The 284,930-nt window shown below is 41.9% G+C and overlaps 17 protein-coding genes across 36 annotated transcripts; 11 read left to right on the forward strand and 6 right to left on the reverse strand.

Annotated features, from left to right (window-relative positions):
* Positions 1-936: 936 nt before the first annotated feature.
* Positions 937-40,467, reverse strand: ptch1 (patched 1). 2 transcript variants are annotated; one of them, XM_061278734.1, is made up of 24 exons: positions 39,710-40,467; positions 38,100-38,292; positions 25,775-25,964; positions 25,626-25,695; positions 25,201-25,292; positions 23,940-24,138; positions 23,712-23,833; positions 22,854-23,001; positions 21,465-21,596; positions 21,228-21,383; positions 21,047-21,145; positions 20,008-20,133; positions 17,146-17,264; positions 15,945-16,545; positions 15,068-15,377; positions 14,273-14,415; positions 11,098-11,281; positions 9,375-9,655; positions 7,961-8,098; positions 7,742-7,884; positions 5,282-5,381; positions 4,850-5,194; positions 3,835-4,288; positions 937-3,748 (listed from the first exon to the last, which is right to left on the reverse strand). In XM_061278734.1, the coding sequence occupies exons 1-23, from the start codon at positions 39,905-39,907 to the stop codon at positions 3,836-3,838; spliced, it is 4,542 nt and encodes a 1,513-aa protein (XP_061134718.1). In that variant the 5' UTR covers positions 39,908-40,467; the 3' UTR covers positions 937-3,748; position 3,835. The 2 variants fall into 2 exon arrangements, with proteins under 2 accessions (XP_061134718.1, XP_061134719.1); XM_061278735.1 differs by lacking the exons at positions 38,100-38,292; positions 39,710-40,467 and adding an exon at positions 27,801-27,824.
* Positions 40,468-52,911: 12,444 nt separating this feature from the next.
* Positions 52,912-66,828, forward strand: ercc6l2 (excision repair cross-complementation group 6-like 2). Of its 6 annotated transcripts, XR_009714427.1 has the most exons (22): positions 52,912-53,162; positions 53,390-53,802; positions 54,506-54,622; positions 54,813-55,006; positions 55,175-55,268; positions 55,367-55,434; positions 55,564-55,771; positions 55,851-55,991; positions 56,261-56,377; positions 56,526-56,645; positions 56,762-56,833; positions 57,607-57,752; positions 57,896-57,991; positions 58,061-58,160; positions 58,426-58,572; positions 58,757-58,834; positions 59,566-60,307; positions 60,377-60,531; positions 60,677-60,816; positions 62,241-63,188; positions 64,038-64,160; positions 64,559-66,828. XR_009714427.1 is itself a non-coding variant. In XM_061278498.1 (20 exons), exons 1-20 carry the CDS (start codon positions 53,135-53,137, stop codon positions 63,127-63,129), a joined length of 4,065 nt encoding a protein of 1,354 aa, XP_061134482.1. In that variant the 5' UTR covers positions 52,912-53,134; the 3' UTR covers positions 63,130-63,450. The 6 variants fall into 6 exon arrangements, 5 of the variants coding, with proteins under 5 accessions (XP_061134482.1, XP_061134483.1, XP_061134484.1 ...); XM_061278498.1 differs by lacking the exons at positions 64,038-64,160; positions 64,559-66,828 and having other exon boundaries at positions 62,241-63,450; XM_061278499.1 differs by lacking the exons at positions 64,038-64,160; positions 64,559-66,828 and having other exon boundaries at positions 60,680-60,816; positions 62,241-63,450.
* Positions 66,828-70,610, reverse strand: hsd17b3 (hydroxysteroid (17-beta) dehydrogenase 3). Of its 4 annotated transcripts, XM_061278505.1 has the most exons (9): positions 70,173-70,609; positions 68,493-68,539; positions 68,134-68,209; positions 67,951-68,058; positions 67,777-67,844; positions 67,630-67,674; positions 67,323-67,370; positions 67,013-67,094; positions 66,828-66,937 (listed from the first exon to the last, which is right to left on the reverse strand). In XM_061278505.1, exons 1-9 carry the CDS (start codon positions 70,324-70,326, stop codon positions 66,900-66,902), a joined length of 666 nt encoding a protein of 221 aa, XP_061134489.1. In that variant the 5' UTR covers positions 70,327-70,609; the 3' UTR covers positions 66,828-66,899. The 4 variants fall into 4 exon arrangements, 3 of the variants coding, with proteins under 3 accessions (XP_061134489.1, XP_061134487.1, XP_061134488.1); XM_061278503.1 differs by having other exon boundaries at positions 66,834-67,094; positions 70,173-70,610; XM_061278504.1 differs by having other exon boundaries at positions 66,834-67,094; positions 67,336-67,370.
* Positions 70,611-72,058: 1,448 nt separating this feature from the next.
* On the forward strand, positions 72,059-125,890 carry ipo11 (importin 11). Of its 2 annotated transcripts, XM_061278753.1 has the most exons (30): positions 72,059-72,199; positions 75,605-75,754; positions 76,174-76,274; positions 77,675-77,747; positions 79,565-79,771; positions 81,305-81,437; positions 83,763-83,821; positions 86,185-86,233; positions 87,223-87,293; positions 87,372-87,564; positions 88,074-88,226; positions 88,666-88,709; positions 89,404-89,494; positions 90,565-90,612; positions 92,850-92,955; positions 96,240-96,366; positions 99,398-99,431; positions 99,899-99,939; positions 100,012-100,128; positions 101,707-101,820; positions 102,537-102,652; positions 103,274-103,350; positions 110,793-110,872; positions 110,995-111,075; positions 112,123-112,218; positions 112,867-112,980; positions 113,428-113,549; positions 115,272-115,367; positions 116,408-116,492; positions 124,239-125,890. In XM_061278753.1, exons 2-30 carry the CDS (start codon positions 75,617-75,619, stop codon positions 124,401-124,403), a joined length of 2,931 nt encoding a protein of 976 aa, XP_061134737.1. In that variant the 5' UTR covers positions 72,059-72,199; positions 75,605-75,616; the 3' UTR covers positions 124,404-125,890. The 2 variants fall into 2 exon arrangements, with proteins under 2 accessions (XP_061134737.1, XP_061134738.1); XM_061278754.1 differs by lacking the exons at positions 113,428-113,549; positions 115,272-115,367; positions 116,408-116,492; positions 124,239-125,890 and adding an exon at positions 112,296-112,399.
* Positions 125,891-151,677: 25,787 nt separating this feature from the next.
* On the reverse strand, positions 151,678-154,705 carry htr1aa (5-hydroxytryptamine (serotonin) receptor 1A a). Its single transcript, XM_061279906.1, has one exon. The coding sequence runs from the start codon at positions 154,426-154,428 to the stop codon at positions 153,178-153,180; it is 1,251 nt and encodes a 416-aa protein (XP_061135890.1). The 5' UTR covers positions 154,429-154,705; the 3' UTR covers positions 151,678-153,177.
* A 1,028-nt stretch (positions 154,706-155,733) lies between these two features.
* rnf180a (ring finger protein 180a) lies at positions 155,734-163,088 on the forward strand. The gene is made up of 4 exons (XM_061279377.1): positions 155,734-156,458; positions 159,893-160,121; positions 160,478-160,603; positions 162,657-163,088. The coding sequence occupies exons 1-4, from the start codon at positions 155,769-155,771 to the stop codon at positions 162,860-162,862; spliced, it is 1,251 nt and encodes a 416-aa protein (XP_061135361.1). The 5' UTR covers positions 155,734-155,768; the 3' UTR covers positions 162,863-163,088.
* Positions 163,089-164,116: 1,028 nt separating this feature from the next.
* rgs7bpa (regulator of G protein signaling 7 binding protein a) lies at positions 164,117-168,132 on the forward strand. Its single transcript, XM_061279448.1, has 6 exons — positions 164,117-164,266; positions 165,487-165,653; positions 166,736-166,884; positions 167,042-167,180; positions 167,476-167,546; positions 167,734-168,132. Exons 1-6 carry the CDS (start codon positions 164,117-164,119, stop codon positions 167,823-167,825), a joined length of 768 nt encoding a protein of 255 aa, XP_061135432.1. The 3' UTR covers positions 167,826-168,132.
* Positions 168,133-172,405: 4,273 nt separating this feature from the next.
* On the reverse strand, positions 172,406-184,914 carry plcxd3 (phosphatidylinositol-specific phospholipase C, X domain containing 3). Of its 2 annotated transcripts, XM_061279867.1 has the most exons (7): positions 184,618-184,914; positions 177,301-177,557; positions 176,225-176,398; positions 175,751-175,926; positions 175,503-175,604; positions 175,108-175,284; positions 172,406-174,988 (listed from the first exon to the last, which is right to left on the reverse strand). In XM_061279867.1, the coding sequence occupies exons 1-6, from the start codon at positions 184,721-184,723 to the stop codon at positions 175,125-175,127; spliced, it is 975 nt and encodes a 324-aa protein (XP_061135851.1). In that variant the 5' UTR covers positions 184,724-184,914; the 3' UTR covers positions 172,406-174,988; positions 175,108-175,124. The 2 variants fall into 2 exon arrangements, with proteins under 2 accessions (XP_061135851.1, XP_061135850.1); XM_061279866.1 differs by having other exon boundaries at positions 172,406-175,284.
* A 1,211-nt stretch (positions 184,915-186,125) lies between these two features.
* oxct1a (3-oxoacid CoA transferase 1a) lies at positions 186,126-211,386 on the reverse strand. The gene is made up of 18 exons (XM_061278233.1): positions 211,170-211,386; positions 210,253-210,361; positions 209,459-209,549; positions 207,475-207,610; positions 207,151-207,300; positions 206,840-206,946; positions 205,959-206,023; positions 199,921-200,024; positions 199,639-199,753; positions 199,267-199,361; positions 198,835-198,883; positions 198,580-198,652; positions 197,713-197,788; positions 192,477-192,566; positions 191,740-191,820; positions 187,147-187,248; positions 187,018-187,065; positions 186,126-186,910 (listed from the first exon to the last, which is right to left on the reverse strand). The coding sequence occupies exons 1-17, from the start codon at positions 211,263-211,265 to the stop codon at positions 187,030-187,032; spliced, it is 1,575 nt and encodes a 524-aa protein (XP_061134217.1). The 5' UTR covers positions 211,266-211,386; the 3' UTR covers positions 186,126-186,910; positions 187,018-187,029.
* A 537-nt stretch (positions 211,387-211,923) lies between these two features.
* On the forward strand, positions 211,924-215,993 carry rimoc1 (rab7a interacting mon1-ccz1 complex subunit 1). Its single transcript, XM_061278235.1, has 6 exons — positions 211,924-212,073; positions 213,118-213,227; positions 213,393-213,539; positions 213,703-213,834; positions 214,395-214,509; positions 215,012-215,993. Exons 1-6 carry the CDS (start codon positions 211,980-211,982, stop codon positions 215,245-215,247), a joined length of 834 nt encoding a protein of 277 aa, XP_061134219.1. The 5' UTR covers positions 211,924-211,979; the 3' UTR covers positions 215,248-215,993.
* Positions 215,994-216,049: 56 nt separating this feature from the next.
* fbxo4 (F-box protein 4) lies at positions 216,050-218,994 on the forward strand. Its single transcript, XM_061278234.1, has 7 exons — positions 216,050-216,295; positions 216,759-217,018; positions 217,086-217,306; positions 217,678-217,762; positions 217,829-218,001; positions 218,217-218,410; positions 218,546-218,994. Exons 1-7 carry the CDS (start codon positions 216,152-216,154, stop codon positions 218,636-218,638), a joined length of 1,170 nt encoding a protein of 389 aa, XP_061134218.1. The 5' UTR covers positions 216,050-216,151; the 3' UTR covers positions 218,639-218,994.
* Positions 218,995-223,324: 4,330 nt separating this feature from the next.
* On the forward strand, positions 223,325-241,424 carry ghra (growth hormone receptor a). Of its 5 annotated transcripts, none has more exons than XM_061278273.1 (11): positions 223,325-223,647; positions 225,086-225,641; positions 228,103-228,227; positions 234,022-234,157; positions 234,256-234,428; positions 234,792-234,970; positions 235,849-236,008; positions 236,082-236,172; positions 236,247-236,316; positions 236,955-237,184; positions 237,267-241,424. In XM_061278273.1, the coding sequence occupies exons 3-11, from the start codon at positions 228,107-228,109 to the stop codon at positions 237,934-237,936; spliced, it is 1,830 nt and encodes a 609-aa protein (XP_061134257.1). In that variant the 5' UTR covers positions 223,325-223,647; positions 225,086-225,641; positions 228,103-228,106; the 3' UTR covers positions 237,937-241,424. The 5 variants fall into 5 exon arrangements, with proteins under 5 accessions (XP_061134257.1, XP_061134258.1, XP_061134256.1 ...); XM_061278274.1 differs by having other exon boundaries at positions 225,086-225,224; XM_061278272.1 differs by lacking the exon at positions 225,086-225,641.
* Positions 241,425-243,128: 1,704 nt separating this feature from the next.
* On the reverse strand, positions 243,129-246,414 carry selenop (selenoprotein P). 2 transcript variants are annotated; one of them, XM_061278535.1, is made up of 5 exons: positions 246,258-246,414; positions 245,464-245,701; positions 245,178-245,390; positions 244,965-245,082; positions 243,129-244,705 (listed from the first exon to the last, which is right to left on the reverse strand). In XM_061278535.1, the coding sequence occupies exons 2-5, from the start codon at positions 245,667-245,669 to the stop codon at positions 244,394-244,396; spliced, it is 849 nt and encodes a 282-aa protein (XP_061134519.1). In that variant the 5' UTR covers positions 245,670-245,701; positions 246,258-246,414; the 3' UTR covers positions 243,129-244,393. The 2 variants fall into 2 exon arrangements, with proteins under 2 accessions (XP_061134519.1, XP_061134520.1); XM_061278536.1 differs by having other exon boundaries at positions 245,464-245,698; positions 246,258-246,399.
* Positions 246,415-248,284: 1,870 nt separating this feature from the next.
* znf131 (zinc finger protein 131) lies at positions 248,285-252,033 on the forward strand. 2 transcript variants are annotated; one of them, XM_061279369.1, is made up of 9 exons: positions 248,285-248,409; positions 249,025-249,157; positions 249,251-249,352; positions 249,530-249,674; positions 249,920-250,028; positions 250,106-250,294; positions 250,376-250,751; positions 250,847-250,977; positions 251,185-252,033. In XM_061279369.1, exons 2-9 carry the CDS (start codon positions 249,040-249,042, stop codon positions 251,710-251,712), a joined length of 1,698 nt encoding a protein of 565 aa, XP_061135353.1. In that variant the 5' UTR covers positions 248,285-248,409; positions 249,025-249,039; the 3' UTR covers positions 251,713-252,033. The 2 variants fall into 2 exon arrangements, with proteins under 2 accessions (XP_061135353.1, XP_061135352.1); XM_061279368.1 differs by lacking the exon at positions 248,285-248,409 and adding an exon at positions 248,422-248,649.
* Positions 252,034-252,515: 482 nt separating this feature from the next.
* On the forward strand, positions 252,516-260,494 carry nim1ka (NIM1 serine/threonine protein kinase a). Of its 2 annotated transcripts, none has more exons than XM_061279754.1 (9): positions 252,516-252,638; positions 253,246-253,349; positions 256,576-256,646; positions 256,729-256,789; positions 257,086-257,388; positions 257,467-257,579; positions 258,594-258,715; positions 258,827-258,973; positions 259,241-260,494. In XM_061279754.1, the coding sequence occupies exons 5-9, from the start codon at positions 257,102-257,104 to the stop codon at positions 260,000-260,002; spliced, it is 1,431 nt and encodes a 476-aa protein (XP_061135738.1). In that variant the 5' UTR covers positions 252,516-252,638; positions 253,246-253,349; positions 256,576-256,646; positions 256,729-256,789; positions 257,086-257,101; the 3' UTR covers positions 260,003-260,494. The 2 variants fall into 2 exon arrangements, with proteins under 2 accessions (XP_061135738.1, XP_061135739.1); XM_061279755.1 differs by having other exon boundaries at positions 252,539-252,727.
* A 372-nt stretch (positions 260,495-260,866) lies between these two features.
* creb3l3l (cAMP responsive element binding protein 3-like 3 like) lies at positions 260,867-266,854 on the forward strand. Of its 2 annotated transcripts, XM_061278861.1 has the most exons (11): positions 260,885-261,024; positions 261,412-261,539; positions 261,631-261,774; positions 262,960-263,329; positions 263,534-263,643; positions 263,735-263,827; positions 264,055-264,161; positions 264,378-264,446; positions 264,522-264,606; positions 264,682-264,775; positions 265,662-266,854. In XM_061278861.1, the coding sequence occupies exons 3-11, from the start codon at positions 261,631-261,633 to the stop codon at positions 266,063-266,065; spliced, it is 1,476 nt and encodes a 491-aa protein (XP_061134845.1). In that variant the 5' UTR covers positions 260,885-261,024; positions 261,412-261,539; the 3' UTR covers positions 266,066-266,854. The 2 variants fall into 2 exon arrangements, with proteins under 2 accessions (XP_061134844.1, XP_061134845.1); XM_061278860.1 differs by lacking the exon at positions 261,412-261,539 and having other exon boundaries at positions 260,867-261,024.
* Positions 266,855-268,631: 1,777 nt separating this feature from the next.
* Positions 268,632-270,303, forward strand: gadd45ga (growth arrest and DNA-damage-inducible, gamma a). The gene is made up of 4 exons (XM_061279487.1): positions 268,632-268,791; positions 268,881-268,982; positions 269,075-269,285; positions 269,513-270,303. Exons 1-4 carry the CDS (start codon positions 268,739-268,741, stop codon positions 269,624-269,626), a joined length of 480 nt encoding a protein of 159 aa, XP_061135471.1. The 5' UTR covers positions 268,632-268,738; the 3' UTR covers positions 269,627-270,303.
* Positions 270,304-284,930: the final 14,627 nt, after the last annotated feature.

Consider the following 284,930-nt stretch of genomic DNA (forward strand, 5'->3'; position numbering starts at 1 on the left):
GATTAGTTAGAGATTCTCATGGTCTATTCCGGTCTTTCTTGCCTTATTTAATAATAATAATTATTATTTAGTTAGTGTGCACGATATTAGGAACACTTCTGTGGACAATAAAAATTGAATTATACAAGTGTTTTTGATGAAAACGATGTTGACTCAGCGACATAGTGGGACATTCCCCAGCATCCATTTTAACTATTTGCTTTCAATGCTGAGCTACAAGCTGACGTAGGGCTGCCACCCATGCCGTTGACAAGGGCAATGGCGGGGTGGTTGGGGTGGGGATATGTCCTGACTGCCGTCCTGGCCACGTTGCCAGCTCAAGGCCACTTGGCTTTTTTTTCATTTTTTCATGAGCAGGGCCAGCTGTATTCTGACTACAACCAATTTCCTTGCAGTCTATAAAGCTGTCAATCAAAATCATAAAATGGAGGCGGGGGGTGCGAGGGGCAAGGCAACAGAGGGGCGGCAATGGGGGCAATAGGCCACATGTAGGAGGAACCGTGTATAGATTTTGAATTAATTTTCACCACTAATTCATTCTACAGATTTATGTATAGATAAACAGAAAATACATTGATTAAAGGGTTGTTAAAGAAATTGAGGTGTGTAAATTAATTTTTTTAAATGATAGGTAAAAGTTTATTTTGGAGGGTTCAATGACATTCAAAGAGTGATAAATAAAAAAATAACAAACCTCACTTAAAAATGATTGAGTGGAAAAAGATTTGAAAAAACAAATAAATATGTGAAATAATACATAACTTCTTGACTGTTCTGAAATTTGTCATGTAAAATAAAATACATTAATGAACAGGCATTCCTTTGCTACCACTATGTGTGGAAAGGTTTTTGAAGATATTTAATAAAATCTCAATACTGTGGCTAGGAAAATGTATATACATATGATAAAATTAAAATAAACCATGACGCATGGAATCATTTTTGCAGTTTCTTTTTTATTATTAAAGTTAAACAGACACAAATAAGTTATATTTTTGATTTTATTAGTTAGAATTCTATCAGTGTTTGAACATGAATATTTGGCGAGCTAGTACAATGTTCTACTTGGATGGCCACGCACGCACGCACGCACGCACACATGTATATACGTACATGCGCACAAACAGCTGTGTAATACTGAAGGGGAGGTGATGACGTGTGCACCTTTCCCGTGGTATGGTACTGTATATCATTCCATATAAACTCTTTCAAATATACTTCTGTCAAAATAGCCTTGACCGCTACTATGTACACTACAAAAATAAATTTTCATATAAATAAATTATATGGCATACATTTATCTTTGTAACGGAACAACAGCATACATCCAAAATGGCAGTCTGAAACAATCACTTTTTTTCCTCCATTTTTACTTAAAAAAATTCTCTAAGAGCTATGATGAGACCTGTAGTGTAAAAATGTTATATCATCTTTTTCGTATCCTCCTATTTAACATTAGTAAGCACTTTATACAGACCAAAACAATAAACTGTATAGTTTTTTTATCTCATAAAATTCCCTGCATTTGTTATCCACTGGCATCACAACAACAATGGCAAAAAACATCTTATATTACACAAAAATATAAATATAGCAATTGACTGTCAAGAACAAACAAACAAAACAAATGGAATAAAATAGTTGCCAGCTATGATTTTCTCCACTAATGCCAATATGACACTGAGAGAAAACAACAAATAACAATAATAGTAATAATAATAGTAATAATAATAATACAACAACCTTGTTCATGCAAGCAGCTGACTGGACAGAGAACATAAAGAGGAGACATATTCACACACAGAGGGGTGCTTGGGCTGTACCATTTGGCATTGAAGGGTGAGCGGGATGCAATTAGCATTGTCAAGCTATCTCCAGTTAAGTGATAACAGAGGGTAATGATACATACACATGATGTAGAATTTGCTACACATCATGTAGAATTTAGCCATTAGCGGGCTAGCGGGCTAAATAGCTTATTGTTTGGTCTTAAAGGAAAAAGAAACCTACATGAGGAAAATTGTTGCTACAAGTTGAAAAATAACTGATGGCCTGGTTGGGCCAACTTATACAGTATGTGGTGTGACTATTTAGCTTATCCGCTAGGGTAGAACCAAAGTGGGGTCAGTTCGTGCCCCTACTGGTTCTTTTGAACCCTGTTCCAGAACTTTCTGAGGTGGTTTAAGGAAAGTGAAAAAAACAACCTGTTTATAGATTAAATAACAAGCTTCTGCAGTACGGGTGGGGAATCATATGGCTCGTTGACCATATCAGAACATTTGATGCTACCCTTTTTCTAATTGTTATTTTCTTAATTGCTGAATAAGCATTTATGATATAAGTTCATAAAAAATGTAAACCATTTTGTGCACATATTTTTTTAATGAGCATGTTACCAAAACATGTATGACAGTTTTTTTTTTTTTTTAAATTACGTTTCAGTGTGTACTTTTTTATTTAAGTACAGTAATTGAACCAGTACTTCTACCAGTCTTTTTTTTTAAAACAAGTGCCTGTATTTCTACTTATGTACACTGTAGTGTGACTACTTTTGCCACCTTGTAGGACTTTATAAAAACTTCAATGGTTCCCCACCCTTTTCTACAAGAAAAAACAAAAAACACTGGAAAGAGAAGCTGAATGCACAAACAGGTTCCAATGTAGAGGCAGTGATTTGAAAACAAACAAATGAACAAAAAACAGCTTCATAAAAAAAGTCTTCATATCTACTTGTCTTAAATAGCACGCATAGCGTGTGGAGTTAAAACAGTCATTGTTACAAAAACTACCACAAGTTTGTGATAAGAAGTCAGAATTCAACGTGCGTACCTTTGTACAAAAATCAGCATTCTCACACGCACACGCACACACACACACACGAACACACATGTTGTACTAGCAAACAATGCTAATGATGTTTTCCCTCATATATGAAATGAACGTAAACTAAGATGCTTGCTAACAGACCTAACACACACATAAGGGGTGGAATCTCAGAATCACGATATGGCATTCTGTCAACGATGGCATGTGTATCGAAATATGGTATTTTGTTAATGGTACCAATAGTATCACAATATCAATAATAATAGAATAATTTCTTTTTCCACAATACCAATAGTATGATACCGTACTAAACCAATAATACATATTCATAATACGGTATTTTGCCAGAAATATTAATATCACAATACAAAATCTTGCCAACAATGTTAATTATAACACGATGCACAGGATCGTATGATGAGATTCTATTTTTCACCATTTAGACTAATCTTAATATGGTAATAATTTTTTCTATGGTTTGTTTGATATTTTTATGCATAGGTGATTTGCTTGGTTATCGTAGAAATGTATTAGGAAATGTATTAGGATATCATATCATGTCATATTACTTTGTGATGCCCACCATCAACAAATCATGTCTTCGTACACGTTCCTAAATTTGCATAGTTCAAAAATGGGTTAACACGCACACACGACGCACCATACAAATTGGCGGCCCCAGTCTGTTAACAGGAGGACTTGCACAACTTTCTCCCTTAAAAAAAGATAGCTAATTGATTTGTTCCTATTTACATATGTATACATCTTTTTAAATATAGATAGAAATATTTTAAGACAAGAGATCATGGGATTACAGTAAAAATGAGCACCATGAGTTGAAGGGATTGGAACCATGGGCGAGCTGGGACGGACCAGGTTATCTGCCTGTAGTCCATCTTTGGCCATGACACGCACAAGCATACTGGAAGACAGAAAGTATTACTAAATATTATAATCTGAAGTATTCTTTTGAGGTTTTCTATGATCAAAATAATTGTGGTGACATACCTCAGCTGGCCCTTCTGCCACTATTGTTGTCAGCTGCCTCGAACTCCAGATCCTGGAGCTCCATTGCCTCCACTGTGGTCCTTCTGGCACCCGTGTGGGGGTCCGCGGGCACATGGGGGTCCTGGAAAGAAGAATGGGGCTCCTCCTGGCGGTAAGCGTCTGTCGCAGCGTACCCCGGGTAAGAGGAGGCAGGGGGGTGGACGGCGACGGTGACGGAGGCTGACGCCGTCACCGTGGTGATGGGCTGGCCATAAGGGTTGGTGTGGTGTGGGGGGACGCGCCCCCGGTGGCCCGCAAAGTGTTCCCTGTGGCCATGGGCGCCGGCCTCGGTGGAGGTTTCAAAAGCGTCCGTGCGCGGGCGGCCTGGGGGCGGGGCCTGCCGGTGCTGCTGGCTCTTGGGGTCCCTGGCACGCTGAGAAGCGCTGGGCCCTGGTCCTGCATTACAACCCTGAGACTGCAAGAAAAACATTGTCAAGTCTTTTACTCATAGTATTAATTACAAGTTATTTGGAGTTATTTAGAAGGCGCATATGGGCATTTTATATTTTAATGAATATTGGGAAAAATAACAAATTGAAAAATGATCTGATATATGCATGTATTTTACATTGGTATTATAGTTTGTGTTTTTTTTTTAAATAAAATCATAGGTATTATTTCAAAAAGTAATGTAAGAAAGTAAGATATTTTTGTTGCATTTCTTCGACAAATATTTTTCAAACTTTTGTTTTTATTTTAAAACTTCTTCATATATTAGTAGATAATAGAAAGATGAGAAATATACAGCAATTATTATTAGTGATGATTTAAAAAAAAAAAAGCCAGATAAAGATGCTGTTTTTTTTGTTTAACAATTGCTCTTTTTTGTGTTTTGAAAATGGACAATATTAAGCTATATTTACTGTTAAATACCATTTTGTTTTGTCTTAGAACTCCCTTTTTAAATGACAATGAACAATCCATTGCAACAAAAAACTGAAAAATCAGCGAATGGACACCCATCGTGTAGTCTTACCGAGGACACAATATAGGCTGTGGGATCGGGCTGCCCGGTCGAGCGCCTGTGCCCTGATCCCGCTCTCCTTTCTTCTTCTGTCCTGGGTATCCTGCCCCTGCTGGTGGGGAGGTGGTACTGCTGCTGTTGTTCCTGGGATCCAGCCCGTCCCCTGTTGTCGCTCGGCAGTTCCTGGTTGACGCCCGATGTACTGCTGTTGGAGCTGTACTCGGAATCAGACGAGTCCGAGGCTGCTGCCGAGGTGGCCGAGGCCGAGGCTGTAGGGCGGGGTCGGACGGAGAAGCGGACCACGTGGGGCGGCGACTCCGGGGTGGGTAACCTGCTGCGACCATCCACTGGAGACACCTAAAATAAATTGGTCAAATATATTGTTAAAGGCTGGTCCGATATACTTTGCGCCTGTATTCTTTCCTAGTTTGTTTAAATGCTTGCCTCAGGATAGGGCCCAAAGTAGGACAGTAAAACGGGAAGAAGGACAAGTCCGTTCAGAACTCCCAGAACAGTTAGGATGGCCAATACTGCAAAGAAATACCTGCAAGCACAACCCACACTAAAGTCAAGTTCCAAAAGTAGAATTAACAACACAGGGGAAATGAACAGTATCTTACAAAATACAGTAGAGCAACGTTTTCTTAAACCTATGAATGTTGTTGCTAAGACTGCTCAGGAGCTTTACTTTATATTAGCCTTATATTATATGTCACAAAACAGATCAACTTTATGAGTTCCTCTGTACAATGCACTTGCATACATGCTGCGCTCATCTGAAACATGCCAGTTATAAAACAATATGAATTGAAACAAAACAGACACCAAAGAAAGAAATAAAAGAACCCACAAACCACAGACATTTAGACATGCCCGATCACTACCACCACATGAAAGCAAACTCACTTAACCCCCCCCCCCCCCCCCCCTTACACATTGAGGCATGCACTTTGTGTGTTTGGAGCAAAACAGAAATGTACCTGGTGAGATTTTAAGTCCGGTTAAAAGAGGGTTAGTCTTTAAGATGCCACGGAGAGAAGAGTAAGAGGAAGCATAATTAGCCAGCGCAAGTTAATTCAAAGAGTGATGTATTGTGAGGCGGTTGGGGGCTGACTGGGTGTAAGGGCGCTCTCTCTTGAGTGTGTGTGTGTGTGGTGTGTGTAAGCAAAACATGGAGAAAACAAAGCAAGAAGGAATGTGAAGGGAGGAGGCGCGGGGTAAAAGAGGGGCGACGAGGGGGCCTCCTCTTAAGAAAGTGAATGGAGTGAGGGGTATAGAATTTAGAAGCTACAACAATTTAGTGGAGGAGGAAGGAGGAGCTCCGTGTGCCTCTACCTCTTCACCCCCCCCCTGTCTTTTATTTCATTCCCTCGCTTTTTCTCCACCTTCTTTCCTAGTTAAGCCACTGTGACATTCCCGGGCCACTCCAAAATCTCCACCGTCTGCTTAAATCTCCAACGTATCAGGTAAGAAACACCCCTCTTACTCTCTCAAGCTGCCATCATTAGCTGGAGGTCTCTGTCAGAGGTACACTTGGCCCGTGAACCACTTCACTCACCTACAAACAGGACCCTAACAAAGCTGCCATTTTGTGACAATGCAAATAAAACATGCTTATGTCAAATCAGATTTGTTGGCCATTCCTCCATACTGTCGGTGGACGAGTGAAAAGTGAATCCGAAATATGTGAGGAATTACTGGAATCCAAACTACAATTATGATTGTGCTCCACACCGTGTGGGGTAAAGGCCACATCACCTTTAGGAGGCGCACACGTGCGCACACTCACGTCCGTGTGCGGCCTACACATCGGGGCCCAGTGCCCCCGACGAACTGTTTGGAGTGAAAACATTCACAGGGTTGACGGGAGAAAGTCAGGGAAACACTCCCAGCAAGAAAATACGAGCTGGGCCCCGTCTCGGACCGCTGCTTTGTTTGCTCACTCAACAGCAGAACCTTCCAAACGGAGGCCCAGAAAGCAGAGCGCGCCGCTGGAGGTGAGGAGACAAGTGTCCGTGGGGTCTACCGGTGTGTGTGGGTGCGTCCTAGCTGGAAGGCCCGCCATCGTTGACCCTCATGATTAAGAGGTCAGAGAGCAGGTCGGAGGGAGGGAGGGATGGCGGCATTGGTGTGCGTGCACATGACTTAAGTTTGCATGTTTGGAGGTCACATGGAGCTCAGAGCTGCCTTTTCTCGAAGGAGCAGGCCGGGCAAATTACACGGCCAGCCCGTGTTGCGGCTTCACGCAACCCGACGTGGATGTTAAATTACTTTCTGAGCTCACTGGAAACTTCTCATAATGCTCTTTGGCCGTGCGAACGTATAGAACGGCGTACCAACTTTGGCGTCAGTTAAGCCGCTGCCTTCGCAGACTCTCACTTACTCGAGCAACCACCAACACAGAGCCCCCACAGTGTGTCGGCTTTAATTTCCACTTCTCCCGGCTTTCCACAGCTGCGCTCTTAGCCCCCCCACCCGGTGCCTCCACACCCTACGTTTATAGATGTCTAGCGAGGGTTGTTAAAATGAGCTGAAAGAGATTTCAAAAGCCAGAGAGGACTTTTCTGCTTTTCCGACAAAACCTCGCCGTCCCCTTTTCATTTTGCATGCCCTCCTTTTACTCTCGCCAGCTTTCCTTCTCGTGACCTTCAACTCTTTATCCGACAGGTATGGGAGACACAAAAGGTGCTCTTTAGGTAGCTGCAAGAAGAAAGAGGATTACAGGGGGAATGAGAAGGGGAGGAAGCCCTCATGCATGACCAGCATCTCAGGTAGATTCCAGGGCGGCATGCAGGTTGAGACATGGTCTCAGTGGTCTGCTGACGCCACGCAGACGCGTCCCACGTAGGGGCGATCCTGTCAGCTTACAACCTTCCGTATCCATAAGTGTTGACGTGCACTCACCTGACAATGAAATCGAACTCGGAGCCCGCGAGCATCAGAACGCCCAACAATGTTGAGAAGGCACCGTCGAGCACCGGCGCAAACATGTGCTCCAGAGCCAGCACTGCCCGCTTGTGACGGTCGCCTATGGCTGTCAGGAAGGCCTTCAACACACACAAAAACATCTCTCACCCTCAAGCTCACATTGCTATGCACAAGATGTAGACTGGAAGCGCGTACCAGGGCCACGTGGACGGTGAACTCCACTCCGATGCCCACCGAGGCGATGAGGATGACCACGGGGACGGCGCTCAGCTTGATTCCCATCAGCCCCATGAAGCCAAACAGTTCCACTGTCATGAGAGACAGCACCAGCACCTACAGGACACAGATGCCAGAGCAGGGGTGGTAAATGGAAGGACTTAAAAAGATTTGCTTCTACATCCTGTCTGTAGTGATCTGTTGCAGAGACAGATGCGTGTACAGTATGCTCTTACAGATGTGTACTACCAGCACATGTGTGAGAAATGTGTGTGTCTGTATGGAGGCCAATGAGAAGAGAAGGACATGAGGCTGGACTAAATGCCATGAAGAAAGTGTGCAAGGGAGGGAACTCTGTGTGCCAGAATATACTACATACATAAATTTCCATGAGCAGGATTTTGGAGTGTATGATCCTTCTTGTTCATTGATGAGGAGTCCGCAGTCAAGTAAGTGAAATGTGCTTAAACGAAGCTTCATTTAGTAACGCTTGAATATGACACTCCTTCATAACTTGTCCTTTGGTTTTGCTTGTAAAACTGGACGGATAAATATGAGGGCAGTTCCTCCCATCCCAGTCCAAGGACTCGGGTGGCCGAGGCGGCTGCCTGCCATAAAATACAGCTCAGCGCCAGAGAGAAAAAAACAGAGCTACTATATGTGCGTATGTGTTTGAATTATGTCGCGGTGTGTTTATGCGTTCAGCCACATACGTTCGCCTGCGTGTCTCCGTAGAAACACCGCCATGGACAGGAAAGAAAAGAGGAGTCGGGTGGATTGGAAATCAAATCAAACTTTTTTTCTAGGTTTAAAAGTTGAGAGCAGGTTTGTCTCCTTTCACTGTCTATTTAGTGTCCGGGAGTGTTAGTGTAGACTAAACAGCACAAGATAAACATTGGTGACTGGGCCTACAATAACACTCAGCAGTTGCGTCTTCCTTCCTTGCGCTTGCTTCTCTTGGAGATGCCCACTGGACCACACAGGAAAAAAAAATCCCAAAATATGCCAACTAAACATTGCTCTCTGCACATTTGAAAAATTCATCATCATTTTGACACTACATCCTTGGTGGTTTTAGTAGTGTTTTTTTTTTTTTTTTAAACTGCACAACTTTTTTTTACATTTGAATTAAGGCCTACCATTATTTATGACACGGTGACTATGCAATATTTTACAGCGTTATCAAGTAAAATCAAGAAAATAAACAATTAATAAATCATTTTTAAATTTGTCATGATGGCATTTTTCACCATGGATTAGTGTGCTGCTTCGTATTGGTTTGTGAACAGTAGAAAATTAGCTTATAACAATCTCGACTGCCTTAGAAGAGGATCTTTGGATGCTGCCCTTAATAATTCTTATCCAGTATGTATTATGTGTGCGCAGTACTCACAATGACACCGGCGGTCCACGGGTTGAGCAGGAACAGGGCGCACACCAGGAAGGTGCAGGCGAGCACCACGCTGATGGAGAGCAGGAGCCAGTGGCGAAGACTGACGTACTGCTCCCAGAAGAGGAAGGGATAGCCGTTGGGGTAGGAGGGCAGGCCTTGGCGACTGTAGTTGCTGCAGATGGCCCGCACGCTCTCGATGGCCTCCACAAATTGCGGCGTCTCCCGGAGCCCATTGAGGTAGAAGGGGAACTGTGCGTATTCGATAGGCTCAGCCGCCGGGACTAAAGAATGAGAAAAGCAATAACACGGCGTTAAACAATTTCCGTAGAATTGCTCACACGCTAATATGATGACATATAGAGTACAACCTTGGTTTTAAATTTTCTTTTCGCCCCATTTCAATGGTCGACAAAAAACGTGCGTCACAGCCATTTGTTTCCCGCAAGGCGTATTTCAAGTTTTATGAAGAAGTCAAGGCAATAAACATTCCCGGTCTGCGTGGCAACATCAGCATAGCATACATATCCTGTCAAAGATCAGAACCCCATGAAAAAAAAACATGCAGATTTTGGCCACATGGCGGCTTACTTAGCAGTGGCACTCAATAAACAAGCACAAAATAGTTTCAGCTCGACCACTAAATAAGCAACCTTGGGGCCAAAGAAAGTGTGGTGAACCTTATATAATACTGCTGTGCTTTTATTTTGAAGGACTGTTTGTACATGTGCTGCTGAGTAGACCGGTCGGCTGCTATAATTATTATATATGTAATGTATTTGTTGTTAATATTTTGGAGTATCTGGAAAGGATATATTAGATTTACATTATTGTCGTGAGAAATATTGCTTTGGTTTTTGTGCAATTCAGTTTTAGGCAGACATTCTGGAACAAATTAATCTGAAAACTGGAGCTGTCTTGAACGAGTGGGAAAGTTCAAAGTAGGAAGGGTTTGCGTTAGTCAACAAAAGTAAAAAGACAAGAGTCAAAGATAAATTAGCAACATATTCTTTTCAACTTGCAAATTTTGTCCTGTCACGGGCAATACTGAAAAATGTTAGAATTTGGGGAACGTCGCCAAAACTTTCCAAAATATCACAAATAAGATGACTATTTTGAAGTTGGAATTTTTTTTTAGCATTCATGCATTCATAGTAGGGATATTTTTTACTTATTTTGGATTATTCTTGGATAAACCACCAATACCAAGCTGTGGAGCAGCTTTAACTGTGTGTGTGTGTGTGTGCGTGTGTGTGTGTGCGCGCACGTGTGTGTGTGGTGGGGGTGGATGGAACAGTGTAAAACAGAGCTTCATTGAGTCCAAGCCAGCTAGTTTGTGGGCCAGCCGGCCTAATGAGGGCCTATCAGTTCCAGACATGGCCGAGTGTCAGTGCTAACGTTGAACCGCTGTAATTACAAATGTCACAATCAGCGCCATTACCGCATCCTAATTGCTATGAAACTTCATAAAAATACATAATGCTTAATCTTGTGTGGCGCTCCTGTGTGTGTCTGTAGGGGTATTTTTATTGTACTGAGCCATCCTGTTTTATCTTCAATTACCTTGTTAACCAAAACAGCAGCACCCGCAATATCCAGATGAGTTTGCAGGTATGTGTGGAATCACACACTGGTTTAAGACTGAGAATTAAGACTGAGATGTCACGCCACAATGTTGTGTGGGCAAAGTTCTAATATTTTGTGACAATGAGGCACGTTTACTTACTGCTGAGGCGTGTCTCGGGCATGGAGTCGGTGCGGTCGTGCAGCCACTCGGGAGGATGCGGGCGGATGTTGGCCTGCGAGGCGGCATAAGCCACCGGATCGTTGCTGACCCAGGCCGTCAGGTAGATGTAGAAGGCTCCGGGGTTGATGATCCCGTCGGCGTCCACAAGCCTGTGACGTGTCAGCTGGCAAAACAGACAGAGCAATTGAGCCCCGTGTTCTAAATCTTTTGACAGACTTAGGGAAAACCTGTGTTGTTTTATTGGAAATCCTAGTGTAACATGGACATGAGAAAATATTGAAGCAAGAAGACGTGGTGAATTGAAAACAGTGTGACCACAGAAATGCATATTTAAGCACACGAGTATCGGCAAGAGGACGAGTGAAGCTCCCAAAATAAAATTCAAATATTAGTTCATCTATCTTTCCAACTGATGGATGGATGGGGGAGACGCCTAAGGGGTTTCACTTTTGAAAATTCCCGACATGCTCACCTCTTCCCAGAATTATCATGCCACATTAAATCCTGGAAATACTAACACTTTGGAGGGGGACATTTATTCTTTCAACCGTGAAAGAGGTGAGGCCTCTATTTCTATGCAATGCGTTTTGAGGATCATATTGAACAATGTTACCGGCATACAGTATTAGCATTTACCTTTGAATTTAGACCAAAATAAAATTCAGCAACGTGGCAAAAAGTCAAAGGAACAGCTCTGAGAATCAGAAACACAGATAATCATTTATGTACAACTAATAATGTATCTTTGTTCATCTATCAATGCCATCAACAGGTAGTTGAATGAAATGCTCTTCCACTAGATGGCAGAACATCCAATAACTAACTCATCCACCTGTTGCTATAATGGCTTTGTGTTCAACTAAACATGCCCAGATTTCACGACTCAAATTGAGAGTGAAACATTTTTGTTTGGTGGCAACTTGTGAGATGTAAAATAGGTATTTTGGCTCAATAAAAGTTGCAAAACACTGGCTAACTGAAACATTAATAAATAAGGCACGAGCATGGAACTTCATTGCAATTATTTCTCCTGATAGCAAAGAGGAGGCGCCTATCGGAGAGTTTTTATTAGCCCTAAGTCAAGTCTACGACTTCTATAAAATACGACAGACTTTTTTTTCCTTACAAAAAGATTCCGTTGTATTTAGTCAAGAGTAAAGTAAAGGCTCTTGTTTTTTGGCCTCCCATGTGGAGGCAAATGAGTGTAACCTTGCATTGGGAGTCAGAAGCTTTACTATACATTGCGCTGCCACTCTCCCTCTATTCAGCCGTAAATTCCTCCTTCAAGGGAGGAAGGGAAAGGTTGGGGGGGTTAGCCGTACTAATGGGCTTAGGTAGATGTTCTTTTTTTTTTTTTTTTGTGAAGTAAAAAAGATTTGCTTGAGTTAGCGTAACAATAAAAAAAATTGGCTGGAGTCCCTGAGCCCGTCTGTGTGTAGTTAACCTGGTTGTTAACACTGAAGGAAATGCCACCCAGCAAATGGAGGAGAGCAATAAAAATAACACGACATCTGTACAAATGTTGCTTGTGCTTGCTTCTCCTGACCCCCTACACACAATGCCTGGCGCTGTGGACAAACGTAGCTCCAGAGAGAAGGCACTCCTTAGTCGTAGCACAACAGACGCACACCGAGCAGCGTGAAAAGGAACCATGTGCTTCGACTTCTCTGCTTGAAAGGGGACGCGGTAGCGGTGCGTGAGAAGAGGGGAAAGGGCGGGGGGTTCCGGAGCGTTTTGGTGAAGCTGAACAACAGGAAATGCACCCACCTTAAGTTGTCAAGGATGCAGGAACTGATGTAAGAGGGATGTAGTGTACTGCACATGTACATGAGAAAATAAAAAAATTGCGCTGCCGTTTAATGAATTAGTTTGTATTTTACCAAATCGCAATTAAAGAGGTCTTGTGTATGTCCTTCTTGTTGAGCAGAGTTGGGATGCTAACAAAGAGCAATTGATGGAGACAAAATTTTCCTGGATTTACTTCTCAATTAGGAGACTTTTATTTCATCTCAGAGGATATAAGAGCCCCTGCCAAAAAGTGGAGAAGGTGCAGTTAAGACAGAACTTGAGGGTAAGCTAATGCTAGCATGTGTATTTTGTATCGTTTTTGTCCAATTTCAATGAGCAGCAGTGGTTTAATTCTCTCATATGGTATTAACATCTCCTTTTATGGGCCATTGACAGAGGTTCGCATTTCGGTCCTGCCGAAGAGGAGGCATGATGTTAATCCCACTCTGTGAGGCTATCCGGACCTCCCGTTGAGAACTTTGCCGGTGTCATTTCCTCTCCAGTTCCGCACTGGCTGTAAGCTTATTTGAGTGGAGGTATTAACTCAGCAGCATCTCAGACGCTCATCACCGACGATGATGAAGCCTCTTTAGAAAAGCCACAAACAGCTTATCAGTTCAAGGGCTACAAATACGGGAATGGCGTCGAACTTGCCCAATCACCGATCCCAAATCACACCAACGAAAGCATGACTGGATATAATTTTTGCTTTAAAAGAACGCATGTGGATTTTTGTTACATACAAATGTCATAAAGACAATAGATGTATTTTTAGTCCTGGCGGCAGCAGTTCATATATATCCCTAAAGTGCAACCGAAAGTTTCAAACTGAGCAGGTTGCATGAACCCGTTTGGAACCTCAAGAGTTCAGAAATCGAAATATTGTTTCCCATTAAAATCCATAGAAATGCTGAAAAGCCAGCAAAAAAGTAGATTTTTTGATAATATGCCCGCTTTAAAAAAAAAGCGACCATGAACTGTAGAATGCACGTTAAAGCGATCGCTGGTCGTAGGTTCACGCAACAGCTTCTTTGTGCTAGGCTTCGGAATCCCAGACAAAGTGTTAAGCTGACAGGCCGCATGCTACGAGGAGACATCCCGCTGTCGGAATCCCTCACGCACATTCATCCATCACACGCTAACGCACGGCAAGAGTTAATAGGTTTTTCAGAAGGCGGGCCGAGGGTCCCAGTGAGAGCTTTAAATTCCTGAGCTCGGTAAAGTCATCACAAAGCGCGAGACGATGAGGGAAGACAGACAAGGAGGGGGGGGGGGCTCGAGTTTGCAAGGTGGGCGTCGTTCGGCTTGGCCCAATCAAACGGCCGCTACACAGGCAAAGGCGTCTCGTATGACAGCTGAAGCTTACCAGGTTTTGGTTGATGGGCTTGTCTCTGCGTCCGGTCTGCACCAGAAGCTTGTACGCCAAGACGCCGTCGTCAGAGCCGTTCTTGTAGCTGTTGGGAGCGATGCGGCCGGCCTCCCAGTCCTTGTCAAATGCCTGCTGCAAACCTGCGAGATCACACACGTGCACAACTCAACACCGGAAACTTCAACTGTATCCTTGACTAACAAGATTGGCTGATTTAATATGAGAACTGGCCCCGATCCACCTCGGAAAAAGCTGAAAATGTTATGTTTTTTATTCATAGAGACCATGAGGGGGAAATATTAAGAACATGTGTCCCTTTCTCTTCATCCATATGTGCCTGCACCGCGCTCTCCCAATGCTCACACCGAGGGCCGACTGCGGGAGATGTTGTTTTGGGTCTCGTTCCTCGGGCCTGTCTGGCTCCAATTTGTCCCGCCATTGCACACATCAATATCGCACACACAAGCTCTCTCTGTGTGGTTTACACACACATGCCCATACACACTGCATGCGCACAATCTCCACAGGACAAAGTCAGCCAGTCCACGTCCCTATTGTACGTGACTTAACGGAATTTATGCAACTGCTTTCTTTGGCTGTCACAAACAATGTCTGTCGCGAGACGTTTTGCATGAGTAAACCTCATTAAACCTCAGTTCAGCGAGAATTAGAGGATTAACTGTAGCTTTTTCTTTTGTCCAACTTTGCCGGATTCGCTGACTGTGTCGCAGATGGGTGAAGAAAATTGGACTCCTGTTGTTCTAATCTCATTTCATGTAACATCAACAGTACCTTTCAGCCAGTCCCTGAAGTAGTCAAGCCACATGGGGGGCAGCTTTCCATTATCCTCCTTCAGCACGTAGCGGACGGTGCGGAACCTGCGGTGCAGCTGGTGCAGGAGCGGCTGTTTGTGAGCATAGTCGGCCCGCTGCGTCACCACGTACATGTTGTAGAAGGAGAAGAACTTGAACTGGGCGCCGATGAAGTCATACTCGCTGGTCTCCCGCGGCACAATGTCGGTCAGCTCCAGGCCGTCCCGCACCTGGGTGGTGCCGTACAGGCTGACCCCCAGGAGGCAGAGGAAGAGCACGATCACCACCACCTGCAAGAGCAATGGCCGGTTAACTCGGAAAAGTGAAAGAAAATCGAGGAAGGAAGGAAGGAAGGAAAGCGGAACACGCGCCGCGGCATATTTTCGAAGCAAAGCGCATGCACCCTCAGTAACAGTCACTTGCGGTTACATCTCCTTCTAAAAGGGGTTTGTATAATCTTGTATACAAAGCCGGTGATCATCTGACCATGTGTTGCCAGATTTGGCTAATAGTGGTGGATCAAAGAGCGCAGATGGAATAAACTGGAATGTTCCTTTTGGCCGTTTGGCAGCAGGGAGAGGATTGCGCATGAAATAATTTGCTAAAGTGGAGAAATATTTGACAGCACGCTAAAAAGACAAAGAAAAGATTCGGTAATGATGTCAAGTACAGGCCACCAGATGATTTGAGTTGTGCGAGTGTTTTGAGAGGGCCGGCCACCCACTAGACTGAGGTCAGACTGTGTGTGATTCAGATAGGACATGACTCCAGATTTCCTCCTACTCTGTCATGAGCTCTGGTGACTAACGCTCCTCGTTCAAACTCCCACACGCTCACACAGAAGCCACTCTGCTCACCTTGGTGGTGGACTGCAGCAGAAAGGGAGCGTAGTGCCTCTCAGCAAAAGAAGCCAGTGTCCAGCGGGTGCAGGGGGGGTCCATGCACCTCGGGCCATGGGAGGCCTCCCCGAACTGGGAGAGCAAGTCACGTGTGGAGTTGTTATTCTCTGGAATCTGGCTTCCCTCAGGGGAATCTGGCTGAGGGACTGTCCCCGTAGCAGCAGCCGAGGCCCCGGGGTGACGATACCGAGCTGTCCGGTGACTCCGCCTCCCGCTGTTGTTATTGTTATTGTTGTAATAGTCACTGCGAGGGTTGCTGCGGCCGGGAGGCGGGTTGATGGGCTGCACGGAGATCTCAGACCGGGGCTCGGCTGTGGTGTAGAAAGCCTGCGTGCGGGGGTCGTACTCGGTCCGGAGCTGAACGGTGGACTGCATGGTGATCTGGGTCTGCTGGGCAAAGCTGTGACTGCTGTAGGACGGCGGCGGGCTGTAGCTGGGCGGAGGCGTGTGGTATGAGGGGAGCGCCGTGCGGTAGGATGGCGGAGGGCTGTAGCGACTCCCGTCTGATCCATCCAGGTACGCCTGAGGCTCCATCTGGATCACACGGTTGGCACAAGGGCTGCAAAGACAGACACGTTAGAACTCAACAAACGAGACCCTGTAAAAGCTGGCATTCGTTTTCTCCATGGTGTTGTTTTGTTTGAACAGCACAAACACGGAATGGGGGCGTGAAGTTGACAGGATAAGTAGCAATTTTCCAATATCGAAGCAACAATTTCAAGTGTCTCTCCAAAGTGTTTGGCAAAACAAACAAATTGGACCAACTGTCCAGAATAGCTTGGGTTCAACCTGGGAGGTGCCGTTGTATTTGTTCTTTCTGGTACCGCTCTTGAATTGGCTCCCGTTCACTTATGCAGGTGTGCCGAATGTTGTGTTTTCAGAAAAATGAGGAGCTGAGCCAACGTGGATTTGACTTTGTGTGTGTGTGTGTGTGTGTGTTTAGACTATGCACATCTGTGCGAGTACAGCGCCAAAAAGCATGCCCAGACTGGCAGCCAACTGGCGAGGCTTTCACAACAAAGGCCAAAGCAGACAACCAACAAATAAATCAAGCCATCAGACAGTACTAGACAACTTGAGAAGTCATTAGGGTAAAAAGGCTGCGTGGGTCAGACATAGTCACTGTCAGAACCGACGAGTTTGCGTGCGCAATCCAAACCTGTGAAAGCAGCAGAAAATGTCGAAGCGTCTGTCTTCTCGTCGGTAGAGGTCCATGCTGAGGATGGCGGGGAAAATGAGCAGGACCATGGCAAAGTTAAACACCACCACCACTGCAGCCTGCCGGGAACACACAAAGCTTTCTTAGCCTTCCGGAAAAGTCACTTTAACAGAAGAAAGAAAATAGGGGTTAGGGAATGTTTGCTGCTGACTTAGTACATGTTTGGGTTACCATTCTAATTGTTTATGAGGGAGAGTATTTGTACATTTTTGGCTACCTTAGCTTCATGAGATGCCGTCCGTAGACATATTAAAATGAGCTCTCACTGAAAACTATGACCACAATAGACACAAGAATATCTTTGGTTTGGCCACAACATTTTTGCTGCTACAATATACTAAAAGTATGATAGGATTTCTCTATTTTTACATATATTAACTGATAATAGTTACACTCACATTGAATAATTATGATAGCTAGAAATCCCAAATGAATAGAACAAGACTAATAATCTATATATTTGATGTCTTGTAAAATGAATGTATGTGGACTAATGAAATAAATATTCTAATCAATCACGACTAAACTTTTTGTTTTTTGAACGATTTAAAAAAAAAATCTAAATAGTACATTTACAACGTGAAGAAGTTTTTCATTTATGATAAGAATAAGCTTGTGTCAAGGGGAACATATTGCGATGAAAAATGAAATCCAAGTAGGTGCAGTATTGTGGTTGACTTTGTGAAGTCGGTGCACTGAGCGCAGGAGGATCATGATAATGATGGGGAGAAGTGGAATTGGGTTGGGGCGCTGCCCGGTGCGTAATCTGGGACTTGCTCGGCTGCCAGACCGCTACACACAAAACACACCCGATAGGCACAGAGTCTTGTGCGAGACCACCCAAGGAGTCAAGAGGCCTGAGATGAGGTGCAGACAACTCTTACACACCAAAATATGCACTACAAAAACAGCAACACAGAAAAAACAACTGCTTCTCAACACACAGACTCACAAACATCTGCGCCCGCCCACTCATTCCTCGGCTCACTATGCAGTCAGGAGTAATGTGAGAGACAACAAGAGACAGCGTGCAAAAACAATTCATTCTCAATTGGCCCACTAATGTCCAGACTGATCCCCTATGACTCCAAACACACGCACACACAAGTTGACCGCTCGCTGACCTCCGAGTGGGAAGATTTACCATCACATTTGTCTTCCACAAATGAAACGTGTGTGTTCCACTGTGCATCTTTGTGCCGTTATCTGGACACAATTGCCTGCCCTTTACTGACATGGGGAGGGAAGCTAATGAAGACAGGAAGCAGGAAGTGCTTCTTGCTGAAGGAGATACACACTCCCTGGACAAAAATATTGGGACATGTGGAACATGGATTCGCCCAATCGGGGAGTTTTTCCAGATGTCAAGTGTGTCTGTGGGGAATTCATTCCCCATTCATCCTGACCATGTGCTATATAAGAGTGCCTGAAAAGTGTCAAAAGCGAGCGGAGCCATGTCGATCCCGCGGGAGGGGAAAGAGTCCAAGAGCGCTATGATTGGTCGGTGCACAGGCAGAGGAAGCGTACATAAGAATGGATGCTATGTGCATTAGGCATGTGCTGCTAAATGCAAGTGTGAGCTTACAATGAAGCAGCCTGTGTGCGACCCATGGGGTAAATAGATCATGTTTGACAGAGTGGCTGTACTAAAGCCATCCATCCACACATGCTAATACTCACTCCGGTGAAATCTGGCCTCTGCGTGCATGTGTTACAAGATCCCTATTTCCTATGCTACATGAATAAAGACAGCAATATAGTTTTGTTTTAACTTAAAATAAACAAATACCAACGCGCACTGCATTCTTAAAGGTGAATTTTGTTGATTTTGTATTTGTTATAGCCTCTGGCAGACAGAAATACATCATTCTTTCCACCCCCTTGGCAAAGTGCTATTTCAACTTCTGCTGCCTATCAGCTTAGTAATATATAAATTGATGTTGTCACCTCCAAAACTTAACACAGTCCTGCACAAGTGGTAGTGGTAATCATGGAAATGTTGCTCATTTTGATCCAACGATGGAGCTGTTCCACATTCCTCTTCAAAGGTCCTTAAGTAAAAGCGCCTCAGGCCCTGGTTTCTACCAGAGTATTGAGACTTAATTCTTCATGATTATTAAAATAGTATTAATAGCTCTGATCTCTCAGTCATTCAGGTTTGCAAAAATGTATTCATTTTATTTAAGCATAATGTTGTATAAGCGTCAGGCCCTTGTGCTGAAGTGACAGGCGTCGCATTTTGTCCCACTTTTCATTGTTTTTATGACGTCTCTAATTTGTGACAGATGTAAGAGAAGTCAGAACCCCACTGGATAATGCCCGCCCCCATCTTTATACACATATACAGCTAAATCATTGCGTTTCATTGCTATTTAAACCTCCCACTTAGATTCCACATTTCCTGCAAACTCACACATAAACGTGACACACACACTCACATAGAGATTCAGTTACATGGACCTCATCCACAATCTGGATAGATACCAGACCGACCACGAAGGGAGGTGAATTTCAATTTAGAATTCAGACTTCTAATCACAGACACACATTTCCACATAAACACGCAGGGTACAGAAGAATCTCCAAAGTTGAATGAAAAGTGTAACTATCCAAGCAAAGTATTTTGGAAAACGACACCTCAAAAGTCAAACAAAATTTGGAGTCACCATTGTCAGAGAAGTGGACAATTGTGATGAATGAAAAATGTGTCATGACCACCAGAGAAGAGGGAATAGAACTTAAAAAAGGTTCTCTTGCCTGAATCTTTAATTCCTGTTTACGTGAAATTAGATCCGTGCGTACCTGTAACGAGAACGCCCGTAGCGCTGGAATGGGTATGAGGGCGGCCATGAAGAAGGCGGTGACGTTGCTGATGGAAGTGAGCGCCACGCTGGCTCCGGTCCTCTTTAGACATTCGCCGGTTCGGTCCTGTGCCAGATGAGACAAAGGAATGACTTACTGCCTTATTGATGCAACTTTGTCTGTAGCCACAGGCAAATGTGTAATACTTGAGACGGAGGAGCATTATCATGGCACTGATGCTGACTGACAGTGATTGCAGCCAGCTCAAGTGCTATTAGCTTATACAAGATGTCTCTCAAAGCAGATCATTGTGGCAACTTTTTTTTTTTCTTCATATTTGAAAACGCACACGGATAAGCGCGAGGAAGGTTTGGCGGCAACTACTATGTGAAGATTTGACAACGTGCGGGACCACACAGGGAGCGTCTGCTTGCGGGCATGTTTGTGCAAGTGTGTGTGTGTGTGTGTGTGTGTAGGAGAGAGGGAGGCAAGATCTGGTTCAGCTCTGTTTAGTTTTCATCTCCTCAAAGGAAGTTAGTTGGAGGTGGAGGGAGAGATGCAGACAACAATAACAAGCAAATGCATGCCTGTTTTCCCCTACAGGAGATTAAATTATCAGACAAAAACACACGCGTCTACACACTTTGTTGTTGTAGAATCCGTCTGATTGTTCTAATGACGAAAAGTTAATTTGCAAACTGTGAACTTGACATACTACAAATATCATGACAGCTCCCTTTCACATTGCCTCTAATATGGCCACAAATTCACGAGTCCTCTAACCACCCATTCTGTGTCTTTTGGCAGTGGAAAAGGGGGCTTAAGATCCGAAGAGAAAACATGTCACTTCTTCGGCTTTTACGCAAATTGCCATTTTTGTACGCACTTTCACAGTGCCAAGCAATCCCGACTACATAAGGCGCCGGCTCATAATGGTAGTTAAACAGCGGACGAGTATAAAAAATATGTTTTTTCTTTTCACCAAGCAGTGCAAACTATTTTGGCTGTACACAAAATATTTAGATGTTTTTCAACTCACCTCAAATGGGATCCTCTTGTTCTGTCCTGTCTCACTGAAGGCGTGAGCGAGGAGGAAGACGTCATCCACGCCGACACCCAAAGCCAGAAACGGGAGAACCTGCACCCCAAAAATGATTGATTGTAAATAGTGATACAATGCATATTTGTTTGATTATATTTAGTGTCTTCATCTGCGTTACCTGTGTGGTGGCAGCATTGAAGGTGATGCCCAGTAGAGAGCAGAGGCCGAGGCCCGCCGCCACCGACAGCGTCACCAGCAGGACTCCCGCCAACCCGACGGCCCCCTGGGATTTGGCGCAATCCCACCGCAGCATGGTCAGACACGCGTAGGCCAGCTGGGGACGGATAATGAAAATGACTCACGGGGGGGATACAACTCTCTCGTTCGGATATGGACGAGCAGGCCTGTCTTCTACCATGAGCAAGTAGCCGCTGGCCACGCGGATGACGCTTATGTCGGAGAAGGATTTGAGAATATCCTCCAGGGTGGTGGTGGTGAAAGTCAAGACCTTCTGGGATGAGTTGGCTGCCACGCTCTGCAAAACAGCCTGGAACAGAATTCAAGAAATGAAAATTAGTGTGCAAGTGTTGATGTTTATTTGGCACCTTCAATGATAACAAATTGGCTAAATACAATTGGATGCATGCAGTCCTGGACATGAGACATTAACATTTAAATCATGAATTGCTTATTTTAACACAAGTTTCATCTGGTTTACTTTCTTGTGCTGATGTGTTTGTCTCCACTAGCTTAGCGTTGTTCATATATACATATGGTGTCCACTTTCTCTTATCTTAAAGTCAACTGGGATCGATTATAGTCCACCCTTGACCATAATGAGAACATGCACTATAGAAAGTGGATGGATGACAATCAATTCTTAAACAAAGGCCTCATCTCAAGACATAGACGCCTTCCTTCAAATAAAGCCTGGTGCTTTCTACAGTTGAGTAAATAAACTCCCCAGGCCACTAATTGAGGTGTGTCCGAAAAATCCCGACAGAAACCTGCTCACAAAAACAAGCAAATCAGTGAAGGAGTCACATAGCAGAAAACCAAAACTCCTTGTGGGAGGTAATCAGGGCTGTGTATCCATTCTAAACTTGTTTTTGTAAAACAGTACCACGATCCACCTTCTCCCCGTCTTCCTATCTGTGTGCAGACAGATGTCTTCAACATTGACCTGCAGTTACTGCTCAGCGGGGAGCACGGCTGGCTGACACACATTCTCACACACATCCTCTTGAACACACACACACACACACACTTGCATACACACACACGAACTTGCACCAACCACGTGTACACATCTCGCAGGCACGCCCAACGCCGCACTTTTGAACACACGCAACACAGCACGATGCCAGCAGCTAGGATTACAACCATTGATAAAAAAATAATAATAATACATATACAGCCATTGAACAAATGATCTCTTTCTGTGGCGGCACCCCCGGGCCCCTAAGATGAATGGTGCGCACACATGCACACACCGAGGTCACTGTGTGTCAAGCAGGGGGGTTGGTGTGGGGTGGGTGGGGGTTGGGCGAGATGATGTCACAGCCGAGCCACCAATGGGGTCACAGCTGGGAAAGTGATTGTTATGTCAGATCCGAATGTTCCTAATATATTCCAGACATGGCCATCTTACTACTATACTATACGTTGTACCCACTACTACCCTCTAGCAGATATCATCAAGCGACCTAGCATCCATCAGGGGCTCCTTGCGTTCACATGCTAACCTCAGAATATCATCGTTGGGGATTCACGGGAGATTTATTTTCCCGTCTCGCTTGCGTACCTCTGAATATCTTCTCTGCCAGGCCTCCAGTATGGCCGCGGCCTTTTCCTCATTCCAGTTGATGTGAGAAACCTCCTCGTAGCCCCTGAAGTGCTCAAACATCTGCTTGGGAGTCATCAGCTGGAACATGGTCTGTAAGGCTTGAGCGCTGGAGGGAGAAGAGACGTTCATATTGATGGAAGACGAACACAACTAGCAATTCTTTTCTCTTCTTTTTTGGAAAGAGAAAAAACGAAACTCAGAGCAGACACTCTATGAGAAGCCTGGCCATTCATCCAAAAGAAAGTGCTTCCACAATGGCAATGAATGAGTTAAAGAACTGCAGACATACTGTAATTATTTCCTTAAGAGCTGTGCCCAAATGTTTTATCGCTTTAGTATCGGGATGCTGCAACAAGCTCAGTCATACTTTACAAATAAAACAATGTTTCCCAAATTCGATGTCATCCCTAATAACACCAGTTTTGTTTAGCTTACTAAATAATGTTTATGCTTATTGATCACTCATTTATGAACATAGAGCACACAGAACATTCGTGTACATGAAGCAGGTGTCCTCCGCATGACCTTTGTCTGGCGGCTTGCTTTGGAATTAGGTCTGTGGAGCAAGAAATGTGGTATATTTGGATAAACTAGCGAGGCCATAGATCATTGTGAGCACATGTATGTACAGTATGCGTGCTGATGAGTGTGTACGTGTAGTGTCCATGGATGTGGTGAAAGGGAGCAGCTGGAAATAAAAGACTTCTTCTAACGACTGCAAGGTTTACATGCCCACAAACACAATTTCAGAATACATTGAGAGTAAAGAAGAACAGAAAACACACACTCGTTCCAGAATCTTGTTGGATGTGTTACCTGAGCAAGGGTCCGCTACCGTTCTTGGTGGTCCCGCCTACAATCAGCTCCTCCTGCCAGTGCATGTATTTCCTGGACAGGCCGTGACAGCCGCCGCTCAGGGTCCATGCCACATCTAACGGCTTTTGGCGCGATAGAAGCAAAACAAGAAGGGAAAATAAACTGTCAACAGCTACCTTCCAAAAAAATGACATGGATCCAAGAAATATATAAAGAACGCCTGCCGACCTTGGTGGAGTTCTTGTTGGGAGCAGTGAGGGGGCAGTCGGGGTCGGCGGGGTTCAGGCAGGGTCGGTCCATGTAGCCGTGGCCCACGTCAGCTTTTTCCAACATTTCCTCAAAGCTCTCCACAGGGAAGTGTGCTCGTCGCAGGTCCTCCAGGAAGTCCTTGGGGTCAAAATTGGTCCACTGCAAAGCGTCTTTACCTCTGTGTGAAGGTACGGTGACGCAGATAAGAATACAACCAACCTTCTGTACCGAAACATACTTTCCCTGAATGATCATATAAAAGCAATCATGAGGCGGAAAGACATTCATCTTCATGCTAAGGCACCATACCAAGTTTTCTTTTATTTGCAAGGTGACAGCAAAGAGGAATTTCCCAATGCCAATGTCGGATTCCTGCCCCGAGTGCTCCTTGTCCCCTTCTAAGCTCTCCATGCCTTGCACATTCCAGCCTAAATCTCCCTCTTTCTCTTTCTCTGTCATTCACAGCACATTGTATGTGCTTAACCAGGCTTGGGTTATTATTCACAGGCTCCCAACCAGAACATGGTAAAAAACGTCATCTATCGCTTCTCATCCAAAGGACAAACGGAAGCATTGCCGGTGTAGATCGATAACCAACCGCTACTTGATCGGAGTCAACTCGAGCCGCCAATTCACACAGAGAAGCGCACACGTGCGTGCAAACGCAAATATGCTGAGGAAAAGTATTACTGTAGCAACAGGCCATTAGCAACAGAAAGGCCAGACAATGATGTGAGGCCCAGGGCTGAAGAGAGGCGATCGCAAGCGATACGCATGCCAACAACCACTACAATGGAGCCTTCAGAGGGGACGAATTCAGGACACACACACACACACACACACGCTTGCAGAGTCTGATGGTTGGGTTGAGTGTGCCTGGGAAGCGCACATGAAAGATAGAAAAACAAGATTCAAAGATGCCCATCTTCTTCTCTTGTAAACAAACTCACTGTTATAGTGCTGCCATGACAACCATTCCAAGACGGCTGTCTATCCCAACTGAGCTAAAGGTAGACTTCACAATGTGAATCAGAGTAATGGGATCTGCATGAGAGTGCAACTCTGTCAACCTCCAATGCATTTAGTAATCACTGACCCCCAAACAAGTAACCGGTTCTTACCGAGAAGGAAACATTATGCGGATGATTAATTTTTAATTCGCTTGGCCGGTTTAGAAGTGAGGCAATGGGCTAAGCATCCTAATGATCAGGAGGAAAACGATGAAGGCGAGAATACTCACGGTAAATAGACCATCCCAGACTGGAGCTTGGCTCCCTCCCAGAAACAGTCCAGAGGTGTGATGATGAGACAGGGATGAAGCTTTTCGATGATCTGATCACACACGGCATACACGCACGTTAGGGTCAGCTTAGAATTCAGACATTTATTCTGGTTTGTTGACTCTTTATTGACCTTTCATCATGTCAAATGAAAACCTGTGACAGATCCAATCAATACTGAGCCTTTTCCATGCAGCATTTGCATTTTACTGCGTTTCATTAGATTGGGAAGGTGCGCCTGGTGAATTTTTGGTGAGTCCTATGGCGCACCAGAGATCAGTTCTTTGGTTTGGGGGGAGGTCTTGATTTTTGCATTATACTTCCAGTCTGCTCTTATTTTAGCATATTTATTTATTGAAAGAGAAGACCATCTTTCCCATCTTACCTGATCCATATAATGTGTTTCCGTGACTAGTTCTCCTGATTTATAGCATAAATGTTCCAATTTCCATTGTCTGAAAAAAAAGGGAGAAATTAAATGTAGTCACCACATTTATGATATTTCGCAAGAGTGGGTGACAATGGTGACATTACCGATTATAAAGGTAAACGTGAACTCTGCTGGCTCGCAAGGCTGACTCCAGATGCTGTAGCAGCGCATCCACAGTCAGCACGCTGGCTCCTTCCTGGCGTGGCGTCTGGATCATGAGCTGAGGGTTGAACATGGCTTCTTCGCCGATCTTCTGTCGCGTGTACTTCAGTTCCTGGTTCACACGCCCGCCCACTGCCGGGGAGAGGAAAAAGAAAAGAAGTTTTAAAACGTTTGATGGTACATACCCGGGATTTTTTTTTGCAATGAGTCAACCACTGATAAGATTTAGTAGGAGTTATAAAAGAAGTTGTAAAGGAAAAGTTGAAAACCGTCTGCTTCTCTGTGGGGAGTTTGCCTTCAAAGTCTTCTCTCAAACTTATAGTGGACAATGTATTTGAGGTGGTTCAACTGATAGTCCAAAATGTCCTACACTTAAAATGAACCAACCCCACATGCTGCAAGTTGAGAGAAATTTAAAACAACTTACACACGTCGACAATCAGAAGCAAAATGTGGGCATTCCGATCAAAGCACTTTTTACTCACTTTCTTTTTTTTTTAACATTAGTGAAGTAATTTTTGGATGTTGATTCTGAATCGGCCTTGTTTTTGTTTCTAGCACATCAAGTTTTAATAATAATAATAATAATAATAATAATAATAATAATAATAATAATAATAATAATAATAATAATAATAATAATAATAATAATAATAATAATAATAATATACATACAGGAAGTATGTAATATCCAAAGTAGTAATTTATTTAGTAATATTAATGAATTAAGTTCAGCAGCAGGTGAAAAGATAACTCTTGAGGCATCTGGTTTGGGGAAGAAGACTCGTGGAGTGGTGGTGGAGTTGTTTAGTGTGTGGAATATTTTGTTGGTCATCTGGAGTACATCATACACCATAAGAGCAGTGTGGTCTCTCATTTAAAAAAAAAAAAAAAAAAAAAAAAAAAAAAAACGCTTAAGATCTTAGAAATGTGTCTGCGCTCATCCCAATTATAAGGCTAATTACATGGTGATTGATGTTTGAATCTTTGGACTCACTCCACCAACCATTCTTGAAAATGTCCTTTCTTATGTTAGCTATTTTTTTGGTAAGACCCAAAAAAATGACCAGCGAGTGTGCAAAAGCCACAAACTGCAACGTGCTTCAACATCTGTGTGAGCGCAAAAATGCCACAGTCATGCACGCCTGACCTCAACCTAATCACATCTTCAAGAACAGCACTTTTTTTTTTTTCCATACAATTGGTCGATGAGCAAATCCACATTTGACGCTTCCACTCGAACACGAGGTGAACTGAATGTGTGTGTGTGATAAAAAGGGTGGCTCTCTTCCAACTTGTGCTCCCAGTATCACGGTGGGACTAAGCCCTGTGCGTGCGCCCTCGGCTCTCAGCTCACCCCCGGCTACAAAAGCGGCCTTTCAGCTCCTTCCGCTGGCCGCCTCCTCTCCGGTACGGCCAAGCTGCCCTGGCAAACCCTCTCGCACAAACACACACGGGTCGACAAATGCATGAGACTGCACTGGTGCAAAGGTTTGGAGTCTCTTCTAGAGGAACGCCTCATCACATGGAAAGAACTAGATTGGAGCACTTGCCTCTGCTAAAGACGAAGCATCTTGATCATGCATTAATCACCTAAGAATCGTAAAATGTCAAAAACAAAACCAACCGGTGCAGATCTGTATGCACATATTCATTCAGTTAATTAAAAAATGGCCAATTTCCCCGATTTAGATTTTGGCTTCCATGCATGCAACTTGAGATCTGTATGCATCCGCATAGACACACCAAGCACCAAGTGTGAAAAATCTGTGACATTTTATGACATCTTAACCCAATTTAACAATGCGGCTTAGTTGGCGTAAGCGGGCATAGATTGAATATTTTCAAGCCGTTGTAATGGCATTAAAGTTAAACATAAGCATGCTTGTTCTGCTGAGGCAAGGACCACCCAGAGAAGAGGCGGGAAGAGAGAGGGGAGCCATGTCTGGGGGCATTAGGAAAACATACTTGATTTCTTTTTATTCCCCGAACCACGAGCAGAATTCCCATCTGATCGCATGCTTGTAATACTGAGTCCTCATTAATAGCAGGCCACGTCCAAGCAAAGCGACATGCGGCAACGTTACGCCGTTTCTCCCCTAAAAAAAAGGAGCAGGCATGGAAGTGATTTGGAGACAGTGCACTAGACGACCGGGCCGGGGCCGGGGCCGGGGCCGGGGCCGGGGCCGGGGCCGGGGCCGGGGCCGGGGCCGGGGCCGGGGCCGGGGCCGGGGCTGGGGCCGGGGCCGGGGCCGGGGCCGGGGCCGGGGCCGGGGCCGGGGCCGGGGCCGGGGCCGGGGCCGGGGCCGGGCCGGTCTGTCTGATACACTCAACACTCGGGAGTTCAAGTTGACCCCCCAGGCTCCGTTCAAGTCCACTGCAAAGAGCAAATTGCACAAATGTGGGAAGAGGCGCGTCCTATTTAGACATATTCTGGGACACAATGGGGGGGGGGGGGGTGCAACCAAAGTTGGCAGAGCAAACGACGGGACAACTTAAAGGAATGTAGTCGCTGGACAGGAAACAGCACATTACGGCCTCGGGCTAGCAGAATTCCTCACTTCACGAGGTTACAGCGTTTTTGGGGTCAACACTTACACAGCCTCGGGGTGAGATTAACACCCCAGCTGGACCAGGAAAATGTGTGTGTGTGTGTGTGTGTGTGTGTACACACAGCTGTGTTTCCTCAGTGACACAAATCCACATATTCCTTCTCTTCCAAAAACTGCTTGACCCCGAATGTATGACGGCATCCGAAAGGTGTCCCTGACCTTTGAGTACTTCCTGTGCCATCTCCGGTCTTCACGTCCCGATTCATGGGGCCTCCCTAAATTCACACTAGATAGCACACATTTCGATCAGCCATATTTACAGTGAATATTCATATGAAAAAAATTGTTTGGATAAGTTTTATATGGACGAACGAGGCCGTCAAACACTTGTCAGGTGACTGGGCCAAAACAAAGTCTTCCCATATTTTCTTCCATTTTCACTTTCTAATAGTGAGACAGCCAGGTGTCCACCATGTGTACCTCTACAATCTACCTTGGCGCAAATATGATGAGACAGTCCAGTCGATGGATGCTCTAAAAGTATTCGATGAGGTCAGCGAAGACTTGTGTGAGTATTCAGCTTGTTGCATAACATTAACCCCTACTCCCCTCTTTTCTAGATAATGGAGGGAGAGAAAGTGGGCTTCTAAGGAACTGACACTGACCCCACCCCCCTCCCTCCTTCCTTCCTTTCAGCTCTGAACTCCCCCTTTTCTCCTCCTCCTTTTTACACTCTCCCCCCCCATTTTTTTTTTCTCTATTCAAAGCCGGCTTGTGATTGGCCAGATCATGATGGCAATCAGCCCAGCCCCTCTGTCAAAGCCAGAGCCCCCCTTTTCTTTTCTTTTTTTTCCTCCTCGCCCACCTCCCCACTACTTCTGCAGCTTTCACGACAACACAGCCTCACGCCCTTCATGCACATGTTGCGTGCTTGAGAACGGAAGCCAGGAAAACACAGACAACCAATATCAATAATAAAACACACACGTATGGGCAACCCAGTAGCAAAATAAGCATGGCTTTATCGGCTCAAATTAAAACTCATAAAAACAAATTCGGGGTAGTAAATGAACCAGACGTGAGCACATTGCATCACGATGCGTGTACAAGATACAGTGTGTGGATTTGAGGAAGTGTGCGTGTGTGTGTGTGTAGAAAAAGGATTAGCTGGATTAGAGCCCCTATCAGCAGAGACCCCCTGCGGTGGGGGAGGAAGCCCCCCAAAACCAGGTCATCTCTCCGCCACAAAGCACTAGGCGACCTCCCATGCCCTGAGACCCCCAAAAGTCAGACGCAAAAATGACTTGACAAGAACACAACACGTGCACTATGAGCACATGTTGTCTTGCAGGTTAGATAAATGGCAATGTGCGCTCGTACTGTTTTGACGGTAAAATAAATTTTATTCACGCACCACTATTAAAAACGGCTGAGGACAATACAATGCATTATGTAAGTGTGACATGACATCATGGGATTAAAATCGCCTCTCAATAACAACCAAAATTTCACTCTGTCCATATGTGAGCAGGGATGTTTTTTTTTTAATATCAGATCAGCCATGATGTGGCTGTAAATCAACTTCCTCCACTCACACCACAAGAACAAAATAGCCAAGTGAGAAAAATCTTTGGTGTCCTCATGTCGGCAGGTACGGTTTACCACAGGAAATCCTCAGTATGTGTCTGCTGTCCATTTGCCTCCTTCCTGCTATTAAAACCGCTCAGCTGCTGCCACCAATCAGCCCACAAAATCATTACTCTTCCTCCTCCACTACCCTCCACCATCTGCTGTCTCTTTAGTTCACCCCGAAACTCACTTCTGCATTTTGCCATGGGACAAGCAATAATGTAATAGGCACTTATTTTTCCATAAAAAGTAAACAATGACAACCGCTGAAGACCTCGTTCAAGATATTGTGTTCAAGTTTTTTTTTCTAGACTTGTTTGAACCTTCTCGGCTTCTGTGTTTACTTCTTGACATGTGATTTATCCATGGTGGGGACTGTGGGCAAAACACAGTAGCTGACAGTAGCAGAGTTGAGATTATGGAGAATGATATTGCAGTGTAGATTACACAGGGGAAAAAAGGAACAGGAGCATTTTGTGGAATTTTTTTTAAATAGTTCCTCTGTGACTTTATTTGTTTTTAGAATTGAGTGGCAGGCCACATTAACTGCATGAAATGTGAGATGGACATTTATGGCCCACCGGCTTCATGTTGCCTACCACGTTGCTATTAAAAAAAGAAAAAAAACAACAACAACAAAAAAAACTGGCAAAATTTTCCCTAAACTTGGTGGGGGTGCATCATGTGCTGAAACCCAGGCCGTCTATTTTTTTTTTTTTTGCTTTTACATTTGGCTGGGCCGTTTCAAAAAAGTGTAGTTCTAGCTTTGAATGTGGGCTCAGCAATGCAGGTGTGCACGTAGCCACAAATATGTGATGAAAGGCCTCACTGAGAGCTGAAACCCCATCTGACCCAGGGTGAAGCCCTCCCCTTACCGCGGTCCCCCGCTCTCTCCCTTTTCAGAGAGGAGGGGCACCGCCACACGGAGGCAGGATGCATAAATAAAAGTTTGATTTTGAGAAAGAAAAAATGAGTTAAAAACAAGTGAGGATGAGGAGATGCATTGGGGTCAGCTCTGTGACATGCATGTGTTTCCTACCTCCATGAGCTATGAGACGCAAAGCCCCATCACCAATTCCATCGCCCGCCATTAACATATGTATGGCTTCTCTCGACCCTGATTATGCTAATCACCTGTCCGGCCCCTGTGGCCCCTAAAATGGGTGTATTTAGTAGTCGGAATGAGGTGTACATTCACACACTCCCTCAATGGGCAGATTCTTCCACGTTACTGCCTTCATTCAAGTCTGCCCTCTCGCACCCCCTTCAAAAAAGAAGGTATTCAAGTGCAACGGATTTGCGCAGTACTGGAAGGAGAGCTGGAAAATGCTGCGGTTGGCGGACAATTAAAAATAGCTGTACCATATCTGAGCACATTGTTGCTGCAGCTCAGTTGGGAAAATTCGTATCAGTGTCCATCAAATTCAACACAGCTGAGCCCGTCCCTGCTTTTGCTTGATTGGCCAACATCCCCTCGGTCGGAGCGGCCAATCTACAGCAGCCATCTCTTCGTCATTTCCTGGAAAGATAGCCCCCGTGATTCCAGGTGTCCCCAAGTGGCACATTCCTAAAGCGTGGCGCACGCACACTAACGACAAATTGATTTCATTCCCCCCACCAAACTTCTTTGCTTTGACATGACAAGTTGCCGTGGTTACGGCAGCCATAGGGTTACTTTGCGTTCACGTACTGTAGAGACATATCAATGACAGTAGCAATTGATGGTGGCCGTCTTCTTTGAAGGCATGCATTACATCCCCACTTCTAACACCAAAAATGTGCAATGATCCAGAATTTCCTTCAGGATCAGTAGAACCAAAGAACTGTGTGGAAGATGTGATAACCACTAGTATATTAATAATTCATTTTCCTCAAAAGCGATGAAGGAAATGTATTCATCAGCCCATCTTCAATGCTCCAGTAACACGCAAACAACTTGTGCGAGACACACACACACACACACACACACACACACAGTGACACCGTCTGGCTCTGCGAAGCCTCGGCAAGAGCGGAAATGTTTTGCATCTCTAAATCTTTGCTCGGCGTCACATGCGCATGTGTGGTATCGGTGTAATTGCCAGATTCTCCGAGGCCTTGCAGCGGGAATTGCGAGTGTTCGACGACGTGCGTGCCAGAGGGCTGGCTGGCTGGCTGGCTGGAGGGCTGCCAAACAACTTTATACGTCGTATGCTTTGCATTGAAAAACACTGCGGCTACTATGCTCCAGCTACAAACACACTCGCCCTATGCTGTTTGCTGCTTCCTCCACCCCTCTGGCAACCAATGTTGGGAGGGAGAGAGGGAGGTGAAGAGGAAGACGGAGGGAGGGAGGGATGGAAGGAGAAAGAGGGACAGAGGGAGGGAGGCCAGACCACCCTGATCTCATGGCAGGCCTGAGTGTTTACATTGCCGTGGCTCACTCTGTAATACATCTGGCATTCTGAGGCCACTCTCTCCAGCCAGGGATGGGAGGGAGGGGGGGGCAGGAGGGGTAAAAGAGAGAGACCTTTCTGGCAAAGAGAAGGAGAGAGAGAGCGGGAGGGAGGGAGGAGGGTAATTCTCTCCACAGTCTCCTGTGCTCGGTCATTCGCAGGCCTCGCTCTGCTTTTTGAATATGAGCGCCTGCAAGAATGCAAAATGTAAACAGAGCGGCTTGGAGGCATCTCTCGGCTTGTCATTTGTGAATGAGAGTGGGAGCATACACACAGAGATAACATGACTGTCATTTGCGTATACAGTCAAAGCTCCAAACTTGGACACTGCTGAAGTCATCAAATTTGGGTCTGGGAGGAAAAATGTGCCTAGAAAGTCAGAGGGCAGAAAATCTTGTCGGACTTGACAACCTTGTCTTTTCTCTCTCAAAAAAAAAAGCATAACTTTTTAGTAATTTTACCAAATTTTTGTTTTCGCTACACAGTAGCATTATTACGCAGTCTACCTTTTCGTAATAATTATTTGGCAGTTATGGAGCTCCGGATGTCTCTTTTACGCAGCCACATTGGCAGTTAAGTAGCGGCAGTGCGCCAATGAATAACAATGGAGCATAGCGATAAAACTAGCCTTTATCTGTCAACATTCCATCCAAGTGAATTTACATCTCACTTTGATGGAAGGGACATAATGAGATACATGTGCTCGGCGGACAGAATAATGGATATTGCTGATCGATCAGGCGCCAGGAGTACTTTATTCAACTATGGCGGTGGCAGATTGGGAGAATGAGCCAATTACAGATCTCTGTAATTTTGCTTTTCAGTTTCCTTCACTACACAGGTTGTGATCATACAAAAACTTATACAAAGACAAAATTTAGGTTAGAGGTGTACTTGTAAGACTTGCATGGCTTAAAGCTAACCCTAACCAACCCTCCTTTTACACTTCTACCTGTGATGTGAAAAGGTAAATGAAAACTCTCTCTGGCAACTTAATAGGTTTGCTGATGGAACAAATGAATTTATTTCACAGTATTTCCTTTGTTTTGAAAGGAGAACAATTTGGAAGTTAACCACGAATGGCCTGGTCTACTGTAGCTTTTTATGGGTAATGTACACAAAGTTGCTTTCAAAGGCGAGCCAGCTAGCTTGATAAAAAAAAAAAAAAAATTAAAAGAAAAGTGTACCACAGGCGCAGTGTTTCCCCGCACTAAATCCCTCACCAGCTAGTCTGTACTTTTCATCAACTCATAAAGTTTAACACAACAACGCTGGAATGTTATTCCTTTCAACAGAACTTTAATCCATTTTCTGGTCAACGCAAGCTTGCTCCGAGTTCGGGTGGCAAAGACATCCATTTGTATGTGTTTGATGCCTCTCTTTGAACACAACAATCAATAAGAGAAAGCTAGATGTTACGTGCAAAAATAGTACGAGCATGGGATGTGTGGCCATGTTTGAGTCGTTGCCGAATGAGAGCGGTTGGAGACGAAGCGTGGAGAGGAGGGGAAAAAAATGAAAAGAGGAGAAAATAGCATAGTAAGCCTTGTCCAGGTCAACCAGAATTCCAACTCTGCTTATGTGACTGTGTGAGTGCTCCCATGCCCATAAAAAAAAAATAAAAAAAGCGGGCTCATCTATACGTGCAAGATTCAACCGCCCCCCTCGTCATCTTCCGCACGCACAACCCCCTGGCCCCCCCACCGTGCTTACAAGCACAACAACAAAATGAGCACTAACTCTGTCAAGTCAGCTCTCAATCACACGCGATGCAAAACAGATGCAAAGGTTGAAGCCAGGAAAAGAAATGTTATCCTTTCAAATTGTACTGTTATAAAATTGACCTATAGGGTCCATTCATGGAGTAATGATACAGCAAATGACTTCACATTCGACACCTGGTATATTCGACACATGCTTACACACAGGACGCAAACAATGACGGATGACAGCTGCAACCTGTACTGCATTTCAAGACCCCCCCCCTCCCAAAGACCACAACTCTTTCCAAACCATGCTCCAGCCTCCTTTGCTCTGCTGTGAGTCTTCACTCTGCACTCAGGCCACAGGGTGAGTATCAGGTGAGCTTTTAAATAGCGTAGGCCCCTACGAGATGACCTCAGGATCCCAAGGGTCTACCCCTGTGGCCCCTGGCCTCTACGCTATGCCCCATAACCCCTCCCACAGACACACATACAAAAGTACTCTATACATCTTTTAGGCTAGAACCTGAAAAAATGCACACCAAAGTCTTGTTTATTCCATGGTCAAAGGTCACATGACCACAGGATAATAAAAAAAACTCTACATTTGACTTTTTAATGGGAGATGATTGGCCAGCTCTATATCTCCTATTGAATTCTATTGATCAGTACAAACGATGCTACTTCTAGCTAGCGTTTGTAGCTTAGGCCGCAAGTGAGCTCAAGTCTGTCACCCTGGACTGGTCGCCAGCCAATCACAAGGCACATATAGACTCCGAAATATTCACACTCAACGACATATCCTCATTTTACGGATAATAAATTGTTTACGTTTAGTAGACAAACTGTGCCTTTCAGAGTGTGTGCCTGTTGATCTTTTCACAAGGCAATATGCAATTGTTCATGGTCACAGCAACCAAGATCACATCATCATCTTAGCTGGCTAAGCTTGCTAGCGTAACGGATCATAACTAGGCAAAACTACATGTTAAACACAGCGCGGGTTCATCCTCAGTTTCAACTCCAACCTCCGTGGAAAGCTTCAGCTTCAAAAGGCCCATTTGCAAATTCTCTCCTCACCGTAGCCCCTTCACCCTCCCACCCCATCGGCGCTGACTGGCCCGAGCCACATCCCGGGCCGTCTTCGAACACGTGAGGGCCCGTCCTACAGGAAAGGCCAATGTTTATGCGATACTGTTTTAATTAGAGGCAGGTGGTGTCGCTATTTTCTTTACAATTTGGCCTGTGTTTGCCTGAACCCAGAATGCTGAGGGATGGTTCCGTTTTCCATTTTGCAGCCGGGTGGAGCTCTTAAAAACAAAAAAAATGAAGAGGGGGGGTCTTATTCCTCCGCTCCGCTGCATCATCGTGGATACAGCTTAATAGCGGATAATCGGCAAATCCACATCTGCAACGTGATACTCGAAAGATGACCAGAAAGCCAAGTCAGCTGGAGGTCGAGGGCAAACAACAATACTACAACTTCCTGTCCTAGCAAATGACTTCCTGCGAGTGCCATAGTTGGCATAAACATGGCATTTAGCCACTCGGTCGAGGCGGGGGAAAGGGTGGAATAAAAAAAAAAAAAAGATCCTGTGCAAAATATTTGGCTCTTAGGTTTGACACATTCACCTCTTTGTGTAAGCAAGACTCTCCATCCACATCACTCTCTGTCACTTTGTCTAATAAACACAACTTCCTGTGTCAGAGTGCTTATAAACACTGCTATGAGTGAGGAGACCAACTTGGGTTTAAAAAAAAAACTGGCTGTAGCACGTGATGGCCACCGGGATAGATACTACAAACTGAAAAGCATTTTCTAGCATTATGGTCTGCCAATACGGTAATATGAGAATAATTTATTTCAAAAGGGAATATAAGGTACTGCATTTGGCTGGCGACCAGTCAAGGGTGTGCCATGCCTCTCACCAGTCAGTTAGTACAGTATAGGCTCCAGCTCACTTGCCAGTCTAATGAGGAAAAGTGAGATAGAAAATGGACGGAAAATGTGCAAACTCCCCAGAAACACTTTTACAAAGTGTTACATGAGACAATGTATGGACTATTTTTCATGACCATAACTCCAAGGCTCGTTATATTTTGCAGTATTGCCTTGATTGGGAGAGCAACTCTCCAATTTGGCTGTTAAACGAGCTAGCCGAGACAATCTTAGGTTAGCTTACCAAACAGCATGGCTTCACCCTTTGATAGAACGATACTTGTCAGAAACGTATCTTTATCGCTATGTGATGACTACTGACTTTGGAGTGCGCATTACATTGCAATCCTAAAAAAAATCCAAAAGTTTTTTGTTTTAAAAAAAAAAAAAAAAAAAAAAAAGCAATCCCTGTAGGTTGAGGCGGGTGCATGTGCATCCACGGGCCCACACAGCTTCCAAGCGGGGTCGATCACGGGTCAGCAGCAGAGGGCAGCTCCTAATGAAACATAAACAGCCCCTCCATACGCTCATTCCCGCTCTCTTTCCTCTTGGATGACTTGGCCAGGACACCCCCCACCCGCCCCTCCCCTCCCCTCCCTCCGTCACCACCACCACCTCCACCGCACCAATGCACGGCGTTCCACGGTCCAGGCAGAACTAATCTATCCCTCAGCTGTGTAGTCTAATCTAAACAAACACATCTCTCCCCACCAACATCTGGAACCCTTCACGTACAGGATCGAGGAAACCACTGAGGCCTGCTCTTTGTGTGCAGTGTACAGGTCAGTCAAGACAGTAAAAGTAGATAATGTAGACATCTAGCGGCGGTTTTAGAGTATCTGATGCTCAACAGAATCAAACTCAACAGAACAATTCAAACCAATCGCTTTAGACTTATCTCTGGCAACGCAAATCCAGAGCTGGATTTAAGTCCACAGTGTGGCGCAATTGTTGCTGATCCACTTAAGAAGTCCTGTAGGTGCCTGTAGTGTGCATCGTCTGTGGACTTGAAATGCTAAAAATAATGCTAACAAAGCAAAATCGCCCTTTCACTAAGTAACACCCCAAAAGCACAGACTTTTTTTTTTTTTTTTCAAATATAAATGACTCGATGACTTGATTTCAAACTAATCTTCAATCAATCAATAATTAATCAAAAACAGAAAAACAATCTTCCGGGTCACAAAATCTGACTGCACTATAGTTTCTGTGTGCACAAAATCAACATGACCAATGGTGCAGAATCGCCAACATTCAAATGTGAAACTGCATTTTGTTTGTCATCTTAATTCCCAAAACATCGTTTAATTTATATTTAGGAGGAAAATGTGCTCTTCCATTCATGAATGGGCCATACGACCGTGCTGGAATGTGGATCAAAGGGAAGAAAAGAGAGAAGAAGAAAAAAAAAAAAAAAAGCACAGCCGCTGAACACCCCCAACTCAGCCACCTCCTCTCCAACAACACCACCCATGCACAATCTTTTTTTTCCTCACTAAATCTTTCATTGTGTATATTTTCTCTTTGAGCAACAACAAGCGAGAGCTTTATGATCCGCCTCACAAACATGAGTTCCTGTCCTCACTCGAGTAGCTTCTCCCTCTCGCTCTCGCTCTCACTCTTATTTTCCCCCCTCCCTTCCCCTTGCAGCCGGAGGCAAATCCTTTTGGAAAGTTGAGAGCTGTCCAAAACGGGACCACACACACAGACTGTGAGCATTCAACTGCTGGGGGCAGGCACACACACTCACAGACACACACACACACACTTGCACACAAAATGGCGGCTTGGCAAAAAGGGAGAAAAAAAAAAGGTCTACCCCAAAAGCTGCTTAATTATAACTTTGGTGTATTTGCAGAAGCAGGGAGGACTTTTTGATGATTGCACATGAACCAACCGTTGCACTGAACAACAATAAACATGCCCCTATAAATGTGCTTTTGTTTGATACAAAGCCCACAAATCAAACAAAACAAAAAAATGAAAAGGCGGAAGCAAGAGTGTCTTACCTTCCACCCAAAGCTTCTCCACGTCCGTCTCCAAATTAGCTGCCCGTAAGCCCACCGCGAACGCTCCGAAAATCATGAGGCCCACCACCAAAAACTTTCCACAGTTCTTTTGTATGTAGCAGCCCAGCCTGAATAGAAATCTCTGGAACTTTGCTCTCAGCCATAGCGGTGCTTTCCTCCCGGTCGCCTTGCCCTAAAGGGAGAAAAAAAAAAAAAGACACCAAAGAAGAAGCATTATGGTCCGATTCAACTGGGAAACAATGCACTTACCTGCGCAGGTGAGTCATACACAACCTTAAGTGTCTCTCCGCTGAATTTGTTCAAAGTAACAAAGCATTTCTGATGGACTTGTGTTGCTACAGGGGTAGTGTAAACCCAAATTTGCACATAGATGGCGTGGTAGTTTATCATGAGCTTACCTTAATGCAGCAGTAAAGTCATAGCGAGAGTAAATATTTGAATAAAAGCCCTCCTGGGCCAAAATCTAACAATAACGTAAATGAACTTGCCTTGTGAGACTGCATATTCTTACACCTCTGCACCAACTAATCTGTTGTGCGTTGTCTGTGACTTTAAGACGTTGAACGTCGACAATGCCGTAAACCAAGCATCGTTTTCGATTTGGTTCAAGATTCTTCTTGCACTTATGGACTTCTGACTTCACATGGAATTTTAAAGTTTTGTCATTTGTAAATTTAAGTGTTTGTATAGTGCTTCCGTCATATAGTGTGCTTATGTGCATTTAACAGATATTTTGATTATATTACAATAGTGATATCACAGGAAATTCAATTTCCTGCTCTATGGTTATCATCACTCGTACCTTTCTAGGATGGCATCACAAAAAAGCCATAAAAGACCCCAAAAACAAAATGTTTGATACGCAAATGACAATAATCCCGTTTAGATACTCACTAAGGAAAAAGTCCACACATACTGACTTTTGAGGCTTATGTTGTAGTTCAACTCCAGTTTAACTACTTTTGGGGCGTTCGTGGGCTGCACCGTGTTCAAGTATTAAACGGCAAATTCAAGCAGAATAAATCACAAATTCAATAGAAAGTGATTTTTAAATCACTCCACAGGTAACTCACACATGTTGGCACACACCCCAGGTACAATTCCAGAGAGTAACAAAAACGACGAGTGACAGTAAGTAGGAGTCCAAAAGAAGGCTTGCAGCTGGACCTCCGGGTTGGATCTGAGGTGGGTGTGTGGGTGTGTGTATGAAATAAAAGCTGTCTCCAACGTGATTCAAATGCAGGCCTTTTTTAGATCTCAACAAATAACATCCCATTTGAGCGCAAACATTTGCACAGTCATTAGCGTTGAGCAATAAAAGGGAGATTCAGTGGAGAAAAGAGTGCATTGCATTGCTTTGCATGTGGTCCGTGGACTGGTGCTGGGAAGCGGGGGGGGGGGGGGGTCACACATGGACTTCCACGCTGGTGCATAACACGCAAGCTTGCGATATGACGACAAGACGTTATGTGTTTGGAAAACAAGAGGAAGGAGTCCAAACAAGCGTGTGGGGGAGCGGGTTAGAAGGGGGTGTAAGCAACACGCCGGTGAACGTGGGTGTTCTGTGTTTCTGAATGTAGTGTAGTTACCTGGGCGATCTGCTCCAAAGCGAAGCCCGCGTCGCAGTAGCTCGGCCGCTGCAGGTAGTCCAAATCCGGCGGTGGAGACTGCGGATGCGGCTGCGCTGGCGGCTCGCGGCTTGAATCCCTCCGGGTCCTCCGCGTTAGCCTCGGTCGGCCGGGCTCTCCTGTCCCCGGCTCGGGGGGCGCACTAGCAGCCGAGGCCATGTTGCGGGGACTGCGCGCTGCTTACCGATTCCCACTTGCGATCCGACAAAGTTTCACTCGGAGGGGGGACCTCATAGTCCGCTTGGAGAGGGCGAGTCAAAGTAGTGCGCGCCGTCCATCCCCACATCGCGTGATCCGGTAAGGGTCTCCGCCGCCTTTTGCACCGCGTTTTCCAGACCCCGTCAGGCACAACGACAACAACAAAGCGAGCAAATAGAAAAACACAGGAATACAACGGGAGTGTCTCTCAAAACGAGCCGCACGCCAGATCGCTGGACGCTTCTCGCTGCATTGTGCCGAGTTGTGTGCTGCTGCTCGTCTTCCCTTGGGCCGCGCGTCACGGCCAACTCTGACTTTGAATAGAAGAGCAGAAAAAGAGCTCGAAGAGGAGGAGGAGAAGGAGGTGGGGTGGAAAAGGAGAGAGGCGGAGGAGGGGGCCCGCAAAACACACGCACACACACACAAGATCCCGCCTCTCGCCGCTGTCACACCGCACAGTTTGCTCGCTTCTGATTGGTTCCAGAAGGCCAAAAATTACTCAGCAAACACGACTATTATTAGCTGCTTAGCAACAGCTCGCTAAAGTAAAGAAGGGGAGGGAGGGAGGGAGGGAAGAAGGACCACCCAAGCAGAGAGGAGAGGGGAGGGAAGGGGAGGTGGGGTGTATGGGGATGCCCAACCAGCAACAAATTTGCTTGTTAAATGGAGCTAAAGTGTAGTATTTTGTAGGCTTAACGTTTAAATTAACCAGGCGTCACTCAAGAAAAATGTCTACAGTCGTACGTGACTTTTAAAAAATGTCCATTATAGCGCTTAAAGAATCCTACTCACTGTTAAACGTCATGTAGCCCGCAGCGAACTTTACCGCCCCATTGACAAATATACTCTCACTATAGTGAACGCACAGACTGTAACATCACAGACAATAGATATGAAAAACCTACCTGCTAAAAGTGTGTGGAAATATTTTCTGTACTTTAACAATAAATTTGGCAGATTTAGATACAACAACGCACTGTTCAAGATCTTTGTTTTGCAGGTGGCGCCTAATTGATTTGAATTGTAATTTACACTAGCACCACCCGCAGGCCGTCAGTAGTACTACAAGGGCCATGGAAAAATAATAATAATAATAATAATAATGATAATTACATGAAATAATCATAATAATACAAATTACAAAGACTTACCATTGGTAAAAGCCAAAACTGTGTCATTGTGAAAAGATTTTAAGTCATTTCTACGTGTTGTTCAGTAGCTTACAATACTGCCAAGTACCTCTAGGAACTCACTTAAAAAATATATTCTTCTTCATTGGTTGGCAGGTGGCACGTAGTTGTCTTGTAATTTACACTACTGTCACCTGCCGGACATGAGTAAAATGGCTTTCTTTACTTCATTGTGAAGTTTCTAATATAATAAAGGAGTTGCTCGTTTGCAGATTTTTTTTGTAAAGACAACTTAATCTGCATGGACACCCATCTCAACGGGACGTACCTCTCGCAGGAGTCACATCCGTTTCGCAGCATCTATGAGAGACATGCTGTAACTCAGCAAGAGACCATCAGGTTGCGGGAAATGTGGAAAAAAGGTCGTTGGCATTAAGAAGAAAAGCATAGTGTGACGGCTGTAAAGATATTCTTGTAAAATGTACTAGAAGATTATATTGCGAGCATCTGTGTGAACTAATAGAATACACATGAGATTACAACGATTTACGGAAACGAGTCAAGTTACTAACAGTGAAAAACCGTGAGTAACTGAAGCCCCGCCCCAAGATGTGTATAATTGTCTATCAAACCGTAAACATACAAAAAATCCAAGGCATTTAATGTAATGTCAAATTTACCATACATTAACCTTGAAAATAAACTGCTGACAGATGAAAAATAGTCACATTCTATATTTACATTTTAATTTGTAATTTAATCATTTGTCATAAACAAATGGTCCGTGCGATTTAGATTTTTATATAATTTATTCATATATTTATATATTGTTTCTTATTTGAAGGTTAGGGTCTGTTCCATTCTACTTTCTTGTAATTTGACACAACAACGCAAAGCCTGGAAGTTTAAACATTTTGTAGTAAAGTCAAAGCACTTGTACTCCTTCCTCTATCTGTCATCATTCCAATTTATCGAGTCCTGCCAGACCAAATTCACATGGATTTCTTAATGAGATAGAATATGAAGTAGAAGCCGGAGCGCTCTGGGCGTTCGTCCCGGAATGACTTCATTAGCCCATCACCTTGGCTGACCCTGGGCAGGGTCATTTATAGCCCTAGGGGTTGCTGGCTGGAGTGCGGCCATGGGAAAAAAAGGGGAAGGATGTTGATTAACGCGTGCGCCTAGTTATGATTTGCAGGTGGATTACAGTTGACAGTGGAGGTGAGCCAACATTTTGATAATGCTGACTTCAATCTTTTTTTTTTTGCCGATTATAATTGCAACAAAAGTAACGATTTTCCCACGGAATACAGCTTTACTCACCCACCTGGGATGGATGTAAGAGAGTAGAACTACAAATGAACCGATGCTGGACGAATATTACAAGAAACAGCAGCAATTCAAAGCAACATTGTTATCCTTACTCCGGTAATTACGCCACACGGTCATGACATCACAATGGAATCTAATCGGTGCGGCGTTTGTCGATGCAATGACAGATTTTGTCAAGCAAATGAAGTTTACCTCCTCATGAAGTGTTGCTTTGTTTGCTTACTGGCTGTAGCAACAGAGGTGTAACTCCAGATAAGATGCAATCGCTAATAATGTGGAAAATACACGTCGTAACCGGAAAACTGTTGCAGGCGCCGCCCTTGCAAAGTGATTGAGGTATTTGAATGTAGCTGCTGGTGGACCTTTTATAGTTTCATCTGAACTACACAACATGAATGATGTTTACGCTGTGTGAGCGTTGAGTGTTCCGTGTGGATATCAGGAAGCACAATTTGGAAACCCAAGAAAGTTCAACCTTGACTGCTCCAGTTTTTAGAGCAATGGAGGCTCTGGAGGTTACTCAGATCAGTCATTGCTCACCACAAGAAAATCAGTCTTGTAGCTTGAAGAATCTTGAAAATTGGGATACGAAGTCAAGGTACCATTGTACAGTATATGCTGGCCCACGAGCCTTAGCTTGGACACCACATGGTCAATTTTGGGAAGCTGTCCGCCTCAGTGCATGCCCATTTGAAGCCCTCTACTGGTACCAATTGCAATAATTCTTCCATGTCATATAAACCCCACCCACCCTCCTCCAGCTCACCTCATGGTCGCCTGGTGCAGCGGCGAGCGAGAGTGCAAATGAAGTGCCTGCGGGGATGTTTATGTTCCAACTCAAGGTTGTCTTCAATCATACGCGGAGCTGTTTGACAGCTTGCAGCAACGCTGGCCGGTTTATGTTTACCTTTCCTAATTTCTGGCTTTGTGCTCACAATCAGCGGAGGAATCCAACATGGCAACGCTTTGCAAGACGATGGCCGAGGAATGTTTTCTAGAGGTAAATTCAAAGTGGGTAAATATTTATCTTGAGTATGCCTGCATTGTGTCCCCCCCCCCCCCAAAAAAAGAAATCACAATGCATTCCATCTCAATTTGGCCCATCAAAAGCACGGACCTCCATTTACAACTTAAATTATGATATTAGTTCCGTAAAGTATTCCCTACATTGAAGTCTCTTCGTTTTTTAGTGTTTCCTTGGCTTCCATCCTCTGATTGGTTGATTGGTGAAAGCAAGCAAAGTGTGACTCACAAGACTCACATTTGTGATCATCTGCACACATTTAATAATCAGTAGATTATTACTGTTCCAGATAATGTTCCTTACACAGCTGTGTGCTGTTCCGTTGCATTTGGGGGTGTTGGAGTAATAATTGTTGCAGACATCTCTGATCCCTCAATGTTAAGTAAAACGTTCAACATAATAATAATCTGTACTTTGGTAAATACGCAACATCAGTCCAAAAAAATAATCCAAACACAATCAACTGACCTTTTAATTGGATAGAATCGGGATCATTATGCCTCTTTTCAAACAAAATCAGCAAAGTCCTGATTATGGGTTGTCTCTGAAATATTATCCTGAGCGATTTTCCTGCGGTGCGAGGTGTGTTAACTGTGTGCAGAAGCAGTCAGACAATCACAAATTCATAGCATTATCTACACTGGCAAATCCTTACGTGTGGAGACTTGCTCTTCTCTGTGTGGATCTGGATTAACAATTTTCCCACTATTGATTAAAGTCACTGAAGGCTGTTGGTGTACGTTCCAAAAACATGCAGGGAAGCCAGAGAATTTAATCCTTCAGCCCGCTTTACGGTCGGGCAGGGCTAACCACAAGGGCCACCATGCTGCCACTTTTAATAAGAGCCTTTATTTAAAAGGATTTCTCTGCTTTCATACCACAGACATTCAAAACAAAATCTACCTTTAAGTTTTTTTCTGAAGCCCCAATGCCCCCACTTTGAAAACCACTAAAGTGTCTTTTTTTTATGTCCTGACTTTGCACTTGCCAAATATACACTATTTACACTATATACGCACATTTGATGAATTATGTCCAAAGACAAAATTCATCATTGCCAAAGCACACACACACACACAGCATGTGCTCTTACCTATAACATAAATAACTAAGGTTTAAGAGCAAATATAAATAATTAATCTAATAAATACAGATAGGCTACAAATGACAAAATAAAAAATAACATAATTGGCAAACAAGCTAACGCCAAGGTCACTATTTTTCAAGCAACAACAAAAACAACAGAAAACGTGCAAAAATGTTTTAATGCTGCCTGAAATAAGGTCAAGTGAGGAATACTTTTCACACTGCTATGACTTTTGTCAGACTAACTTCTGTTTCTAGTGACTATTTAAAAGTATTCAGAGCAAACATATGGCAGTACAATGCTCCACATGGGCCAATATTTACCTTAACTTTTTGGGGATAGACAATGTTGGAATCGGCTGATATTTAGACAAGGCAGCGGCCTGTCCTTGCGCAAACTGAGAGCTCTCGAGAAGCTATAATTTTTGGAAGGCGGCACAGCCCTCCAACATTAACAGGAAACGTGCACCGCTTTGGACGTATACACACACGCAACCGGCCTCCGCAAATAAGCAAGTCTAATTTCATATCGGTGCTGCAGCTCCACACGTCGCAAAAGAAAGAAAGGGCAGCTCAGAATAGGAGGACGGGACAGACAAATATACATGCTCTTGATTGCACATCACACTCAAGGCTTCGTTGGCTCCGTGGGAGGCCCACATGGAAAAATTGACACATTTAAAAGTGGGTAAGAAGCTCAGAAGATGTTTGGACCTGTTTACAAGAACCAGGACCTCCTCATAAAAAAAACACAGTGGGAACTTTTACTTTTCTCTGCGGAATATCCAGCCTGTAAAAATATCATGAGAGAGGAAACATTTGGAGTACCGCATCATTAATAAACAAAAATAAGCGACATTGATGAAGGTTTTTGATAAATTGAGCAAGGCAACATTTGGTTTAGGGAATCTGCATAAAGGTGCAGATGCATCCATTGTTATGATTTAAGTCACAGCGGAAACGTCCGTCCCCCAAGAATCATATACTGGTGCAGTCATCATCTTCCACAAACCAGTCACATGACGGCGCACAACGTTTTTGCAGAACTGTCAAAGTGAGACGACTTCCAGTATGTAAAGTGACCTCACCTCATCATGGAGTGCCTTTCGTGATTTTGAGAGGAAACACACGTGCTTTTATCCCCAAAATCCCAAACACAAAAACACACAGTCACCTGAACACCCCCCCCCCCCCCCCCGGTCAACACACACACATAAATGCACTTCAAAAGCAAACATACATGCCTGACATACCACAGAATCCCTCACGGAAACACACGGGCCACTCACAACTGTCCGCTGTTGACAATTGATCAGAGACTTGGATACCACGATCCAAACGCACACATTGTGACTCCCTCCTGACTCCTTTGACCTCTGACCCGGGGTGAATGGGGTTGTTGTGCGTCGGCGTGGGGTTCATTCCCCGCGCGTGAGGTCATTTCCTGCCCGGGGGACCGCGAGGGACGCAAAGGGGCCACATTGTTTGACCTGAAACTGGGGCCCATGGTGGGAGGCCCAAAGATGATGATGTTGGAGGACAGCCAGCTGGGCAACACAATATTTGGGTTTTGTTCAAATAAATTACAAATTTACAAGCAGTGAAATAGCGGACTATAAATGAGTGACTGGACTAGTGGTGAGCAGCACTTCTGCTTCATAATTCGGAGGTTCTGGCTATGAATCTCTGTGACGTTGCTTGTTTTCTATTCCATCTTTTTCTACATTGAAGACTCTCAATTGTAAAAAAAAATTGCCTTCTGGCCCTTGATGACATCAACATTTTCCCGTGCTGTGATTGGTTGATCAGAGCAAGACTTGTTTAGATGAATATTAATTCCGAGTTGATCCAGCTACTGTGTATGGCAGTGTTGCGATCTGATATATCACATTTATTGGACAGTTTATGGTTTCAAGTTCATTGCCTCCTAACATAAGGCACAGGCACTCCTTGTCAGTTTATCCATCCATCCATCCATCCATCCATCCATTTTCTGAACCGCTTAGTCCCCACGGGGGTCGCGGGAGTGCTGGAGCCTATCCCAGCCGTCATCGGGCAGTAGGCGGGGGACACCCTGAGGTGGAATCGAACCTGCACCCACCTAACTGTGAGGCGGACGTGCTACCCAGTCCCCCACCGAGCCGCCTCCTTGTCAGTTTATATGCAAACAAAAGGAATGTGTGTACATTCATTACAGGGAAAAACAAATCACAATAATAAGAGAGACTGGAAAATGTGGACTTTTACGGCTGTATTTGTAAACAAGACAAACACAATCAGCATCTCAAGAGGCACATCTGGCTCCACTCGACACGAGGGGCCCTTTGTTTCCCTTTGCTTGTTTGTTAATGTGTCACAACAAGGGAAAACAACGCAAATAGGCTGTTTAGCCTTCACAGAATCGCACTTGGAATGTTTAACCCTGCACAAGGTTCTTGTTCCATGCACACATAATATGGACCACAGTATGGCCTACGATGATTTAAATTTTTTTTTTAACAAATTGTAAATAACAGAATGGATGATTAATGCAGGCGGCTCGGTGGCGCACTGGATAGCACGTCTGCCTCACAGTCAGGAAGGTGCGGGTTCGATTCCACCTCCGGCCCTCCCCGTGCGGAGTTTGCATGTTCTCCCCGGGCCCGCGTGGGTCTTTTCCGGGCACTCCAGTTTCCTCCCACATCCCAAAAACATACTTGGTAGGCCGATTGAAGACTCCAAATTGTCCCTAGGTGTGAGTGCTAGTACGAATGGTTGTTTGTCTCCGTGTGCCCTGCGATCGGCTGGCAACCGGTTCAGGGTGTCCCCCGCCTACTGCCTGATGTCGGCTGGGATAGGCTCCAGCACTCCCGCGTCCCCCGTGGGGACTAAGCGGTTCAGAAAATGGATGGATGGATGGATGATTAATGCTTAAAATTCTCTCTCAATCTCCCACAGTAACCACTGTCCTATTAAAAATTATAATAATGCAATTTTTTTTAGCATATACAGTTTCACAGTTTCAAAATTGCCACCATCACTAGCATTACCCTTTATTTAGCGTAGTAATAATTTTTTAATTCATTTTAGTCAACAAAGATCAGGTTTGACCGCCAACACATTAGGGTATTTTTAAAAAACCCGGTTTAATTTGACCCAAACATGATGTAACAATTAAACAATTTTTTTTATTGCTGCTTCTCACAAACATTCTAGCAAATTGTGTGTCTCTGCTTTGCAACAAGGATGTGGTGTACTCCCGCACACACACCTGTATGCGAGTCTGTGGGAAATGTGGGAAAGGTCCGCAGGCTACTTGTAAAAACGGCACTCTCCCTTTTCTTGACAAACACAACAATTAGTGTAGTACTGTACAGTCTGATGCACAGTATGAGGCTGCTAACCTGCTTTGTGTTGTTGTTGTTGTTGCATATAAAATGTCTGCTTGAGGCCGAATGAGTAAGATCACCAAAGGATGAGACTTTCTTGATTCCACAGGGGGCAAATTTATTGGTTACACCCAAAAACACAAAAAGAATAAGCATGTTTAAATAAATCAGACAGGAGAGAGGGAGAAAAAAATATTGACGAAAAGTCTATAGATTGCATTGATTTTCAAAGTATACTATGTGTGATACAGGGCTCCCTCTAGTGGTATGCAACAGAATCACTTCCTGAGTACAATTCAGTTGTATTTCATTTTTAAGTCGAATACCTTTTCAGATAGTTTCATTTAAGTCCACTTTCTGTTTTCCCATAGTTAGTGGAGCTGCCTTTGAGAACCACTCATTGTGTATTTATTCGGGGTGTTTGCCTATATTTTGTCTTATGAATTCATGGCACATTTGAAATTCAGACTCTTAGTCAGACTACAAGGACAAATCTTTCTGTACCTGCGCATGGCCATGCATACCTAATGGGTTTGTGTTTGTCCAGCCGTACTTAGGTGTAGTGTTTGCCTGTTTCTTTTGCGGCCTTAAGCATCTTTGAACCGAGTGACTAATGAAGGTGATTATTTCTAGCTGTCAGACAGGACGTCCTGCTCAGGCTAAAAAGTCCATATGTGCCGCCGTGGATGACCTCAACTCAATGCTGTAATCTGAAAGGGGGATGGAATACAGCCTCCATAAACACTCTGTGCATACATGAGTGTGTTGGTGACGGATGGCGTCATACAGGGCTGGCAAAAGTGTAAATGTAAGTACTGATACTGGTGTAAAAAAAAATAGTACCGGTGTACCATTATTGTCGTCATGGCAACAAATGCCGCCTGTCAACCATATGTGCTTTGCCACCCACAGAACCATTAATATATGCAATATAGCACAAGCATCTTTTATGTGCAAAAATCTTGGCATGAGTCCCTCTCGGTCAAAGGTAGTAAAACCTGACCCGGCAGAACTGATGAGTGACGGAATCCAATTGCAGTCTTTATGCTGGCTCTCTTTGTGCTCTATTGCGAGTGTATTCCGCTTCGCTGATGCCACATAAAAAATACCTCCAAGTGAAATAGTTTCAGGCTCCGAGGCCTCTCGCCAATTGTTGATGTTAATTGAGCGCAATTACGCGGCACGATGCATTTGATGTGGGCCAGCACCACTACACATGTGCGAATGCCATCCAATGGCCGCTTTGTCATGTTAAGATCATGTGCAGGGAGTGCTCTGATCGTCATGATTTCATGTGACATGTGAAAGAGGTCGGTGAAACATGAGTGGATGACAGAACTCTTTTACCCCGGGCAGTACTAATGAGGAAAAATGTGATGACAACCATAGAACAGGAAATCATCTTGGTGCAGAAGAGTAAAAAATATACTTTTTGTTTCCCTAAACATATTTTTCCCAACAGCAAATGTTCATAATTTGCTTTATTTTTAGACAGTAAATAAACAAAGCTAACAGTTAGCGTAACTGTGAAGCTAAAGTAGCTTTTCCTCATTAGAGTTACGGTTGAGCTAGAGTCTATCGCAGCTGACGTTGAGGTGAGAGTCAGGATGCACCCTGGATTGGTCATCAGCCAATTGCAGGACATAAATAGATCCACTTAACGTGTGCATTTCACCAAAAAAAAAAAAAGCTGTGACCAGATTCAAGCCCTCAACGTCAATGCTGTGAGGCGGATATGCTAACCACTAAAGTTAAAAAAGTGAAGTCCCACTAGGCTAACATGCTGCCCAAGCAAGTCCTAAAATTGGCAACTCGAATCAACTTGTGACTCGAGTTCTCCACCTCTTGTTAACTGTGTATAATGACTGCAATGAGATATCATTTAACAAAAAGAAAATATTAAGTATGTGTGTGTGTGTGTGTGTGTATGTGTGTGTGCTTTCATAGATCCTCTTTGGTGGCCTTGTTGACAACATGTCCATCTCTACCATGGCAGGGCCAAACACGCCACTATTTGCTTGTGTATTCCAAATAAAGGAACAGTCCTGTTCCTTCTCTCCCATGCTCATGCAAGGCAAACATTCCCCAGCTCCATTGTGAAGACTTTCTCCATGCGGCCAGGAAGGGCACGCTCATTCGGAGGTCTTTGAGACCACACACGGAGACGTGTGAAGATCTCTCGCCACGTTTTCCCTCCTTCTCAGTCACGCTCTCTCTCTCTTTTTTTTCACATTTGCCCTCTTTCACCCTCCCGTCCATCTGTCCTGTGTTGCCCGCCTTTATCTGCACTCCACGTTGTTTGTTTGCGTTTGTTGACGTGAACTAGAGAGAGAGAAAGAAAGGGAACGGTGATATTTGTGCCTGGGAGACCACCCAAGTCAGTCGGCAGGATTTCTTTTTCACCGCCTCCACTCTTTCTAGAGTGTGACTTAGATTAAGCCCACCGATGGTCACAGCATGCATGATTTGTCGTGTGCGGCGGCGCCGCTCAGGTGGAAGGCACAATTCTCAGGCCTTCCTGTATGGAGTTTGCATGTCCTCGCTGTTCCCATGTCAGCTTTACTAAAGACTCTAAATCACCTCTGGCATGGTCATCTACATTTGAGGGACTACATTGTTTTGCCATCCAGCTGATTCCTGACCTTTTCTGTTGTGTGTTTTATTTTTAATGCAAACTAGTGACACAATTCCAAAATGGATAGATTTCCCGATTAGGGTTTCTTAGAGGAGCGATAAAGTGTATGAGGCAGCTGGTGTGACATGGTAGCTGATAAGGAGGGTGTCACATTGGGTGGCGCTCTGTGTGAGCTTAGAGTATCGCTACTCGTAATGTCTCAGACCACACATGCACAAATGCACGGAAGGAAGGAAGGAGGGCACATGTGAAGAAGGGAATCAAGACAAAGGATGAAGATAGGTGGGGTCACCTGAAGGGAGCTGAGAACATTTTAACATCACTTGGTGTTTACAACGGTGGTTTGAAAATCATAGTGCCAATTTTATGTGATTGTGTTCTGTCAATGACACAGATAGTTAAATTTGCATCATGTTTTTTTAATTTTTGTTTAATTTATTGGTAGTGGTGATAGAATATACAGTAGGTATTTGTTCTGTTTATTAGCCGGGTGAAATTGCATCACAGGGTGCTCATTTATTGATGCCAAATCAGGATAAATCAAGTAATTTGCCTCAGCAATCAATATTCAGTGAAATGAAATTACGTGAATCATAATCATTCATAACATTTGGACCGAGGCACAAGTACTCCAACAGCATAACTAAGACACATTCAAAAAGCCAATGTTGATCATCATCATGCAAGGTTTGATTCCACAATATTCTCAGAGTCAGAGAAAGTAATATACTTCCTTGTGGGCTCTTTTGGGTTGTGTCTTCTTACTTTTTAGTGTGCGCTGTAAAGTTTTCCTGCTTGGATTACTGTGTAAATGGGACTGCAGTACAGTGCAGTGGTGGGGAGAGAAACGTGTGCTAAACGGTCCATCAGCGTGGCTTGGCCTGGCTCTCCGAGCGAATCCTGTCACCCCCCCCTTCTCTCCCCTCCTCCAGACTCCATATGGTGAATGTGTGTGTGCTACACGCATGGATGCATGACCTAGCCCTCAGCAGGACACCTCCCTGCTGGATACCACCCCGTAAAAACACACATCTGCACACGCATAGACGCATATGAAGAACATCAGGCGTACAATTTGTTACAAAATTAAATCTACATATTGCTATCCTAGTTATCTACAGTAGATCAAATTTGCAATTTGGTGCTTAGACCCCAAAAGTTGGAGAACCCCTTATTTGGAGTTTATTTTCTTGTTTAACATGGTAACCCCATGTTAAACAAATCAGACACTAGCAAATTGAGATAAAAAATTCTAAAACGGAATCTTTTAATTCATGAGATATTATTAAATGAGCAATGTGTCCTTGTCCCCAGTAAGGAGTGAGCCACGACAGACACCACGTTGTGTTCTCCCAACTACTCCCCACCCCCGACCCTGATTGTGAGTTAGGAGGTTGGACGAAATATAATTGCATGCCTAAATGCCTGAGAAATGGACGTCCAGTTCTGCTGAGCTGGTGCTTTTTGTGTGGCCTCATTGTTGGGAGGTGCAGTCATGCAGCATGTTGTGTTAGGGGTGCCTTAGACAAGTGAGGAGAGGATGGGCTTGGGTGGGCTATTGTATATTGTCTTGCAGCCAAATACAGTATTTCACTCCAAGTCCCAGAACCTAGGTTGGTTTTGGCACAATGTAGTGAACTAGACACACATCAAACATTCTGTCAGCGCTTTTTTGTTGTTTTGGTTTTAAAGGGAACCTATGATAGAAAATGGACTTTTTAAGACTTGATTCTGCCCCACAGTAGAGGCGTCAAATTAATTGATTAATCGACAACTAATCGATTATCATATTAATCGACAACGATTTTAATAATCAAGTCATGATTTAGAGCCATTGTTTAACCTAAACCTAAAATAGACGTCTAAATTAGATTGATTTCAGTATCCACTAAATATACCTTTGGTGCCATTTTTGTTTTGAGGTGTCATGAAATTTACGGAATGCAATATCTTCGGTTTCATTCATTAAACTTGTGAAACATGGGGTAAATTGAACTAGGGATGGAGAGCGACGCTTTTCAGAGTTTCGCCTAGCAACAAGTTTCACGTGATCTAAACGTTTACCTAAAGAACCGCTCATCCCCCCCCCCCCCCGATTCAATAAAAGTATATCTTATGAGATGCTGAATAGTTTATTGTGTAAATACATATAAATAAAATAATAGTATCCAAAATAATCAATCAGCAAACGTGCAAAAGTGTAACGGCACCTCAAGTTTAATTTCAGTGCTGCATTTTCAACATACTTCTGTAGCAAACCAAGAAGAGTAACTGCTCTAGATGGAGATGTAATTTATTTATTCATTTAAAAAAAATAGTTTTTAATTTTTCTTACTTTTGTTTTTTTGTTTTTTTACAGCTACTTCATTTTGCGTAGCTGAAATAGCGAAAGTGCCGTGACGAACGTACAAATAAGTAAACAACGCGGCTGGGATCATGGCTAGGCAACAGATGAACGAAGAGTCTCTATTCTCAATCATCAAGTCATAACCTATTTTAGGAAAATGTTGTGCGAACAAGCGTTTTATTCTACAGTAAATGAAGCGTTAGGTGTTTTGAGAAACAGCCCTGCCCAAGTTCGCTGAGACTCGAAACGAGGGTGCTAACGGTAGCATGATGGAGTCTACCTCAGTTGGAGAAGGTTAGTAAAGCATACTTTTTTATTTCTAAACTTTTTTGTCGGTATTCCCCCATTAATCGCCACCATTAGCGTTCAAAAGTGTTTGCTCGTTAAATACATAAAGCCTACAGAGGGTTCTTCTCAATAGTTTGGGAGTTTCTAGTCAGCTGCGATGTTTACTTCTATTTTTGGACCTCCAAAACAAGAAGACTAGCTCACATTTACAGCGTATTATATTCTCTTTACAGCAGCTTGGCACAGCCAGCAGCCTTTGGTGCCTGATCATAATGATGACAGCCAGCATTTAGACACCACCCATAGACGAAACACCACTTCTCATCGTGATGATGATGATGATGATGCCACTGATGAGGACATTGAAGAGGAAGAAGAAGATGAAGAAGATGCGGCATCAAAACAAACAAGATCTGATTTAAATAATTGGAATCGAGAGAAACCATTGTTTTCCAGTGGTGTGGAACATTCTGAGGCGTGTGCTTCTTTAAAGCTGTGCGATGAAAGTGACGACAGTGTCCCTTACACCATCAACAGATACCTGAGGGATTATCAGCGAGAAGGCATCAAGTTTATTTTCAGAAACTACAGCCGTTCGAGAGGATGTATCCTGGGGGATGACATGGGCCTTGGAAAGACCGTGCAGGTATACACTGAAGCAGCCTGGATATTTAGTAAACGTGTTGGCCAAAGTGCAAGAAAAAGCACAATATGCTGCATTTTCTGTTTGCTTGCCAAACGTGGAAGCAAAGGTACAATTTGTTGCTTCATTACTACGGTGGTTGAGCGGCTTGTCCAGTGACAGCGAGGTTGGTGGTTTGAATCCCGGTTCACACTGTTTGTTTTCAAAGTGTTCTTGACACTGGGTCCAGGTCAACATTGTAGATTAGATACTCTCCTTAATTGCCTTACCCGGTCAACAAAGAATAAATAAAACCAAATAAATAAAAAAAAAGGCAGTATGTTACTTTGTTTGTTAATCTTGCCAGAGTACGAGAAGAAGCATGAAATGGTACTTTATTATGTTGCTGAAGTGCAAGCAAAGGCCCGGTTTATTGCTTCATTTTGTTGCCAACCCACCAGTGAAGTGAAGGCTTATGTGTTTTTTTCGGTTGTCTCTATGTGTGCTTGCTTGTTTGTCTTGCCAAAGTTCAAGCAAAGGCAGAATATTTTTGCTTCATTATCTTGCCACAGCTCAAGGGAAGGTTTGTCAAAGTTAAACTGTAACAGGTAAATATAAAAAACACATCAAGTCATAAGTGATCGAATCCCTTGACAAAAGTTTATGATATGTCATAGAAGTCAACACATTGAGAATAGCGGGGGGGTGTTTCTTCATATTGTTGCAGGTCCTCGGTTTCCTAGCGGCTGCATTGCACAAAAAAGGAACCTGGGAGGACATTGAGAACAACAAGCCCGACTTTCTGCAAAGTCAGATCCCATCCAAGCCAATGAAGCCAAATAAAGTGGGTGCTGCGTTAAGAACATTAAGAACAATTATTTCTAGGCAGGATGTTGACATTCAGATGACGTGCATCCAGATGAAGACCGCATTAAGTCCAACTATAATGCGAGTGTGTGTGTGAGGGGGGAGCGGCGGGAATTGCCGTTGTCTGCAAATCTCATCAGCGCGAGTGTTTTTGCGATCTGTTGTAGCTTTTCCTGATTGTGGCCCCGCTGTCAGTGCTGTATAACTGGAAAGATGAACTGGACACCTGGGGCCACTTCCAGTATGCGGTGGTCCACGGGTTGAGGAAACAGGAGGAGCTGGCTCGCGTCAAGAAAGGCCGCGTGGAGATCACGCTCACCACCTACGACACTCTCCGCCTCTGCCTGACTCAATTTAACAAGTGAGAGACTTGAAGATGCAAGTACAAGACACAAATGATATCTGTATGCATCAAAGCTGTTGGGTGGGTTTGTTTGTCTGACCTGTGAAATTGTTCCAGGTACTGTTGATCCCTACAGTTTTCATTCCCATTTGTATTCTTCACATGACCTCCTCTTCTCTCCTGCAGCATCATCTGGTCTGCGGTGTTTGTAGACGAGGCTCACAAGATAAAGAATCCAAACTCTCAAATCACACAAGCAATGAAGGCTCTCAAATGTCAGGTCCGATTTGGGCCTTACATTTCTACGGCACCATGTGTAGCTTTGAAATAAATCCGTCTTGTTCATTTTGTTTTGATTCTGCTTTTTTTTCTTCTCAGGTCAGAATTGGCCTAACTGGCACCATCCTTCAAAATAACCTTGAGGAGTTGTGGTGTGTTATGGACTGGTGAGTTTTTAATCTTGTCACCATTTTTGGATGAATGTCATTAGACTTTGCTCAGTGGCATGGTGTTTTGCTTTTTTATTTCTGGGAACTGCGTGCAATTTCACTTTGTTGTTCTGTTCTTCCACACAGGGCAGTCCCTGGCTGTCTTGGCAACTTGGGCCATTTTAAGAGCAAGGTATCAGATCCAATTGAGCGAGGCCAGAGACACAGTGCAACCAAGCGAGCCTTAGCAACAGCGAGGAAGACCATCAAAGACCTGGTGAGGAAGATTTCCCGTTGTTTTCTCCGAAGGACCAAATCGCTGATCAAGGACCAACTCCCAAAGAAGGATGACAGAGTAGGTAACGGTGTATTTGCCAATGATGATCAAGTAGCATTATAATGTGTTTTTCTTTTTGTTTTTTTGCTGTGTTTAGGTGGTGTACTGCTCTCTGACTGATTTTCAGCAGACAGTCTATCAAACTGTACTGGACTCTGAAGATGTCCAATTGCTCCTGAAGTCTTCCGAGAAATGCGATTGCCAAAGCGGACGCTCTCGGAGGAGATGCTGTTATAAAGTCAGTCTTTCACAGCCCTTGGAATGCGGACAAGGGTTGAATAATTGTTTTTCTTCTACTTACTATAAAATCACGTGAATAACAACGTTTAAAATACAATGTTATTTGGTCACTACCAGCATTAGGTAACCAGGTTCAGTTTTTGTTTGCAGACACATCAGGAATAAGCAGATAAAAGATTTACTTGGTTGTTTGATTTCACATTTGACGTGAGAATAGTTCCTTCATTAAAAAGACAGTTTTTCATGACTCAAGTTCCTCCCTTGCAGCTGAATTCTGAGGGCGGGCCAGTAAAGGCACTATACTTCACTTACCTGTCCATCCTAAGGAAGGTTGCCAGTCACGTGGCACTGCTTCAGTCCACTGCAGGCACCAGTAAGAAACAGGTACAGGTGGATTCCACCTTTATGCATTTTCTATGATGCTTGGACTAACGTTTCTAAATCATTGTGAGCATTGTGTTGGCCCAATAACACTGAACGTACATTCCACTAATAGATCGGCTTCAGTGACACGCCTGATTTCTTCTTCTAGGAAAAGTGTGTCAGCGCTATTTGTCAAAAGGTGTTCCAGAAGTTTCCAGACTTTAATCAGAGGTGCAAAGAGGAAGCATTTGAGGCACTGTCGGACCCGATGTACAGCGGCAAAATGAAGGTGCGGCACAGGGTTGAGGTTCAGTCATTTTGAAGGATCGTGGTCTATCTTTGTATCACAAAAATACAGTTCACTTGTACTTGCATTATAATAATGAACTTATTTGCCCTTCTCAGGTTTTGCATCGGCTCCTAAGATTCTATCTGCAAAAGAAAGACAAGGTGCTCCTCTTTTCACTGTCAACTAAGGTGAGGGCTCTTTAAATTGTGAGCAGGTTCTCGTTTCGAATCATGGCTCAGGCCTACCCTTGTGGACAAGAGCATTAATCAAAATGCATGCACCGTTTATTTCTTCCAACTGTCACAGTCATAAGACTTTTTTTTTTTTTTACTTTATAGGCAACAATTTAGGTAAAATCTCAACAATATTAACTGTCATACAAATGAGAATATAATGCAAGCTATTCTCTCTTTTTATTTCCATTTCCTGTCAACTTTGGTCAAACTCCAACACTTTTTTTTCCCCTAAATTTTATTGAATTGTGTCTTATGACGTGTCCATTGTCTCACTGGGCGGGCAGCTGTCCCATAGGAAATTGGAAATTTGATGGTTTGTGATCTTTGCGGGGGGAATTTGGAGGGCGTCAACATTCTCAGATGCTGACTTGTAATCACAGCCGCTCAGCTTTTAGGTTTAAAACACTTAATTACCGCTGCTGTTAGAGCACCCCCCACCCCCACCTTATTTATAGACAAAATACAGGCAGCAGACGTGGCCCTTTCCTTCTCGCCTGACTGAGATTAGTCTCTAAGCCGCAGGTCTTTATAAGCCAAAGCAATTAGAGCTTTCAAGAAAGTGAGACACCACAGTGTCACCGGAGACTGAACGATAACATTAAGTCAGCATTTTTATGGCAATCAGCCATGAGCTGTTCATGTTGATAATGATGCTTTCATTGACTCTTGTTGATTTAGCAATAGTGCATCCTTCATTTGGAAAATAATCGTTTTGGTCACTGCAGCTTTTGGATATTCTGGAGAATTACTGCATGGCTGAGGGGCATGACTATAGCAGGTTGGATGGGACCACCAAAGCCAAGGAGCGAGTCTGCATCGTCAAAGAGTTCAACATCTCCTCTCACATCAATCTGTGCCTGGTGTCTACTATGTTAGTATGCACATACAAACATATTCCCCACAAAATGCAAAATGACTATCTATTAACTACGGAGATTGAGGGAGGGCTTTGTTTTAGATCATATGACACATTTATTCAAATATGAAACATTTTTGGTATGTGACTCTTTCTAGGGCGGGAGGTATTGGTCTCAACTTTGTAGGGGCCAATGTTGTGATATTATTTGACCCAACATGGAACCCAGCCAATGACCTCCAGGCTATCGACAGGTTTGTCAGTTTTTTTTCAGAATCCAGTGTTTTGTGCCACTATTTTAACATGATTTGCATGGTCTTTAGAGCATATCGCATTGGCCAGTGCAGAGACGTGACTGTTTTCAGGCTCATCTCTTTGGGGACTGTGGAGGAAATTACCTACCTCAGACAAGTCTACAAGCAGGTACTACTGACGTGTGTGGTGAGAAATGATCAAATCTCGCTTTAAAAAAAAAAAAATCGTTATAATATCCCAGTGAGACCCCGACAAATAATTGCCCGACAACTATCTCAAGGACCCATGCTCAAAACTGAACAGGAGGTCAGCCATTTTGGTTTGTAGCAGCCCTTCAGTATCCTAAAAAGATTAGCGATGCTAAAATACTAAAAAAAAAGTACAGGCATTTTGAAATGAAGAATTATAGTCAATTATTTTTTTTAAAAAACAGCAATTGCAGAGCTCTGTTGTTGGTGTGGAGAGCGCACGGCGATACTTTGATGCCGTGCAGGGCGCCCATAAGGGGGAACTGTTTGGGATCAATAACCTCTTCAGGCTACAGACCCAAGGCACGTGCCTCACCCGCAAGATACTTGAGGTAAGATGTGGTGTGGTTTTTACCTCAAATGCAAAACTTTAGTCTTGAAAATATGACTTCAGTCTGGAAAATAAAGGACTTTGTGCGTTTTGTAACATCTTTAAAGTATTATCTGCCGTTTTCCTAATGCGAAGTCATTTTGCAATGTAAATGTTAAACGTGCATGTATTTCTCCTCATTCCAGCGCGAAGGACAAGTGGAGGCGGGTGTCATGACAACCAGCACACACACAAAGGAGGAGGACAAGACGGCAAGCGTTAGCGTGAGCAACTCTGCTTTTCTCATAGACTCAAGCACACATCGTTCCCATCCCTTGCTCGCACATCTTCTCTCCCCAGTGGCCTGCTCAAACCTCCCATTCCCATGCTAAAACCGGGGATACCTCATTGGGGGGCCTTCCTGTGTGTCTGTCAACCGGTTGACTGATGAAACTATGAAAGAATAATAAGCAACCACTGCAAGTACAGTATTATTATAACTGGGCAACAGTTAAATGAAGCGAAGCAATTGTAAATAAAACCCTCTGATGTATTGGATTGAAAAATAATGACATCATATGATCAATCTATGTTGCTGCACTGTGTCCAATTCCCTCCATCTGTTTCAAAATATCTCCTATCATCTTTAGTCAGGTTTATTTCTGAGTATTTGATTCATGGAAAGAATCGGAACTATACACATACTGAAGCTGATAGCGGTTACTGTTCCACATGCACGCAAATTCTCCCGATATGGACAGATCTGTTCAGTGAATACGAAAAATCCGATCGTGGTTGGTGGTCCAAATGAAGTCCAAATATTTATAGCTTCTGGACATGTCAGTTCCTCATATTACATCATAATGGGAGCCTGTGTCGCATTGTGGTTTATTATGATTTGCTATTACCAACATCTGTTTTGTATCCCGCCAGGAATGTTCTCATCGGCCGTTTTTTTCATAGCTTCCGACCCTTTTCTATGCCAACGTACTCCTATGTTTTTTTCTGATTACAGGAAGCTGGAGATGCATCGAAGGAGAGCACGGGTGCATCTAAGATCCCCGGAGGGCTTCTGGACTTCAGTAGCGAGAGTGATGATGATGTCGAAGAGGAGCGGGGACGTATGAGTGGAGCGGGTGGCGTGGATTCCTCCGCCCGGCCTGCTCCGATCAGTCTGCTGCAGGATGGTTTTGCCCAACTGTTCCAAATGCTTCACGCCATGCCGGAATCAGGTGAAGGTGACACAAGTTCAGGTAGTGAGGGGACAAGCACTTCGACCTCCAAAAGCTTCATTAAGGGAAGAAGCTCGTTAATAAATGGAAATATAAAACCAGGGCAGAAGTCATGCAGGAGTCATTTAGAAGTGAGCGACGAGGAGAGCGATAGAAGTTCCAAAAATCCAGTGCATCCTAAACAACGCCCCTTTGAACATTATTCCGATGAGTCAGACGATTTGGACTTTGAGACGCTCACACGATCTAAGGATGGTAGCCGGAATTCTCACCAAAGCACAGGACGCAAAGTACAAAGAAGAAAAGGACCCAGTAAAAAGAGAAACATAAACAGAGGCGCCGTGTTCACCGAGGACATTGAGACCTGCACAACCTCAGACGACGGAGGCATCACAAGTTCAGATAAAGCCAAAGCAGGGCACTCAAAAGATGGCTCAAGCGTGGGTCGACGTGAAGGTGCTTCATTCACCTCTGTGAAAAGGCAAAAATATCCTTCATGCACAGGAACCATTGATACCCTCTTAGGTAAGAATGGGGGAAAAAAATGTTAAGGAGTTGCATTTGACTAGAATTGCCTCTATTCCTGACTGGAAGGTGGGGTGCAGGAGGTGGCGTACACCCACTCCAACCAGCGCGTGGTGGGTGGGAGCAAAGCCGAGGAGTTGATCAGTAGAGCCGCGGTGAAGGATGTGTTTGAGCGCAAGATGTACTCTCAATTCCCTGCAAATGAGGTTCTCACCCCCGATGAGGTACACAACACGCACAAAATCACTTTACGGTGCAGCCCTGTTTATTGCAGGATGGGTGGGTGCAATCATTTGGGGCTAAAATGAATGACAATTCGCAAGTTTGTTTTTGTCTCATTTTTAAAAAAAAAAAAATACTGTATTCCAGCAGAGCTTGCCAGAAACCCCACCCGACCACCAGCCTTGCCCCGCTCCTGATCAACACCCTGTCACTTTCACCAAGAGCATCGTGCAGCACACCGGATGTAACACCTTCATCTTGGGGGAGACCCCTCTGGCCATACGTAGGTACGAAGATGTGAGGTGGGCAAAAAAAAAGTGCGTATGTGGACCCTCCCAGACAAGTAGTGGATTTTTCAGGGAGGGAGAATTCCTGGCAGTGTTGGGACGCAGGCCAAAACTCACTGCAGATTGAATGTCTAGCGCCCCCATCTGGGCCTCTGGAAATGGAGTGCATTCACACAGAGACCACCTATGAGCTTGCCCCACCACCTTTTTCCCCAGCATCCTGCCAAACATTGCACACTTGTGTTCAGACCTGAAGGTGCAGGGGAAAAAAAGAGATGCCCCCCCCCCCCCCCAGGGACTTTACGACGGATATGCACGTACTTCCTAAGACACATTTAATGTAGACGTTGCTCCAAAATACACTCATAAATGTGTGCACACACACGCACAGGCACCTTCTTTGGCTGTGATATCATTCCCCAGGTGGAAGAAGCTATCACCGCCCTGAGGCACACCAGGGTGTGAAAACACATACCAGCCATATTGATTCCCTGTTCCGTTTAATTCAAGTCCGCACGGGGGGTTTTACTGCCATCACTTTTTTATTTATTGTTTTTCCAGTGAAAGCCACAAGTTGTATTAACCAACACCACCCGTTATACTGCCACACTTTGAAGTGTTTCTGTTCCTGAGTCCGGATAGACCACACTTTTAATAACAAGTGCCTTGGAGTGCCAGAGGATAAAAAAAAAAAGAAGTGGAAACGCCTGACTATGTGGAGAAGTATTCATCTTGGGTCCCTTTTGATATGCCCGCAGAATATTTGTTTAATAGCTTGTGGCTATTAAAAAAAAGACACAATAAGTAGCACATGGTGCATTCAAAATACAGCGGAAGTGCCAAAGTTGAAGACAATGCATTCTGGGATGCTGGCAGACATAAAAACAGAATTTCCTCTTCATATCAATTATATTTGGAATGATTCATACCAGAGAACTTCCACCGTCATAAAAGCTATATTTGCAATAGAGGAAATGTTTGCTGCAACGTCTGTCCATTTTTTTATGTAGCAGAGTTGGCAGTGAGCTGGAGCCTTGCTTGCTCAGCTGACTTGCGTGAGAGGCGGGGCACTGGTCGGGTTGTCAATCAAACAAGCTACGTAAAAACAAAACAACCTTTCATACATGCACACTGATGGGAATGTTGAGCAGTGGTTTCCAAACTATGGCCTGGGGGGAATTTGTGCCCCGCTATCTAAATTTAGTCACCCACAGCATTTACTGAAAAGTTTTGAAATGAAACACAGAGTGATTTACTGATATCACACATCATGGCAGATTTTTCTGAAAGATTTCCTGGAATACCAAATCATGAAATCTTTAAGAGGAAGATTCGAGGTCTGTTGCACTTTATTTGACTCGGTAGCCGGATTAGCTGCAGGTGTTAAAAAGCTCACTGTGTCAAGTTTGTGTTTTGGTGTGTAGGCAGCAGCTGGAGGAGATGGCGTCCAAGTTGAATTTCCCCTCGGCCCATCAACTCGCCGCCGACGTTCTGAGTAGCGACTCGTCTCAGAGGCTCGAATGGCTGAGACGCTATTACGTCACTCTCGGCCACCCTGAACTTGCCAGCTTCGTCACCAGCAACTTTCAACTGCCAGCCCAGACCCCGTCTCCGAAAAACACCGTGGCCAGAAGGCGTAAATCCGACCAGAAGAGTCCTCTACCCAAGAAGAAGTTGAAACGGCAAAAAAATGCGGAGGAGTCTCCAAGTAATGTTCCAAATGCGGGTCCTGAAAAACGGGAGGAGGCGGTCAGCCGTGCAAGACGTCATACGAGAACAAAGAAGGCTAGTGTGTCCAGAGCTGTTGGTGGTCTTGGTGGGTGTCAGGCCAGTAACCACAGCAGCAGTTGTCCAGAACCTCAAGAGCTGGCGGCGATTCCCCTCAACGTGGAGCAAATGTTGACTACAATAGTTCAAGAACACTCTGAGGAGGCTCCCCCTCAAGAACAGTCCTGCATTCTTACAGAACTCTTGGGCGACACCTCCATCCTGGATGACTTGTTCAAACCCAAATCCAAGGGTTCCCTCCAAAAAACGTCCACCTCAGTCCTAGATTCTCCCACTTCATCTAGAAGTTCTGTAAACAGGGGTACACGAGACTCTCCCCCCACACAAGATAAAACAGCAAGACGAGGCCGCAGGGACTTCTGGGACATTTTGAACGAGGGCAACGAAGAGAGTATCAATAGGCTCACAGACCTGGACGAGGTGCAGAGAGTGTGCCTCAAAACCAATTTGGCAGCTCGAGCTAATTCTGTGGAGGAGAGCAGAAGTCTCTGGAAGACCAATGACAAGTTTATATGGAAGAAATAAATCTTTTATGAATGTTTTGACTACTATTACCCATTTTGCTCTGACCATCCAATCAGCAGGTGAGAAAATGCTGATGTTAGATAAATCTGAAATCTGATGACTTAAAACTGCTCATTTTTAAAAAAATCATATTTAGGCCAGAAGAGAAGGTATTTTTTGCCCACCACTGCAAAAACAATGTGCTTATTGTTTTGCAGTTTTTCTTTACTGAAGGTCAATATTTATCTTTTTTTTAAATGTTTGCAAACTGTGAGATATGAGATGAAAACAGACAAAGATGGGTTCTTGGTATTTATTTGAATAAACTCACATTCCATTTGATTTTGCCACTCCGACATTTTGTGTGACATGTCTGTCACCATCTGTTCAATCCATTTTGCTCTATTGAATGAAAAGCATGTTTTTCTCCTTTTTTTTTTTATCCTCAAATATTTAATGTTGAAACAAAACAACAAAAAAAAACACATTGTCTTTTTATTGATTAGTAACAATAATGTATTTTTTTATATGAACTCAGCCAATTACCAGAAAGTCCAGACTAAAACAGATCTTGTGTGCAACATTAAATCATGTTTTCAATGGTGGTCACATTTTGGCCCAATAGAAAGTTTGATTCAAGTGCATTCAGGTCACACTCTGAGCTGTTTTATGTCTTTCAGCCTAAGCGCAGACATTAACAGAGCTGCCCTAGTTGTTTATCTGTCACTAGAAAGCGTTGATAGCTATCGCTAAACAACAGCGGAGGTGCGTGCCTCAGCAGGAATATCTTTGTGTGCATGGGTGGTACGATGGCTGCTGTCTTCACCGTCACACCTGTTTACACGGCAGCCAGAGGAGAAGAAAAGGCCCCTTTCACGTTCACCTTTTTTCACTCTTCTATTCCACCCACAACTGCCTTTTTGTTTTAGATTCCGATCATTCATTTGGCAGCCGGTTGAAGTACGAGACAATGGAACGGCTCATCCACTGACTGACACTAGTTGGACCCACGCGGAGGTCAACTGGCTCGGCAAAGTGATGGTGTGCTATTGGTAAGCAGGCTTCATAAGTTTTGTGTTTCAGTGTTCAAATTTGAACTCATTGACTGTTTATTGCCATTATAAGTTAAAGGTTACTGTTAAAGTGAACAAAAAAAAAAATCTGTGACATAACATTTAAGTAATTAAAGCACACACATAGCTTCACCTACACCAATGTTAACATGCAATGGGAAACTCCATAGGCACGCGGGTAAACAATTGGCAGTAACATCACCTTCTGCACACAAATGGTAAGGCAACACATATAGACAGACAATACTACAATATCCAAAGGGATTTGTATTCCTATCGTCTGCAAAGAACGATGAATATATATTGTTGTACTGCCTTGAGTGATATGGGAAATTGTCCCCAGTTTGTAATAACTGTTTTAATTGTATTCCTTGTAGAGGCAACCCCACAGCTGTGAGGCTTCATTTTCCCTCCCCAGTTCCTCAAATGGATTAGTGTGACAAGGGAAAGGTGAGACGTCTGTTTACATTTCCTGCCAAAATAAGCTGAGTGTCAGTGAACGTGTTACAAAGTGGATGTGGTGACGCGGCCTTGTGTGGTTTATTTGCACAAGTCAAGATAGTGACACCTAGTTTGATTTGATTTGTTAAAAAAAACTGTGAATGACCGATCGGCGACCTTGATTGACCCAAGGGGCTCCCGACCCACCCGATCCATCTGTATGGCCCAGGTTTCCATATCCAGACTCCTCATAGGCTACACAACAATGTGATGGAGCATATCCTAAGCGTACACTGTCAGAAATGGAGGTTGAGCAGGAGTCAAGAAGTGTCCCTCAAGATGCAATCTGCATTCATTCTGTGTTGAAGGGCCAATTACTAGACTCCGGGGTAGGTAGCTGTATGTAGCTTTTCCAGGGCCAACAAAGTGCAGGTTTGTTCCCAAGTTGGAAAAGTCAAGTATCAAGGCTACCAAATACCGCCTCTGTGACAAGGTGTTCTACCCCCAAAGCAGAGGTGGGGAACTGAGGCCCCCTCTGGTTGGAAAGGGAGGTCAACCCAAAAATATATTGTATGTATGTATATTCTGATTCATATTGCGTACGTGGAATATGAGTTAAGCAAGAAACTCCACTCGCTTTTCAGTGGTCGGCCATTTTGCCACTTGCTGTTGACTGAAAATGTCATCACAGTTGCTCAGAGCTCACGTAGCGACCAATCACGACTAGCCGTGATTGGTCGTTTTGGTGGATGTACCGGAACTAATTGTCGTGAGTGTGATAATAAACAAACAATAGTTGGAAAGATATGTTTTAAAAGTTTATAGAAGTTCAAATTAGGTTCAGCTGCAAAGGTTATAGTGCATTTTAGGTTTATCTTGAAAATTCACCCAAAAATTGAATATAATTTTTTTCCTGAGCAGCATTTGATGTTGCCCTTTGTGAGTGAAACGGTGTTTTCTCACGGGGGTAAATATTGAGGGAGCAGAAATAAACGTACGCAAGAAAGGCTGGATTTTTTTTAAGCTAAACTGCCGGCCTCTCTGTTGGGCTGCCAAGGGCCTGTGCGTCACTTGATCCATTGTTTAGCGTACGGAGGTCTCGCTAAGCAAGCGGCTGCCTCCGCGCTCCAGCTGCAGCCCCTGCGCTGTTTATGTTTGCAAGGCCCTTGGCCTTGAAGTGGGCCTACACAAGCAAAGCTGATCCATATGTGAGCGGCAGCCCGATGGAGAACTTTTTCTTCACCCTCTGTTCTTTTTTTAGTATTCCACCTCTTTTCCCTTCTTTTCATCCTTTTTCCGCCACAATCTTGTCTTCACAATCTGATCTTCCAAACTGGGCTTATCGTCGACAAAGATTTGCTTGAATTTCTCCTTTTGCTGTTCTAGTACTCATTACATTTTAATTCTCACCATATTATTTTTTCACTAAAAGATTAAATGACAGCTGGGTTAATAGAAGATTGATAGCCGATAGGGGCAATGAGAACGACTTCCGTGTCTCAACTCTTGGCTCATAGCTGGAAAAAGGGCCGCTGACCTCGTCTCCTGGGTGGGCCACTGCTGCCGTGTGCTTGTGTTGGACCATCTTTGGACCGTTGCGTTTACTGAGACAACAGGCAAGGCGTGTCCATGTCACACAGGCAGCCTCCTCAAAGACATCGCTCCCCCCTCCTCAATTTCCTTCCACCCATGTCCCGCCTTCAACACTTCTAACACGCGTACGCTCCATCACTCATATGGAGAGTGTCCTCCAGCATGACCACCCACAGGCTTTGTGACGTGAAAACAACTTTCCCTTGACTTCCACTCACTTCTCGAGGCCACTTTTATGGAGAGTTTGTGCTTAATTGTGATCTGTTCCATCAGTAGCCCCCAGCTTTTTTTTTTTTGTACTACCAGGAGTCTTTTTATATTGCCCTAAAATCACATGGACTAGAAAATACAACATAGTGCATGATTCAGAATTGATCAAGAATATTACAGTGACCAGGGGCGTACAAATGGGGGGGACAACAGGGGCCCATACACACACAATGAATCTGAATATTTTTGTCCATATTTATTAGTCAAAAAATCCCTTTATACAAATAAAGCCATTAGTGCAATGCAACAGCCTGGTGGTTGGGGGATGCTTGCACAGGATACTCTTTAGCAACATTATTTCGTGAGTGAACAAGTACTATGATTAAAAGTCAGTCGCTTTTGAGCTCGACTAATTGTTTCCCCGCCGCTACTTGAAAAGGTTGCACCTGTATAATTATGCCTTTATCTTTGTACTCAGCGTGAAGACCTTGAGAAAATCTCTCCACAAATATCTGCAAAAGTGATACGAGTGATTAAATGAGAGTAACAACACGTTTGGAGCCAAAGAGAGGTTGAACGATACTCACTTTGGATGCAGAGTACAGCGAATACATAGGAAATGGAATGCTGGCAATTCCGGATGCAATGTTTACTATCACCCCTTTTCTCCTGCATACCACATACACACAAACTTCAACCACTGGTTATTAAATAATACCAATGAGATCTAGGCATTTTTATCTTTATCAACGGAATGGATCACAAATCGGTGTGCAGGTGTACCTAATAATGTGGCCGGTTGGTGCCACTGTGTTTGCTTTTCTTTTTTATGGTCATTGTCATCTACTACTAGCAGCCATTATAGTAGTATAATTTGTTACAGCAAATGAAGGAAACCTGAAAAGGAAACCTGTTTTCCATGCCCGGGAGGATTATTTTGCACATCTGTTGCAAAGAGAAGGAGAGAAAGATTTTAGGGCAATGTAAAGAATTTTGTTGTTAGAACTTTACTCTCAAATCTTTAGAGTTTTGCAAACGTATTAATTTGTTCACAGTCTTCGCTTAAGACTCTGCCTACCTCCGACGAAATAAATTTTTCTCTATGTTGTTATTATCAGAAGTTTGAGACCCTCCCCCCAGAAATGTGTGTAAGTCCTAATTGTATCACGTTTGGGACCTTTGAATGTGGAGGTTGGACACTTACCTTCACCATGGTTTTCACATTACAATTGATCACCCTCGTGATTGTCTGAAAGGGAAGATAACAAACATTGTAATCATTTGATCTTTGAGAAGAAAAAACTGTGCAGTGTCAAAAGTTTCTCATTTTCTGTCAAGCAAATATACTAACCTGCTCCAGATCTTCACCTTCGAGGAATCTGCGAGGGACCACACTGGGCATCACGCCTACATTGTTGACTAGCACACAATAGTAAAAAACAGTTTTGATTAATTGCATTTGATAAGAATTTGCACGCATTGTATAGTTGTACTGTGATAGCAAATGATCATGCTGAAGTTGTACCTAATACACCGACATCCAAGTACTTAAGATGCTCCTCAATGTCAGTGAAGATATTGTCCTTGGTGAAGTCTGCTACGACCACTTTAACCACCCGTTGTGTAGATTCACCTGCACATGGACACACGATATCTATACTACCCAAGGCTGTTATGACACTGGTAGATAAAAAGAGGTAGTCCTTACTTATTTCCTTGGCCACCTTGTCCAAAGTCACTTTGGTTCTGCTCATAATCACCACGTTCATTCCATGTTCAGCCAGCTAACAGTGGGACAAAAAGAGGTAAAGCATCGACACAGTACTACTTTCCTATCATGACAGAGTTCTGGTGCCATCTTGTGGTATCTTGGGGTGTTTCAAAAAGATGCAAAGTATCTAAGGTGTTCAGTGAATAGTTGAGTCCACAGAATAAAAAAATAAAAAAAGCGAATCGATGAATTTGTGAAAAGTGACACAAATATTAAAAGTTTGATGTCATACATATTGAGTTTAAAATTAATTTAAAAAAAGGTTATGTCCAATCCCAATTTAAATAATATCTTACCGCAAAGGCGTATTGTCTTCCTATGCCCTCTGAAGCACCGGTGACCACTGAAACAGAAACACTTTGTTAGTTGACTTAGCATTCCTCACTGCAAGGATACATTGGTATCACTATGATGTCAAAGAGAAGACTTGTGTTTACTGATTCATCACATTCGAGTTACGTTCTGTACTTACACCCTGTTCCTCTGATAAGGAACGTGCTGAGAACGTGTCCAACCTGCCAATAACCTGTCATCTCCTTAGGCCCTGAATACTTAGATGACAATTTTCCGTTCCAGCAAGCTTTTGGGGGGCTTCCAAGTCAGTTGTGACATATTGGAACTGTTATAATAAAAGAGTGGGTCAGCTATGGAAGGAATGAAGAAGTCATTTTAACCTGCTAAAATTTAGTAACTTTTTTTTTAAACAGACAAATGAACACATTTCTGGGCGGATCGAACCAACCCAGTCTGATTTGTGATTGGATCTGGGAGGTAAGGGGCGGAGACAGTGGAGCAGACTGACTGGAGCTCACATGTACGATACCAAATAAATCTCAGGTCTTCTGACTGTTGGCCTGTGTGTATGTACATGCTATAAGGTTACTATGTGGTATAAGTTTTAACCTATAATAGGGAGTCATGCACATAGAGGGAAAATCTCATTTTGTGGTGTAAATATGGCAAAATTGCTGGTGTAATTTCCACCAATCAAGGTTTAAGGAGTAGATCAAGACGATTTGCAGTTCGACTTATGCCCTTGTCTCCAAACTGCACCTTATGTTTGGAGGGTCCTGTCGTTAAATGGTCCTTCAAATTAAAATGATTCAGAAAAATTCATTCAAATCATTTTTAGACTACTGTGCACTGTTTTGTCTGTCACACCGTGCTGGAATCCCTTGTCAAACAATGTCCTGACTGTCCATTTTATTAGAAACTTTCAATATTGAGAGGGTTAATGACCCTTTGCTTTGGGCATGACCCAAGTATACGGGAATATTACTTTTCCACAGGGTTACTGTTTAATCCCACCAGAAATCCGGCACAGGGAAATGCTGTCAACTTTAGAAGAAACTGTTGGACCAGTTACAGATGGCAAGTGACTGCTCGTCTCTCCAGACTAATCGTTAGTACAAATTAGTTTAACAACTCTGACACTGCCAAGCAGCTCAGACGGGGAAAAAATCCAGTAATTCACTCAAGTATTAGATCTTCCGGATTGCCATGATCAAATACACTGTTGGATTCCTGTCTGACAAGTATTTCAATAGGCAATTCTGGACTTGTGGTGTGAGTTTGTTGACACGATTGTTGCCACACAGCTGTGAGCCAATGTGCCAGATCATTACATTTAGAAAGATTAGGCACAGAGATTAAATCTAGGTTTGCACATAAATCATGTCAATGTCATGTCAATTTGAGTGATTCGAAAAGCAGGTTAATTTAAGAATGTTTTATTAAAATGTTTTAATCGTCACCCATATGATGTTTAGGAATCTCGATTTGGGTCATTTTTGGGGACAGTTTAGTTATTGCAGTACCATCATTTGTTTTGTAGTGTACAGTGTCAACTTTAGCAAGAAGAAAAAAAGGTGAAATGTTGATCTACTGAATGGTTAACCTCAATCAACATCTAATCTGTTCCCAGATAGTTTATGCTACATGTGCGCACACGCACACACACACACACGCATGCTTACCTGCCCATTCTCCCATGGACAAAAAGAAAGACTTTGGCACCGGAAACCACCTTTCGGGACAAAGCATTCTTGTAAAAAGAAGCAGCTTCGCTCCATAGAAGATGACAACGACAGCACCGAGAGTAATGAAAAGCCATTCCATAAAGTTCTTCATGCTTGTCCGACACCTGAGGCAATCTGCTGTTCCCACCGCTGCTACTGCTGCTTACAGCTGTGTTTGTGCTCCAGTCCGGATCTCGATGAGTGATGCAACCAAAATAAATATACACAGAAAATAGTGATCTTTGCCAGAGAAGACACTCCCTCGTACGGAACAACACACACTCTCTCTGCCCCCCTCTGTCCAACAACTACTGAACATATCGTATCTGTCTGTGTCAGCCATTAAATGCTCTAAGGCATGTGACTAACTTTGGTACGAGTCTTTTTGGAGAGAGAGGCACAACTTGAAAAACTGCATTTGTCAAACTGCAGTGTGACTAAGATGTTGTGTACAAAGGTTGATTGCTCACAGTCCATTTACTCTGGATAAATGAATAGATGCATTGATAAAAGGTTAACACATTCCGGTCCAAATGCCATATTTTTATGAGAGGGTGGTATAATGCAAAAATGAAAGCCTGATAAAATCAAAGTCAAAGTCTGCTTTATTGTCAATCCCTTCATATGTCAAGACACACAAAGAAACCGAAATTCCGTTTCCTCCATCCCACGGTGACGAGACACAGTACACGATAGACATACAAGTAGACGACACAAAATAAAAACAAGAAGGCATAAATCCATCCATCCATTTTCTGTACCGCTTAGTCCCCAGTGGGGTCGCGGGGGCGTGCTGGAGCCTATCACAGCCGTCATCGGGCAGTAGGCAGGGGACACCCTGACCCGGTAGCCAGCCAAGCGCAGGGCACACAGAGACAAACAACCAGTTGCACTCGCACTCACATCTAGGGACAATTTGGAGTCTTCAATCGACCTACCAAGCATGTTTTTGGGATGTGGGAGGAAACCGGAGTGCCTGGAGAAAACCCACGCGGGCCCGGGGAGAACATGCAAACTCCACACATGGAGGGCCGGAGGTGGAATCGAACCCGCAACCTCCTAACTGTGAGCCGGACGTGCTACCCAAGTGCGCCACCGAGCCGCGAAGGCATAAATAATAAATAAATAATATGAGTGATGAATAAATAATAAACAAAACCCAATGAATAAGAGGAGCAAAACTGAGCCAGTGTGCATACAGCAGACAGTAAGCATAGCGCAAAGTACAGGACGCTACGCAGAAAGGGGGAGCGAGTTCAGGATCCTAACAGCCTGGAGTATGAAGCTGTTGGTGAGTCTGGTGGTGCGGGAGCGCAGGCTACCTCTTCCCAGAGGGCAGAAGATCAAACAAAGAGTGAGCGGGGTGATTCACATCACATCTTTTTTTTTTTTCTTTATACGTGTGCCTTCAAAGGGTATGATAGATGCAGCCATGTGCGCAATGTTTTATTTGATCAGAAAACCCATTTTAAACATCCTTATTCAACAAATGCAATATGCACAAAAACAACAACAACCCAGCCTTTCAAAGTAAGCTGTAGCAGACGTGTGTGACGTCATGCACGATGTGATCATGACGCCTCTGATCCACTGGTGAAATGTTGCCATGATTAAAAGTAACTAATCTAATTTCATTTTCATGCATTTTCCAAGCAAAACCTATGAGCACATTCTTCCAAAATAACAGTATTTTATTTTTATTTTATATAACTCGTTCTATAAAAAACCCAGAAGGATTTTACAATGCCAAAATACAGGCGGCAAAGTTTTATTATCAGCGGAAACCGCAATTTAAATCAATGCATCGGTTTACCCATCTGAAGCGTCACTTTGCCAGTGACGTCATCAGAGTGCGCCAGGTTGTGGAGCTGGCGCCATTCTAACAGGCGTGTGTCCCCCCATCTACCTGCCGGAGTACCACTAAACACAGCTTTACTTGCAATTGACCTACTTCTGTATTTTCTCATCTGCAGTCAATCTTTTAGGTGAGTCCCGTAGCATTTTCTCGAAAATGTGTCGTTTGCTGATTTTAGATGATGAAGACATTATTGGTGGCTAAACGTGCATTGCCTTCATCTTATCTGCTATTCAATAAGTTTAGCTCCCTTGTTAGCCTTAAAGTTAGCTTTGCTGTTTCGCATATTGTGTGATTTGATCAAATGTCATTACCCTCTTAACGAGTGACACCAAAAGAGGCCCCTGCAAAATGCCTATGCGAATAAGCCTCCGCTATCTGCAAATCATTACATGACTATGATCTGGTCAATCGCGGCTCATACATCAGATTTAATCGTGATTTTAGTGTATGGTGATTTGATTAGAAAAGCCAAACGGTCAGTTTTAGGTGGCCTGGGCTGAGAGGCCCGTATTTGGGATCTTCAATGGCATGGCTAACAAGCTTGGACACCGTTTGTGGCTTGACAAGCGGTGGTCTTGTTGCTAATGTTTGACAGCTGCACAGCATAAAAGGATGACATCTGCATGTGTCAATGTGATGTAGGAATAAACAACAAAGTGTAACTATGAAATGCATGTAGGGGTGCAGGCTAGTAGATAGGCTTGATCAGGTGGTCGTATGTGAACTGTGATACTGTTAATCTTTTTTTCAGTGGCTTTCTTATCTTAAATTGAGACAGAGGTGGTATTTGTTGTTGTTGTTCTTTAATGTTTTCTTGACGTCATAATTTAAAATACAAAATAAAATGATCAAGATCTTTGTCCATGTACATCTGTGCAGTTATGTTCACCTAAAATGTATAAACACAATTCAAGCTTTTTTTTAATTTATTTGATCTGGTATGGCGCCGTGAGTGGCTGCCTCCCAGCAGTGTTCTCTCTTTTCCTCTTTATTTCCTTCTTTTCTCCTTTTTCTTTTTGTCTTTTTGTCCGTTCGGCGATGCTGGTGCCTTCTACCGCACCTCGGTATCTCTTCGGAGCGGACATTTTAGTTTGTTTTTGTTTTTTTCTTCCTGGGACCGGGATCATCGGTTGGGCCGGCGTAACTCTACGACGGCTTCCTGCTTATCCGGCCAGTGATGACCGGGTCCCTCGCCTTGGCCTTGCAGCCGCATCCCCTGTGGGGAGTCCGCTTCCTCGTGCTCGTCGGGACCAATGGCTTTCGCCATGCTAGCCCCGTGGTGACCATCTGCACGTGCCCCGGCTGGGTGCCCAGGACGCTGCTCACACGTTTGCCTGCTTTGTGATGTTTTCACCGATTCACAACCACGGTCCATTGGGCGCCGTCGAACTGGACTGCCCTTACACCTGTCGATGGACCCGCGGAGGCTATTTTGTGTGTTTTGGGGTGTTCTCTTTTATTGGGGGTGCTGGTTGAGAGTTGGTTACGAGAGTTATTGAGTTGCGCTCATGCCATCCGTGTGTCTTTTGTATTATTAAGATTAAGACGGCGGCGCCCCAGTCGGCTGCGGCTGCTACGGCTCTCGACGTTCCTTTCCTTTGTTGAGAGCCGTATGCGACGAAATTTTGTTTTGTGTGCACCGAGTGCTTACATAATGACAATAAAGTCTGTCTAAGTCTACTTCATAATTACCCCCATAAAGCACATGAGTAGCCTGTGAACCTGTTCTAAAAATAGCTCACCAGTGATGGGACATTGTGTATTCCTAGGAAGGCTAAGACATTGGGACAGTGCTTCTCAATTCTTTTCTGTTATGCCCCTATAGGAAGAATAATATATCCCCCCAACTAAGTGATTACAAGTAGTATCGTTTGTCTATAAAATTGTAATGCATCCTAATTAACGTGTTTCCAAGCAGACCTGCCCTACTATTGGAGAAAAAAAAGAAGTAATAATATTATTAATAATAAATATTAGTAATAATACAGTAATAATTTAGTAATAATTAGACTTTTTGCAATCAAAAGGAATCTTTTTTTTCCAAATGTAGATGTGTATTTAAAGACTTTATTAGGTGTTATTTGTAATTAAAAACAAATATTTATATGTAATTAATGGTGAGAATGTTTCAGATGTTAACCACACCATCACCTGTGATTTTTTTTTCAATCAAATTTAATATTGTTGTTTAATTGTTATTTTAATTATATTCTTTTTTTACATTATTGTCTTAATATACACAATATTGTCTATATTAATATACAGTAATTTCAGATAGGACTGCTAGCACCCTTGCTAATGATCATGCCAAATCACCTGTAGCTCTTAATAGTTCCATTTAAAAATGTACTATTTAATGCACGCACTTGTGTGTTACTCGTGTACTGTGTCTTGTCACCGTGGGATGGAGAAAACGTAATTTCGATTTCTTTGTGTGTCTTGGCATGAAGGAATCGACAATAAAGCTGACTCTGACTCTCAATGTTCCAGCATTCCAGCAAAATATCCCTTTCAATGTCAACTACTCTCCTGAAGATGGCAGTGTTGCTCAATGCGAACTCATCTCCTTGCCACCCTCCGCCAAATGGACTAAAGTATTGGGACAAGCGGTCATTATAATGGATGGAATCTGGCCACTTCTTTATGTCTGGAACAGCTGCCGCTGGTGGAAGAGTAAACCATTTTGACCCAAACTGTTTCCACATGAGTGGAGGCATACAATTGTCCAGAATGTTGCGATCAAATCACACTTTAAGGTCCAGTAGAACTAATAGTCGTAATCCCGCCTCATTATAATTAATTGACCTAGAGGCATGTCTCAAAATTCTTGTCCACACACTGTTGCGCCTGCAACATTGCAGCCTGTTAATATTCATTAATATTAAATGTTTGGAATTAAGTGATATTATATTATTATTATTATATTAATATTCAACTGATCTTGACTTCAGATTCCTCACAGAATGAGGCAGGGGAATTTAAAAAAAAGCAACCCCTCTAGGGTTGGTAACCTTCACAGGTTTTCACATTCTTCAAAAAAGACATCACTCCCTAACTACTTTACTATTAGGCACGAAAGTCCCATTATTGAAAGTGACGGACTCATTCATTGTCTTTTAAGCTAAGTGAAGATGATTGTGGACCGGAGAGGCTTGAACACAATTGAAAGCAGTAATGGAGACAATGACACTGTGCGTGTTGAGGTTAATGGCTTGGTTTGCCTTAAAATGGGGGCAAAATATTTTGCAATTCAATTTGTTCCGTGACATGTTGACTTCCGATTGAATTTCATTTTAAAACAATTTCTCCCATAGGAAACAATGGAGAGGGAATTGTTGTGTGTCACTGACTAAAGTGTTGTGAAACTTTTCTTTTAGTTTTTTTCTTTTTAAGTTTTCGTTATTTTCATGATTATTTTACAAAATAGTATTCTTTCAGTCCCTGTGAAAATAGTGAAAATAAAAACGTCTACCAAAGTCGGAACTTTTACGCAGCAAGAGCATTGAAACGTCTCTGTCTGTGTTCCTTTCAGGTATATCCAGCTATGGATATAGACGGTGCCAGTTCGGTGGTGCTGAAGACGTTAACCCACGCCACCAGTCAAGACACGACTGTACTGAAGCCCGCCGAGGAGCAGCTCAGACAATGGGAGACGCAGCCGGGCTTCTACTCTGTCCTCTTGGTGGGCAAGAATTACATTTGAGTTCAATATTTCTAAACGGCTCATTTGCTTTAGACACACGGTTTTTTATAATGCAGGAAATATGGGGTGATTATGGAGCTGCATTGAGACTCAAAATGTGATGTATATGATTAAGTCTCAGGGCTCTTGCTGACTGCCTTGGATTATTATTATTATTTATCCATGGCGCGCCTCAGCAGTCTCGACCTCTCTCGGGTTTCAGCACACCATAAGTTACACGTAAGGTTTTATCGTAATATTATTTATTTGAATGAATACAAATTTTGTATTTTCGGTTGTAATAGTTGCCTCGAGTGATGTCATATTTATGGATAAATACTTTCAATTAGGACTGTCACAAATAAATCGTTTTGGAATGGATTATCCGATCACACCGTTGATTCCTTGTTTGGCTTCAGAACATCTTCAATAACCATATGCTGGATGTGAACGTGAGATGGCTGGCAGTACTCTACTTCAAAAACGGCATTGACAGATACTGGAGAAGAGTGGCCCCTAAGTAAGTACATGTTTTTGACTTTTGAATGCCTCCCTTGCTGTTATCTCCTTTGCCGCTCTCTTTATTTCTCTCGTTCATCTTTGTTTTGGTTCCAGTTTCCCGTTACAGCTCGCCTATGTGTATTGTGCCTTTATTACCGTCTTCACTACTACAGCTTGTGTCTTCCCTCCCTGATTATTTATATATTTCGGGCTTTTTGTCTTTTTAATGCATGCTGATCCGTGTGGCCTCTGTGCTTCCACCGAGCCCCGTGTGTCTTAGGCTACTTTATGAGATGACTCTAGTTGGATTTGAATGAAGCATTGCTCCATAAATCCACAGGACAGCGGCTGGCCCGAGGTCTTTGGTTCTGCCTCAGCAATCTTTGTGTTAGGCCACTTTGTTTCCCGCTGTTATTTCCTTCTTCTCAACCGTCTCCTCTTCCTCCCTTTGACCAAGTTTGTTTTGCAGCTGTCGGTAGTTTAGTGAAGTCGCTTTCATTTTTTAGAGTGCTGTGTAAGGATTTTTTTGGGCACCGTGTAATCTGATTACCTTTGGGCTCATTGCCATGAATTGAAGCGTGATACGGCGCGATGAATGTGGTGTCACGGTATGAAGCGCAGGCCACGTTATGACTCTGTTGCACCGCGTTAATAAGTGCATCTGACAACGGACTCGGAAAAAAAATGGTGTTGTAACAGCCCCATTTGTGAGATTGTTTTGAGCACAGTCTGTGCTGGCACACCGGAATCAACTGATTGTTCGTCTTTATCCAGCCATTGATTTTTCTACAGCACTTTTCACCTCCGGTTGCCCAATGCCGATGGATATTTGAATCTTTTGCTCATTGCCAGCATGCGTGTAAATCCTCTTTTAGTGAAGCACATACCGAGGCGTCGTAAATTGTCGCACCCTCCATGTGTACCTCCTTCTCCTCGCTCTGACTGCTCAGTGATGCATCGCCGTGATCATCCAGCACTCCCTCTACTCCAGTAAGCTTCAGCTGCAGCTAAAATCTACAGCTTAATTTTCTTTTGGTATGTTTTGCAAATTCGTTGCACAAAACAGCAATGGTAAGAGCGTCAGTCGCAATTTTGAAGATGTTTAATGGAGGTAGAGGATTTACAGAATGTTGGCAACCGGCTGGTGTCATTGCTATGCAAGGATTTGAGTAGGATAGCATCTTAGTAGACGTCTTCATATTTCTATTTGGACGTGTATATTTCAAATCAAGTGCGAAAGATTCTTCCAAGAGTTTGGCAGGGTTGCTGTTCTCACAATGCAGAGGCTGAGCTCTGCAAAGGGGTGCCATCTCGCAACTCGCATCTCTCAGGGATTAAAAACACGGCATATTCTTTGCGCTGTCGGATGCTATTCCTTCCTCTAGCCTGAACATGTTTTCTCTGTGCGTCTGTTGCCAGCGCTTTATCAGAGGAGGAGAAGACCACGTTACGTGCTGGTCTCATCACAAACTTCAACGAGCCTGTCAATCAGGTTAGTGGTTTCACTCCACTCTGCTGAAATCACCCCTGCCTCACAGAGAAATCCTGCTTTTATCAAATTTTGATTACTACATGCTATTTGTAGCAGGTAGCATATGTAGAACACTGATTGCCATCCATGCATTTACATCGGCCTGAGCTGACCACAGGTCGGAGGTAGGAAGCGAGGCTCGCCGACGTTTGCCGTTCTCACGGTTCTTGTGGGAATTAAAACATGCAGTCAGATAGAAAAATGTCAATGCAAACTCGTCCATCCATCCATCCATCCATCCATCCATCCATCCATCCATCCATCCATCCATCCATCCATCCATCCATCCATCCATCCATCCATCCATCCATCCATCCATCCATCCACAGACCAATTCACTCACTCACTCACTCACTCACTCACTCACTCACTGTAGCATTTAGCGGGGTCGTTAGTAAACGATGCGTGGCTCATTCTGAACTGGTCACTACGCTGTGTATTTTGTTTTATGGGGATTTTTAAAAATAAACATGACATTAGTGGTGGGCCACTGTTTATCATCATGAAAAGTGATTTTTCTAAAGGCTTCGACCTATGGTTGCATGATCAAAGCTATACTTGGGTGCGGGGGGTGGGCGGGTGGAAATCAGGTTGCCGCGATCCTTCTGGAGATGACAACAATACAACGATTCTGATTGCGACCACGGAGGAGCTCTTTGAAAGGCTGAATATGCACTCAGCCATTCAGGATTTCTCTTGCTGTCCACTGGCCACAGCTGGCAGGATGAAAGGCATGAGAATGAAGTCATTTGCACTCTTTGCCAACATGCCGTGTAGCCTAAAGTACCTCCTGACGCTATTTGAAAGATAAGACGACCCAACTTGCTGCCTCCAGGTGCGGATACGAGCTGGGAATTTTTTATGTTCGTGTCCTATAACCTGAATACCCCCTAAAGTTGTACAGAATTCGCTGAACAAATATGCCACTATAGTTACACCTTAGAATCATGCTCATGACACTTAATTTTTTTTTCAAGAAGGACTAGAATCAACAAGACAGGTTTGTAGAATGTGTAAGAAAAATAATTTAGGTGGCATGGAAGGTGGCCCTGACTGGCAGCTAGCATTCCGTTCTCTACTGCTTGCTTTTCCCTGAAGGGCGATCCTTAAACATTAGGACTATTAGTGTCCATACGGCAGGCTGTTTAAAAACCATATGGCGCCGCCGCGCCGCAGTCGCACCTTCTCTTTTGCTAACCGAAACCGGACTGACCGCTCGATTTTTTATTTCCCAATGGCTTAGTGTGCTTTTGGAATGAAATAATCCATTTATCAAGGTTAAAGTAAACAAACACCTGCAAGTAAAGGCCTCTTAGACCAATCTGACGTCAGTTGGGAAGTTGGCCGGTCCTTGGCGAGCGCCATCTGCTCACGTCGGGGAGGCGCGGGTCGGTTTTCGGCGGCGTTACAATTAATCACTCTGATTAGCTGTTAGCTTGTATGTCAGTTTACGAGACAATAAGCAGAAATGATGAACCAAGGTACCTTCCGATATTATGGATGAAAATTCATGTTAGAACCTCAGGAAATTATTTGACCGGTCTCCTAAAATTGATTATGTTTGACTTTGGAAGTGCAACTCTTGTTATAAAAAACCCAAACTATTTTGGCAGAAGTGTTTTTAAGTGATCTCTCCCAAGGATTGTTTTTTAACTAAATGCACTGGCACATCCCTCCTCTGCCATTTCATGCTGTTTGCCTGCGGTCAAACTCTTTTCCGTGTGTGTGTCTGTGTGTGTGTGTGTGCGTGTGCGCGCGTTCGTCTGCTTTGCCAACAGATAGCGACCCAGATCGCGGTGCTGATAGCCAAGGTAGCCCGGCTGGACTGCCCCCGGCAGTGGCCAGAGCTCATCCCCATTCTGCTGGAGTCTGTCCTCAAGGGCCAGGATGCCCTGCAGCAGCACAGAGCGCTGCTCACCTTCTATCACGTTACCAAAACACTCTCGTCCAAACGTCTGGCACAGGACAAACGGCTGTTTCAGGACGTAAGTCATCAGCGGCCTCATTTGCGGACACATTCTGTCTCTTAAATAGTTTAATTTAATGTCCTCTCCCCGCTGCCAATGTTGAAGTTTGTTTTCAACGCAGAGTTGCCTGTAGGTGGTGCTGTTTAGCTGCTGTGTGTCTGTCAAACGTGAGCTGAATATATGCGTGCGCTTTTATCCAAAGTAATGCTCATTTTGTTGAAGCTCTGATTCTGAAGATCTGAAGATTTTCTGTTGAATGCCATCAAGTCTTTTCAAGAACATAAGACTAAAGCAAAAAAAAAAAAATGGAGTTGAAGAAAAAAACTTTGTGTTAGGGCAAAGAAACGATCAAAAAGACTAAGCAAAGCACGCCTGTACTCCCCCAGTTTTGGAAGCTTCCTACAGCTCCCTATCCTTCTAATCTAGCATTTCTAGTTTTTTTTTTTTTTTTTTTACAAACTTGAATCATCGACGTGTATCTACCTCAGGCCACGATTGCTGCTGGATTTGCAGTTTCTCTCTCTGGAGTCTCCTTTCATTTGTTGATGAATATTTCTGTCTTTGCATTTTTAATGTGCATGGTTATCACCTTCTGAAGTTTGCTGTCATTTTCCTTTCAACCTTGTTTTTCCCTTACCTTTATCTTTGACACTTTGACTTCCTTTCATGCATGATTGCATACTTTTTGGACATTTTACCTTTTGATTTGTTTAGTATATATGCTGGAAGTCAATTACTTAGCACAACTTGGAGTTGACAGAGAATAATTGGCATCAGAGCACCAAGTATTCTGAAGATGCCAAAATGTTTAAATAATGAAGTGTCGTCAGGATTTCCCGCAGAACTGTTCTGTGACCATTAAAAAAACGTTTAAATAAACCATTTAACATCTTTAGTTGTCAGAAATGTACAAACAGATGTTAACCACTATTTAATAAAAGTAACAAACTAGAACAAAACGACGCTACCTTGGCAGAAGAGGAAGCTTTGGCTTGATTCGACCTGAATGAGCCTTTTTTGCATCCACTTGGTTTTTCTGTGAATGTATTCAGCAATGCTCGGGCCCTACGCCCCATTGCACATGTATACATACTTTTATTGGAATGAAAATCAAAACCCAAAGCTCATTACCGTGCTCTGGCTGATTGTCTGAGGTAGTAAGCCACACGAGGTACCTACCCCAGCCGTGCTTCTATTTGCCTTTGATCATCCCATTTTGTTTTACTGGAGTATGTGCTTTCCTGGAGAAAATATAATTGCCCAAATAATGTTTTGGGAGTAAGAAAAATAGCCAGTCCATTGAGACTTAAATTAGCGTGGTGACTCTCGAGGTCCTTATTTTCTCCCTACTTGTCTTTTTGAGTCTGCTTTGTTTGTTTATGTGTCACTTTTAGTGCAGGAGCTTCTCCAGCCGTGTGATTATATTTCATGATGTGAATGTTACTCAAAGATCCATTCAATGCGCTCACTGGCGTGTTGTTCAAAATGTCCACTGATCCAGAATGATTTGATCAGTGTGTGATTGACTGTTTTGTGTGTGCGTGTCAGCAGTTGGCGTCGGGCATTTACAGCTTTGCCTGTTCCATGTGGAGCCACCACACGGACCTCTTCCTCCAGCAGATTTGTGCCCGTGACGAGACGGCGGCGATGGCATCGCTGGAGAAAACCCTGCTGTCGCTTAAAGGTAGTTGGCACGATGATGCGAACGCCTGCACCACACACACGAGGAACACTTATTGGTAGGTGTAAATTGAGCTGTAATATGTCCTCAAAAGTGATGAATAGCTAGTTTTGAAATTAGACTAGTAAAATTTTTTCAAATACCGTTTTTTTCCGTGTATAGTGCGCAATATTTTACTAATTTATTGTCCTGAAATCTGGGGTGCGTATTATACATGGGTACAAAGAAAAAATTTTTTAATTTTTTTTTTTTTTTTAATTTTTTTTTTTTTTTTTTTAAATAAAGTCATGGTACAACAAAACCAACAACAGGACTGACCGACAAAGTCGTGGAACAAAAAGACAGGGTGACATTACCAAAGACAGGAACAGAATGACAGTAACACATGCAATGATCCAACGGTGAGCGAGGGGCAGACAGGACTTAAATACAAAACACGTTACATCGATTGAGGTGACACAGGAAGAGCGGGGTGACACGAACAGAAACTATGGCAACCTAGACACATAGCAAAACTGGGGACGAGACATGACAAATCTCCCCCGAAATAAAACTCACCTTTCTTCTTGTTTGTTGTCAATCGCGCATCGCATTCAGCCATCCTGCCCAACACACTTAGTAAAATTCATAATTGACGACACATCGTTTGATGCGATGGTGCAATCCTCGATGGTGTGTTATTGTCAAATATTGTTTGTTTTTTAATCTCCATCGCGGACCGGACATCATACGGAGGCCGCCATTACAGATGCGCAGAACGGTTGCGCAAGACACGTCAGCTATATAAAGAGCGAGAGTTCAGTTCTCCACCTATTAGTTTCAATTCACAGTTTAATTAGCAGTTTCAATCAGCAAATAACAAAATGCGTATTACAGGTAATATTTTATTTCACAACACTTTGCCTTGTTCCTTTCGTCTCTGCTGTTCATTTCAAACACGCTCCATACGACCGCAATGCTCTTGTATCAGACGCTCGCTCGATCACCTGCGAGTTTGCCGTCTGTCACAATGTACCCTACACAAATCCGAAACATTTGTTGCGGCTCCGAGTCACGACGAGGGGCAAGTTTTGGTTTCCAAGGTTGTTTTTATTCTTCTTCAACGTCTCTCCCATACAGAGCTGCCTCTTCCCCTGCGCAGGGAGCGCGGTGGTGCGTTTAGGGGCAGTCGGAGAAATCAACGCCAACAAAAAAAATGACATCCAGCCTAGTTAAGACCATACCAAAGACTTTAAAAATGGGACCCATTGCCTCCCTGCGTGTGTGACGATCTTTGGGACTTAAAAAAAAAAAAAAAAAAATTAAAAAAAAAAAATCATAAAAATTGGGTGCGTATTATACATGGGTACAAGCTTTTTTCCAGCATCAGCATGCCATTGTTAGGGGTGCGTACTATACATGGGGGCGCACTATACACGGAAAAAAACGGTAGTTTAAAAAGATGAATCGTAATAAAAAATTGCCAGCAACATTTCTATTTTAAAAAAGTGGACACAATTTGTCATTTTAGTAATGACGCACAATTTATGAAATGATCTAGCCGGCCGTATTTGGCCCCCAGGCCTTGAGTTTGACATCTATGCCATGGAGGCTTAAAAGTTAATAAAAACTTCTTTTTTTTAAAAAATTGTTTTTATTACATAATGTAAAACAATAGCAATGGGACAATCATAAAGACAGTCCAAACAGTAAATTGGGGCGGTAATTGAGCTATTTAATTCCTAAGCTCTAAATTGACATAAGATGCCTTCCATAATTATTGCCACCCCTGGTTGGTTAAGATGTGTTCAAAGGCTTAAAATGATGTCAAATTTAAGTGAAACTTTTATAAGTCGACGTCGTTTACTTGTATGTCTATCGTGTAATATGTCTTGTCACCGTGGGATAGAGAAAACGTAATTTTGATCTCTTTGTGTGACAATAAAGCAGACCTTGACTTTGACATGAGATTCATAAGATTCTTAAGTGCTTTGAGGTCATAGTCAGTGGTATGTATTCCGTTTAAACATTCAGAGGGAAAAAAATTGGCGGTGCATTAGTCATTCGCAGTTTTTCATCATTCACCACGAGGCTCAATCGCCATCCCGCAGATAGAAGAATTTTAAGTACTTGGCTGTGCTTTGTGGAACCCAATCAAGTTGACGATTCAGTGGAACCTCGGATAGTAAAGACGATTAAAACAATAAGTAGTGTCTTTTATGCAGAAGAACTTTCACGGGAGGTAGAAATTGGGATTTTGTTAAAAAAAAGACGCAGAGGAAATTCTTTTTTCACTGCATCATGAATAAAACATTGGAAATGGTATAAAAAATATTTCCTCCCCCTCAGTACTACGCAAGTTGACCGTCCATGGATTCCAAGAGCCACAGCAGAATATGGAAGTGATGGTGAGTGTTATCACTTTTTTCTTTTTGCTTAAAACGCACATATTTCCAGGAAAAAGACATTTCAGCATTTCTATATGCTTCATTTAAGAGTTCAGCGTGCAAAAAATGTGGATAGCCATGGTGATTTGAAATGCCCGCAGCTATCTATCTCTGTGTGTTCAAAGAGCCCAGAGTTTTGTTTGAGTCCCTCTCCAACTGTCGCCATAAACAAAGTCCAAATCCATAAAGCTATTTCATTTTTGCATCCCATCAACCACCTTATGACCCCGAGTCTTTTTCTCCTTTTGCTTTCAGGGCTCGCACTTGAAAATAACAAACGTGCGCATTTCTCCTCTTTTTGAACTGCAGCAGCTGCTCACTGTTCAGTCGGGCGTTTTTTTTTTTTTTTTTTTTTAAACAAATTCAGTGACGCCTTTTAGGTTGAACGCTCTAACGATAACAATTAGTTTGTGCCCAATTAGATCTAATTTCTGCCAGCAAGTTTTAAAACACAAATGCCACCAAGCTCCATTTAGGAAAAAATTGACACGTCTAACAAACTGTTACTTGAAACTCTCTTAAAATGGAGGTTTAATAATAGAATATTGTCTGCCATTTTGTTTCTTATTAACTGGCTGCCAATGTAGCTTCGACTGTGCTCGAAAGGGTCTAAAATATGTTAATAATGGAGAGCAGTTTATTAAACAGAAAGTTGAAAGTATGATCTAGTCCAAGCGCATTGTCAAATTAGCCGTCATCACATCTTTAGTTGTTAAGCTTTGAATGCGTTCATCGAAACATGCTTAGCCATTTATGGTGACAGACTTTCTATTTTTTAAGTTACTCCTTTATTTTTTAGTTTGCAGTCCTACTTGGTCACCTTGTAGAGGCCAAAGCCTTTAAAAAAAAATAAAAAAATAAAAATAAAAATATTTAATCGCTGATAATCACTCAGTCTGCACAAATGAGTTAAGTTCTAGCTAGAAGGGACAAGGTCTTACAGAGGCTGTAACTCTTACATTAAAATGTCATTTGCCTCGAGCTAGTTATTCCAACTCAGCGGGCAAACATAATGGCTTTAGAGTTAATATTTCATGTTCAGATTGGATTTACATGTTGTAGCTCAGGCTAGTTGCTGTTTTAGTTTGCAATACCATTTTCACTCGCGTTCATTCGGCGTCCTCGGATTTCCTTTGAGATTCTCCGAAGTAAGAGTAAGCCTTCAAACGGACGTTTATTTGTGTTTTTTGTCACGACGTGCTACTTCTAACCAGTTTACAGGTCTTCCACGGTCAAAGCTGCCTGATATTATGTCAAGTAGAGTTAGCAAATAATAATGTTGGCCTTAGTTCTGAATGAGGCAGTATTTTATTCCACAGTCTCCGGTTTTATACAACCTTCCAGTTTATTATGTGAAGGTTATTATGTGACCTTGTAGACTTATGCTAACAAGAAAATACAGAAAACTTTTGTCGTTTGATATTTGGTGTGGTTCCAGCTAATTGTCTTTTTTTGTGGTATTATTTTAAGTGGAAAGCCAACTGTACCAGTTAAGGCAGGTCAAGGCAAACCAAGTTGTGCCGTGCAATGGAGAGGCGGCGTGAAGCCACTGCTTTTTATTTTCGAATGTCGTCCGCTATCGCATAACTGCAAATTGGACCGGCCACCGCAATAAAAACCTCTCCTCATGGGAGCAAATGTTCTTTTGTATATCACAACAACAGTTCCACAATCTGCTGTTATTGCATTATTCTTTCGTTTATATAAAGTAATACCGTAAAGCACAGCTCAATCGCCTCTCTGCTTCCATTTGCAGTTTATAGGCGGAGTTTCTTTTTTCTTAGGCGCTTGTGTATCTTCCCAATCGGTTAGCCTCTGTCACTATTGTCTTATCATAACTCCGCCTAATAAAAAAATCGATACAGTGGCAATCTTTTTCTCATCACTCATCCCCAGAGGTTCCATTTAATCGTCAGTCAAGTGCGTTTCACTCACCAAGCTCAACAAATGACATGCCATGGAAGTCGTTTTCATCATCCCCTACTTTCTTTTCATGAAGCCCACCTCACTTGACTCCTTTTTTTTGGGGGGGGGGGATCTATGAAGGTGTCCAGGCTGTGGGTGCGAGGTGGCTGATTAATGACGCCACCGTTGACCTCATTGCTCAACACTAATGCAGATCTTAACAGACTGCATCTCCATTTATCAATCCATTTCTTTAGTCACGGCTACCCCCGGGCTTCGGAAAATTGATTCTCTTTCATCCTGTGTGCGACTGCCACCGCTATTTATCCTCCTGAGTGGAGAGGCAGGTGTAACTTTGCTTAAATAGTGAGCACCTAAACTGCAGAAATGGCGGCAATTACATCTGTTTTCCTTTTTAGGGTTTCCTGAATGCTGTGTTTGAAAGGCTAAAACAATTCCTGGACTGCTGTGAGTACTTGGCCTCTCTTCCTCTGTGAGATATGAACACTTTTGAATGAAAGTCACAAAGAAAGACTCCAAAGTTTGTGACGCTAGTATTAGTAAACTAGAGAAGTCAAGTTTCTGAGAAGAAAATTAAGTAGGTCTGCACACCTCATTAAAGAATCCCTTACATTTGTTTTCCTGTAAATTTAGGCCTGAATTATCCGTCTATTTTCTATGGTTCTTTTTAATGAACTATCTTCCACTTTCCTTCGTTTTCTTCAGTTTTTCTCATTAGGGTCGCATGTGAGCTGGAGCCTATGCCAGCAAACTTTGCTTGAGAGTTTGGGCACGTCTTGGACTAGCCGCCAGACAGTCGCAAAGCACATATAGGCAAATTAGCATTACAGTCATTATTATTTATAAGTATGAACCATTGATTATCTTCACTTCATGTATGGAATGTGGGACACAGAGAAAAACCCACATGACGGGAGGTGATTTGAACCCCTGAACTGTAAGCATGTTTGTCCTTGAACCAGGTTGTTGAAAATGACAGTGGTAATTCACACGCCGTGTTTCTTTCAATTGTGAACAACGGCCTCATAACTGTAGGTTCTTGGCCTAGCTGCAAGTACACTCATCTTGACACTTGTGTGAAATCATTTTGATGGCTGCGATGTCAGAAACAGTCGAGCCGAGCCGCCAGCTCCGACTCTTAAACAAAATTGAATTGTCACAGTTTGTGCTTTCTCCCGTCAATCAAAAATCGCCACAGATGTCTTTGGTCCATATGGTGCTCACTAATGAAACAAGGGGCTCCATCAGACCACTGTCACAAATTATGAAAGTGTTTGCTTTGAATTGATTGGTAAAACAGTCCGCAATATGCTGTTGCAATCGTCCAAGCATTGTGTTTAAGGGTTAAGGTTTAATTACTGCAACATGACAATTATGAATCATTAAGACTCCAGATGTCATTGCCCAACTGTCTTTTGATTGTGGCGTCGTTTTAGGTCGACAAATCGATACAGGCAGCACTTGTAGGGAAAAGCTGGAAAAGACGATCATACTCTACACCAAAGTTGTGAGTTCAAGGAAGACAAATGGTAGTTGATAAACAGACTAGTGAGATCTAACTGTACTTTTCTTCTCTTTTCCTTAGTTGTTGGATTTCTTGGAGTACCACCCATGCGCATTTATACCTCTAATCCAGTGCTCGCTGGAATTCGCCGTGAGCTACGTGTTCACGCCCGTCGGAGAAGGCGTCACCTTCGAACGCTTCATCGTCCAATGCATGAACCTCATCAAGATGATTGTTAAGAACGACGCCTATAAACCTGCCAAAAATATTGAAGGTGATTCCGTCCAACATGTGTTTGAGATCACGCTCACGACACCCGTAAAACCGAGTTGAGCTGAATATAAGTTTGTCTTGATGGTCCCATCTTCCTTCCACACAGGGCAATTTTGTGAGGCGCAAGGGTAAAGAGCCTTAGGGCATTTAGCAGAAAAATATTGGCTGTAGCTATTGTGACATATTTTTTTCAACCCGCGACGTCAACCATGTAGACAGACAGCAGGTCTCTTGTGTATCTGCGAGTATGACAGGTCCACAAGTAGCGTAGCGCTAATGAAAGCAAAATAACAAATGGCTCTATTGGCGCACTGATCATATATTTTAATGTGCTGTTTGTAATTAGTGTTATGAATAATGATGTTGGAAGTGACTTCTTCCCGCATTGGTGCACTCTGTAATAATAATAATAATTATCATTGTGAGTTAGGAAATGTTGGCAGGGACAAAAGATAACATGCCAACTGGATTTCAATATTTACTAATGGCTTCATTGTCCTCTCATTGTAGACAGTAAACCAGAAAATCTGGAAGCTCACAAGATCAAGACTGCTTTCTTCACACACCCCACACTGACTGAGATCGGACGACGACTTGTCTCCCACTATTTCCTTCTCACGGAAGAAGAGCTGACCATGTGGGAAGAAGATCCGGAGAGTTTTGGTAAACATCAAATGAATCCCGCAACTCCCTTGTGACCAAGAGTCTAATTTTAATTATTGATAGAATTAACAGATATTTCCGTTCCTGTTCATGAATATATATGATTAATCCTACCTCTCAATTACACGTCTCACATAATAATTGCATGACTTTCATCATTTAAAACCCTGCACGATGGACACATACAGTACATTTGCAATTAAAACAACTTGGAAATCAACCATTTTGTTCAACTTAGGAGGTTCCATTGCATCAAAATGAGTAAAATCATGATTAGCTTTGAGCTCAAATGGTGGAGTGAATGGGTTGAGAGAAACAGAGAAGCTTTGAGCTCAAACGGTGGAGTGAATGGGTTGCGAAAAACAGAGAAACTTTCCAAATGAAGGCTTCTCCATGTCATTGAGCACCATCTGAGTCCCTCTCAATCTCCCCTCTGCAGCTGTTGAGGAAACGGGAGGCGACTCTTGGAAATACAGTTTGAGGGTGAGTAAAAACTTTCTGATTTTGAGATGGAGAACTCTTTCCATGTTGCTTCTTCTACTTTAATATATCACCAGTGTATTCCCTGATAATATTAATCATGGCAAAAGTTTACTGCGGACAAAAAAAGTACACTCGCAATCTAGTCAACACAAGTTTTCCTGCATTTTTTTTTTTTTTTTTTTTAACACAGAGGTCCTAAAAAATGGTCACATCCGCGGCGTAACACAACAGGAGATAAAGCGTTATGTCCGAGCTACCTTGCAACCAGACAATGAGATTCATGACTCGTTGGACAGCGGCAGTTTGCTTTCAACACAAAACTCCGCGTTACATTCCAATATTTTGCACAGCCTACTTTGACCTTTGCTTCAGCGGGAATTGATAAGAACGGTCTACGGAGGACATGTCACCATGCAACTTTTGTGCTCATGAATCCCGCTGCCTGATTAGAAGTGACTCTTAGCCGTCAATCAACCTGTGTGAATGGAGCCAGTGAATTGGCTTTGTCTGACTCATTCACCCTGCTGGTCTTTTTACGCTTGCAGGGTTGGTAAGGTGAGCGAGTGCATACAAGAATGTGACTTATTCTCCAGAGTGACATATGTTTTTTTTTTTCTTCTAAATTCTTAATGATTATTTTCTCTCTTTGATTATTATTATTATTATTATTATTATTATTATTTTTTTTTTTTAGCCCTGTACAGAAGTGTTGTTTTTGGACATCTTCCACAACTACGGCCAGACCTTGACGCCTGTGCTCCTGGATATGGTTCAGAATCTCCACGGTCAGTTAATTCTATTTCCAAGAGTAGTTGATGGTTTTTGTCCTTTATTATTACCTTTCGTACAGAACATGTCATTGTTATTGCACATGTACATGTGCATTACCTATTGGATCCTTAAAATTGAACTGAGATTCAGCAAATTCAGCAATTCAATCCTCACACAAATAATCATCATCTTTCAATTATTGACCAAATAGGTTAGTCTCATATATATATACACACACACACACACACACACACACACACACACACACACACACACACACACACACACACACACACACACACACACACACACTGTGGTTTATAAAGCAGAAAAGGATTTAAGGCATGAAAGAATCATGTTGCCTTTAGTAATCTATGTAACCGCTTTGTCAGCAACCTTGAATTCCCTTGTGACAGATCCCTGTTATTGTCTAACCACTCACTGGCATCTCCAGCACTCGGTCACACTCCCACATATGCCTTTGCGCCTTGATGGCGACAGGCTTTTCTGTGTCGCCATTGTTTGTTGTGTTTGCTTCTGGCCTCTTATATTTTCTGCTCTCAGCTTCAAGTGACAAAGTGAAAATAGGTTCAGACGGAGAAAAAGCGACAGCAGATTATGAAATTCTATGGTTGGTTGAGGGGAGTCAGCTATTGATTTGAGACCTTGGTGCACCACAAGCACTAATAGAGGTAGAAAGCAGACTGGTGAAGAGATGTGACTTGACTGTACATAAGTCGCTAGATGGAAATCACAACCTTTGTGTAACTAGTCCATCGAAAATAATGTCTCCACAGAGAAGATCGTTCTCAACAACGCTGCAAAATTTTAATGAAAGTCTGTAAAGGCCTGATTAATGAATGTCTCTGAAATATTATTAGGTTAAACCTGTTTAATACTTTCCATCACAAAGTTTGTGGACAACACCAACTTTTATGAAGCCAACTGAAGCGCCTGTTTCTGAACAAAAATAGAGGACCTACAGATTATATTGAATATTTTAAAACGTGCCTCCCAAGTCACTCACCACAGTAGAATTGACCAGAAAAAAAGGAGAATGAAAATGTCCATTTTTTTGTTGCAGGCCCAATCAATGTGGAAAATCCTGTTGAGCTGTTAATGAAGGACGCAGGTGAGTCAAACTTCTCTTTTCGTCTTTCTAAGGAAGGTCAGCGCTGCCACTTGGGATGATTTAACAACATCCAAAAGTCAATCGGATTGCCTCCCAAAGTGGATAGTTCTACAAAAGTGTTTCCAATTGAGAAATCGGTCATCTTCTGGCACCTTTAATAAAAACACAACTTGATGATGAAGCTGTGTGCACTACTGCAGATAATTATAATAGTGAGTGTCAACCTTGTTGAAGAGAAAAACAATTTTAACAGCAGTCTGAATAGAATCTGACATTAATGATGCGGCTGGGTTGTTAATCCTCAACTCTCAATGATAACTTGAGGTTGTTGTCTGGACCAAGCGCACACGTCTATCATACAAGCTATAAAACATGATGTGTAAATTGATAAATACAAATTGGGACTCTGTGTGTTGTCAACTTTATAACTTTTTTTAAACTGCACTACTCATTGAGGTTTTTAGACTTGACAGTATCGAGTAAGTTTTCCAAGGTGGCTTAGCCTCGTAAGAGCGAATCATTTTGTGATCATAAACTATGTTGCGTTTTTTTTTTTTTTTTTTTGAAGTGCAGATATGGGGGAGGCATTAAAATTTATGTTGTGTGAAATTTGGATTTAAAACAGAATAAAAGCTCACTATTATAGAAAGGTGTTGAGAAAAAGCAAGATTATGATCATGGTGGGCAGAAGAAATAATTTGGTCAACTCCTTGCATCATAAACTTGTACACACACAACATTGTGAAGTGAGAGGAGCGTACTGGTATTTTAATTGATGTTAAAGTCATAGTCTGAGTCTAAAGGAAGATCCTCTTTCATACTGTCCACGGACCTTCGGCAGGAAATAGTTGTATACTAGCTTGGCATTAGCAAGGTCGTGTGAAAAAGGGCCAGACAAAAGACAGACACTCGTAAAAAAATAAACTTAATTGACTTCCCGGCAAAGAATCTATTTAACAGTGTCTGTAATCGCTTTTCATTGCTCGTAAGAAGTGAATTAAATCAAAGGTGCAGAGTTTCCGACAGTCCCTTCTACCTGCCCCAGAGAGTCGACCTCTGGCAATGTTTCATCGAGAAGAATCCAAGCGCTTGATTCGGCACCTTCGTCCCATCTGTCCTGTGTGACTCTTTGGACTTGCGCATCTGTTAGTCATGATGAAGGAGAGCAAATGTGACTGAGGCGTGGCGCTGCACAAACTGCACAAGCCACTTGCAGCACTTTTTAAATTTCCTTTGAGGCATATGTTCTCACCACAGTGCTGCTGCCATCTACTTTGAAGGACATTATCTTGGCTTCCCGCTCCCACAGTAGCGGGGATGTACCCTGCAGTCCTCGACATCCTAAATGTGTCACTGACTGCATGATTCTACTTTTTCCATAAGGATGCGCGGCATCAAGCGCCATCAGACAATTGTTTTATGGCTGTAATTACGTATCACTCTTGTTTTTCACCCTCATCACATTACACCGCAATTCCATTCCACTGCAAATCGGAATTATCCAGCCAATCCATTTTCGATGGTGCCTGTTTTCATTTGGGTAGCTGATGGTATACAGCCAATCAATCGCAGCTCACATATGGACAAGTAACCACTCGTACCTAACAGTTACACTTTTGTACAATTTTGGAATATGTGAGGAGGCTGAAGTACAGAGAAAAGTCACACGAGCATGGGGGAAGTATGCAAACCGGGATCCGAATCCTAGACCTCAATATCGTGAGGCATTCGTGTCCCAACGACAGGAAGTTGGCGTTGCAACAATAGCCCCATGTTCTCCCTTTAATTGAATTTCCTGCTCTCGTCTATATTTTTTTACAACATTATTTAGTTTCCCCCATTGAATGCTAACATAACAATTCACTGATGATTTTCCTTTTTTTTAATCATTGATGTTTCCTGTGGTATACTGCTATGCTTTTTCATATTCTCAGTTATTTCCATGCTGTAGAAACCCATGCCAAAAATGTACTACTACCAAATTGCTTTTATTTAGTGTCCTGTTGACTTTGCTTGCCTTCTGCAGTTGAAGGGCAGATTATTCAGATCATCTGAATACCGCAGTTGTTCTTCTGTTGAATCCTAGAGCTTCATTTTTAATAAAACAAAACTATATACAGTTCATCAAATCTCAGTTTTTCTGGAATGCTGTACAAAAATGAAATGGCTCATTTCTTTTTAGGATTCTTCAATATCAAAAGTGGATCGACTGACTCTTTTTCTTTGATTGTCTGCAGTGTTCAACGCAGTAGGCCTGGCTGCCTTTGAGCTTTTTGACAACGTGGACTTTGACCAATGGTTCAAGAATCAGCTTCTCGGGGAGCTGCAAGTCAGCCATCACAGGTGACATTGCTTTTCTGTTTTAAATAGATACGATTATGAGTTAGGTGAAAACTTTGCATTTTTGCGCTGAGGGGTTAGGCATACTACTAAAGGATGTGTAAAATCAAATTGTATTGATTAGAGCACACCAGGGTTAAAACAGTCACCCCTCAAATAGAATTCAAACTGCGGCTGTGTTTCAACAATAAATATCATACTGATTTGCAACACGCCATCGTGAAATAAGTCGTCTAACACTCGGCCTGGCCTTTTTCAAATCCTATTTGCTTTTTCTACTATTTTAATATAAATTGACATTTAACATAATATATGGTGTTTTTCCCCAGCATCAAGTATTGATCTTACAGATTTAACATCCTTATCAGATAAGTCCAGCTAATTTCCTATTGACCTCTGTTACGCTATTGATTCGAATAATCAGCACGGTCATTCTATGCCAAACGCCTCATTAGTATCCAGCCGATATCCGTCGGCTGCATTAACAACTGCCGCCTGTGTCCGCTCAATTGCTCCCAGACTAGTGACGCAGCAGTCGGGTTGGCAATGTGGCCTCGTCACGTTCCCAGTCTACAGACTCAGGCAGTGGGCCGGGAGATAAGCGCATTTAAAAAGTGATGAGAAAGTGGGAGAGTGAGCTGCTGGCGTGAGTGATATGAAGAACAAAGGAGCGCCCTGCAGGCACAAATGCCAGGGCAATCAAAGTAGCAACCCGGCATCACTCCAAAGATCAGCCACTCGGGCGGCTGCGTACGTCAGTGAGTCGGCGGACTGATGTCACTGTGACACGGTTGCTCAGGTGCTTCAGTCCATTTGACTTTGTTTTGGTAATGTTGCTAGTGATGCCAAGGATTCAAACATTCCGTGGGCATTTTCATCATCTCAGATATTAACACAAAGTTAAAAAATGAGTTTGTTTTGGTCTTACAGAAAGTTGTTTCCTTATGCTTATCTCAATCAGGCCAATCCAGAGTATCTGAACAAACCCAAACCTTTTCTCACATGGCCACTTTGGCCCCTCCGCACTTGGTGGGCGGAGCTATTTTAATTTCCCTTTGTGTCACAAAACGTAGTCATTATCTCTATTCATTAAAAGTACATCTATAATGATAATAGCAACTCACCACCAGTTCCTTTTTAGTCAGTGTTTGATGTATTCAAAGACTTCCTGCTGCCTTTGCCTTGCTCTCGTGTGCGGAATTAAAAAAACAAAACACGTTTCTGTCAGGTTGTACATGTTTCTTGAGTTGTTTGAAGAGACTGCTATGCATATGTAGAGTCGTCATGAATATTAAAATATGGTATAAAATAATAAATATATATATATATATAATAAAATATAGAAAAAGATGCTTGTATTTATTAAAAAATTATTTATTAAAAAAAAGTTTGACATAATATGCCCACAAAAGTTTCAGGGTGGAACCGAAAAAGTCCATCTGCTGCAGGTCTTGCGAAACCTGTGGCCACAGTGGCCCAAACAGATGTCTGCTTGGACCAGAAGCAGTAGAATGATGCGGCCAAATGCACCGACGAGAGTCTCTGTGCACCGCGTGACATTTGGAGCCTCTTCATCAACAAGATGGTCAATGTCCCGATGTCCTTGGTCCGGTCTACTAATCGTCTTTACTGCCAGTGACACCACTTGTTAAAAAACGACTTAGCGCGGTTTGTGCGAATAGTGTTTTAGCAACAACATGGTGATTGAACGATCATTACGGCTGTAACATTATAGAATGATGCTTCTATAGTGGACGTTCCGCAAAATAGCCTCAGCAGAGCCAGCAAGGGTAGGATATTGCGAGATCTAAAACCAAACAATAGCAGGAGCCGTTGGATTTGCAGCATGGATTTTGGACATCTATCGCCGTCAATGGCAGCGAACGAGTTAAAAGCAAGTTACTTTGTCAGAGGCATATTTGTGCAGGGATATGGTAATTAATCCTACTCGCACGGCCATCCTGGCTGGCATCTATCTGTACACGCAAATAGATGATGTTTAGCTATGAGCTTACACATTTATCAGCTGTAGCTGTGCCAGTTCACGTTCTTGTTAAATCGATCATAATTATCAGGTTGTAGAAGTTGGTAGCAGTGTGATGGCTGACTGTTTGAATTCTCAAATAAAGGGAAGTCAATTTGCCCAAGCAGAATGAAAATACGACTAATTCATCATTTGTGCCTTAAATATTGCTGATGAGCCAAGAAAGAGCTTTTGTGTCACTCAGACATTGTTGGGTAGAGGCTCCATCGTGGCACTTGGTCAGGTTACAATGAATGTTGTGAAAGACTGACATTTTTACATTACCTTTTGTGGTCTGACCTTTATAGTTTGCAATATATGAAGCCTCGCTCTCTCCCAGGTGGTGTAGGAATTCTTGCAGTACACACAGGGCCGGCCGGAATGGGACTCAGTTTCATCAGTGGAATTCCGGGGTTTTACAATTTTGTCCGCTTCCACTTAGGAATATTGCCAACAGTGAAGGAAGCAGTCGGCGTTTGTTTTTCTTTAAGAATATATCACAGCTAATCATCATTTATTTGTCTGTGATATCACTTACATGATATTTAATATGCTCAGCTCAAACAGAGCTGGGTTTTTTTTGCTGCCTGATTAGTCGGTGTACTCTGGGACCATTTCCAAAGCCATTTTTCTCTAGCATCGCTGTACCTGTTTGCTCATGCTTGAAGTCTACCATATGCCTCGGCTAAAACCAGAATGCAGTGCGAGACTCTGTTTGTCTCCCAACCCAATTTAATTAGATGCTCATCTGTTCTCTTCACTTGATCCATTGCTTAAATGCCACCTTTTGTTTGCGAGACGATCAATCAACTCCAGTTAGGCTCACTAGTCGCTGTAAATTAAACGAGTTTATTTTAGAATTACAAAAGACTGCTGAGTGTTGTTGTTTGTAAAACAACATTTCAATGAAAATAAGACAAAACACGTGTGTGTACATTTGTGCTACCACGTACTCTCAGTTGCTTGTTTTTACTTCCCCTTAACTGCGTTGTACAGGTTATAGGTCACTTTAATACCGGAACAAATGTAGAAATGATCTCGGTCTCCGTGTTTAAAAAAAAAAAAAAAAAAGATAAATAAATCTGGCATTTGGACAAGGACGTGTTATAGCTCCTGAACAAGCAAAGCCAGTAATATTTCTGCAAATATTTGGATGTTTTGTGCATAACGATAACATCATTTCTTCTGCATGCCAGTTTAAAGATTGCTTAGTGAACTATTTTAAAATGATTTGTACTACATGCAACCCTGTTGTTGTTTGCAGGTACAAGCTGATTCGTCGAAGGGTCATTTGGCTAATAGGCCAGTGGATCTCCGTCAAATTCAAATCGGACCTTCGCCCTTTACTCTACGAGGTCATCCTCAGTCTCATGCAGGATCCGGATTTAGTGGTGAGTCTGCTTCTAAAAATCCCCGGTTACACCCATTGGTGTCATTCAGTTTTGCTCGCCTCCGCACAATATGCATTGCGAGTTCCTCAGGACTTATACTTATACTCAGGAGCGACCTATATACATATATATGTTTTTTTTTCACTTTTTTGGGCATTTTATGGCTGGTGCGACTTATACTCCGGTGCGACTTATAGTCCGAAAATTACGGTAGGTCCAAGTTTAAAATATACACTTGCTACACTAGCACTCTGTATTTAATTCAAGGGAGAGACATTGATTTTTACCTTCAGCTCATGTTTAAGGATGTTTGTCTCGTGTTTAATATTTTAGTTTTTTTTAATGATTGAGCGGCTAGATGATAATTCAATAGATTGAAGCAAACAACATAGTGTGAACAATAAGCAACACCAGTTGCCCCTGAAACATGAAATTGACTTTGCCCTAAAAACCTGTCTGAATAATAGCTGCAAACAGCAATCAATGGGTATTTTACATAGTACTTTACCTTTTTGTAGTCAATACACAAATGTAGCGCTCTTATTTCAGCTTTGTCATTTTCCCACTTTATGTAATCCATTCAATACATTGAGCCCTTCAAGTGTTCAGCCTGGAACGCCTTGTATAGAAGTGAAATGCGGGCTATACGTTATTATGTGGTGCGGCAAGACAAAGAAAAAAAATTGAGATTGAATGTTACATGTCAGTAATGAGAAAGGTTAGTCTAAAAAGTGAGTTTTTCAACTGAAAGGAAATTGTTGCAAGACATAATGGTGTTATAGTGGACATCCACATCCATAAATTTGCAGTTTGGCACTGGGTGACCCCAAAAGTTTTGAAATGGCAAGGTGTAGTCTGAAATTGTCGTAGGCACGGTGACTTTTTGTTTTTGTTGTTGTTGATGAGGACTAGACAGAAGCAATTTCGAGGTAGCCCTCAAGCTGCAATACAATGTCTTGCATAAATGATAAATGTATAATTTATATTTAACCAGTTGAAACTAGCTTATTGAAGACCATAACTGAAAGTGCCTTGGAGTTGGCCTCAAAACCCATTAGCCTCGCAGTGAAGACACGGGAGAGTTCAGCTGCGCTCTGTCGGAGCGATAAGACAGTCGCCAAAGCAATGGCAACACAACGTTGACTTTTTTCCCCCCATTAATGATGCTCGCCTGCTCATTCGACGTTGATCTTATGCACACAAGTTTCTTTAATTTTTTTAGCCATTTGCATTTGCAGTAGGCGGCATTGATTTACTTTGAATTTGCGGATAAGCACGCTTTGAAAACGTCAAATGCTAGTGATATAGGAAACCGTTAATTATGTTGCAATGTCTGCAGGAGGGCTTTGAGGGTGTTCAAATATGGATGTTTTAGGGACCTGCTATGGAATATAGTTATGAATAGGCATTGTAGAAAATATGTAATTAAAGGACTACAAATTAAAGTAGATTACTAACTTGAGCGAGGAACTGTAATGAACGAGATTGATTTCTATTGCGACGTGCCGTCTCACAGTTCGAAGTACTAATATTTGATGGACGTGTCTTAGTGTTACAGTTTTGATTAATCTTTTTTTTTTTGTTGCTAAACATGGATTTATATTTAACGGTGAAATTGTTTGCTGAGCCCTGGAAAGATTTCCTCAAAAGGAGCGTTGCGGGAGTTTTGGAGATATATATTTTTTTCCTGCCCCGAGTTGAAACTCCTCTGTTTGATTCAATGAGCTTTGTCAAACTAATTTTCTCCTCATCTAATCTTAATATGTGATGCATTTGTCTGAATGATTATTAATGTTACAGCAATTTTTCAGTTAGGTGCGTTCAGATTGGCTTTCTTGCGACCAAGATTGTTTTTTTAAACCAAATTTGCACACTAATTGAAATGTAGTTTATTTCATTTGGGGTAGATTATTAAGGCCAGTGCTGACAACATTGCTTTAGTAAAGTATATCTACAAAGTTCTTTTTTTTTTTTTTAAATAACCGCAAATAACATTTGTTCTTAAATGCCATGTCTTCACAACGTTTTATCTAAATGGAATAAAATACAGTAGGAATTATACAGCGAAAGATGTCCTCCCTACGAACTCATTCCAATCCTTGTAAAAAAACCTTTATTGATCTTGATAACATTTGTCGTAAAAGGAAAAAATCTGCTGATTCTTATTTTCACCAAGGCATCCGTGCTGGTTGAGGATAAGAGCGGCAAAGCACTAACTGTAATGGACTTTATGAGTCTCCCACCAATTTCTTCACTCGTTTACTTTCCTTAATTCCTCTCTTCCATCTGCTTGCTCTTCCCCCCCGGGCGTCATTACCACCTCCATCACTCTGACGCGGCAAGATTGCACCCTTTGGATATGAAAGTGGACTGTGGCGTGACTTTAGAAAGCAGAAGCTACGTTTAGCCAGATATATTTACATAGCTTTTACAAGACTTGGATCTTGTCTTTGTATATTTGAGCTTTTCTTCCTGCAACTATAAAAAGCTTCTTTTATTGCAAAGGGGACTTTTGCATCTCTAAAATGCGCTGTAATATAGTTTTACTTTCTTTTGCCATTGATATTAGAAAAGCAAAACAGCATCCCTTTTAATGTTTTTAGTGCTGAGTGTTGTCCAAAGTTTAACTTGATTTTGAACGTGCTTGAAAAGTGCTTGGATTTGACCTTGGTAGAGGTATAAACCCGCCGGTCCTGTCAACTCAGCTAATGGGTTGCTGTGACATTTGCCACCCAGTCAATTAACGTGATGAAAAGTTTTCATCTACTTGCCGCAAATTTGACATTTTATGCAACGGCAGGCTTAGTTGAGTACATCATTTGTGCACTATTAGCTTGTTAACGTCTGTTCTGACTTTGTGCGGTTAGCAGAGCTGACCTCATCTTGCACTTATTTAGACAGTCAACCTCCACACAATCAAAACTCCATGAATGGATGATTATTGTATCTTTGCCTAATCCAGACTGAATTGATGAGTGGCAAAGTGGATTTGCTGTCTTGTGCTTATTGTGATGTTTTATTTCCCCCCCAGGTGCGAATTGAGACAGCCACAACTCTGAAGCTCAATATCCTTTTACTACGTTGAAGATCAATTGAGAAATCAAAGCGTGCTACGAATGCCGCTATTCGTATGTTGCCTCCAGCTTTTGGTGTGGAAAAGAATCATTGCTTGACCACAATTTGGCTGTATTTAACTTTAAAGTAGTTTTTATTTATTTATTCAAGTGCGTTTTTAGGCAACTTTTATGTCGATGTTTTAATTCTGTCATTATTTGAGTGTAGTTTATTTTATTTCCCAATATGTATTGTCTTGTGTTAAATTGTGCATACTGATATACTTTTTTAAGAATAAAACCTTTCTCGTTTCTCATGAACGCTTAGAACTATTACACTACTGTTGGTCACGATATACTTAATGAGTTATTTGAGGTTGCGCTTGTTGTGAACAATTTGAGAACTACTGACCTAGATGATGCAAAAAAGAGATCACAGTTGTATTCATGGAATAACATGACCCTTAACTCACCACTACCCGTCGATGACTTTGAGTTTCGGACAGAGCAGTTCCTCCCCGTGAGTACTTGTTCAAGGATTGTTGTTTAAAGTGCGAAAATGTTCACCGTATGTCTTTACCACACCGCGCAGTACTTGGAGTCCATCTTTGGGCTGCTCTTCCAGCTGTTGCAGCAGGTGACCGAGTGTGACACCAAAATGCAGGTGCTCCACGTCATCTCCTGCGTTATTGAACGAGTCAACACACAGGTGAGGTTTGGGACATTCACAAGTGGAGAATTCATCATTTGTTGCAAGCGAAGAGGAATGTTTTTAATTTTGAGGAAGACCCAGTGGTGTAGTCTGCTTGGGGGAGACATTGCTCAGAGTTATCACCCAGGGGGTCTTCCCACAAAGGAGCTGAATGATTTGTCATCCTGACAGCGGGAACACAAATGACTTAGTCTTAGCACCAAGTCTTTAAGCGGCTCCTGCATCCATGTCATTCCTCACTTAACCCTACGGCGCAGATGACCCTTGCACCACCGTGATTTAATTCAAGGCCGTAGCAAAATGATTATATATTTTTGCATTCAATGAATTGCCCTCATCCACATCTGCCGACTCTACGGGGGGAAAAAAACAAAAAAAAACAAGCTGACCCTCTTAATGACCTCCTCAGGCTCTTTTCTGATCCACTTTAAGCACCTTGCATTAAACGACGCCTTGACTTCAATCTGTCAGAGAAATGACTTTTATCCGCATGGACTGTCAGTCTGGTTAAGTCTTCGCCCAGTCCCGACCCCGACTAAACCTCTCGAGTCAGCACAAATCTTATTAACATTCCAACCCTGGCAGAAAGGGATTTTGGTCCTCACAAAGACTGTAGGGAGATTGAGAAAAATACACAGGGCGTGTAGAAGATGATGACCAAAAAAAAGTGTGCTTTTGTTCTCGTACTTTATTTGAAGGGTTGGTTTGCAGGCGCAATATCTTCATCAGGCTCATATTCTCCTCCGACAGTTATTTTCTCTCCCCATTTCACCTCCCTACAAAGGTGCGTAATCAAGTAAAAGATTTCCAGTGTGGGTTACGTAGCCGACCTACAAAACCGTCACAGGGTACATAAAAAAATTGCTAATGTTCCGACTGGGGAGGGTGTCTTTTTTATTGGTTAGTTTGTTTGTTTGTTTTGTTTGTTTGTTTTGAAAAATACTCAATTTAGCCTCTGGCTTTTTAATACATTACCAACGATGTGAAGTGAGGACGGCATGGTGGGCTGCATATGTGTATTGCATTCTCATTAGGAGAGCACTTTACACTTCAGTTCACCTTTAAATGCTGTTTGAACCACACCGAACCACCAATGGGATGCTGCATAATCACAGTCAAGGACGTAATCATCTACTGGAGGATCAAGATGATTTGAGATTGGCTGAATTCAACTACATGTATTGTTTTTTTTGCCCAGGTTGTACAACAGTGTTGTGTGAGTTTAAATGATTGTCTGTGTTTTATTGGCAGCCTGTCCAGAGTGTAGTCGGTATTGTCAGCACCTCTCTGCGACCCTTGAGTAATTGGATGGATGATTATGTTTTGCCGAGGGGACAGCAAAAGCTGCAATACTGTTGTCTCTGCTCCCAAAGTGGAACCACCAAAGTTGAACACAATCCAATCCGTGACGATGGCCGACTTTCAAATTGTTCTACTAATTAAATTGTTTTTAATTATGATCCATTGTCTCAGTAATGCTGGATTGTTACAATTTCTAATACCATTTGGATATTGTTGCTGTGTTGCGTCCTTACTTAACATTTTGCAATCAATCTTTTTTTTTTTCTATTTTAGATCAAACCATATGTAGGCTGTCTGGTGCAGTACCTGCCCCTGCTTTGGAAGCAATCGGAAGAACACAACATGCTACGATGTGCCATACTTACTACTCTTGTTCACCTTGTGCAGGTAGGACGTGTTCCGCATTATGGGTTGGTGCTGCCATCATAACATTCTTTGAAGTATTCTCTTTCTATTGTAGTCCCCGCAAAACAACTCAAGGGACCCAATCCTAATTAACATAATAACTTCAGTCAATCTGTGCTGCAAAACACGTTCTCATTTGTTTCTTGGCACTACCTAGTGTCATACACAAGTCACAGAGGGGCATGAACTGAAGAGAGTGGCATGTTGACACCCAATTATTGTCGTGACACGCACAGACGACAAATCCTCATAAACCTCAAACCATGTTCAAGCGTCAAACCTTAAATGGTGTGGAGGAAAGCAAAGCCACTATAATTAAAACTTGATCAATTGATTCGTTTGTTTTTAATCTTGTTTTTAGTGGTGAAAATTCCACCGTTCCCTATACACCAGTATTACTTGAAAGACCGTTAAATGTGTATGAGCAGTAAATAGTCTGTGAACTACACCCAAACCTTTTCTCGAGCAATTGAAGTAAATCGAATTACAGGGCTTTTGGATTGGAGGCTATAAAATGCACATTAGTGTCCAAAGCAATCATTGTATCTGAGCCCTGTGCTTAGTTCTACTGAACTTAACCTAACATTGTTTCCACTTGATTCTTCTCAGGCGGTCTGCAAAGAACAACCACTCAGTTGAAAGTACAGTTTTTAAACTCTTCAGCTTTCATTGATTTTTTTTTTTTTTTTTTTTGGCAGGGCCTTGGTGCGGAGAGCAAGAACCTGTATCCCTTCCTTCTTCCTGTCATCCAGCTAAGCACAGACGTCTCAAAGCCACCTCATGTGTATCTGCTGGAGGATGGATTGGAGCTTTGGTATGATCCTTGTTTTGTTTTTTGCTTCACTGCTAGCCATTCTGTGATATTGGTGCATATGTGGTAATTGTCACTATGTTTTAATTTTGCATATCTTTCGTGACATGGAAGGAGCTGTGACTATGTGGCATGGCTGGTGGTCTTTTTCTTTTTTTTTTTTTTTTCCCAATTCATGTTTCAGACATCTAAAAGCACACTCTCGTCTAACCTTTTGTTGCACCTGCAAAAGGTTTGCCCGAATCTTTGCAGGTGTTACCTTTTTTTGTTGCCCTCCTGTCATCTCTTGTCTTTTTAACTCTCGTCCTGAATCTCCCTCTTTGTGTGGCTACCAAGCACTGACAGATTGTTGTGATGTAAGCGTGTGCCAAAAAAAGTATTTTATCTTCCATTAATAAACAGTCACGCACAAAATACCCATTTGCTTTGTTTACAGTCAGCTTGTTCATCCAATTTGGCTTTTATCTTCTGTCTTCTTGCTCTCTTGATTCACACCAGTTATTTTTGACGTAGTAAGATCATATCATTCTGCTCAAATTCAACATTTTGACTAAAAGGGTGTTGTGTAACGACTCTTAGTTTTACCCAAAGGCTTATTTTCTTCTCCCTTGGCTCTTCGTCTAGGTACGTGACTTTGGAGAACAGTCCAGCCATCACCCCTGAGCTGCTCAGAATTTTCCAGAACATGTCAGCTCTACTTGGTGAGCAAATCCATCTCTTTTGCTCAAATAACACCACAACCTACTTGATTCCAGCATTCATTCATGTTTTGGAGACTAAAAAGTTGGTTGGGAAACAAATCTCACGTCGCCATTGTTACAAATACGTTTTTGGATCGAAGTTAAGGTTCAGAAAAAGTACTTCTCAGTAATGTAACTCTCGAGAAGCTCCCGCTTGACTAACAAGATTCATAAGCACAAAAGGTCTACGCACAGTCACACTTTTGATGTACGTTCCTGTCATGAAGAAGCGCATGTCGTTCCTGTCGTGGGGAAGCGCATGGACATTTCCAGAATGGGGACCGAAAATTGGTGCGATCTTTTGTGATGAGCCTGGGTGTTACATCACACTTTAGCAGACAGCCTGTAATGGTCTTGCCGCTGGCCTTGCTAAGATCTGTAGGCAAGCCAGGAACTGCTGGTATATTGAAACGAATTGCGTGATGAAGCACCGGGATGCTACTTCCCACCCTCCTCCCTCAACGCTCCTTTTAGATTTGTGTGGTGAGGAACCGCATTGATTTGGTGCTTCGGCTCTTCACCGAATGAGACACACTAACATGAACACCGGTTTAGACTTATTGGCTTACTCGGGTGTCTGATCATTCCCAGCATGGATTGGAATCAATTAGGTTTAAGAGCAAAAGACAGATAGGTGGAGGAGCCATAAATCATCATCCGCCACACTCCAGCTGCGGTAGGAAACCTGTGGCTTGTGGGCCGTATAGAGTAAAAGCTTTCGGACCCAACTTGCTTTGCAATTGTAAAACCAAAACAAGCACCTTTAAGAAGACAACATCCAACCCACAAAAGCTCAGTAGGCATTTGTAGTAAACATTTTTAGAACATTACATCACATTTATTTCCATAGATTGTGACCCCCCCACTGAAACTAAATGGCACTGACACCCCCCACCCCCCACTTCAATCATCAGTATTTTCTGTTAGTCTGTTCTGCCCATGCCCTCCTTAATCAAGATCGAGCATCATGGATAAAAGATTGACCTCATTTGGTCAACTATTATTATCGTTGGCTGAGTTTAGTATGGAGTCACATTTCTCGGCTTTCTATCACTATGTGGACACGGTGTGTGCATGGCGACACTACATGGCAACACTCCTCATGCTCATGCAACTTCTTTCTTCAGGTCTCTCATGGACTACGATAGGACCATTTTTAAATTAATAATTAAATGAAAAATTAAGCAATTAGTTCGAGCAAAAGATCATTTTAATAATCTTTTTCTGTCAGGTCATACAATTTTAACGTATGTCAATTTGTTTTTGCTAACTCCCCTTGACCTTTATAGAGCAAAATATTTCCAACTTATTTCGTCAGTAATAAAATTTGTCGCTTTATCGCCTCCTAAAATTCTACCGTGCATTGAAAAATCTTTTTTCTGAGAAAGTCACATTAGCATATTTAAAGCCCCTTAATTACCTTGAATGCACTTGCGAGGGCAGCGCTCCAGTTGCTCTAATGAAAGATAATAGCTCAGAATGATGGCAGCAGGTCAAGACAAATTAGTACACAGATTCAATTTGTCACTTTAATGCAGTAGACAGGGAAATATGTAGGCTGTTATTTTGGGGAAGAGCATTTCATGCTTGCATTTCCACATAAGTCCATAGATACAGCAAATTAACTTTCCCCTTCTTTTTTTTTTTTTGTCACACTCGTCACTTATCATAATTTGGCTCCTTTTTATCGCGGCATCCGGCAGTTCATTTATTTTTGCCCATGGAGAGCAGTGCAGAGAGTTGGGCCATAGAAAAGCGTCTGGCTGGGATTGGTGCCGCAGCTTGCCAGGTATGTGGCCTGGGCTGCCTGATAAAAGAGCCCGCTCCATCACGGCTAAAGTGGAGCAACAAATTCCCTAATTAGAATGTCAAGAGCCTCGCTTTGGCCTGACTCGACGAGCACTTTTCCCTGTGTAATACTGCCACCTCGCCCTCCAAGTAGGACGCATTTCAGCCGCGTGTGAAGCGCCGACAAGAAGGTGCATAAAAAGCAGCATTTTGTTTTTCTTTTTTGGTTGCCGGCATTGCGCCGACAGCTCGAGTGTTCATTAATATAACAGCCGTTTTATTTAATGCCACTATCATTTATTTTTATGTGAGGGGCAATAGAAGAAGAGCTGCAATTTTGAAAGAGATCAAGGTCGTGAATTTTGACACAAACGGCCCACTTTGTTGAAGAGCTGCTTGTATTTTTCCAGCTTTGTAATTGCAAAACTCACAAAGCAATCGTTAAAAGCCAAATTGTAGTTGCTTTTGTTGCTCATTAAGCTTGCAATTAACTTTTATATATGCAGATGTAGCCAGTATGACATTTTTGAGAATTTTGTTTCGTAAATATAATGCACATGTATTTTTAATCACTAAATGTTTGGCCACTAAAAGAAGAAATGTGATTTTGTGTTGTGGTAGTCACCTATGGATTTCATTATATGTCGGAGCTGGATTTATGGATCAAGTACCGTATTTTCCGCCCTATAAGGCGCACCTAAAAACCTAAATTTTTCTCAAAAACCAACAGTGCGCCTTATAGTCCGGTGCGCCTTATATATGGACCAAATTCCTAAATTCAAACTGGCCCGAAGCATTGTGTCATGAAATCAATCATAAGTGGCCCGCTGAAGACTATGAATCATGACTCAAAAAGACTATGGATCATTATTTTATGATTATAAAGTAATTTGTTCCGTCTGAAGTTGAAATAAAAAAGATCAAATGGAGAATGATTTGATTTGGATTAAAAATCTGACATGATGCATTCATGGTGCGCCTTATAGTCCGGTGCGCCTTATATAAGGATAATGTTTTAAAATGGGCCATTCATTGAAGGTGCGCCTTATAGTCCGGTGCGCCTTATAGGCCGGAAAATACGGTAATTTATTGTGATGCACAGACGTTCATAACCATTATATTTCTCTTGGGAAAAAAAATCAATTAAGTGTGGTTAAAGCCGTAATGTCTTTGGCCATATATAGCATACAAATGTTTTTCTTCTGCAGCACTTACGAGTAGGCTTTCTCAAAGGGTTCTTCATCTCATGGACAACCTCCTCTTTAAAGCAACACATTCTTTTGCGTATTTGTCGTTTTGCCTGCCATCCAAACACAATCGACTCTATTTTCCACCGAGGTGCTGCCTTTTGCTCGGCTATAAATGTCTCCACTGGTGTCATTCAAGGCTTGTGGAAACATAAGTGGTGACACCGCACCTCACTGGTAAAATTTAAGATGGAGGTTTGCATCATGTGCTCAAGGGTTAAGCTTCTTTCTTTTGCAGATATTTTTTTTGGGGGGGGCTTGGCGTAGACTGCATCACAGCAACAAAACACAATTACAGCTCTTTGCCCAGCACTCAGCTGGTTATAATCCAATTTTGTGATTACATGTGAAATTAAACGCCAATTATGTTTGATTCAAAGCGTATTTTTATTTTTACACCTTTATCCTCCATTTCTTTACCCAAGGTCACATAAACACAATGATGGCGGAAGTAAGATGGCGGCGCGTGCACACGCAGCGGCCTCTCTCTGTCCCGAACGGTGTTTTGTTTTGTCGTTTAATGTGGTTTTGTCCGACACTTTTGTGTGTTCGTCTCGTCGCACCGGGTTGTGCTACAAGTACAGCGGGCTGGTTCAGCTCGACATCGGCGGAAGCGAGTTTTGTGGCGATCTGGACTTTGAAGCAGGGACATTAAAGGCGCTCGGTCTGCTCCGTCCTGAAGCGAGAGCGGGGGCGTCCGGGCCAGGCTGGCGGCCAACCCAGCTCGACCGGCCGTGCCTTCCTTTCTTCGGGCGAACGTTCGATCGCTGGACATCAACATGCCTGCTGAGATCTGTGAAACGGACAGTGCGTAACTGCTGTGCATCTGGAGCGGCTAGTGTGCTATCGGGAGGACCGGGCCATTGTACGAGGGGAAAATCGCGAGGAGGTGGAATGCGTGTCTACATCCGTGACGAATGGTGCCGGGACTCTGTGGTGGGATGCAAGCACTGCTCGCCTCTGGCGAAGTTTGTGATCTTCAGGCTTTGGGCGTCCTGAACTCTCTCCCCCGTTGTTTACTTGTATGTTACTCGTGTACTGTGTCTCGTCACCGTGGGATGGAGGAAACGTAATTTCGATTTCTTTGTGTGTCTTGGCATGAAGGAATTGACAATAAAGCTGACTCTGACTCTGACTCTGATCCATGATCAGAATGTAGATTTTTTTTTTCTAATCATTTAAATGTTTATCTGTTTTGTACACTCCAGTAATTTGCTGAGCACACCCCCTGGGGTAAAAAAAAAATACATTCAATTTTTTAATATATATACATTTAATAATAAGTATTTGCAGTAATGTCCTTGTAGCTGTGAACATCATCATACACTAAAGAGAAATGGCTGTAGTTTTAGAAGATAGATTTACTCTCACCAGTAAATTGATTCTATAAATAGCTGCTATTTACCATTATTATGCAAATTGTGACCAGTAGTCACAATATCACAACCTTACTTTGTTTATACACAGTCATAGTTCATTGGTTCTGTATTACTGGTGTGTCAACAGCGTTTGGAGGAAGGGATTGGTTCATTCCTTTTCAGCTCGTGGTGAAAGCTTTATGTGAAAAACAGCGGGGCATTTGTGAATCAGTTCGGAATACAAATGAAGATGCAATGACTGAAACAACAGCGCACCACTCTTCTGGCTGTCTTTCATTTCTGATCACACATGTTTTTCACGTCATTCAATGTCGGAGGGAAAACTTTGGAAAATTCCCATCTTTCATTGGCAGCGTTAAAGCAGTTGTACTTGTCCGGCGTGTCCACGTCTCAATGAGGACTGGTAAATAACGGCGTCCTGTGACAAGCAGATACTTTCCGTTTATGTTCCTCTCGGTGGGTAGAGATAATAATGTCTCTACAAAAATTAATGTCTTCAAATAGGATGCATAAAATTAATTAACGGTGAATTTAGTCACTCGATTTATGACCCGCGACACATCGATCGGACTAATTTCACCGGAAATGTACCCTTATACTTAAAACAAGATTGTCTTTACTTGTTTATTAACGAAAAGTAAAGGTTGTTTTGGGAGTCCAGTCGTGTACAATAGAAAGCAAAAAAGGATTTGAAAGACATTTCCGAGGTTAAATAAGATGTTTATAAACTTAGCCGAGCATTTATTTCTATTTGGTTGGTTGTTGAGCTTTGAGCGCTTAAGAATATGTGCAGGAGAGTGTGTAAAATGGAGATACATGGTTTTCATCAAACAGTGACCATATTTGCCACTTGTCCAAGGGCATTCATTTACTCTGCAATGTTTTGAGCACGTTGTGCTCTCGTCCTTTATCGTAAGTGTCATGTGTGATCCCAGGCTCATCTGTATTTTTTGTTTTTAGCTTCACCTTGTTTCTGATCAAAATGAATGGCCTGCGGCGGTCAGGCATTTATTGTCGTGCGGCATCAATTCTACTCCGCTTTGAATTATTTTCCAAAGTTTGCTCTCATCCTGATGTCTGGTTGGAATTGATGCTTTCTGCTTGTGTGCTGTAACACATCGTGGCTTTGTGTGTTTTGATGATGTGAATATTCATGTGGTGGCGCATGCTGACTTAAAGAGCCTCGAGAGCACACTGCGTACTTGCACGGATGGCAGCAAATATGATCTTTTTTGCCTCATTGTGTCTGGCTTGAGATTCAACAAAACATATTGGATGCTGTTTATCATAGCTGTTCAAACTATATACCAAAAACAAAACGTATTAGATGCTGTTTATTATGTCTGATCAGCTCGAGGCGACAGCAACAGCCTCTTAGTAAGTCCCTCCGGGTGCTCTGAAGCGTTCTGTTTCCTGCCGATGTGCGTCTTTGTGCACTTTGTCCATATTAAGCTATTATTATTCTATATGCGAGAGAATGTCGAGCCTGTCGTCTTACTTTCAAGCCAAGGTGTAAATAGAGTTGCTCTTTGGCTGATTTATCTTGCTCAAGCTACACTTCCTCGCATGGAACTATTTTGTCAGGCTGATTTAACAAATTTCTTTTAACGCCTTTTTTAAAATGGGTCCTTGGTTTACAATTTTGTTTTGATTCCCATGGTGGCAACGTAAGCTAAATTTGTACACAATTCCAAACAATTGTAGTTTATCAATAATTTAGTACGATATATATTTTTACGATGTGATGTCTTGGCTGGCCGTTTGGGAGTTGAAAATGCCACACAGTCGCCTTTGCTGGATGTGTTGTCGAGTGAGTGGGTCAGTTCATAATTAAGGCAACGGAATTCTGTGCGTGTGTAGGAATGAAAGCTCATTTCCTACCATTCAATTCCTCTTTGAATTGCAGATTTGCACACTTTCAGATTGCTTCATGTCTTGAACTGCCAAGGATGTTTTGAATCATAAAAGAACCATGTTGATTTCGATTCTGCCTCTTTTCCGCTCGTCAATTTGGCTTGACCAAACCAAAAGCGTGCACCCACATTTATAGACAGTGGAGCAATCTGAGCTCAATTTTCCTTCCGGCGATGTTAGTCACAGGTACAAGATGATCTCACGGCATCATTTTGGATTCAAAGCTCACTGGAGCGTCGGTTCGTGAAGCATGCGTGCAGCCGTGGGATTCTTGCCCCCTAAAAAAAACTACTGGCCTAGAAGAAATAGATCAGGATCTTTTGGTGTGGGTCATCAGCAGATTGCTCGTGCCAGCGGTGACCGATATGATTGACAGCGGAGGGACGTACATTGCACACTTTTAGAACAACTGGTTTCAAATTATAGCTCACACATCCAAATCCATCGCCTCTCACAGGAAGCATGTTGGTTAGCGTTCTTTCGATTCTCTATCAAATAATACCCCACTCCAGGAGATGATTTAAAATATTTATCTTTTTCTGTAGCATAGATAAATTAAATGAACAGATATTAAAAAAAAGGTGATCGTATCACCCCGAATAGTGGGCTCGATTGTCAACAAGCTTCAGCCAAGGTCACGCAAATACTGGAGGTCAAGGATGAACGATGTTAGAGTTGCCTAATGAAGGAGTCGAAGGTGTTGAGTCGTTAAAATAAAGGTCATTGTTAATATTGCGCCTTACATTAGCGCTGGCAGATGAGCAGTCTCTTTGGAGCCACTTAAGCCCAAAGCTGTGCTGTTCATTTCCTCGCATCCTGAGATGGTTAATTAGAAAAGGCTGAATCAGCTGATTTCTGACTTGATCCTTTTTTGTCTTCTATTTTTATACAAGGAGCATTGTCTAAATTAGCTTTCATTACAAGCCCAATACCCGCAAGTTAGTTTTTGTCCGATCCATGATTAAGTAGAACCATTGTCATTCGCTGAGGGTTGCCCTTGTTCATTTCCCTTCCTTTTGTATCCCTGTCGGCGTTGTCAGTCAAAGCTTTACAAACTGTGATTTCTTTTGTGCAGAGTTGAGCACAGAGAATCTGCGCACGTGCTTCCAGATTGTCAATGCCTACCTATACTTGTCTCCAACGGAGTTTCTCCAGGTGAGATATCCACAGTGCTCAATTGGAAGATAACGTCATTTGATCTTTGATATGTAATGTTTTTTTTTTTGTTTTTTTTGCCGTTTCAGTTTCTTAGTATTTACATGATTTTATTTTTGCAGAACTATGCCGAATCCTTATGCCAGTCCTTCTGTGATCTGCTGAAAGACATCACGAACGAGGGACAGGTCCAAGTTCTGAAGGTTGGTTTACATCGATGCTGACATCTGACATTTTAAGGTTATAAATGGAGCGCAAGAACTAATTTGGCCAGAAGCCTAAGGATGTTGTGAAGCGGCACAAGGAAGCACATTCAGTTACCATCTTCCTTACTGTCGTCGTTGGATTATTTTCTTTTATTTGATCTTTTTCAGGTTAGTGATAGAATGAGGCGAGTTGTTCCATCTAAATTCAAGAGCCGACTTTCTTTCCTGCGCATCAGCAGGCAAATACAAGCATCGTTTCTTCATCCTCCTCCACCACCATCACCGCATGATATTCACGCTTTAGTGATGTTTCTGTGCACAGCGCATACTTAATGTCCAGTACATGTAGCTCCTTTGTTCTGGCTGAAAGGAACACGTCACCTCGCACAGTGTCACTCAATCACGCACATGCGTGTCCTTTGCGACATGTGTGTGTTTCTTTGATTAATTCACATTTTGTGTCATAGGCCAGCTATCTGCCCTTTTCGTTTTGGTCTCTCACACTTCAGTGCACAGGAAAATGCCATTGATGATTCCTGCAGAGGTTTCATTGTGTGAACGCTAGTGAGCGAGGAGAGTGCTTATTTATTGGATTCATTTGAAGTCCGGAAAAATCAACAGAGCTGTGACTTTTAGTGAAGCGCAGGCAGCTTGAGTAGGGGGATATTATTTATGTATTCATATATTTTGCATGGTACACTTCACTTATAATAAAAATGAAGTGTGAGTCCGCTCTAATTTTGCTTTTACTTTAGCACCGAAGCCGGTTCCTCTTTTTATTTCATCTTTCTTATGCACCTCACGGACACATAACTTGAAACTTCACTTTTCCGCTCAAACTGCAGGTCACAGCCCCAATTAAAAGCAAAGAATTTCCCTTTAATACGTTTTTCTGACTGACACTTGTTACCCTCCCCAACCATTCCATTCTTTCTTTTTTTTTTTTTTAAATAGGTAATATTTACATAACAGGTTTCCTTGCATTTTTTCCTGTGATTTTCCTTGCTGCTTTGTCCTTCAACTTCTACCTGTGTCTTTCGACAGGTAGTAGAAATAGCTTTAAAGGTTAGCCCCATACTGGGTGCCCACATGTTCCAATCCCTGCTGCCAGCTGTCCTCAGAGGTGTTGTGAATGGCGAGGTGAGTTGACCCCCCGCCTTCCCCATCCACCCCCGTCCTAATGTATGTGTGGTTGTAAACATACATTCGACTCAAAGGTTGGCTGTCCCTCGAATAGAAGCTGTGCCCACAATTATCCACAGAGTGAGTCATGCAATTATGGAAAATAAATGGCATGATCTTCATACGCAGACTTTAAAAGGTATATTTGAGTTTTGTTGCCAATTAAAACAGCAGACTGGCGATCCCGCCGTGTCTTGGCAGTGCAAAATTGAAGACAAATTTCAAGAGACAATTGCCGTTTAACAACAATTACATTTTATGTAAACGCCGACATTTGGTTACACCACAGTTGTGTGCAACTACTCAATTTATTTGCTCCACTCAGTCAACTTATTTTCTCCATAATAGACCGTCTTCTAAATGGCAATATTCCCTTTGCTATCCGATAAATCCTGGGTACAAATAAAGTCATTAGAGCCTGGATTTGAGTAAATAAATGCCCTAGTTTTTTTTCTTGTCCTCTTCTGTCACAAATATATCTTATGATCGCATTTATCGATCAATCAGCACAATTAAAAGTTACTAGACTGCTGCGTCAGCTCCCTTTTCCTCCCGCAGTACCCTACTGAAGTACATATCTGCATTTCTTTATATGCAATCATACAGAGATACCCTGTGGTGATGTCCGCCTACTTGGGCATCATGGGCCGCATCTTGTTGCAGAACTCCAGCTTCTTCTCATCGCTGCTCACTCAGATGGCGTCTGAGTTGGGTCAGGAGGTGAGAATAGGCGCTCGGCCTTCATTTCCGACTCCTCAGCGGTCTCTTTCAACGCCCGTTGAAGATGCCTGTGAAAATGGAATCATTCAAAAAGTGGGCTCAAAGCGAGGAGCCATAGAATTGCAAATTGTACCGTTCCCTGGCACTAAGTCAAAGCTCTCGCCCTCTTTGATTCTGAAACTTTGAAATTGTTTTTGGCCCCGCTAGAGGGGGGGATGAATCACCTACTGTTTATAGTTTGGCCTTAATCGAAATGGATAAAAGGAAAGAATTGGCTGTTTGAAAAATCCCTCAACCGTCACTCTACGGTGCCAAGCCGCTCTCTTCTCCGCCGGCTGCTAAATGAGGCGGAGAAAATAGGGAAGGTCAATTTTCATAAACAGTGAGATTAATTCAGGCACCCGCAAAGACTGTTAATATCCACTCCTTTCTCTTTTGCTTTACCAGATTGACCAGTTGTTAGGCAGCGTGATTGAGATGTGGGTGGACCGCATGGACAACATCACGCAGCCTGAAAGGAGGAAGCTTTCCTCGATGGCCCTGCTTTCCCTTTTACCATCTGACAACAGGTAAGACCTATCTGTCAGTCACCGGCATTTGGGGATTTGAAGCCATTCTAGTTTTTTATTTTTTTGGTGCTGATGCACAGTATACACGCTCCACCTTTCCATGGTATATTTTTTTCCCATTCTCAGCTATTTGCTGAGATCCTTACCTGTTTGTGTGCTTTCTTTAAAGCTCCACCATGACACAATGTGACTGCTGATAGTATCTTGTGTCTAGGGAGTATATTGTAAAGGGCCATGCATTTTACTGCAGCGATCTGTTTTCTTGCTGCCAATAGTCTCATTTTGTCCAATGTGCCTACTTACATGTAGGGAAGTAAATGTAAGAGACAATCATTTTCCTCCATTGCTGTTGGATGCGGCAATTTTTTATTTTTTTGTAGTTTCCCAATGTAACTGAAACAAAGAAGGTACTCACCAGAGCAGCAATTTTTAATCCATTCATTTTTTTTTGTTTGAAGAGGATCACCAATTTGACAGTTTAATTACCAATGTCATATTTTGGAATGAAACGTCATGTTCTGGTGATCTTGCATAGCGATTCACTTTTTCAGCAAGATTTCTGGACGACTGACATTTTCCGCCGCCCTGAATATGTAATGTTAGACAACCATGAAATCCTTTGTCGTACCCTCATGCTTGCGCGACATTGCCAATTGGATTTGACAGCCTTGGCTGGTCGGTCGCTGCATGACAAATCAACTGTCCCGCAGACAATCGCAGCGAAAATTGGAAGGGGTTTGTATCTTGATCTTCATTTCCCATGATGCATTTAATTCTTTTGTTTTTTCTCTAAGAGGGGCAGAGTTGTTAAACTAAAGTTGAGTAGAGCTAAGGTTTGTAAAGTTTTCTGACTCCTGCTGTCAGTCGTTGGTAATTGTCGTGCTAATTTGCTAATAAGCAAGAAAGAGCGACGGATAAGGGCAGTGTTTAGCACTGCAAATTAGTTATGTGGGTCTCGTCCAGGCACCCTTTTCCCTTAATGTGATTTAAGTTGGCTGGCTGCTTAGTGTGGCCTGCGGCCTAAATCATCAATTCTTTTTTTCTGTTCTGCTTTACGTAAGAACCCTGAATGGTCACTTATCTGTGTTTTTATGTCACAGAAACACGTTTGTCATTTGCATGCACCCTGTTGACTCTGAGATCAAATTTCACCGACTTGAATTAAAGGCACAAGTCGCCAGGCTGGTCAGTCGTTAGAAAAGCAATCACGGGAGACGTTGGATAAAATCACAACTGACGGATACGTTTAACGGTGCGGTGAAGCAGTCTTTAATTGGATTTTAGTATCTAGCGGTGATTATGCAGTCTTGCTCTTCAGATGCATTTTTGGTCGTTTATTTGTTTTCTGGGCTCACTTGAAAGTCATCAAGTACAGTATGTGCTTATTATTAATGCATTAGGGCTCTCTGCAAGCTGTCCAAGTCTGGGTGGTGTTTTGGACTAGTTTTTTTTTTTTTCCACTTCATGCTCTTTGAACTGTGATATATTAAGATGCTCTCTCAAGTGTGTATGTCGGAAATAGAAAGGTTAATTTCAAATGTCAGAAGGGAAGTGTTGAGGGTAATTCCTAAAATAAGCGCTTGACAGAGTATTGATGAATGGTAACGATTTTTTTTTTTGGTGTTCCCGTGTGTCTTTTGACAGCTGTTTAATCAAATGGCTGCATGTCCTAGTGCCATCAGTGACCATAAGTCATGACCCGGTTATTTATGTCTCACACAGCGTGATCCAAGACAAGTTTTGCGGGATCGTCAACGTCTCCGTCGAGTCTTTACATGACGTGATGACGGAAGATCCCGAAACGAGCACCTACAAAGAGTAAGTATGCCTATCTGACTCATGACCTAAAAAAGGGATATTTTTCTCCTCCAAAAAGTTTTAAGAACAATAGAACTTTGCCAGCACCAGGAATGCGGTGATGGAAGACGAACTTTCATCACTGCATCTTTTCATTAAGTCATGATTGGCATCAGCGTGGCGCCCACTCACAAGATAAGGGCAAGGGTGAAAGTGCATGCCTTTAGTCTTGGCTAGTGATTGATGGGCTGAGGCAGGGCGAGCGACACTGGTGGGAGCACATTATTGTCAAAGTCAATCAGTTGAAGAGAAAATGGCCCATGCACATCAGCCTGATGCGGGAAGGGAATAGCCTGCCGTCCTTTGAAAGCAAATCTGCCTGCCTGCGCTCTGTCTGGCCGAGGCATCAGACTCTTTTCTGAGCTTCTTGCTGTCGGTGTTGCTCTTTTCTGGCTCTCAACGTGTCAGGGAAAAATCAACTCATAGATTTAACACAAAGGTTAGTTTCTGTTTGCTCGCCAATGCCTATATGAGATTTCTTTTAAGTGTTAGACTTCAAAATATGTAAGAAACTGTCCATAGGTATTTGCACCACCTGCAAAACTATTCCATTTTTTATTTTTTTTGCATCAACCTTGTTATAATGGACACAGTTGCATCCTGAATCCAAATATATGAGCTTTAAATGTGAATAGAAGAACCAGATGAGTTAGATCTCAAAACTCAAAATCAAAAGTCAGCATTCAACTTTGCAATCAAACAAATAAAATTGCTGTTGGATTGGACCCTTTATGCTCAGATACAAGTTTCACTCGCTTGAGGTTCTATTTGGATCTTAAGAACAATGCAACTCTTTATCAAAATCGCCAAATGTAAGATCAGTGGTAGGTAAACACACTTTTCCTAATAGCTACAGGAGGCTAGACTCAGAAGGCTTCTTATGTTTCCCCTCCGCGTCTATTTGCGTGTGTGTACGCATAATGCCTGTCCTGAAGTGATCTGCCGCAGTGCAAGTATATGTATGGTGATTAATATTAAATGGAATATTATTGTGTTTGCAGCTGCATGCTGATGAGCCACTTTGAGGAGCCCAAGCTGAGTGACGACGAGGAGCCGCCGACCGAACAGGACAAGAGAAAGAAACGAGTCAGTCAAACAGCACACGCAGTACTCTACACCTTTTATTTCATGCCCCATTCTCGCCAGAGTATGATTTTATTTATTTATAAAGGCAGCTGGGCAAAACAACTGCAAACCTATAATTATAAAGTAATACATTTAATATCCCTTTTGGACCCGGTATTCATTTTACTTGAATACATATTAGCTTATGCTTCTGGGATTTGTTGGATTTTGAACCACTCTTTTGAAATAGGAAATAGCAACAGCATAAGTGCTTGTCTTTTTTAACTACTTGAAATCATCATCATCCTGTTTTGAGGGATAAAAAGAAAATCTGACGACTTCTTGCAATCCAAGATGTATTTGGGAAAGTCTGGGTGCTGGGGAGTAACCAAGCTTTCAATTGAATTTCACATTCAGGCTTAGTACCCATCTTGAGATTCAGTTGCTGTCACAGTGCTGCATCATCATGTTAAGTTCAACTCTTACAAGATGAGTCAGGGTTGCATGTTTGGAAGCAACTAATGTGAGGCGAGATGTTGACAGAGAACTGATAAACGTCTTTAATAAGAATGGAACACAAAAAGCCTTGAACATGCATGCTGTCTGGGATTAGACTGACAGTGCAATATAAACACCTTGGAAACATATTTCATACCGATACTCTTTGTTTGTATACAGCACCTGGAATGAATCCCTAAACAAAACTGCGTGTGTTCAAAGTTAATCCCATTGCTGTTTGGTTTACAACGTACAGCAGTCTTTTTTTTTTTTTTTCCTGGCCCCAAACCATTTGTTCTTCTCAGGGACTGAGTGTGGATGTACGTGCTTCCCGGTGCACTTATCACCACATCCCAGACACTGACTTCTTGCTCCAAGGAAGAGAGGAGACTTAAAAGTAGCACCTCTCCCGACTTGATAATGCGTGTGTGTACGTGTACGTGTGCGTGTGTGTGTGTGTCTGCAATGCACTTTGAGAAGAAGAATTCGAAGGAAAGGCCTGCCTTTGACATTTTACAGGACTTTTGGATTTTCTGCTGCTGATGCTTTTACGGATATGTTGTGTAAAATAGTGTGTATAATACATTTTAATTGGGACTGTAGAAAATTTGTTCAAACTCTTCATAAAAAATTTTTACGTTGCATTCTGGCTGGGCGATATGACCATCAAATATTTGTCTCCTACACATGCAAGCACGTAGTGCTTGGAACAGCTTTTGGAAGACTTTGAAAGTGCCAAGTAAAAAATGCATAATAATGCGCTTACTTATTCCAAATTTAGAAAGTGAACCCAAAGGAGAGGGGGGAAAAAAAACACACTTTGCTGACAAGAGACTAAGTGGACTTAAAGCCATTTTGTAGACACAAAAGGAGCAATTTACTTTTGGAATGGATCTTTTCACACAGACTAATGGTAAAATTGTGCATTAGGAAGGGATACCCTGCCATACTGTTCGAATCCAGCTCTGTCTGACTCATGTGTTGTTGTGTCCTAGGGCAAAACACTTGACACACCTCACCTCCCGTGCCACTCGCACTGCATGCAAATGTTTGGTGGTGGTCGCACGGGCACATTGGTCGCCACGTTTCTGTCAGCCTGCCTGTGGCTACGCACAAGGGTTACTTAACCACCAGCAGAGTGTGAATGCGTGAGCGCATGTGTGTTCAACCCTTTCTTACGCTATTAGACTCGTCTTACACTTGTTATTGTTTATATGAAACATGCATTGAAAAAAAAATCTAATAATATCTCGGCTCTTATGAGGCCATTTTTTTTTCTTATTGCCCACGGTAAGAAGCGCGTTCAATTATTTTTGCAATGATCAGAGTGGAATAAATAGTCAATGGGCTCAAATAGCTTAAGGTGTCAGACTGTCACTTTAGCACATCTCCCAAAGTGTCTTTTTGATGCGAGTTCCTCTTTGTGTGCACATTTTACTCAAATGAACAGACAGGAAGAAAACTGGCACAATTCACATAGAAGGGAGTCCACACACGTGAGTTTGCTTCGATCAGGTCACGAGATGCCGATTTTTATCGAGATGAATCAATGGATTATATGATTATTCACAACTGTTATTGTTATTCGATGTTTTCGTCTCCCCTTTATTCTTATGTTTATGAACCATTACCCTCCTTCAGCTCATCTGTCACTCTTGTGGAGATATACGTATATTCATACGAAATGACTTTTTGCGCATTATGTATTCACCCTGAGATACAGAAGGCATTTGTAATGAAGACGTTTGCATTTTGCTCTGTTATTGCTCGCAATCTCAGCAGACCGCCAGTGTTAGCATAATGTGATTTTTTTTTTGGGGGGGGGGGGGGGGGGGGGGATTACAGACCTCTCTGACTGCTATTCTACCCCAGCACCTAGAAAGATTAGCCATTCTGCTGCCAGAGGCAATGCGCAACCATCTCATTGAATTCCCATCTCGACGTTGCCATTTGATCATGTCAGTCCCCACACGGGGCGGGGAAATTTTGCAAATACCGTACGCTGGTGTTTACCATCTTCAGAGTTAACTGTTTTTATGATGCCCCTGATTGCATTCTCAGACGGAACCACAATATCAAATGGCATCATCCTTTTTCAGGCTCTACCTTGTGTTTGGATGAAACATAATTGTCTAAGTTTTTATTGTCACTTTTATGTCTTCATTGGGGTGTTTGTCTCACTGAGTTAATGGGAGTCCTTAATATCAGATCAGATGATTCAGTTGTTAAATTGATCCTAATACATCTTAATTACCGATATGGCTCACGGTGGCTCATTACAGTACAAACTAATCTCTGGTTGATTGTTTGCTCAAAAGACGCATATTAGAGTAATTGGAGATGCAACCTGAGCCTAAAACTCCATCGGGATTTGTAAAATATTGCTGGTACTCGGAGTACACTGTCACACAATTTATGATTAATTGGGATTTGTTGAGAACAGATGGGAGTCATTTAAATAAAACACTCACCTTGAATAATTGGCAGTAAAATGTCTTAGTCTGCCTGCGTTTCACACGGGCTTCGTCAGATATGGAAATACAAGATTGATTCAAATGTTTTTTTTTAATTGTTTAATCATTCTACATGACATACGAAAATAGTTGCAGCAAAGTAATGTTTATTTACAAAACACATTTATTGACTCCTTGTAAACACTTGCCTCAAAGGTCAACAATCCATTTTGAATCCCAGAGTGCATTTTCAGTCCAAACAAGTAACCTTGTGGAGGATTTAAATGTTGACATCAAGCGACTCAACCAAACGCGAGCCTGTCACATACTCGCTCGGCGAGACATAGGTTGTCTCGGTTTCATACGCGTGGGCTGGATTTGTGTTGAAAGCATACACTAGTCCTGGTTGGATAACCAGCATTTACGCCCTCCACCAATTCCTATTAGCGAGACATATTCCAATTTGTGCAGCCTCATTTCCTGAGCAAATGACTGCAATCAAAATGTAATCCTCCCACTAAACCTAGAGACCATAAAAGAAAGACCAGGCAGTGAAGAGTATTTTATTTTTTTCTTGGTCCCGTTACACCCTTCTTACATGTCTCACCTCAGCCATCGATTAAGTCTAGACGCTGGTCACTTACGGTAATGATTGTATTGATCTCTCGGGACATTTTGATCAATGTCACATCAGTGTCCGACTTAACATTTAGACTGTCCAACCATCCTTTCAGAAATGTCAAAGCAGGAACACATTGTTGTCAAATCTTGAGGGGAAACCGCCAATTATTGTTTCTTTAAAGAGCTTCACACTTTTACAATCAAGCCTCGGTTGTTTCAAAATATTAAACTGATTCTGCCATTCTTTTATGAACGAGTCAATGTTGTAAAGGTGACTAAAAAAAACACAAAAGGCTGTGTATAAATGAAACCAGTTTATCTTTTAATTTAGATCTTCTGCTAACAGGGCAATTAAAAAAAAAAAAAAATCTCCTTTTTCCCCCGTCTGATTATTCGCTTCTACCGATCCGCCTCATTTATCTTTGACTTTGTCAAAGCCTTGGGCTCCCTCTGTATCAATGTTGTTTTTCCCATCATCCCTCCAAGTCCACTTAGTCCTCAAGCCTCTCTTCAGCCCTCTATCATATTATTTGCGCTGTGTATCACCGCCTAAATCGTTTTGGACGTCACTTGTGCATGTTTTTCTCCACTTGCTGTTGCCAAAGACCCTCTCCACTAAAGGGCAGAACACTTCAGCATTTGTCTTTTTCACCCTCTTTTTACTCAGACACAAACTCTTTAACTTCCTGACAGTTCATCGTCTTGAATCAAATACCTTGAATGAGCTGCTTGCTAATTTAACGTTGCCCAAAGATGCAGTCAATTTTTATATCCCTCGAGTATCAGCTAACCCTTTTAAAGGATTAACCAGCTCAGTGGCCTAGTGGTAGAGTGTCCGCCCTGAGACTGGAAGGTTGTGGGTTCAAACCCCGGCCGGGTCATACCAGAGACTATAAAAATGGGACCCGTTGCCTCCCTGCTTGGCACTCAGCATTAAGGGGTTGGAATTGGGGGGTTAGATCACCAACTGATTCCCGAGCGCGGCACCGCTGCTGCTCACTGCTCCCCTCTCCACCAGGGGATGGATTAAAATCACACGGGGATGGGTTAAATGCAGAGGACAAATTTCACCACACCCAGGTGTGTGTGTGACGATCATTGGGACTTTAATCTTTAATCTTTTAAGTCTATTGACCAATCGATACGGCTCAGGCTGAACCTCCTCCGTCAATCCCCCTGTGGGTCACTCACTGTGAGTGACACCTCATGTATTTATAATTTCTCACATAGGGGAGTTGGAAAAAAAACTCAAACCGACGAGAATCGATCACGGTGGATGATACGTTGCTTGTGACAAATGGGACAAATTAAGAACTGCGTGGCGGTCGTGTCACGCTGCGGCGGAGAAGCTTCGCAGCTGGCCGCGGTTGCAGATGTCGTGTCAAATATGAGCTCATCGAATTAACGTATCTGCGGCACTTCTCGGTTGATGCTTGAATTCATCAGACCTCACGTGAGCGCCGTGTTGCCGACATGTGGTAAATCTGTGTGGCGATTAGTGCTACATTTCAAATCCCTCTCAAGCAGCAAGAAATGTGTTTTTTATGGTTGCGCCAGTCTGTTAGATGGAACATCTCCAGATTCATGAGAGGAGTTCCTGACTCAAGTTTCACTTACTGATTAGATTGTTGACCAAATGCCAAGGCCACCTTGACTTCCCATGTGTCTCTTTTCTGTGAATGGTATATGGCTGGGGGAAACTTGTCAACACTCTGAGAAGAGCGGGAACTCATTAGAATATATTTAACATTCAGTTCAAAATCATGCATATGTTATTACTGCGCATTATTGTGATTGATGGCCCCCCGTTAAGTCTTTGCAGTCATGCCTTGACTTAAAATTCTTTTCAATTCACTCCATTGATCTGTTTTCTACAGAGCTGATCCTGTGGTTGTCAGCCTATTGCAATTGATAGTGGCTGGAAAAAACTCACACAAGCAATCTAAGATTCAAACCGATACCACTCGTTCACACGCAGCCCCTATTGATGAATTTATTATTACAATAACGTTCCCCATAGTCAGAAACCTCCCTAGAGTTTTTTATCAGACTTACTAGCACACACAATGTTCTTCTGCTTCACTGGTGTATGATCCCTTCCCTCACCTTGCTCTTCTCGCCTTTTCACCTTTCCTTCCCTCAATCTTACACATGCATCGCCTCTCAAATTTCTCTGTTCTTCTTTGCTCCGTGCTCCTCTCGGGCCTCCGATTTTCCTCAGGGATGATAGCGGAGTGCGCTTGTTTTTCCCAGATGAGTAGCTCGTGTCTTAGCGCAGCAGGTCCCCTCAGCATTCTCTCATCGTTTTAGCTCAAGCTTGTTAGTTTTGCTCCTATATCTGTCTGCTCAATCTTATCCATCCCCTCCCGTGTTTGTCACACTGGAGTCAACATTCACATCTAGGTTGACATTTTCGACAAACAAGTGCTTATGTATTGAGTACTAGATATTAGAAATGATCACTTTTTACTGGATTGAAAGATGGGTAACTTAAGTGTCGAACTTTTACCCAAGACCAAGCTGCATCTTAAAATAATTGACTCCACAATAGAGTTTCCCCCGCAAATGTTGCCTGCCATCTCCAACAAATGACGGGTAAGCTGAAAAACACAGAGCAGAGCGCAGAGTCGTCAGTTAGTAAATTATGATGGTCATATGCTTTTCTCATTAAGACACTCCCGCAGCCACTCTTCGGGAGTTTGATTGCTCTGTAATGGCAGCAAGCTAATGAGCAGTACAAGTGTCATGATTGGCAAGGGACCAAGACTTGCCATTTACAATAATGTTGCTCTCCAAGGGCTCACAATGATTCTTTTCATGCCCTTTCCACCTCTCTTGATGAAAGTCTACAGTGAGGGCATATGCAACTTTGGCTGATTAGGTGATTAAAGAGAGCCGCACGCTGTTTGTATGGCTCCGTACAATGACCTAGTTTCAAAGGGCAGGCTGAGGAAAAAACAACACCACCGTAATCTGTTTGTTGAGGGGACGTGAAAAAAGTCACCTAATGCGATTTTGATTTTTACCAAAGTTTTGGGATAACTAGTCCTCATTACACAATGTCATCAAATCGTGTTTTGCAACCTTGCCGGCATTGAGAAACCGATTTTATTTTTGGGTGCATTTGTCGCTCCACTAGTCTTTATAATTTAAATTCCACGTTTCTTTGCTTTTGTCTTTTCCGTTACATGTTTTCACTCTGAAAAAATAACTCATCTGAGCTGCTGTGTTTATATTTTAAAAATTCTGTTGCCTGTTTTTCTTGCAATTGTCCGTGCTGCTTTTATTATAAGATACCTGGCAGCTGTTGAATATTCAGGGGGGGGGGGGGGGTATTTCAACCTCAGGTTTTGGGGTGGACATCGAAATTAGATATTGCAATTCATCTTTGTTGCCTTCTTCCTTTCAGTTTGTGAGTGTGAAACACTGTAAGGTTGTTTATGTCATGATGACAACCCTGGCAGGAATTAATAGGATGTGGAATCATTTCTATGGCTGGTCGAAAATCTACTTTACGCTCATTGGCATCACAAACAGTGCCTCTGGGCCTTAGAGTTGTCACCCTGCTGCTGTGGTCACCATGCATGATAGAAATGTTATTCGGGATTGATTTTGCAAAAACCACACCACACCAAAGGCATCGGTCAGAAAGTTTTTTTGACTTCTTGCCATGTGCCTGCCATGATAGTGAAATGATTTTACTGAATAGACTCAAGGCGGCAAGAAAACAGATGAGTCGAGCCATGTGGATCTGCGGGCTAACAGAACAACAAATTGCCTGTGGTCAAACTGGCAGAGAGAAGCCCTTAGCACATTGGTTCAAAGAAGCTGATGCTGTGCCATTTAGCAGTTTATCACTGTGAAACATGGTCGATGTAATTTGTGAACTGCTGATCAAAGTAATTAAATGGTCCGGCTCGATTATTTAAAGGAGGCATGCAATCCCCCCCACCCCACACACACACACACACACATTTTAAACAGATCCTAGCTGTCCTCATAACATGTTTGTGACCTGCTTTGGACAAAACTCCCAAAGGAATGTGACTAAATCAATAACACGATTCTGGATTATAAAATTGGGCTATGTGTGTGAACGAGAAAGTGAGCAATGGTTCCTGTTCTGTGCAATGGCTGCGCTTTCCTCACTGATAAATTAAAAAATAAATAAATGACATTCTGTCTTGTATTGCAGTTGGCCCTGGAGGACCCCGTGCACAGTGTCTCGCTTCAGCAGTTTGTTTATGAGAAGCTGAAGGCTCAGCAGACCCTTCTTGGGGACCAGAGCTTCAGCGGCCTCATGGAGACCGTGGACACGGAGCTCGTAAAGCAACTCCAGGAGTTCCTGCAAGGTTTCTGAACCACATCCACAGTCCTTCACCACCGTTCACAACACACCGCTGCCGTTTAATTCTCGACGACGCCTTTCCTTTCAAGAAAAGATACCCGGCCCAACGCGTGGATGACTAATCCGGATCTTCCCAAACGCTGCCCATGTTATGCCTTATCTATATTCAGAACGAGCTTTGCCCATTCCCCCGCTAACGCCTCACATTGCTCCGTTAAAAAACTCAATTGCTTTATATTCCTTTTATAAAAACAAAAAACAAATATAGGCTATGTCTGTATTTACCGTGATTTTGTAAAAAATCAGCTCAATCGAGCTTCCACTCATCTTCTCAACTTGCCGTTTCTTCCATTTGTGTGGTTTTGAATTGGAATGAGTGGAAGTGTACTAACCAAAAATCGTTTGCGTGCAAGGGACTGTTCAAAGGAATATTCCACAGACTGGAGCCAAACCGAAAGGAAACCAGAAGGACTTGTAACAGTGTTTACAAAATCTATTCTTAAAAATAAATAAATAAATAACCCAAAAAAAAAGAAATGTAATTTTTGTATGTATGTAAAATATGGACGATAATCTGCATGGCTATTTTAGTTTGTTTTTACTTTTGCATTAACACACCCGCCCCCCCTCCTTCCATGTTTTAAAGTGATGTTATCATAACCAGAGGTCAAGTTGAAGTAACTACTGAGGTTGAATTTTTGTTCTTTTCTTTTTTTGGTTATGTTCTCATCTCGAAAATTTGTGGTTTCCTTTTTTCAAGCAATTGATTTGAATGTGGAACCACATTATGTATGTATATATATGTACTGCTGCTAATTGTGGGCGTGTCGGAGCACTTTAATAACCAAAAACTTGCTTCTCATCACTGCTACGTGTTCCTCAACACAATGACTATCAGCAGGATGCCTTCACTTAAGAGTCATACTTTTTTTGTCAAAATAATGTGCCAGTACCTTATTTTGACTTTTATTTGCCCACTCCTAGTGAGAATATATTTGATTAAGTAGTGGAACCAGTATTCAGTACAGTTTAATTTCATTCATTGATCAACATATATTAAGTCTTTAAATGTTTTTGAACTCCGAAACTGAAAGCGATTGTGTGGAAAATTGAAGTTCATAAGGGAACTTAAACCCTTTGGTTGAGCATATTAATTAAATTAGGTGAGAGTTCTATTTTATTGCGTAATAGTTTTAGTTTTACACAAGATGGAGATAAACATGCAGCCTACTCCCCCCCGCCTTGCCTCCTCTAGCTTAAAACACGGCTCTTCTTTTTTCAAAGTGTGTTTCTTGATTCCGTTAACGCTAGATTATCTCTCTGCTCGTATTATGTTAATGGGACAACTTTGCTTTTGAATTTTGTTTGTGTTTTGTTGGGAAGGGGAAGAAAAAACCACACAAAATAAAATGATCCTTATTTCCCCCTTATGCTTTCAATAAAATGCAGTTATTCAGTCCAGAACTTAAATGCTCTATGACTATATGACGAAAACGCAATATTTGTTTCCTGTGATTTCATCATCCCAAGAGTCATGGTGCTTTTTTTTTTCTCTACTGCTTTGTTGCTGTGACGAATCTGTATATCAGTCAACACATTATCACCTGTCACCTTGGAGGAAACTAATATAGGAGCTGTATCACAAAATCTGCCTTTTTTTGATTGACAGAAGTATTATTTTAATAGTTGGGCTATTGTTGTTGAAGTGAACTGCACTGCTTCCAACTGAGAGCCATTTCTTGAGCATCTTTCTCAGAGATCCTGCAAAATTGGCTGCAGTAAATATTTTTAATAGCTCCCCCGCAGAAGACAATTTTTTAAATCCCCCTTGCATTTTGGGGAACACATTATGTTTGATTGGTGTCCGGCTTGCGTTACAGGTGCCTGGATCAAAAACTTTTAGACTCTTAATGTTAATACTGTTTGAATTATATCAACGGTGTAGCCCATTAAGCCCAAGTTCGAAACAAGTGTTATTGTCCTTCTCAGCAAGACTGTTTGTTTCTCCTCACTCCGACGATAAGGCAGCTAGTGGCCCAGCCCGCACCAATTTATCTCAGAGGAGCCGATGTACTCTCGGACACGTTGGCCTCCTCAGTGATTTATGGAGTGCGAAGAAACTTCTAAGGAATTCTGTTCACAGAGGCATTCATTTGACTTGAGCTGAACTCCAGCAAGTGTTGTCCTCGGTACGGAATACTGCATCTTGTACTGGAATACTGCTCAGTGTCCAATTTTTCATTCTGACAAGTCACATTGACAGTGGTCAATTTCACCGTTTCCAATTGATTCTGTCAATTGACCGGTCAGGAAACAGCTGGCTCTGTTGTTACACCGACCGGGCTTTAAAAGGTTTTTAACCAGTCTTGTCCAGCTTTCAAAATGATTAACACTAGGCTAACATAATTGGATGGCGTGTAACATGTGCGTGTTATTGACTGGAAAATAGCTTTTAAAAGAATGACCTTTGAGACAATTACTTCTAGCTGTGAGCCAGTTTGTTCTTTTTGCCGCCAGACCATTCCAATTGCAGTGGCCTAATGGGTGAGTACCACTTTTTTTTTTTTTTTTAATCTATCACATTAATTAAAACCAACCACACGTCACTCTCTAAGCAGAAAAGTAGTCAGAACAAGATGAATGACTTTTTTCCTTCAAGTTGTGAAAAATCCATTATGGTTACACAGCGTAAAACTCATTGATATGAGCGGCATAAAACAACAGAGGTGGAATTTTGATTCACGCCTGAATGCCAAATATTTTATGAGCCTCAATCCTCCTGCTGTGTTGAAGAGGAGAAAAATACTAAAATGTCAGTCTTAAAGGAGAGGAAGAATCAAAGGGGTGAGATGTCACGTCAACTTTTCTTCAACTTGATTTGTTGTAGCTGCTGGCTAAAACAAACAAACTGGTCCAAAGCAAATTAAGTGGGGGGGTATTTTCTCTTTGTGCTATGCTATACTGTCACTCTGTAGCTTTTCCTCAAATAATGGCTATTGCTCTATTTGAATGTTTACAAACCTTTATTGACCCACAGCACATTTATTTACATTTCATTTTGTATCCGTTTAGTCACTCACATATGCACTCGATGTGAGTGGTTTCTAGTTTCTCCCGATTCTGCATGCAGATTTTCATGAAGCTGAAGAAATTACACAAGCCAGACAGAAAGTCAGCATGCAAGGTATGTGTATTTAAAAATAAATGTTTAAAAGAGAGTTTAATTAAAATACACTAAACATGTCTTCATGTAAGGAATAATTGTATGCTTGTCACAGCCTGTTGTAGCTTAAACTATTCTTGGCATTGTCCAAATTGATCTGACACTGGTTAATGAAGCATACACTGTATGCCATTTATGCGGAGAAACCTTTTTATTCTTCCTTTCCAATTGAGTTATCTTGTTACCGCTTTGGTCACTGGTAGAAATGTCTCCGTTATTTTATGTTCTTAGCTTCTTCTGTTCCCAGTGGTACCCATCAATGAGCGCTGAGACTTTGTAGAAAACTGTGTATTGACCAAGTAGTCAGTCTTTCTTTGTTTTGACAAGTCTTTCATGTTTTTGGCTGATGGAACCAGTTGAAGAAGGACGCTAAAGACTGTTGTGAGTCAGGCTGGAGTCCATAAGGTGAGTTGACCTCTGAACACTATTTTCTTTTCTCACTGAGATGATACTCTCAGGGTTATCAAACTATTGTTGCGTTTTCTTTTTCCCCTCTGTTTTCCTCCACATCATTTAAACGAGTGAGTGTCAAGATCACTGTGACATGTTGAAGACAGCATCTCGAAATAATGAACAGTCTGACTTCCTTTTCCTGTGAAGAACTAACCATAAGACGACACCATACGTGCTCACGACCGTTAACGAAAGGAAAGCCGACTGCATTTTTGCTTTCACGTTGACACCCAAGCATTCTAATGTCACAGCAGAGATAGCACAGTGTTTTTGCAATCATCTTTTCTGCTGTGAATAATTATCTCAATTTCTTTTGCTCCGAAGTGGTCTGTTGCTCCAGTTGCTTTTTTTGTTAGGGTTGAAGATTCAAGGTTGTGTGTGTGCTGTATAAAAAAAAACCTGTAGGCTGTGAAACTAGGCCAATCTGGCATCAACAAATAAAAGTTCTGTTCAAAGTCACCCAAATCACACTCATCTCACTTTGAGTTACCAGGAGATTATTACGAACAAAATAGTACCTGTTGTATCACAAACAAATGCAGCGGGTGTGAGCGTTATCACCGGGCTCCCTGACATGACAGTATTAACAGGCATAATTCCGTAAATCTGGCCTAATCCTCCCCGAAATGGGAAAAAAAAAAAAAAGAATCATTGATAAGCGGCAAACACACAAAAGACAACAGATAAGCGTCGCATCTAAAAGAAAAAAAAAAGGGCCGCAACATCCTCTTATCGGTGGTGTGTTCTAAATCTAAAACATCCTCTTATCAGTTGCGCGCCATTTTAAGGCACTCAGGCCTATGCGAAACAAGAAGAATGGGGGCCAACTGAAAGAGGATAATCAATGTGAAGGACAGAGAAGCACTGAGCTGGCTTTTTCACCAAGCACTCTGTTTAAACCCAATTAAAGTTATTACAGTAGATAAATACTTGACTCAGTTACATATTGCATGTCCTCCAAAACATTGCCCTAGGCTTTAATAGATGCTATGCTGCAATTAGCACCAAATGACCATTTTTTTTCCTTTCCCCTAACCCGGTTTTAGTTGTTATATTAGTGGTTGTCAAACTGAGGTCTATGGGCTCCCATGGGTCCGGGACTGCAAACTAAATAAATAAATTACCCTACATAGCTTGGAGCAAATGAATAGCTCTGATCATTGAGTCAAACTTGAGGCTCGGCGATCGATTTTTTTTTTTCCTCAAGCTGCATTTGTTGTTTTCTTTTTGGAGGTGCCCCCCTCAAAAAAACCACCCTGTCACTACTTGATGATTGTCTCCTCCTGCAAATATTTTGTTAAGACACCGAAGCATGAGATGGTACGTGATAACTTTTATCAGAAAAAGACAATATTCCCTGCCCATGTTTGCAGCTGCCGGTGAATTTCCTTTGAGCCTTGTCTTATCTTCTGACCTTCGACAGACACCGGAGTCACCAACGGCACTGTTGGATAAGCACTGGAAGGATGGCGCAGAACATTTTCAGAGGTACAATTCAGAATACTTTTTGGGTGGAGATAATGAGCTCATGCATCCACTTTCCGGGTTATTTTCCAATCCAGTGGCCGACAGGGATGAGTGCACTTCATTACCTGATAATTGGCCGAATGGCATCTATTAAATGAACACGTGAAAAGACTTGTTTGCGAAAGGTGTTCCTGGTAACTACATCATCCACCTACTTGGATGTTTGGATGAGGGTCTGTCATCATCGCACATGTCGGTTAAGTTCTGCAATGTGCTGAATGGTCACCTCTCTCCCCTGGAGGCTGATTGATGTCGGACGTGGGAATTTTTGCCACCATCTTTTGAAACAAATGTGACAGACGGCAGGGTGTCGTCCGCTTCAAGGGGGTCACTTGATTAGCCCCGACAAATATAGACATATTTTTTCCCAACAGTATAGCACTCTGACAAAAATGAGATATACCAAACTGTTGAACTACCTCAGATTGCCTGTAAATTCTGATCACAGCCTTTTAATATCGCAGACAGCATGATGATGTTCCTCTAAAAAAAAAAAAAAAAAATCAGAAGCTTCTCAACTCCCACTGCCTCAGATAGTTTTATTCTTGTAAAGTGGAATTAATGTTTGCCTGTAGGTGCAGACATCTTTCTGAAATACTTGATGACTCCTCTCTTCAATTTAATGTGAGGACTTTCATGCAGAGGAAGGGATTTGATGAGCGCCCATCAATCGGTGGTCCCTTAACATCATCACATGTGAGCATTGTATTCCATGCAAATGATGCAACTCATTATTATTATTATTATATTATCATCTGTAATGGGTTTACGCCTACAATAATGTTGGGGAGTGCAAGTTTCTAGTGTGATGTCCCCTCTGGAGATGTTCTGTAAAAAAAAAAAAAAAGCGTCTAGGAATGTGTCTATATATACCTTCTCCACATGACTGAAGGCTCTCATGCGCTCTTCTGAAATATACTGCAGAGATTCATGCACCCCACTGAACTATGACATTTGCAATGATTGAAAAATTCCCTCAAATTTATTGGTACCCGGCTGTTATTTCTATGGGAGCGGTCATAAGGGCGATCCGTGCAGATGTTAGCTGACCTAGAAGATGGAGACACAATAGTTTGGGCATCTCATACTAGGGGCTGAGCTATTAACCCTGAAATAAATGATTTTTGTAATAAAAAAGAAATCCCAAAAATACCCACCTATTTGTTAAAAAAAAAAAGCTGACATTATTCAAAATAAACTATCTCTTTTTTTTATTTATTAAGCTGTTTTTTAATGTAAAATGTGATTGCTTAAAGCTCTTTTTTCCCCCCCACCTGTTGAAAGTAATACATCAAACATGAATTAGACCATTTCCACTTTGAGGCTATTCAGGTGAGTGACTGCAGGTACAGAAGTGAGAAAATGTTTGAAAAATCCAGCATCTTTTTGTCATCCTAATAAGTTTTAATGTGGACATAAAACTAAGTTGGAGTTAAAACACATCTAAGAGTTTGCCCATCTTTAGATTCCCTTATATTAGAAAAATCTCCCTCACAGCACACCACCAACCAAAAAGGTCTTCAAATATGTTTACGCTGAAATACTGACATCTCAATTTACTTGCAATTGTGCTTTCTCAAGTGTGAAATTTGGTCCTGTTTAGTTCAAAACAAAGCTCTTTGCCATTTTGGTGGCAGAATTGAGCTGCATGGTACAAGGGTAGAGCAACATATTTCTTTATGGCCACTTTAAAAATATTGACTGTGCATATACAACATACTATACTTTGATTTGCAATATTTGTTTTTCTGCTCAATTAGTAACCAATGTTTGTTTTGCTTTTTCAAATGTAATAACACAAAAATGTGTATACATACATCATCAAACTCGATAAAAGTACTAATTATTTGAATTGTGTGCTTAATGAGTTTTTCCTTTCTTCACTTAAATTATGTTGTTCCCAAGATTCCAATTATCACATAATTGCTATATGCGTTATTATCATTGACAAAATAGATTCTATTACTCTCGTCTCTTCACTTGGAAAGCTCTTACTGTACAAGTGAAAAGTGCCAGTAGTAGTGGTATGGACACCCACAAGAACATTCTATTCCTTAGTTTAGCTTCCAGCAGTGCAAAAAGTACAGGCAGCTCTTTCCTCGAAGAACCTCTCTTACTTTGGCTTCAAAAAGCCTGACATCTATATTTCATAGGAGGCGTTCAAAGTCTCTCTTTAGATGCAGCTTAGGCTTATTTCCAGTTCGGCTGGAGTCCTATACACTAACCTTCCATCCATCCATTATCCAAATTCTAAAACACATTTTAGAAACGTTTTGTTGTTATTGTGTACTAATGTTTATAAGGGGCAGTTTGGCTGCAAGATGGTGGGAGGGGAAATTAGAAATCATGATGTTTCCCCGGAGTGGTAATAATATTTTTTCCACACTTTACCGTGGATGAAAAAGAACCATACACAGTCTTTAATTGGCAACCTCGCTTCAAAGCATTAAATTGCTCTTATTTACTCAGCATGTCTCCCTCAGTGGGAAGAAGGACCTTTACTGGTGCTTGGGCTCTTTTCAAAACAATCTAATTGACATTGACAACTGCAAATCAATACATGTGACCGATGAAGTACGCTATCTCACAAAGGACAAAATATCATTACCACTTTTTGTCAACATGTTTTTACAAAATGATATGTACTGTGCCTTCAAAATGAGCACAGAAGTATGTTTACTAAAAATGCTGAATTTACGCACACTTATTACTTCCTCGCTTTTCTTGCCAGTGTTTTAGGCATTTATGGATGTTGGAGTTATTATATTTAATTTACACAGAATAAGCTTACATTGTTGCAAAGTGGCGTTTATTTTTTCCCCCATGAGAAGATATAATGAAATATGAGGACTGAGTCGCGCACCTTTTGTGAAATACTTAATACATTGAACTTCTGCAGTTGACCGATCATGACATTTCCAAACTGTTTTGACTTTCATTTTCCCACTAGAGTATGTGAGGCTCACTCTCTCTACTCCAACTTGTATTCAAGCTACACTTATGAAAAATAGTAGCACAGAAGCTCAACACAAAAAAAAGTTGTAAATTGTACAGAAGGCCTCCATTGATCTTCTCATCCATCATGCATGGAGGCCTTCCCCTTCAACATGGTTGCAAACACCTCCACACTGGAGCTCCACTTGCCTCTGAGGCTTTTCCTCCAAGGTCCGACTTTTGGAGCTACTGTCATGCACTACACATATATAAATACCGCTAACCACCATCATGCATGTTAAATGGATAACTCTCTTGACAGTGTCAAACACACTCAAAAGCCCACAAAAAAAAAAAAACAGGCTTGAGTCCTTTTATGGAAAAGAAATGTCACAACAGTGTGAATGGCCATAAAATCGTGGTTCTCATCTCAAGTTAATTGAGAAGTATAACATTATTGACAGTGATTTATAATGACACCGTGATGATTTATTCAGTGTATAAAGTGTTGATTTGCGTCCAATATTTTCTGGCCAAATCCTAGGACCACTGCTGTCACCCTGCAGACAACTTTTAGCTGTTGCCTGCCTGCTACCTTGCTTGTGCTAGTGTCCACACGTGTGCACATAAATTAAAATCATAACTTTAAATTCAAGACTCAAGTAATCATACATATAGCAAATCATACAAAGTGTTTATGCACTGCACAAGTGTCCCCAAGTAAACCAGCGTTCAAGGTTCTTTTTCCTTATCCGTGAAATATAACTAGGACGCTGTCAAGCCCTCCCTGTCGTTTTTCACATCAGTCCCAAACTGTGTTGACCTTGAGTTAGAGAAGAAACATTATAGTGTACTGGACGTCATGTAGTGATTGATTGGTCGCCCATCGGTCTAAGCCCGGTGCAAATACAGCGTCGTGTGTCGTACTGCTGACTTTAAGCGTTGTCAGATTAATGTCAGAGAACCGCTGTATATTACACTAAATGTCCAATCACCTGTATGGACAATAAATTCCTATTTTATGGAATGTGCTGAGTTGGCTTTTTTTTTTAAATTTATTTATTTATCAGTTTATTTATTTATTTTTTTTTTTTATGGGGCGGAGGTTAGGTAGGAAGATTATCACAGGATAAAATCGATCAGTTCAACAGAAATGTTTAATATCAGCAAATATTGTGAAGATTTGCATTTTTTTCTTCTTTGGCTTTTTATGATGCCACAAACTTGCCATTGAAAGGTGCAGTTTCAGGGTTGAAATGATGAGTAGTTTTACATTATTTTAGTTCTATTTTTACTGTGGTTAACATCTTATCTTCTACAACATCTGATGGATAATGATGTTGAAATGCTACTTAAATCCTTGCCTGTGTGGCTTTATGGACCCGGAAGAAATTAATTCACACAATATGATTTCCTATGGGAAGAAAGCTTTGAATTGTAAATCATCCTGCATCACAGAATGGATTATATTGGTCTTTAGAGCTTCCACTGTATTATTTTCATTTCATTTTTATTACAATTTCCATTTATTTTCCAGGTGGTGACACTCTTAAAAATGGGACTGGTGGACAGTTGGGAACTTTGCAGATAAACATGCCGACAGTGGCCATCCATCTCCCCCAGTCAAAGGAACCTCCACCCATTTATTTTCTGCCACCCTACCAATCTTTGTCACACATACATGGACACACACACACACATGCACGCACGCACACACACCATATGCATTGAAAAAGCCTGAGATCTAAGATCGTGACTCACTAGCAATCTTCAGTGATGATTCAGGTCCTAGCTTTCCGTGTTCTCTCGGTGTGTCAGAGTATGTCTAATACTATAAGTACACGGCCAAGTTATGGAATGTTCAGTATCTTATTAATATGGCAATAGGAAGCTCCCTCGTGGCGCAAATCTCCAAGTCCTCATATGGTCCCATGTGCTGACAATGCGACTCTAAAATTCCGTCCGCATGACAAAGGATACGTGACCTATTGTTTTTATGCTTGTTCAGCCTCACCATAAATGCACGAGCATGCTGGTGCCTTAGTCTGTCATAGTCTTAATCTGTCATTGTTGTTGCCCTCTGGTTCCCTTGGTGGTGTTCCACAAGGATCACTCCTTGATCCTTTTATGTTTACCAATTGGATGTTGGGAGATAATGTTGCAGCATGAATGCAGAATACAAATCCATTTTTTCCCCTCAAATAGCAGTCTGCCTTGTGTGTGTATATATATATATATATTCAGGACCTATTTTCTCAAGTGTACCCAAAATCTCAGAGAAAACTAGTTTCTCCTGTAGACTTCTTTGAGCCCAATTCCATGTGACATCATCCTGAAAAGAGTTTGCCTTGAGTGACACGGAGATGATTACCCAAGAGTACATGTCATTCATAACTGCAGTAACGTCAGCCTTCTTCTGCCGTGTGATAACGTAATTGCATTCACAAATTCATCTGTTAGTGGTCCTTTCTGTCTTTATTTGCACTGATTCAGAATCTGCCCTCATTATTCTTTCTCGCACATCACCTTGTAATAATAATAATAATTGCTAAGCCTTCTCAAACAGTCTCATCCTTCAAATAAACGCTTCTCTCTCCCGCTGGAGCATTTTGCAAACGTTCCTTCTTTCCCCTCATGTGAACCTTACCCTCTGTCCCATCTACTCCTCCCTCTATTGCCATCATCTCCTGCTCCTCCTCTTCCTCATACCTCCCTCAAGCATCCCTCCCATGCACCTGCCATCAAGTGTGAAATGAGAGCGCAATGAGTTGACTTTCAACGCAGAGGGGATAAGCGTGATTGGTCTGTCACAGGAGAATGGTTGCAACTGCCTTGCCCCCCCACCCTCCCCCACAAACGTGAAGGCCATCATAGACCAGTTGCAAGAATCCAGTCAATCCACCGCAGAAAGATGAAGTGCAAGTCGCTAATCAATCAAGACATACCAGAGTTACACCAACTGCTATTCTGCATTGCACACAAACACACTAACGATGCATTCGAGGTCCATCAAGATGAGTTTACCCCGGTGTGAAGGAGCGTCCCAAGCAGTAATAAATATCCATTAGAGGGTCTGACGCTAACAAGTCCTGACGTGAGGGCGGCGAGGGGGGACAGCGGCGGCGTAGGTAGACTTTCTGCCTTTCGCCACCTGCGGCGTCAATGCGCCGCTTTCACGGCTCTAAATGAATCCATCTGTGTTCTTCACCCGAGCGGGAGTGTTGCAACCAATTACCAGGAATGAGAAGTAATGAAGTACAAGTACTCTTAATTTGTGAGGCTAAGAAGACTCACATTTGACAGATATTTCCACTTTCTTCTCCTTACCTACCTTTTCAAAGTAGTGCTGAACCGTTAATCAACTTTATATCAACACTGCGATGTAATGGAATGCACTTTTCTCCAAGGTTGCCCTTTTGGAAGACTTCGATGTATGTATAGTATTTATAAAGCAGCTTGATAAATTCTTATGTGAGGTTTGCCTCATTTTGAGAGTGTATGTTTGAGAGTTGTAGCTCGGTCATGGCGAAGGATTTAACATATCATCAGCTGTGTCCCTTTGAATCATTGCGACTTTGGGCCTTTTAACACTCGACAGCCTCATCAAAGGTGGCCACCTACATGGCCATCACACCCAATCATGAAAATTCCCTCTCCGTTTGAATGGCGCAGCCCCTCTCGGTGGCTTCTCAAGGTGGGCCTTGGTGGACGGGTCATTTTGGCGCTCTTTGAACCTTGCACGGGTCCTCGCACTTGATCCATATCAACTGGCTGCTTGATTCGCCCGCTTCACACACTGATTTAATTGCCTGCTCATGAATCTTTTAGCAGCCTGATGGTGGAAGAAGTCACAAGACAGACTTTCACATTGCTGATTATCTGCTGTGCTGTGTTGTACCTATCAATACTTCTTTCACACTGGAGGCCATTTGTCAAAATTTGGAGTTTCCTCTTTGCAGAGGTTCCACTTTTTTTTCCACCAGTGTGTCAAAAGCGGCCCTAATTGTATGTGACATACACACACGCCGCCATGATTTAAGCTATTCACAATGTCTGTCACGTATATTACATGTGAAGTCATTTTTTCTCCCTCTGCCTCATTAAGGCGTATCTGAAATGACATTGATGGATGTGCATGCTCCGTTCTGACAGTTGAGGAGAAGCCCACATTGCATTACCTGCAGGGATTTTTTTTTTTTCCCATTTGTTTGTATTATATTTATTCGACTGCAGTTGCTACATTAGCACGTAATATTGATTCACCTGTCATTTACTTTCCAGCGAAGCACATATCTTGATTGACTGCTGGCTGGCTGGCTGATATTTGTGTCACAGGGGTAGAGAAAGACTAATTGATTCTCCTCTACAAGACGTCCCAGAAGAACAATGAATTATGAAGCACGATCCATAACAATTGGGTTTCTTGCACCGTGCTGTTGTGCAACAGAAAGGTCTTTTTCTAAAATATCAAATGTGCAACAAATCGAAATGATCAGAGGCGTTCAAACCAACAGGAAAGCAGACTGTCCGAAATAAATCGATTTAAAGTGAACTACAAAAAAAGTATATAGTTAAATGACTTGAGGATATTTGGCTGACAAACGCGACAGGATGGCTCGTGCGTCGTCATTGTTGGGTCACACGTGAATGATGGCGCGGTACGTAACGAAGCGACGGGATCATACATCAGCCAGTAAAGGACAACATTATCAGTATTAGAAAGTGATGGATGTGTGCCGTCGCTGTGGCAAATTGCTGATTTGTTCTGAGCATGTTTGATAGACTGACAAAGAGAACTGGCGAGCATACGTACTGTTCTCGGTTATAAAAAAAAGATTGCACACCATATGGAGAAAAAGTAAGGCTTCAAACTCTTTGTTTCTGGTTTCAAAGAAAGAGTTCAAACTAGGGTTAGGATTTCAAAATATAGCTTTAATATCCCCCCCTCCCTCATCTTTTAGATTCTTTAATTGCTTTATACATTTATACACCACACTGTGTTTTCAAAAGATACATAAGCGTTTTTGGTTTTATTCTACTGCCCCTTAAACAGAAGTTTGGCGCCATCCATTCTGGCTCCCTGCCTGTTCTCTCATCTTAATCTGGCGAAGAGAATACACACGCACACACACTGTATATGTGAAATCGGAGACGAAGGGCAAAGAAGATAAAGAAGCACAAAAGCACACAGGATGCTAAGGAAAAAGAAGAGGCCGACCATGGTGGATGGGATTAGAGTGACAAAGTGAGAATGGAGTCAGCATGAATGCTTTTATTCATTTATGCACCACGCTGTGTATTTCATGCCATATCCTATTGACAGGAACTACCGTGAATAGACGAATGTTCCCAATGCACATTGTGTCGTTGTGAGCCTCGGTTCCACTGTAGGGGATCGATGTTTTTTTTTTTCCCAACAGAAATTCTATTCATTTTTAATATCTCATACAAGAAAACTTAGGTAATTGCCCAAATGCAAAAACCCATAGTTGTATTAAAGTTCATTTTAGATGTTCATTAAAGAAAATTGGATTGAGTGAACATCAGCAAGAACCTGTTAATAATATCTGACATGCAGGCCAAGGAATTTTCCAACCTAATTACCCCAGTCCACCAAAATCTTTGAACCAATATTCAAGCTTTTATGTTAGGTAATGAAGAAAAGTTTCGATTTGAGTGACACTAAACTCAATTTAAAATATTTAGAAGAACATGGAATCTACCAGTTGTAATTTTCCACTTGGGAAGAAACCATTAATTGAAGTTCAAGTTCAGCAAGAAATGAACATATTTCTAATGATTTCTGACATGCTTACCGTGGAATCCTCCATTCCAAAATCAAGTCCAAATTTCAACTTTAGTCATAATTTTAAACACGTCAAAGCAAAAAAAGCCGATTGATTACGAACGAGTGGCTCAACGTGGCTGTGAACTGAGCTGAACGGTCCCCCTGGAGTCATTTCTGCATGTCAAAGTTGAAATGTATATTTTGAATACCATGGGATCCGAAATGCCGAGGTCATCTGCTGGCTTCCTTTCTGCTTCAGCGCTCTGCTGGTTTCCCTTTCAAACATCTTTTCCTCCCTGTTAATCTTTGATGGCCTCCAAGGATGACACCCTTCCTCGCTCCCCTTGCTGCACACGAAAACATGTTTCAGGTTCAAAGTCAAAGTCTCATGAACAGAATGCACTTCAGAATCTCTTGTTTTTATTTACCCTCACCACCCCCCACTTAACACACACTGCATTTAAATTATAGATGCTCCAATGCACGTGCGCCCACAAGGATGTTCTACCCTGCGCGCAGCTGATGTATTGGAAAAATTGAAAATATCTCAGAAACGTCTCCGAGGCCTCGCTTGAGGCCAACTCCTCCTTCTGCTCTACACTTCCTTATCAAAGCAGGCTGATATTTATACTAGCATCGTGCGCTACCTTTATTTCTTTATGTACACTGTGATGTGTGCGTGTGTGTGTGTGTGAGTGAGTGATGCTTCTCTTGGCATGTTCTATTCTCATATCGGATTAAAAAAAACAACCAGTAACAAGACCAAGATATGAGCACCACTTGGCACCACTTGGCATCCAGACTGCTGAAAAATAGTCCAAATAGCAGGAGTAGAAGAAATACAAGAAGCCATGGACAAACATTCAACACAAGCAATTTTATTTGTGTCCCGCGACAGTGCAAACTGCAGGTTGCTATCTAATTGAGAACCGTTTCCCAATCAGAGTCCCCGGCTCCTCAACGGGGTGTTAAACACACACATGAGGATGTGCAATCTTAAATAATAAACAGGCTCAACAATTATAATTGTCACCCTGACTGTTTTCCAAGCAGATTGGGGAGGAAAATCACTCACGGATCCCACGCAACAGGTTAATTGCGCTCAAATCAGCACAATATTTTATTATTATTACTCACAGACAAAAACAATGAAATATAACTGACTAACCAATCCTCAACAAACAACCATTCAGCCCATCCAAATACCAATCAAACAACTAACTAGCACTACCTACACAACACTAACAACAAAAGAAGAAAATATCTAATTAGTCAACCAAACACCTAAGTAGTCAAACTCAAAACAAACTAGCTAACTAACCAATAAAAACCAACATAACACAACTAAATAACAAACAAACCAGACAAAAACAACTAACTAATCTAACAGCCAGACATCTAACAAAATAATTACTTAAATAACCAATACTGTAATCCACAAAACAAACAACTCAGCAAACATCAATCAAAACTCTAAACAAACCATTCTCCACAAAACCAAATAATATAAAAATAAACTAATATATGCGTGAGAGCAGATGTCACACTACATATGACGTATAAAGTCGTATGTGGGATGGCACTTGCACCAACATGCTGTGGATTAAACATCAAGCAGCAGAAGCAGGATTAGTGCACAGCGGCCACCCACTCGCCGGATATTAAGTCTTTCCTTGCAATCCTTGCTCCTTTAGCATGTATTAATTAGATGTTTGCTTCTCTGAACTTTGTCCTGTACATTAATTGTTAATCAGATCAGGGCGCTAATTGTGAAAAACAGGCAACATAAAAGGAAATTCATAGAATTTTTTTTAAAATATTTATATTTCTTGCAATGTGGTTAGATCATTGTTGTTAATTATTCTGGGAAATCATGAACATGACTTCACACAGATTAACATCATTTTGATTAATAAATTATAATTAAAGACAATTTGAGCACATTTGTGGAGCCCTTTGCATTAATCAGTACCCAATAAGGCACTCACACACTTTGCGAGCCTACCACTAATTTGTTTAGCAAAAGTGCAAGCAATATATCACAAACGACTTCCAATATTCCCACAAGTGACCTAGCATGTCTGTGTGTGTGTGTGTGTGTGTGTGAGGGAGCGACCTATAGGAGGAGAGTGCAGCATGTGTGACGTCAGTGGCGGTCAGGCGACCAGAGTCAGAGCGCCGCCTGCGTGAAGGCTGCGGTCGACGAGGTCATCGCTCGCTCTGTGCACCAAACAATGCAGCTCACCAGGTGGAGGTTCATGCTGGATGACAATGGATGTGTCAACGTTATACGTTACGTTATGTTGTGTCCAATTTGGAAGGAGGAATTGTTGCTTGAGCTCTACTGTAGCTTGTTCATGTTTTGTTTTTTCTCTTGTAGCAAAGTTTCTTTTATTGACCGTCATCTCAGTGCATACTGGTCGACATACACGCTGGGATCACTTAGTAGAAAGTACATTTGTAACCTGGACTTTCCGTAGTTGTCCCTGAGCAACTGATTTTTCTCTCACTTGCAAAAGTATTGGCCTTCCTCGTCATCCGGTCCTCAGCGTGGATAAAAGAAATAATGAAATATTGTCTTGACAAGCTCACTCTGATTGAAGACTCCAGGGGGGACTCTGAGCCCCTTCTCCAATGGAGATGTTCCAGACCGCAAATAATTAGCATGTGCATGAATTCCACTACAGGCAAATTCATGACGTGGTGAGTGACTGCTGCTGTGGAGGGAATTCAAAAAGCTTCGCTGTTGTGCACAGGCTTTCACCAACAGCAAGTTCCGCAGGTGCTTCCTTTTTGTTCTTGTTTGACCCCCCCCCCCCCCCTGATTGGTCTCTTCATGAACTATAGGAGAATCAATTGCACAATAGCAGAAACAAGGCACTGCTTTGCTTGCTTGTCAAACTGCCTGAGTACAGACAACTACTGCCGTGTTCAATTGATTGGCGGCCAGTCTCGAGTGTACCCGTCCACTTGATCAATGTCTGCCGGGATCGGCTCCAACTCACCTGCTAGCTTAATGAGGATAAGCCCTATGAAAAATGGATAGACTTGAAGCCAGTATTTTGATTCCTCAAGTCAATTTTGGGTCATTTGTCAAAAATCGTGACCTCTTGGAGATCAATCACTTTTGATACCTTAAAGGTTCCGTTGAAATCGGACTTATTAGGAACAGCGGCTTTGTAGGTGGCCCAGTGGGTTGCACCCTGACCAAATCCTGTGCCAGGACATTCCCAGTGGGTCAATTCCCTTGTTGAACTTCTTAGACTTTGATTCACTTTTATTCATCCCTTGGGATTGCTCCCTCGGGAAATTCTGGTTCCAGTAGCTTGTACAGAACTAGTACAAAAGAGACTATTGCACTTGAGTAACAAACAAAAGGGAGAGTAATAAATAAAAAAGTGTAGAATACAAAATAAATAATAACAATAATAACAATAATAGTAAATCATTAAAATAAGTAAAAAATAAAGTGTTGAAGGTATTTGGTATGCCAATCATGTAAGATCTCCCTATCAGCTCCTTCCCCCAATTGATGAAAATACGTCTCAATGGATGATGAATAATTCCAGATTTTTTTTTTTTGTCAAGCCGTGTTGAAGTGAAAATGGCATCCTCCCTTTTTAGAGAGCAGCATCGCAATCAACGTCGCGGCCGCCTTCTTGAAAATGTCAAGACGATCCGAGCGCGAGCCCCTCGTGTGTCACTCCAAAGTTCTTGTGATGCAGCCTTTGTGTATGTGTGTGTGTGTTTATCTGCTTGTTAGGAAGGACCCGCACGCATGAGGTCATCATCTGCCTATGAGCAACAGAACGGTCACCTCATCGATCTCCACCGCCTCAGGCCTCTTCAGGTACACTGTTGTTGCCTGGAGCTGCTTTCTCCCTTTGAATAAGTCCAATTACTGTGGAGGGTCCTTCTGATCAGGTCAAAGATGAGATGTTTTGAAACCAAAAGTCTTATTTTCCCACTTGCGCTGAAGTCACTTTTGAATGCACCCGGCTTGCGCCCGTTCTCCCTTCCCGACCTCTAATCTAATTATTCCATCTTTATTCATATATGGAAAAAAACAGCATACTAATAATGCAGTATGCCCCCCTAATCAAATCCAAATGTATTCTCAAAAATGTATTCTCATTATTTTTCATCTAAAATGACATTTTGTCATATTCTTCTTCTCTCCTGGGTGTGCATCATTAATGAATATTCCCCAGTTGTCACACGCAAACGGTCCAGTTGTCCACCCTGCAACTATTTTGCTTTTTAATGCCGTCGCCTCTTTGATGTCACTCAATAATTGCTCCGTTTCACAAAGTAGAAAGCAAAGAGGCCCTCTCATCATTCACGAGATGCTGCTGTATCCATGGCAACCAATTTGTTACCTCCCAATGCAAACAATTGTTGATTGTACCTTTGGGAGGAACATGACGTTTCTCGTAAAATTATAAACGGATTTATCGACACAATACTACACTCTTTGATTTTTCTGAAATATATCAAATTCCAAGAATTCCTGCTGTGGCAGGATTATTGATTGTCATTCTCGTGTGTCCACATGTTAGTATATTCCATGAGCGCGGAAGGAGCCACATGACGAATGACGATGAAGAATTCCAGGTCATGCATGCCAATCGCCTTCACACTCCATTGCAACAATGAAATTGGCCATCTCACATATTGCACGTATTAGCATTGGATAGTGCCAAATGTAATTACAGCTGCCCTCTGCGGCCCGACTGTGCCGGCCCGCTCTATCAACTTTATTGTATCTCTGGCCGGTGATGATTTATTTCTATTTTCTGGACGGGTGGTGGTACGGCCAGCGCTGTTAATTCTCCCAACTGGACTTTTTTTTTTTCCTAGTCGTTCTGACCATGGGAAAGTGCTGAGGTGGTGGAACTTTCTTTCTTGGTGACAGTGAACACTGTTTTCGAGCAATATTACACCGGTGACAGGGCGATGACTCAGGGCGAGCGACCCGAGTGCTGTTGCAGTGTTGGACATGCGCTGAAAAGGATGATGGATGAAGCACAGTTGGGCGTTTTTTTATGTTAGATTGCTCTCTGGATGTTCTCCACGCTTCTGGGAAGGCTTTTTAAAATATGTTTTGAGTGTACTTAGAATTTATTTTTGCAAGTCTGCCTCTTCCCAAAAGTGTTTGATGGGGTTGAAGTCAAGTTCTTCCAGCTCATTTTATGCCGTAGAATAGAAAAGAGCCTTTCCCAAACCGATATTGCGCATTGCCTTCTGGCACTGATGCTGGTTAGTCCAGGCAGTCATAACTAACTTGAATTTGAAGCAAGATGATATTTTTTGTGAGTTTAACTTGTCCCCTGAGCTTGGCAATTCACTGAAAAGGATTTTTTTTTTCTTCCTTCCCCAAACAGTGCTGTCTTTGTTTGTACTTTATTGGCAAAAGTGACATTTCTGAAATGCCAAATCCTCCACCGAGTTTTACTAAGAGTTTTCACTTCCTCTCAGGAGACTGACAATGAGGATTTCTAATTGGAATTCAGAGCGTAATGTTAAGGTAGGCGGGGGGAAGTTGCTTAGAAAATGCATCATCGCTCATCGCAATTCTTCCTGCTGGCTCTAATAAACCTCTAGGCAAGTAAAGGTGTTCAATGAAAGGTCATGCTTCATTTAGAATAAGGTAAAATCCAATCAGAGAAAGTGCACAAAATCTTATTTGCTATTAGTCGCAGTTTTGTGTGCATAATTCATATGATGTATTCAAACAGCATGCAATATCGACTGCATCCTTTTTCTGTACGTTCCACTTTGACTGTTTTAACACAGCTGGAGCTACTTCATCTGCAGGAAAATTCTATTTCCTGCTTGGACAGCATGCAGCCATTGATCACATCCGTACGTTAATAATGAGCATGGCGGGCACTCATATGAGACCATTTGAAATGTGCCCGATCCCACGCAACACATCTTTCGTCATTCAACCCCAACTATATAGACTTGACAAAAATAATGCATGGGAACCGCCATCTCGAACAATTGCAAAAGAAAAATCCAGTCAGATTCCAATGGCTTCATGTAAATCACACAATGCAATGACATCATTAATCTTGATCACATGATTTTCCTACGAAAGGACACAAAGCTGTTTGTCCAAGCCCATTGCCATAATCACAATCTTTATTTCCATGTGTGACACTGTGACCGTGCGGCAATTCAAATGAGGCCTCGGGGTCATAGGATAAACTTTGTGGGATTAGGAGTGACCCCATTCATCCTCCACTCACTATTCAACTCCATGTGGTGTTTATGTCGGGGGCCAACTTTTGAGATAACATTATTGAGCCACTTCACCCCGGCGTATTTCAATTCAACAATTTCAACTTTTTACTGAATCAAATCACTTTATAAAGGGATTCATAATTTAACAATCTCAATTCATCTTGTTTCTTACTTTTTTTAAATACATTTTTCAATCAAATTGCCACTAAATAATTAGCAAATTAGATCATTTTTGGCCACTTCCTCACAGGCCTTCTCATGATTTATTATCCTTAAAATATGTAGACAATATATTTAAATGTATTCCAATAATGAATTTGAAACAATTGCGATCCTCCCACATTGTGTGCCAGTAATATATTTGACCATTATATTATTTCCACTTGTCTCGTTCATTGTGTTTGCTCCGTCGAACAACAAAAGCTGTGATGTCGGCCGCATTCAAGTGGTTTGAGTCACGTTTGCGTACAGTGAGCACGTTCACTCAACTCAAAGGTAGCAAGTCAACTGATTGCCACGCAATTGTGTTGTACTTTAAAAAGAGACACGTTATCATTTTTTTTTTTTTCACACTTTAAAACAGTTCCCGAGTGTCTTTTGGTCAAATTACACAAATATAACACTTTAGGATACTTTGGGTAACAACCGTTTGTCACGCTGTTGAAATCGCTTGGTTTTAGGGTCAGAAGGTCAGTCAAGGACAGTTTACAAACTTTCGTATGCTGCCGTTATCTTGAGTACAAGCCCAAAGACATTTCCACACGTGTTTAACTGCAGCTTTGAAAGCTCAAAAGAAAACAATAACCCTAAAAAGCGTAGCCTGCTTTGTATTTGCACCGAATGGAGGCTGTTTTGTCTCATCGGTGGCGGCCCAATTATTGTCCGGTAGAAAACGCCCCAAACGCTTTTCATCTCCTCTTTGAAAATTAACCAGCTGTGATGATTGCTTCCATTTCCCATTTGCTTTGGACTGCGATGATTGACAGCTCCACTTACGTACATCTGCGCCACTGTTGTTTCGGTCCCCTGTGAGGGCTGCAAGTTACCTTTGAAAAAATATTTTGCACTCCGCCATTTTAATCAAATTGGCTTTCTCGTCTGATGGGCTTTGAATTTTCAAATTTTTTTACACAGACCAATCATAGAGGGACGGACCAAGGACGATATAAGGACAGACGGACGCGGTTACCCATGTCGTGGACGAAGGATGGACGGGCAAAGTTTGGTAAAGTGCCCACCTGTGATGAAATGCACAAGAAAATGTACATAATAATGTGCATCCATATCAATCTGTGCCGTTGACGCTTAGCACATTTAGTACATTAGGAGTAAATCTCATTCTAATGGCACATAGATTATACTTGATGCACTGACTCTGCAAACAGCAGCATTACGTTTCTCCCGAGAGTAGATCATTAATGGAAAGCTGGCACGCATTATGGAAATGCCCGATATAGATCCGTGCAGTAGCCATTCCAGACATTTTTAATCTTCCCTCTTTCCTGTAGGCAAAAAACAGATTGGGAAATTTTGAGAATGTTTCCTCCTTTTTTTATTCACTTCAACTTTTTTGTAAGTCATTTTGACATAATAAGACATGACGGTGATGATTAAGTTTCTCAAACATCTTGCTGTATTTTTTAGTGTTTCATTTTTTATATTCCTTGTTGACCAGGTTGATGGAACTAAAATAACACCGTTCACCTAGCAATTTTGTTTTCATCATTACACATGATGCTTTTTTTTTTGGCAGTGTTGAGTGTTTATCTCTGAGCAGATACAGGCACAGCATGACGGATTTTATAAAGGACATTTGAAAACACAGCCGACTTGATTGGCTGCCACTCGCATATATTTCAATACACTTCGAGTCGCTAAAGGGCATCTCATCAAAAATATTTTTTATTTATGACTTTAAGATTGCTCAACTCCCTCTGCTCTCAACTGGCTGTCCAAACATTATTACAACAAGATATTCTCAATTGCTCTTGAATAGCTCATGGCTCTCTGTGGACAACATGCAAAGGACTTCTTAACATTCAAGATGAGCGCTCACTCGACAGTCTCAGAAAGAGAAAACAAGTACAGAAAGGTCAGGAGTTCAGGGCAGGCAGACAGCCAGTGGCTCTTGCTCTTCTCTGACCTGGTTTTATTTATGGCAAGTGGCAAGTGGATGAGATGAAGGAAGGAGAGAAAAAGGTTAGGAGTGAAAAATGAAAAATAAGGAGAGTGTGCAAAGCTGCTTTTACTAAAAGGTTTCAGGGAAAAAAAGGCATTAGTCACTGACAATTTATGCAAGTTTTTCGATTTTCTCGCCGCTTCTCAATCGTACGAATAATTGTCTGACCTGGGTTTGTTCTTTGCTTAGTACATATAAATTGTGCAATTGCCACATTTCCTCACATGACGCCATCGTCATGAATAGTGCACAGGAGCGTGTCTATTCTCACTTAAAATATTTTTGACCTTCATGCCATCTTCTGTATACAATGCAGACGCATTTCTGTTTGCGCAAATTGTCACGCATCACGGGTCACCTCATTACATGGACTGTAATTTCCCCTTACACACGTATAACACGGTTGCACGTCCCATATCATCCCCCCTGCTAAATGGCGTGGCCGGAGGATCCTAGGATAAGCCCCGTGGCATCTAATTGGCCTCTTTTCGAGACTCTGGGCACACATGATGAAGTGTCAGCCCACTCTCAGGCTGTGGAAATGTGCCGCTGCAAACGTTCTGTGGCAGAGACTAATGGAGAGTCTTTGCCACGGGGGTCGCTGCTGAAGCCCACGAGCACCAGTCAGTATCGAGTCGGCAACACGCACGCGCATGCGTGCGCACACGAAGGAAGTTACTCGAAGACAACACTGCAAAGATAATGGAGGAACTAAATCATTGCTCTTTATTCAATCTAAAATTCTGCATCTAAAAGAACTTGATGATGTGATTTCCATTGAAATTGCAGTGACGTCACTTTGCGTTACCGTGCCAGCCTCAGCATCTGATTGCCGACCTAATTGAAGGCAAAGGTGACTCAGAGGATACGCATGCATATGTATAAAAACAAGGATGTTATGCATGCAGTAATGGCAGCTGGCATATAAACGCTAAAATCACTGATTAGTGGATTTTAGCTTTGTGGGAAAAGGGGAAGGAAATTCAAGATTCAAGATTCAAGAGTTTTTTATTCGCCATGTTTGAGCGTGCCAAACAAGGAATTTGACTTCGGTAGAAACACACCCTCTGTTCAACATTTAGGTGACGAACAACATTCAGGACATGTGAATAATGCAAAAACAGTGTAGACAAATTCAAGAAGGTGTGAGGAGCAGGATGTTATTGCACAGTAATGTCTCTGAGACTCTATGAGTGGTGTGAGTTCATCAGAGCAACAGCCTGGGGGAAGAAGCTGTCTCTGTGTCTGCTGGTTTTGGCGTACCGAGCTCTATAACGCCGTCCGGAGGGGAGTAGTTCAAACAGACTGCAACCCGGGTGAGAAGGGTCTGTAGAGATGTTCCTTGCCCGATTCCTGGTCCTGGACAGGTACAAGTCTTGGATAGATGGGAGGTTGATTCCAATGATCTTTTCTGCAGTTCTGATTGTCCGTTGTAGTCTGTGCTTGTCTTGTTTGGAGGCCGATCCAAACCAGACAGTGATGGAGGTGCAGAGGACAGACTGGATGATGGCAATGAAACATAAAAATTAATAATCGTGTACATGGCCCTGAAGCCAAAAACTGTCATATAAAATGAACCTGTTTACGGGACACAAAAGTGCACCGCAAGAGCTGGCAGCGCATGACAGCTGATTTCATTTTAAGGCAGTACATCTCAATCTTGGCAATGTAAGGTACATAATGATGAGCAATGGTGATGATGCAATAGGCCAAGCGACATTTCCTCACCAAAATGCCTTTGTCTCTCATCCGTGGACCAGAAAAGGGGAAAGCTGCCCGAGCTGATTAAAGACCCAAGTGACTTTTTTTTTTTTAAATCGTGTTTGGGAAGAACCGCTTTGAGGAAAAACATTTACCACCTATAACATGTTTAGTCGAATAATTTCAAATCCAGAAAGTAGAAACCCTGCCATAGTTGGGCAACCAGCAGCTCCACGGAGCTCGCTCGTTTACCTGCCGTGTAGGGGGGGAAAAAATGCCCAAAGTCAGTCTTTCACTCCGTTGCTTGAGGCTGTTTGTCAGTGATAGCTTAGCTCCACACGTCACCCTGTTACAAAGATAGCTCGTGCAGGTCGATGCAAGTGAGTGCACGCTTGTACTGTACATGCACCATCGCTCTCTGACTATTTAATGCGCTCAACGTGAGAAAAGGTGAATTTTACAGCTTTTTGCCGTGTGAGTGAGCGTATGGAAACCCAAATTGGCCCACTTGAATCTCAGAATGAATTGTCAAAATCATTCTGTTTGTTGTCCTAATACCATTAATAATTACTATTAATATATTTTTTATGACTCGTAAACTTGTCTTGAAACTTTCTTTTCGGCTGAAGGGAAGTACAAAGCAAGTGAAATCTGTAATCTCTGCATGTGGAACCTCTTTGGGTGAGCAAGGGGCTTCATGTGTCAGCACCATGCGACCATCTACCTATTTTGTAACAATAATCCCACAGTGGGTGGGATTACTGCAGTCCTAAATCATAAAACCTGCAAGTACAAGATTACACTAGCTCATCCGTACAATATAATAATGATAAGCCATCATCTCATCTCTCTGAGAGCCACATGGTAGTGATCTGGATGGTATTCTCTTTTGTCCGGCAAATGAAAAATATACCCGATAGTCCATGCACGATCAAGCGCTCTCCTAGGCTGCCGTCATTTCAGTTGCGGGTCAGTAATTTCAAATACATTTCCCCCATGAGCACTTTTGGATGTGCTGATGTCACTGCCACCGGCCAGTGAATGTAGATGAAGATGAAGAAGACTTTTTAAATGTGTCAGATATTAAATGTGAGTTTCTTTTTGTTTTATCTGGATGTGTCAAAATCCTTCAGATAGCCGTAGACCAATCTCTCAATACAGTGAAATTCTACACCATGAATGTACAACCGCAATAATATATGTTTTATTAAATGGGCCAGTGATTTAGTCCTGTGAGGACAAATTCAGATTTGAAATCTTAAAAAATGTCCCATTGCGAGTATCGTCTCAGTGAATAATTCTGAAGGCCCTGAACAAATTGTCTGGATGGAAGCTGAAATCTGATTGGACAAAGAAAGTACACAGACAAGTTTTGGAGTCAATGCAGCCGATAAATGCTTGGTAATAAAGAGACTGTACTTCTGGGAATAAATTAAAACAATTTCATGGAACAAATAGGTTTTGAATTAGGTCAGTCCTTCTGATAGCATTGATCTAGTTAGCATTTTGCCCATGAGCGCCGACCATTGGACACTACATATGATTACATAAGTGTATAATGTGTCTACAATCTTAAACTAGCAAAAGAGTTTGGAAGCTTCTGATTATTTAGCCATACTTTAATATTTAAAGGCTATTTGTATAATCCAGTGCACTTCTCCAGCCACAATAAACACTTTGTCCTGGTCTTGTAGCAAGTGAAACCTCAATGGATTTGGGGGTCCCTTCAAAGAACTTTGGTCTTTTTAAGTGTATATTGTACATAATATATTGACTCTTGAGTGTGACGTTCTGCATCATCTCTGCCACCTTTCATCATTGTTTGTATGCCACAGGTGTCGTCTCTACATTGTGATGCCGTCTGGCTTTCCTCTCTGTCCCCGCCTGGTTCTCCCTCCCTCCATCTGTCGCTGACTCTTGATGCTTTGGCTTTGATTTGTTGCCATGACGACGAGCTGAGTAATGAACCGACCGCCCCCTGTGGCCTGTGTACATCTCGACAGGGGCTTCCTTCTGAAACTCGTGTTTCTGCTCATCCGCTCTAAGTGGATTTGTGGCCGGGTTGGGCGTGAGAGAGCAGAGTTACGCCAGCGGGGCTTTCCTGCATATTCTCATTTATCATTATTATCGTAGTGCTATACTTGGTGGCACGGTGAAAATTGGTTTACGCATACGCCTCGCAGTTCTGATGTTGGCGGTTCAAATGTGTGCGTAGAGTTTGGATGGTCTCTTATACTGCCGCTTACTCCCAAATTCCCCAAACATGCATGTTAAATTGTTTTCTGTGTCTTTATGTTTACTGTGAATAGTTGGCAATATAGGGGATATATCTGGGATATAGGTTCCAGAACACACCTGCTCCCCTACTGAGGGTCAGTGGTATGGAAAATGGATGGACAGATGAAACGCTGTACTACATTTGGTACGTCTGTGCCTGATTTAGGCTTAAAAGAAGAGTTTTGTAATATATGCTGCGCATTTAAAAAAAAAAAAAATCCTCAGTTATTCATGTTAGACATACTGAGAGCTGCCTCTAATATTTTGCTGAACAATGCAGCCAAAATATTACAAACACCTCGCGATATGATAATGACGTTGATATTTGCAACACTTTCTGATTTTAGATGATTTTTCAAAGGATGTAAATTGCTTGAAATTTTACTTTAAAAATGTTTAATGACCATTTCTTTGGTGATATGCTATTAGAATTCCATTAAGTTCCACTTTGTAACATGACCTTTCTTTGTTATTTAGCTGTTGTTATGTTGTCGCTGCTGCAATACCTGTGTGGAATACAGTTCCTGAACTTTTTAAAAGGCTCCAGTATTCATGTTTTAAGTGTTTGTCATTATTCTCATTACAAATGTACAGTGGTGTACCCAATGTGGTGTCTTCTATGTCTATTATGGGGAATACAACACACTCTCTGCCGCCATTCATTCTGTCTATTGTCACTTTCTTCTTGTTGCAAATAGATACGGGAAAGCCTATGTTCTGTTTGTGTCTATTTGCAGACTGGCCTTAGATACGCTGCAGATAACATCATCAACCTCATCTTCGTCCTCATCATCAGTATGATAAGTTGCTTTGCGCCCCTCCCTCCTCAAGCTACACTACACAAGATAAATGCCATGTGATGCATATGAAGATTTATGAGCAGAACTAAGTTAATAACCAGCCTGCCTCATTGCTCTCCTTGTTTCCCCCAACACGCTACAAAAATGGACTCAAGTTATCTTAATAAGGAATGACTTGGATTGCGTTTTATTGTTTCAGTGCTACAAAGCTCGTGATGTCGACCTGCATGACAGAAATGCGTGGATGGAGAGCACTTGGCAACAATGGGGCGCCATTGCAGACAGCCAACAAACACAGTGAGCACAACACGAGATAAACGCACGTGTGAAGAATCCTTGTTTTCATCACAGGCCTTGTGACACACAGAGACAGAACCTGAATTCAAGTCTGTGCATTTGGATGGTTTCAGTTTTTTTTCTTTTTGCCCTTTACACTGTCAGTAGACATGTCCTCTTTTCCTTTGCGTAAGTCCCCAACACGTGGTTGACCATGTGTGCTCATGGCACACTTTGTTCGGTACACCTGCACAAATTCAAGAGCTGTATCCCCCAAAACATTTGCCTTTACAAATGCTATTGAACAATTGTGGTTTTCTTTATTAAATATGAATATTTAACAAATAAATTAATCATACAAATTGTAATTAAAATAAATAAATTCAAGGTTTTTAAAGGCAGAGAGAATAATTAGTACCGTATTTTCCGCCCTATAAGGCGCACCTAAAAACCTAAATTTTTCTCAAAAACCAACAGTGCGCCTTATAGCCCGGTGCGCCTTATATATGGACCACATTCCTAAATTTAAACTGGCCCAAAGCATTGTGTCATGAAATCAATCATAAGTGGCCCGCTGAAGACTATGAATCATGACTCAAAAAGACTATGGATCATTATTTTATGATTATAAAGTAATTTGTTTCCGTCTGAAGTTGAAATAAAAAAGATAAAATGGAGAATGATTTGATTTGGATTAAAAATCTGACATGATGCATTAATGGTGCGCCTTATAGTCCGGTGCGCCTTCTATAAGGATAAAGTTTTAACATGGGCCATTCATTGAAGGTGCGCCTTATAGGCCGGTGCGCCTTATAGGCCGGAAAATACGGTACATAAAATAAATAAAATTACTGTAGAGTTAAGTAAAGTAAGTTAAAGTTAAAAACTGAACCCTGAAATAAATTACAATTCAATTCAAAATTATAAATAAATAAATACTAGCATTGGTGTTTAAATAATACACCTCTGGCAGAATTAATTGCATATGAATACAAATAATATAAGAATATAAAGATGAATAATAAATACATAACATCAATAGGTAATGATACATAACTAATAACAAATTATTAAATGAATGCAAGTCAGTGTCAGTTCTTTTTGTTCAACTTTAAACCTGCAGAGGAAGCTCTGGAGGGTCAAAGAATAATAATACAGTTTGGTGTCAACTTTGATGCTATAGGTGGAAGCTAAGCTAAGCATCTGGCTGGTAATCTGTATTCTTTTTAACGCACACAATGTGATGCAATGCTTACTACAAACACAGTATTAAACATGGTTAATACCAACAAATGAGACAAGGCTCTGATTATGATACAGCTCTTGCATTTGGACGCCTGTGGACAGTGCATTAGGTGCAATCTGATGGAGCGTTGCGTTCACGGTCTGTGGAATTTGCACTTGACAATCTTTTTGAAAGCACTTTGGAAGTCCTTGTTGAAGTAGGCGTAGATGATTGGGTTGAGCAGGGAGTTGGAGTAGCCCAGCCAATTAATGACGGCGCCCAGCCATTCGGGCATGTAGCAGCTCTCTCCGCAGAAGGGCAGCACTAGGGCCACGATGAAGAACGGCAGCCAGCAGAAGATGAACGTGCCCATGATGATGCCCAGCGTCTTCACCGTCTTGCGCTCTCGGGCCAGCGCCAATTTGCGTTTGGCACCGCAGTTCCTCTCGCTGAGGTTCTCGTGCGAGGATGACTGCGGGGTGTTGGGCAGGGCCAGGTGGCTTTTGGAACTGCTCACCTCTATCACCTCCAGGGATTCGGCCTCGTCGCCAAACTGCACGGCGCCGTTGATGCACGGCCTACCGCTGCCGGCCTCCCCGTTGCTCTTCTTGTGGAGCACCGCGGGGGATAATGTCAAGCAACGCTCACCTTTGACCTCTGTCTTCTTCACTGTCTTTCGGATCCGGAAGCGAGCCGCCTTGAAGATCCGCCCATAAAGGACCAGCATGAGGATGAGAGGGATGTAGAACGCCCCAAAGGTGGAGTAGATGGTGTAGCCCGGGTCCTGGCTGATGATGCAAGCATCCAGGTCGGCTCGGTCCTCGGCGCTCCTCCAGCCCAACATGGGCGGGATGGATACGGAGAAGCCCACCAGCCAGGTGACGCTGATGAGGAGCGCGGCTCTCCTCGGGGTGCGCTTGTTGACATAGTCTATGGGGTCCGTGATGGCCCAGTAGCGGTCCAGAGCGATGGCGCACAGGTGCAGGATGGATGAGGTGCAGCACAACACGTCTAGAGAGATGAACAAGTCACAGATCCCCTGGCCCAGGGTCCACTTGTTCAACACTTGGTACAGGGCCGCCATGGGCAGCACCAGCACCGACACCATGAGGTCCGTCACAGCCAGGGATCCGATCAAGTAGTTGGCCACGTTTTGGAGGGACCTTTCCAGGGCGATAGCGGCCACCACGCACGCGTTACCAAAGATGGAGCACAGGATGAGCGCACCCAGCAGAAGGGAGGTGACGATCTGGTAGCCCAGTTGCACGAACGGAAAGGAGTAGGAACCGCCGGTGTTGTTGTTGTGGCTGTCGTCGGAGCCCAGCCAGTCCGCCACCACCTCCACCCCGGGCGGGTACCCGACGGTGGCGTTGCTGTCGTTGCCTCCGGTGGGAAGGTAATCCATACTTTCCCGGCGGAGGGCATGCAGCCAGCCCGGGAAGGTGTCGAGGTTGCGAGGCTGGCTGTCCGTCCCTCAGCCGCTGCTGGTCACGGTACCGGTGGTCATCTCGTGCGTCCTGGCGCGTTCCAGCCAAACTGGCAAGTTACTCTCAGGACGCATGACGCACGCTTGGGTGCGCGCGCCTACTGTTTACATGTGTGTGCGCGTGTGTGCGTTTGAATCTGTTTGCGTGTGCTTGTGAGAGTGTGCGTGTGTCCCGTGAGGGGTGACAGCCGTGCGCGCTCACTGGTGCCGAGAGTCATCTGAGCTTGGTGACCACGTGAATGATTTTATAGCATCAGCCCCTCCACACGTCAGATCCAGGAGGTCTCGCCCCCTTTAAAGAGGGGCTCCTCCACCGCCTGCTCCCCCATTTTTCTCTTTTTCTCTTCAACCTCGCACCTCACTCCGCTGGAAAAGCTGCTCTCCACTCTCTTCAACTTTCACTCACGAAGGATAGCCTATTTATTTCAATCAACGCTTATACGAGGCTGTTTAAATTGAAAACAACCATTCCTGGTTATAAACATCCACATGTAACGAGCAAAGTTTGAATGTGACGCGATGGTGTTAAAAAAAAAGTTCTAAATAGGAATTTCGTGAAAGAGTACGAACAATTTCTCAACTTGTCTATAGGGGAGAATGGGCGGCAGCTGCTGCTATCTGCTGCACACAGCCAGTATTGCATCCAGTTGTGGCGCTGTGGTTCTCAATCTTTAAAGAGCTATTAGTCCACAACACATCCCTTGCTATGACAAAATTTGCACAGTTGGACCAGCAGATAAATATGTATACGCTACAAACTGAATGACGTCACATAGAAGGAGGGATGAACAGAAAAATTGACCAATTGAGTGAAAACAGATAGTCTGCAAACCTGCTGGTGTAAAATGCCATAAAAAATATCGATGGATGGTTAGAATTATGATTATGTAAACATGTTAAATGTTGTTTTTTTTATCTCCATTGGTTTTATCTTGATTGATCGAAGGGTATAGAGAGGTATCTGTTGGAAATAGCTGACAAAATGTCGACTGTGTTGTTGATAAGCTCTACAAAAAGGGGCCATGAGCAGGCCTCATCCTATTGTGATCTATTGTAACAAGAGGGCACTGGGTAGGGCTGTGGATCATTTTGTTCCACAGAACGTCCCAGTGGGCTCACTCGCAGTCTGTTAAGAGTTGCACGAGCAAAGGTCGGCTCCAGGGTTCACCACCTGCACACTGGAACCATCCCTGCGCGCTCAAAATTATCCAGAGGAAAAAGAAGTGAGTGAAATGTAAGGATGAAGAGGCAGAGTGTGGATGGGGCTTAAAGGTGCAGCCATGAACTCCCATGTGGGGGTCAGCGGTGGGAACGAGAGCAGCATCCGTGTGGAGCAACTTCTGCGACCGGCGCTTCCGGGAAGGAAAGTCCACAGCGAGATAAGACGGGATGGAGATGAAAGAAGTTGGGAGAAAAGAGGGAGACTCAGGAAGTGTGTCAGTATTGAGAATGTCGGCAATGGATCAGAAGAGGGAGGAAGCACAGAGAGTCTGTCCAGCTCTGGTTCGGATCAAGTGGATTCTGCAGTTGGGTCGAACGCAGTGGCTAGCGCCAGTGCCATCATGAATAAAACCTCTCTTCAGCATCCACAAGCAGCGGGGAGGTGTTCACCCCCACCTCTCACCTCCGTTCGAAACAGCTCACCCGTCCCCTCTCGCCCTCAGAGAGCTTCATCATCCGGGACCACCTCAGTGAGGCCACCCAGCCGTCCTCCCAGAGACCCATGCCGGGTGGATGTGAGGACACCTGGCGGCTTGTCACAGACTTTGAACAACGCTGTGGGAGAGACCCACTTGGACGAGGAGGAAGAGGCCGGAGGTGTGATGGACGTGACGAGCCCATCTCGGATCACGGTGCCGGAGAGGATGAGCAAGAAGGAGAGGAAGAGAATCAAATGTGCGAGGAGGAGGCAGAAGAGGAAGGAGCGATGGAGGCAAAGTCAGCTGCAGGTGATCCACGCTGAGATCTTTGATCTGTATTCACCTGACAGCAGGCCCTTTGTTTGGAGCCACCTAAATTAGTGGTTAACTTCCTTTTACACTTAAGTGACAGTTGGCATTTAAAAATGCAATGTGTCATCTGCAACCAGACTTTTATTTATTTCCAAAATGATGTTTGGCAGGATAGTCATGATTAGAGAAATTGTGGTTGTCGGCAGACGTCGTCATGCTCGCATCGCATTTCAATAGGCATTGTGAGCTCAGGCTGAAGTGGGCTTGTGTGTGAATTAGCCGCATGATGAGGCTCGGCTGCAGTGGGCTCTTCAAGCACAAAAACAGACAAAGGAACAAGTTGTGCTTTGCATCTTCCACTGAATAGAATCTTACATCTACACGCGCTACGGTGTTTGGCAACAATTCATTGATCAATCTAAGATGGAAGATGTTTTAGTTAAACTTGAATGTTAAGCCTGCACTTTGTCAAGACATTTAGATGATTGTATGCTTTGGGGAAAGACGTTTTCTGCTCCGGCATGACAAAGCTAGGTCAAGAAATGTGGAGTCAACACTGCCACCGTTATATTTGGCATGAAAAATCCAACATCAAAAAGATGTATTGGCACCACAACTTTTGCTTTAAAAAAAAAAAAAAAACTAAACACAAATGAGAAAAATATTTTTTAAAAAGCTAAAATATTGTTTTTTTTTTACTGCCGTCAGTGGCGGCGCTAGTGGGGGGGCGAGGGGGCATGGGCTCCCGCCTGAAATATGGTTTTGCTCCCCTAGTGCCAGACCAGACAATTAACTTTTGGGTACTTTCCAATTTTCCTGGATTTTTTTTCTACATTTTTAACCAACCCCTCAAAGTAAACATATAATCAATTTTTATCAGATTCCATTTTTCTGAAGATTTATTTTGGTTTAGATTTTTTTCATTTTTGCCTCCTCCACGGTCCCTCCAAGGAAATAATCTAGCTCCCCCAGTGACTCCAATGTCATTCTACAGACTTCTTCTTAATTGCTATCTATTTTGTGACAGTGCTTTTATTTTTTTCAGTTTCAACTTCACATAGTTTCACCCTCTCGGGCGCCACCAACTTTCATATTGTTTTTATGGTTTCTATTAAATTGGCAGAGTTTCAGCAAGTCACCCACCTGACTTTGGTGCAGTCAGGACTGGTTCCGCTCCTTCTCAGTGACTGTGTGAACATGAGTGTGAAATGTTGTCTATTTTGATATGTGACCTGTCACCTCCATTTTCGCATTCAGTCGGTTTACGTAGTCAAAAGCTCCCTGTGACCCTGAACACAATAAGGGTTACAGAAAATGGATGTTCGAATGGACAAACTCTACCAATACTTGTGTCATACTTCTTTTTTACAAATACACCCCGGGGATTTGAAGCGGTAATTACTCTGGAAGCATCCCTTCGCTCCACTCATATGTGAGGAATCAACATGTATCACTTGTGTTTACGTGGCACTTCTGTTTGCCCCGCATTTTAATGCAATCCCAGATGTGAGAAAACATTAGCGAGAGACAGTCTCACTCTGAGAAAATCTCACCTGACATGGTACTTTTCAGTCACACATATTATCTTGTGCATGTGGGTGTCAAATAACAGGGACAAAACTCAGAGTACATCACACATAACTTCCACACACTAAAGGAAGATGCCCGTGTTAAAACTCCCAGGAGGAGCAAGGATATTTCATTGTGATAATAAATGTTTAAAAGCCTCACCGGTGGAGTGTTTACCGTTTTTTTCCGTGTATAATGCGCAAAATTTAACTAATTTATTGTCCTGGGTACATTTTTTTTTAATTTCTTTTTTTAAAAATTTCTTTTATTTTTAAGAAAATCATGGTACAACAAAACCAACAACAGGACTGACCGACAAAGACGTGGAACAAAAAGACAGGGTGACATTACCAAAGACAGGAACAGAAACCAAACAGACATCATGACAGTAACACATGCAATGATCCGACGGTGAGCGAGGGGCAGACAGGACTTAAATACAAAACACGTTACATTGATTGAGGTGACACAGGAAGGGAGGGGCGGCGCGAACAGAAACTATGGCAACCTAGACACATAGCAAAACTGGGGACGAGACATGACAAATCTCCCTCGAAATAAAACTTGAAATCACCTTTCTTCTTTTTTGTTGTCAATCGCGCATCGCATTCAGCCATCCTGCCCAACACACTTAGTCAGTAAAATTCATAATTGACGACACATCGTTTGATGCGATGGTGAAATCCTTGATGGTGTGTTATTGTCAAATATTGTTTGATTTTTAATCTCCATCGCGGACCGGACGTCATACGGAGGCAGTATGACTGCGCATGCGCACTATGGGTCAGCTGCGCAGAACGGATGCGCAAGACACATCAGCTATTTACTAATGAGCGATGAATGTGATAGTTTAATACAATCAGCAAATAAGAAAATGCGTATTACAGGTAATATTTTATTTCACAACACTTTGCCTTGTTCCTTTCGTCTCTGCTGTTCACTTCAAACACGCTCCATACGACCGCAATGCTCTCGTATCAGACGCTTGCTCGATCACCTGCTCGTTTGCTGTCACAATGTACCCTACACAAATCCAAAACATTTGTTGCGGCTCCGAGTCACAACAAGGGGCAAGTTTTGGTTTCCAAGGGTGTTTTTATTCCTCTTCAACGTCATACAGAGCCGCCTTTTTCACGTCCGCACGACTTTTTCACATGTGCGCACTGATCGCGGTGGTGCCTTTACGGGCAGTCGGAGAAATCAACGCCAACAAAAAAAATTACATCCAGCCTAGTTAAGACCATACCACAGACTATAAAAATGGGAACCATTGCCTCCCTGCGTGTGTGACGATCATAAGGACTTGAAAAAAAATATATATATATATTTTTTAAAGAATTCATAAAAATTGGGTGCGTGTTATACATGGGTAGAGGCTTTTTTCCAGCATCAACATGCCATTTTTAGGGTGCGTATTATACATGGGGGCGCATTATACACGGAAAAAAACGGTAATCAGGTTAAAAAAAAAAATGCATCTATCTCCACCTAATTGCAAAAAAATGCATGCAATTGACACCAGCCTCAATTTAGAAGAAGCCTTTATAAACAGATGAAATTGTAACCATACAATAAACTATTTGAAAAAAAAAAAATGAGAATCTTCATTTTGGATAAAAAAAAAATAATAATAATGCACTGGAAGTGTTCATGTAACACACGGACAAAAATGTTATGCCCCAACTAAATAAATAAATAAATAAATCATACACTGCTTTAGAATTGGGGTTCAATTGACTTATTTAATAAAAGACATTCATGAAGTAGGCACCCCTAAGCTTGAAAATAGTTTGACCACGTGGACCAAGATGTGTCCTCAACTTAGTCTAACGAGTGCTCTCGCTCTTTCCTCTGCTTGATAGGGCTCCACAGGTAGCATTACCAGCAGCAGCGATGAGGAGGAAGAAGACGTGAGCAAGGAGGGATACATGTGCGCCGTGTGCCTGGACGTCTACTTCAGCCCGTACATGTGTCAGCCGTGCAAGCACATCTTTTGTGAACCTTGCCTGAGGACGTTGGCCAAGAACTGTCCCACCAGCACTCCCTGCCCCCTCTGCAGAACCATCATCACGCACGTCTTCTTCCAGAAGGGTGAGGCCACGGTGGGCCCTTTGTATTGGAGCTCATTCGACAAAACTAATGTTGTGGTCAGTCAGCAGTCGCTAAACTGTGGAATAAATAATGACATGGGACGATGCACATTTTTCCCCCTATGGGCCAACACATCCATAAAAACAGAGAGGATGCGGTCACAAGGAAAACGCAACCACACAGATGAGAGCTCTTTGGTGCTTAGATGATGATAATTTAGTTCTTGTGTTGATTAGCCGAGGCGAGGTCACGCACACACAGAGTCACGTCATGCGTCATGCTTTTGCTTGTATACTGAATGAATCATATTCATCTTATACAGTATTTGGATTTTGTTGTGTTTTTTTTCTCCACAGAGTTGAATCAAATGGTAAGGATGTTCTTCCCAAAGGAATACGCATGTCGGAAACAAAACTTCCAGAAAGCGACTTGTGCGAAATGGCCTCTGCCGAGCTGCAGAAAACTCTTCAGAATATTTGGAGGTACGCTGAAGTGTATGATGGCTGACTTTGGGAAAGAGATGGCAACTGCAGGGTACAGTTACAACCAAACACTGACTGGTTGATTTTTAAACCAAAAATAGACGTCTAAAATAGGTTGATTTTTAAACCAAAAATAGACGTCTAAAATAGGTTGATTTTTAAACCAAAAATAGACGTCTAAAATAGGTTGATTTTTAAACCAAAAATAGACGTCTAAAAAAGGTTGGTTTTTAAACCAAAAATAGACGTCTAAAAAAGGTTGATTTTTAAACCAAAAATAGACGTCTAAAATAGGTTGATTTTTAAACCAAAAATAGACGTCTAAAATAGGTTGATTTTTAAACCAAAAATAGACGTCTAAAAAAGGTTGATTTTTAAACCAAAAATAGACGTCTAAAATAGGTTGATTTTTAAACCAAAAATAGACGTCTAAAATAGGTATATTTTTAAACCAGAAATAGACGTCTAACATAGGTTGATTTTAGATCTAAATTAGGTTTATTTATAGACCTAAAGTAGACGTTTAAAATAGGTTTATTTATAGATCTAAAATAGGTTGATTTATAGACCTAAAGTAGACGTTTAAAATAGGTTTATTTATAGATCTAAAATAGGTTGATTTATAGACCTAAAATAGGTTGATTTATAGACCTAAAATAGTCGAAACTAAACTGTCGAGGTAGGGTCATTCAACAAAGTTTCCCAACCCTTATTAATTTGCAAAATCTTGATCTTGGCTCAATTTACTAGACGTCTAAATTAAAAACGTCAAATATGATCATATTTTGGAATTTTGAAGTCTGAACAAGCTGCAAGTTGTATAGATAATGCAAAGAAGTTGTTTGATCCGTACATGAGAATTGGTTATTTCTCTAACACTGATAAAGATGTCTATTTAAGGTTATTTTATAGACGTAAAAATTAAGTTAATTTATAGACCAAAAATAGACGTCTAAAATAGGTTGATTTTTAACCCAAAATTAGACGTCTAAAATAGGTTGATTTTTAACCCAAAAATAGACGTCTAAAATAGGTTGATTTTTAAACCAAAAATAGACGTCTAAATTAAGTTGATTTTTTAGACCAAGAATAGACGTCTAAAATAGGTTGATTTTTAGACCAAAATTAGACGTCCAAAATACCGTGGTTTTTTTTTTCATGTATAATGCGCAAAATTTAACTAATTTATTGTCCTAAAATCTGGGGTGCGCATTATACATGGGTACAATTTTTTTTTTTTTTTAAATCCAGATATTATACGGAGGCGGCTCGGTGGAGCACTTGGGTAGCACGTCCGCCTCACAGTTAGGAGGGTGCGGGTTCGATTCCACCTCCGGCCCTCCCTGTGTGGAGTTTGCATGTTCTCCCCGGACCCGCGTGGGTTTTCTCCGGGCACTCCGGTTTCCTCCCACATCCCAAAAACATGCTTGGTAGGCCGATTGAACACTCCAAATTGTCCCTAGGTGTGAGTGCGAGTGCGAATGGTTGTTTGTCTCTGTGTGCCCTGCGATTGGCTGGCAACCGGTTCAGGGTGTCCCCCGCCTACTGCCCGATGACAGCTGGGATAGGCTCCAGCACGCCCGCGACCCCAGTGGGGACTAAGCGGTACGGAAAATGGATGGATGGATGGATATTATACGGAGGCTGCCATTACAGATGCGCTTTCTTCTATGCTGTTCACTTCAAACAAGCTCCATACGAACACAATGCTCTCGTATCAGACGCTTGCCTGCTCGTTTGCTGTCACAATGTACCCTACACACATCCGAAACATTTCTTCGCTATTGAGTTTGCTAGCGCATGCGCAGTGATACTGACCGGCAGTATAACATCCGGTTGTTCCCAAAGATGATCTTTTTTTGTGAAATAATTTTACGTTTACGGACTTAAGTAGGAGTCAGAATTTGGGTGCGTATTATACATGGGTACAGGTTTTTTTCCCAGCATCAACATGCCATGTTTAGGGTGCGTATTATGACGGTGCATTATACATGGAAAAAAACGGTAATAAAAAAAAAAAACAAGTCAATACATTTTGTCTTCCGCCTTCCAGGTTTCAGGCCTTCCAGCCCCATGGCGCGACGTCAGTTGCCTCGTGCGGGCGGCGGCTTCCGTCTGAGCGCGTTGGATTTTGACGACGACGGCCGCGGGTGGCATTTTGACATGGATATGGTCATCATCTACATTTACTCTGTCAACTGGATTATTGGCTTCTTCATAGTTTGCATCCTCTGTTATCTCTTTTTCCCCTCTTTTTGACAGTCTGATGGAGATGATGATGATAATGATGATGATGATGACAGGTATAAGAGATTAAGCCGTTTGCTGCACTGTGGAAACAAGCAGGTGGGATGTTGAGTGGAGCAGTGTCAGCTTGTTATCAGCCATTAATAAACGATTGAAAGGGCATATTGTGTAGGAAGCACATTTGGGTGTTCAATTTTCTCAGTGAGCACGATGAACATGTACTCGGCTGTTTATTGATAACTGCACTTGTGGTGGTTTGAATAAAGGCACTTTTTTTTTTTACAGTAGAAAATCTTAGTGCACACAAAACAACACCCAAAAAACTATGACTACTGAAATAACGATGAAGTTGATTGTCTCAATTAACTCACAAAATGACTTATCCAATGCGAATTTCGGGCTGGAAGTCATAATTTATTCTGGCAACCACTTTAATGCCTTCCAATGGAAGAAGAGAATATAATTGTCCTGTATGTCAATAAACATCAGCATAGATATTATAGAGCAAAGACTAACAATATGAGATTGGATTTTATTTGCAGATAGAATCTCACAACACATCAGTGGGTGAGGATTACTATTATAAGATTTTTTTTGTTTAAACGTTCACTTACACGCTTTATATCATGGCTTTTCACCTATCGGGGTGGGGATGTGTTTCACTGTCCTTCCCCAGCAGTCTGCTACAAAATGCTCCTCCAAGGTTACAAGAGGAGGAACCACCGAAGAGGGAGGGAGAGGAGGAGGGGGGAGAGAGATTTGTGAATGAATGTGCAGATCTGCACGCCAAAGTGCAACCCAAAATTTAAATAAATAAAAATTGTGAGACAGTGACGTTTGCAGCCTTCAATGGTGTGAAGAGGCAGCAGATGCTTATCGGCCGGCCGCCTCTGCCAGTGGTGCTCGGTGCAAATCATGGACAGGTTGTGCTGGGTGATGCGTGAGGAGGAGATGAAGCAAGGAGCCCGCTTGTGATCTGCATGCCGCGGGGGTGGAGGTGACTTGATGCGGAGAAGAGTAGCGCGTCTTCTGCCTCCTAATCCTCATTGTCCGTTCTTATTTGGGAGCACATCTGGCTCCACTCTAGGGAGCTGGCGTGAGGGCTGGGGTAAGGCAGGTTTGGGTCAGGAGAAAAGAGAGAGGACGGTGAAGAGTTGAAAAGGAGGAGGAGAGAGGCGGCGGTGGTGAGGGGGGGGGGGGGGGGGGGCGCAGCACACGGGAGAGATCGTTCCGTATCAGGACTGTTTTATTAGTGGGTGTGTATGCATGAGTTCTGCATCGAACGGGCGCAAAAACCGCCCCAGACCGGCCGGGTCCATCTTTCAGATCGGCAAGCCCCTCTACCGAGACCCCCAGCGGCGGGAGAGCACCGAGAGCAGCCGCAGAGCCCTGCGCGCCGTGGTCGACTGCAGGATGGTAAGTGGCGGACGTACCCGCGTCCATCCCGTGCACCGCTGCTCTCCTCCTCTTTGTGTCTCCTGCACGCTCATGCGCGTGACACATATGACGACAAATTGCTGCATGTATGACGTACTGCACGACAATGTGCATTCACAGCTGTGGGGTGCTGTGCTGCAGGTTTTTTTTGTTGTTGTTTTTTTTTTGGGAGGTGGTGGTGGCGGGGGCTCTTCTCCAAAATTGCATGAATGAGTGCTCTGATGATGATGATGATTGATGTACTGAGACATGGAGCATGTCAAGTGAACGTCATTTAAGGCTGCGTGCAATGAACGCTCTGCAGAGCCGGCACGGAAGTCGAGCAGCTTTTATTTGACTGGGAGGGAGTGTATGTGTGTGTGTGTGTGGGGGGGGGGGTTACTCCGAGGTGGTGCAAAGTCAACATGGCACGATCAATAATCAATGGAGTAATTACTGTGCTGTAAAAACTGTGCTATTTTGATCATGTAGAATTTTTTTGGCTGCTATTTTGCAACCTTCTTTGCATCTTTTTTTTGATCCTAGTTTGTTTTCTAAAATTAATTAATAATAATTATTAATATGGTCATTATGTATATTATTGGGGGGGTTTGCACTGGCTGTGTTGTATGATCGTTTTCGCTTTTTGAAATTTATATTTTATGATGAAATTGTTGCCTGTTAAATTATTTTATTTTTTAATTTAATATTACCATTTCTTTTTTAAAAAATGCACATGGGGCATTTGTTCTGTTTATTTACCATGCAATTGTATTTTACAATTTCTATTATTTTATTTGGATTCCAGTGTATTCTTTTGATACTGGCACTATTCGGTGCAATGTAACGGGACATGGTGTTGTCTGATAAAGATCCGATGCAAGAGTTGGAGCAAAAGAATAACATTTTATTTAACTGGAATACTTTTTTCATGCATTCGTATGTACAAAACAGTTGTGTAGCATGTTCAAGTGTAATGTGCCTATTTCGCCACAGAGTAGCGCTGCTTTAATACTGCAATCAACTACGTGCGGCTTTGTAATCATGAGCAAATGTAGATGCCAGCTAGAATACATATATTGATGTGATCTAGCAAGTTGGGGCATCGTTGTCTTTTTAAAGGCAGACTTGTAAATACAGCTCTCGCATTTGATCATGCATGTGCAAATGAACATAATTTACATGAATGAAGTGGTGTTTACTTTCTGGTTGCAACACAGATCGTGCAAGAGTTCAACACATTGGTGGCGCTGTACCGAGAGCTGGTCATTTCCATTGGCGAGATCACCGTTGACTGTCCCAACTTGAGGGCCGACATGCTGAGGACTCGAACCAAAGGCTGCGAGATAGCCAGGGCCGCACATCACAGTCTCACATTGATTGCAGGGTCAGTGTGATCATATACTATATCCTCCACTAAAAAAGTGTTTCCTCAAAAAGCTCCAACACAAGTTCACAAAAAAGTAGAAAAAATATACCGTATTTTCCGGCCTATAAGGCGCACCGGACTATAAGGCGCACCTTCAATGAATGGCCCAATTTAAAACTGTATCCTTATATAAGGCGCACCGGACTATAAGGCGCACCATTAATGCATCATGTCAGATTTTTAATCCAAATCAAATCATTCTCCATTTTATCTTTTTTATTTCAACTTCAGACAGAACAAATTACTTTATAATCATAAAATAATGATCCATAGTCTTTTTGATTCATAGTCTTCAGCGGGCCACTTATGATTTATTTCATGACAGAATGCTTTGGGCCAGTTTAAATTTAGGAATTTGGTCCATATATAAGGCGCACCGGACTATAAGGCGCACTGTTGGTTTTTGAGAAGATTTTAGGTTTTTAGGTGCGCCTTATAGGGCGGAAAATACGGTATATAAAATGTAATTGAAGAGAGAAAAATAAAATATTTTAAACTATTTGTGCAATTTTCTATTCAATGTTTATTTCAGTACTTTCACTCACCAGTGGGTGATTTAGTGCACACACAGTTATCACCTGCTGTAGATTGAAGCATATGTGATGCTGCTACAGAGTCTCATAAAAACTGGTGATGAGCGACCAGAGGGTAAATAAATCACACTTGAAAGGCTTTTTATGTCAGCGCATTTCATTACTGGTCTTCGGGAAGCTAAGCAAATTCAAAGATAAACAATATCATCAAGCAAAAATGAAATAACATTTCTGTTGCTTATCTGTCAAATTTGAAAAAAATTGTTTGGCTGAAGTGATCGTAATGCAGCTTTTTTTTACACATTTTATTTTTCCCACAAGGATCAAGAATTATAGCACATGTAAAGACACCATGTGAATAAAAAATGCTCACAGACACATTTTCACATAAACAGATACGTCTTTGAATGTACACTTAGGGCACGATTTAGACCCGACAAGCGATAGAAAATCAACTTATATAAAAAGTCCACTGTGGAGAATCGCAAATTTCTTGCTGTGCTTTAGGCCAGAGGATGGCGAGATTCACCCAGAGATCTGTCGGCTCTTCATCCAGCTCCAGTGCTGCTTGGAGATGTACATCACTGAGATGCTCAAGTCATTCTGCTTGCTGGGCTCCCTGCAGCTCCACAGAAAAGGTAAACACCCGAACCCTAGTTTGAAACGCTAACCCCTGACATTCTAACCCTAAAACTAACACCTGTCGCCCTAACCCCCCAGCCCTAACCCTAGTCATAACACCCTGGTCCTAACCCTGATCCCAAATTAGAAGTACATGTTTCTTCAACTCTTTCTCTGCGGCACCAGGCAAAGATCCCTGTAGCCTTCCATCAGTGGGCAGAAAAGCCGACGAAAGCTCAGACGTCCCCATCCTTGAGGACACCTCCTCCTCGCCCACCGACGGCCCTCCACCCGCATGGCTGGTGGCCACGGACATAGAAAACATTGAAAAGTAGGTCCACAATAAAGATGCTGTATTGTTCAATTGTGTGCACAATCATAGAAATACATTTCATTGCTACACATCTAGTTTTATCAACAAATTCACTTTGATATCAGAAGTCATGGAAAACAGTGATAAGCAAATAGTTCAGTATGAAATGTATATAACTATTTTTCAATTTATGTTCAGAAGGGATTTGTTGTAGAAAAATGTATCTGCCAAAATATCATATTCAGCCCAAATGCAGACACTTTATATGCAACAAAAAAAGGGATAAGATCTATTTCATCTTTATTTGTTGCAGGGACATGAGAGAAATGAAGAACCTTCTCACTAAACTCAGGGAGACGATGCCTTTACCACTAAAGAACCAAGGTGTGTTAGGACTGTGGGTTGAACTACTGAAAAGTTTCAGCTATATTCTCAACTATATTTTTTCACCACAGTGAAAAGGTCCACGACTTTGTTGTGCCATTGAAACGTAAAGACATATTTCGACAGACAGGCAATGTGAAATGAAAATCAGTTTGCAATACTTTCTCTTTGTTCTTGTGTCTTCCAGACGACAGCAGTTTGCTGAACCTGTCTCCCTACCCGCTAATCCAACAAAGGAAGAGACGCTTCTTTGGCCTTTGTTGCTTGGTAACCAGTTGAGGTATCAACAACAACAGTATCAAAAGACAACATTGCCCTGTTCTGTCCTCACCTACTCTACTACTGCCATTTTCAAACAAACAAAATAGTAGCAAGGCTGCCTATTTTGGGGATTTGTTTTGTTTTTTCGTTTTGTTCTACATGGAATAAATCCCAATATGTTGCCATGGTTTTGAGGTCAATGAAGTTGAGCCTGTAGTCCATTGTTTAATGTAAAAGACAAAACACGTCCATGGGCAAAACAACTATCATTTTATTATTATTAATTTTTTAACCCTCCCGTTAGGTCATTTTTTTTATAACTTTCAAAGGGAGCCACTGCATGTTTAGGCATTAAACAAAATGCAAAAAGTGTTTCATTAAAAGAAATGAACAAAAATACTGCTGTAGACCCATTTTTGTTTTCTTTTTTTATTTAGTCTTCCATGAAAGGTAAACGTCTATCATAACTTTACAACTTCTAAGCGCAATATACTGTTTGATACAACAGAGAATTTTCTTTACACACACGCACACGCGTGTAGACTTGTACATCCAGTTATTTATCCTGCCCTCTTAGTAAATTCACCTGTTTTTAGTTGGTAGTGCACTGGTAAGCACGTCCGTCTGACAGTGCAAAGGTGCTGGGTTTGATTCCTGCTGTGAGCCTCCAGTGTCTTTGAATGAATGCTTGTTTGTCTATGTGTGCCCTGCAATTGGCTGGCATGGCGCCACCTTGTGGACGATGGTTGTTATATTTCCGGCCCATTGGACGTACAGTTCGGTACACGAGGATGATGTAGATCATTTTACATTATCAATAAAACCTTTTTTTTTAATGAAAATAAAGGGTTGAGTGGATTATTTTCCCCTTAAACCTCCACTAGGGGGAGACAAACCACCACAAAATTATGCAGTGTTTTTCTTATTTGCCTTCATTTCTATAGATGCAATACAGTGACGTCTTCAGAGGACTATCGAGCGTATCAATTAAGAGGGTTACACGCTTTGAAGTTATTATTTTGAATCTTTTAAGAATCACAGGGCATTGTATCCACAACCATTTTTTTTCTTTGCAGCGCCTTATCCCTGCTTCACATTCACTCAATTAATTAATTACTTGAAATGTGTTGCAGTAGGATTAATGACAATTGTAAAACATATTTAAAATACTTAAAGATTCAGTACAAATTTACAGAAACTTGAAAGTTACATGCAGTAACTTGTGCAGTAACTCTTCAAATCTCTAGAGGGAGCCCACGTACACAGTTGTGTCCATAAGGGTGTGATTTGCAGTAGCAAACACAGGAGGGCAATAGAGATTTAGATTAAATTTGCACTACATACAAGCTCTTTTGTAAAGCCTTTAAGAGAGAACGATGTTTTAAAATTAATGAGCTAAAGGTTTTTTCAATAGCACAACGACCTCTTCACAAATCACAGTCATACTGAGCGAGAGCCGGTGTCACTAACCAGTCGGCTATTTCGACCTAGCGGCTCCTGACCGTCTGCACTCCTTTGTACTAGGGATGTGCATTACAGTTTTAAGTGAACCCACTCTTTAGAATCGGTTCACTCAAAAGGTTTGTTCAAAAGAATCGTTCGCTACACTTTCTTATTTATTTATTCTTTTTTTTTTAACCTCGTCTAGTGTACCTATTGAAGTGTCCATGAGGTGTACCTATTCACAGGCAACTTCATTAGGGAAAAAGCTTAAGTGAAAGCGAGGGGGGGACGTATCGTTGAACGATTCGTTTGAACAAATCTTTTGAGTGAACTGATTCTAAAGACTCAGTTCACTTAAAAGAACTGTAATGCACATCACTAATTACAGCAGGACACATGAAGATGGACACCATTAATTTTGAGGCAGTCCTTCTAATTACATGCTGGAAATCAATTTCAATTTTAAAAAGAAAATTGAATGATTTCCTTTCAAATCGAGGAAGAAAAATCCTTAATTGCTTTCCAATTTCAGACAAACTTGACGCTTTTTTCTTCGTCTACATCCACATTTCCATCACAACGCTGCTGTCAACCTCATTGAGGGGCTTCATGCAATTCCGAGCCATCGCAGGCTGTCAGTTCCAGAGCCAGTGCCACCGAGCCACAGGGCATATTAAGTTGGGACAGTGACAGATGATTCTTTTCCCATATATAAACAAACTCTGGGCTACTTACAGATTTAGCACGTCCAAGTCATAACGCAAAATCAATTGGGAACAAGCTGCAAATGACAAGTTAGGTGTATTTTTTCAGGTGTGTTATTTTTTTCAGGCAATCGCGGCGGCGTATAATAGAGGCAATTAGAACACACAAGTGCAAACAAATGCTGCCAGTGTGTATGAGAGGGGGACAATTAAAGATTTTCTGCCATAAGCATCCTGTTTCAGAAACCGTTGTATACACAAATTGGTTGCTGTTTTGTGTGTTGGTGTCTTGTTATGTCAAGGAAGAACCAAAATATGTGACTATAATAGCCACAATACACTGGTACATGATTAATATAAAATATTTGGGGTTAGTGTTTAAGGTTATTTTTTTTGTCGCTTACTGGTTTTATCCGCTTCCCGGTTGGCTCACAGATTTTTCCGGATTTAGCCGGTTTGAGTCGGATTGCACCGGTTTAAACCGGCTCTAGCCGGTTTGAGCCAGTTTTAATCAAATTGAACCGTTTTAAACCGGTTTGAGACGGTTTTGGACGACGAATGCCCAAGAGTGGAAGTCAGGTAAAGAGTGAAAGTGGGTCATATTTGGTATCTATAAAATCACCAGTCCTGTCTCAGGGCCTCAGGCTACAATAACAGTTGGCTCAGACAACAGGTCGGCAGACCGTGGCCTCCATTAGTGCCGCCACACAATGGTCACATGTCCCTTTTTGACCACCATCTGTTCCTGAAAAATCCAGGGCGTACCAGTGAGAAGGTCTCCCATCTCTCGGGAAAAAGAGACTGTTTCCGCTCTTGTCGATTCCATGAATGTGATGAGTCAGCGCCTATCCCTCGTGAACTGGTCACACAGAAGTAGAAAAATTGTTCCCAATCGAGGAGAATAAATTAAAGGTACACCATTATATTGGTCCAATTCCAGCATATGTTTGTATCATGCCCGAGTGAACATAAGAATCCGAACAATTCCCCTCATGTCCCCCACGTGTGTAGTAATGACTTCATCTTGGTGTATTTCGTCATTAAGTATCTACCCAGAGTGCTTTTGTAGGCACCGGTAGAAGTTTTACGGCACCTTCCCTCCAGTGAAAGTGCACCTCAGTGTACTGTTAGCTCCTGCTGATCTTTGCGATGAGATGATCAAGGGGCTCCACAGCTCTACTTTGTCTTTACATTCCAAACTTAACCAAAACAAAGTGGCACATTTAAATATGTTGATACATCCTAAAAATAAATATGAATAACAGTATTCCGAGACAAAGACATCACAGAAAGTAGTCGTAATGTTATGAGAATAAAGTTGTGCTATTATCAGAACCTATCACGCTTACGGTCATAATATGACAAAGTCGTTAACAAATTCCCTTAAAAATGACATAGTCGTTTCCTTTTTTTGTATGTACGTATTATTAGGAAGGGTTGTCGTGTTTCGCTAGAACTCCAAATATTTCCATCTCCAAAAGAAAATTGCTTTTGTCAATATTGCTTGTCACCATGTACTCCAAACACGGATGTAAACAAACAAGGGCTCCAATTTCAAGTCAGGTCTGTTTTCAGCAGTTATGGTGAATGACATAGTGAAATACATGAATTATACAACACGTCTGCATAAGGTCACTCCATGTGCCACCGCTCGCCTACTTTCATTCTCATCGCCGTGGTAACTAGGAATGAGTTTTGTTTTGTATTTATGGATATGTTTTTCGGATGCTCCTGTGTATGAAGGCCAACAAAAAGTTCAATTGCTGCTTGGTCCATTGTCACACAATGGGAAATGATGGAAATTACTTTTGTGAAACAAACAACGCAGACAGAAAGGCATTGGAGCATTTTCATATTCTTCATATGCAGCTCAAGGTCCATGAACTAGTATTTTTCCTCACTAATCAAAGCAATTAAGCGCACTCCGAGAATGACAAGTCATGTTTTTTTTCCACCAATAATTGGCATTTCTACACGTACATGCTGTTGCTCCTACTCATGCTGAGACACTGATGGTTAATTTTATAATGTGACTTTTAAGGTTGCAAATGACTGGAAAAACTTTTCTGGCAAACTTCAGTCAAATGGAGATTTGGCGGAATATTCAAAATTTCAAAGTTATTTTTAATTAATGAGGTATCTTGTCAAATACTACTATCACTTGGGACAAGCAATGTAACGATTGCAGCAATGAAGTTTACTAGTAAGACTCAATTGCTAACCAGTTGTCTAAATGTTGTACCAGTACCAAATTGATGCTAGGAAAACATAGTTGTTCTACTAGTGTGCTGAATTATCTCACTTGTGATGCCAAAGCGCGTACTTATAGGCGACATGGACTGCAATGAATATAAATAATAATAAATCAATCATAATATATAATATATAATAATATAAATAATATGGCGAGTCAATCAGTTCTCCAAACACAGGGAGAGATCAGGGAAAGCGTTCAATGTTCGAAGCTTTTATTTATCTGCCACTCTAGGAACAAAGGTTTCAGTTTTACAACAGCAAATGACTCTTTTAGTGTATTCTTTTTTTTTTGTACACCATAACATAAAAGCAATGACAAGAGCTTTCAACAGGGAAGACAATAATGACCTCACAACACAGGTTTGTACGCCCTTATCAAGTCTCAAGTCATTTGTGCAGTTTCAGCCGTTTGACTGCAGTCAGGAGAGAAAAACACATCTTAAAGTCATGCAACTTATAGATAATAAAATGGATGCACAGAAATTGAGCATCCAAATGGTACTTTAGGGAAGCTTTTCCGCTCATGCTAAACACTACCAAATTTGTATTTAAAAAGAAAAAAGAAGAAGAAGAATCATAGTCAAGTGGTAAAGTCACTGAGCGCTTTACAATTTCTTGGCAATATCGTCTTACAATTAAAGTATGTACAAACACGATGTAAAACATAAAAAGCGCAACAATTTGAAGACACCAATGCGTACAAACAGGACTTTTCATCAAAAGCACACAAAACAGCTGACTTTTAAGACACATTCGCCGATCCCTAATACTTTTTGAGTAATGGTAGCAGATGAGACAACAATCCTCACAGGATACATTCTGCGCAGAAAGTGCTTTTTTTTTTCTACGACGCAATGACACATTTCTGTTTGAGGTGCCAGAGAAGCCAAAATTCATATTTACCTATCACACACACAAAAACGCACACACGCACACTTTTAAATATCTCAGCCCCCCGTCACGTGAAAAACTCTCAGTCACATTAAAAAACTCAACAAATAAAAAAAAATCGTACACTTCTCGACACATAATGCCTCACCAAAAATGTACACCCATTTTGTCTACATAGTCACCCAAATTATTCACACCCCAACAAATGTTAAACATACACCCCAAAAGCTCATACTAACACTTAAATAGTTTCAAACGTTCTCTCTCAAAAACACATGAAAAAAAAACCTCTTCCTCACAACACCAAATAATATATATTTTTTGGGTTAAATTAAGTTACATTTTTGGCATCTACGGAATCTCATACTTCTGTCAATGCATTGGTCACCTTATTTTCTTCTCTTTCTCGCAATATATTTAATGAACACATGATGGAACAACAATGCCAGATATTGTGAAATTCAGAGCTGTGGAGACATTCAAAGACACCCGATAAAGACACCAATGTGCTACTGTTATCTAAACACGTTGAAGCGGTGCTGCTAAAAAAAAAAAAAGTTCACCTCTGAAATTTTGTGTAAGCAGAAAGACTACAAAATCATGATGGTGACTCATGAACGCTGCACCGCAATATTCGATACAGACGCACAAGGAGGGAATTGAAAGTATAAACAGATGCTGGATAGACTCTTGTGAGCAATATTTTTATACATCACGACTCAGCACCCACCACCAATTCATTCCGAGCCAGCAAATTCTTCACAAACCTTTACACTAACACCTTGGTTATTTCAAAAACAGCATAATCTTATTTGCTTCCCCCAACTGCGCAAACTCTCAATGGTTTAAGGTGAAATTAAATACAAATAAATAATGTTAAACTGCGATTAGAATTTTTTTTCTTTAATTTAATATTTGGGAGATTATTGTGATATGAGGCAGGTTGGACTCGATCAGTAATTAATACAAATAAATATCATTTAAAAATCTACAGTATGAGAATTTTGTGAAAATCTGTGTGAGTGAGCATGTTTAACTTTTTTCAAACTAGATACTCCCAGTGGTATTATCAATAAATATATATATATTAAAGAACATGATTTTGAAAAATATATCAATTCATATATTAAGAAATAGACATTTGTAAAAAAGTTAAAACAGTTTTTACTTTGTAATTGATAATTTTTCCAGATCCTTTCAATGGTACGAGATGGGTTTGTATTAATCAACAAATATTCTTTAAAAAAAATTATATGGGTTAAAAGTGTTAAAGAGACCTTTTACAAGCTGTGCAATCTTATTGTTTAATTGATTTATTTAAATGTAAAATCTTGTTTTATTAATTATGATTTTGGGGGGCATTGAATGAACTATTTTAGAGATGTTGCCCCATACGGTACATTCAATGGGATGTAGTGGGTTGAGATCAATCAATAAATACTAAATAAAAACATTGAAATAAAAAGTCCACTCCCAGTCTCACCCCTCCCAAAAAGTTGAAAATTATTTAGATAAAAATAAATAACAAATGTAACAAAGGAAAATAAATGTGAAATAAATAATACATTTTAAAATACTGTATTGAACTAATCATGTATCAATAAAAAAAAATGTTGAAAAGACAATTTGACTATTAGTTGGACTAATTTGTTGGGGTGTACATTTAAATTATTTCACATATGACCTTTGTGATTAGAATCATGCTTTGCAAAGATACCTTATGAGGAACATATATATAAAAAAAGCTTTACCTTTGTATCATGAAAGTGCTCACTTAAAAGAAGGAACATTTTTCCTCCCTAAATTACCAGGCTGACACTGTCATAGTCCACCACAACGTTTCTTCTCTCAACTTGATCTCAGGTCATTCACCATTCCACGATAGCCCTAAATAAAGTGAAAGGAGCAGCACATCTCCTCTGAAACAAATGCCAAGGAGAAAAGAGGCAGAGCACAGACCAAGACCCCTGAGCGGCAGGGGTGGGGGGCGACTTGTGCTCACTGACCACGCGGCCGACGGCTCTCAGGTGGCGTCGTCGTCGTCTTCGTCGTCCATGTGGTAGTTGAGGGTGATGACGGCGCTGATGAACTCGCCCAGTTCAACAAAGTCGGCGGTGATGATGTTGACGCCGCTCTCGCCGGGTCGCTGCGACCGGATCCATTGCATCATTCCCGGCAAAGCCCTGCGGGGTACATGACAGGGAATGTGAACTGTGGAGTTTACTCTCTTGGTCTGGACATTATTTATGGTGTTCCCCAGGGATCAATGTTGGGCCAGTCCACATTTTTGAATATAAATAACATTTGTAAGTTGTTATATTGAGGCTGGTGTGTGCATGTGTGTCTGGTGGACTACATTATTTCAAACAATCTGCACTTATACGTGTCCACACATGCTCACCTTTCTGTGATTGTCTCTCGGAGTCCACTAGCCACACCCTTCATCACCGTGCTGGCCTTTGGTGTGAGGACCACCTGGGAAACAAAGAAGGTTCCCTTCCTCCTGCAGGAGACAAGCAGCCCATATGTTTTTCCAATACATTAGGAATTGAGTAAGCCTTAAATAGTACCACGGATAGGAATCCAGGTAAATTGTAGTGGCACTTGTGAATAACCTCCGAAAACACATATTTACAGCAGCTTGCTAACCTGCGGTCAGTGACAGAAGCCTGGAGGAACTGAACCAGCTTCTCCGGGTCAGTGGTGTTGGCCCACGGGGCAGGCATCATCTGGCCAGGCCAAAGGAAGGGCACCTCCAGAGCCATGGGGTGATGGTAGAAGACCAGAACTTGGTACTCCCTCTCCCACAGATACTGCAGACTTACCTGAGGACACGGGAAAATAGATTTACCATCATCTGAAAGCTCATTTTATTCTTGTGGTATACATGCAGTTAAAATATATAATTGTATCTCTTCAAAAGCAAAACTATTAATTTATTGTGACTACAAAACTGGGGGATTGATTTGAACCATTTAACTACCTGCTTTTCCAATTAGCGCATTTGGGGATTTTTTTTATTTTGTATTATAGTAAACAGAGCCACACTGTTGTCAGTATGGTAATATTTCATAGAGAGTGGAGACCACGACTTAATTTCTTTCCACTATTTTGAAGGCTTACCTCCTGGGCAAACACAACCGGGCAGAGCTTGTCTCCAAAAACGTCCTTCAACATGGTCACCAGCTTCTCGTGGTGCAGGTTCTGAACGCCGTAGAAGTGGTTGAAGTCCAGGAACACCACTTCTCTGGCGTGCGTGGACAGGAAGCTGCTAATCTGCTCCAGACCTTCTCTCACCTACAAGAGATTCTTTTTAAACTAGGCCACACATTTCGCTAATCATAATTTGAATCAGCAGAAAATTAGACACTTTCCAGCATGTGCTTGAATTTGGATATTACAAATCATGCATTATTCATTGCGAAAATCAAGAAAATGTGCCCCGTCTCACAATGTTAACATTTAAATGGACATTCAATGAATTTTGCAGAAATGAAAAAAAAGCTCTCTCTCAATCAAAAGATAAAATAGTGAATCTTAACCATTTTTCTGTTGAAAAGAAGAACACGAGCTTGTAGAGAAGACGACAGCTTGTAAAATGTAAGGTGTTCTTCCTTGGCTAGGGCACGAATGTCGATAAAGCTTCAGAGAAATCGGCTAAGTCCCTTTTGGGTCGTCACAAACACATAAAACAGCGGCACTTAGTAGAGCGCATACATCTGGCTAAACTGAAGAATAAAAATTTGGATCGGCATCAAGTATATATTGTAGCTATTCATCTCCCGAGTGTGTACACATTTTCCCATTACAGCAAGATTTCTGTTTCTGCATTAGTCACTGAAAAATGAGGTAAAACTTCCTGTTGAGGAATGAGAAATATTACCTGCTCATAAAACTGAAATTACACACAGCAGAGCACAGATGGCCATTGGTCTTAATTTGGATCAGCACCAAAGAGAACATCTTCATTAGGAGTCAAGATTTCATTACTGAGAAATATGATAAAATGTCAAGGTAATTATTGAGGTATAATTTGTTTAATCCCTCTCAATCAACCACAAATTCTTCGGCAGAAGTGATTTTTTTTTTTTTTTTAATGTATCAATATGGATAGCTTGCTAACTAGCTGGACAGATGGCTCGTTGCATCACTAGATTGACTCACAGACAGACAGACAGACAGACAGACACTATACTGACTGTGGCACTGAAGAGACCATGGGCAAAGAAGAGCTCATTGTCGGGGTCTCGCGGTTTGGTGGAGATGCGCAGGTCAAAGAAGCGAACGCCGGACTCCAGCTGACTGTTGAAGTTCATGGTCTGCGTGGCTAACCATTTCCTCATCAACTTTTTGGCCACAGTGCCAAAAACAGACACAAAGTTCTGCACAGTCTCGGGCTGCTCGGGGCCCACGGGAGACGCCTCGTCGATGTAGAAGCTGAAGGAGTCATGGGAACCTGGAGTTGACACACGCAAACAAACACAGCCTTCAGGAGGGATGCCGTTTCGTTGTGTATTTGTGTGGCCTGCGCAGGGATGGAAGCGCCACGTTAGAACTAGCCTGGCGCCATGGCAACAACTTGTCTGAATAACAACATCAGGATTGTTAAGTCATGAACCGAAACAACTTGAAAACATCCTCAGCACATGACCACGCTGAAGAGAAGACAAAAACAACTCAGCATGGCTGTCAATGCTGACTTGTTTTTTTTTCACCCCTCACTTCAGTTTTCCTTATCCGTATTTTTTAATCATAGTACATCTGGCAGCTATCGACCTTTGAGTGATGTTTGTAAACAATAAGCACCAGAGTACTTTTGGGTGGCAGAAGGCTAGTGACACTTATTAAATTGGAAAACGCCAACAAAAATGTTTTGTTTGAGCCAACTATAGCTGTATTTCGGTGTTTGCCTGGCTCGATCAATAAAAGGCTGAAAATGTATCGACAACTGTGACTCTCCTTGCCCGTACGTGAAGTCATTATTGTATCTTAATTGCTCCAATTTTGTTCGCTTCACTCTAGCAATAAGTGAAGCTCCGTAATGAAAAAGACGTCGGCTGAATTCCTGATCATGAAAATTCTCTTTCTTGTTTTGTGTCCTGATGTGACCTACTGCAGTGTGTGTGTATGTGTCACGTTACACAAAGCAGACAAATTGTTTTATTATCCGCTTGCTTGTTCTCATTTCAGCAATCGATTCCCCATCCTCTTTTTTTGTCTCATCACAGGCCTGTTCAGTCTCGCACAGTAACAACACGTACACGCGCACGTGCACACATTTAAGCAGACAGACAGGAACCAGAATGAAGCCTCCAGTCCAGACGCTTTTTGAAGATGTTTCGAGACAAAGCAGAACTGACAGCTGGAGCAGGTGGACACTGCGGGGGTCTGGTGACGGGGTCACGTCGGGAAGCGGAGCATGACCCCAACACGCTCAAACAGCTGGAGCTCAAGTTATCGCTGGGAAGGACTTGTCTTCAGTTTTAAGCATTGCCCAACTGAACAAACAAACAAACAAACTCCAAATCGTGACAGTGCATCCACTTTTTTGTTTGTTGGTACACCATGAGTTTTATTTATTTATTTATTTATTTATTTATTTATTTATTTATTTATTTATTTATTTATTTATTTATTTATTTATTTATTTATTTATTTATTTATTTATTTATTTATTTATTTATTTATTTATTTATTTATTTATTTATTTATTTATTTATTTATTTATTTAATTATTTATTTAATTATTTAATTAATTTTATTTAACATATGCCTCATTAAATGTTGGAATCGCAAGACGCTTTATTCTGTTGTATGAATGGCAACAGGTGAATTGAATCTTTTTTCCATCTCTATATGTCGCAGGTTTTTATTATTTGTAGCTGTAAATAATTTTTGGACCATCCATCCATCCATCCATTTTCTGAACCGCTTAGTCCCCACGGGGGTCGCGGGCGTGCTGGAGCCTATCCCAGCCGTCATCGGGCAGTAGGCGGGGGACACCCTGAACCGGTTGCCAGCCAATCGCAGGGCACACAGAGACAAACAACCATTTGCACTCGCACTCATACCTAGGGACAATTTGGAGTCTTCAATCGGCCTACCAAGCATGTTTTTGGAATGTGGGAGGAAACCGGAGTGCCAGGAGAAAACCCACGCGGGCCCGGGGAGAACATGCAAACTCCACACAGGGAGGGCCGGAGGTGGGATCGAACCCGCACCCTCCTAACTGTGAGGCGGACGTGCTACCCAGTGCGTCACCGAGCCGCCTAATTTTTGGACCAGTTAAGTGAACTTTTTTTTTGGACTTGCAACACATCTTGGTCACATTTTAATGGCTACAAAAAGCCACCCCAAACTCCAGGCAAGGAAATAAAGCTGCATGACAAAGGAAATGTGGATGTCATGAAGCTTGTACATGATATATTCATAGGGAAAACCACAAACACCGCAGCCGTGGGACATATTTAAGCCTGGAGGCTTTTACGATCCTTCCAAACTGTCCACAGGAGCAGAGAGATACAAGCTGGAGTTGAGTAATACTTGTGAGGATGAGCAGAAGATGAGATGAGGGGAGGAGATAAAGAAGACATAAGAGGAGGAAATGAAGAGCGGATTTAAGGGGAGGATGACATCACATAAGGAAGTGGGTTTTAAGAAGATGGAGAGAATATCAGGGATAATAAGGAGATGAGAAACAGATGGAAAGAAATGCGTACAGCAAGCGTGTCGACGCATGGCGGTTATGCTTCGATGGATAGAACTTGTTTTGAAATCAAAAGCTAGTAAATCGTTCGATAATTTATTTCCATGAGTAGAGGATTGAGGTGAATGAGATCGAATAGGGAATTGAGATACAATTAAGTAGGAGGAGGGACGATAATTTGGCCAAAACGAGGTGAGGAGGGAGGACGAGGGAAGGAAAATTGAAAAGGAAAAGAAATTCGGACGGAAACAGAGACGAGTGATGAGGGGAGGAGATAAGAAGGGGAATGAAATGAGGAAAGGACATTTGGAATGAAAAAAAGCCAAGAGGAAAGGAAGACGAGGGAAGTACATTTGGAGAGGAAGTGAGCAGATGAGAAGAGGATTTCAAGATGGGAGAGGGGGATAGGAAATGGACAGAGGCGAGATGAGGTGATACAAGGAAAGGGTGAAAGGACATGGGTGATGGTTTGAGGAGGTAAAATACCACAAGGAAGCGAGGAATTGAGAGCATTTGGGAAAGATGATCAAATGAGAGTGGGAAGGGAATTAGGCGAGGAAATGAAGAGATGAGGAAACCAGGAGAAAAACAAAGCGGAGGAATTAAGGTAAGTAGCCCAGAAGAGGAAGAAAACTAGGGAAGGAAAGACAAAAGATAATGAGGAAAGGAGGCTAGGGTGGGGATTTAGGAAAAATGAGGGAGGAAATTAAAAGATGAAATGAGGAGCTGAGGATGGAAGGTAAAAAAAAAAAAAAAAAAAAAAAAAAAAAACAAATTGAAAGAAAATAAGGTGAGGAACCGAGAACAAAACGCCAAGTTACCAGTTCTCATTCTAATTCAAAATGAGTGACACATACTCATTTGGAATGTACTGGAAGAGTAAGACTCTTTGTAACACACTGCTTCCTTGAAACTGAAGCACACCCATGGAGCATCATTGAAATCCAAGCAGGTGGACGTCCATTCCCTTCAATCTCCCCATGTGCTTTTATCACTTGTCCAGCCTAAAAATAGCTTTGAATGTGCACACGGCTACCTGGCTGGATTGTCCTTTATCGCTTTTTCCTCCCAAAACCACACGCACGCACACATACTCACGTTGCTGTGTACCAACTGGACTTTCCAAATCAAGACAAATGCCCTCCTGGAAACCCAATTAGCAGACAGTAGTGCGACTGAGGCCGCCTGGGTAGAAAATCCAGACATCATTTTCAACCTGCTTGTAAGACATCTGGTTATAATCAGGATTGTTTGCAGGATTGCCCCCCCCCTTCCAAAAAAAAAAAAAAAAAACACAGCTAGAATCTATTTTCAGTCTCCCCCCCAAACATCTTGGTGCACTGGTAACTGATCATCATTCCCCCTGTTTGGGGATTAAGAGGCAACTGAGCGATCCAGTTGAGGGATTTATGTCTCCTCTTTCGGAGGAAGCCAGAAAGACACAAAATATTCCTTCTGCGGCTCCTTTATTTATCGCCTGTTTGTCAACCAGTGTTAGGTGTACCACACCTCTCAATCAAAATCAGCACTTGGTTTAAAAATAACTAATTCAAATGCAAATGTGGACTCGGGAGAAAATTGCAAATCCAAATCCATCACTTTTTGCTCAGTCCCATCTATTACATTTTACAGCCATGTCCAAAACAACTGCTGTCTGTTGTAATGACGCTAGATTGGTTTCAGGGTGACATACCAAAATATGAATTCACACAGTATCTGGCAGCACGTTATTGGCCACCGCACTTGGTGCAAAACCAACCAGTTTGCAGGAGTCGTCTAGTAGCTGCAGAAAATAGCCCATTGGGTCCCCTACTGTGATGTGGGGGGTGGGAGTAAGGGGGAATGGTGGTTCATATGGTGACTGTACAATAAATTGCTGCAATATAGGATGGAAAAACAGTGGTGAATTATTACCGGAGTAGTAAGAGCTGGAGTTATGGCAAGCATTTTTTTTTTTTTTATGTCCCATCTTCCATGTTGTTAACACAAATCACCCTAATATCAGCCTAGATTATTCAATTTAATAAAATTGAAGCATTTTCTCAATTGGTGTTCCTCAAGGTTACATTCTAAGACCCATTCATTTGTTACAAAACACATTTCTGCTGTCTATTACTGTAAATCAGCCTTATCATCCTTTAATAAAATACGTTCAACCTCTTCTCGGTTTCTCGCACACACTTTTCTGAAACAAGACATTGACGCCTCATCAACAACAGCTGCTTTCTCTCCTTCCTCCGTCGCAACTGTCACACATAATGATAGCATGACAATTACAGCCCTGAAGGTCGAGCTAATATGAGCCAACAGAGACAATGACAAATGTGTTTCTGGACTTCATCATTAAACGTCCTGAAAGTTGTGCTCTGTCATTAACGCCAGGAAACTCTGCTCTAATTGTGCTCATCGAAAGATTTTGCGTTGTCCTAGTGCAGCATATTGTTGATTTTCAACAATACAAAGCTGGTAAAGTGTTCATCCATTCAGCTCGTTCAGAACGCCGGAGCTCAGGTTCTGACCAGTACACAGAAATGACCCCAAATCCAAAAGGTTTTCCACTGGCTCCCGGTCAACTATAGAAGAGATTTAATTTTTTGATACTGCTCTATAAATTCATTTAGGTCTTAATATCTTTACTACAGTAAGTGCATTTGTGCATATCTCCTTTTCAATAGGAACATTGAGCTTGTATCCTCTCAGGGGACAATAAAAGCACAGAACCATAATGATCCTTACTAATTGCCTGTCATAAAGAAGGACGACACAAGCACAGCTGTGTTGCCCCGGCAGTTGGTGCAAAACCAGGCAGGCGCTGTTTAGCTGTTTGGTAAGAGAGTGGCGTCATCGCACTCTTCAGCTCACACTGTTGGGTACTCCAAATTGACAACACACTTGAGTCGGGATTAGTCAGTCTGTGTCATCTGGGGACATCTAAACAAAAAAAAAGATTACAAAAATAAATAACATGGGCCAAGCATCTGTCATCAGGGATTGAGAATCTAACTCAGTGGTTCTTATTTGTTTCTGTCCGTCCCGATTTGGGTACCACCTGAATACGAGCTGAGCACAATAAGTTTTCCCTGTGAGAAGAATTATTCTCCAATAGCAACACACGGTCGTAGCTAAAATAGAATTCTTCTCAGATTAGGAAATCTTGACAAACAATCACTGCCAATTGTGCAAACACAAAAAGCAAGAATAGTATTCATCACAACGTGTTTATGCAGAACATGGACGGAGGAGGTGGGTGGGAGGCGAGCATCTGAGCTTCACCCCACTACCACCACCAGCACCCCCGCCCCCTCCTCCAGGGTGGCAATGAGCAAGTAATGATAGCTAATTAAATGGGACAGAGCATGCTCCCATGCTGCTCGCTGCCTCGGCGCGTCTCAACCGGGCCACACTTAGGCGTGTGATTCAGCAAATTACTAGCATGACTTATGACATGTCAACGCTGATGTGTGGATTCTGACTCATATAAGCAGCGGTGAGTCGTGTATTTAGTACCTGGGCCTCCAGATGATTCCCAACTTCATCCACCTCAACACCACCGCTAATCATATCGCTCTGATTGAAGCAATCATCGATCATCATACTTGCCAAAGACACTGATTATTAAATGTGTTACTGTGTTCAGAGCATTATAAATGTGTTTTGCTAATTGATGAATAATAAAAATATTCAGCTAGATGATGATTCACGTTGTCCATACTGTAGCATATAAACCATGATGGAAGAAGGAGAGATTTGCGCTTTCAAGCTAGAAACATAATCACAATTTTGAGTTTGTGTCAGCGAAAAAATGAGATTTAATCTAGCTACAATGACCTATGTCAAAAAAAGAACATGGATTCCGAAACATTGTATGACTGCAGAAGGTCCTCAAATGTAGAATATAAATGTTGAGTTTTTAATTTACAAATATAGGTCTCAAGTCAAATTGACTGCTTATTTAAAAATATTTTTAAGTGAAGTCTAGAAAGACTTTTTTTACAGTCCTTCAAAATGAAATACAAGTATCCTTAAGCGAATATTCCAAAAACACATTTTTTTTTTCAAATAGTTAAAATGCATTTCCAATTAAGTGGCACGTTTTGTTAGTATCTGCTGAATGTAATGATTGTAACTTATAATCAATTAATCAACTAAGTTACTTTTCAAAGCAACTAGTCTGTAAAGTAACTAAGTACACAATTCCGCACAAGTGTACAGCCATTACTCAAAAACACTTGGAATAATAATCCTTGGCGCACAGCAGCATGAACAAGTGAATGATGAATCTGAACATTACCTTAATGACTTTGTATTATTAATTGATTGTGATAAGGTATTGCATAAAAGAGGCGGAGCTTCTGTAAGGACAACTGCACAGATAGGTTGGCACCATCTATCTATCTATCTATCTATCTATCTATCTATCTATCTATCTATCTATCTATCTATCTATCTATCTATCTATCTATCTATCTATCTATCTATCTATCTATCTATCTATCTATCTAACATGGAATGTAAAATAATCATACTGTGTATAAGCTGTCACGTTGCGCAACAGGTCTCGCACATCAAAAGAGACCTAATTGCGTTCTCGGTTTACAACGGCACCGAGATACGACATTCCGAGGTTACGAACAGATATCGGGGAAGAATACGCTTCACATGCCACACAAATAAATACTTTGCGATTGTTTTTCACTTGATTATAATAAATTCATCGTAAATGACCTTCGGTAGAACGTGTTGAAATCGTGAAGCCGCACATTCACACACACGGGCAAACGCAGCCGATGAAACACGTGGATTTACTCACCGGGGATGGCCAAGTTGGTGAGCGGGATGCTGTGCATGCTCTGCGGGAGACTCGACATCCAGTCGGCGAAGCGCATGTCAGTACTTCTCCCGTAAGACGAAGCCATGCCGCCGCTGCACCCGCCGCCGCCGTGCTCGACACACGCTTCTTCTCCAGCACCTGGACCAGGACCAGGACCAGCTTGCCTCAATGCCTACCTTCCTCCCTCCCTGCCTGGATGGGTGGATAGATGGATGGCTGAGTGGATGGATGGATAGATGGATGAATATAGTGCGCGCTCCTCTTCCCTCATCTCCTCCTCCGCCCTTAGTGGACGCACACACGCTCCACCCGCAAGTTAAGCGACAGTCCACACCACACACACCCCTGGGCGGGTCACGTCTGCGTCTAGCACAGGATGCGATCTTGCAAGGCAACAGGCACGTGTAGCAATAAGTTATAATATTTTCTTTTTAAACCTCAAATGCTTTAAATTCAAAGTTCCTAAATAAAAACGAGAATTATGTATAAATGCATTGTGCTGCCTTGTTAATGGTGTTTTGCTCATCTATTTTCATGTCATTTGGCTCCATCCTCACATCCAAAAAATATACTACTGCACATATCTTTGAACGTTAGCATACATATAAATAGCCAGTTTAAAAATAATAAAAGTTGTTTTTAATTATTGAAGAGATTTATTTATGGACTTCTTGAGCCACGAATGTGTCACTGACACGTGGATGTGTGTAAAATTCTCCCTTGAGGGACATTAGAGGAGTTTTGCTTTCGAGTCATATCTAACTGACTCACTAAGATGTACAATTAAAGGTTACATTAAATCCTATTAAATAAGAAACAACCGTAATATCGAAAAAGGTCAACGGCGGCTTTGACGAGAATAAAAAATGATGTGCCTCATAAAAACTTCCAACATTCACGACCCAAGTTGTGGCATGTGATAATGCGTTGAGCGGCGCTCCAGGCGGGTCTACTGCAAGGTTAGTCCAAAAAAACGTGCTAACTTCCTAGCCCCACTTAAATGCTTGTGACAAGTTTCATTAACCACCTGCAAAAAATCCTTCCAGGTTTTTCTGACATTTTTGTTTAACCCTTTAAATGTGTCGCTGTTTTCGAGCATCACTGCGCTAACTTGGTTGCAATATGCAAGCTTAAGGGGCTCCCGTTGATTTATGAAGGGGCGTGCTGGATTAACATCAATAGCCGGCCGCCACAGGCCCTGTCACTTTTCCTCGAGATTTTCCGCTTGATGGACTAACCCAGTTGATCTTCAACCCAAAAGGCGCCCGTAGGGCAAAATTCTTACGGTTACAGAACGGCCCTCAGGTAACGCTGCCGCTTCTCTACTCGAGTGAGGCAAACGCATGGAGAACGTTGACACGAGTCCACCGTTCCATTTATAGAAGTCAACGACCTGCAGCTCTTTGCTTTGCTTTCCTATTAGAATCAATTAGAAACACCTCGAAATCATTTCATTCAAAAACAAAAGAAAACACATTTGTTCAGCATAGCATCCAATATTGCATTTTATTGCTTGTACAAAAGCAAGGGAAATGCAGATGTATGAGTAAAAAAAACATGAAGGCATCTTTATGTTTTCTCTTGAGGTATTTTCAAAAAAGTAACAAAAAGCTGCTTTATGTCCACATGATCAAATCTGAGTTTATATAGACATTTTGTTATATGCTGGGTGAGGACCTGACATAAATTGCTTCAAAATTCCCATTTTTAGTAACAAGATGATTTTATAGTAACGAGGACTCCTAAAAGGAAAGTTATTGCACCGGATGGAAGAGAGCAAAAAGAACATTGTAATTTTGCAAATGGTGGCCGTGAGGGGTTTATTCACTGTTAACAATCGATTACAGTGATGACAAGTGAAACTCGACTTTAAATTAAAGTATAAAGACTTAATTGGTAGAAAGGAAGAGGCAACAGCAAGATAAAAAGCACCATTGTGGCGTGAGAACACGTTTTGTCTACTGAGCAAGGAATCTACAGTGCTGCTGTTTTGGTTACCAAAAGATCCAAACGGCAAGGGATTCTTCAACGTCCGCGTGTGAATAATATAATAGCTTATTGGTGGAGAGGTGTTTACTTGCCCTTTGGAGGATGACGCAGCTGACGTCTAAGATGGAGAGGGACGGCCACTACAGGGGAAATTATGTTTTGAAGCCACTCTCAAATTAATAACTTACAGCAGCAAGCTTCTTCTTTAACGACTACTCTTGCGGATTGGTCAAGTCAGCTTATCAAGAATCACTTCAACATAACTTTGGCCTGTCTAGAAGACAGAGATTCAAGTCAAGTCAAGTCAAGTTTATTTGTATAGCCCTAAATCACAAGCAGTCTCAAAGGGCTTCACATAGACAGAAATTGACAATTATTCTCAAAGCATCTAGAGATTCACTTCTAGATTTGCTGCATGGGTCTCAGGTTGGGGGACACCTAGATGACATCCAAAAAAACAAAACAGTTAGTCAAATGATACATTGGAATATTTAATTATGTTTCTAAGGATGGACTGACCTCAAAGTCGGTACCAGTGCAGCCCTTGATGTCGTCTGGAGTGATTCCCTCCCACACTTCTATAAGAGTCAGCCCTTTAGCCTTATCCACATCAAAGACCGCCTGAGTGAAGAGAAGCAGAAACACCATGACAGGAGGGGGAAAAAAAAAAAGTATGCGTTTTGTTTAATAGATGTACTTGAGGGTGCAAAGGGGTCACGGAACAAAAAGCTAGGGGCCACAATTATTGAAGTGACCTTCAAGCTCTCAAAAAAAGAATTCAATCAGAAGTGGCTGCGAACCAGCCCTTCAAGGTCAACTATCCTGACGTGTGTATGTGCGTGCGTGTGTTTGTGTGTGACACTGAGCGTGACGCAGTAGGCAAGCAATTAATTGCTGACAACATGAAACATTTAATAGATGTGTTTTTAATTAAGTCCAAATGACAAGTTGCTAACTACCATCACTGGTTTGCGCAAACGACTCAACCCTGCATTCAATAAAGTGATTTTTGTGCGGCTTTAAGATAATCAGACTAACTCACGACTACGATGACTAAATCCCAGTCGGAACAAAAGAGGGTCCATCTCAAAGACATCCGACATGGAGGATGAGAGCTTTCACAATAGGAGAGCTGGAGACAAAGTGACCAGGGTCCTGTTGCTTCTCCCAGCGGGGAGTGACAGGCCGAGGCCTCTTCCTCACAAAGCCTGTCACGGATCAGCTCATTAGAGTCACGCACACACGTACGTGGCAGGAGGCTGACATCTCACTCCAAAATAAAAGACAGATGGAAGGACATAGGGAGTAGGAGGATACGTAGACAAAAAACAGCTTTTGTACAGGAGTTTAAAAAAAAAAAAAAAGCATTTATTTAGATAAAATTATTTTATCTAAATTTTTATATTTCTAATTGTAGTCACTGTTTTATTTCCAATAACACCTTACTAAATTTTACTAAAAATGCTGTTGGCAGTTATAACTAATATTATCAAAATACTGATTCCCATGTGGAAATTTGACAAGCTCTATCTTTTAAATGTAGTTTGTTCCAAAATTTAAGAATTACAATTTGGTTGCGAGATAATTGTCATTGGCGTAAAGGCCACAGCTAATCATTTTGAGTGAACATTTGAATAATTCATTGGTGAATAAATTATAAATAAATATAATATAAATATAAATTACTTTTTTCCCCAAAAGAGAACCTTTTCCGAATTCTCGAGAATTGCTCGAGATGTTAGCACACGTGATAGAAAGTGTGTCATTGAAGAAGTGCACGGTGACCAAATGAGGTGACTTTTTTTTTTTAGTTCAATGCCAGATTCTTTCAACTATAACACAAATATCAAACATTATATTCATTTTATTTTGCTTAGAAGGAATATGCTAAGCTAAACCCCATTTAGGTCACATTTCATTGTAGTTTATTGTAATTATTTATCATAATCAAAATAGTGTCACTTAAATCCCGCAGTGACAATTCAACCAAAATCAACCCTTTAGAAAACCTTAAGCACGAAAAATAAAAGGTTCCTGGGTTTCATTTTGGGACAACACCTTTTATGTACAGTACAGTGTGACAGAGTACAAAGGAAGTAGAACGTTAATTACATTTACAAGGAGTTATCTCTCCTATTCAAGCAGAGAGACCCGAGCAAAGTAAGACACAATAAAAACAGGTCGAGCATTATGATGCTCATTAAAGTCATCATTTGCCATGTTTATAGCCTTTCATTTCCTACAGCTGATAGGGGTCATGCCATTTCCTCGTATAATTATCTCCAAAACTGTAACTCTGTTATTTACTTGCCTTTCTTTTGCCCCCACGTTTGCGCAGATTATTTCTCTGTGTCGAACCAAGAAGGCTATTGAGTTTGAAATGATGTCCTCCACAAGCTACCAATGGCAAAAGGTCGACTTCCTTCTTAGCACTCTGCCGTGGCAAGAATTCGACTCATTTTGATTGCTAGACGCAGGTTGGCTGAGGTAGTTGAGGTCAAAAGCCAAAACCATTACACTTGTTACATTGTTCAGCCCTCAGCGTGATTTTAACCGTTCTTTCGACTTCCAGGACTTTGGGTTGGAAGTCATAACAGGAGTTCAGCTCAGTCAGTATCCACAATCTTGACTGTGAGAGGATGATGAAAAATATTCATGCACTTTCATTGCTAGTTTAGTCTTACTATTCTACTTCAAAATAAGAACTTAATCCATGTTAGAGCCAGGGGCAAACTCGCCCCATTTTCATATTCACAGGAAATTTGAACTAGGTTCAAAGTCAAATCCTCATATACAGTATACGGTGTACCTAAAGTCTCAATATTATTCTTAATGCCGTGTTTAAACAATGGTTAACTTCTTTCTACTCGTGTGGCTGTTAAGAACGTTAAAGATGAATTATGTACATTTCCATTATTTCAAGTAGCGAGAACAGACTTCCTCGGAATAAATTTGAACGGACAGCACCTGACCTTAAAGATTCCACAGTGGCAAAAGACACACTAAGAGAATGTCTGACAAGTGGTTTGACAGATCGAAAAAAGCAGCAGGAGACCAAATAAGGACGGCAAGGAGGAAGCGGCAGCACCATGCTGGCAAGGGGTAGGAGAAACCGATTTAACCTTTATGGACAGAAAACGCCTCGCTGGGAAATTTTGTACAATTATAGATCTCATCAGTCGAGCCTGTTGTCTGGTCCGTTTATCGACATATAAGTTCCAAAGGGGCCAAACACAGCCTGGTAACGTGATTTGAACAAGATAACTTCAAGATTCACAAAGTACAGTACTGCTGCAGTTGATTTGATTTTTCTATTACTTCAGCAACATGTATTCTCATTAGAAATTTGTTAGAAATTGTTGCACTCTGCAGCGGATTCCCCAATATTGCTTATTTAAGTTTTAACGACTGGATTCTGCAGCATCAGGCTTCTTCTGCAATTGAGAGGAGGGGGTAAAGAGTCGTCTTGCCTCGAGAGAGGATGATGAAAAATGCACGTTCAAAGCTTCGCTCCCTTGGAGGACATTTGGCTCTCTTTAGTGAATGTTTAGACTGAACTGCAGAAAATGTGAAGGAGCCTGGACAGTAAGATCTACAATGTCCAAGTATGAATTTCAATTCTCTGGACAGCAAATTGGCTTGCAGGGGTCACCAACTCTCATTTTATTTTATTTCTTTTTATTTTATACAGGTAGTTCTCACATGATATTAATTAATATTAATAAATATTTTATTTTGTTTTTCATAGGTAATTCTCACATAAAGGAGAGGATAAATATTGAATTTCCTCAAATCGTTGCCTCACACTTTTGACGTTTGGTAACCCTTCACATTACACGTGGATTTAAAGCCTGTGCATATGACTTCAATCAGTCATATTCCAGCAGGAGCAATAACATACCAGGCTGGAGGTAGGGATAAGGTCTTCAACAAATGACATAATGAGACAAGCCATGCCCCAGTGCGAAAATGAAAACACTAAAACAAAATCAATAACTAGCCTCCAAAGAGACTAATTGGTACTAATTGAATCAAAGTCATATCCGTCCACCCCGAGACTATCACAGCAATCATTCAACTTGTTTTTATACAAGCGTGTGTGCGCGTGCATGTGTCGAGAGTCGCTTATTACCAATGGGTAATGATGTTATCCATCAGCGGAAGCTCTGATGTATCAGTGATAAAGCCTTAATTGCATGGATAATATATTTACAGTGCAACCCCCAAACAATCAAGTTTGAATGAGTCCAATTATTTTGGAGAAAAAAAAAAAAAGCTGCACAAAAACGTCTTCAACATCATGGTATATTACTTCAGCAAAACTTCAGCTGAGTATCTTTTTTTTTTTTTTTTTAAATTAAGGGCTCTATTTCATCAAGCACGGCCTCTTTAGAAAAGCTTTTAGATGTCTTTTTTCTAGAATGGATTCATTCAATTTCTATTGCTGTATTTGTTATAAAACATGGAGGATGTTGCTGCATTGAAAACGTTGTTGAACAGAAAATTCTGCCACTGTGACTTGGTAATATTTGCTGCTCAGTGATGTGGTGAATGAGTCTATTTGGTGCTGACAGCGAGTTTTGGATTATTTGTCACGGGAAAATTGTCTTTGCGTGAAATGAAAAAATAAATAAATAAAAGAAGTTGACCAGCATCACACATTGATTGTACAAAAACCCTGAGCTTTTTTTTCTGTTATGCTAATAATCAAATTAAATAACCAAGTACAGTTGTTTTAAATGCACCAATAAGTGCTGTGTGATTTTACAAACCGCAGTGGTCTCTAATATTAAATACACTTTTAAGGAATACAATCTGTCTCATATTCTGATGACCACTTAGACCAACTATGCTTTAATGTGGGTCTTGATGGGGTTACTTGCAGAGTCATTCATTTACTTGGGTGGTAATTAATGTAAAAGGTCTGCAAACCACTGTGTTAAAACATGGAGGAAATGCTGTAATAAAAACATTAAGTAGAAAAAAAGAACATCTCAATTCTCGGCACGTTGTTTAACAGTGTGTGTGTGTGTGTGTGTGTGTGTGTGTGCGTGTGTGTGCGTGTGTGTGTGTGTGTGTGTGTGCGTGCGTGTTAACCAAACAAACACAAACCTTCTCTGTAATGATTCGGTCCACACACTGTTTCCCAGTCAGAGGCAGAAGGCACTTGTCCAATATCTTGTGTTTACCTCCCTGAAAGAAAGAAATCACAGCCTAAGGTTAAGACGCAACCATTAACCCCAGTCACTCCTTTTCAAAGTGCAACTATAATTGCATAGATGGTTTGACAAGGTATGGATCCAGACAAGCTTTTAATCCCCAGATACCTAAAGCACATATCTGAACGTCCATTACAGTCTACCCACCATTAATCTTTAAGTGGGAGTAGGTCACATGACATAACACACGCACACACACATCCACGTGTGCTCCATCATGAATGACAACACCCTTCTGGGCAGTTCACCTGCTGCACCATCTGGACCGTAGCTGGGCGCCAGACACACTGCGATTATCCCGGCTCAGCGTGTTTCCGCGGCATGTTTTCGCTGCCCTTGCTTTACATTTACATGAAGTCAAAATTGTGCTCGGGGTCGCCCGTCGCGGCGGTACCACTCTGACTAATCAGCTCTTGACCCCAATTTATTTTAGTATTTGAATTAGCTAAAGACAAATGAGCAGCGAACTGGTATGCACGCTGAGCCTTTTCTGCTTAAGACCCATTAAGCAAACCATTAGGAGAATTACCATTAATCAGTCAGAAGGCTCAGTCATTAGTGCAGGAAGTAGACGCAGAGGGCACAGAGAAAAAGCCAGGGAACGCACACGTACACTCAAATGACACAAACCTTTGCTGAGTGCTCCATGGTGACCACCACCTTGGTTCCGGCGCTGGCCACCAAGTCCATGGCTCCACCCATTCCCTTCACCATCTTGCCCTAAAATTGCAAGATAAATATTGACGTGTCGGTCGAGTCCCTTTTAACCTTGTCGTCATGACAAAAAATCGAAAACGTTCCCGGCAATATTTTTATGTGCTGCACAGTTCAAGAAACACAGAGGAGAAAACAAGTTTGTTCGTCACAAGCGTCAATTAAATAAACCGCAATTTTCCAGAACTCTTAATATAAGGTCTCGCCAATAACAAAAGACTCGTTGTATTCCCTGCATGTCATCTTAAGTAGAGAGGCTGCAGCTTTAGAGACATTTGCCATTATTTGTCGCCAATGAGGACCGAAAATCTCTTTCATTTGTCTGAACAAAAGAATCTACGGATAGCATTCAGACGACATTATGAAGCTAATCGAAAGAATGTGAAAAAACTTTTTGTATTTTGGCAGAAATGTCAGCTGAAGCCATGTCAAAGCCTGGGAAAATGAGAGAGCATCGCAATCGGTGCCAGAGGGACACATAGGTGAATTACAAATCGATGCAAACAATGACGAACACAAAAGTAGTACTCGTAGTTCGAAAGCGGCTGTCCAAAGTTAAATTAACACAATCCGTCAATTCACCTTGCAAAAATACAAAAATTTATATATATATATAAAAAAAAAAAAAACATTTGAGGGAAATAAAGTTTGCAATGGCAGGACTAAATCCAATTAAAAAAAAAATCTGTGAGGTGAGGGCCGTGCTCAGGAGACATCCTGGCAATCTGATACGTTTGAGTGCTTTTGCCAGGAAGAGTGGGCAACTATTGCCAAGTCAAGACGGGCCATGCTGATAAGACTCCTACACAACACACTGATTGAGGGCTCTCATTAAATCAAAAGGTGCTTCATAAAGTATTGAGTTTTCCGATCTACGCCTTCCTGCAACCAACTAAGTGTATTAATTTTCCCAGATGCCTTTTTTCCCCCTATTAGATTGCACATGTGATCGTTCAAATGTTCTCATCTAAAATAATGTTGATTGCAACATGAAGGACGGATAAACAGAAGTTCCGCAGAAGAGGCGTGAATTTAAGAAGGCCCCGTTGTTGCTTACGTACCAGATTAACAAATAGAGAATATGACATTCCAAATGAACTAACCCGGCAACCTCAACACGGCTGTCACTTGGGTAGAACATTTCTTTTTGCTCGACGTGCCTCAGTGTCCCCGGTGACATGAAGAAATTGCCACGGGCTTGACGACTGAGTAACTGAATTAAAATCCCATTTGCTCATCAATCATGCGAAGACGCTTCTTTGCTTTACTCTCTGCTCGATAACCGGGGGATATATACTATATATGCCGTCTTGTGAATTAGAAGGATCCAGACTGCCTCTGGGAAGGCCAGCTGGGTAGGGAAGATATCAACCCAAAGCAGTGTGAGGGCGGTGAGAGGAGCGCAGGGGGAAGTTTGATTTAATTGAATATACTGTCACGCATCATCTTATAAAAAGCTGTAATGAGTCCTCAAACTACTTCCATGAAAAGAAAGAAAAAATCCACTTTGAGCTTGAAGTATCTAACACAGATATAAAGCCCTGAACCTTTAGTCACACCTCTGCTTTTTTTATTTCACGCGCAGCGGCTTTTCATAGGCTATTCCGGCAGGAAACGGTGTCTTTTCTTTCCCTTTTTTTTTTTCACGCGATCGATGCTAATGCATTTTCTGACATTCAAAAAGCTCGCTAGTGTCCGCGCAGGCCCTCGGGGGATGACCACGTCTGACCTGATACTCGCCACGTCTGACTTGTGCGATGAGTGTGAGCCAGACACCTGCGAGCGAGCGAGCGAGCACACCCTCCTCAGTGACCTGAGCTGTTGTGTGTGCGGACAAATGTCAATATTGTCACGGTTTGACTACGGCTTCTTCTGATCTTCGGCTTTGCATCTGCTTATCTGTAGGCTTTAGGTTTATTTGATCTTGATCTGTATGCATGCTCACGTTTGTATGAATAACTCAGGCGGAGATAACTGGGTCAAATTTGAACATTTTAAATCGCCCGCTTTTGATCGAAGTCATCAAAAGGCCCGACGTCTTTGAAAGATTATTGCGAAAGCGTATCCTGTGACGTGGGGCGTGTTTAGACAATTCTGCTTCCTGCTCTGCTCTGGAACGAACAATGAACAGTGAGAAGCACCAATTGGAAACGCTAAACATTTCAATATTCACAATCCTAAAATCAAGTTGCAAGTTTTTCAAACGCGCATAATGTGTCTTTTTCATGTCGTAATACTCGCCTGCTCTTTAAATGAATCCTTGCCAGCGGCAGCGAGTGCTAGTTAAATAGGCGTTAAGGGAAAACGTTAGCAGCTTAATGGCCTTTTCCAAAGCGAGAGATAATGCGGGGGCACTGTAGGAGGCTGGATCTGTGGCGTCGTACCCAGATTACAAGAGACGTACGGAATGATGTTCAAGTACTGCTGGGATGGCGCCGATCGGGATAAGAGAGAGACAGAGATGACATTGAAGTCAGGCAATGCTCACTCAGCAAGGTTTTTTTTTAAAAAATTTTTTAAGAAAGCCACTACTAAAGCTTTTCATTTCAAGCAGTGACTTTTCAGCAACTGAAAATACTTTGCAAACATGGAGCATTTGATGTTTGCATCACCATGGCAACTTGTTTGTACACTGTGACAGATATACCAGAAAAAAATGATTCCTTTTCCAATCCAATAGTTGCCACTTGCCCAGCCGCTACTTTTCTTTTCCGTTCAACATGTCAGACAATCTCCAGTGCCTGAGCCTGACATAAAAGAGTCTCCATTTAATCACATAGTGAAAGGCTGCAGCAAGCCTTGCTTACGCATGGATGAAAAGCGAGGATTTGGAATTATTACCAATTTGTTTCAAACTGAGGACGATGCCAGCAAAGCAACACCCAATTGCATCCCAGTGGGATTCAATAAGCTTAGCTTTTTTTTTTTTTCTCGTTTGTGTGTGTTTGTGAGTTATACTACTTCCAATTATTCCTGCCTTGAAATGAGTTATGCAATGGCTTTTGATTAAAAGCCAATCAGACCTGTGTAAACAATTTTGCTTCAAGATGAGCCATGGGTAATTCTACTGCCATCCACAATGGAACAAAGCACACACAATTAAGACAACCACTTAATATGCACATGAACTGACAGGTAATCTTTTAAGCGGCTCCATTTTGTAGCAGAAAAAAATTAGGGTAGGATTTATTTATATTATCGTTCATTTTACACCTACAGTTCTCTGTCTGGGGTTTAACTACTTAATGGCATTTGTCCATTCACAAATGCATCACTTGCCAAATTCAGCCACACAGTCATCTGTACAGAGGTCGCGACCCAAGTTTCATCTAAATGGCTATGCTCAACTAAATAGTCAACTGAGTCAAAACAAACACACTGCTCAGACAGCACGCCAAAAAGATTCTATTTCAGACTCAAAAACACAGAATGTGGAAGTCGAGTGTTGAGGAGACACACATCTTAATTTTGTATAAACACCTGGGTGCAGCTCCCCCAAATATAGAATCGTTTTTTTCCAGCCTTAAAAGCTCAATAACAGCCAAGCAAATCCTTAACTGTATTCGACTCCAGTGCTCAAACCTTTGTTGATCCAGATGTTTTAGCCTGAGTGGAGATGTAACAGCATTTCAAAGCCATCAACTGGAAAATGTTTATCTGCATTTGCATATTGAAAGCGTTCCAAATCGAAATCGCGCACAGAGCGCAGCATCCCCGACTCCTACGTTAAAACATTTCCAATTTCACGCTATGCACCCATTTTTAGATGGTGAATAATTTTCATTATCAGCGACGGAGGGGATTGTAATTCTCTTCATCTATCCTTTCAAAGGGAGGCGGGGGGCATAATGAGGATCGAGGCGTAGGTGAGGACGGTGGTGTCGTGTGTGTGTGTGTGTGTGTGTGTGTGTGCGTGTGTGTGTGTCTGTGTGAGCGAGCGGTCCAGAACCAGTCTGGCTTACTTAGACAACTGCCATGTAAAACCTCCACTGCAAACCCAGCATAGTCAAGTGCCGAGTTAATTCAGCATGGCCACAAACAAACACCACCACCCGAGAGGTTAATAGAAAATAAATGAACCCTCTGAAAATCCTGTCTATCTTGGCCATTGAGGACAGCTGCATCTCAAAATGAAACGTGCACACTTCAGTCAAGCGAAAAAACTGCAATGTGCCGGGGGACGTTTGTGTCGAGTCTCGCCCCCTCAACATTCTGTACAAGCTTTCCCATTTCTTGACCTTCGTAATCACAGAGGAAGGCTGTGGCTGCCGTGGTCCAGAGACCAATTGACCCATAAGCGCCTCCAGAAAAGAACAATTGCCGTGTTCTGATCGGGGTAACGACAGCCTTCAAACCACCGCGCATAAAATGGACACAATGGTGAAGAAAAATCAAGTGTACCCTGGAACAACAAGAAACCATTATCAAATAGGAGGTACCAAAAAACTGCTTTCTTCTTCACCCAGGCAGCAGCTCGGCGCTGCCAGGAACATGTAATTCTTCCTCAAATAGGCTTGTCATTTTGGAAGTGAACCACATGAGTCTGCAAAGTCAGGCTGCTTATTCGCTTGTTTTGGACTGAATGAATATGACAGAGAGAGGGAGTGTGAGATTTCATCCTTTTAAGCATTGAAATTCTTGCTTCAAATGGGAAATTTGGGAATAAAAGAACACACGGCGCCAAAAGCAGGCATGTCCAGCATTACAATAACCAGTACCATACAGAACCACATTATGAGTACAGCGCAAACCACTCATGAGGATGAATTGGGCGGGGGGGTCATGAAGTGCATCTCCATGAATTTGTTATGACAACATCCTGTTTCATGGAGGATAATCGACATTGCAATTTTGTTTCATTGATGCCACACGGACTCAAAAAATGCTCGTATCTAGATTCTCATCAAAGTGACTTCTTGCTTGGTCATTTCTGTTTTGTGGAATGGGTGGTGCATTTTCTAACTATCTTTCTATCTATGTTTTTGACCCAAGGGAGGTCATAAAAAAATGTAAGCTAGTCTTTACGAGCTACACCAACTACAGCATCGGTGCCATTCTATGAAATTGAATCCAATAAGGTTGCCAGATGAGTGCGAGTTCAAACAGACTGATGACATTTGAGTTGCTGCCGACTGACAAGAAATAAACTTACCGGGATCATCCAATTGGCTAGGTCTCCATACTTTGAAACTTGCATGGCTCCGAGCATCGTCAGGTTGATGTGGCCCCTGAAGAGAAAAGACAGCTGTCACCGTTTGAGTCAGGCCTCTTGAGTAAGACGATGATTTTACATCTCCGCTACCGTCATCCATTTTAACTGTGGGCGAATCAAAGTAGGGTTTGAATGCGATGTTTTTTTTGTTTTTTTTCAAGCTACACAGGCCAGAATCTTTATTATGAACTATTATGAACGACTTACTATAAAGACTTTGTCAAACAATTACCATCATTTTCTGTATCAATTAAGTACCAAGGGAGTTCTTGACATTCGCATATTTCTTTTATTTAGGAGCCTTGTTTAAATTGCGTTGGGCCTTGCGCCTGACCACACCGCAACCCTTTGTGAGTCAGGCGATAAAAATGAATCTATCTTTTAGTTACTCCTTCCAAACATCCATAAATCTTGCACAAAGGCTAAGACCGAGGTTCATTGTGTGGTCGTTGCCTGTGTGACAGGAAAGTGCTATTTATGAGCATTATTGGATTTCCACGGGGTGGACGTGTGTGCGCACACACACACCATAACTGATGTGTATGCAGGTGGGCAATGGCAGACAGATCAATAGTAACCAAGGTATTTGGGAATATTGGCCGGGCTGTCGTGTATTGCATTTGTTAGAGATGCTGTTTGTAAATAGCCTGCCTTGGGAAATGACACTGAAGCTTGCGTGTTTATCAAACGGGCTGCAGTTCAAACACATATTTTGAAGAGAATATTGAGATTATGCAGGAGAAAAACTAAGCAGTGAAGTTCCCATACGTCATGCATATGAGGTTGTCAGAACTTTTTGAGCGTTACCCTCGGATCATGGCAAATGACTCATCGCTGGAGAAGTAGGCAGCTCCGGGAAGCACTGTGACAGTCTCCTTTCCTGCAGCGCATTGAAACAACTCTCAACTCCAGTGGGAAAACTTCACCAAATGAATTTATGTTGAATAATAATGTGTAAAAAAACAAACAAATCAATGGCATGAATTGTATTCGTGTTATTTAGCTCGTGCTTTATTTTTTTAAGGCTTCGATTCAGCTTGGGCACATATCGATCGGGCTCACCTGCATTAATCAGGTCTGCGTCTACATCAGCGTCTGTTGGGTATGGGCCCTGCAAAGATAAAAAAAAAAAAAAAAAAAAAAGATGCACTGGGATTTGATTTTGTGCACAAAGTGAGTCAGAGAATTGCATTTTTCTCACTTGACAAGACTTTGATTTTTGACAGGGAGAGAGTAGTGCATCACTTGTTCAAAACTGGCACTCATAATTAAGACATTTTGACAAACCAGGCATTGCCATGGACGCCTACACTCTCCTGTCAAAAATTGATTGGCGAGTCATTCCATCTCAGCGGCAGCTTTCTTTTCTCTGGTCTCAGTCAATAATGATTTTGAAAATAAAAAGGCAGAAAATTAGTCTAGCCACCACAGTGGGTTCCCTGAATTGAAAACATTATTATGAAGGGTCCCCAAATTGAAGTACTAAAAACTTACCAGTCCTAAAATTCCATTTTCGCTTTGCAGATGCACAGTGATGTCTGGCTTAATGAAATTGCTGGCTAACATTGGGATGCCAATCCCGAGGTTAGCTGGTCAACATTTTGTTAAGGATCAGATTGATAAAATGACCATTAAAAATATGGAGATTGGATGTTCACTCCCAGTGCCATATGACAAACAATCTAGCAACCCTCCTTGTTCTGCACCCTCAGCTAGGATGGAATTTAGAAGAGTTAGTCTCCTATTTGTGGCTTTCCTTATAAGAGCCGAATTGTTTCCAGGAAACAAGAGGCATAATAGCAACCTTGATTGGTTTCCATACAGCACAGCTTTCCATTCGATTGAGCTGTCAGGGAAAAAGGATACCGTACATCCCATCTTCAAACTCTAAAGCTGCACGACGGATGATCCTTTCACGGACAATATCGGAGTCCTTTTTTGGTTTGGGCTTCTCCTCTTGGGGTTTCTTTATTGTACGTTTCTGGTAACAGTCAAAGGTTGATAATGTCATGTGTGTAGAGATAAAATGACGGTATGGTCAACCACACATAATAGACATCATACAAATGTCATTATCACGTGAGTGACATTTCTGTTCTAATCTGTTAAATCAGAGTCGCTTCAAACTCATGTTTTTTTTTTTTTTACCTCGATTCTTTTTTCATAGCTGCCTCCCTGGACAACCCTGTGGACGTAGATGCTGGGGATGTGGATGTCTTCCGCGGCAAAAGTACCGACGTCCACCACTTCTTCTACCTAAAAAGAAGAAACCAGGAGCGTTAGCGTCAAATCATATGTATAATGTATTTTGGAGCAATTTGAAAAATTGACATGACAGTGACATCACCTGTGTGCCCGAAGAAAGTTTGTCCAGAGACCAACTTCGCAATCGCATCACGCCACATTGTTATCATCAACAGAGAACTCATGTGGGCAGAAGTGAGTTCAAGGTCTTTTCTATCCAACTAACAAGACCCAGCAGAGACAATGATTTGAGGCGAGGTAGGTCATCGCGATACAAGTCCAGGCACGAATACACCTGCTCCTTTCTCCTTAGATAACAATGTCAGAAAAGTTGTCTCCCACAAGCATACCAACTCGGGTGGGGGGGCCATCACGCTGTTGACATTTAATCTACTCGAGAATTCAAAAACTTGTGCTGAGATTCCCTGCAGTCCATCTGTTGAATATGGCTTTTATTTTTTTAAAGTCAACATACAGAGAGGGGGAAAAACACCACTGGTAGGTTTTTTATTTTTGCTTTTTGAAGAAAGCAAATTTTCCATCAACAAGAATGATTTGCTCCTTTCTGAAGATTGTTTGGTGAACAGACTTCGAGCTGACAACAGAAACCAATCAGGAGCAAATGGGGACTTATGCATGACATTACATCATTAATCCCCCCCCCCCGACCCACACACACACACAATATCCAGTACTTGCCTGTGTAACGTGGTGTAACCTACTGATTCCATTTACATGAGGGGCAAGCAGCCGTTGGAGCAAATTGAATTAAATTGCTTCTTATCTCGACTTCCTCCCTCAGCACTCTGCGCTGACTGAGAAGAGTCAGTGGTTGAGAGTCGATCTTGGTGTTGTCATGGATACGCATACGTGAGGAAGCTCAATACCATCGTCTTTATCCCTTCTCTTTTGATCGGGATATGTTAAATGTGACACTCAGCCGTGAAAATCGGGCCGTGCAAGAGGAGATTGGTGGTGGTGGCGAACCGATAGCGAGGTCCCACACATCCTCCCACGTCTATCCGATAAGCTCGATCCTTTTTTTTTTGTGAGATGGGCGATTTGCATAGATGCCTTAATCAAGCAAGACTGAGCTCAAAATTTAAGATGACTTTAAAATAGGGCAGACAGGAAAACATTGTTAAATGACAATTTAGTCACCAATAGAAAAATGCTGTCACCCCTGTTCAAAAGTAATCATTTGAGGTATTTTTTTTTTTTCCTTCACTTTTGCAAACCTGACATTTTCTGGGCTATATTTTTAATTAGCCAACCAAGGCTAAGGCGCAACACAATACAAAGCTCATCAAATTTGAATAAGAGTGTCCTGAAAAAATAAAGCAAAGCAAAAATAACACCCTTTCATCTGCTTGAATGGTGTTCACAGACATAGTTCAGACAGCAGCTTTACAAACACATGGAATGGTAATAAAAAAAAAAAAAAGGCATGATAAACACAGATGAGCAACAACAAACACACAAAAAGAAAAAAAACCCACAAAGGCAAATGGGCAGGTGTGCGGATGGAGCAAAAACAAGGCACACAACGCATTGATATTCCTGTATGTGTACGTCAATTTTCACATCAATGAGAGCAGAACAAGGCAAGCTCGCAGGGATGCTGTGGGGAATCAAAGTGTCCTCCAGAGACGCTTTCTAGAGAGTTTCGGTGTGACGGGTTTTTTGTTGTTTTTTTAGGGCGTGGGTTTTTTTTAGGTTACTTGCACATATGCTAAAAGATAAATTCAAATTCACAATAATAGTGAACTTATTTTTGGATATTTAATAAAGGTTTGATGCTAACAGTATCTCATAGTAAAATCAGGGTTTAAAAAAAATAAAAATAAACAAAGATTACCGTCTATGCAGCATAGTTGTCGTTATATCACAAAACTTTCTCTGCACAAAATAACTAAAACATAAACAAACTTGTGTGTATATTTTTGATAGCTGAATGGTGAATTTGACGATGCGCATTTAAATTTAATGCTTTCCCACACAGAAGGATGAAGTGGTAGAACTCCAAGGATGTCACAAGTTGTGCTTCAACTTTGCTCAAGTGAAAAGAGAGCACCACAAACAAAAACGTTCCATCTTGACATCCTTGCCGTGATGCCGATGCGCCTTCTCGTGTGAGCACATGACATGCACATCACATTTAGAAAAATAATAATAAAAGTGCTCGTGCTTAGTTTTAAGGCGCTCAAGAGTCACACTGATGTGGTGCTTTGACTTCTATGGCAGACAATATATCCTAAGTTTAATATACATTATTTGCAGGTTCTCTTTTGCTATGAATCACACTGGACAGATTTATGACCAGCCTTACTGAGATGCAACATGTTATCGGGGTAGGAAAAGTGATGGTGTGGCTCAAGGCGACAAGCGGATGAGTGGGACTGCAACACCACACTCTCATTATCCCCATGTATTTATAGAGCCTCCGTATGGGTGTCTACGTGCGGGCAATCGGCCACGGCCTTGCTGTCACTTTTAGGGGGGCTCGACGCCAACGCTCTCCCCCTGCCCGGAACTGACAACGCAATGGATTTGTTTCCTAATATCCAAAGGAATGAAAGAAAATATTACAGAAACCCAAATGACATGCTTCTAATCAGATTCATTGCTAATTAAAACCAATGATGGAATTTAGACAAAAATAAATGCTGCTAGGAACTGTACATCTGGTGTTTTGTCACATTTTACAATCTGGAAGTTGAACCCAGAAACAGATAAACTTCTTAAGCAAGGAACTTTCCACCAAAACTCACGTGTTTTGTGTAAATGTGCTACTTCAAACATTCAGTTGGTGCATATGTTAAACTAAAGTATTTCTTTTGGCTCTTGTTATCTCCCAATTATCATTTATCTTTTTTTCCATCATTCAAAGCTACAGGTCATTTTTGCATCGATGCCTGGAGAAACAAACAAAAAATAATAATAATAAGATAAGGCCAGGAGCGGAGATCCACTGGATCATGCTCTCATGCTTACCTAAATAAACACAATAAGAATTTGCATAACGTACCAAGACATCTTGAACTCACAAAGGCTCATTCAGAACAATGAATAGTAAAAATTAGCTGAAAATGTTTGCTGTGATGAATCGATAAATTCATTGGTATTATTTGAATGAGAATGCTTTGAACTTCTTTTAAGATGCAATATTGTGTAGAATGGCACCGCCACAAGTTAGTATAGCAGAATTCCGCATGGATGTAGTTCAAGTGCCTGCATGCCTACAGACAGTATCGTCTCATAATAATGGTTGCGAAGACAAATATATCGCTTAGCTGTGATCAACAAAAGGATTCAGTTGAATCCATTTGTGATGACAGATGTGTGAAAAGCACTGCTTCAATGTGCTGTCCTACCAAGCACCAGGACTTTTTCAGTGTACCTGTGATAAGGGAATAACTGGACCAGCTGGATACCGTGATACATTCAACAATCCAATGGCAGCTCTTGGTTGCCAAGCAACCATGAAAAGAGCTAGGTGGAATTTGTCAATTTCCAAACTGCTTTGTTTGATCGGATGTTTTTTTTTTTCTTCTTTCATTTAAATCTATTATGTACCATACAAAAAAAAAAAATTATTGCTGTGTCTGTTACTAAAGTGACTTAGTCATGAAACCACAACAGTTGAAGTTGAATAAAGTAGTGCTTGCAAAATAATACAGCTTTGAGGAGAAATTTGGATCTAGTAACATAAAATATTTACGGTTGCATGTCACGCATACAGAAAGACATGCTTAAAAATGTTTTTGACAAAATGTGCTCGTTCTCTTCTGCAGCTTCGACTAGCATAACATGACCATGGTGTCAATACAGCCGATTTAAGGATACATTTATTTTCAGGTAGATGCTAAGCAACATAAATGCAATTTTAACAATCCGTGCAATGACAAATTGGTCAATATGCAAAGGACATAATTCGTATTTTGTATAACTTAACGTTTCAATAAAGCATTAGTATAAAGCATGAAGAATGCGCAAGCACACAGTTTTGGAATCATTACTGTTCCCTGTCAGACCTTGTTAAGAGCAGTAGGGCAGGTGCATCCTGGATGTGGGATTTAAATCTCGCCCACAAGATGTCACATCCTTCTCCTCAGAGTTTCCTCTAGTCTGACTGTTTTTTTTATTTCATTTTTTTTCTCAAAGGTGCCTTACAAACATTAAATCTCTCATTATGACAGCTCCATTTACAAGCCAGTCTAATGTAATGATGCAAGGCAATACTAATAAAACAAGTCATTATGGTGTTTATAGTTGGACGTAAAAAGCTTGTCATCACTGTTGTTCCCTTCATGCGGTTTGGATACATTTTTCCTTCTGGGTTTCTGCTAAAGTCCAGCTTTTGAATTGAGCAGCTGTTTTGGTGGAAGTTACTCAAAAGAAACACAAAAGTAGTTGAATGCATAACAACTCAGAAACAGCAATTATGATTTGAATTGGCTAGTGATACATAACAGCTGGCTTTCACAGCTTTTGACAGCACTAACCACTTTATCGCCATTTTTCAAGCTACCGGGTCAACCGAGACAAACATTCAAAGCCGACTTTTTTTTTTTTTTTTGTCCCTCACTCGTGCTGTCTTTCTCACTCAGAAATACATTGTCATTCATGTCACTAGCATCGCCATCACAACTTCAGCAGAAATTAACACCTTTGTTGGCACCACTGCTGTTATTCTCTTATTATTATATCAGCGTGGAAGAACAGCACCGGGCTGTTTCTTTTGGGCAAGTGTGGCATCGACTTCCCGAGCACCACTCATATTCATCCTTGGCTGCCATCAAGGTCACTGTGATGCTGCTGTCTCAAAACTAATTAGCTCCACCATTAGTACTGCAGGCTTATCAACAGCGGTGTGGAGTTGAAACTAATTTTTTTGTCGCATTGAAATTACTGATCACTATCAAAAGCAGGAGGCATGACTGTCGAGACTGTTTTTACAAAAAGCATTGATTCATTTTCAGCTTTTTCACACAGCAAAGAGACTCAGCAGGTGCCTACAGAATATGGGAGGTGTGAAGCTGAGAATGCATGGAAAAGGATGCCGAAATAAAGGTTGCCTTTCACATTCCCTTGCTATCAAATGGCAGATAAGTGGATAACCAGACACCAGATTGAAACGAGATGTGACACGAACCCCAACGACCCGACACTTTAAATGTGCCGAGGGGGCAGGTCACTGGAGATATTAAATCTTTCAATACTTCTGCAATATCTGAGAGTTACACAAGTAGAGAATAAAAAAGAAAGGACCCTTTGTCCTCTGTAGGTGGTTAGATGTGATGACTGTGGTGTGCCAGTGCTGCTTTATGGTGTTGCTTGACTTTCTCTCACAGGAGGATACATAAAGGCATTTTTAACTCCAATTCTCAAGAGAACATGTTTTTAATAGTGATCTTGATATATACCAAAGTATACAAGTGCTGTCTATAATGCACTAAAAAAAAATACTGCATTGATATGTAAATTGTTTTGCGGCTAAATACACAAGGCGGGTCTTGGTGCTCCATTGAGAGCCATTAAGCTATTTAGCTGTCTAGTACATACATGAATTTGAAAACAATGTTGCATAGCATGTATCTGGCTTGGACTTACAGCATGACTTTAACATTACTGATGTACATCATATTGAACAGCCCATGTTTTCACACGATCATTGATTTACCGCCGGCGTACGTGGGTATACGCGATCAATGAGATTTCTAGAGAGTCAGGCTCGCATTGGCGGGGTTCAGATCACGTATATATAGCATTGGAATCAATTATGGAGACGCATGCTCCACTCGTTAGATTACCATAATTTGAACACAGCGCATTAAAATGTCATAAAAGTTTAATTCAGCTGTGGAGTTTTGAAAAGGGAACACTAAAAGATGACCACTGCAAGAGCTCTGTAAGAACGTGACGTGCAATAAAAGACCAACCTACCTCAACGATTGTGGTTTTGGCTGCCTTGCACATGGGCTGGTTGAAGTTTCGAGCAGTTTTCCTATGGCAATCAAATAAAAGGCAAAATTGAATGATTTCAAACTAGAATGTACCAATTAAAGCATTTTCATCTAGTTTACTGCAAGACATTGCTCTCCTGTGGTTGAAGGTGGTACCACAGACCTTGGCTGCAAATGTTTTATGTGGTAAAACCAGTCATTTGTAATCAGGTGGTTCAGAAGGACCTCGGCAAAGCAATCAGCTGGTATAGAAGTAAAGGTTACGGTGTGATTGGTGATTTTGAATGACGCTTTGTTGCAATTTTATTTTAAAACATGTTTAATTGGAGTGCTAAATCATTCCCCGACCTTATCTTGGCTTCCTAAACGGTTCAGGATGTCAACCTTGATTACAGATCATCGCTATTGCGGTCCTAAATTGTACTGATTTAATTCAGTCGCACAAGCTGCTCTGGCCAAGGTCTAAATGAACAGTTTGCAAGGACAAAAAACAATAGAAGGACTCAGAGAATTTAGTCCTCGATTCACCTACAAAATGAGTGGATTACTACTTGGATTGAAAAGGTAAAATAAGGTGAAGTGCCATCGCGATTCGGAATTTCTTCAGCAGTCATTTAATAATCATAATTGAACAGCTCGCTTTCACGATATTTCCCATGTTGCCTTCACAATTCAATGAATTGAGATTTTTTGAGAATTGAGATATACAAGTATGTACTAGTTAAGTTTGCTGTCAATGCTGAAAAAATAAAATAGAAGTGGAATCACATTCAAATAAAAAACATGGTTACATATAACTCTATATACATTGGGCACATATTTCAATGTTTTTTTTTCCATTCAAAGGTGGTGGTTACCTGAACACAATGTTTCCAGCCCTGTCAGCTTTCCATGCCTTGATCAGAGCAAAGTCTCCAATGATGGCCTTCTCCATGATGTAGTGTCTGCCATTAAACTCCTGCACCTATATAAAAATAGAAAAAGTTCAAGATGAAGATGCTGTATGTAGCAGAGCAACAGTATCGACAAGTAAAGTAGTCAAATAATGCAGAATAACTAAACCAAATACATTGTCATTTGCTTGCTTTTATTTTTGTGAGGACAAACAACAAGACGGGGAGTAAACATATTTCCGCAAGACTTGAATGAGTGAAATCAACAATTGTACCTCTCTTTTTTCACTAGCAATGGCAATACTGCCATCCTTGTTGTACTTTATAGGAGAGCCTCCTTCCTGGATCAGCGTGCCGTAGCCAGTCGCAGTGAAAAAGGCGGGAATCCCTGCCCCTCCGGCTCGGATTCTCTCCGCTAAGGTGCCCTGTTGTGGAAAAGTGGCAAAATAGAAAGGGAGAAGAAAAGAAAAAAAAAAAAAAAAAAAAGGGGCCAATTGCTAAGATCTCATAACACACGCAACGGCACTCTGGAGAGTTGTTGGCTACCACCAAGTTGAAATTGTCAAAACATGAACTAAAAGTAAGTTTTCCTGACCCACCTGTGGAGTGAGTTCCACCTCCAACTCCCCTGATAAATACTGTCGTTCAAACTCGGCATTCTCCCCGACGTAGGAGGAGATCATCCTTTTGATCTGCTTGGTCTGAAGAAGCAGGCCGAGTCCAAAGTTATCCACACTGAGGGGGGAGAAAATGTATTTTATAGGGGTGTAAATCGCGGGTTTTGTCACGATACGATATAATATCGATATAAAGAACTACGATACGATATTTGCCGATATCTTAAAGCCTGCTGCGATTCATTCACGATATATTGCGATATAGTGCTCTACGATCGATATTTTTTTTTTTAGTAAAAAATATATAACAATATCCTGATTTATAACAATTCATACGCAAAATCAACAAGGTACTGCAAACTCTTTATTTAGGAAATTACAAGAGTATTGTAGTATACAAATTGCTTACTTTAACACTGAACTTTGATGTCGTGTTTTTTCTTTAAATGTGCGGCGAGATTTGTGCTCCCTGAATATTTGATCACCGCATGGCAGGATTTACAAACTGCACGTGTCTTGGCCGTTGAGCCATCTTTTCTTTGGAATCCAAAGTGCTTCCAAACGAATGACTTGAAGCCTAAAGGGGAGCAAATTTCCTCGTCTTTTTGGACACTAGCCATAGCACCAGCCCAGGAGCCGCGGACTAGTTGTCCCCTCCCCTTTCACGTGCGTGCTCTGCTCACAACACAACAACGCCGGAAAAAGGAAGCAAGCAACAATGAACTGGATTTCAAAATAAAGTCGCGTCGAATGTCCGAGGTTAAACACGGCGATATAAATCGATGTTTACCTTTAGCATCGATACCAATAAATCGTAGCGCATTATATCGATTAATCGATGTGTATCGATGTATCGTTACACCCCTAGTATTTTATATTCACTTTGACATTGCAAAGCTCTCATAGCTGCACACTTGCAGTCAAAACTAGACTCAAGAAGAGTAAGTAGCATATAGTGGTGCTCTGAGATTATTACTCAATAAATGTTTTATGACTCAATACTTTAGAGGCCGTTCTAAGAAATCTAATTCATGGTCAATTAGTAACTAAGGATGGGTGGAGAAATAAATGGTGTCAAACATAAGATAAATAAATTCCACAGAATACTGGATGCAGTTATTTTTTCTTAGGCTTCTTATGGTGAATCTGTATATTTGTGTGAAAATATTATCTTCATAATGCATACAAATACTATGAAGGTGAGATTTATTAGGACTAAGGTTTAAAAAATTCTGAAGATATGCTGCCACCTAGTGGTTTGAGATGTGATGCATCAATTTCCTAAATAAGTGAATTTTGAGAAATTTAAAAAAAATAGTAAAATACCATGAATATCTGCAATTATAAATAACTAAAATAAATAACACAATAATTACTCCAATTTGAAATGTACAAGTGCATTGCAATATGTTGAACATTGTGCAATAATCCATTTCGGTAGTGAAACTCAATGCATAGATTCATTAGTTACTAAAGAAAGGCTGTAGGGAATTAAGTTGGAATTTCTCTTCCGAATTTTTTCTTTTCTTTTTAATACATTCAAAGATGTGCACTTCATTTTAATCGAACAAGTGAACTAAACCCATCCATCCATTTTCAACACCGCTTATCCAGACACAATGCAGAAATAAAATGGGATTAAGGAAGGCGATTTAAAAATTTATATTAGTCTCGCAGGGCTCTATTTTTCACAGAATATAAGAGAGTCTTATTCTCTAACTTTTCCTTTCATGGGCCTCACCATCATGCGTCATGCACAATAATGAGGGCATTTAAATGTAGATAACAGCAGCTGACTGGCAACAGACCAGCTGACCCTGTGGAAAAAGTACTGCTCTCAGTATTGTTACAACAACACAGATCCCCCCCCCCCTTCCCCCCACATTCACAATTTGTATTGAAAAGGCTTTCCAATATTTACAAGAAGCGTCTCTGCACATGTGCATGAATGTTCTGTATTGCCTACCCTGCATTGTTGCTGACTGCAGTAAGACCTTTCACACCGGTCTTCAGTAAACTGGTGATGAGATTCTCCGGGATGCCACATAATCCGAAACCTGCGTTGAGCAAAAACACAAGCATACGTTTGCCGTCTTGCAACTTCAAGGTCAAATTCCAACACAATGGTACAATCAGTAAACTAGTATTCAGTGTGGCGTGACATATTGTTCAAAACTTGATTTTACATGATAAAATATGAACACAAAGTGGGATTTTTATTATAGTAATTGACAGCTGTGGAAATCTAGATACAGGATACAATTTGATCCTCCTTTTTAACAGTCCTTTATTTTCATAATCCTACAATGTACCATGTTGATTTCTCTCCATGTGGTCATTACTGAATGCAGGTGGGGACAATGGAAATATTTTTATAGCTGTCTCAGCTGACTTCACGATAAATATAAGCTGTGGTGTTATAAATATACATGTGTGTTGAGCGGATACTATTCAAGTGCAGCACAAAATGACTAAGTAAGCAAAATGACACATTATTGTAGATGTTTGCTGACACTGCCATTTAGAACTAAAATTCAGATTGGCATACAAACACCGGTCTGGCTCTAGCTTTTAATATGGTTGTCAGTCTCTCCTTGCAAAAAACAAATTATATAGAATGTCTGAAATAGGGTTGGAACGGGGAAACAAACAAAATGACAAAACCAGAAATAAAATATAAAACATGATTACTGACGAAATATAATTTAAAAAAAAGAGTGTGGATAAAAGACTTAAAAATATGCTTCATTTAGCATTTACCTCCAACAAGTACAGTCGCCCCATTTGGGATGTCTTTGACTGCCTCTGTAGGATCAGAGTAGAACTTTGAACTTCTCTGGCTGGAAGTCGAAAAGTAGCAACTACACGTCTGTAAACACCCGAAAAAGAGCACAGATTCAAACCAAAACAGTTAAACTTCAGATAAGTGTATATCTTGCAAAAAAGGACAGATTAGCTTTTGAAAATGTATGATGTGAAGAAACTGAAACAACCCAGCCATGGTGCTGAAAAATAATGATGCTTGTTTAGTGTAATGAGCTATTTGCACAACCAACTAACTAGCAAAACTACTGAACACAACCTGCAACAAAATGATGCTAGCTTTACTAATGCTTAATTCATGAGTACCTGTCAATAAGTATACTTGTGACAATACTGTATAGAATCATGAGCAAAGAATGATGTACAATACTAAAAATCTGAATACATTAAATCACATTGAAAAGTACTGTTTTGATTCAACAACTCATTCACCTTTTTTCCTAGTTCTTTTTTAAAAGGCGTAGTACCCCATGCTACATTTGTTGAATCGGATGGCTGGCATAACACTAGTTGATATAATAAGCATTCAAAGTTAATACAGGAAAACCTGACGGAAAACATTGCTTGGAAGTTAATTTGGGGCAATGGTGGTGTATTATGCAAGCCCCTGTGACCTCTAATAATAGAAAATTCAGTGCCACTACATTGTGCTTATGTTTATACTCATTTCATTCCAGTAAACATTGCTGTAGACATTGCACGAGTGACTAACCACAGAATCAAATGAAACATTACCCACCAAAATAATTATTAAAAGCAACACGACACAAATAAATAGGCAAATGTGTTTGTTATGACCTTCTCCACGAAGTTCTAACCATTGTGCAGCAAAATCATGACAGCCAAATACCAACCTTACTTAATGAACGCTTATCGAAGTTTAAGGTGGTTTTGCATGGACCGATGAGGTATTTTAAAGTGTCCGCTCGACATATGACTTTGAATGCCATGGTAATACACACGGACCGGACGGCAGTGGATAGGAAGACGGCTATAGAAACAAGAGACTAGCTGTTAGCATTCTGCTTATAGCTAAGTTAAAAGCCAACGCTGCTGTCACATTGGTTGGATTCGAGGGGATGGTAATTTGATGCATTCACGGTAATCGGAATTAATACTATTTAAATTGACATTTATTATTGGTCGTCTTTTGAATAAACGATACAATTGTCCCATCAGAATCGGTAGCCTAGACTCTTAGTTGATATTATAACGTTCTTTTTTATTTTGAACGACGTATAAAAAAAAAACCATAACACTGTTGTGTGCGTGCGTGCGTGCGTGCGTGTGTGTGTGAGTGTATTCACTAATCCAATTCAAAAACCAAATAACACACAATTTGCAACTGCGCTGTGTAACAAAGAAAGTTGTTTCTCTGACAGTAACCACACACATGCAAGTTATATCGTCAAAACACTTGTCAACGAAAGAACATACGTCATGTGACGTCATACAACGTCATTGTGAATATTCATTCATCGTGCTTGTATTCTTCCGAGCTCCATAAAACCTACCAATGCATTTTGTGTTTATATTCTTCCCTGATCTATATTGTATTAAAGTAATAATAATAAAAAATAATTATACAAATTTAAACATAACGTTGTCGCATCCTCCGTTGCTTGGACACGTGACCCACCCTCACGTGACTAGTAGTTTTAGTCATGGCCGACGACTACAGGCGACAAGGCCTCGACTTGGAGAGAAGAATATTTGAGTTTGACGCCAAGTGTTCCGCTCTCAAAGCTGAGAAACAAGGTAACGCTTCAAACATTCTGTTTGTAATCCAATTCTTGCTATCTCTTGGCGTCGCCTGACATCCGTGCTTCGTTTTTAGCCGGCTAACGAGCTAACTGTTGTTAGCGTTATCTTACGATGCAAACAGCAACTGCCCCGGTGTAACTTTGGATAACCCAACTAACAGACAGCGCCATCTGTGTGCATACCGGGACCTAATGTTAAAATATATCGCTTAATAATGCAATTATTCATCCCGTTGATTGTTTCTGGATGTGAACATTCCGACGCCAACATTTTAGCTAGCGTCCCTCTATTGACTTTAGCTTAAAACGTGACCATAAACATTTGTAATATTTAATTCTATCCTGTTTCTATTTGGTGCCAGTCAAGTTTTGGATCGATTATGCCTAGTTCTGTCTTTAGTCATTTTCGATGGTTTTACACTACGGCAGATCAGTACGAAGTGGTTACCACCCCTGCCACACAGTTCCAAGGTGTGTTAGAATCCTGGCTCAGACCCTCATTGTGCCTCTCACATTCCATAAATATGTCCAAATAAAATATTTCAAAAACCATGTTCAATCCAAACGAAATCAACCGCAAGTCTGAATGAATGTGCGTGTGAACGATTGTCAAGATGTTTTTGAGGACTCTTTTCATGTTGCACAATTAAAGGGTTAGAAACAAAACAACATTAGTCTGATGTTGAGTTTATTTTGACAGTGGTTAACTTCCCACACTTGTCTCTCTGTTGTTTCCTGTGGTAAAGTTAAAATAAGTAAAAATTACAACATGGCAGATGGTGGTCTGCACATGTGCTTCTTCAAATTTGAGAGACCAATTTGCCGAAATGTGTGAGTACTGTTTGTTTTAATGTGCAACAGTGAAGGGTGCACTCTACCTACTCACCTAAAATCAACTGGGATTTGTCACCGTCTCACCCTTAACCTGTATGATAACCAACTATTGAAAATGGATGGATGATTTTTCAAATCTGCACATAACCTGTAGTGACACATCCACCTGCAGTCAGTAATATTATAATTGCATGTTTCTCCACAGATGATGACTATTTACAAAATGCATCTGTCATACTGGACAAGTTGAAAAGCTATTACAGACAAGGAGGGGAAAGCAGCAGCCTTTCCAAATTGCTTCAGGATTATACACAGGTACTTAAACATACACATTGGACAGAGAGTCCTCAATTTACAGTCTGATCAAAATGTACACTTGAGGGTTAAAACAAGTTTTACCATTTAGTAATTGCCGTTTGTATGCAGAGTTTCCTCCATTATGAGTGTGTTCATGTAAATCTTGCATTTTGTGCATGGCAGGTGATCCTCGATATCACATTTTACGAAGAGAATAAACTGGTGGATCAAGAGTTTCCGGAGGACTGTTCACCGTTCAAAATTCAGCAGCTCCTGCAAGATCTGACCGAGCCGGAAGTGCTGGTGGGGAGATTAGCGCCATCTCAAGAGGTGTGCTTGGTTTCTGTTTGTGAAATGTGTCATTATTTTTGGAGTGACATTGAACCAGAGGACATTGTCACTGTCGAGCAATCATTTTTGGTTACTGTGATACAGGTGAATTGTATGGCCTGACGTGACCGTAACAACGTGACATTGTTATTTGGTCTATCAGGTGCAGGTTGTTTTGGGCCTGGAGTTGTTAGAATGCCTCTATTGGAGACGCGGCGCGCTACTCTACATGTATTGCCACACCCTTCATCAACGGAAGCAATGGATCAAGGAAAACAAGGAGACATTCCTGAAGGTACTGCTTGGTCAAAATGACAGAAGAGTAAAAAAATAGGGAGGGAAAAAAACATTTCCTCAAAGGATGGCATTTGTTTACTCATAGTGAACACTCGGTCGCTGTATTCAAGAGTTTATTGGGGCGTGGACTTTCACAGCATTAAAAATGCTTTTCATTTATCCAAATGTTCCTGTAAAAGACATTTCGTAGTTGAAAATTTAATACCATGATACAACACTTTTTTTTTTTTTATCACTGTTATAATACTACTTTTAATACTGGCCAGTGCATAATGTGATTCTAATTATTTTAATGTTTGCATTGTCTACAGTAAATGGTTGACCAGTGCAACCATGATCAGTGTATCTCCTTTCCTACCTGCCAAGGCATTATAGTAAAAAAAAAAAAACATGGGGCTTAAATTTTATTCACATGCATGACATAGCCAGTAAGTTCTTGGAGCACTACAAATATGACAGCCGACTATTGATATTATATTTGAGGAATTGTTACTTTACAAGCCTAACTGTTAACTCGCTTGTCTGTATGCTTTATGTGACAATGATGTGTTTGTGCAGTGTATTCAGGAAGGAGTGCGCTACCTAATGAGGATGTTGCAGGTGAGGAACTCAGTGAAGCTCAATGATGGGGTGGTGCTTCACGACACTGCGGCCGCAGGCTTGCTATCTGAAGGTACTTTTTTTTATAGCCCTTCTAACTTTGTCAAATTGGCTGATTTTACCCTATATGTACTCGAACAATTTACAATTATGTCTACAGGTTACGGTGTTCTCAAATTTTCTACATTCAGATGTAACAATTTCTTTGATATCCTCGGTATGATCACAATCAGTTATTTTGTATTTCTACATTCAAGATGTAATCATTTCTTTGATGTCTTCAGCATGATCACAACCAGTTATTTTGCTTTCTTTCTGGGTTGATAAGTCACAAACAGATTTTTATAAGCAATGCATTGGAATTTATGCAGAGCGGTTTAGCGGGATGTCACCATTTTACATACAACCTAAACGCATTGTGCCGTGCAATGCATTCTGGGAACTGAGTGTCTTTACCATATAAACAAGGACCAAAAATGAAGTTATTGTATATTATTTAAATAAATCAAATCGATTTTTGCAAAATTGCAAATGCCAGTTTGAATCGTGACGTATCCCTTAACTTGTTTCCCAAGGTATTTTCTCAGACACGCACCTGCTGACCATGATGTACATTGGCGAAATGTGCTTCTGGGCGGTAAAGTATGAAGACTACAGCGGTGACACTGTGGATTGTAAAGAAGACCGTCTCCAGTTTAGGGACATTGGCACACAAATCCTCAATAAGTACGTGCTCGCCTGCGAGGGCCCGCTGCAGGGCCAGGGCTGGAACACGGAGAATGCCAAGGAGATCCTCAGTGTTTTGCAGTGAAGTTCAGCCGCCACTGTGTCCAGGTCGTCCTCGGACACAGAGCTGACATCAGTATTCAATGGGGTTTTCCCCCCAATCCCTAAATAAAAATAAAAAATAAAAGAAGGGAACCACCCAGGTGAGGTACAGTGTAACGAAAGGCTAAGGAGAGGAAATGTTTGGGCAAAAGTCACCTGGAACCTCACTCCACATCACATGGTCCAGGTCACTGGCATTACGTGAGGTGGTGTAAAACTGACAGTGATTTGTTTTTAATTTTATTTTTTCTGTGGGTTGGGGGCCGTTCTTTTCATTTTAGACTGTTGACTAGGGCACCTGTTTTGCTCTAAGAATGTGTTATAGTAACAATAATAATATAAAAGATTCCTAGTAAAAAAAAAAAAAAAGTTTCCTTTTTTTTAAGAATTGTTTATTTGATAACAGCCTAAAATGAAACATTGCACAGTAACATTTTTATTTATTCTTAAGTTGCCATTTTGGTATGCTTTTACTATTTGACATCTGTTTATACTCTATACACAAGTTTGTAAATGTGTATAAAATACACAAAGCAAAGGACTTTTTCCAGAAAGTGTGGAAGTGTATGTTTAGATTTATTCATAATCCGCCACTTGTATTCCCCGCTTATTGCAAAATTTTCAACATTTAATTAACTATTTGTTTAGCCTTTAATAGAGAACGTGCTGTTTTTGATTAAAATTTCATTTTTTATGTCCTTGGTGACAATAAAGCCCGTGTTGTTTTAACGAGAGGGTTTTGTCTGGTGCTGTTCGACTGGGGAACTTCAATACCCACAATGCACCGCTAATGTCATCAGGAAGTAAATCAAAAGCGTCACGTCACATTTGTTAACCGGTATGATTTCAACACCACAACTATGTAAACCTTCATATATCAACAAGCCATGGCAGGGAAGATTAACAGTCATAGCGAATCAGTCGTTATTCGAAGTCTTCGGCGCTTGAAAGAGTTGTATTGGCCTCCCGGTGTGAGAGACGTCGTTGGGGATCATGGAGCGGAGGAGCCCGTTTTTTTGGAATGTTTACCTGTAAGTTTTGATTAAGTTGACTGTCAACTTCCTCTTATGTGACAACTTTCATTAACTTACCCCAGTAGTCTTAAATATGGAAAACGGGGTCGATTTGCGGTCCCCTACTTGACCTCAAAGTTAGATGTTAGTATGGCCCCCATCTTCTTTGCCCCGTCTTTTTTTTTTTTTTAAGGTTATTGAGGGGATACCAAAGCTCAGGCTCGTGGTAGCTCTTGGCAAAATGTAATTCTGAAGTGACACCAAGTGGAAGGAAAATATATCATGTCACTGAGTCATGAAGAGATATGTTTAGGATGAGGACAGCCAATTTCAAGAAAAAGACACTGAATGTTTTTTAGTTGTGGAGGACAAGGGCAATCTGAATCAAATACATTGAGAAAGTACTGATGGATGGATAGATTGATCAATATTTAAATCAAAATTTACAGATGACAATACTAACAATAGTTTCATTCTAAAGGTGGAAGTGCAGTTCCAAATCATGACCCTATTGTCCTCTGTGGACATCTGTCGCCTGGGAGCAACCAGCCGCTACTGGAGGGCCTTGATCCGGGACCCATTGTTGTGGAAGTTCTTTCTCCTCAGGGACATGCCTAAGTGGCCCTCCATCGATCACGTAACGATGCCGCAGCTGGAGGCGCCAGAAGGCCTGGCCATCGCTGACAACGCAGAACAGGACGATTACGAGACGACAGAATCCAAAGTTGACTACATGGCAGAGTGGGTGACTTTTAAATAGACTGACACCGTCATTCAAAGAGAATTGAATTACCTTTTATTTCCGTAGATATCTGAAAGGATGCCCGTCAAGCAGAAAGAAATGGCTTCCTTCGTGGCCACCGTACCATGTGTTGACGTTCTTCATGCATTCTTTGGTGCCCTTATCTGAGCCACGCTACGTCATGTTCGGGCCCGGCATGGAGCAACTGGACGTTTCTATAGTCACCAGGCTCATGTGCGCCTCTGATATTCTGCAAATGTCAGTCACTCGGAACAGTCACATCAATGGTGAGGCACCACACTCATTTCTTTAAGTAACTTTAGTCACATATGTTAATTTTTGGCGATATGAACCCCCGCATATTAGCAGTGTGATTTTTTTTTTTTGAATGACCCTTTTGAATGTTATTTTCTTAAAAACTCAGCCACTTGCTGTTTTGTTTTGTTTTGTTTTGTTTTTTCCTCAGGGTAAAACCACATCTTGGTTTGGCGCCACCTTGTGGCCAAAGAGCTATGTGACATGAGGTTTATGAATGATGCAATGCCTTGCACTGTGCTCTGCAAGGATGCTTCGTCCACCAGAAGATGGCAGTCTTTACTTTTTTAAGCGTCACCCCCACTCTTCTCCAACTCAAGCAACTTTTTTTTCCGTCCTTTAGGACCTTCAGTGATCGGCTCTGGCATCAGTTACATGTTCAACAACCAGCACAAGTTCAACATCTTTACACTATTTTCGACAAACAAGTAAGCATTCCCTACCTTGAACGGTATGTACAGAGTGATAGATGGTCGTTTGGTGTTTGTGTGCAGAGCAGAGAGGGAGCGTGCCAAACTACAGAAGCAGTACATGAGTGGGAAACTCTTCACTTTAATAGGGAGCAATGACTCGGGGGACCCAGTCTTCAGGCCGGCTCCCCAGGTCCAGCAAGTGTGCCAGGTTGTGGAAGGGGTCATCTATGTGGCAAATGCTGAACCAGGCAACGGTGAGAGACCAATACGTGGGTTTATTTGAGTGACTGTTGAGAAGCAGTGCTTCCTAAAGTTGGAGGAATAGACGTTTTAACTCATCATTCCCTTGCTCAAGGATTAAAGAAATTTTAATGTCACACAGCCTTCACACGCAATTTCTACTGGAATTACATTCACTCATTTTACGCTCCTTTTCTGCTAAGTGACACAATTTACACTTATTCAACAGGTGAAGGTGAGTCTGAGGGAGCTCAAATCAGAGCTGTGCTGTGCTCCACATCCAAATCCTTGTTGGTGCTCTCGTGCATCTCAAGAGAGGAAAGCCAAGCAGTCGGGACCACCAGAATGCAAAATAACCGTCGAACGCCCTGCGTTGACATGGCAAAGAGACTCGGCCTGCCTCAGTTACCTAATCCATGGATGGTAGTTATTCTAATTTAATAAATGAATGAATGGCACGGCTGTAGCTCATTTGTCAGGACAAGTCGAGTCAATAGCCGCTATGGACGAAACTTCAAAGTGTCCTTGAGCAGCCTGTCTTTCTCTGTTTTGAACCAGGTGCAGGATACAGTTGCAGAATCTCTCTCTGGTCTTCTGGATGGTATTTCTTGGTTGCTGAGATCCTCAGGTGTCAAAGTCTATGATAGTTAGTTACTCGTTTGTATTTACAAACAATTTTTTACAAATCCTGTATATGGCACAGAAATACGAGAAAGTTCTTGTTTGCTGTCAAAAATCAAATCAATATAAATAAAGCAAAAAGCAAAGCAAGTAGATGCAAAAGAAAAAGAGATGTGCCTGGGGAAAAGTTAGGATTGCTATTTTCATTGCCGTTCCACTCCTAATGTCTTTTTAATGGGTAATTTTGCCTGAATAATATTGATCTAAAACAGATGGTGTAAAGAAGTCACATCCCTGAAATATGAGGAAAACATATCTGTGAGAAGAGGGCTATTTGCGATTTTATGTGAGGTAAATACAGTTGAGAATAAATTTAGCACGTCATACATGTTTGTGCTGTGCACTGTTTTTGTGCTGATGCTTCATAAGTGCGCCCTCTGTGTTTATAGTTCACAATCATTTTGCCAGTCCTAGAAAGATAATGTGTCTCCCTGATGCTTTTTTCGTTCTAGTTACCTAGGCAACAGTAAATAATCTGTAAAAATTACCAACCCTACCTAGCAAAAGGATCCCTAGGTTTCATAATATTTTTTTATTGCAATGGAGGTTTGGTAATGTGCTGATTGATGCAATTTAAGGCCATTAAGGCAGAATAACTTGTACTTTGTTACCCCCCGCACCCACCCCCACCCCCGCCCCGAATTAATTTTAAACGGATGTGAGGTCCATGTGTGCATGCGTGCTACGGGACTACCTTTGCCAGATAATTTGTTCAAACTGTAATCATGCGTTAGACGTCCAATCAGCATGAATTGGAAGGATTAACTCCACAAGTAGCGGAATGGTAGCAGTGATGGCAAAGAGAAAAATGTAAAGTTGGGATTTTATGGAATTTACTGCAACACAGGAGAGCTCAGTCCAAGAGGAGAAATACAGTTATTTAAATATAATTGTATTAATCACATGCTTAAGTAAACAGCATCATCACCCCGCTCACTCTTTGTTCGAGGTTTTGCCCTCTGGGAAGAGGTACAGAAGCCTGCGCTCCCGCACCACCAGACTCTCAAACAGCTTCATACTCCAGGCTGTCAGGATCCTGAACTCGCTTCCCCGTTCTGCGTAGCGTCCTGTACTTTTACTGTCTGTATGCACACTGGCTTTTATTCGTTGTGTTATCTATTTATTTATTATTTATTGTTACTCTTATTATTTATTGTTTGTGCCTTCTTGTTTTTTATATTTCGTTGTTTACTTGTATGTCTATCGTGTAATATGTTTTGTCACCGTGGGATAGGGAAAACGTAATCTCGATCTCTTTGTGTGTCTCGGCATGTGAAGATGTTGACGATAAAGCAGACTTTGACTTTGACTTTTGAACATGATCTTAGAGACATATCATTAAAAAAAATTTTGCTCGTCAAGGCAGCGCTTTATTCAGTACACTGCAGATCTGCTTACCTTTTGGCCACACATAACAAGAGACGTGTCTGTTTCTGCTCTCACTTTAAATGTGGAGCCTCGTAGAATGTTGGCTTGATGAATGAACAACAGACCTCCAGCTGCCTCTTGTCTTCTCCAAACAAAACAAAGGCCTCAGGGGTATGATGTCATGACGTTGCAACCGCAGTTAACTCGGCCTCGGCCATTTTACAGCCACATACGCGCATATCCGAAGCAGCCTTATTTCCCAAATTGTGTTGAGAATGTTGGGTTTTGAAATTTGACTCAGGCAGAACACGCTCTAGGAAAAATTTGGGTAATGTTGCACAGCCTGTTTGCTCAAACATGTAAGCTTTTTTTTTTTTTTTTTTTTTTTACCACAAGGACATTTTGCTAATTCATCGAAATGATACTGACGACATGAGCGTGCAAAGGAGTGGTGACGTGGTGCCGGACATCAATCTGAGGCAAGTAATCTACAGACAACACCCCTCACTTATCAACTCCATTATTTGCTGGGAACATTACATTTTGCCATAATTATATAAAACGATCCTCGGAGACACTTGCTTTGCACCTGTCATATAAGAATAGACATTCAAAGCTGCCCGTTCACATTTACAAAGCTCAATAAGACAGCGTAAAGCAAAACAAGCACTTTACTATAAATCATTTAATATGAAGTTCTCTACTATGTCATTGCACACTCCTTTCGCTCGCCCAACGTTTCATCAAGTTTGTCCCTGATTTGTATTCTAGGATGGCAACTGAAATTAAAGTAGTCAGTCATCAGGAGGGCAAAAAAAGGAAAAAAACATCATTTGCATGACGCTTCCACTGGTTACGGCTATGACTTCTACTTAATTGTGTTGTTTTGCACATGAGCGGGGCTCTCATGCTGACACGCTGCACTTCTTACTCGCCTGGCGCCATCTCGCCAATTGGCATCAATTTCCTTGCCACTTGCCCTCGCCGCCCTCCTGCTGTCACCTTTATTCAGACCAATGTTCGTAATGGTGGATTATAGTTCAAGGCCATATTTTCAATGCATGCTGAATGTAGCTTTTTGCTAATATAGATGAGTTTTTTTAGGAGGGCGGGGGGGATGTAACCAATGTGGCCATTCTTGACTTTTTTTTTTAGGGAAAACCCTGGAATGGTTTACTGGATGGTAACCCATTGAGCAATCCAAGTCCCACTCAGGTTCATTTTCAGACCTGGCAATTTCGAGTTTACATTCAAGACAACATGTACGTAATTTGAAATGTGGCAGGGGAAAAGTACTTGCAATATTCCAAGCACTGGATGTTTACCAGTGATGGTCAAAACTGGGGTAAAGGGGCCGGAGAATGTTTTGTAACAATGAAGGTCCACAAATAGATGAAAGAACAAGGCATTTGTGTGCTTGTGTTAACCGCCCCCCTGCAGGCTTCTTCTTCACTTGGATCTAATCCAATAGGCAGCACGGCCGCCAACATCACTGGCAAGTGTCACGCTTGTGATGTGAGACCCCCCCTAAATACATTACAGGGGACTCGAAGGGGTGGGGGGTGGGGGGGTGACACAAAGGCCACTCTCCCATTATGCCAGGAACACAAACACACAGAGGACACAACATTGTTTGGGGAGAAAAATAGTACTGGAATATGGCCCAAACAAAATGAGGAAAGAGAATCCATCCGCAGTTATTTTGTCATTATCCCAAAAAAAAAACACATGGTATGATTTTCATGAATATTTCAGCTCCCTAAAGCTTATTGCTTATTGCTGTAAACAAAAGTCTACATTTTTTAAACAGTAGTTGCGATATCTTATGTTTCCGATCATATGAAACTCTGGTGTTTTTCTTTTGTTGAATTTACTCTCTCTCTCTGCCATTTGTGTCACAGATGAGTTGTTGTGTTGTAGCCTCATATCTCACTGCGAGTGTAGCTTTGTCCCGCATAAGTCCACTGGGCCAGATACATTGTTCCCTCGTCATATTTGATACAACATGAAAGCACACCATCACAATCACAGGAATGATGCTTGCATAACAAAGGAAATAATTGAACACACGAACCCCCCCCCCCCCCCCCCCCTCCCACCACCACCCCACCCTACGCCTTACATTGTACAAAAACATAGATTGACACATAAAAAAAAAGACACACCAAAATATGCTTTCACATGCAAGTATCTTTTTAGGGACAACATTTAATCTCACCACCATAACTTGCATTTGTGCGAACTGCAACAGTATGTTTACGTAGTTAAAGATGCACACAAAAAATTCCTGCAATTTAGTGTGAAGAGCAACTGGGCTGCCTGCTTCCCTCTTAAGTGTTAAGGCGGGTCCTTCCGCACCACTTGATGGCTTTTGGGTGGACAGGGGGATCAGAGTGGGGGTGGGCTGCGTTTGGGCTACTTGTTCTTCCATTGACAGCTGAAATTCCAGGCAAGCCTCAGACAGTGTCACTGGTATTGTGGAAGTTCCTCATGAGGCTTAAAAGTAACAAACGTCCATCTATTGTATGTTTTCTCAAGTCAGTGTCGTATAATCTACTTTTAATGTATTCTACTTTATCACGTTTGGTATTAGGGATTCAACTCGCGATTGTTTCGGTAATCGAATAATCTGTTAATGATTTTGACGATTAATCGATAAACGGGATTAAAAAAAAAAAGCGTATTATTTGAAATGGACAGTGTATGAATTTCGCAAACATTATTCATTCTGATTCATTTCCTGATTTGGTTTGTGATGTCAGAAAGCAGACAGAAATGTAGTAAGTAAAAGTTTTGTTTTGATTCACTAGGTCTGCTTCATGGAAAACTACAGAAATTAAATTAATATATACTGGTGAGAATCTGAAATTCCAAGCATTTGGACAAATTTAATAAACCAAAATCTAAATAATCGCTTATCAAAAATTATCAAATTATTTGTTAATCGATGAGTTGTTGATTAATCGATTAGTTATTGTGCCTTTCTTGGATATATAATGCATCAAGCTGTCCACATATCAACAAGACTAAATAATTCCATGAGAGATGCTCAATTTTACTTCTTTTTTTTTTAAAATGTAATATATTAAATGTGAAATGACATATCTGTTATTTCTAAACGAGCCGACAAAAGGTTATTGGGACAACGAATTCAAAGACAAAAAAAGATCCGTTTTGCCAAAAGAAAATAAAGTTCAATTTGAAAAAGATGATGCAAATACGAAATGAGCGTGTGCGCAGCTCTTTAAGAGGCGGCCTTGGATGTCCTCCGGCTCCTGTTGGCTGCCGGTCTTGGGAAGGAGGTTGGACTCTTTCGGCGGATGGGGGCGCCTCATCGCCATGTGAGGGAGACGGATCACTGTGGACGTGTTCGAGTATGTGTGGACGTGTTGTGTATGTGAACGTGCGTGGGCTTTCCCGGTAAGAAGTAGTAGTCTTCCGCATAAATGGGCACAAGCGAGTGGAAACAAAAGGGACTCCAGCTTAAATCTAGTGAAGAAGACTTGAAGTGAATTGCGTGCGTGTAGATGAGCAAGTTGTGCAGTCGTGGAGAAAAAAAAAAAAAACTCCATCTACTCCTTGCAGGATTCCATCGTGACGCTTCGTGCAAAGTAAGCACTTGTTTTTATAGCGTGTTTCTTTTGTCACTGTGCTTGTCACGATCTTTTCATAGTTTTTGCTGCGTGGGAAACTTTGGCGAACTTTTAAAAAAAAAAAAAAAAAACTACAACAGTCTTTCACGCATACTATCACCACTGAGAAGTGATAACTTTGCATGATTAGCGGACATAATGCATCAGGTAATGATAAATCGAATCTTGGATGTGATTGAGTTTATATACGATGAGGTAATATTGCGCAGGCTTTCGTGCTCTTTGTGTGGTAATGCAACGCAACATGTGTTTCTCTTTTATATTCTCCTCCGGCCTCAACAAAGCTTATTTCTAAATGTGTGGACGCTAGGGCTATCCCAACTGAGGATCGGGGACCCAAAAAGGGTCCCAAGTCAGTTCTGATTGCGTCCACAAGTGAAGATCATCAAGCAGGCACCGTAATTACTTTTTATTTTTTGTGGCGGTGATATCTTGAGATAAAAATGAGGCAATAAATCTTTTTTTATGTCTTTTCTTTTTTTAATTTAATTAATTATTTAATTTGGGCAAAAATATTGTTCTAGCTTTATATATATATCGTTGATGATGTTAAGAGGAGTGGGACACTCCCCCAAAAAGTAAAAATCTTAAAAAAAAAAAAAAAAGGGTTATGTCATTGCATTTTCATATTGTTAGGTAGTTTTATAACGTCTATGTAGCTTTGCAAACCTGAAAGACTGGCTGCAAACTCACTCACGGAAACATGCACCATTTAAAGTTTTAATATTTTGCTTAATTTAGTGGAAGCATTTGAAACTATTTGCTTTACTGCTAGGTTGAAAAGTGAACATTACGGGAGATGTGTTTTTGTGAATTCATGGCAACAAAGTTGTAATTTGTATATGCTCTCATGCTACATGCATTCAGAGGCAAAGCAACATTTCTTTTATTTTATTTCCTCTGTGATCTCGGCAAAGCTTACTTAATTTTTTTAGTGTATTACTATTGTCCAAATGTGGGAGGGTTGTCCAAAATGGTGACAATTTCCATTGGGTCCCCCCAAAATAAGGTAATACAATACCTATTTTTCTAAGTTTGGGTTTTGGAGAGGATCTCGATTGGTTAGAAATTCTCAAAATATCTACACTTTGTTGCATGCAGCATCCACATCAAACTAAACTGCCAAATTAAAATTCATGCAGCTCAGGCTTGACATTTTAATCCTCCTTAATTTAGAATAACTGTCTCGGTAGACAGCCAGTTACTTGGAAAAATATCAAATGGGCGGATTGGGGGAATTACGATCATTTTTAATTTTACTTGACAGTTGCTGGTTCAAAATTGGACTTGTTGCAAGTCCGCACATGCCAAGTTGACTTTTCACTTCTGAAGAGTGCACACTTTGCTCTCATCGTCTTGTTGCTGCTCGGATACGCACACTTGATTTTTCACACAGGGAGCTCTGCAGATGTGCGTGCTGATCTCCTTCCAGCCGTGACTGCTCCCATGCCAGTGTGCTGACTCTGACTTTTCCACTCTCTTTTTCGAAACCGGAGAAGAGACATCGGAGCCGTCTGATATTCCAATGCGAGCGGGTTAGAAAAGCTCTTCCTCTGTTGACATTTGTGTGCGACACACATTTAAACACACATGAATATGCTCTGCATGTATGAAGGCTGTGGTGAGGAACTTGGAACAAGGCAGAGCTGTGGGCTGCTTCTTTCGCAGGCTCCTCCTACTCCTGAATCCTCCCTGCTGCAACATGCAGGCTCATGTTCACTGTCTGTATGCTATTTAGGTGGCTCACATATTCGTTAGACTACATACGTTCTGGATAACTCATAATCTTTTTCATCTTCATGGAATCATATCTCATCGAGACATTTTGGACAATTGTTTGTTTTCGGCAACAGAATGCAGAAGAGCCTATTCTGTCAAGTCCTTAGAAGCACATTTGGATGAATTTTTATGTGGAAGAATTGACCTCAACGCAATCGAGCACCTTTGCAAAGGTTAAATGTCGATTAAAATGTTCAAATTGGGGAGAATTGCTTTTTCACAAAATTAGCAAGTATGTAGTTAGTAAAAAAGAAAAAAAAAATTATATGGCTTGCAGGCCTGTGTGAACAAGAGCGAGGAGAAGCGGCAGTAAAACAGGTCAAAGTTCAGATGTCTGGATAATGTCTGTGTGTACCCAATTTTGATCTTCCTCACTCATTTGTCTTTGGCTCAAAAATCAATCCTGTTTACTTCAGTATTGGTGGGGGGTGACTTCTTCTCCATCTTTGATAACTGTGTTTATGAAGAAATAGAAATTGACAACACGAAGAGTTAATTGTCTCACCGGTGTCATCTCATCAAAACCTGGCCCAGCTTTGTCATGTGCATGCACGTTACTCATTAGTTGTGTAATTCTGTTAACGAACTGTGACGTACATCGAAAAGCCTTGCATGTAATTATGGCTCATGCTAATTTGCATTTAAGATGTGCACTTTTCAAAGACTATTTGCAAAGCTATTCAAAACGCTTCACAAGCCTGTAGGCTTAACTGCTACATTGTTTAACTTCTTCACATGTCAGCGACACCTTCACAGATAGTGTTTAAGCTCGTGGCTCGACTGGTTATCACCTCGTGGTGTGCGTGCACTGAAGAACACTACTGGGCAGACATAAAAGCCAACTAGGTGACCATAATATATGCAAAAAAAAAAATACTTTCACGCTACAGGTCATGACTTAACTTCACACTCCAATCATTTTTCCTCTTAACTTCACACTGCAATCCTTTTTCCTCTGTACACTGAACAGATTTTTTTTTTCTGCAAGGACCTCTAATTTGTCAACGTTGCCCTTTTGTGTGCGTGCAACTGTGCGGTTTGCCAACACGGCTCATGTGACTTCTTCCCCTCATAACCTTCTATCTATCTCTTCACTGTTACTTCATCTTAAATCCCATCGGTAGCTTTCCCTTTTGCCGTGTCAGCTTGTCTTTAGTAAACACAGATGATTAATAAGCAGTGTGTATATGTGTTAGAGGTAGTGTAAAGTTGACCGTATGTTTACAGAGGGACCCCTTGAGACCTGTGTCGAGCCTCCCTCTTCTCTGATTGGCTCTGGCGAGCTTTTTGGCGGAGTCAAGGTTTGTCGCTGGCTGAGGTCCGCATACAAAAAATACAATCTGCCAGTTTGTGTGAAAGCAGCAGTAAAAAAAAAAACCAATCCTGCCGTGTCAAGGAAGAGAATTAAATGTTTCTGGCTCTCATTCAGGAGAAAGGCGGGCGGTGACTCTGGGCATTCACCTGAAGTTGCATTACGCCACACACGTGCCTTTGAGCAAACACCCAATGCCCACCTATGAAAATATGTATTGATCACGCTTTTCTAAAACATCAAATACATTTTTGCGCAACTTCAAGCCATTCTATTTGCCCAGTTGACATGTTTCTTTTTTCGTCCGCTTGATATAAATGACAGCGAGAGACTGACGAAACCTTTAATGAGCCTGAAGCATAAAAAGAGCTGCCATGTAATTTGGAAAAGAATTGTTTTTAAATGGAGCTTCTCTGTCAAGGCAGATGAGTTAATGGCTTCACAGCTTTCTTGCTTGAATTCTTGCACTGTATGACTTGGCCTTGTGCGGCCTCTGGAATCTTTCCGCACTCACCCCTCCACCACTTCAAGTCCCCCCACTCCCTCACACATTCAATGATTTATTGCTTTGTTTCTTTCATGCAATCCTGACTCATTTCTTAGGCTTTCAATGATTTAACATCATTGCATTTTGCAGTTTTTGTTTTTGTTCTTTTGCTTTTGGGGCATTTGTATTTGCTTGCACTTACTAATGCAATTTGGAAATTTGCCTATTCATTAGACGAAGCGGGTTGGGTTTTTTTTTTGGGAAGGGGCTCACTGTCTGAAACTCACAATACTATATTATTGCTCGCAAACAGTCTCTGTCGTAAAGCCTTGTTTATTTAATATGCTGTGAGAATTAATTGGCAGTGTCAATTTAAGAGTGTTCCTGTACGTTGTGTTCTTCGGGCCTTCCAGAAACAAGTTGCAGGGACACAGCTGTAAATAGCCTTGGGTGTGGGCAGAGTTTGACCTATATTTGGACTTGACTGTTTGGACTCGCGCACTCTAAGCAGTCACCTATTTACTTGAACCTGAGGTTTTCTGTCTTTATTGATGACTGCTCTACAATCACTTTTAATATATATTTTTTAAAATAATGAATTGTGTTCCTGAATTACCAGGGACTGAATGTTTAAATACACTATAAGAAGTATGAAATCCCATGATGGGATATTGTCAGTTGAAAGAGTAGCAAAGACAAGCAGCAAATATAAGGTTAAATTTTGAAAAGTTTCTGAAAATGAAAATAGGCAGCACGGGAGGGAGAGAGGAAGCCAGAAGTTTTCTTCCCCCCACTTGCCACTCGTTCACTCTTTTCCTCTGTTGCTCTTCTCCAGCATCATGGCGGCGGCGTCCTCAGCCTCGTCCGGCCTCCTGCTCTTCCTCCTCACGTCCTCCCCGGCCTGGCTTTCGTCTCCGGCCTCGGCCTTTGACACCGACTGGCACCACATGACGCCATCAGGTAAGGGGGACGTGCCACTCTCTGGTTGCTCTGTATCTTAAATTCGCAGAACTCAGGTCAAGGCTAAATGCGTAATCTCGTGTTGCTGGCTACATTATAGGACAGGCCAAGTTATTACGTTTCTTTTGGATCCACCAAGCACACACGATATGTAACAAGATCACAAATAAACATGATCAATTACAATCTCATATGATGAGATTTGAACATGTGAATATGTTGGATAATCTGTTTAAAACTTTAGCTGGCTGGCATAGCATCTTTTTAATTGCATACACATGGCATGCAGATTTTTAAAATGTATTCGTATGTATTCATTATTTTTGTGACTTATTTTGTCATCGGTATGTATACATTTGAAAATCTTTTTTTTAATTTATTTTTTTATCTTTTTATACGTGTGTGTGTTTTCTGCAAATGACCGAGTACAATTAACTCATTAATGGGCATTGAAAGACTAAAAAGAAAAAAAAAAACTCTTGGAAAACTACTTGAATTCAAATGATATTTAAAGAAAAAAAAATATTTACGTGACAATAGCATTTTAGAATGACAACAGGGTCCTATTGCCTTATGCATGTGGCATGTGACATTTCTTTGAGGACTACTGGTGTGACAAATGATCGCATGTAGGTGAAACAGAACCTTCCTGGTAGAGGTCATAAGTTTGTTTCAGGTTTGAAATAAACTGTTGGTGTGTCAGACAGTCTACACGTGACTTATCAAACATTAATGCATTCGATGAAGGGCAACACTTCATCACGTCTTATGTCAGACGTGTGTTGCAGAATGCTGTGTTTGCGCAGAAGGTTCAGCGTTGAGCAAACGCAGCGATTTCCTGATCGATATCAGCGCCGGGGGTAAACGCACGGACGCCCCGGGCCACTCTATCAAAGTCCAGGGACTGCTCAATTCGGGAACATTGGGCGGTGGGAACAAGTGTCACCGAGCCGGGTGAAAGAATGATAGGGGTGGGGGGGGGTTGTTATGATTTGACGTTGCCTTGACAACATTGAGCCCAGAGATGCTGACGGTTGGCGGAAGAGCACAGTAAATGCTGACTCATTGATTCATTCTTGTTTCTATAATTCCATGCATGTTGAGTATGTGTTGATACGTGATGCGATAAATGCTTCATGTCTTAAGCAAAATTTCAAGCACGCTGATCATCAAATGAATTTTTTATAATCGATGATTCAAGACCAAGTTTAATTTAAGTTGCCCAATTCCTTGGGCCTGGCAAGAGTAGATATTCTTTTTACACTTCCATGTAAGTATTATTATTGTTGTATCTTTATTTTAAATGAAAATATAGCATTTGTAAAGATTTACTTTTACTGGAAAAATAATTTTTGCCGGACCAGTAACTGAATCCTAAATATGTTTGAAATAATGTCCTGTTTTAAATAAAGGGATGGAAATTAAAACTTTTATCTGAATCGTTGATTAACCGACTAAATAATCAACAGATGAATTGAATATTAAAATAATTGTTTGTTTCAGCCCTACTATATTTCATTTACTAGGCTTAAAAAGTGCATTGTGCTTAAATTAGGCCTAAGAAAATCTGCTAATCTAAATTTGCGGTAATACCTTGTCAAAATGTTGGCAACATCCATGAAATATTTTTGGATTGGTTGGTTTGCTGCAGGACAAATAAACAATCCCTTCAAAAACAACCCCTTAGGATACACTTTTGTGTCCTTTTCCGATTGCAAAAAATCAATATAAAAGATGACTACATGGCCACAGGGGTTATGTTGGTTTGGCTGTCTGTGTGTCTGTTTGTCTTTTGGACTCACAGCAGGATTACACAAACCTCACCAGGACACTTTTCATGGAATTTGTTGGACATGAGTTGGCAGGCAGTTGGGACAAAGAGAAAAAAAAAAAAGCCATTCATTTTAGTGGTTTGGCTGTTCTTTTATTTTTTGTTCCTTCTGTTGGGTTTGTCTCCCTTGCTTCCACTTGAAAGTCCAAAACTACGAAGCACCCATTTTACATCTGGCACCACAAAAAAAAAGCTTGTTGGTTCTTACCAAGTGTGGCCGCCTGCTCATTCCTACTGAGACAAGTTCCAATTCCTTAATATTGAAAATACACAATAACAATTTGTGTCTGTAAAACTTCTAGAGTATTGCAGGTTCAGACAGTCTTTGATTTTTTTTTTTTTCTTCTGAAGCTCACATATAATTACGGACCACTTTGACTGTTTAAAGTTGTGTACGTGGTTGTGCAGACTTTTTGCTCAATGTTTATTTCAAGACATAGTTTGCTTGGATGCACATTCAGTGACTTGACCTCTTCTGACCATGTCCTTGTTGCTTTCCAAATACACAAGCTCACCTTTGTAAGTGCATGGGGGCCCTATAGCAAAACAGTCAAATAGCTGCTTCAAATGCAGGTTTTTCTGGATTGGGCGTTGCAGCGTGAAGGTATGAATTTCTGCTTACCTTTTCAGACACACCCACACCTGAAAGGTTTTTATTTATAGTCTGGTGTAAATGTGAAAGTATTGATGAATCAATCAAGTACGACGATTAATCCATGTCTTCAGACAGTCTGACTGGCAAATTGCAGAGGCTTCGGCTGCCAACTTCTACAGACTCTCAGCCAAACATGTTTTATCGTTAAGGACGGACTGGTTTAAAATCAAATCTATCATTCTTGTAGTCGCCAGAAGATATGCAAGCCAGAGCTCTTATGAAATCTGGCCAAGCCTTTGGGCTGGTATGGTGCAGTTTTTGGAAGAATGTCTTGTGGATATGGTGCATTTTTTTTTCTTGGTCAGAACTGCCAAGATGAAATAGTCCTGGCTACTGCATGTGGCACGCAGAACACATTCTGATGACAAACAAATCATTTTTGAATAGCCGAGATGTGAGCGGAGCGTGGATGTGTTTGACACTCCTCACACAAGAACCAGACAAAAACAGAATAGTTGACACTGAAATTGAGTTGAGCAGACTCGTCACAAGGAAAGTACACCTTAATTGTTACAATGTTGGATGTCGCATCTGTAAAATTGCTGGAAACGTTTCTCCACCCAATTGTACTTTTTCCCTAAACTGCAGCACACTTCTTCTTATCTTGGGCTTGGGTTACCTCTCTGATAAGCCCTCAGACAACCAATGATAACGTTTGGACAAATCCACCGTTTTGGCTTAAAATGGTCCCCCCATCGATCGCTGCACTGTGCCAGTGTTCCTCAACAAGCGTTAAAGTATCTGAAAACAACGTCGACGCTGATAAGGCGAGCAAACAAAAGTCCAGCTTGTGCCTTTCCCAACCCTCCACCTGTTGCCTGCAGTCCACCCCACGTGCTTTTTCTTATTAGTGCTATTTGAACCTCACTCTTGCTTTCGTAATAAGTGTTATTCCAGACCTATGGACCGCTTGTATTGACTTTGTGTTTCTGCTTCTGGCCTGGAGCTTGAGGACATTCAGAGACAGAGCCTTGTGTCTGCTTAGCGTTTGATTTTTTTCTTTCTTTTTTTTCATCCCCCCACCCTCTGTTTGTCAGGCCTAATGATTGATGCTGTTGCATGACACCATGTTCCACAGCACAGAGGTGGTAACCAGCAGCAACCACAGACACCGTCACTCCACCCGGCCTGTGCACACATTTCAACAGAGGCGAGTTCTGGGTGTGTGTGGACAACAATTGCAAAGAAAAAAAAAAATATTCAGAGTCCTGCAAAAATAGAGAAAGTGGTTCAACAGACAACATTGGAACACAGAACGCTGGAAGGGTTCGACAAATCTTGAAGATGAAGGATTGAAGGATTTCATACTTAAGTGTGACCTGGGCTAGATTAAAAATGTTTGCTTGTCTCGTGTGATGATGTCACACATTCATTCACGTGATGTGTGCAATAGCAGGTGGAATGATCAGAATGTTCGGATGTAATAAAAGTATGCTGTGAACTTTTAAGACAGCAAAAATGATCAACAAACCAGATTTTCATCAACCTGCTAAATGGATGCCCGACCCCAATTAACCGCAGATGACTCAAATGGATGCCCTCCTCTTCTTAAATACGGTAGTAACTGTAAAGCTCTCCTCAGGTCATAAACGCTATCATTCACGTGCAGTCATGGCTGGCCCCACGCACCCAACGACATTTGACCGCAAGTCCTTGGCAGTTGGACAATTTCACAGGTTCTTTGTTTTCAAGGTCAAAGTTCACATGCATGTTGACGGTTATTTTTATCACCTGCTTTTATCTTGTTGCAAGATCTTTTCCCGACCTGTTCGGGACCTTTGGAGTGCCTTAAGGCTTCACTTAATCTCTTTATGTTTGTCCTTGTCATTACTACTTTCCAAGCTGTTCTATTCCCAAATCCCTCCTAAACGTCCCAGAATGCACCTCATGATTAATTCGACTTTTCTCTGCTAGTAAGTATCCGTTATCCAAATTTAAACTACAGAAATGAGTCGTAGACATTTTGGGTTTTTTTGCTACTTCAATGGAACACTGTCACTGTAAAATGTCATGGCCACATTTTATTTCAATTATATTTGAAATATTCAGCTAAAGTACACCCATTTCCACTTATTTTGTCGACCTGAGTCTTCTGCATCAAGATTTTTTTTCTTTCCATTATGCCATTATCCTCATGTTTAACTTGAATCTGCAAAATGAGCTGGAAGAAGAATATTATTGACACCGGCGGGGCCTCATTGGCTACCACGGACCATTTCACAATATGGCGACTGTCTGTGGCGAGGGAAGTGGCGCATTTGGGCCTTTCAAAGAGTGGCCCTTAATGGGTAACCTTTTACCTGACGTCTAGGATGCAAAATGGCTCAGCAACGTATAAATGGACTGCATGTTCAACTAGATAAGATAGTGCTCTTTATAAGGGGATGAGAATTATTTTCATGCACAAAGTGGAACTTCTAAAGTTGTGAATTCTAAATGATGCCTAGGGTTGCATAAGTCGAACATTCTGGAAGGTTTTTACTTTCAATGGAAAATTAAAACATTCAAATTGTAGGAGTACCACCATATCCTCTGGAGAACTACTCTCCCTGGTCTTCAATTTGTGTCCTCACCTTAGTAATTGCAAAGAGGGTAATGTAGAAGAAAATAGAAACAATATTTAATTGAGAGCATAACTCAGTAATTCTGAAAACAGGTTTGTCGAGCTTGCACAGTGTTGACTGCAACCGCCCTCCGCACGGGTTACCCTGTTTAAACCCGAATTTAAATTGACATTATAGCCACTTTGTCACTTGGTTACAGGTAGACTTTTCTGAGATGACTAAGAAAAAAAAAATCTGTCTGCGTTAGCGGGAGATGAAAAAGGGTATTTGAAAGGTTTGCAGGTGTCACTGTGAAACTTTTCACCTCTGACGCACATGCAGAGCCATCTTCCAAAAATGCTACTTTGCCCATTTTTTGCATATATATGACTACAACAAATTTTTTTGCAAAGATTATTCCGCTAGTTTTCACACTGTGTTCAATCTGTCGAACCTTTGGTGCTGGCAGCTGAAATTTGTTGGATGAGGAGAGGAGTGGGGGGGGGGGCTGAACCACAATTTACAGAAGATGAAGGGCCTGGTCCGTTGGGGGGGGGGTTACGGCGTAGCGGACAGGAATGCAGTGATCTATGAGATTAAGCTAGGCATCGAACCGAGCATAAGCAGTTGGATGAAATTATAAGGGTGGAAAAATCAGGGGGATGGACGGACATGCTTGTCACTCAATAGATCAAAAAGTTTCAATCGCTTGGTAGTTAATGAAGGTGAATAAAGTTGATTTCTTTTTTTGCCTTTTCTTGCCAGCTCCCGCGGAACCTCACTTTACTAAGTGTTCATCCGGAGACCAGGTGACGTTCAGCTGCTGGTGGAGTCCAGGCAGTTTCAACAATCTATCAGACCCTGGAGCGCTGAGGGTCTTCTATCAGAAACGAGATATAGGGTGAGCGTCATGACCACGCAAAGAGCCCAAACAACTGCTATTAAGCAGACAGCATTTCTGTGGCTGACATGTTTGCTTTTGTTTATTTCTGACTCCAGCTCCTCCACCAAGTACGAATGGAAAGAGTGTCCAGAGTATTTCTACTCGAGGCGGGAGTGCTTCTTTGATAGAAACCACACAGCCATTTGGACCACCTACTGCATGCAACTTCGCAGCCGAGACAACGTTACCTATTTCAACACAGATGACTGCTTCTCCGTGGAAAACATTGGTTCGTAGCTAGCATATTTTTGGATTATAATTTTTGCGAAAGTACAATTTTGCAATTTCTGGATTTTTTTCCCCATTTTTTAAAAGATATTTTGGTGGGAGTAATTTTTTTCCTGTTTTTTTACCCTTATTTCCCAGTCACCATTTTTTAAAGAATTTGGGGATTTGTAAAAAAAAATTAAGAAAATGTCCAATGGGGATCAACTCCACACAGATTTTCACATTTAGCTAAGATAATTTTATCCTGCTTTGACAAAGTCATTTTATAGACCAGTGTTTCCCAAACTCCATTGAGTCAAAGAGAAAAAATCTGATTAAAATGACCAAATTGACATGATTGACAAGCAGTCATTTTCCTTGGCAGTACGTCCTGACCCTCCATTGGCTCTCAACTGGACCTGCCTGAATGTGAGTCCCTCTGGGCTCACTTACGACGTCATGGTGACGTGGGAGCCGCCTCCCTCTGCAGATGTCAAAGTTGGATGGATGAACATTGTCTACGAGGTCCAGTACAGGGAAAAGAACAGCACCAACTGGGAGGCAGTGAGTTGACAAGTCTTTTGTAAATTCCACAACACTTAAGTTTACAAAATTTGCCAAGTCGGCTAAACAAGTGCACCATGTGTGCACTCCATCGGAAAGTGGAAGATCAAATCAGGACATGTAGTTTCATGTTTCTTCCCTTAAACCCACTGGAAGCCTGAGCAAGGCCTCTTGGGATAACACAAGCTTAGTGAAGGAAGTCAAGTGAGGGAGCGCTTGGTTTAGTGGTCCTGGCATTTTTGCCTGGTTTGCTAATCTCAGCATATAAATCTTTCTCCAACTGTATCCCTGTAAATCTGAAACCTCTAGAAATGTAACTAATATGCACCCACTGGCCATGAAATTAGTTTACTGAGTGCTTTTCTGTAGGGACCCATCATGTTACACTTACTTACAAGTGGCAGTAGATGGCGCCAATGAACAAACTAAACCTTTTGTGGTATATCTGCTGGCACAACTGCAAACAACTTTTTCTCATTGTTTCACTTCAGTTTTCACCCACTTCTCTGCCACCCAGATGTACTCTGCCCCCTCCCCATCCTGAAATATGCTTTGACACCCCAACTGCCTGCCCACATGATTAACATTTGGGTATTTTCTGATTTTTCCAGAATATTGTTTTCACATTTTCAACCGTTCCCAATGGGGAACACGTAATAAATCTTTATAAGCTTGTTTTTTTTTTCAATATTGTAGATGTTTGTAAAAAAATGTTTTGTGGACATCCTTGACCCCCCTACCCCCACCCCCAAGGAAATAGGTTTGCCAGTGCCTTTTATTGGCAAACTTTATGATATATGATATGATCTGCTTTCACTGCATCGTGCAAGATGACCTCATGTCATGGATCGCTTGTTGCACTTGTGTGTTCTCTTCAGCTGGAGGTTCAGCTGGAGCCACAAACTCATCAAACAATCTATGGACTCCTTGTAGAAAAAGTGTATGAAGTGCACATCCGCTGCAGGATGAAAGCCTTCTCCAAGTTTGGAGACTTTAGTGAATCTGTTTTCATTCACATCGCCGAAAGTCCTAGCAAAGGTAACGTGTTTGTGCTTTTGTAGTTTTGTGTCCTTGTCTGGGTTTTAAGGCTGTTTCTATTCATCTGTTTTAGATTCATTTTCCCTGCTTACATTGGTTATTGTTTTGGGAGTCGTAGCTGCCGTCATACTCATCATGTGGATTGTGGTATCACAACAGCACAGGTAAGAACTCAAATGGACATGCATATTTTTTATTTTTTTTTGTCTTGAATAAAATGAGATTGCTACCTTTGCAGGTTAATGGTCATTCTGTTGCCACCGATTCCAGCGCCCAAAATTAAAGGAGTGGATCCAGAGATGTTAAAGGTACAAATGTTTTTTTTTTAATATAGAAATAGTATTTTTTGTAATTGTGAGTTACCCGATGCCTCACCCAAAAGAAAATCAGGAAAGCCACAGTGATGAAAAACAGTTTATTGCTATAGCTCCACAATCGAAAACTACATACTGTAATTCTCAATCTTTTCATGGTTCCAGCAATTATCTTCAAACCTATTTCAAATAATTTGTTGCGCAGGGTCTTTAAAAAGCACAACCTCTCATCACGCATCATACTTCAACATGAAAGTGTTTTGTCTGTTTTTTTTTTAATACTATTTCTATTCACATGCTGGTATTGTTCATCACGCCCACGGTCCATCACTCACCGTTTATTGTTTGAGCCTGCTATCAAAGCAAAAATAAAAAACAGACCAGAATTGTTTATAATGTACTATGGTGCTTTTGGAGAGATCCATTGTTAATTGTGAGGGATGAAAACACACAGCATTGCTACCACTCTAAAATAATATTAATAAACTCTTTGTCAAGTATCTCGAGAAATGTCAATTAAGTGGTATTATTGTTGCAAAGGATTTTTTTAATTTTTTTATTTTACTACAGCTCCTTCTTTGGATGTTGTTAGATTTTGCAAGTCAACCTAATGTCTTTTTGTTTCCATGTAGAAAGGGAAGCTGGATGAGCTGAACTTTATCCTGAGCCATGGAGGTCTGCTTGGCGGCCCCATGTACTCGCCAGACTTTTACCAAGATGAACCATGGGTGGAATTTATCGAAGTGGACGTGAAGGATCCAGACACTGGGGAAAAGGAGGACAACCAGTCTTCGGACACCGAGAGGCTCCTCGGGGGCTCTCAGCCTGGCAGACACCGAGCGGGCTGCTCCAACGCTCTCGGGTACTTCTTGTACTTAAAAGTTCAATACAGATCAGCGAATATTTTTCGGCGCTACTTGTTAACATCTATGCTGTCACATCAGCTTTCCTGATGTCGATGGCGACAGCGACCGCCCTGATGACCCGAATGTTCCCGACGAAGACGACGACACGCTCACGTCCACGCTGTTGCCGGGCCAACCCGATGACAGAGAAGCCTCAGAAGGCTCTCCGGTGCCTTCTCAAAGCGCAACTCCTCAGACTTGGGTCAACACAGATTTCTACGCCCAGGTCAGCAATGTGATGCCCTTCGGGGGGGTGGTGCTGTCCCCTGGCCAGCAGCTACAAACCCAGGAGGGCAAGTTGGCCTCAAAGGAAGATGCAAAGAAAGGCGGGGAGGAGGAGGAGAAGAAGCAAAAAGCGCTTCAGTTTCAGCTCCTGGTTTTGGAACCGGATGGCGAGAACAGCAGCCGACAGATGATCCCCTCGCCTTACTGCGCCATGCCCGACGAGCCCCACCCGCCCGTCGAGCCTCGGCTGACCGAAGCCTGCGAGTCGCCTTACATCTCACCCGACTCCCCCCAGGCTCAGCTCTTTGCCCCCGTGGCGGACTACACGGTGGTACAGGAGCTAGACAGTCAGCACAGTGTTCTGCTCGACCCGCCTCCCGTCCAGTCGGCGCCGTTGTGCCTATCACAGCACCCCCGCAAAGCCCTCCCCGCTATGCCCGTGGGGTACGTCACCCCAGACCTCCAGGGGGTGCTTTCACCTTGAACGCAACACCTTAAGACCAGAAGGTTTGCAGACTTTTGCTGGAGGCAAATTGACTCGCAGCGAGCCGGGAGGGGACTTGAACGTGCGCCCCCCGCTGTCTTACATCCACGTCGGCAAAATGTATTTCACGCACTTTGTGTTCTGTTTCCCTGTAAACGGCGGAGGAGAGACATTTTTATAAAAGCAATCAGTTTACCGCTTGCGTATCTTTAGCAAATTGCCAAAGTCTTGACAGTCTGCTTCAAAGACGACAGAAGAAGCATGCGCCATCGTTTACTCTTCGTAGTGTGCATCATTGACACAACTTTGTGTGCTTACACGAGATATAGAACTATGAATATTCTACTCAAACAGCGTAAGAAGCTAGGATATATAAAAAAAAATTGCTACAATAATTGTTTTTGTCATTGCGCATTGTTCACATGCTGGCCAAATTTTGAGACAGTGACTTTATTTGTTGGATTTGTGAATGTTCATTCGGAGATGAGTGAAAACTCGATGGAAACAGACGATGCGACAACTAATCCTGTCAAAAAGTTTGCTAAAGAATACTTTAGCACCATAATCTGTAGTGCATTTTCTCTCATAGTGACAAACAATATAGGACAGAAGTCCGCTGTGAGGCGTTCAGTGACACTAAGGAAATTGCATAAGCGCAGTTTATGGCCAGAAAGGAGTTTCCGCCTTTTGATCTTGACCTCATTTTGATTTCAATCCATAGGAATCACGTAAACTGGACTTTAAATCAGAAGGATTGCTTTACCACAATAAGTTTCTCTACATGTAGCTGATTGACACACACGCACACAAACAACTAGTAGCAGCTCAACTACTACCCACTTAAAATGTTATTTGAAATGTTTTCATGTATGTTTATGTCAAATAATTCAGGGATGGCGAAGGGATCGAGTCGAAAGAATGTGAAGGTGTGTCCTTAGGTGTGACTAAACACAGTGTTAGCAATCGCTTTTTTTACGGTTGTGTTAAATGTTTGTCGTGCCTGTGTTGATGTATGTTTAACTCCTCATGATCATAAAAATGGTATTTACACTCGGCTAGGGAATAATTGCAAAATTGCATGACTGCGTACGTGATCATAAAATACATAAAAGGCTATAATTTCGCAAATGTGAATTAAAAGTTAGAGAACTTGCAAAAGGGATACACCCCCCCTTTTTTTTTCCTATTTTAATTTTTAAATGTGCTAGAACGTGGGGTGACTTGGGAATGGAAAACTTGAAAAGTGTTTCACTAATACTACACCCGTTAGGTGACAACAGAGATAAGTTCTATTTTATTGGGAAGACAATGAAAATATATTTAGATTTCTATATATTTAGAGATAGCAAATATATTGCAGCCCGGTACTTTTGCATTTGTTGAAGATTAATTTAAGGGAGAGCTAGCATTATTGTACCGTTCATTTATATTTGTTGGGGAAAAACCTCCAGAGCTCACAATGCTGCTACCATTGCGCATGTGTGCGTGCGCTTATGTCATCTGCATCTTGGTGATGAATGAACAGTGATACAAAGAAAAAATTTCCGTCGTATGGAAAAGATTCTCTAAAAAAAAATAGATGAAAGTTTCCTGCAGGGAAACCCGGTGTGTGCAAACTGGAACGCAATCAGTGACTAGCAGTCGAGCGGTCATTTCTTCAAGCTTTGTGTGGAGGCGTTAACTGCGATGTAATTGTAAAATGCACCCGTGTAAAATTACCAGCTCACAATGAGTTCATTCTTTACGTAGTGCAGATTTTTTTATTTTTTTTTATGTTACAGACACTTTATGAGCACTTTGTACATGTATGTTAGACATCAACATTGCGTGAGAATTTAGTTAGATTTTATTCAAATGGTAGAGTTTACTTTTATTGTCTTATTTTGAATTAAATATTTCCCGAATGATAGATTATGGGAAAATGTGTTTTTGTTTTTTAATGGCACTTGTCAACTGGTGGGTGTCAGATAGCTAGTAGAAAAAGTTGCTTGTATTCAGATTTTTATTTTTTTCCGTTGCAGTACGGAGGCAAAGCTACCAAGGTCCCACACGGATTAAGAAAGGGACAAGAAATGTTGCTTCCTCATGTTCTAGGGACAAGTTCACTCTGTAAACCAAAATGCAACTGCCTCTGGCTGGCTGACCTCCAGGCTTGCAATATGCTTTTGGTGGTACATCATTGTTTTCATAGGCTATATTTAAACCCCCTAAAATATTGTTCTTAACTTTAACAATAGGAAACTGTGGGACAGCAGCTGAGAATCACTCTTCATGATCTTTTATTTTTAGGATTTCATCTTCCAAATTGCTTGTCCTCACAAAGGTCAAGGGTGTTTTTTCGAAAACACCAGGGAGTTTGTTGTTGGCTGTTGGTATAATTTTATATAATTATCAGATACATTCTCATTCAAATAAAAAATAGCTTTATATAGTATAGTAAGTATGCAGTCAGATATTTTAAGGTGTCTATAAATCATTTTATAATTTCCCAAGTGTAAATGTATTTTATTTTGAGGGGAGGCATGTTTTTGTAACATTGTTTATTCCGACTTAATTCTCCTAGCAACATGTACATCTTCAGATGTTTAAATGATAATTAGACTCACTATATTGAGTTTAGTCTAGTTTTTTTTAATACTAAGACAATGAGAAACCTTTATTATCAACGAGCTTCAATTTGAAGCTACAGCCTGCGTTTAAACATGGAATTTTACACAACCAGATTGATGGAATCATAAACTGTGAGCTATGTGTTAATTTGCATAGAAGATGTATGAACAGCTTGAGGTAGGTGCTATAAGCCACTTTCACGCTGTCTGTTAAAGCTGGCATTTTCTCGTCCTTGCAGCACTATCAGAGGTGTGATGGGGTGGAAGTGGGGGGGTTCTTAAATATGATGTTTCATATCACAATTATGTGATTGTGTCTATAATCCTGCTTTTTGTGTAAAAAGCTTTGATGCAACAGGTTCTTCTGTGTAAAATTGGCTTTAGTTTTAATGCTTCCACTGCAAACAATCTTGTGTTCCTACTGCTTTGCCAAAATGATGATTATTTCCCTGTGGCGGGCAGGCTGACTCACTGCTTGGTATTCAGTTTTTAGTTGTTGTTTCATAATTTAGTCCAACAGACCCATACGCCATACAGGGTTCATCCTCGGCAACATTGTTTATCCAAGTTCAGCGGTGTCTTGGCTTAAGTTTAATTCAATCAAATCACCCATTGACGTAAATGGAAATGCCACAAACATCATTTTTTTAAAGTAACACTCTATAGTATATACTAAATATAAAAACATACTATAAATGTACTGTATAAAATCATACAGAAATAACAATGGATCGTTTTGGCTTAATATAATAATAATTCATATAATTGAATGCTAAGAACAATGTTGGCCCTCAATGATGTGATATTTTCTTAGCAGTTAAACCTTGTCAATGTTGTATCTGTGATTGACACAATAAATTTAAATATGCCATATTGTAACTGTACTGGTCCTTCTTGAATTTGGCCTGAATGTGGCAACTGTTTAACATTTCATTATTTTGTGCCCAACTTGCTGTTCCCTACCAAGGAGTCGAACGGCAAAATTTAAGAGCTGGACATTTGTGAGAAGTGTGTTTCTTCAATTAGCAAAGACCACACTGAAGAAAGTTGTAAAAAAAAAAAATCATAGAATTTCTTTTGCACTATTTACTCAAGTTTGTGCTTTTTTTTCTTCTTCTTTTACCTGGCTGTGGCACGAAGTTTGTGTGCGTGGTCGCTTGGTAGGATTCATAATTCTGCTCCTTTGTTGAGTGCAATAATCTGTTTGTGTGTGTGAGGCAATGTTCTTGTGTGTTCCTGTATTTCTGTTGTTTTCGTGCACAAAATGGAAGGCGGACCTCCCAGTGTGAGCGTGTGTGTGTGTGCGCAGGCACATGTAGTCAATTATATTTGTGTGTACAAATTGCAGGATGTCTGTGTGTTTGTGTACATGTCGTTCTATTGTCTGTGTGCAGGATGACCTCTTTTGACCCTTTAGTATGTGTGTGCATCGTTTCCAGGATGACCACCTTTCACCCTGTGTGCCTAAGTGCGGTGTATGTGTGTGGCGTGTGCTCACACCTAAATATGTCTATGTGTGTGTGTGAGTTTGGAATACTGGCTTGTTTGTGATCCATATAGAGGCACACTGTGAATGAGTTCACAAGTCGTGTGTGTGCTTCACTCTCCTTGGCCTGAGTGTTGGTGAAGAAGATGGGGGGGGGGGGGAGTGCAGACCCCTGGAGAAAGCTTATTGGCCAATTAAGACGGAGGCTGTGTACCGCTGCTCTGTATGGGGGCTGATTGAATCACACTGACCGCCACTCACAGGACATTGCGGCTAATTAGCCATAAGTCACTCTTCCCCATGTATTGGCTCTTCAGTCCAATTACGCCCACATGGACAAGGTACACCTCGGCCTAACTCATCTCCTCCACTTGCTTGTTGACCTTTTTAGATGTAGGACATTCAGACACATGGCTCTAAGATGAAGGTGATGCACGTTGATGCTTGATGAGCAATGTGTCATTATGAAATTGAAATAAAAAGGCTTTATTGTGACACAAAAACCAACTTCTAAAATTTTGTTTGCCAATAAATGATGTTTTTCTGTTGTGTTAGCTTTTAAGTAAGCTTGCACAACCTTTTTCTCGACTGTCAAATTTATTCGTCAACATGTTTTTTGTGTGTTTTAATTGTGCTCAAAGATTGTTGCTAAGCGACAATGCAAACATGGCTAAAACTAACAAAACATTAGTTGAACAATCTCATTCAATAGTGCAAGTAATGACGTGCGTTGTAAAACCAGAATTCAGAGACGTATATTCCTGAGCTGTGTAAGATCTTTTCTTCTTTATGGAGCTTTGTCGTCATCTATTGGACAGATTTGGTACGTGTCATGTCATAATATTAATTTAGACATGAAATAATGTATTGTTTTTGAGAGCTACATGGACATGAAATAATTTATTAGTGTGTTTTTAGAGCTGTTCTTTTTAATTGGCTTAAATGTATCTGTTTTTGTCAGCAGTTTCTGTGATCAGTTACACTGGTCAACAATTTTTTTACTCATTTGGGAATGTTTTGAGATCATTTTTTTTAATGTTGATTATGAATGCCTTCGTTATTCTCTCATTTTTTAATGCAAAAGACAAACACAGAAGAAGCGATCCAATCAAAGTTTATTTCACTGTCTTTTCACATCATGTATAATTCACAAACTCACTTCTCAATACATTCCTCTGTGAGGGCATCAGATTTCCGGGTGACATTTTACCTTCCCGCAGAAACCATCATTAACCACAGTGTGTATTACAAAAGTCATCCAAACTTCATTCCTTTCTCTTTGCGACAGTGTTTTTTTATTTAACTTTGTTTAGCTGTGTGCAATTTAAAAGAAAATCTAGTACAAGGAAGAAAAAAAGATATGTGCATGAAAAATTGAATTAGTATTGTGCTTAACCATGTAATTAATGTGCCTTAATAAGCCAATGCATTCAGGCTATGCCCTCCAAAGATTAGTTTCTCATGCCAAACTCTCTTACATTCTGTACTTCAGTGGTTTTAGCTGCATCCCCCTCAACAATAATATGTAGATATATTCTATATAGTTCATTTTTTTATTTCTTCATCATCTATGGTGGAATGTGTAGTGACAGGCAGTCATGTTGGTTGCTAAGGAACTATGAAGACGTGATACCTCTTCACCAAAAGACAAGCTTTGGAGGAGCTAACGTTTGCCAAGGAGATTCGTCGATCCTTTTTTTTCTTTTTTGAACCTATCATGTGTTAATCACTTGCCCATTGTAGTTTTTTTAAAGCCTTGCCTACAAGACAAAAGTCCTACTTTTTGAAAATTTGTCTTAGTCATACTGCTATTTTTTCAAAACAAAACAAAAATCACAAATAGTTGAACTGTCCACCATGTTCCTTCATGACCTGTCTCCCATCCCTGCCATCCTGACTTCACCCAGACGCCACTAGAGCGTAGTTTGTGCGCCTGGTTTCATAAAAGATGGAAGGGTTCAAAAGGGGAAAAGGTCAGTTGGGAACATGGCGGTCTAACTGCACGCCGGGTGACGTGAGCTGGTGTTCCTATTCGAGAATGATATCACGGCCAGCTTTACAGATGGCCTCATTCTCAGCTCGTGACCCCCAGGGGTCAGGGTCACTGTTCCGGCTGAGGCGGCTGTCAGCCGACCGGGGACGAGCGTCACTGTCAGGTCTCGCTGATGTGATTGGACTCGTCCCTCCCGTGTCACTGTCATGTGGCGGGTAGCGCCTCTTGACAGCGTCACAGGGTCGGATCGACTGTCTCGCCCAACAGCCTCCGTCAGTGTCAGCATCAGCTGGCCGCGGTAGCGACGTCACCGTCGGAACCGGCGGTCCGTCAGTCGTACTTGGATTTTCAGCTCGACTTCTCGGCTGCTCACGGCCGCTGCATCACTGGCGCACCCTGTGCCTCCTGGGGCTCTAAGTTCGAGTGCCCCGGACCAGCCTGTTCCCCTAAACTGTGGCGATTTTGGCTTTGGACTTGGTGGTTTCCGTGCTGATCATGACCCAGACTGGGGTCGTGATTGTGGTGCGCATGCTGATGGTGGTGGTGATGGTGGTGATGGGGGGGAGGGTGGTGATGCATGTGATGGTGATGACCTTGAGGTCCTGTTTCGGTGTCAACTGCTGGGACAGCATCGGGGGGCACTTCTGTATTTGTTTGACACTCTGGTGGGATTTCAGCACTCTGAAAAATTCACATGCAATAAGTTAACATGTAAAACAGCGGCAGCTTGTAGTAGTATAAAACCAAGGTGCCATATGTACTGTGCATATAAATATATGTATATATTAGGGTTGTAACTCCAAAATTTGGTTTTGATTTAACCAAACCGATGTGAATTATTACATTTTAAAATGTACCGTCCTTGAATCATATCCCACCTCAGATCGAATCGTCTTTTGTACTTTTGTACTACTCTTACTACTAATAATAATAATCATACCTCATATGTGCAAGTGCCACATAAGCGCTGGCAGTAGGTATCCTTGATGGCACTCTCAATGTGACCCTGGCCAATGATGGAATATGGAAGTGAAATCTGGCGAGTAAGGCGTCCACATCTGATGGTTAAAAGGTAAAAGAAAAGAAAAATGCATCATCAACTCTGCCGTAAATTGAGTTGGCAAAATGGACAATCACATGCAGTCGTTCAAACCTGTCATAGATGAAAAAGTCATCCTTGGCTCCGTTCAGCAACTGCCACACGTCCGGCTGGTGTTCTTCTTGTTTGAAGAGCGCGATGTTGGTGGACAACCTCTGCTCCAGCATGGGATGCAGATGTTGTGCTTGCGCCCCCTGATGGTTGACCACTATGTAGGTCACATGTTTCAAACCCTGACTCTCCATCTGCAGGCGCAGGTTATCCATTCTAGATGGAGCAAAAAATGATTTAAAAAAAGGTTACAATCTATTGCAGCAGAAATTTTACAACTGCCATTTACCTGGATGCCTGCACCAAACAGAACAGTCAGCTAGCCTGCAAAAGGGCCACTACCGTCACCCGGCCCATCATGGCCTTCATGGGTTCCACCGTCCCGATCTTCCAATCGGGCGGCGGCTGACAGCGTGACCCGCCGTCCCCCTCGCTCTCCGCGCTGCCCCCCTGGAGCAGGCAGAGAGCGAGGAGCAGGCTGAGGCTCGCCCACATGCCTCCTGCTCCTCCTTGTCTCTCCTTATCTGCTGAAGGAGAAAGACAACACCAGAAATAAGATATATCTTGTGCAAAGGTGTCCATCAGCAAAGGATGTTTATTGAAAAAATGTTTATTGCATGGGGCACAAATTATGGTGCCCCCCCCCCCCGAATAAATTACAAATATTTGGTCGAAACTAGAGGTACAAGGTACTAATCGACAATTGATTGATTATCAGGGATACCTTTCTTAGTTTAAAAAGTAAAACTTCTGAATTTCAGATTCTTCTGTGATTTCTGTAGACTGCCCGTCTGTGTTGAAACAAGTTCAAGCATTTCCTTTTACTTTGGAAAGCAATGATCAGCATATTTGCTTTTTTTTCTGTCACGTGTTACAGACCAAATCTGTCACTGAATCGTAAATAATTTACGTTTGAGCCACTTCTACATTGTTAGTTTACTCATTTGTAAAGTAAACAGGACAATTCCGTCACACAATCTGTTCCTGTGAAATTTCTGTGGAAGTAATGAACACAAATCTGGCATAATCAGTAATAATCAGGCTGGGGATATTTATAAATATAATTTCAAATGAGTCTGATACCTTTTTTGTCGAAAGCTTGCCCCTGCGCGGCGTTGAGTCGCAGCAGCCCTTGTGCAAAAACAAATGTGCCCCTCAGCTGCTGCCTCTCCTTTTATACTCTGCTTGTTTTTGTCTGCCTGAAAGCAGAACAAAGGTCAACCTGATCTTTTTCCTCTTTTTTCTTCTTCTTAATTTTGCTGATGGCGCCATTTTTTTTTGCCTGCCCAATAAAGTCACATCCGTTTAATTGTGAACATTTCATCAGGTTGGAAATGATTGGTGATATCTGTCAGATTGATAAATGTTTTAAAGACAAGAATGTATTGGGGCATGCATTTGCTTTGCAGTTTTCGAAGGAATCATTATTATTATTTATTTCCTTATTTTATTTGCATGAAGGAAGTTAAAAACAAGTTGTGTAACACTTTTGGAGAGAGGAGAGTTGGAAAGGAACAGAGGGCGGATCTCTGGTTGGTGGCCAACAATTTTGTGCAAAGTCCATATAAAGACAGGCTGATTGAACGATTCAACATGTGCAGTAAGTTGTAGAAAATATGTATTTCTATTGAAAGTGATATTAAAAGTTAAGATAGGGAGCACAAAGCAAGTTTTGGGTGCCTCTAAAAGGTTGCATCAATGTGTTTTATGGTTTCAGCTGTGAACGACTTTTTAACTGTCACCAACAGGCACATATAAAAAGGCTCAAAGTCTGAGCTGATAGTTGAGTGCATGCAGAAGCAGCACGGTAATGAATTTATGGGAGACAGAGGATGGTCAAAGGTCATTTGACCTGAAATGGATTTTTTGGCAGAAAAGGCAATACAGACTAACACAACAGCAAGTGAAAATCAACATTTCTGAACCTTGTACACAATATGCAGGGTTTTCTATCTACAGTGGTGGACTTAAAGGAAATTAATTTGTTCTTGAAGTCATCATGAAGCTTCATGAGATTTTATGAGAGTCTTGCACAACATCACACAGGTGGACCTATAACTGATTAGAAGATGAACTAGAGGTAAAACTTTCTATTGCATAATTTTACATGCATGCAAAGACAATCAGAGTTGTCATTTGATTGTAAAGCAGATGCACCCACTGAAGATAAAAGAGACAGAGGTGATCCAGGGTGCCCTGCCCGAAGTGGATGATTCCTGAAACTCAATGTAACTCATTGACAAAGGCTGGCACCACACAGCACATGTCGACCTAACAAGCGCCCCGGTTTAGTTTAATTTATAAAGTGCTTGTCAAGATTGCACGGCTGGGCCTTTATGACTTTTGCTATGACCTTCTGAGATTCAAAGGGGTATTATCACGGTTTATTGTTATGACCTCAAAATGGTACATACTGGAATTTGGCTTTAAAATTGTTCTTTTCAGACTGTTCCAGTTTTACCTAGTTGTCCAGTGTCACCTGATGTCTTGTTCTTAGCCTTTCTTTAATCTGCCATGTATCTTGTCACTTTTAAAACTTTTTACCTAGTTTAGTGTAATTGTTATACAATCAGAGGATATCCATGGATATCATTATTATTGCAATAATAAGTTTCTATAGGCTGCAGCTAATGTGATAATAATAATAATAATAATAATAATAATAATAATAATAATAATAATAATAATAATAATAATAATAATAATAATAATAATAATAATAATAATAATAATGGTCAGCTATAGTTTATCTGATTTTCTCTATGATTTCAATGCTTTTTGCACTTCACTGGAGCAAATGACTGATGCATTTGTTTTTATTTTATGGAGTGACTGCTGACCATGGAGAAATATAGCGTTTTATTTGAAGAATTTGAAACATCTCTGCTAGCTTAGACAGACTGTCATAGTAAAGCTTAATAAAGGAAAGAAAAAAAGACTTGACTTGATATTTCACACTAATGACAACAACATTTGATCGTTAAAGAAAAATAAACACGAATGAGAGGGTTGTAAAATTGAGTAGGGCCTTTGCATTAATCGACATGAAAGAGACGAGGCGGTTGCCAAGCAACGAGGGGTCGGTTAAGGACGCAAAGGATTCTGGGCATCTGAGGCCTTTGCGTCCAACGACCGCCCTTTTCGGAGCAAGCTAGTCAAGCACCACCAACGCTCTATACGTCGAAGGAATGCTCACCGACAAAGAACTCTCCAAAGAGTCATAAAGGACCTCGAGGTATGCTAAACTACACTTTTCGTCGTGTCTTGTGACCTGTAGCGGTCAGAATTGGAAAATGTGTCCGGGAAAAAGTGCATTTTAATGCGCGGTTTGATGACGTAATGTTGATTGTCAAATGCGAAATGGCGAGCATGCTAAGGGGCCCGTCGTCAATGTTATCGGCAGCGCTCAGCTGCTGCTCAATGTTTATTCGGGACCCTTTGTGTCACAGGGATGATTACGTTGTCATTTTTTCAGGTTAGTCAATTTATTTGTTTTTTAGTGACCAGGTCTCCTGTATCGAGTTTGTTGTTTTGATGTGGGGCGTGCTAACATGGAAGTAAACTAGCAGTATTGTTAGCTTGGTGACATCACATTATATACCTCATTTGGGCCACCTCTTGTTGCCTTAATAGTCAAGGTGCACATGTATTAAATAGTCTGGATTTAAACTTAGCAATTGTGTATACATACAAGCATTTAAAACGATATATTGATCCACAAGACTACTAGTGGTCCCGAGACTTTTGCACATTACTGTAGGTTGAAATCATGTTCATATAGATTCAAAATGCATGTTATTCTCCCCCTCCCCCACATACGATGTCTTTTGTTTTTCTTGTTGCATTTCAGGAAAAGCTCTGCATAATGGCAGCTGAAGTCATAGAAGGCAGTGAGTTCCCCGCTCACTATAAAGTCATGATGGACAAATTGAATGAACAGCGACAGTTGAACCAGTTCACAGATATCACTTTGATTGTAGACGGTAGGTGGATATAAACATCTATGACTGGAATTGCACCTTTTTTTAAAATTTTTATTAGCTGTTAAACTAATTCAAACCGGTTTCCTTTCGCAGGACACCAGTTCCGAGCACACAAGGCAGTGTTAGCAGCATGCAGTCAGTTTTTTCACAATTTTTTCCAAGATTTTACCCAAGAACCCCTGGTGGAGATTGAAGGTACACTTTCTGGGAACTCATTGGCTAATATACCTGTAATTTGTTTGTAGCAAAGTGTGAAATGGTCATTTGAGGAAATAGGCTTGTTAAGGTATGACAAGCTTTGAAAATAAAATTGCAACAAGTTATATTCCTAAACCTTAACCACCACTACTACTGCATGGTTGTTCTCCACAGGAGTGAGTAACATGGCTTTCCGGCACCTGATGGAGTTCACGTACACAGCCACGTTAGCTGTTGCGGGTAAAGAGGAAGCCTTTGATGTGTGGAAGGCTGCTGAATACCTCCAGATGCAGGAAGCCATCAAGGCACTCACCAACAAGTGAGACTTTTTTTTTTAAAATTAACTTTCTTTGAAAGGCTTTTTCAACATGTCAACACAATCACCTTATTTGCGCATTTTACATGAACGTCTTAACCAAACTTTAGCTTTGCATATCTTATCAAAATTGATTCAAGTGAGAACTGGTCGTCATCAATATATGCAATGATGTCATGTTTTGGAACCACCCTGGTAAAAGTGTTGCGGTTGAGTACACGAAATGGAACAAGCATGTCTTCTCGCAGGATAAATGACTCGACTTCAGCGATGCCAAAAAGCAACAATAAAAAGAGGAAGATTGCTGAGACGTCTTGTGTCATCACAGAAGCCCTACCCACGGTGGAAGGGGAACCGGTTTGTAACCGTTAATATTGCTTTTTGGGAGAAATCTTTTATAACGCTGAACTGATGGTCTGGATTTGTTCGCCCAGGTGGAGATACAGATGATAGGGGACACTGCGATAGAGGTGGAGGAGTCCGGGCTGGAGGAGGTGGTGGGGGATGTCACAAAGAACGTCCAATCAAATGACTCCGCCTTGGCTCTGCTGGCTGACATCACCAGCAAGTATCAGCAGGGGCAACCTTCACTTGGGGTCATCAAGAAGGGAGCCATAGAGGAGGTGAATTGAGCTTCATGCTGATTTGTCTTGTCTATTTTGACATCTGAGTTCATTAATATGTTCGCCACTGTGTTTGTACAGGAAGTCCTGTATCAGGAAGAAACGGTGACTGCTTCCAAGGTGCTGGAGAATGTGGCGGTGGTGGAGGTCCAGATTTCTCAAGAAGACAACACATTCTGCTGTAGCAAGTGCGACCAAACCTTCAAGATGTACTTCCAACTCAAGCAGCACATGAAAATGCAGCACAGTCTGGTGAAGAAGCCACATGTGTGCAGCCATTGCGGCAAAGCGTACACGCGGGAGGGATCCTTGAATCAGCACTTGAACTCCTTCCATTTTGATGCAGAAGAACAGAACCAAAACCAGAAAGCCTCAAAGAGAGTTCACGTTTGCGAGTACTGTGAGAAGCAATTTGACCACTTCGGTCATTTTAAGGAGCACTTGCGAAAGCATACTGGTAAGATCGAAATGGTTTGTCTATCTTTTGATGTTTCAAAACAAGGAAATCGTGTTTACATTGATCATGTTTGCCTTTCTGCGTGTAATCTGTAGGTGAAAAACCATACGAATGTCCTGACTGTCATGAGCGATTTGCCAGGAACAGCACACTGAAGTGCCATATGGCGGCCTGTCAGAATGGGAATGGAGCCAAGAAAGGACGCAAGAAACTCTATGAATGCCAGGTACGAGCCAACACACAAGATTCAAGCCACCCGTCTTTTCCAATGAAATGTAAAGATTGCTCGCGCGACCCCAGTGCCCTTGCAGAAGAGACATAGCTTGAAATGGAAACAAAGTTTGACCATGTAGTGTTGTCCCAAGTTATCAATAACAATCGGCCATATCAGGGCGTATGTCCAGAGCTTAAGATGTTTTTCTTCGTTCTTTAGGTATGCAGCAGTGTCTTCAACAGCTGGGACCAGTTCAAAGACCATCTCGTGAGCCACACAGGAGACAAGCCCAACCACTGCACCATGTGCGACTTGTGGTTCACTGACCCCCAGGAACTAAAGGTGCACCTGAAAGACATTCACTCCATAGAGGATGACAAGTCGATGGAAGAACTGGCCGTCAGCGACGCAGCAGCAACTGCGGCGCTCACCATCACCACGCAAACCATCGAGGCCACGGAAACAGTGCTGCTGGAAGACGGCATCCAGGTGCAGAACATCACAGTGAACCCAATCGAGGTGATGGAAATGGAGGAGTCGGCCACGGTCGTGGTGGAGGACGGAGGCGTGGCCGAGATGTGCGAGGAGGATGTGGAGAGACTGAAGCAGGCCGGCGTGCAGTTCCAGATGGTGCGCATGTCCTCCGGCGACATGAACGAGGAGCAGGTGGCCCACCCTCAGGTGGAAGTGGAGTTGGAGGAAGAGCTGGTGAACATGGAGGAAACGATACAAACGGTGGTCGTATGAAAATACGGGCCAAAAACTGCATGGATATTGAACACAAAGTTCCTGTGTTTTGTCATCATGTTCCAACTTCCCAAACTCTGACGTGGACAAAGATATACATTTGCAATCGTGTATTTATTGAAAAGTTGAAATTCTATCTATGGCAAGTTGGGCTCTGAGTGATTAATTTTTTTCTTTTTATTTTGTTGTTTTTCGGCCAGCTCACCTGCCAAATTGATTTTGGTCAACAGCTTTTATTCTTCAGTGATCATGCTATGGTTTTGCTCAAGCTAACTTTTTTTATTTTGTAGAAAAAAACAGAAATAAACTATTTGTATGGGACTGTATTATTATTTATCTCAGCAGGTTCCCACCGTATTGGCATAAACATGACAGAAATGAAAATTTGTGAAATTAGATCATTTCCAGCAGGATACATGATTATTTTCATTGCACATGAATGAGTCAGATTTGTAATCGCTTTATTGTATTATATCTTGTATACTGCTCTACTTAACGTGGTGATGTGTGTTGCTGACGGAGATGTTATTGGCTTCCCAAAAGTGATGTGTACCTTGTCATTTTTAATGGCATTCCCAGGTAGGTAGTGCATAATAATTACTTGTGAGGCACAAAGAAACTTGAAGTTAATTTACTCAAAAGCTGTTTTCTGCACTATGAGATTTTAATTAAGGTTAGGGTGGTTTTTAGCTCACTACATCGGCCAGACCGCCCCCGTGGTAACGCCCATCTCTTCATTGGCCAATGACCGAACGTCACAATCCAGGAGCTTCTTCTGATTGGCTCACTCGGCAGTCACTCAAAACAATTTCCCCTTGACAACAGAATCAACCCGGGTAGCAGCTGCGGCGGTCAATGTCACCATCCGTCTGGCAAGATGATCTTGCGAGGGATTCGGTGGAGCTTTCCCCATCAAATACATTAAGGTAACCGCTGTTTGTGTATCCACCAAGATCGTAATCTAGTTTGTGTTTTTAATAGAAGCAGGGTGGATCACGGGGAAGGACCACTGCAAGTAGGTGCTAACAATTGACTCAGTGGACGCAAAATCACTTAGTGATGCACTTTTAAGATTGTGTTTTCACACAGTGTGAAATCTACTATTTTTCTAGGTGAATGTTTAATTGCCCAGACATTTATGAACCGAGTTTAGTTGCTGTCCAGATCTGTGATCTTGTCATCGCCTTGCAAACGCACACTCTACTAATCTAATTGAGGAGAACTGATTTACTAGCTAGCAGAGTTTGTCTCCGGCACCTGTTGCCTCCCGATGGGCTTCAGTCTACTTCATAACCGTTTTCTTTATATTCTTTAGAAACGAAACACTGAAAATATTTGAAAAACATGCATAAAAAATTACCTGTTAAGTTTGCAATAGTTGATTATGCACAATTGTGCATGATGTCTTCCACCCGCAACACCTTTATAGTGCAATGGGATACTGCGTAAGCTCTAAAACAAAACAAAAGTCACTTTAGTCGCAGTCTGTTCCTCATCACAGATTTTGATAGTCACGTTTTCGTTTTTTTACAGCTCTATCGGGGAAATTACTTGGACGTCAGTGAAGCAACTGCAACCACTAACATATTGCTGGTGTTGGACGGAATCCTCGTACCTCCAAAATCATTGCTTTTCAGGTGACCCTTAAGTTTGTTCCATTATTATTAGTAACATTGCATCATCAAACAAAGCAAGCCATTTTCAACAATTTAGATTGAGCAATAATTCTGGTCAACAGCTAATTTTAATCAGAGATGGCTTTATATGTCCATAAATGTATTTTTGATGCCAATTATATAAATGTAAGTTTACCATGCTGGAATTTTATACATTTGCCACTCAAATCCAAAAGCTTGAGCGTCATCACTCAGTGTGCAGTTTGACAATGTGTCATATTTGCATCATGGATTCCAGAAAGGGGCTTGCCCCTCTGTATACTCTCCATTGTTGCACTGCTGAGCTCTCAATCCTTGTCAACCGTGCATTTCAATTAACACAATGGGGAGCTTTGTGTGAAGAGAACCTGCTGCATGTGTGTGTTTGCAAGAGCACTTTTGTGTCTATATTTACTCAAGTGCACTTATACAGCGTCTGAATGTGTGTGCGCGTTTCCTTTGCGCCCAGATGCATGCCTGCGGTGTGAAATTGTCCGAATGAGTGAAAACGTACACGGGCGAAAGACAGACAAATCCAATTGAGGCAGGAAAAGTAAAACCAAAAGGATTCAAATGGAACTGTGTGCCTAAAATGGAAACTGTGACTCATTTTTGATCCACAGCTGTGGTGGATGGGCTCTTGTGCTTTCCACTGTTCAAGTGTGTGAAGAGGCTGCTGATGCTAGCAGTGTGTTCAGCAGCAACGTGCAAACTCCCTCCGGGACTCTCAGACAAATCACCTCGTGAATGGACCCGTACTAAGATTCTTGGCTAATGAAGGGCAAGGGCGCACTATTTGTTTGCCATCACAAGTGGCCTTAAGAAGTCTAGAGCACATTTTGACATTAAATATTTTGATAAATTATTGTGCCCAAGACTTCTGGAACACCCTGGATTGCATAATCCTTTATAATAAAGTTCAATGTAATCTGGTGGGTGCTCCACAATCCCCAATTTAATTTCAAAATTTTATAAAAGTAAATCATAGAAGTGGAACAACAAAATGTGCACATGAGATGCAGATATTATTGGTATCCACTTGGGGGTTGCCACTCACTCATTCCATGACAATGAGTGTGTGTGGCTTTAAAAGGTGAGTGACATGGCTGTCAGCAAATGGGATTAAGTTAATACAGTGCTTCTCAATTATTTTCTGTTACGCCCCCCCTAGCAAGAAGAAAACTATTCGCGCCCCCCCTCCCCACCGTGACTATCCTAACTTGTCTTGTAAGTCGTAAAATGTTGCACTGTCGCAAACGTGACAGAAGTAACAATGAGAGCGCCACTGCCCCCTGCTGTAGTAAACGCGCAATTACACTTTATTCTAGTACTGCCAAAAAAAAAAGCCTGTTCCCCAGGGTCACACGCGCCCCCCCAGGAATAGCACCGCGCCCCCCAAGGGGGGCGCGCCCCACTATTTGAGAAGCACTGAGTTAATAGATGATTGATCAAATAAGGTCTGTTGCAGGATTGTTCAGTTTTAGCAGATGCATATGCTTGACTTGAGCCATTTTAATTGATTTAATATTTTGATATCGTTCATCATTACTTCCTCTAAGTGGCCAAATAATTTTTGATCAGTCCTCACCAAAATATATATGTTTTTATTCCGCCCATGTCCAACAATATAGTAAAAGCTTAAATTCAAGACTACTCCAATAATTAAACAGTACACAGCTGCACTTGTAGCTTCTTCAAGTATGCTCATTTAGCGTCTCTCCTAATGCGTTCTTTGTGTGCACTAATCCACCCACCTGTCGTATTTAACATAAAATCGCTCAGGTTAAATGCAGCGTTGCACAACGGCAAACATGGCGCTGTGTGCTCTTTTTCTTGACACACTTTCTAATGGTGGGCGCTCGGTCCTCAGCCTGACATAAAGACAAACACCCTTGCCAAGCAACCTGTTGTTTAGGAGCAATGAAGCACTGGCCAATGTGGAGAATACGGCTCATCTGCATGCACTGGGGGTGTGGAGTGCTATTTGAAACCATTATTGCAAATGTGAATCCACCTTTTTTTAGCTGCTTCCACCAGCAACGCAAATGAATAGCGTCAATTCTTAAGAACATCTCATTTCCCGTCAGTACTCATGTGTTTACCTCGTTCTTTCAGTTCTTTATATTGACACGCACAAAAGGCCGGTATTCTCTATGCATGTTCTCGTCGGTTGCCCGAGATCAATGCTGAAATATTCATCCATGGTGTTTGATTGCTAAGAGATTGCACATCTAAAAAAAGACCCTTTGATTTTGTGGCATAGTTGTAACATGGGGCTCATTTTAATATGGAGATGAATGAGAGAATGTCTCTTTGCCTTGTTTTTTCGCCATTAACAAGTAGAATGTAGACTGTAGGAAAAAACATAGTAATTCTTATTTCTACCAAATTGACGGTATTTTAAGTACAGTTGTATAAATTGACCGTTTAGGCCTCACTAGTTTGCCGCCTTAACAGGTTGCTAATTTTTTTTAAAATACAGTCAGATGAGAAGTTGTCACCCAATGAAAAGTTGATCAGAACCAAACAATCAGAAGGTGAATCTGCAATCCCCATTTAAAATGTTTCATTGTCACATGTTTCATTCATTAAATAATTCATTCTCTGAACTACTTCTCAATTTATCCTTAAGTGATCAGATCCACATGATAGGAAGAAAAATGCTTAATGTTAAGAAATGACCGGCAATAGCCTGTGAGCTATAATTTTAATCCTATGATGACTTTCCCCTAAAGGAGTGTGTAAACAAGAAGCGGATTAGTTGTGTCTTTTGTTTTGGTGCAAGAGAGTGATGAGGATGTGTGTCTTGTTTGTTCTGGCTCTCATAGCAACGTTAGCCTGCAGTGGACGTGCACGGACATGTCAACCACTTTTTTTGTTTGTTTTACACAGGAGGTGATCTGGATTGCTTACTAATATCATAAATGTCTGGAGTTCAAATTGAAATCATCTCAGTCTTAGATTTATTCCAGATTGTGGCAATAAATGTCTGCAACCCTGACACCATCATCTGTTTCTACCACTTTCCTACCGCCCTCTGCCCCTCCACTCCTTCCCCCCCGCCCAGCCCCGCTAACCCTCCTCTTCAATCTGTGTTCTATTTAAACCTCGGACACTCAAATGAGCCCATTTTAAGCCACACTGACCTCTTGAGTAAACGCCTTTATTGTGGATGACTCTCATAACGCTTCCTCTTGCCCGTCACCAGCTTCTTCCTTCGCCCACTCATTGGAGGCTACGTCTGACCATCTACCACAGACTCATCTTGAGATTCAACAAGTATATAAATTCTTTCAAAGTCAAAGGGAAAAGTGCTGCAGTGGATCTTTATTATTTTTTCCTTGATTTTGTTTTTTTAAAGGCATGACATTTGGATAAAGACACTGACATGAATCAGCTGCTAATGGCTCATATAGCTGAAGGTAAGTTTTTTTGTTTGTACTGTATATAAATATTACTCTTTATTTTTATTATGTTATATGTGTACAATATACAATGACTCCTAAAATTAAATGGCAATATTTCTACAGTCTCATCTTTGTATGAGCAATGTAGAACTTCTGTAAGACGTTGCACGGAATACTATTGAACAATACAATACAATGACTGTGTCTAATGGGCTTTATTGTTGGCAAGTTCAAATGTAACAGAATGTTTTTTTCTTCATCACCAACTGCCATGAGGTAAACCTCCCTCTGCCCCCCCTCCACCCACCCAGGGGACCCGTTGGCAGGATGACTGCCGTCTGCCCCTCAGAGAGCAGCCCGGAGGGTGTCGAAGCAGGGGCCGGTGCCGCGGGAGTCGCAGGGTGCAGCGCCGTTTCCGGGATCGACACCGGGGAGTCCATTGAAGACCCTGCGGGAAGTTCTGTTGGAGACCCAGCAGTCGTGCACCACGGCCAGAAATACACACGCTGCAGCACCCAGGACAGCTCCGACATCAACACAGATGATGAATGCGCCAATGTCCGCCGGCTCACCCCGCTGGAGAGACTCAACCTAGATATGTGCCAAGATGAGAGGCAAGGCTCAGAATTGTCTATTTTCCACCTCTATCTTGCAACATTTGCGTTCTGTTTTATATTTTGGTTTGACAACAGGGTGGTTCGTGAACTAACAGTGGGCAGGAGAATCAGCTTCTACAAAATTCGGGGCGAGATTGGCTGTGGAAATTTTTCTCATGTCAAGCTGGGAATTCATGCACTCACTAAAGGTGACTTGGGCCATTTATGGAGTTTACCTTTACTGTTTGCTAAACTGAAATCTCGCCAGTTACGTTGAAGTCATCCATGATTTGAGTTCAACTCCTATTTCTTGGTTTTGCTATTTAACCCGAAGTTTTGTTTTACTCTAACAATGATTTTCTACAGTATGCACAATTTGTAAGTTGCGTGGTTTCACTCTAATTCTCAAAACATAACATTGCTTACGCTGCATGAGCTCAGCTCCTGCTGTTCTGGTAATGAACAGCGAGCTGTAACGCTAACCAAAGTGTCCCTTTGCTGTCGTTCAACATAAATAAGTGATGGAGTCCCTCACAAGGGGATGATTGAGGTGCAACACTGAATTGATTGTCTGCTGACCTTCAAGAATGATTAGAGATCCCCTCGTTTCCTAAGTGACGTGACTTGCAAATCTAAAAACAGAAGATAGTTGGCTGCTCCCTTTTTTTTTTTTTTTTTTTTTTTTAATTTACTTTGTGTGTTGTGCTTGTTTGTTTAACTTTTTCTGTACTTCCTGACTATGCGCAAATTATTTGTTTGGTTTTAACAATAGGATGCATTCAGGTTAACCGAAGCTGAATAATGCATATGGATCCACAATTAGATATCTCTGCACCGTTTTGTATATTCAATTACCTGAGGCCTTTTTTACTCGTGTAAATAATTTAACAGTGCATTCATTTAAAAGTCTCTGTTGTGCGTTATTGACCATTTATTAATACAGCGTATTAGCATTTTGAAAGAGACTATGTTTTGATGGAGGGTGCGCATTTTGATTGTTTTTGAGTTGGTCATGTCAAGTCAAGGGTATCAGTAATATTTGACACAAAATTTGTGATTTTAATTGTCAGTGGAAGAAATTGAATTGGCTGGTGTCCCAAATTATTTTCTTTCCAAAGTTCCCTTGCTTAACCTCCTTTCAAAATGAAATGAAAAGTTTTCAAAAAATTTCCATGTCTTTGCAACGCTAAGCGTTTTTCACTCTTCTCTCTCTGCTACACCAGACAAAGTGGCCATCAAGATCCTTGACAAAACCAAGCTGGATCAAAAGACCCAGCGTCTGCTGTCCAGAGAAATCTCCAGCATGGAGAAATTACATCACCCTAACATCATACGCCTCTATGAGGTTGGACATTTTCAGACTGTTTTTAATTGACCCATTATTATCTTGAGTTGTTCAGCATTAAAATGCATCATGACACTGCCATCACCTTCTTTCCTCTTTCTGAATGCGAAGGTGGTGGAGACATTGTCACGGTTACACCTAGTGTTGGAGTACGCCGGTGGTGGCGAGCTCTACAGCAAAATCACCACAGAGGGCAAACTTTCAGACGCCGACAGCAAAATTGTTTTTGCTCAGATCCTGTCTGCTGTTAAACACATGGTTGGTATGATATCCATAGAAAATCAAGTAAAAAAAAAAAGTGCCCTGAACAAGGAAGGAACCACTTCCTTGGTAGTAAATAAATATTTTAAATATATATAAATAGGTGAAAACATTTCTGTATTGTATTAATAATTTCCCACCACCTCTTTGGCATCCTAGTCTGCTCTCCACTCTGTCCCATTCTCGTTGCAGTGTGTCCTCATTGTCTGAACATTGACGTTAATGTTTGATGTACTGGGTGTTTTTTTTTTTTTTTGCCTATAGCATGAAAACAATATAATTCACCGCGACCTGAAGGCAGAAAACGTCTTCTACACCAGCAGTTCTTGCGTCAAGGTGGGCGACTTTGGCTTCAGCACCATGAGCCATCGCGACGAAACGCTCAACACGTTTTGCGGCTCTCCGCCTTACGCTGCCCCAGAGCTCTTCCGGGATGAAAACTACGTGGGCGTCTTTGTGGACATTTGGGCCCTTGGAGTGATGCTGTTCTTCATGGTGACGGGGACCATGCCTTTCAGGGCGGATACGGTGGCTAAACTGAAGAGGTGCATCCTAGAAGGCGCCTTCACGTTGCCCTCCTGGCTGCCGGACACATGTCAGAAGCTGATCCGGGCGATCCTCCAACCCTTGCCGGCAGACCGCTGCTCTGTAGATCAAGTGATGAGCAGTGACTGGATGCGTCATGTTGACTTCCCACGGCCCTTGGAGCCTTTCAAGCTGGAGCCATCTTACCTTGTGGAGAGTGATCCATCTGAACTGGCGGTGGAGGAGATGGAAGTAGTCACAGCTCTAGGCACACTTGGCATCACTTCAGAACACATTCTGAACAACCAGGGAAAGGACTGCAGGAGTTCCATCACAGGGGTATACAGAATCCTGCTTCATGGCGCTCACAAGAGACGCGCTCTCGAGAGTATACAAACAGCCACGCAGGCGGCTGGTCCAAAACCAACTAAAACTAAAAAGGAGCGTCTAAAAGTGTACCGCAGTTTACGGCACACTTCCAAACTCTGTGTGATTCTGTGACATAATGCTAGATTGAATTTTATAAACAGTACTGTACACATTAGGCAAAACTGAATTTTGGTTTGAAAAAAGTGACTTTAATGTCCAGCATTAGGCCATCACGGTAATTGGAAAATGAAATCCGGCATTTATTTTCATATTATTCATTTAGTAAGTGAAATTAGTCTCTGTGAGAATGTTGTTGATTGACTTATATTTTGACACAGACTTGAGGTAATCCACAATATTTGGAAAAGTGATTTCCTAAACGATCTGTGGTTATTTTGGATGGGTGAATGTAGCTTACACTTGACTTTTGGCATGATGTAGCACAAAACATTCCATTATAATAATCAAATCACTGTAGAGTGCACAAAGTCTTGCATGCACGTACATGTGTTGTCTTCAGGATAAGCTTTGCATTTGCAATGTATTTAGGCTTTATTGCCTTCTTGCCTGATGTATCTCTATGAGATGTTCTGCAGGTTATTGGCCTGCTTAGAAAAGCCAATAAATGACTTAATATTTTTCGAGTCTACTTTTAGACGCACACATACACACAATATGTGAACTTAAAAAAAAAAAAAAAGAAATGTTTCAACTGTCGTGACCGCTTCAGTCCTCACGTCGCAAAATAAAATATCAACTACTGTATGTAGTACAATTATGCGTGACATTGAAGTTATCGTCTTGTGTTGATCACTTATAATACGTAAATAAGTTTACATTTCTTTGCGTTCCTGTTGATTTTTTTAAAATCTTGAACTTTAGTTTTTAGTTCTTATCCCCGATTGTTATTGTGCATTCAAGCATAAATGCTGAAAGTGCGTGCAAAACTTCATTTCCCACAATGCATCGTGTAGGGGCTGCCGGACTTCCGCCTTGAGACGCTGACGCAATTTTTGCCTCGTTGGAAAGCGTATTCCACAGAAACCGGAAACGTTGCGGCTGACAGCAACCGTTCAACACACAGACGAGGGGAAAAAACACAAAAGACGGCGAAACTCAGATACTCTCATTCGAGTGGCATTTTACCTTCTGTGGTAAGAAAATTAATTCCCACACGAAGTCGTTGTCCGGAACAGTTTGCAGTTTATGCTATTCGATCTAATGCTAAGCTTCAGTATCTTGAAGATACTGATCTTGCATGTCCGCCGTATGCTGCAATCGAAGCACGTTTTTGTAATGGAAGTGGTTTACTAAAAGTACACAAAAGATGCGTGTCATATCGATCCGATTCTACTGTCACTGGGTATTGTATTAATGCCAAACAAATGTATCAGTATTCGTTTTGGCTGGGAGTGGTCAGTCACATTGCCCCTCGACCGCAGCCTCACAATCAAATTCCAACATGAAAAACATTAAGGCTTTAACTCGTAGGATTTTACTGCATTTTAAGATGAATGTCCCCTTTGTGTTGACATCGCAAGCACATCACGTGAGGGGGGCGGGGCACACTAGAAGATGACTTTGATGTTGCGAGTGATGCAACAGGAAGGCCACACCGCACATGGGAAAGTCTGGAAACCTTTGACTCCTCACATGACAGACGGAGAAAGTCTGTTTTTCTGTTTGTCTACCTGGCTGTCTTTTGTGACATAACCTCAAGGTGGTGTTTTGATTTTTTTGTTTTTATATATCCATGGCAGATGGCAATCACAGAGGACCAAGCAAACATGGATGGAGCAGACCTGCTTGGTTTGCAGTTAGATGACGGATTAGTTGGATCAGCTGAGGACCAGCTCTTTGCTTACGTCAGTACGCTCATGGATTCGTGGCACTCCAATCAGGATGTAAGGCTTCCATATAATGTCTTTCATGTCATGAGATGATATGGATAAAATCTAAATGAAAAATGTTATATTCATATTCTTCTGTGATCCAATTCATTTACTGATCAAAGTAATTTATTGATTTGTTTGTCTTGTCCCTGATGGATGTAAGGCTTCCATATAATGTCTTTCATGTCATGAGATGATATGGATAAAATCTAAATGAAAAATGTTATATTCATATTCTTCTGTGATCCAATTCATTTACTGATCAAAGTAATTTATTGATTTGTTTGTCTTGTCCCTGATGAGGAAGCTGAAACAAATGTCACTTTTTGTGATGCTGGAAAGAGACTGCCTACTAATGTGCAATAAGATTATTTAAATATTAATTACAATTACGAATTAATTTCACCAAGCAGATAATTCAATGCTCATTGATTCTAGCAGTACCTGCAAAACGCCACCAGGTGACAGTATAATTCTGCAAACACATTACTCTTCCCTCTCATCCTCAAAAGTATCATTGTGTTTATGTATTTTTTGTCGTTGGTGTATCATAATTACACAACGATTAGATTAGATAGAGAAACAACTCATTTGACTCCTTTGTAGTTTCTTCTGTTTTTTTTGTTTTTTTTTTAATTATAGCCGTACAGCATTGGATAATCAGGCTCGTTTGAGTTCAACTCACGTGATGCAGTTGACTGACAAATATATATTACTGTGCGAGTCAGAGAAGCTGCAAAGAGGTGCAATATATCAAAGTCAAAAGTCAAAGTCAAAGTCTGCTTTATTGTCAACTTCTTCACATGCCGAGACACACAAAGAGATCGAAATTACGTTTTCTCTATCCCACGGTGATAAGACATATTATGCGACAGACATACAAGTAAACGACGCAATATAAAAAACAAGAAGGCACAAACAATAAATAATAAGAGTAATAATAAATAATAAATAAACAGATAACACAACAAATAAGAGCCAGTGTGCATACAGACAGTAAAAGTACAAGACGCTACGCAGAACGGGGAAGCGAGTTCAGGATCCTGACAGCCTGGAGTATGAAGCTGTTTGAGAGTCTGGTGGTCCGGGAGCGCAGGCTTCTGTACCTCTTCCCAGAGGGCAGAAGCTCGAACAAAGAGTTATATTTGTAACGTCTCAATTGTATACGTTTGTAATGGACCTGTCTTCCCTGCCCAGGTGCTCAGCTTGTTCCAAGAAGCGGACATTATAGAGCGACACTTGCCCTCCACTTCCCCATTAGGCAGCGATAGCGGCATCTCCGACTACAGCGGCAGCGCCGACCGCATGGAAAATGGCCCCCTCGTGGGTTGCCTGAGCCCAGAGGGCGGCAAAACCGACCTCTCTCACAGTCCCACCTACTCCAACCCAAGCCCGACGTGCTCCGAACCTGTCTTAGTTGCTGAGGAGCCACAAGCAGAGAACCCGGAGGCCTTGACGGTTCAAGCGGATCATAGCTACTCTTTGCTCAGGGGTAGATGTGAAGACACGGACGTCTTGCAGAGTGTGCGGGCAGAGAAGCTTGACACGGATGTCTTCATTGATCTGGGTATGTGTCAGAGTCCTTTTAATACTGTTGATTGACAAGTGCAAATTTACCAGACTTCAGCACCATTAATATCACTGAAATCAAGGACAACTGTATGAAAGCTGACGCGATTGAGACCTGTCTCAACTCTTTGTCGCTCGTCTCACTGACATACTGAATACATATTTAGCTCTTAGGTTAAATCTCTTCACATTGTGCCCGCAGATAATTTGGTGACTGAGGAAATGGAAGATGACTATGCCAGCGAGCTGCCTTGTACGCTTGCCATTGAGGAATCGACGCTGGACGCCATGCAGTGCGACAACACGGATCAGGTCAGTTCAATTAGAAATCGTTACCATTGTTTGTCATCATCCCAAAATGCAAAGAAGGCTATTCGCAAAAACTATTGTGACTTTTTTGTAGTTCCAGTTCAAGGAAATTGTGCTCTCAGAGGAGGAGAAACGGATTTTGGCGAAAGAGGGAGCCACCATTCCCACCCATATGCCTCTTACAAAGGTAACCTCAGCCAGTAGAGAATTATAATAGCTATGTATTTGTTTGTTGGACTGGCACATCGAATAATTTACATGAGATGCCTCACTGACATAAAACGTTTTTTTTATTCAGCTAAATAAGTGATTTATACAGTGTTGCATCATGCACATAACAGGAGTTCATCTTTTCCCATGTAGAATGTGTGTTAATGGTGTGTTGATGTAATCACGCCGTTGGTGCGTACGCAGGCAGAAGAGAGGACCCTGAAGAGGGTCCGGAGGAAGATTCGCAACAAGCAGTCTGCTCAGGAGAGCCGCAAGAAGAAGAAGGTCTACGTCGACGGCTTAGAGAGCAGGTGCGACAAATTTCTTCGACATTACAATGCAAGCCAGACTGAAAGCAATGAAGGGCACACTTGCAAGTGGCTTGTTATTTGTTTTACAGCCAGCTCACTCTTTCGTCTCCATTCAAATGCAAAAACTTCACATCTCTCTCGAGTATCTCTCAGCATCCTACGAATTAAAGACAATCAGGAAGGGCGCTAAAATCTTCTACTGTCATCCCTCCTCAGGGTGGCCGTCTGCACCGCGCACAACGTGGAGCTGCAGAAGAAAGTCCAATTGCTCCAGAAACAGAACATGTAAGAACACTTGATGATGCTTCGACTCACATTCATACAAAATAACACACGCTACCTCTATTTTCTTTCTCACAGGTCTTTAATCGAGCAGCTGAGGAAATTGCAGGCCATTGTGAAGATGTCCACCTTGAAGGCCAGCACGACCAGCACGTGTGTCATGGTGAGAAGACGTCCTTTTTGTTTTGAAAAGAATGACTTTCGTTTTTTCTCACGCAGTGTGCTTTCTGCCCTCTAGGTGTTCCTGCTCTCTTTCTGCCTCATCGTCTTCCCGTCGGTCAACCCCTTTGGCAGCAACACGGACAAGAAGGAACTCTACCTTCCCTCTTCCAGTAAGCGCTCTTGAACTGCACCGGCCTTATATTATGCTTTTATTAGGCTCATAAAATAAACACAGCAGAAGGATTAAAAACAATGAGGATTGCAAATCGTGGCCGTTAGATGAGAAGGTCGCTGTGATTAAGACTTTTTAACACTGTGTTTTTATATTTTGTGTGTGTGTGGCTATTTAACATGTGTTTACCACAAGAGTCCAACAAACAAAAACAGGCTTTGTTTTGAGGGCGACAAAAAATGAGCCACTCATCATTATTTAATTTTCGTCTTTTCTGGAGCAAATTTTGCTTCTAACGTTTTGGGGGGAGTAAACCAAACATGCCAGTCCACCTGTATTAAATAACAAAGAAAATACTTTTAAATGTCAACCTCTTGGTGTCATTTACGTTATTTGATTTTGCAAGAAACACACAACAGAAGATGTATTATACCAACTCTCCAAGTGATTGAATCATGCAGTATTTAAATATGAGTTACTGGGCAGATAACTTAGCCCCTTAGTATTTCAATCATGTAAATTTGCATTTCAAGTATAATCAGTAAGACTCTCGCCTCATGATTCACTCCTTTTGATCAAAGTTGCCAAAGCCCAAGTTAGTGATTGACTGAGACATGTGATTTTCCCACTCTGATATACACGCAAAACAGATCATGACGGACATTGGTTCGCCACAAAAAACTAACCACGAATCAGTGGGGGTCTATTGTAGACACGTCATTCCTGCACAAACTTAAGTGATGTGCAATTGACAAAAAAAAGTTTTCTAAACAAAGAAAAAGAAAACTTCAGTTGAATTCAGCTGACGTCAGTTCGTAGACATGTGTTATCATTTAGATGCTCTATTCAACTTTCTTCTGTTGTTTTTGCGTTCACAATTGCAGTCATTTCCCGAACGTTGCGCTCGCTGCCGTCAGAGAGCACCGACGCCTTGAGCGACCTGGAACCCGAAGACGACGAGGCGGATCTTCTTCACCTGGTGCCGCAAGCCGAGCTAGAGAACGTCGACGTCATCTTTGCGGGCGGGAAAAATAATCACACCCCCGACTACCAGCGTGTGGAGCAGCCCGAATCAGAGACGGCTGTCAACGGCAACTCTTCAGCGGACTACCCTGCCTCCCCGCAGGTAGCGGAAGTTACTGGTGGGGGTGGTGGCTTACAAGAAGGCTCCTTAGATTCTGTAGTGGTGGCTGCTGTCGCGTATGAGGTTCCTGGGACCAAGGGGAACTGGATAGACCGGAACCCTCCATCCGTTATATTACAGCAGCGCCGTTCCGATGAGATGTAGCGCGGTTGAATCCAAAAGTATCAACTTTGGCTGTTCCACTGTATTTTAACAAAAAAAAAAGGGAAACTTCTGGTCATCCCAACAGCCTTCTGATTACTACTGTTACTTTTTTGCACTTTTTTTTAATGATGTTGCAATGGGCAAAAAGGACATGCTCCGTCAAGAGGATATTAAAATACAAGTATGTATTTGAAAAGGCCCCCAATCCCCCAACAAACTAAAACGAATAATTATTTTATGGATTCGACGCAGTAGTAGATTAGCTTCCATCATTCATTGCTTGATAGAAGAGTAGGCTGCTTGATTAAAGTGATTTGAATCTGTTGCATCATAAAGCCATTGCAGGACATTTGGCCATGTACATAAATGACTTATTAAGTGTTTCCCTTGCAACAAGGGTTTCCGTTGTTTTGCGGAAATGATCTCCCGAATCCCTACGATACTCTTTTGTTAAGATAAGGAGCGATTTTTTTTATATACCTGTGCAAATCGTGCAAACTATAATGTTGCACAGAAAAATGTTGTGCAATTAACGAGTCCAAAAATGTAATGAGCTGTTTTGTCAGTGAGGCATTTTTAGTGTCTTTCTATGTTACCATAAATGGTTATGGCATATGCTCTGTATTATGACCAGTTGAGATTTTAGATGTGAAGAGGGGAAAGGCACTGATTAAAGAATAATGAAATGTCAATAGGCTGAACTGATTGTAGCTTTTCTGTACATTGGCCCTCTTTACGTACGTTATTGGACCTCTTTACGTATGTTAATAAAGTTTTTATGCATCAAAACAGTTCTCCCGTCATTTATTGAACTTCATAATCTTCCCCAAAGCGTGTAGCCTGAATAATCAACACATACCACTAATAGTCTCTCCCAACCGAGCAATTCTATCAAATGACAACTTTTTTTCTGAGCAGACTTAGGAGGAAAATAAGTCTGATCACATTTCACTCTGCATGATGTCATGATAACTGTGAGAGACATGCAACAATTGGCCATTTGATGACTTGTATTAAGAAATGGAAAAATATTCCCTTTTTACTCCAAAGTCCAAGCTTGCCTTGTCACATTCACGCAGCTGCACAGTCCCGTGCTGGGCAAACAATTTCTAATGCATTAGACATGACATCAACCCTTTTTGAAGGGGGAAGTAGAGTCAGGTGACTCATCACCAGTCCAATGACTCATGATTACGAAGCAACAAGCCCGGACTAGTTTGTGTGGAGGAAAGGTCACGATTTGAACGGCCTGAAGGTGGCGATGTAGTCTACTCAAAACTGCACAAAGGAATACAGTCCATGCAATCAAAACGTGTTATGATAAAGGTGCTTTAAAAATGCATACGTCCGTCTTGACATTGACAATGCATGCATTTGTTTTGAAAACAAAGAGATAGGCCATGGGTCAAATAAACATGGGGTAAAATAAATGATAAAATACGTAAAACCCTTTGTTTTTTTTAGTTGATTTAATTATAATTAAGTAACCTATTATAAATTGAATACAGCTACTTTTGGATTCTATATTTTTCTAGAATAATGCAGGTATTCCAGTTTTTGTTTTTTTTGTTTTTTCATTTCAATGGCTATAAGTCAACAACAGTGAAGCACACAAAACTGCTAATGGAGGTCCAAAATTTATGTTTAAAAAAAAGGAGAAAATTAAGATATCTAAAGAGAAATCTGTCATGAGTTCTTTTTCCCTGAAGAAACGTCATCATAAGGAAGTCTTTGCCCCAATCCGGATGTAAGCAAGCGTTGTTATCTTTCGCCAGGTAGGGTATTAAACGAGGCAAGCCATTGTGCAATATTACACGCATTTCAAAGATATTTCCAAACAAGCCAGCTTGTTTGTTAAACGTCTGTTGCTTTACAGCGAGTTTCATAAAAGTTGCTATTCATAGTCTCTTAATTCCCCGAGCTGGGAAAGTCCTGCACTTTGGATAAGGTTGCACTGAGGTCACCTCGGAACCTTTCCCTGCATGCATTCTAAATTTCAAGTCTTGGGAAAAGAGCATTCAATGCATGACACTTATATAACCCCCCCCTAAGAAAATATGAGCAAAGGTCGTTGCACGAAAGAAACACTTGACTGTTTAGGTTTTTCTTGTGTGAGGTTGTGCAAGTGGGGCGATAAAAATATTTCTTGAAAACCTATCAAGACACAAAGCGTAAACATGTTTTGCAATGCACCGAGTTTTAACTTTGGAATTTCCCATGAAGTGACAACGCGGCACTTTTGATCGATTTAACTGGGCGAGCTGACAACAAGAGGTCAAACCCCACAGTTCCTTTTGACCGTGTTTTTGTACACTGTGGTTATGTTGACAAAGAAAAAAGAGGTGGGGGTGATTTCTTGAAAGTTCGTAATCCTTCCCCGCGTGGGCTTGTCAACAAACCTTGAGCAGTAAATGCCGGTGAGGAAGGGCGGGGGAGAGCAGGGGGGACTTTTGCTTTGCTTCTGACCGGGCTTGCTGTGAACCAATCCGGGCGAAGCGTGAGCGGAAAGGGCCGCCCCTTGCCGAGAAACCACGCCGAGTTCGCTATAAAATCTCCCCTCTGCTGGATCTGAGCTCAGAATAAAGCCAGAGAATAGAACAGCAAAATCCATACTGGAATACACGCGCTCCACTTGCCTTTTTTTTGCCTCACGATCACGCGTGGATTATAACTATGACTCTTGAGGAGATTCGAGGACAGGAAAGCACGATGGACCAAAACGAAAGGTAAGTCTTGGACGCACACTGAGTGCATGCTCGGTGTTATTTTGTGGATGCGCGCAGTCGTCTAATGTCTTTTATTTCTCGTGGCATAGGGTGCAAAGTGCAGGCACAGCATTGGAAGAGCTGCTGCTCGCCGCCAAGAAGCAAGACTACCTTACAGTCGGCGTGTACGAGTCGGCGAAAGTTATGAATGTGTGAGTATTTGAGCCATTTTTACGCATGGATTTTAATTTATGCCCACAAGTTGCCATGCAAGTTCTAACTCTCCTCCCCTTTCCTCCAACAGCGATCCGGACAGCGTCGCTTTCTGCGTGCTTGCCACCGATGAGGAGCACGCGTGTGACATCGCCCTGCAGATTCATTTCACGCTCATCCAAGCGTTCTGCTTCGACAACGACATCAACGTGGTGCGCGTCACCGATATCGAGCGCCTCGCCGATCTGGTGGGCGCATACGAGGGCGGCGAGCCCAAGGACGCCCACTGCATCCTAGTCACGGTAAGGGCTTGGCTCTTGACTCACTCTAAATTTAGTCGACGGTAGAAATGACAATGAGAGCTCAGCAGCAGGCAGCTGACGTCACTCACTCAGCTGTGACTCACAATCCAACATGTTAATGCTGCAGTAATTAGTTTCATAAGATGCTTCCGCTGTCTTTTAAGTCATAGCCTCTTGCTATTTTAATGCATTTATTAACATTCCCCCCCTTTATTTCCCCATTCCAGAGCCCCAGTGCCAATCCATGGAAAGATCCCGCTCTGGATAAACTGAGTCTCTTCTGCGAGCAGAGCCGCAGCATGTGTGACTGGGTTCCCACCATCACCTTCCCTGAACGCTGAGTCAGCCATTCTCCCCCAATCCCTTGAAGATGCATCGACGATGATGATAAAAAAAAAAAAGAAAGTCAAGGCTTCACTCGAGGGTGTTAGAGCCTTTCTGCCTCCCGTTTGTCTGGATTAGTGGGCTGCGTGGCCGGGATGGAAACTCACCATGACATTCCTTCCCCTCGTGCCCGATCTCTGCTACCACGTGCAGGGGAAAGCAGTCAGTTCATTGTGGGTCGTTGTGGATTATACCCTGAGGGGAGAGCCAGTGAAGGGGGGGGGGTGGCTCGGCGGTGTGCCGTGAGGACACCACGACGGACACTCGGGGGAGGCGTTGCCAGAGCGATGACGGCCCACTCGATGATTAGTGAGAAGACGTCGGCGGCGCGTGGGCACGACTGCATCAGACTGTGCAGAGGTGGATGTGAGAATGCGCGGAGGCCGGAGCGGAGCTCATCAGATGGGAGTGATGCTGATCCGAGAAGAGAGTGGCTGAAAAAAGAAAGACTGGACTTTTTCTTCAAGTGCAAACATTAATAGCAAAAGACTTGATTTGTGCTGCACTTTAATAACATTTCTCAACTTTGATGAGTTATTACTTTATTGGAAATTGTGCAAGCAAAGCAATGCAACGTTCATTTGAATTTGCACACATTTTGTTCATCATCTGTGAATAAATACTTGAAACCAAATGACTGCTTGAAGAATTATTTAGCCTTTTGCTTTGGGTGTCTTAACAAAAGGTAACAACAACGGCTATTCAAAAGCTAGCGGGCAAAAGCATGTTGGTCATTCTTAGTCATGCAACATGACTAACTAAGGTGTGATGTCTATTTGAGCAAAGAAACTGCAATCCACACCAAAGTGTATTCTAGAGTCATGCAGACACTATGGAAAACCTCCCAGGAAGCCAACACCAAGTCACTCATTAGTAGTCCTGCAAAAAGCTTAATTAAGGATACCTCCTATTAGGGCAAGACTCATCATTGATATGCTGATGGTTTTTTTTCTAAAAAGCAATTATGCAAATTGAGGTGTGGCATATGCTAGAGCTAATACTTATTAAACTGACAGTGTATTAAAAAACAGGTTGCAAAAGTTGACAATCAACAAATGCTGTGAGATAATTAGTTCTGCTAAAATACCAAGCCGTAATGGAAGCGTGGTGGGGAAAAAAATTGATGTGTGGCGTCTATTAGAGCAGAGTAAACCTGTTGAAGTACATTGGAGTGTATTCCAGTCAGACGATGCAAAACTTTTCAGGAAGTTGGTCATTACTAGTTCTGTGAAAGGACTAATTGAGGCGGGGCGTGTATTCGAGTCGAGAAAGCATACGGCAAAGTGTAGTCATGCAAAGAGCATGCAAAACTTCACTGGTAGCAACAGGTAAGGCATATTTGAAGAAATACAGCATGAGGGTATTTACAAGATGGACACACATATATTATGTAGAAGATTGCTAGCAACCAAGATAAAAAATGTTTTGCACACAGGATAGCACCCAGCTCTGTATTTCCTTCTCACTTATCAAGTGACAGTTTTGGATGGTGGTTGCCTGAGTCTGAAGAATCAGAAAGTTGGCGTGGCATTCTTCCTCTTTTGCCACTTAAAAAATGGAAAAATGTGATTGTAGCAGCGTGATGGATCATGAGTTACAACAAGCCCAATGTGCTTTTAGTGCTGACTTGGCAGTTTGCAGAGGGGAAAAGTTGCAAGTCATGCTGGAGCCCAACCTCGACCCCGGTAGCTTTCTGCACAATTAGGGTTGTTTGTAATCGACTGCAAAAGCAAATACAACCAAAACGTTTTTTTTCTTGTTTGTCTATGTGACAATGGCGTTTGGGAGACTGGAAACACCAAGCTTGACCAGTATCGGAGATTGTTGCTGTCTGTCATTGCGGGACTACTTCTCTTGTTGTTGTTGAGCCCTTTGTTCTGCCCTTTCCCCTTCTACTCCGTCTCCCCTTTGTCACTCACGGCTTGCTCACTCACGGCTCACTTGATTATCTTATGCATAAAATGCAATCAATAGTGTGGCTTTTGAACGTCTCAACGTTTCAGGTGGCTCAAGATAACTTGTTGCGTTGTAAATATAATGGACTTGACTTGGCCTTAAAGACAGTTCTCCAACCAATAATGCTCTGGAGCTGCTTTTGGTTAAAGTGCACTTTTAGTATGTAGTTGTCATTTAAATGCACACTCAGACGAGCCACTAGAAGCCTCTTTGTGTGTTTAGTTGAGATCTTGTGCACCCAAGTGGAAAACGACTATCTGGACTGTCTTTTAAGCTTGTTTGCATTTGCAGAAGGCCTTCAAATCACTGGCGACCGTCCAAAACATCCTATATCCAAAGTAGGGTAATTGCATATTTTTTATCCACAAATCTATATTATTGGTCAATCCACCTGTGTGGGTGTCATTTTTTTTTTTTTTTTTAGAGATTATCGACCAATCCGGACAGTGAATAATAATAATAATAATAATAATAATAATAATAATACATTTTATTTGTAAGGCGCCTTTCAAGGCACTCAAGGTCGCCGTACAGAGATAACAGCATACACAATTAAATATAAAACAACAGTATAAAAGCAAGGAGACATCTGCAGAAGAATGATGGTAAAAAATGGTGGTAAAAAAACAAAATTCAAACGCTTGAGGCATTGCAGTATATACAAATCCATTTTTATTTGAGAATACTTTTTCTAACTCACGCACAGTCTCCTGCAATCACCCACTTGCGCATAAATTAATGTAGAGCAAAGTTTAATCGTGGAATATGGGTCAGATGAGATGATCAGGTGAGGGAAGTGTGCGTGTGTGCGTGCGTGTGTGTGTTGCGGTTGAGGCTGACAGTAAAGAGCAGCCACTTGAAAGAAAAAAAAAACACTCGGCCATATGCTCAGCCACACACATCCACACCTGTACATGCATGCAAGCCACAACTAGCAAAGCGAGCACTTTCTCCTTACTCAGAATGAGGTCATTCCAAGAACAAAGAAACTTTCCTCAGAGAGGGGATGCGAAAAAGTGTGTCGCCGTGCAGAAAGGGGCTTTCCGTGGGCATTTTGTGTGCTTCAGCAGGTTTTTAGGAATACTCATGCAAATTCCTGTAAATGCTGACAAACGTCGCAATTCACTGACATGTAAAGACTTTTGAATTGACTCTTCTGAGAGTCATAGGAGCGACACTGTTTTTAATTGGTCAGAAGAAACTCCAGAAATCTAACAAAACTCAGTGCAGCTCTGCCTACCTTTTGGCTTTGACAAAATACAACAGACATTGAAGCGGGAATATTAAGGAAGGACATTTATGACTGAGCTGGGCTGGTAGTTGTACTGATACATCAACTTTGCGCCATGCGAGGTTTGCCATGTGTCAGAACAACTCAAGCATGATGCAACACGAGCAAACACCATGCCTGTTTTTCTCCAGCTTTGTTCCTTTGGCTAGCTGGGCAGAGAAGAAAAACAGGCGCTGCTGGTTGGATAAATCCAACAACATCTTTTCTTCTCTGATGGCTTGCGTCCCAAAGCCTGCAGCGAGACGAGCTCAGACGTCTGCGTGAGCGAGGCGGCAGACACGTGTCCTCTGACTCCTCGTTTTCTCTCAAGTGGGAACAGAAAGATGGTAAACATCAGGCAGCAGAGTGCCTGCTCTCTTTTTCCACGAACTTCAAGTCAACAAAACGCACATTCATCTTGCCCCGATGAATACAGCACACGCAACAAATGACGCTCTCAGAAGTAAAAAGTAGCACAAGCACATTAACCAAAAAAAAAAAAAAAACCAATACACATCAGGCCAATTGGACTTCAACACTGAGCTAAAAATAGAAAATTCGATCAAATGATCTATTCTGAGGGTGTGAGTCATCTGGCAAATTGAGTGAAGCCACATGGTAGATGATTAGGGGCTTCTAGACAGACAGATAGATAGATAGATAGATAGATAGATAGATAGATAGATAGATAGATAGATAGATAGATAGATAGATAGATAGATAGATAGATAGATAGATAGATAGATAGATAGATAGATAGATAGATAGATAGATAGATAGATAGATAGACAGATTGATTGATTGATTGATTGATTGATTGATTGATTGATTGATTGATTGATTGATTGACTGACAGACCAATCGCTCGATCGACAGACAGACAGACAGACAGACAGACATAGATGTGTTTTTGTCAGTTCACTGCAGCGTCCTACCACCAGCCGCCTAATGTACGCTATTTTATCCTGCTTCTGGATTGGGAAAGACTCCGATTCCCAGACGTCGGGGTTGGACTGTAAATGCGGCGCACTTATGTGGCGTGTTGCTATGGCGATACGCGGCCCTTTTCCGACTCCTCGCTCTCCTGCGGTCCCCGCGACCCATTCCCACTTTTGCAGATCACTTACAGTAACCGCAAGGGAGATGAGATTACAAGGACAGACAGAACCGCCTACTGGACCCACGCCCCTCAACCCAAATCACCCGACCCCGCTCTAACCCAGCCTGCACTCACATGGCCGCGATGGTACCATGAGCTCAACTGGCAACCTCGTGGAGTGATTGAGGAAAGGTGTTGGGTATCTCGTGTTTAAGTATGTGTCAGTCATTGGAGAATTATCCTTTGGAGTGGGCTGACCCCTCAGGGGCTGCTTTAAAATGTCTTCATGGATGCATGTGTAAAAAGAGTCATGGTGGATTCACTTACAGTTGTTTCTTTATTTATCTTCATCCATCAATCTGCTTTGCTTACTTCTTGTCCTCATTAGGATCACAAATTAATATAAGTGATATATATAAGCACCGATATCTCACGTAGAGAGTAAAAGTAAAAAGTCATCTTTCTGATGAAAACCTCAAACACACACATTTCTCAGCATGACGTATTCTTTTTTCTTTCTTTCAATTGTTATAGGCAACCCCCACACCAACACCACGACACCTGTTATGACCGCACCACGCTGCGTGTGGTGAGGTCACGTGACGTTCACCTGAATTCAAAAGCCGTGATTGTGCTTGTGTTTTTGCCCAACCGACAATCACGGCAAAACAGCTGTGAGGGGAGGGTGACCTGGTTAAACACAAACACACACGCGCGCGCGCGCGCTCACATGCACTCGCACACACACACACACACACACCTGACCTACACTCCGAGATCCATGGTGTACCCTGGAGGGGTGTAATGTGACATACACACAGCAGGTCATTGCAGATGAGGGCATGAGACACACTGCTCCCACAATGAGATGCACTTTGTAGATAGACGGGGACATAAAGTAATTGTCAACCAAATAAATCAAAACCCCTTGAGGCTATTAAGTGATTAAGGGCTATATAAATAAATTCGACTTGAAATGTTGTTATTCTACCATAAATACAGCAGTAAAACAGGTTGAGTGGAACTGGCAAACACACATGTTTTCATTATGTAATGGAATTATTAACAATGAAAAATGCCATTACGTCAGTCTAAAAAAGAAGACACTGACTTTGAGCAAGAGCAAGAGTGCAACCTGACCTGGGTACCAGCCAATCAATCACAGGGCACAAAGGGACAAACAACTTCTCACGCTCACATTCACACGAAAGGCTTATTTGGAGTATTCAGTGAACCTTTTTTAAAATGTGTAAGGGGTCTGGAAAACCCGATAAAAAAGCATGCAAGCACAGGGAAACAGAGGAACTTCACACAGGGAAGCCCCGAGCTGAGATTCAAACTCAGAACTTTCCAATTGTAATGTAATCATGTGCAGTAAGTTTCTGGGTAGAATAATGTTGCCCTGAGGAGTTGTGCCTCAGCACCAATGTTCCACTTCTCAGAGCTGACATAACGGGAAGAAATACAGCATAACAAAATAGAGAAGACAAGCAAGAAAAACAAGAGGCAGAGAAGGTACCCAACTAAACTGCAGTAATATTCATTATTCCTACATTGCAGAGAGAGCATATGTAGGCCTGCCAGTATTGCTGTATTCTATTTTTTGTATGTTTTGCTGCTCCATGTGCATTAAAACATTAGTGGCTTGAAGGTTAATAATCATCATAACATTTCCCGTAGCCTGTCTGGGGCGTTTGACAATATATATTAGCACTAAGCTTGCAAACCTTGGTTATGTTATGGTTTTGTAGAGCAATGTACAATGTTGAATGAACAGAAAACTCTTAGGTGACAAATAACACTCGTCAGCAGCAATTGTAATTAATTAATTAATTCATTAAATATGAATCAATTAATTGATTAAATAATTATTATTTTTGACTGTTTACAAAATCTTGTCAGACTAGACATCCGAGGAAGGTGTTTGGCTTTATCTCATATGGAAAAGACTATGTCTTGGAATTGCATCAGGTTTATTTGTTCACTGGCATCTGGATGGATTCAAACGCTGTAACGTGTGACGACTTTGTGCAATAGTTCGCTGGAAATGGAAACGTGTGCCATCAGTGTGTTCTTGTGGGTGTGTGTTTTCTCCCTCGCTGACACTGCATGCAAAATATCACGTGGGTCGACTTGAACGCTTCTAATTTCCGCCCCTCCCCTCCGTGTTTAGCGTGAAACGGAGGGACATTACAGGAAATGAGCCACGAATCCTATTGAGGTGTGTAAACACGTCGCACTTTTGTGCAAATCAAATTGCATGCAACATGAGGAGTGACATGAGGCAATGAGACCAGTAGAAAGCCGTTTGAATGTTTTTCCAGTCATTGACTGCAAACTATTTAATGAATGCACCTTCTTTCCCGTGCATGAATTCCGGCCTGGGCTGACATTCCTGTCATATTTTTGTGTTTAGTGCACAGAAACCAGACTGGCCGAGGTGGAGCGATGCGAAGTGATTTGCCAAATATGGGCAGTTGCCTGCAACCTCTGCAGGGCTGACACATTATTGGCATAGCTGAGTTTATCCTTCCAAAGGCACATGGACTCTGAGCCACGCTAGGAATCCCCGGGACACAAGGTACACGCTTCGAGGAGGGGGCGTAGACCTGCGCGAGCTCTTCACTGTGCATACATGCAGAAACAAAAAGCACTTTGCTGGCCTGGCATGCAGACAGTTATTGTGACTTGATTTAATTCAAGGACAGACAGAAAGTGTTTGGAATAAATGTCAAGACACTTTGCATGGTTGCAATAAATTCCAAATGCAATCATGTTATTTGCAGCCTTGCAAAGTGCGTGCTGGAATAGTAGCATTCATTCTTACCCCAAGAGATTAATTCAAGAACATGCACGAGGGCCAGTACAAGAGTTGCATAATAAAAATCTAGTCTTTAAAACACCAAAATGGCATATTTTTCACAGGTATTCATTTAACATGATGTACTTATTATTACGGTTGCATAATTGTTTGTAAATAATACGATTTTTTCTTTTTTGGCGGGGGGGGGGGGTTGCAATGAGGCATACCCAAAAGGTTTCAAATGAATTCAGCACAACCAATTCAATTCTAATGTCACACACAGGGAACCAAACCTTCATTAATAGGTCACTGGAAGATATATTTCCCTCAGATAGTATGGTTAAAAAAAAACACCAACATTGAATATTATATTGAACGACATACAGTGGTACAGATTGATCAGCAGGGATTGAACTAGTCTGCCCGTCCGATCATTCTGTGTTTTACCCCAACCCTTTTTCTTTCTTTTCTTCTTCACGTAACTATTTCAAACTAAAGCGGAAGAGAAAATGGCTAATAATAGGCATTAAATTGGAATAGTGCAGCGTAAATCCTGTTTAAGACTTGTAGTGCTTTTGTAAGCCAATCAAAATGTATCACAGCGGTTTTCTTCGAGAGTGAGTCAAGTGAGGAGGAAGAGGAGGAGGGAACTTCTGAGTAAGCATGTGACTTCCACACTGCACTTCTCTGCTTACTCGAAACCCCGACAGAGGTCAAGTGACCTGAGTTGCAGAGCAGACAGAAATTGAGAGCAAAAAGGAGCAAGTCACACCGTAAAAAAAGGACAGAAAAGTGAAGTGAGGCAAAATTTGGAGACCGTGTGAAGGCCGTGTTTGCTCGCTGTTTGGCGTCATTTGTGCGCAGGTCAGGGTTACGAGGGCAAGTCGTCATTCGGCAGTTACTCGTACACAAACAACCAATGCTTTTTTATTTATTTATTTTTTTTGCACAGGGAGACAGACATACTGGCAGCAGGGAATCTGTAACGGCTCAAATTCATCACATTTTTCCTTTCACGCAGAACCCAGCGAAACAGGAAATTGCCTCTAGGCATGGGCCAATTACCGGTTTGACGGCTTCCGTGATTTTCATGAATGCGACCGCTGCGACTGGACGCATAAGTCACGATCCATCCAAGCCACGTGTCATCAAAAGATGAAAAACATCACAATTGTTTGAAAAAAACGACAGCGTGAAAACAATGCTAAGCTTAACACACATAAGTAGCAGATAATGGAGTTGAATGGAGTTAAAGATTACATTGAACACACAGCTTGTTTTCAGGTGTCTTTTCCAAAACACCCTCCTTTTGAAACAGCTCGGGTGTTGCGCAACAGAAACTCGATCCGGACTGAGTGTCCACCCTCGCCGCGATGCATCTTATCTCAGCGTGCCTCTACTCTTCCAACAACAACTCTAGCGCCAAATAAACGGCAGCTTCTACCCTAAATTTGGAAATTCCATTTGATTTCTTTTAACTGACACAATTGGGATATAAATCATGGAAGCGAAATAATAAAGAGAAATAATTGCATGAAATTTCATATAATCCGGTTGGAATGAAGCCACTTACTTACAAATTTGCATAAAAATCCATATTGGCAAATAAAGTTTGTAACTTTTCATATTTGGACCATTTATAAATGATTGCTTACTTCCATTTTGTCATTGGGATGATGTTATTTACGTAAAATGAGAACATCTGCACATGCATTTTTTTCCTGTGCTGTGAATATAAACAGCCATATTCGATATATGTCACTTGAATTATATGTTTTAAAATAGCATTGTGGACCAATATTTTTTGCAATATCTTGTGGGCCTCAAATTGCTCTTTAGACACCTGTGGCGTCGTGACTCAAAAGAATTGCATTTTAAATCGGATTTGGACCCGCTGTGAAGTTCCCGCAGAAGGCTCGAGATTAACTTGACATTTACACAGAAACCAGCGGAGCAGGATATTGTCCACAGCATCCTGGAATATTATAATTAGCTCTTCTTGTTAGGTGTAGTCGACTTGTCAGACTGACAATTACTCTCAACGCCACACGACAGGAGTGGTTAGTATCGGACGTTAGAAGTCACACCCCTGACGCATAACAGCGTGATTCCGTCACACACCCAGCGCCATCCTACCTTTGTTGAGTGTCTGAAGGCGGAGGCGCTCCGATTTTGTCCTGCCCATTCAAAAAATGTCAACAGTTGGAGGATTATCAGTAGACTTTACGCAGATCTGATCAGCAGATATTTTGCATTTTATGACAAGTTGGGCGATCGGTTGTAATGTCGTAAGCAATGACACCATTGATTGGAACTGCAAAATAAGAGAACACTGCAAACACAATATCATTTATATTCTGTGAGGGCATTATTAACAATATAAAGAAAGTAGTATATATTCCAATATTTCCCCTAAATTCCATGCAATTAATGGCAATTTTCTATTCTTCTAATTTATGCGGCCTCACTGTAAAACAAAGACCCTCTCGTGGAACTTGTTGCCGTGCAGTTATTTTTCATGCAGCAGCCTTTCATGTCTACATTCCACAAGTTCATGGTAGACATTTGCATAGCTGGAGATGTTTTTCAAGGACTTTGCAAGGAGGGTCTGATGCAATTGCCCCTCTTTCTTGCACTTGCTTTTTTGTCTTAGCAACACATCACACTTAACCTAGTAACACACTGAGGGTGCATGGCAACAGGCGCACAAGTTGCCCCCACCTTCCCTTCCTCTTCCCTTCTGCCATCCTCTTTCACTTTGTGTACCCATCTCCATTTCTCCCCTCTATTACGGCAAATACATTTGGATGTGAATAAGTCCACGTATTTGTCCGGCTTCACCGTATGTGATGAAAAACAGAAATAAGCCCTTTTTGTTTTGGCCGGTGTTACTTAATCTGTAGCTATGGAAAAGCAGGCAGAGAGGAGAAGAGGGGGGGCAACGCTCCTGGGCCCCCGCCGGTAGCCAATAGGAGTGCAGGATTAGGCCGAGGTAGGGATAAACAGGAGCTGTTGCTGCTGGTAACAGAATTGTGATTGGCTCGCTGGCGTGCTTGCTCAATGGGATAGGTGTCTCGCCGTCGGGGGGTGCTCCCGTGATGTTTTCCATGTGTTTGGTTGGTGCTATGATCTTTAATAACCTTGTTACCGCCCCCCCCACCACCAACCAACCTCCCATCCTTTTGTTGTCATCAGCCATGGGAAGATTTTCCCCTGCCCGCACCCTTGCTCTTCAACACAAGAGCCGTAACTACATAGTGCGTACATTTGTGAACTTTTGTTACCCAAAGTGCATGAGTGCTTGCTGTACTGCTGGAGAGAAAACACGAAAGAGTTACGATGTGACGCCAGTGCAAAGGTCACTGTCACGACCGCACAGTCCAATGACGCACCTGCACTGTTTTTCTCAGCCTACCGTACAACCTTGAACAGCAGCACTCTATGTAGTTATTTATTTATTCGACACTTTATAAATATTCATTTGATCTTTTTAACTTCGAAATTATGACTCAAGTTAATATATTTTATGGTTGCAGCATTGCAAATTTAAAATTGTAAATTTATGATTGTGACATAATTTAATCTCCTGCAGTTACTTTTAATCTCCTAACGTTATCACTTTATTTTTTATTCACTTTATTATTGTGACATAAAGCCATTGTTGTAACTTTGAGACTTTTTCCACTGAATGTGACGACGCTGTTCCTGTGAAATTACTTAATTCTTATTGTTTGAATTTTATTTTTATTATTCTGAACAGAAGACTTTTCCTGATTGTGGCAGTTCTAGATACAGTAATCATAAATAGCATATGAATGAACTTGTGATTGTTTTGCTTATATTCCCGTGCACATTTAAAGGGTTTAAGACCTAAATAAAATATTGCAAGATCAGGTCACCAATGAGTGCACATTACACAATTCTTCCCCATGTTTTGGTCAGACAAGATGAAGTCAATAATGTGATGTCCTCAAAGGCACCACAACAACATGTTGCATAGTAGCGCTCGGAGTCTGTTTACCTCCGAGTCGGATGGAGCTCGCCAGGCTGCACATGCTGCTTTTGTTGACATTTGACTCCTTCCTGAAAGGGCGGCGCTACACACGCCAGGCATTCCAGCTTTGCTTTGGAGACAGCGCCAAGGCGGCAGCCAATGACAGGGCAGGGGGGGATTATGACGTGTGTTTTTGAATTAATTAAACAGAACTATCTATCTGCCCATGTGTTGACGGGCGGAGATTTATAATCAGCTCACTCAAGGAAGAAAACACACTGTTCTATAATACCGGGATCAAACAAGCACGCGCTCTTAAGCCAATTAAAAAAAGCATCAGTGTAATCTCTCATGAAAAGCGTGTACGCTGCATGCTGCCTTCGGAATCATTTTCTTGAACTTTAGGCCAATTTGCACATTTTGTAGTCATAGTAGTGAAGCACATGTGCTCTTGTGTTATGCTCATCCAACTGTCATTGTTATCTCGGCAGAAAGTGACCGATGGCTGCTTATGACACCTGCCTGGGGCTGTTGTTGTTTTACTACCACCCATTGTAAAATCATTCATAAGAACACAGCGGCGGCAGTGTTTTCACCCGTGTTCAGACTGGAAGGGAACACTGTCCGCGTATTGGCCACTCTCCACACACTTCATTATCTATACTAGGAGTTGCAAAATTCTAGGAAGGGTCAAAGAAATTTTCCATTAGTTGCTGAGGACAGGGATAACCTGTATGTTTGCATGTTATGTTGGATTAGATAACTAGGAAGGGAAAATAAGGGGGTAATAATAAGGAAAATAAAAAGACAACATTGCAACATGTTGTTCAATGAAGGACATTGATATCGTATGGGTGAAACAATTTTTTTTCATTATGCACAGGGTTTCAAAGTATGGTTTAAAATTGGTATTTTCAGTTTTCCTGATGTTTTAGGGTGTTTTTGTTTTTTAAAGGAGCCTTTAAGAAGGTTAAATTTAATTTAAAACATTACCTGTCTTTTTGCTTTCATGACACTGACAGTGTTAACTAATGTTGGATAATTTATCAATTCATATAATTTTTGTAATTATTTAAAAATCCAAACAAATGGTAGGTCAATTTGCGTGCAGGATCAGATTTTGTTTAACCATCCCAAATCTCTTGTGTAAGATCTAATACTGAATGTGGGCTAAACAAAGAATGGTTGAGCCAACCACATGACCCTCCCCCTGGAGATTCTTCAGTTCTACCTGGCAACTGCAGCCTGTGCATGCTCAAAAATAAAACCATAAGAATCTTTGTCGTTGTGCATGAATGAGCTGATGGCCTTTGTTTGGACTGATATCAAATCATCCTTTCCCAGTACAGTAGCTTACACTGTGCACACAGCATTGTGTGGGAGGTCATTCGAATGCTGACGGCTTCACACTGGATGACTTTTGCATGCCTAACCTAGCGGCAACACGCATTGACGTCTGACTCTGAACAAGAAAGGACGACAAAGACGCACTTTGTTGCTTTAGTGGGCGCTGGAGTGTTGCTCTCGTATGCGTGCGCGTTGGTTCGTAGGTGTTTGCACGCCGTGATGACAGCCTCCTCTGCACCACCTCCCCGTTGGGGTAGGTGCACATGAGTCTATTTGGGTGCTATATACGTGTGTGTGCCTTTCGACTACGTCTTTTCAACTCCCTCCACGGCAGACATGAGTCGCCTTTCATTCAAATGCAATCGTTATTGTTGGCAGAGAGTGAGTGGATGCCTCCTCAAACACACATAATCGCACATACGTCCCCGAGGGCTTGTTTCCTTTTGATGTGGGTCTTACTCAGCCATATACAAGAACAGCAGGTGTGTGGCGGCCGTCAGGTGTGCGTGAATGTGTCATCGGCCATATGGTCCCTTTAGTTGCTAACTACACACTGAGCCCACCTGACACACGCCCACTCAAACCAGCCTCCATGCACGCACGCAAACACGCACACTTTCACCCAAGCAGCTGCACTATTTGGAAAACAAAAGGCGCTCGGCGAATGGTAGCGTTTGTCTTGGTACAGACCAATCAGGCAGAGCAACTGCAAAGCTACTCAGTCAATCAGGGACAAGGATGAAGCGTGAGTTAGTAGTAGCACAAACCGGGAAGCAAAGCGGTCGAAGATAAGAGATAAACCAATCAAAACATGGTGATAGGATGAATTGTTTTTCTGAGAGTTTATAATGTGCCCTGCAAGAGTTTAAAGACTTTTTGTAACTCCCCAGAGCAGCATGTTATGTTGAGAAGAAGCTGTAGTTTCTTAATTTTGAGCGTCTGTTCACGTATCTGTTGGTGCTTTCGTTGTCCCATTCCGTTCTCCTAGTCTTGTCATCCACATCATGTCGGCCACTCAGCTTTTCTGTTGCCCTTGTGTCTTGGCCAGTGATCAGCCATTTTGTTGTGAAGTTTTCTGTAGTTTTGATCGTGCACGTCCAGGTTTGCGCATTGACTAAATACTCTACCGACAAGCTCTGTGGCATGCCAGACAAATGGTGTGCTTAACCAAAGTCATACACCTCCTTGTGATCCTCTCTCCCCATCTTTGGGGTTTAGCCTCAAGCCTAACCATCCAACTTGTGACACCACATCTGTCAATGAACTCCATTAAGGAGCACCTTCAACCCAGACCTGAAGCCAGATCCCATGAGGAAAAAGCTGTGCAGTCACCCTGCACACCAAGAGACATTCTGTTGTAACTAAATGCGTCTTACGTACTATTGTCGCAGTACGTTCATGGAACTGTGAGTTACACCCCTAGCTAGCGTTTCTCAATTGGTCCATGGGTCATACAAAATCTCCATACCAAATTGCATTGGAATCTGCTCACTGACATGTGAGTTATGACCATGATACAAAAACTGATCCAGATCGTGACTTTGTAGCTTGAGTTCTTCGTAAAATGGATCAGTCTTTCGGCTTTCAACAGTTGAACACTGAATTTCATTTGATTCAAAGCGATGAATGGTGCCAAAAGGTGCATCCATCCTTGAGCTGCTTTTTTGCAAGCCTCTTTAGTTTCCTGTAAATCTGTCAGTATGTTGCTGGCAGGTCACCGGGCTGAGCCCTCGCCCTGCACGGACAATAAAGCAGAGAAGCGTGTCATCGGCACACGTGCTGCCAACTGTTGCCGGGACACAAAACGAACATAAAGACCACTTTAGTGACTGTGAAGCCCTGCCAAACCACAGACCACTGACCCCCCCCCCCCGTCCATACTGTGTCAACCACCTCCCTGCCGCCTCCCTTTGACTATGGCACACTCCAAAATCATGAGCCTCACACACGCCCTTAACATGGTCTCCTTTGTCCCAAATGAATGAGTAGAGGGGCGTCAGTGTGTGCGCGAGGAAGGCTGGAGTGTGCGAGGACAGCTGGCTCTGTGGCTCCATCAGTGGCAGCTGCCCCGGCCTCAAGCCCTCGGGGTGGAACCGTGCAGATTAGAGGGTGCCAGGGGTGGGGTGCAATGTGTGTGTGTTTTACACAAGTGCGGCCGGCCATGCACTTAATGCATGACAGAATGCTAAAGAAGCCTTCTTTGTCCTCATCCGCTGACTTTCTTCTTCGCAGTATCTTATTTGTTCTCTGCAACTCGACAAGGACAGATTAGTTAATTTCTTAAAGGAGAAAACAAAGATGGGTCGGGAGACAGTGGGATGAAGGTAGTGACAGACAGATGAAGAGTTGTGGGTTTCTGCTGGGAGCTGGAGTCCCGGCTAGCCATGGTGGCTTAGCAGCAGCTGTTCTGCCTGCCTATAGGATATCTGAGCCAAACAGGAGGAGGACCAAATGAAGACTTCCATGGGGTTGACTTGTCCACAGTGCCTGCAGTTGCAAAGATGACTGGATTTGTGCCAAGCTATACAAAAAGATGGCTTGCCTCCACCAATTTATCTTTGAAACGTTACAGTCTAATGAGATCCAGTAAAACTAACAAACTGGAATGATACTTTTCCCATTGCATGGTACCTAGGAAGCATGAAACATCTTGTCTGGCTATTGATGCATTGCTATTGGGCTAAACAAGAAACTACCATTCTTGTAACTGCCAAGCTTTTTTTCGCCACAGCAACTAGCGTCTCAACACTTTCTTGCCTCGCCTTATCTTTATTGCACCCTCATGTGCGAAA

Source organism: Syngnathus typhle, linkage group LG5 (genome assembly GCF_033458585.1).
Source record: "Syngnathus typhle isolate RoL2023-S1 ecotype Sweden linkage group LG5, RoL_Styp_1.0, whole genome shotgun sequence".
In the NCBI taxonomy this organism is placed as follows: Eukaryota; Metazoa; Chordata; class Actinopteri; order Syngnathiformes; family Syngnathidae; genus Syngnathus; species Syngnathus typhle.

Excerpts from the sequence above, each read along its gene's own strand:
- ptch1 (XM_061278734.1), bottom strand. The coding sequence starts at position 39,907 with ATGGCCTCGGCTGCTAGTGCGCCCCCCGAGCCGGGGACAGGAGAGCCC. Across the intron at positions 25,696-25,774 it reads CACGTTTACCTTTATAATCG|ACAATGGAAATTGGAACATT; the intron begins GTAATGTCACCA and ends CTTTTTTTTCAG. Across the intron at positions 14,416-15,067 it reads CTTCAGGGACTGGCTGAAAG|GTTTGCAGCAGGCATTTGAC; the intron begins GTACTGTTGATG and ends GTGATCTCGCAG.
- ercc6l2 (XM_061278498.1), top strand. The coding sequence starts at position 53,135 with ATGATGGAGTCTACCTCAGTTGGAGAAG. Across the intron at positions 55,435-55,563 it reads TTGTGGTGTGTTATGGACTG|GGCAGTCCCTGGCTGTCTTG; the intron begins GTGAGTTTTTAA and ends TCTTCCACACAG. Across the intron at positions 56,834-57,606 it reads TCTTTTCACTGTCAACTAAG|CTTTTGGATATTCTGGAGAA; the intron begins GTGAGGGCTCTT and ends TGGTCACTGCAG.
- hsd17b3 (XM_061278503.1), bottom strand. The coding sequence starts at position 70,326 with ATGAAGAACTTTATGGAATGGCTTTTCATTACTCTCGGTGCTGTCGTT. Across the intron at positions 67,675-67,776 it reads AAGGTGAAGATCTGGAGCAG|ACAATCACGAGGGTGATCAA; the intron begins GTTAGTATATTT and ends CTTCCCTTTCAG. Across the intron at positions 67,095-67,322 it reads AAAACAGGTTTCCTTTTCAG|GAGAAAAGGGGTGATAGTAA; the intron begins GTTTCCTTCATT and ends TGTGGTATGCAG.
- ipo11 (XM_061278753.1), top strand. The coding sequence starts at position 75,617 with ATGGATATAGACGGTGCCAGTTCGGTGGTGCTGAAGACGTTAACCCAC. Across the intron at positions 99,432-99,898 it reads AGCCACAACTCTGAAGCTCA|CCGTCGATGACTTTGAGTTT; the intron begins ATATCCTTTTAC and ends ACTCACCACTAC. Across the intron at positions 112,981-113,427 it reads CGTCTGAGTTGGGTCAGGAG|ATTGACCAGTTGTTAGGCAG; the intron begins GTGAGAATAGGC and ends TTGCTTTACCAG.
- htr1aa (XM_061279906.1), bottom strand. The coding sequence starts at position 154,428 with ATGGATTACCTTCCCACCGGAGGCAACGACAGCAACGCCACCGTCGGG.
- rnf180a (XM_061279377.1), top strand. The coding sequence starts at position 155,769 with ATGGGGCTTAAAGGTGCAGCCATGAACTCCCATGTGGGGGTCAGCGGT. Across the intron at positions 156,459-159,892 it reads GGAGGCAAAGTCAGCTGCAG|GGCTCCACAGGTAGCATTAC; the intron begins GTGATCCACGCT and ends TCTGCTTGATAG. Across the intron at positions 160,604-162,656 it reads ACTCTTCAGAATATTTGGAG|GTTTCAGGCCTTCCAGCCCC; the intron begins GTACGCTGAAGT and ends TCCGCCTTCCAG.
- rgs7bpa (XM_061279448.1), top strand. The coding sequence starts at position 164,117 with ATGAGTTCTGCATCGAACGGGCGCAAAAACCGCCCCAGACCGGCCGGG. Across the intron at positions 165,654-166,735 it reads AGTCTCACATTGATTGCAGG|GCCAGAGGATGGCGAGATTC; the intron begins GTCAGTGTGATC and ends GCTGTGCTTTAG. Across the intron at positions 167,547-167,733 it reads TTTACCACTAAAGAACCAAG|ACGACAGCAGTTTGCTGAAC; the intron begins GTGTGTTAGGAC and ends TGTGTCTTCCAG.
- plcxd3 (XM_061279867.1), bottom strand. The coding sequence starts at position 184,723 with ATGGCTTCGTCTTACGGGAGAAGTACTGACATGCGCTTCGCCGACTGG. Across the intron at positions 175,927-176,224 it reads CGGTTGTGTTTGCCCAGGAG|GTAAGTCTGCAGTATCTGTG; the intron begins GTAAGCCTTCAA and ends CCGTGTCCTCAG. Across the intron at positions 175,285-175,502 it reads CGAGAGACAATCACAGAAAG|GGCTTTGCCGGGAATGATGC; the intron begins GTGAGCATGTGT and ends TGTACCCCGCAG.
- oxct1a (XM_061278233.1), bottom strand. The coding sequence starts at position 211,265 with ATGGCATTCAAAGTCATATGTCGAGCGGACACTTTAAAATACCTCATC. Across the intron at positions 207,301-207,474 it reads AGGTGGAACTCACTCCACAG|GGCACCTTAGCGGAGAGAAT; the intron begins GTGGGTCAGGAA and ends TTTCCACAACAG. Across the intron at positions 187,066-187,146 it reads GCACTGGTACCGACTTTGAG|GTGTCCCCCAACCTGAGACC; the intron begins GTCAGTCCATCC and ends GATGTCATCTAG.
- rimoc1 (XM_061278235.1), top strand. The coding sequence starts at position 211,980 with ATGGCCGACGACTACAGGCGACAAGGCCTCGACTTGGAGAGAAGAATA. Across the intron at positions 213,540-213,702 it reads GATTAGCGCCATCTCAAGAG|GTGCAGGTTGTTTTGGGCCT; the intron begins GTGTGCTTGGTT and ends TTGGTCTATCAG. Across the intron at positions 213,835-214,394 it reads ACAAGGAGACATTCCTGAAG|TGTATTCAGGAAGGAGTGCG; the intron begins GTACTGCTTGGT and ends GTGTTTGTGCAG.
- fbxo4 (XM_061278234.1), top strand. The coding sequence starts at position 216,152 with ATGGCAGGGAAGATTAACAGTCATAGCGAATCAGTCGTTATTCGAAGT. Across the intron at positions 216,296-216,758 it reads TTTTTTTGGAATGTTTACCT|GTGGAAGTGCAGTTCCAAAT; the intron begins GTAAGTTTTGAT and ends TTCATTCTAAAG. Across the intron at positions 217,763-217,828 it reads ACACTATTTTCGACAAACAA|AGCAGAGAGGGAGCGTGCCA; the intron begins GTAAGCATTCCC and ends GTTTGTGTGCAG.
- ghra (XM_061278273.1), top strand. The coding sequence starts at position 228,107 with ATGGCGGCGGCGTCCTCAGCCTCGTCCGGCCTCCTGCTCTTCCTCCTC. Across the intron at positions 236,009-236,081 it reads CGCCGAAAGTCCTAGCAAAG|ATTCATTTTCCCTGCTTACA; the intron begins GTAACGTGTTTG and ends CATCTGTTTTAG. Across the intron at positions 237,185-237,266 it reads GGCTGCTCCAACGCTCTCGG|CTTTCCTGATGTCGATGGCG; the intron begins GTACTTCTTGTA and ends CTGTCACATCAG.
- znf131 (XM_061279368.1), top strand. The coding sequence starts at position 248,626 with ATGATTACGTTGTCATTTTTTCAG. Across the intron at positions 249,158-249,250 it reads TATCACTTTGATTGTAGACG|GACACCAGTTCCGAGCACAC; the intron begins GTAGGTGGATAT and ends TTCCTTTCGCAG. Across the intron at positions 250,752-250,846 it reads GCACTTGCGAAAGCATACTG|GTGAAAAACCATACGAATGT; the intron begins GTAAGATCGAAA and ends TGTAATCTGTAG.
- nim1ka (XM_061279754.1), top strand. The coding sequence starts at position 257,102 with ATGACTGCCGTCTGCCCCTCAGAGAGCAGCCCGGAGGGTGTCGAAGCA. Across the intron at positions 258,716-258,826 it reads ACATCATACGCCTCTATGAG|GTGGTGGAGACATTGTCACG; the intron begins GTTGGACATTTT and ends CTGAATGCGAAG. Across the intron at positions 258,974-259,240 it reads TGTCTGCTGTTAAACACATG|CATGAAAACAATATAATTCA; the intron begins GTTGGTATGATA and ends TTTTGCCTATAG.
- creb3l3l (XM_061278860.1), top strand. The coding sequence starts at position 261,631 with ATGGCAATCACAGAGGACCAAGCAAACATGGATGGAGCAGACCTGCTT. Across the intron at positions 263,828-264,054 it reads CCCATATGCCTCTTACAAAG|GCAGAAGAGAGGACCCTGAA; the intron begins GTAACCTCAGCC and ends GTGCGTACGCAG. Across the intron at positions 264,776-265,661 it reads ACTCTACCTTCCCTCTTCCA|TCATTTCCCGAACGTTGCGC; the intron begins GTAAGCGCTCTT and ends TCACAATTGCAG.
- gadd45ga (XM_061279487.1), top strand. The coding sequence starts at position 268,739 with ATGACTCTTGAGGAGATTCGAGGACAGGAAAGCACGATGGACCAAAAC. Across the intron at positions 268,792-268,880 it reads ACGATGGACCAAAACGAAAG|GGTGCAAAGTGCAGGCACAG; the intron begins GTAAGTCTTGGA and ends CTCGTGGCATAG. Across the intron at positions 268,983-269,074 it reads TCGGCGAAAGTTATGAATGT|CGATCCGGACAGCGTCGCTT; the intron begins GTGAGTATTTGA and ends TTCCTCCAACAG.